The 287,450-nt window shown below is 39.2% G+C and overlaps 12 protein-coding genes and 1 long non-coding RNA gene across 25 annotated transcripts; 8 read left to right on the top strand and 5 right to left on the bottom strand.

Annotated features, from left to right (window-relative positions):
- The first annotated feature begins 5,853 nt into the window (after positions 1-5,853).
- nog2 (noggin 2) lies at positions 5,854-8,104 on the top strand. The gene is made up of 2 exons (XM_055057789.1): positions 5,854-7,430; positions 7,579-8,104. The coding sequence occupies exon 1, from the start codon at positions 6,735-6,737 to the stop codon at positions 7,368-7,370; it is 636 nt and encodes a 211-aa protein (XP_054913764.1). The 5' UTR covers positions 5,854-6,734; the 3' UTR covers positions 7,371-7,430; positions 7,579-8,104.
- Positions 8,105-24,961: 16,857 nt separating this feature from the next.
- ntn2 (netrin 2) lies at positions 24,962-76,247 on the top strand. Its single transcript, XM_055057788.1, has 7 exons — positions 24,962-25,147; positions 38,004-39,212; positions 57,474-57,662; positions 63,970-64,119; positions 67,951-68,004; positions 73,368-73,442; positions 73,967-76,247. Exons 2-7 carry the CDS (start codon positions 38,162-38,164, stop codon positions 74,344-74,346), a joined length of 1,899 nt encoding a protein of 632 aa, XP_054913763.1. The 5' UTR covers positions 24,962-25,147; positions 38,004-38,161; the 3' UTR covers positions 74,347-76,247.
- Positions 66,910-115,556, bottom strand: LOC129377685 (uncharacterized). Its single transcript, XR_008607959.1, has 3 exons — positions 115,337-115,556; positions 67,098-67,251; positions 66,910-66,989 (listed from the first exon to the last, which is right to left on the bottom strand). It is a non-coding gene; the product is annotated as an uncharacterized LOC129377685 (long non-coding RNA).
- An 11,606-nt stretch (positions 115,557-127,162) lies between these two features.
- Positions 127,163-146,134, bottom strand: LOC129377626 (alpha-1,6-mannosylglycoprotein 6-beta-N-acetylglucosaminyltransferase B-like). The gene is made up of 18 exons (XM_055057712.1): positions 146,101-146,134; positions 145,730-145,778; positions 145,055-145,173; positions 142,686-142,812; positions 141,579-141,730; positions 139,228-139,292; positions 138,238-138,411; positions 138,001-138,168; positions 137,072-137,241; positions 136,426-136,557; positions 136,167-136,300; positions 132,664-132,797; positions 131,896-132,051; positions 131,662-131,808; positions 130,608-130,724; positions 130,118-130,192; positions 128,960-129,120; positions 127,163-128,282 (listed from the first exon to the last, which is right to left on the bottom strand). The coding sequence occupies exons 2-18, from the start codon at positions 145,753-145,755 to the stop codon at positions 128,114-128,116; spliced, it is 2,226 nt and encodes a 741-aa protein (XP_054913687.1). The 5' UTR covers positions 145,756-145,778; positions 146,101-146,134; the 3' UTR covers positions 127,163-128,113.
- A 3,425-nt stretch (positions 146,135-149,559) lies between these two features.
- Positions 149,560-158,326, top strand: tbc1d24 (TBC1 domain family, member 24). 3 transcript variants are annotated; one of them, XM_055058074.1, is made up of 7 exons: positions 149,560-149,649; positions 152,187-153,276; positions 154,241-154,399; positions 154,469-154,532; positions 155,308-155,403; positions 156,291-156,528; positions 157,563-158,326. In XM_055058074.1, the coding sequence occupies exons 2-7, from the start codon at positions 152,291-152,293 to the stop codon at positions 157,718-157,720; spliced, it is 1,701 nt and encodes a 566-aa protein (XP_054914049.1). In that variant the 5' UTR covers positions 149,560-149,649; positions 152,187-152,290; the 3' UTR covers positions 157,721-158,326. The 3 variants fall into 3 exon arrangements, with proteins under 3 accessions (XP_054914049.1, XP_054914050.1, XP_054914051.1); XM_055058075.1 differs by lacking the exon at positions 149,560-149,649 and adding an exon at positions 151,151-151,253; XM_055058076.1 differs by lacking the exon at positions 149,560-149,649 and adding an exon at positions 151,739-151,776.
- Positions 158,327-162,270: 3,944 nt separating this feature from the next.
- atp6v0cb (ATPase H+ transporting V0 subunit cb) lies at positions 162,271-168,826 on the top strand. Its single transcript, XM_055057970.1, has 3 exons — positions 162,271-162,570; positions 166,843-167,026; positions 167,670-168,826. Exons 1-3 carry the CDS (start codon positions 162,498-162,500, stop codon positions 167,872-167,874), a joined length of 462 nt encoding a protein of 153 aa, XP_054913945.1. The 5' UTR covers positions 162,271-162,497; the 3' UTR covers positions 167,875-168,826.
- A 4-nt stretch (positions 168,827-168,830) lies between these two features.
- Positions 168,831-172,226, bottom strand: nubp2 (nucleotide binding protein 2 (MinD homolog, E. coli)). The gene is made up of 7 exons (XM_055057969.1): positions 172,143-172,226; positions 171,724-171,839; positions 171,216-171,414; positions 170,371-170,525; positions 170,115-170,225; positions 169,916-169,985; positions 168,831-169,143 (listed from the first exon to the last, which is right to left on the bottom strand). The coding sequence occupies exons 1-7, from the start codon at positions 172,156-172,158 to the stop codon at positions 169,004-169,006; spliced, it is 807 nt and encodes a 268-aa protein (XP_054913944.1). The 5' UTR covers positions 172,159-172,226; the 3' UTR covers positions 168,831-169,003.
- A 918-nt stretch (positions 172,227-173,144) lies between these two features.
- spsb3b (splA/ryanodine receptor domain and SOCS box containing 3b) lies at positions 173,145-182,617 on the top strand. Of its 2 annotated transcripts, XM_055058047.1 has the most exons (7): positions 173,145-173,249; positions 177,259-177,385; positions 177,890-178,055; positions 179,214-179,401; positions 180,321-180,423; positions 180,504-180,629; positions 181,111-182,617. In XM_055058047.1, the coding sequence occupies exons 1-7, from the start codon at positions 173,209-173,211 to the stop codon at positions 181,542-181,544; spliced, it is 1,185 nt and encodes a 394-aa protein (XP_054914022.1). In that variant the 5' UTR covers positions 173,145-173,208; the 3' UTR covers positions 181,545-182,617. The 2 variants fall into 2 exon arrangements, with proteins under 2 accessions (XP_054914022.1, XP_054914021.1); XM_055058046.1 differs by lacking the exon at positions 173,145-173,249 and having other exon boundaries at positions 176,840-177,385.
- A 50-nt stretch (positions 182,618-182,667) lies between these two features.
- On the bottom strand, positions 182,668-186,921 carry LOC129377848 (probable crossover junction endonuclease EME2). 2 transcript variants are annotated; one of them, XM_055058044.1, is made up of 8 exons: positions 186,484-186,921; positions 185,647-185,768; positions 185,147-185,245; positions 184,954-185,066; positions 184,724-184,793; positions 184,134-184,249; positions 183,654-183,843; positions 182,668-183,573 (listed from the first exon to the last, which is right to left on the bottom strand). In XM_055058044.1, exons 1-8 carry the CDS (start codon positions 186,908-186,910, stop codon positions 183,418-183,420), a joined length of 1,293 nt encoding a protein of 430 aa, XP_054914019.1. In that variant the 5' UTR covers positions 186,911-186,921; the 3' UTR covers positions 182,668-183,417. The 2 variants fall into 2 exon arrangements, with proteins under 2 accessions (XP_054914019.1, XP_054914020.1); XM_055058045.1 differs by having other exon boundaries at positions 185,147-185,242.
- A 1,952-nt stretch (positions 186,922-188,873) lies between these two features.
- On the top strand, positions 188,874-196,078 carry mfsd1l (major facilitator superfamily domain containing 1-like). 3 transcript variants are annotated; one of them, XM_055058038.1, is made up of 14 exons: positions 188,875-189,077; positions 190,146-190,246; positions 190,355-190,464; positions 190,539-190,594; positions 190,888-191,031; positions 191,112-191,270; positions 191,349-191,464; positions 191,763-191,863; positions 192,495-192,606; positions 192,676-192,813; positions 193,632-193,771; positions 194,091-194,202; positions 194,278-194,401; positions 194,486-196,078. In XM_055058038.1, the coding sequence occupies exons 1-13, from the start codon at positions 189,056-189,058 to the stop codon at positions 194,398-194,400; spliced, it is 1,434 nt and encodes a 477-aa protein (XP_054914013.1). In that variant the 5' UTR covers positions 188,875-189,055; the 3' UTR covers position 194,401; positions 194,486-196,078. The 3 variants fall into 3 exon arrangements, with proteins under 3 accessions (XP_054914014.1, XP_054914013.1, XP_054914012.1); XM_055058039.1 differs by having other exon boundaries at positions 188,874-189,077; positions 190,222-190,246; positions 194,278-196,078; XM_055058037.1 differs by having other exon boundaries at positions 194,278-196,078.
- Positions 196,079-197,889: 1,811 nt separating this feature from the next.
- Positions 197,890-217,802, top strand: LOC129377761 (actin-binding LIM protein 1-like). Of its 2 annotated transcripts, XM_055057903.1 has the most exons (19): positions 197,890-198,207; positions 202,557-202,697; positions 206,201-206,384; positions 206,469-206,572; positions 207,200-207,326; positions 207,449-207,542; positions 207,946-208,033; positions 208,858-208,916; positions 209,052-209,108; positions 210,579-210,656; positions 211,674-211,838; positions 212,782-212,811; positions 212,893-213,016; positions 214,580-214,644; positions 215,263-215,308; positions 215,411-215,418; positions 215,994-216,068; positions 216,294-216,374; positions 216,805-217,802. In XM_055057903.1, exons 1-19 carry the CDS (start codon positions 197,952-197,954, stop codon positions 216,916-216,918), a joined length of 1,896 nt encoding a protein of 631 aa, XP_054913878.1. In that variant the 5' UTR covers positions 197,890-197,951; the 3' UTR covers positions 216,919-217,802. The 2 variants fall into 2 exon arrangements, with proteins under 2 accessions (XP_054913878.1, XP_054913877.1); XM_055057902.1 differs by lacking the exons at positions 209,052-209,108; positions 216,294-216,374; positions 216,805-217,802 and having other exon boundaries at positions 215,411-216,068.
- Positions 217,803-218,700: 898 nt separating this feature from the next.
- Positions 218,701-272,847, top strand: si:ch73-103b11.2 (227 kDa spindle- and centromere-associated protein). Of its 6 annotated transcripts, none has more exons than XM_055057758.1 (26): positions 218,701-219,494; positions 224,392-224,469; positions 227,423-227,488; positions 241,830-241,981; positions 243,330-243,414; positions 247,365-247,626; positions 248,072-248,561; positions 250,746-250,890; positions 250,970-251,086; positions 253,390-253,446; positions 253,529-253,597; positions 254,532-254,621; positions 255,594-255,703; positions 255,830-255,868; positions 258,527-259,139; positions 259,641-259,757; positions 261,057-264,695; positions 266,012-266,159; positions 266,234-266,339; positions 267,262-267,421; positions 267,492-267,599; positions 268,806-268,892; positions 268,973-269,135; positions 269,924-270,009; positions 270,144-270,225; positions 271,078-272,847. In XM_055057758.1, the coding sequence occupies exons 1-25, from the start codon at positions 219,375-219,377 to the stop codon at positions 270,174-270,176; spliced, it is 7,140 nt and encodes a 2,379-aa protein (XP_054913733.1). In that variant the 5' UTR covers positions 218,701-219,374; the 3' UTR covers positions 270,177-270,225; positions 271,078-272,847. The 6 variants fall into 6 exon arrangements, with proteins under 6 accessions (XP_054913733.1, XP_054913731.1, XP_054913735.1 ...); XM_055057756.1 differs by lacking the exon at positions 270,144-270,225 and adding an exon at positions 246,248-246,301 and having other exon boundaries at positions 247,434-247,626; XM_055057760.1 differs by lacking the exon at positions 270,144-270,225 and having other exon boundaries at positions 247,434-247,626.
- Positions 272,848-275,695: 2,848 nt separating this feature from the next.
- prr35 (proline rich 35) lies at positions 275,696-283,364 on the bottom strand. Its single transcript, XM_055057709.1, has 4 exons — positions 282,964-283,364; positions 282,017-282,051; positions 277,663-279,145; positions 275,696-276,638 (listed from the first exon to the last, which is right to left on the bottom strand). Exons 3-4 carry the CDS (start codon positions 279,021-279,023, stop codon positions 275,834-275,836), a joined length of 2,166 nt encoding a protein of 721 aa, XP_054913684.1. The 5' UTR covers positions 279,024-279,145; positions 282,017-282,051; positions 282,964-283,364; the 3' UTR covers positions 275,696-275,833.
- Positions 283,365-287,450: the final 4,086 nt, after the last annotated feature.

Genomic DNA, 287,450 nt, shown 5'->3' with positions numbered 1-287,450 from the left:
ATTAATCACGGCTTTTGATCACGCATCACGCAGAGGGGTTTTTTTTCTATCATGGGAGGAATGTTGTAGAAAGTCAGTCTGGCTCTGACTTTCTGCAAGGATGTAGAGCCATACAGACTTTCTACAGCAGACACTTAGTCCTGCTTTCTTTTCTTCTCTAAGGGAAAAAATGCTGCTTTGATACCGTTTACTGGGTGTATGCAAAAATAACTTTATGATGAATTTCAGAGAAGAGAAAAAAAATGAAGGGGGGCTTCAAAAGTTGTGCTAACAGGAGACAGATTTTTGACATGTTTCCCAAACCATCTGCTTCGGGTTAAGCCTCAGAGACGGAGTCAACAATGCAGAAGAGAGGAAGACTGGAGACGATGGCAGGGCAGCAGAGAATCAAATAAATGCAATATTGGTGAAAAACTGTTCATTTGAAATGTGAGCACTTCTGTTTTAAATCTCATGGCATCTCATGTAAGGCAAGATGCAAATGTGCCAGGAAGCTGGATTGGTTTGGTTTTTTAACATGTCTGAACATTTGACCTGGTTTCCATGCTGCGTTTCACTAAAGTGATAAACAGGGTCTAATCTTAGAAATGGGAATTTGAAGCTTCTGCAGTTTTTGCAGTTTAAGAAAAGGAAACTTTCTGTCTTGTCTCCAGAAAAAGAAAGATTCTTTCCAGACTCGTGCAGAAGCTCGCAAATGCAGAGCAGAAGTGGGAGGACCGATCCAAATACTGATAGCAACAATACCAAGTCGGTATCAGCTTCAGATTTATGATTTAAAATTAATATTTTAAGAGCGAATCTTAAAATGAAAATCTTAACATTCTTTAAAAACCTTTATTTAAAATATTTTTGATTTATTAATATTTAAGATAAGTCGTTTTAAGTTTTTTAAAAATCTTAAGATTCTTCAAATGTTAAAATATAGATTCTAAAAAATCTTAAAATTTTACAATTTTGAAATCAGAAATAAATATTTATTCAGATTTACTGAGAAACTGAAGATGCTATTTTGCATTTTACTGGGATTTCATGTGATAGATCAACACAAATTCATTCCAAATTGTTCTTCAATTTAATATATTCTGATTTATGCCTCATTTCAAAAATAATTAAATTTATTATATCAGTTGGTAAAAACTGGGCCCTCAACTCACATCAAAATGTCTGCAAACTGTTGTGCAATTATGCAACTGTACGTCTGTGAAAAGCAAACGTGGAGCCTCCTGCACAGCCAACAAGAAAGCAGCAAGTGGTTTAAGTCAATAAAACAACACTTGTCTTTTCCAGCAGCCATTGCACAGCAATAAAACCAGCTGACCAAAGGTTCTGGAGCTCTGCTGGCATTGCCAGGTAACGGAGCACAACAAACGGGAGGATTTTGAAACGGCTCATTTTCCAGACAACAAAAAACATCTGGGTGGGTTTCGAATCACTTAAGACTGTTTTTAGAAACAGCTGAGACTCAAATGGAAGTACAAAAACCTATGAAATGTGAATTTTAATGTATTAATATGCATAGTGGATACCAAGGTCTTCCTTATCACTGCTTATGGGGGCTGAGCCAATCAGCAATAGCATGTGGAGTAGCTTTGAGCAAGGTACCTCAGCTCCCCAAGAGGCACTTTGAGGACATTTCTGTGAATAATTTGGGTTCATGTCTGCTTTATTTTGCAACGACAAAGGAGAAAAAAATTCACCTAAAAATTGCTGTTACAGTCCAGCATCCTTCCAGCTAACTTTCCATGGTCTCTGCCCAGGGAATGTGAGGTTTTCAACATAAAAATGTTGATTTGGTTGAAGTGGCTTTGATTGGGAAGGTGTTTTTCTTGTCTTTATTTCCAACAGTGTTGTGTTTGCGTTCCTCTCTCGTCTCCAAGCGGTCTGGCTCCATCCACCCCTCTGTGCCATTCTCGCCGTCCCCAGTGGGCACAGCCAGCCAGTCTGGCCAGCACTGCCCCTCGCTGTGCCCCTGTGCAGGATAAGCTCCCGTCTGGACCTTGGGCTGAGCCCTTTGTGTGCGACTGTTCGCGCTCCTTCTGCGTTTATATGTGTGCACAGCTTTCAGGAACAAATGAGAAGAAGGGGGTCCAATCTGTGCCTGGGGGAAACCTGCTAGCACCCCGGCTCCCCCCAACGCACCCTCACATGCGCCCTATTGAAGCCTAAGGGAGCGTGAACAATCACTGCAGAACCAAAGAGCTAAGTCCCCTTGTTATACAAGCCCAATTTTCAGCAGCAGCCCAACCTCTCGCCTCGGCCGAGGGTCCCACCCCCAGCCCAGCATTCCCCTCATCAGAGCTTTGTTAAAGCGAGCCAGGCCCCTTTAATGTCGTTATTTAATTAGCCATTCCACAGACAAACTACCACCGCTACCTCTGCCTGCAACAGGAGAGAAAAGCAGAAAATGTCCACAAAAAAGTAAGACATTTTTAGATTTATCTCAAAAATTATTGAGAAAATACAAAAAAATCTTTGAAAAAGTAGAAAAAAAACTGAAATTTTGAGACTTTTCTCACATTTTTTAGAAAATACAAGTAAATTTCTGACCTGGAAGAAAAATCAAAATTTTGCAATTAAATTTTGAGATTTCAAGAATTTCTCAAATTCAGAAATTCCTTGTGTTTTCTAGACAAAACAAGGAACTAATTTTAACAAAAAAAGAAAATTTTTGAGTTTAAAAGAAAAAAAATACCAACTTTTGAAATTTGGAAATTTTCTTCTTTTTCCTAGAATTTTAAAAAAAATCTATCAGAAAATTTCTGAAAAAAAACATGGACATTTCTGAGTTTGAAAAGTTCAAAATTTGGTCAAAAAAAATCTTAGACATTTATAAGAAAAATGGACAGAAACCACAGGGTTTCCAGAAGGGTTTAAAAAGTCAAATATCTGAGAGAAAAAAAACTCAGATATTATGAGACATAATGTTTTTAGAAAACACAAGAACATTTCTGAGCTCCAAAAGTCAGAAATTTGCAACAAGAAAAGTCAGACATTCTGAGATCCATCTCAGAATTTTTTCTAGAAAATTTCTCATCTTAATCTCAGACTTTCTGAGTTTTTTGGCAGGAATCACTGCCCTGAAACGCGCCATCATTCCCTCCTCATCATCACGTCCTTCGCCTCTACACACATTTCCATCCTCCACTCTTCCCGTTTTACTCCTCGTCTTTAATTAGCCGGAGATCGGGGGTCGACTTACGATGGACCTGCTGCAGTATTTGCTCTGAAGACACAGAGAGGGGAAGTGTTTGTCCCTGCATGGGGTTTCTCTCTCAGGACGTCACCCTAAGACCTGCAGAAGGAGACAAAGAGAAGCGCCGGTCCTACAGTAGCCAGCTCAGCCTTACTGTCCCCGCCGCCCGCTGGCTCCTGTCTCCATCACAACTCTAATTATTAACCAGATTATCAATGTGTGTCCTCTGGTGTTGTTGGGTCACCACAGGGTTTCCAGAAGGGTTTCAATTAAGTTTTTTTCACCTATTACAAACTCATTTTTGTACCAAAATAAAGCTGACAGTTGGTAGATTTCAGCAGAAAGACGATGGAAGACAAAATTATTTGATTTTGATTTTCTTTTTTTTTTACTTTGCTTTCATTATGCAGCAAATAAAGTTTTTAGAAATATTATGAATAAGGCTACAAACGTTTGGAAACCATAGACTCATCTGTGGACATTAGCTGTGCAAAGATTGATTCAGCTGAGGTAAATTAAAACAAATTTACAGAAGTTTTAGTAAAAAATTTAAAATATCCAGGTGTTTTGGCTTTGTCATCTGTTGGCACCATAAACAAAACTGGAGGTTTTTACTTACTTTACTTATTTTCACGTCTATTATTGCTTGTTTTTTTTTTAAGAAAAAATATCCACTATTTTTTGGTATATTAAGGACCAGAATAGCAATAATTGATATAAGTAGCAAAAAAAAAAAAAAAATCAGGCAAATTGAAATTTTCCAAATCAGTTTCTTTCAATGAAAAACTCATGAAATTTTAACAAAAACTGCAGGAGAATGTTTTAAAATGGTTTTGTGGGTAGAGAATCCTAAAATTTTACTCAAGTAAGAAATACTTCACAATAAAATTACTCAAGTAAAATTAAAAAGTACAGTTCAGTAAGAAATACTTCATTTTTTCAAGTTACTCAAGTAAATGTAACTGGTTACTACTCAACTCTGGTTGCAGCCATTGTTAAAAGATTCTCACACCTGAGCTGTTGACCTCTGCAGATCCTCCAGAGTTACCAAAATAATCTTAGCTGATTCTCTGATTATTGTTCTTGTTGTGCAGTTTTGGCGATTGATCAGGTCTCTGAGTTTAGGTTTTAAATCAGTAGATTTTATTGTTTTAAACCTAAACCTGCTTTAAATTGACCCCTGACCTTTCTACATAACCCCGTTTCTTCAGATGTTCATGGTTTCAAAATTTCACAAAAGGACAAAAATACGTGTATTGTTTAATTGGCATGAAATGTTTTAGCAGTTTTATACCACAGAAAGTGAAAAGGTTCACACTTACATTTACGTCAGTAATTTTATAATCCATATTTTAGTCTTCCTTTATTTTCGTACACATAAATGAAAACTAAAAGTACCAACAAGTCCCTTTTACAAGAGATTGTTTTAAGTGAATAATTTCTTAATATTGAGAGAAAAAATTACCAATTTGGTTGGTAGATTATTTCACTTAAAACATGAGAAAAATGTTTTAATAATTGGCAAGTGGAACTAAAACTGGGTTGCTAGGTGACGGGCTGGGCTTGGCTGGGGTTGCTAGGCGACGGGCTGGGGTTGCTAGGTGACGGGCTGGGGTTGCTAGGTAACAGCGCCTGTGGAACTAGCATATTTACAACTTGAGTTAAATTTCTGGATTTTCTCCTCATTGCATAAAAAACAAACACATTTAAACCAGTAGATTCTGTTAAAGTTCATAAGTTTTTTATTGAAAGAAGCTGATTTGGAAAAAAATTATTTTGCCTGATTGTTTTTTGTTGTTGTTGTTACTTATTAGATCCTTAAAATACAAAATAAATCTACTTAACTTCACATTTAATCCATCTGATGATGTAATTTTTAAATATTAAATGATTTATAATTTGATCAGTTTCAGTACTTGAGTAAACTTCACTGCCTTACTCATGTTAAAGTAGTGCTACTCTTTCTTGACTGATTTTTGGTTCTCTGCCATTTCTGCTCTCAAACAGCAGCAGGTTTGTGAAGGCAGTTCATGCTGGATCGACGCCCCCTAGTGGCCACAACAAGCCAAGCCAACACACAATTCACAGGGTTGGAACATCTAAAACCTCCAAAACTCTGACAAAAATAACCACTTCTTCTGGTCCAATTAGGGGACATTACAGGTAAAAAAAAAAAAAATTTTAATGCAAATATGCCAGCAGGATTTCCTGACGTCACTTTGGTCAAGCAGAAAGCGATGCTTGCTATGGGAAAGTCCTCCCCGCTCATTTATAGCCCCTTAATTACGAGCCTATTTCGTGACCTCTGGGGTTCAGCGGGGCCAATTCCTGTGCAGACCCAAATCCTGATGAACAAAGGTGGAATGCTCCATCAGTTTCATGGGAAAGTTGGTCCTGCAGCTCTCGGTCCTGATCCTGACGCGCATTGAAACCATTAGTCTGCTGCTGCTGCTGATGATGAAAGCAGCTCCGAGTCTTTTTGCTCAAAGTTCTTCAAACGTCGTTTCTGTTCCTGAACAACCGGAGCTTTAGGACCCTGCTGATGCGTGTCTGGCGGCTGATGTCCCCCCCACCATCCCCGAACCCCCCGGGCTGTCAATCAGAGTGAAAGTGGCCGGGGTGGGCAGGCCTCTCTGACACTTTGTACCGGCGGAGGCGGATATTTAACTTGGGACTGCGCTCCTCTCGCTGCAGACACACACTCCTCTCTCACACACAGTGAAAAGCTCCGGCGCAAAGACTCCTGCAGACACCCGGTAGGAGCTTCTGTAAGCGGCAGCAGAGCCGAGGAGCAGGAGGAAGGGGGTGTGCAGGTCCCTCAGGAACCCGAAGCTCCAGACTGTTGGATTGTCTCGTCATGAGTTGGTTTTTCTGAGCGGATTCAGCAATGCTGCATTCAGACGAACTCTGAACTCTCATCTTCAAGATTCTGTTTTTGTTTGTTTCACCTGAAATCAGAAATAATCAGAATAATAATCTGCGAGTTGGAACATCCTCTGGAAATATGAATGGATCTTATTTGCTGAGCTGAGCTGTGCGGGACAGTGAGTGCAGGGAGGACCCCGCAATCAACCACCGCATGTTCGCGGGACTGCGCGCGCTGCTCCGGGACTTTTTGGCAAACATCGGCGCGTCAGGCGACGTGAAGCGCGAGTCGTGCGTAAAAAGATCAGCCATCTCCAGCTGGTGACAGTCAGAAGTTGGATTTTGCGGCTCATTCATCCCATGCTGCTCCTCTCCGCCGCTGTCATCGCGGTTGCCCCCAGTGCCCCCCAGCCTCAAAACGGGTCACCATGACAACCCGGAGAAACCCAAAGTGAATCCAGAAGCGGCGCGAGGCAGCAGCAGCTTCAATACTGACGTTTTTGCGCATTTCTGTGCAAATCCGAGCTTCATGTCAGCCAAACATAGCCGCCTCTAGCTTTGGACTGAACTTATGACGCCTTGCCTTGCAGACAACTGATTCATTATTGCCCCCCTCCCCACCCCCTTCCCTTCCCCTCACCCAAAATCGAGAAGAACCGGCACCAAGGAGGGAATAATGGGCCTCTCACCGACGCTCCTGGTTTACGCGCTGGTGTGCGTTCACCTCGGAGTCTCCCAGCATTTCTTCCGCCTCCGTCCGCTGCCCAGCGAGCACCTCCCCGTCCCCGACCTGAAGGAGGACCCCGACCCGGAGTACGACCCCCGGGAGCAGGACTTGGCCGAGAAGCCGCTGCGGAAGAAGCTGGGCAGCCACTTCGACCCCAACTTCATGGCCATCAGCGCGCCGCTGCCGGTCAACCTCACGTCCCCGGACGCCCAGTGGAAGCCGCCGGGCCACATGCCCAACGAGATTAAAAAGCTGGACCTCACGGAGACCCCCTACGGGAAGCGGTTAAAAGTGGGCAAGAAAGCGCGGAGGAAATTCCTGCAGCTTCTGTGGACCTACACGTACTGCCCCGTGGTGTACACCTGGAAGGACCTGGGGGTGAGGTTCTGGCCGCGCTACATCAAGGAGGGGAACTGCTCCTCCGAGCGATCCTGCTCCTTCCCGGAGGGCATGTCCTGCAAGCCCGTCAAGTCCATCAGCAAGACGTTCCTGCGGTGGTACTGCCAGGGCTTTCTAAGACAGAAATACTGTACGTGGATACAGGTGCAATACCCAATCATCTCAGAGTGCAAGTGTTCGTGCTGAGTTTACTCCAAGGAAGCGGACTGGAAATAGTTTCAATTGCACTGTTAACTCTCTACAGAGGTGGGCACCATAGCAGATCTATTTTTTTATATGGCATTTAAGTGAAATACCAACAATGTACATATTTAAGGGAGAGAAAAAAATGCAGCTATTTTTTCTAACTGAACTTGGACCATATTCAAACATTGTTTTTGTTTTTTTCCTCCAGGAGCCCTTCACGAGGAAGAGCTTTTTTATATAAATATATTTTTATGAGACATTGATGAAGGAATTCATGATATGCTACACTTCTCCAAGAGGTGACCTTTTTTTTTTCGTCAACTGAACAATGATGCTGTTTGTTATTTCACTGCAATGCTGCCTAGAGTTTTTGTAAAATATTAATATCAATATTAATTAAACTGTAAAAAAGTTGAGGTTAAAGATATATAAATATATATATATATAAATATATATATAAAGGCGTGAACTCAGCTTTTTTTTTTTTTTTTTTTGAATACTTAGTATTGTAGAAATAAGCAAATCTGTATGTTTTATTTATTATTTTAACGATTTGTGAGTATAGAGCATAAGGAAAGAGAATAGCAGAATATTACCAGAAAAAAAATATGGAAGATGTCTACTTGAATATTTCTAAAAGTGACAAAAAAAAAAAAATAAAGAAAAAAGTAAGGCATATCAGTGTATATGTTATGGTTACACGTGTTAGCAATAAAGTCTATCTTTTCAACGTGTTTTAGTGTCAAAAAATGTTGCTTAAAAGAGTTTCTGTGCAGAGGGGGTGTGTACACTGTAAAAACAGACATCTGAAGACGACAAGTTTAGTCCGAAAAAAAGAAGTTTGAGCTAGGGTTGAGTCAGAGCCTCTGAAAATCCCATTATCAAAACTTTATTTTCATTAAATCATCAAAACATCCTGTTAAGCATAACAACATTTTTACATTAAATCATATTTTTAAGTGCAAGACCCATAAATCTGCAAAAAAGTAGTAAAAATGTTGCTTTAAAAGTATTTTATATCCAGAGGGGGCATGTACTGTAAAAAATAGGCAGTAAACCTTATTGTGTTAATTTTACACTGGTAAAATAACCTGTTAGAACGTCACAATTTACTTAATCGATGTTTCTGAGTATACATTTTGTAAATTTAACAGCTAAAAGACACTCACCTTTTCAGTTAGTTATTAAAACCTTTGTGGTTTGTCAACCAACGTTAAAATGAAATTAAAAACAAGAACTGTGGTTTGTGATTTTTGTCAGACAGAAACAGTTTTTAAATCTCATTCTTAACGACAACCGCTAACAATTCTGCTTAAAAAGCTAAACTTGCTCGCATGTTTTGGGGACAAAACAGGAACCAGTAGCAACGCACAAACTTTCTCAACCACAAGTTTCATGACAGTTTTTAACTTTCTCTGAGTTTTTATGAGTTCAACAAAACTCATAAAAATCAAATTTGCTGCACAATTGTTTGGGCAGGATTTGTAATCAGGACATATCAGCTAACACTTTTTGGAACTGAGCATCATTCTGCAAACTGATATCTGTACACAAAATCGTATGGCTAATATTTCAGACTTGCTAAAATCCACTTGCATTGTGCAGCCTGGATTTCGTTTTATTTCTCTGTTTTGGTGTTATATTCATGCCATAGCATGAAGACGATCCACTCAAGGCTGGACTTCAGTCTTCAGACGGTTCAAATAAACCCAAATCAAGTTTAGTTTTTTACTACGTTGGATTTTATGCACCAAAAACAAATGAATTAAAACACATGAGGATTTCAGTTTGTCGCAAACAGACCTGGCTCATTTATTGTGGCATTTCTCTTTTTTTAAGCATCTAAATGGAAACAGCATAGATGCCTAAAACTTTGAATTTGCATGTCAGGCACCAATTTAACTCCAGCCCAGGGGCCCAGATCCCCCTAAATGCGGCCCTGGGTGCAGACAGCTAAGCAGTTACTTAACCGCACAAGTTTCAGTGGCTCTGTGTGGACTGCCTGCGCGTCGCTGGGTTTTTAAAAAAGAGCCTGATTTACAACGCAACACATACCTGAAGCGCCTCCACAGAACTGGCATTCATTTGTCAGAGAGAGAGAAACAGAGAGAGAGAGAGAGGGGTGGGAGTCTGTGGAAGTGGGAGTGGGGCGGCAGAGACACGACATTCATCTCCACTGTCTACTGTCTGCGCGCACGCTGGCTTCCAGGGATCCGAGGTGTTAACATAATGCGTAAAATATGATTCAGACATGTCAAACAGTGTCAAATGATGAAATGGCGAAGCGTCTGGGGTCTGGAAGCTCCACACAAGTTCCACTGAGGTATTTGTGTAGAGGTGGAATGGAGCAGACCGGCGCCTGCTGGAGTCTGACCGCCCCTGAGACAGAGGGAAAGAAAAAAAACCAACAAAGCGCATATAAAACAATGGTCAGCTGTTTTTCAAGTTAGCAGACTATTAATTAAGAGAGCTTGCGAGTTAAACAGATATGGCCCAATTACTCGCGCTCATTTTCTATAAACGCCTCTCCTTTTATGGACTTTATATGATTAGTGTTTAAATGCGAGCAGCGACTTAAACGGGGCTGTGGCTGAGCGTGTGGAGCGTTTCCAGTGAGCGCATCTCGTGTGCCTGAAAGTGATTTGTGTGTTTCTGCGGCCAGAGCTGGATTTTTGACACTTGCCGCCCGGTTATTGTGACACAGCCGCTGATGGGATTTGGTCAGCAGAGGAGAGAAGAGGAGAGGAGCGGCACCGCGCCAGGAGGAGGAGGAGGGGGCTGCTTTCCTTACTGTCAGCTTCTTTCTTGATGATGTCTCGGGGTTTTTAGAAACTGCGTCTCTGACTCGGCGGCGCCACTCAGCCGCCCCCTCTCCGCTGCGCAGAATGAGGTACTTTGGGAAACAGTAACCCTTTCAGGCTCTGCCTGGAGAGGATTTTAGAAGCGTGTGAAAGGCAATACTTCGCCCTTGCTGCAGCCCGACAGTTGCGCACCAAGTAGATTCTCATGGTCGGATAATTCCTCAATTCTTTAGAAATAATTATGTTCACCAAGAATACTTTCAGTTTTATTTTACTGGCTATAAAAGGAGTCAGATTTCATAACTACTAAGGTTTTCTTCAGTTTGATTGGGAGAATGGTGCATCGAAAAACCTGTTCCCCTCCTGGCCTGTGGGGGCGCTGGACCAAGAACTACTGGAGGAAACGACATGAAAACCTCTGAAAAAGACCCTGAGTGCAATTTCCTTTTTAAAGAAGTGTAAACAAAAATGGAGGAGTGTCAGACTAAGTGGTTGTAGGATTTCTCTTTTGGTTGTATTTACCCAGAATGCCCTGCGTTGTAGCCCACTTCCTGCCTTTGGAGTCGTCTCCAGTTTGTTTGGTGTTCACATACACCAGAGTTCACTTTAACCAAACTCAGACTGAGGTTTGTAGGAGGACCAGTTTGTGTTTTCGGTGGATTTAGCATTCACTTCTTCCCAAACGAACCGGACTTTCTACAGAACCGGACTGGAGTTCGATTAAAGCGGACTCTGCAGGGCTGGTCTGAATGCAGCTTATGTTAGAAACAGAAATTACACTCTTAAAAGTGGCAAGTTTAGCACTGGATTATTGTTCAATTTGAAGTTGGGATTCAGGTTTATCCAGGACTTTGTAGATTTTCAACCCAGAAATGGGAATCAAGTCAAATATTAAACAATAATTCAGGATTTTCTTAAAGTACGGCTCTGTTAAAAGGTTTTAAGCAGTGAACGTCTTACCTAGTGGATAGCTCTCTTGATATCTTCCGCTAATATAAATCCAGATTGGTCTCAGAAGCTAAAGCTAATGGATAATCAAAGGAACATCGGCATGTTTTATGCATCCACTCTGCTATAAATTATTTGCATTATTACAATTTGTTATTTACATAGAAGAAAATTATTTAACTTTAGGTTGAATAAAGTTTGATGTCTGTGTTGATGTTGTGTTTATTGACGGTTAGCGATGCTTTAAGTAGTTAGACGTTTATGTCCGTGCTCTTACTTTGAAGTGCACAGCAGTTCCATTTCCTGTCCTCGAGTTTCCCACAAATAAAGTTTATTTTGTACCAGAATGCTTCACTGTAGAAGAGCAACATATTGATCAAAACTGAACTATAAAACTAAAACCACTCACACCTGGTGTCAAAATGGTTGAATTTAGCGCTTTAGCATTAGCGTTTGCTAAATACCTTGCTGCTATAGTGATTTAGCGTTAGCAAACCTAATCAAAACTTCCTCAAAATGTGAACTCGATTTAGATTCGCAGTCGCTGTGGCTAAAAGGCACGATGCCGATTGACGCGCTATTGAAAGCGAGAGGATGAAAAGCAGCCAAACAGCGTCATCATCATCATCACCATCATCGTCGTCATCATCATCAACGTCACATTGCATCCATATAAATGTCAACTCTCCGGTGGCCTTTACCCTGTCATGTGCTCAGTGTTATTATAGCCTGTCACAGCCTGTCTGTGCTTTCATCAGCGTATAAATGGACCCGCAATAATAAATACCGTTTGGACGCCTCATACACATCAACACCCTCATGTGAGTGGAAGATAAAGCGCACATTTACTAGCTGAAAGGAGGGTTGAATAAAGGCCTGGAGACAATTAGTTTGGGCCTGATGGGGAGCTGGAGGGGGAGGAGGGAGACACGCTCGGCGGCGAACGTCCTGTCCCCTGATGACTGCCAATTATGATGGATTGGAGTCAGACTGGGAGGGACTGGGGTCTGCAGTGGCTTTCACTCAAACATGAACGACACGCCCACACCAACATGCTGCCAAATAGACGACACACACACATATATACACACACGCACTCGTAGCATGTTGGGTTGTGTGTTAGAAAGACAGAGACCAGAGACTATACGGTCTGTGGCTGTGAGTAAAACCCAAACCTCAAAGTTGTAAAAGCAGTGAGTCAGCACAGCTGAGGTTATTGATGATGACAGGGTATTAGATAGAGCGCACACACACACACACACACACACACACTCTCAGAGTTACCACAGATCATACCCGGCATTCCATCTCCGTACCACCAAATCTAAGCTGTGGTGTCTGGAGCCCGGGTACAGTCAGTGTATGTTGGTGTGTACAGTCAGTGAATGTTGGTGTGTACAGTCAGTGAATGTTGGTGTCTAAAGTCAGTGTGTGTTGGTGTGTACAATCAGTGTGTGTCGGTGTCTACAGTCAGTGTGTGTTGGTGTGTACAATCAGTGTATGTCGGTGTCTACAGTCAGTGTGTGTTGGTGTCTACAGTCAGTGTATGTTCGTGTGTACAGTCAGTGTGTGTTGGTGTGTACAGTCAGTGTATGTCGGTGTCTACATTCATGCCTGTCAAACTGTTGCTTCTGCTGCATCATAAACTGGAGATGTCGCCTTAGTGATTGCGTCTGATGTGATCCTGTTACTAAAAAAGCAATTTTTTCCCCCACTTGCTTGACGTTTTTGCTTGTCATGCAGTTTTAGAAATTGGAAATCCAACCCTGACATGTCAAAAACATTCTTACCAGGAGTGTTACTTAATTTCAGTCTCTGCTGCTTATCTTCTGTTCCTGCCACTGCTAATTGCACAGGTTGAAGTTAAACAGAGGAGTAGCTCATATTTGCTTGGTGACTCCTTCGTTCTTTTGCAAAACAAAAACTGCAGCAACAAAATGTTTCCTTGTTTTTTATGGGATTTGGTGTAAAAACACTGACCTCGTTCAGACGAGTCTTCCCAAATGCAGCAGGAGCTTTGTTTGACACACCACTGGTCAGAGCAAACCTGCAAAAAGAAAAAACACACCAAGATAATGAACTGACATGTAGCTTAAATGTTAAATATGCTAACAGCTCAGAGACACATAAACAACTTACACCAACTGAAAATATCACAAACTATTGCTCGCCATAAAACGAGCTGCTCGCTGTAGATATTTGCTTCTAAGTGTGAAATAAACATTTGTGCGAAATTACAATCCGAGCTCCGCCACAAATCAGCTGAAAACGAAGCAAATCGCTAAACAGGAAGTGCTATCTCCGTGACTTCCGGTTTCCCGGTTTTCGAAATTAAACTGAATAAATAATATAAGAGACACTAAAAAACAGTACCACGTTGAATAAACAACAACAGATAAGAAGAACACTGTAGTATACATCAGCTGTAAATTTGTTATTTATGGTAGAAATACTAGAAACATTCAACTTTAGCCCTTAGAAATTGTTTTACAACTCAGTCGGTCATTTTGTGTCTTGAGGCAGTACTTCAGTTACAACATTACAACAGCCTCTTGATAATTACAGTTTGAATTTATGCATTAAATGGCCCTATTTGCATCCTTGTGGTGAAACACGATGGTGGAAGCATCATGCTGTGGGGACGCTTTTTTTTCCAGTTGGGACAAAAAATCTGAATATAAACCTTCTGCTCTTTTTTTCCACGATTGCATTTCTAACATGTTTAATTATTGGCATGTATCTTGTCAACAAAGCAGTTTTAACTGATATGTACCAATAATTCGTCCATTCTGCCAATTTAAGAACTAATAACATCTAAATATTGTCATTTCAAGGTGATACTCATCCTCTGTAGCATCCTGGCTGCCCCAAATGTTTCTGTGCTTGTACCATTTTATAGAGGCAAATAGTGTGAGAGTCACATTCTGGTAGTCATGCTTGGGGATTAGCCAATCCGGTGCAACTCCTTACAGATGCAGCAGTTACTGTGTCCCAAAGTGTGAGCTAAAAATAGATCTGTGGGCGGCGTTGCACTTTCAGGGCTGGAAATAGAGCATTTTCTCAGCCCTGTTTCCATGGTGAGCTGCACTTCCTGCCACATGCATCACAGCCCTGCACTGCAAAAACACAAAATCTAGTTTCTAGTGCAAAATTCTTACATCTGGAAACTTTTCAGCAAGATTTAGGAGCTTGTTATAAGTCAATAATTTGTAGATATTAAACAGCACTAGATAAACTTGCAGATTTTATTCAGGGAAACTTTTATATAAATTAATATATGAGATTAAAATGAATGTTATATCAAAACAAATTACAGTTGTTCATAAAGTGCAACGACACAGAGATTAGTAAACCTAATTGAAATAGGAAAGTAGAAGAAGATATCACACTGCAAAAACACAAAAAATATGCAAATATTGTCGTAGATTTTAAACAAGACAAAGCAAATTTACAAGAAACGTTTCATAGAGATATAGAGTTAGAAGTTACATAATTTTTAATATTCAAGAATTGTTGACTTAAAACAAATTGCAATATCTTGATGAAAAGCTACTTGTAAGTTAATTTTGTTTTATTTGATTTATACTAAGATATTCAGATTTGAAACAGGACAAAAATTCTTGGTGATATTTTGTGATCTTTGTTACCCAAATGACATTTTATTGTTTATAATATTGTTTTAAAGTCACACACATTCTTTTCTAGGTGAGTCTTCAGCATCATCTTTACAACACACATCATACATGCTAAGTTTTGGGTATTTACATTTACTTGAGTAACATTTTATGCAAAAAAAACAACAACAATTACTTTTAGGAGTGTTTTTACTATGCTGGACTTTTTACTTTTACTTGAGTCTTTTCATTATGAAGTATTTCTTCTCCTACTGGAGTAAAATTTCTGGATTTTCTATCCACTAATTGAAAAACAAAAATTCAGAGACAAACCTGCAGTTTCAATTAAAGTTTCATAAGTTTATTATTGAAATCAGTTTATTTTAATAATAAACTTATAAAACTTTAACAGAACCTGCAGGTTTGTCTCTGAATAACTGATTTGGAAACATTTTATTTTGCCTTATTTTGTTTGTTCTTTTTTTTTGCTACTTCCATGAATTATTGTCATTTGGTTCTTAAAATATCAAAATTTCCACTAAACTTTATATTTGGTATATCTGATTATGTAATTTCTAAATATTAACTGATAATTTCATCAGTTACTCAGGACTTGAGTAATTTCTTGGTTGGGTAATTTTTCTCCTTGCTTGAGTAAAAATATGTTGAAGTCTAATTTTTGGGATCTGAGTGAGAATCAATAATTTCTTCATCGCCTGCTTCGTGCCGCTGCTCCCCCTCACACGCCGCCGTCTCCCAGTCCCCCCAGTGCACCGACATGGCATGCTGAGAATGTTTACTTTCGCCACAGTGCGTATTTACAGAGCCTAATAGTTTTTTAGGCCGCAATGGCGCCTCGCCTCGCAACATGTGCACAAGCCACCTACTGGTTTGAGCTTCCAAACATTTACCCACACAAGCAGCAAATATGCCTGGCGATCCCCCCGCCAAACTGGAAACCAGGCCGCTGGTGTCTGCTGGCACTGGTGTGAGCTCAACACTGGCCAGGTGATACGGAGGGAGAAACATGACAGAAAGGTGGCAGGGCTGAGACAGAGCTGATTGGATGCATGGCTGCGATGAGAGACTGAATGAACACTGCAAAAACACAAAATCGTACCAAATAGTTTTTAGTTTAGTTTCTACTATAAATATCTTAGTGCACTGATGATAAGACAAAAGTTAAATAACAAGCTGAGGTTGATGGAGAACCAAAAAGCAAAAGCAGCGCCACTTCACCATAACTTTACTTAAATAAAAGTACAGCACAATAAAAAAACTCCTAAAAGTAATTTTTTCCCCAATAAAGTTACTCCAGTAAATGTAACTAATTACAACCAAACTCTGCTTACAAGTAACTTTTCAGCAAGACACAGGAGCTGCTTTTACATCATTAATACGTAATATTGATGAAACATTTCTAGTACCGTTATCTAGCTACCCAGCTCTGGTTACACTGGCAGATTATTGGTCAACCAGAACCAGAACCAGAAGTGCTGGTTCTGGTTCTGATCTGTATCCAGAACCAGAACCAAACATGGAGAAACAGCTTTCAGCTTCTACAAGCTTCCAGAAAACTGAAAAACAGCCGAAACAATGAGTTCCTTCAAATCTGGACTAAAAACCCACCTGGTCAGAGCCGCTTTAGAAACATAATCAATAAAATGTTAATCAACATTTTGACGTTTAAATGATGGAACTTGGAAAATGTTAAGGTTTTAATGGTTGAATTTTGTGTTTCTATGATGTAAATCTGTGTTACTGAAAGTTGCTGCACAGATAAAATTGGATTTGCTTTAAATGAGCCTCGACAGAGGAAACCTTGAAAGCGGCGTGTCAGACACTCAGACTTTAGCTTCACTTCGTTCTCCCGTCAGACGGCGATCGGAGCCAAACAGGTGAAAATAATTGGCCGTATTTTCCCCCACTGGGCTTCAGAACCTGATGTCCTGACGCCTGCCTGTCTGCCGTGTTCAGCGCCGGTGGTCAATTCAGAGTAAGGGACCAGGGGACACAGCCCACAGGGTGGGGATCTGTGTGTGTGTGTGTGTGTGTGTGTGTGTGTGTGTGTGTGTGTGTGTGTGTGTGTGTGTGTGTGTTCATTTATGGTGTGTAAGGGGGAGAGAGGAGGCAGTGTAAGCAGCAGAAAATGCCTGGTGATGGGTTACCAAAAACAGAGCGCCATGGGGACAATGGACCCAGGACATTCCTGACATAACCCCAACACACCGGGGAGGAAGTGGATGGGGGGATTTATTGGTGTCAACGGCCCCCTTGCCCCAACAGGAGGAGCGGGTGCCTCTTTTGTCCCCTCTGGCGTTGGAGATGGACGCCTTGCACAGAGAGGATGCCTCTGCACATATACACACATAATCAGCCCTTTGAAAAAAGAGCCACCAATTAGGGAGTGGACACGTACGGCTCAAAGGGGAAGGAGGGCGGCGAGGCGGAGGGGTGCAGGGAGGGAGGCGGGTTTTTGGAAGTCTGAGTGTTTCTGCACTGCAAAAAACTAAATCCTACCAAGTATTTTTGGTCTAGTTTCAAGTTCAAACATCTTAGCAGAGTTTAAAGTAACAAGCTTGTTTTAAATCAATAAATCCTCAATATTGGTGAAAAAGTTCTAGTTCCACTGGTGGATTATTTCACAACATATTTCCTAAGTTATAAGTGAAATAATCTCCCAGTGGAACTAGAACTTATTTTATCAGTAATATTTATGATTTATTCTATTTCTTCTTGAACAGTTAGTTTCAATTTTCATCTGTTTTGCCTGTAATTTATCACCTTGTCCAACTAGAGAACGTTTAATATGCTTTCATTTTTTTTCCTTTAGCAGCAACCATGCACAGAGTCACACTGCAAAAACACAAAGTCTTACATAACACCTTTTGTTTAGTTTATGTTGCATGTATTGTGAAATAAGACAGACTAACTTAGAAGTAAATGTAAATATAGAGGCTTGTTTTAAGTTAATCATTTGTAAATATTGATCAAATAGTTTTACTTTCACTGGCAGATTTTTCCCTCCTTATATAGAAATATGTCTTTCTATCAATATTTATAAGTTATTGACTTAAATCAAGCTCCTACGTCTTGCTGAAAATATATTTGTAAATTAGTTTTGCCTCATTTCACAATCAGATATTTCCACCAGACTTCAGACCAACTTGATTAGATGTTGTGTTTTTGCAGTGTGCATGCTCGCCTCCATGCAGTCTGAATGTAAAGACGGAGCCAAACAGGATGGATTTCAGCTCATGGTGCAAAACGCACCGACCCCCTGGGAACACGCCGCTAAGAACTCGTTTCAATCAGGGAACATTTAGTCACATTACGGGACGGTTCGAATTACACCCAACTGGGGCACAATAACGAAAACAATGAAAATGTCAAGCAATTTGCTGGATCATTTGTCAAGTTCATTTCCTATGGTCCCTTTAACACACAACTTTCAGAAGACATGCTTCACGGTTGCATGAAGAGGAAAATATATGTTTCTGTTTTGCTCCTACAAAGAGCAAATCATCCAACTTCAATGTTTTCCAGAATAGTTTCAATAACTATTGAAACAGAAGCAGATCACTCTCAGCTCTTTCTTTCCCTTTAAGTTTTTTTTAAATTTACGGATACAACACAAAATAAAAAGTTTATATAAAAAACATACTTGGGTTTGTAATTTTAAGCTTCTAAAAACACAATTAGCATTTAAAATAAAGCAGAACTGTATGAAAACACCGTTTGTTGCAGTCAGAGGGAATGTCACTATCAAAGTTTAATCACATTATCAATCATTTCATGTTTAAAAATCAAACATTAAATCCAACCAACCAAAAGTTAAGTGGAAATTTTGGTATGTTAAGAATCAAAATGACAATAATTCAAAACAGGAACCAAAAATAACAAAATCAGGCAAAAGAAAATTTTCCTAATGAGTTTTTTTCAGTAAAATCTGCAGGTTTCTGTCTGTCTGGTGGATTTTTGCTTAAAACTTGTTTGTTTTTCTTTCAGTGGGAAGAAAATTCAGAAATTTTACTCCAGAGCAGAAATACTTCAGAATAAAATTACTCAAGTAAAAGTAACTGAGTAATGTAACTACCTAGTTAGTACTTGTACTCTTCCTTTAGTATAATGTTTGGCAGTTCTCAGAAATATTTAATACTTTAATTACAACATTTAATATTTAACTAATTAACAGACATTGTTCTCATTCACACACTCTGTCTGCTGTCTGGATAAAGTTGATTTATTTCTATTGTTTGTTTAAACTGTATTATTATTTAATGCTGTGTTACTTTATTTATCACTTAATATTACAGTAAAATAAATAGTTTCTGGTAGAAGGTGGAAGGAGAAACCAAGCTGGACTAACACCGCCATCTAGTGGCCAAAATGTTTTCATTGATTGGAAAATGAATATTTTGTAATCAATAAGAATGAGTTTGCAGTTAGATGTTTTAGAAGCTGTAATAACACTCTGCTTGTTTCTCCATCAGTGTGGATTTTACTGAGTGAAGCAGGAAACTGAAGTCGTCCATTTATTCGCTTTGCTTCATGGCAACAGAAATATTTATTTGTTTTTATTTGGATTTTATCCTGCCATCAGATTATACTGGATTTTATTTAGGGATCTCAGAGTAATGGGGTACACACCATCAATATTGACCCCAAATGTTCAGACGACTGTTGGAAATCTGACGATGCAAAAGGATTTTAGTTTTTCGCATTTAGCAGTGACTCTAAACATCAATTAATATCAATAAAAAGCCAAATTTCTTTTGTCAAATGTATTTTTTCTCTAATAAATTTGTTGGTTTGTTTTCAGCAAAATGTAGAGAAAAGTTTAAGATGTCTGAAAATGATTTATTGTAATCTTATTTGACATTATAGAAAAGCCAGTAGCTGTTTCCACTCACCATGTCAGTTTTCTTAAAACAAATTTGCCAATTTAAAAAAAAATAAATAAAAAATTGGTATTTCTTCTTGTGTTAGAATGAAATTATTAGGTTTTTTTGTTTGTTTTGTTTTTGCTGTAAAACTGCAGGCAAGTAGCAACATTATTATTATGTATTTTTATTACACTTTTTACTTTTCCTTCAGTCATTTCATTATGAAGTATCTCTGCTCAGAGTTTTTTTTACCCACCAAATTAAAATCAAAAATTCATCAGACACACAACTTCAGTTTCTGCTTGAAAAAAATATTAAAAGTTTTTTTATTGGAAGAAACTGATTTGGAAAAATGTTCTTTTGCTTTATTTTGTTATTTTTTATGATCATTTTGGTCCTGAAAATATAAAAATTTCCACTTAGTTTTATATTTTGGTCTGATGATGTCATTTCTAAATATTAAATAACTTGATCAGCTAATTCTTGAGTAACTTCTCGGACGAATACTTTTGACTCCTACTTGAGTGACCCATGCTGACGTCATGGTGCTGCTCAGTCAGTTTTGCTCTGAAGCGTCTGAATCTCCGCCGCTGTGGCTCTGGGTGGCACCGCTGCAGAATTTATTAGCTCATCAGCAGCGCGGCCCCAGATTCTGCTGAATGTCGGGGGTTTGGAACCAGAACTTGGGCTTTCATTAGCGCGTTCTGACTCTCCTGATCTCGCTGCATCTTCAGAACACACAACGAGTTCAAATGGGAACTCCCAAGCGCTTCCAGCTGGCAACACTTTGGGATAATGATGCTGGATTCCTCACAAATGAAGGGCCTAAATACCAGCAGAGAGGCACCTGAACCCCCTTCTTAATGCACCGACATGCATGCATGTATGTAAAGGCGTTTGCTTTCAAATGATGCTAATCACACATGCATTATCCACACTGGGAGGGAAAGCCAGTTTCCCACCGTCGTTCATAGCTGCTGGTGTCAAATGCCACATCAAATCAGCATCGCACCCCCGAAACACACACACACACACACACACACACACACACACACACACACACACACACACACACACACACACACACACACACACACACACACACACACACACACATCCTCTGATTTATCAGGCCTGCAGATTGGATTACTGCAGATTCCAGCCTGGAGGTATCCTCACTTTAAATGTCTGAGCCGTCAGAGACCACCGTCAGTGACGAGACGTCAGCATGATGGATGGGACAATAACAGCCAGCAGAGCTACTGATAGCTCACCCCGAGTGATTCTGATGAGAAGAAACGGAAACTGGTGGATATTTGGAGCACAGAGCTGGGATTAACGCCGCACTGCAAAAAATACTGCAAAATACTGCAAAACATACTGCAAAACATACTGCATTCACTGCGAACATCCCAGTTATAAGAAAAAATAACTGCAAAGTAACTTTTCAGCAAGATATAGCAGCTTGTTCCATGTAAATAATTCCTTAATATTAATGTAAAAGGTTGTACTGCCGCCGTTACCTAGCAACCCGGGTGTAGTTCCAGATCATAATCAAATTAAAAGCCTTGTTTCTTTGAAATAAGCTCCTACATCTTGCTGAAAAGTTACTTCTATGTTAGTTTATTTTATCTGAAGTGAACGAAGATATTTTCACTTGGAAGTAGAAAAAATAGTTGGTGAGATTTTGTGTTTTTGCAGTGAATCTCTGTCTTTTGTATCCTGAAAAAACACAAAATCTTACCAAGTATTTTTGTCTTGTTTTGAGAGCAGATATTTTAGTTCACTTGAAACAAGACAAAACTAATTTCTGACTTACTTTCAACAAGACATAAAAGCTTTTTGAAGTAAATATTTACTTAATATTGATTAAGAAACATACTAATTCAATATTAAAGACTTAAAACAAACCTCTATGTCTTACTGAAGTTAGTTGTATGATAGTTTTGTCTTTTTCTAGATATTTGCACGAGAAAGTAGATAAAAATACTTGGTAAGGTTTTGTTTTTGCAGTGAAGTTCTGAGGCAAAATGAGGAAAATGTTTCAAGCTGTTTTTTGCAGGAAGCTCCGTGTTTCTGCTGACGTCATGCGGCTGTTTGCGTTGGAGTCACTTTTCCACCAATCGCAGTGAAGTTATTGTCATTTTGCTCAGAATGTTTTCAAAGAGGCTCCGATAAAAGGAAACATGCCAGATGTGACGTAGTTTGAACTTTAAGCGCCTTCTTGTTGAAATGAGCAACACAAATGAACCCGACTTGACCTTTTATGGCAGCATTTCAAATTTCTGCTGCTTTTCCTTTTATTGATTTGTATATTTTCTCTATTGTATGTAATTGTTTTGTTTTCAATGAAATTGAATGATTACATCACACTTGTCAGCTTTTGTGCACTGTAAAAACAACATCTCTATTTTAAAATAAATGCAGCGGTGGCTGCCAGAATTTTACAGTATTTTTACGGATCTTAACGTTTTTAACAGTAAAATTCTGGAAACCAAAGCTGCTGGTACTTTACCATAAATGAAAGATGTTTTTTTACAGTGTGCACTGTCTCTCTGTTGTTTTTGAAATATGTCTATTTTTATTTTATTTTGCTGTTGTTTTTAACACAGTCAAATAACACAGACTTGAGAATATTTTAAAGATTTTGTTCTGATGGCAATGATTACAAGAACATTTAAAAAAAGTTAAACAACATTATGAGAATAAAATCATAATATTACTAGAATAAATTCACATGGGAATAAAGTCAAAATTACATGAGAATAAATGAATATTAATTTGAGAATAAAGTTGAAATATAACAAGATAATTCTGGTCATGTATTATGACCCCATTATCTTATTAATCCAACTTTATTCTTGTGGGATTTTAGTCTATGCTCTTCATTTTATTTTTATTTGTGAATTAGTGTGGTCCGTAAATTGTAAATATAATTAAAATCCAACAAATTAATAAAATAAAACATCAGATTGAAAAAGAGTGATACATTCATCTCACCACCAGAGGGCGCCTTGTCCCCGCTGGAGGACATCCGGGCCCAGGTGAGCATCTCCTGTTGCCTCCAGTCCCAGAGGGAGGAGATCCAGAGGTTCGGGTTTGTTTCTGGACCTGAAGGCGTCGCAGGCCGCTGGGCTGGTTCTGCAGAAACAACCAGAACTTTGGTCCAAATGCTGTGAAGGACTGACGGATCAGAACCTCAGCTGACAGCAAAGAGTCTGATTCTGGTTCCCTTCAGTCCAACATCAGAGAAAACGAGCAAGTTTTTGGTTTGTGACAAAGTGAGGATCATTTAACCCGTTAACAATAAAACAAACAAACAATAAAACAAACAACTTTACATCAGCCTGCAGTAACAGCCTCCAAACACGCAACCTGAAACAAAAATATTTCTAAATCATGATCACGTCTTCAGGACATTTTGAGTTATTTACAGGTTGTGTCAGTAAATAATGTCAAACATACGGAAATAGAACATAAATCACTTTTTTAGTACCAAATGTTGTGTTGATTTCTAACAATTTAAGGGATATTTGCGGTTTAGAGGCACAAAAAAGAAAAAATTGAGCATAAAAAGTCAATTAGATATGATCATAAATCAGTATATTCCTTTGTTTCATTATTTTATATCATTTGAACATTATAAATGTTTTTTATTTGTTCATTAATATGGGCTGTCCCTGTTTTATATGAATACAGTTTAATCCAAAATGTTTAGAAGTTATTAATATGTAAAATAATCTATAATCTGGATTACTTATATCTGCTTATAGTGTATAACTTTTGCTAATGGTTTAGCACACTACAAAAAGACTAATCAAATTAAACTAATCAATGTAGATATTGTGTTTATTAAGTTGTCTTGTTAAACAAACGTAAATAAATGAAGTTTGACAAATTTAATTAGATTTTTTTTTTAGTTGAAGCTCCGTTCTGTTTTAATCTTAACTAAAGAATCAAAAGAGTGAAATGTTGAAATAACATCATTTCACAATCTCAGCATTTATTATTTCCTCTTAGAGATTCAGCGCGAAGTCCTCTTTTCCAATTGGACGGTTTTACCCTGTGTAGCAGACAGGGGGCGCCAAATCCCGGTGTCTGGACATCCAAACATGGAGCCTGCATGTTTTCTCTCTTTATTGGAGCTCAATGCCGCTGCATGATGGAAGGGCGGCCAGCCATTAAAAAAAGAAGGAAAAAAAGTGCAATAAAAGTGAAATTCATTTTGACATGTTTGTACTTCCGTATAAGTCTCAACTGTTTCTAAGAAACCAGGAGGCTCCACTTCTGCTTTTCAAAGATGTGCAGTTGCATAATTGCGCATCAGTTTGCAGCTTTTTTTGGGAGGCGTGGCCAGCAGCAGATTATTTGGATTTAAAGTGACAGGACTGAAATCCAATCATCTAATTTAGAAGTGAAATGCTAATTTTAATCATGTTTATTGTTGCAGCAACAGTTTCAGTGGAGCCTGACTGGCCCACATGGCCGTCATGTTTTAGCTGTATTTAAATGTTCTTTGGTAAGTTTGGGGCGTAAAGCGGCTCTGACTTCAGGAATGTTCGCCGGAGCCAAAGGAGCTGAAATATCGGAGCCCAGGTTGGGAGTCTCCACCTGGAATAACACGCAGGAAGCGAAGCTTCATTTTACTTCCACATTTCAAGGCGGTGAGAAAGGAGCAAACAAACAGTTCCTGTGTCTTCATCTTTTGAACAGCAGAGCCAGAATCAATGCAGCCAGTTGGTATTGAAACAGCTGTGAGTCTCCGGGGCGCCGTGACGCGCCGCGCCGCGCGCTCCCCGCCCACCGGCGCACAAACTGACAAACCGCAAGCTCTGAGCGGCAGGGGGCGAATGTGCGCAGAAAAACCCCTTTAAATGGAGCTAATGGGTTGATGTGATGCCGACATGGCTCCGGTTCTCTCTGCCAAAGCACGAGAAGACCGTCCCGAGGTTCACGTAACTCAGACCGTTTCGTTCTGCTGCTGTTTTCACGTAACGGAGCAGATCGAGATGAATCCGCGACTCTGACTCGTTTCCAACTGAAAGACTTCAGTGGTGCTCCAAACAAACAAATATTCATATTTAAATTCTATATTTGTAAAAGGAAACCTGAACAAAACCATCCATCCATCCATCCATCCATCCATCCATCCATCCATCCATCCATCCATCCATCTCTCCCTCTCTCCCCCCTCCTCCTCTTCTCACGCCCCCCCCTCTCTCTCTCTCTCTCTCTCTCTCTCTCTCTCTCTCTCTCTCTCTCCCAGTCTGGGTTTGATTCTAACTGGGAGTATCCAAACCGGCTCCTTCCTTACATATGGACGCGCCTGCATCTCTCAGTTGCTCCAGGGCTCCGGACGCGGATGGATCCAGGATCCAGGATTCGGCTCGTTTAGCTCCATCTGAAAGCGGACAGAGTTTTGGACGGAACCGTTTCTACCGGGACAAAAACCCCAAACCGTGATTAGTGAGGACGCGTCTTTTGTTTCTTTAAATCAGAGGGAAAGCGAGCGGCCGGTTCGCGCTGAGGTGAGTCCATTTGCGTTTTATTGTTTCATTTTACGCACCACTTGATGGGTTCAGCAGGAAAGTTTGTCTCTTTGACCTTTAGGTCATTAGAACCAGAGTCTGAATCTCCGGTCCGGCTGCACACAGGTGCATCTCACTGCACTGCAAAACCATCAAAAAGTTCATTTATCAGAGTAAATTCAGCTGAAACTCCTCACTTCATTTATTTCAGGCGTTTATTTCTATTCATTTAATGCTATCGACTCGCAGCTGATGAAAACTCAGCATTTAGTAAAGCAGAAAGTGCAGGTGTCGGTCTGGGCTCCTTCTGCTTGAATTACTGCCTCAGTGAGGCAGCTGAGGTTTTACCTCTGGGACTTTCACCTTCAACTAAAACAAAAAGTTTAAATTATTCCATAAACGACAAACAAAAACATCGTCTCTGATCTAGTAAAGGCAACCCATCTCTGCTGTTGCTCGTATGCATAGTTTTTCCTTCCACTAAACTTTCCACGAATAGTGACAGCTGGTCACAAACATAACATTTCCGTTTAAAACTACACTGCAAAAATCTTACTTAAAATCTATTTATCTTAAGTAAATCATTTCTTCATACTAATTTAAAAAGTCCTAATTGCAGATTATTTTACTTATAACGACATTTTCCCAATGTTTTAAAGTGAACCAATCAACTTTTTTTCATCAATATCAAAGTTTTAGTCACTTAAAACATGAAAGAGTTACTTATATGTTACTTGCAGTAGAAATTAGACTAAAAATACTTGGTCAGATTTTGTGTTTTTGCAGTGCAGATGTAAAGTTTTCATTTGTTGTAACAGAAAATCACTTGAAATCCTTATTTTTGCTTTTTGAGGAGTTACAATCTGTACACCTGATTATGGACAGAAGGCAAAGCTTTTATTTTGTCGACTGTTTAGCCGATAAATATGGAGGCAAGAAAAATCCTTTTGGTAAATTATTGGTTTGTAATAGAGTTTTATTTTGCGAATTAACCAAAATGAAGCTCATCTGAATTTGAGAATAAGAAAATCCTTCATTAGTTTTACAGGAGAAACGCGTTAATTTGGTTTATTGAACGGTTTCTGATGGGCCGACCCGGTTCTGGTGACCAACATAACTATTAATTTCACAGTCAGAATAAGAAACCTGACGCTGTTCAGCAGCCCAGGGTTCAGAATCCAAAAGGGCTGCTGCTCTGAAAAAATAAAAAAATATTTATTTTCTCTTGTGATGGTTTGTTCTCACAGCTTTCTAATGTTTTTTAGTGTATAAATTGCATGAAGTGGTTCGACTCAGTTCATTTATTTCCTGACTTCTGTGAGACATTGAACGCATCACCAGGTTCTGGTGCCATCAAAGCTGGTTTTTAACAAAACGACCTGTTCTTTTTAAAAACATAATCTAAAATAGTAACTGCTTATCAAAATTTCTCTGTTCATTTATAAAAAATGTTCGGCCACCTATTTGTTACGATGAATGGTTTCTTCGTTCGTTCTTCATAGTTCCACTTCTTAGACATCCTACACTGAAAAACGCAAAGACTGATTTATAAGTAACTTTTCAACAAGATATAAGAGACTGTTTAAGCCACACATTTATAAATATTGACAGGAAAAAACTGATTTCACTTCGAGATTATTTCACTTGTAACATGGGAGAAAGGCTCTTAATAGTGAAAAAATCTGCCAGTGGAACTAGAAGGAAAGTTCATTGTAAGTTAGTTCCTACACCAACTTTTCCTTCAGTATCAAAGAACGATTCAATTCACAAGCTGAAATGTTACTTTGTAAGTTATTTTTGAAATATTCCAAATGTACAAAGATATTTGCACTAGAAACCAGACCATAAATACTGGATAATGTTTTGTGTTTTTTGCAGTGCGGTCGCCCTGATATGAAACCAGAATCAAATATTCATCTAGAAAATGTGCAGAGTTCCAGTATTTTTCATATAAAGGCGTTTAAAAACACTTAAATGCAAGTTGTGATTTAAGCAGACCAAAAACTGGATCACGATTGTTGCTTTATGAAACTTAATTTCAGGAGTCGTCATCGCAACACTCCTAAATGAAACCCTTAAACTTGTTTCTGACGTGGACAACGTATAAAATAGTCCGTCTAAAACCTGAAAATGAAAGGTGGAGGCGGCGGTCCCTGAGCTGCTGGGAGACAATTATCCTGCCAATAATGACGATCCTGCTGCTGCTGCTCTCAATCCGGGAAGCCAAAGTGAGAATCCCTCCCTGATTGCTTATCTTAAGTGCCTCAATAGAGCGAAAGTATTCCCCCTTTGCTCACTGAATCAGTGTCAGTCATTTGACCTACTTCTCGCTCTCACCCCAAATGAAAGGAAGCAGTCCACCAAGAAACGGCTTCCAGGCTCAAAGCAGGAGTTTGGAGGCCATACGGCCGTCCTTTATCTTTATCTTTAGTGGGAAATCATTATTATTGAACTGCATCACTCCTGGCCTTTACAAGCGTTTGCACTGCAAAAACAGAAAATCTTACCAACTATTTCTGTCGAGTTTCTACTGTAAATATCTTATTTCACTTGGAATAAGATAAAACTAACATAACTAACTTTTCAACAACGCCATTTTGGTTTTGCTGATATGCTTGTAGTACAAACTAGTTTTTACAGTGCAACAGCAGCGATGCAGGGAAACAAAGTATTTTTGGTCCAATATCTTGGTGCACTTAAAGAGACCAAACTAACTTTTCAGCAAGACACAGGAGCTTAATTCACGTAAATAAAAATAAATCCTTAATTTTTCCTAACGTTTCCTAGCAACGCCAGCCGAGTTCAGCCCGTCGCCTAGCAACCCAGAGCCGGTTCCACTGCAGATAATTTCACCAACAACAAAACGTTGTTTCACGCAACAGGAACGACTGCATCTTCATTTGTTTCTGGCTGAAACGTTACCTGTTGGTTAGTTTTGTCTTAATTCAAACGTATTTGGATATTTGCATGAGAAACTAGACAAAATACTCGCTGAGATCTCTGGTGTTGTTGCAGTTTTCTCTTGTGGGAGGTCAACTCCTCGGCGGCGCTCAGCCACCCTGTTTGTCCCGTTTCTCTGTCTTCTTTGGGTTCAGTTTACATAAATGACTCAGGACCATAAAACAGAGAGCCTGACCTGGGATCCGAATGTTTTCTCTATTCTCACCCCAGCTGTCAACTGTTACCAGATCAGACTCTAATTACAGAGCAAATACACGAGTCTGGAGAACTAATGAGAGAAAACAAGTTTTGTTATTTCTTCCTCGGATTGTTTCCATTCCTAACCTTTTTTTTATATCTATGCATATTCAGAGTGGCGTTTCAAATAGACGCAACACAAAAACCCTCCTCTCTCTGAAATAGCAGCTCGGTTTTGGTTTTGAGTGACGAACTGGGAGTCGGGTGAAGCTGTCGGATGATCCGGTCGACGCCTCTCGGTGTGGGAAGCCAACCCAGCGGTGGAGATTTACACGCTCTCTTCTGCCACTTCCTGCCCCCTGCCGGGCCTGTATTTGTTAGCCACACATTTCGTCCAGATGCAGAGATCTGCACGTGTGTGGGGTCCACATGTGTGCCGATGCCCGACCCAGGGCAGGTCCAGAGCCGCTCTCATCCGCGCCGACGGAAAAGTGAAATGAAAACGTGCATTTCAGAGCCGGCGAAGGAGAACGTCTGCCATGAAGGATGAAAATGTTTCTGCAGAAATGTTCGCCTGTTAAGCAGAGACGGATAAAGTTCTGAAAAAACTGGACTCAGGTGAAAGCAGCAAAGTTATCAATCATTGAAGATTCAAAAGTTACACAATCAGATTGTCCAACACATAAAGTCAAGTGGAAAGTTTGGTATTTGAAGAACCAAAATGATAATTATTCAGATAAGTAACAAAAATAAATAAAATCTGGCAAAAGAAACTTTTCCAAATCATTTTTTTTTTATTTTAAAAATTCTGAAATTTTAACAGAAACTGCAAATTTCTGTCTGTCTGGTGGATTTTTGATTATAACATGTTTGTTTTTTATTCAGTGGGAAGAAAAAACAGAAATTTTACTGAAGTAAGAGGAGAGATACTTTATAATAGAATTACTGAAATAAAAGTAAAAAGTACAATGGAGTGAAAATACTCTTTAAAGTACTTTCTTTCAAAAAAATGTTACTTGAAACGTAAGTTAATTGAGTAAATGTATGTAGTTACCACCCAACTCTTGTTATCTAGATGAAAACATTCATTTCTGCACATTTATGTGGCATAAAGCATAAAACCATTTAGTTCAAAGTTGAACTTTTTCACATTTTCCGTCAGTAAAACCAAACTTTGATGTATTTGTTGCGTTAGACATAAAAGTAGAACTTATTTGTTTTGTTTATTTCAACATGTAGAGCATAAACTGAACAGCAAACATGTGGACAAGTTTAGAATCACAGCAAAAGGTCGTTCCATATAAGGAAGTGAAGTGGAGCTGAATGCAAAAGCATGCCACACTTTTCAGTTTTATTTGTGAAAAATGTTTGAAAATAAACACATAGTAACATTTGACTTCTGTTTCGTTGTTCTGCTTTACTTCTCCTTAGTTTTTCTTTAATATGTCCCAAACGTCTATCTTTCTATCTGTCCAGTTATCCATCTTGATAGCTATCATGCTATCATGCTATCTAGCTACGTTGCCATCTTGGCAGCCAGCTGTAGCGAGTGTTTATCCGCCCACTGTGTGTCTTTAAGTGATGTACATAATCTTGCAGCCACTTAATAAACTGATTTGTGGTTTTCTCTCCCTGCGTGTTCAAAGCAGCTCGGTGCTTTCGGCAGCAGGGTCCATGTTTCTTATGAGCTGAAAAAAAAAAACAACCGTTTTCCTGTTAAAGGGGCTTTTAGGGAAACCACGGCTGCGCCGACCACAAACGACCTTCTGAAGCTGTTAAAAAGAACGGCTCACCTCTGTTTCCTAATCTTTCCATCCCTGTAAACGACCCACTTCCTTTCTCATCCAAGTAGACTTCATTTTTGTCTCTCCTTATCTGTAACCGTCCTTATCGTGGGTCTGCCTCGGCCTTGGGAGCGTTTTCTGAAGGAGTCTGTGGTTCTGCCTGCCATCGCCGGGCGGTGGGCGTCATGCCTTTCTCAGGCGCATCTTGACGGCACATGTAGGGAAAATATTTCTTGTATTTGAAAACAGATCACAGCCCGACACGGGGAGCAATAAATTTTCCGTCTCTGGTCAAATTCCCTCCCAAATCCGTCTTCCTGTCAGTTAAAAATCCCTGACAAAGTGCGACTCCAGCTTCCCTCTCGCAGAGGTCGGCAGAAACATTTCTCCTCATAAAATAAGTCACCAACTCTGGAGCTTTGTGGGAACTCTGTGGTTGCTTTTAATTCTGAATACACTAAGCAGATCTGATTTATAACAAACTTTCTTTTTATTCAGGGAATCTCTATGGGCTTTTATTGCCGATCCTAGAATCGATTCAAGAGTTTCCTGTGATTATGAATTGTGTTTTACTGAATACTTTAATTAAATTGACTATAATTACCAGGTAGCAGCAGGTAAAAGCGTTTTTACAGTTCTTGGTTCTTAAAAAGCAGAAATCAGAAGAAAAACTTAATTTTATAGTAAGATTAAACCTCAGCTGTTTGTTTAATCTCAACCACTAACAGGTTTTATCCTGTATCTAAAGTATCCCCACAGCATGATGCAGCCACCGCCAGGTGTGATTAATGTCCATGCACATCTGCATAAATACAAGTTTGTCTTTCTTTACTGTAAAACTGCAGTATTTTGGGTTGAAAAAACTACAAAGTAATAAATAAATATTTACCTTATTGATACAGAACTGCTACGTGCTGTTAGCATTTTTATTATTTGGTTTTTAATTATTATTTTTGAGGATGAGTGGCAAGGAAGCATTAGCGTCCTCTGATACCGGTTTAGGATAGCACCTTAGCATTAGCTTCCTCTGATACCGGGTTGGGATAGCGCCTTAGCATTAGCGTCCTCTGATACCGGGTTGGGATAGCGCCTTAGCATTAGCGTCCTCTGATACCGGGTTGGGATAGCGCCTTAGCATTAGCGTCCTCTGATACCGGGTTGGGATAGCGCCTTAGCATTAGCGTCCTCTGATCCCGGGTTGGAATAGCGCCTTAGCATTAGCGTCCTCTGATACCGGGTTGGGATAGCGCCTTAGCATTAGCGTCCTCTGATACCAGGTTGGGATAGCGCCTTAGCATTAGCGTCCTCTGATACCGGGTTGGGATAGCGCCTTAGCATTAGCGTCCTCTGATACCGGGTTGGGATAGCGCCTTAGCATTAGCGTCCTCTGATACCGGGTTGGGATAGCGCCTTAGCATTAGTGTCCTCTGATCCCGGGTTGGAATAGCGCCTTAGCATTAGCTTCCTCTAATACCGGGTTGGTTTGGAGTTTCGTTGCGTTTTACATTTATGTCTCGCCTGAAGATACTTTGTGAGCCTTTGTGTGATTTTCTGAATTGGAAGGTGGGGATTTAATTTTAAATCAGTTTTTCATTTGGTAAAATATGTACTTTTTATGCCACTGACTTTAAAACTCACTAAATTAAAGTCTGTGGTTTGAAATGTGGGGAGGTTTGGTGATGAAAGGTCCTGTAAGGTGAAAACAGTTTCTCTTACGTTACCCCAGTTTAACCTCAGAATAATGAGTCAGCGGTGCCAGAAACTGCCGGCTCACATCCTTCATCCTCAGGTTTTCTCACCCAAAGCACCTTTATGAAAAATAAACCCAACCACAAACGCTCCTATCAGCACTTTCCTCTTTCCTTTTGTGCTAAAGTGCAAACGTGCGTCAAACTGATAGTACCGTTTCATATCAACCTGTTAGAGTCTTGAGAACCGGTTTGTCCTTGTATTCCACCTTGCTCACAGTTTCTACTCCTGCTCTCTTCTGGATCAGGTTCTGTTGATCCAATAAGCTGCTGTCAGATTCTGGGCCAACCGTTTGGGCTCGGCCGCAGAGGTCTGCGCATTCCTCCGCTGGGCGTTCAGCTTCTCTCCTCGCAGCGTCTCTGTTAGGTGGAAAGGTTGGGAATATTTCACTTGGATGGACCCGGATTCCCTCTGGATCCGCTCGCTTTGACTCTTTCCAAAGCTGTGATGTTTTATTGGAAGTGGAGTTCAGGTGTATTGTGGTGAGATTGAAATGTTTGGAGGGAGGCTGGGATCGGGTTTAGCCGAGGTCCGGGTGAGGGCCAGGGAACCTCTCACATTAAACACCGACACACACACCGAACCTCTGAGGAGGCTTTAAAAATTTGTCAGCGATCCCCCCAGCTAATGACGCCCTCAGCTGTGAGAGCTGACCCCCTCCTGCCCTCCAGGCTCCCCGCTCCTCCCCCAGCCGTTCCCCACTCCTAATGAATGCCAACTGAGGCGCTACGAGAATCCCAAACCTCAGAGTCCAGCATGCTTCCTCTCAGAGCCAAAAACAGGGAGATCCTCATCACATCTTAAAGAGGAATTATGATCCGAATACGTCTAGTTAGGGCCGTTAGTCATGATAACTCATGATAATTTATGAGTTATCATGATAACAGTACCTGCTGATTTGTGACATTACATTCTGGAGTTTTTTTAAATGTCAAATGAGAATAAAGTGGAAATAATGACATTCTAATATTATGATATTTTTCTTCAACTTCATTTTTGCACTATTTTGACTTTATTCTCATAATGCAAATTTTATTCTTGTAATATTCTGATTTTATTCTGGTAAAAAAAAAAAGAGAGAAGCAATTATTAGAACGATCCTGTTAAATATCTAGAGGAAATATTTAATTAAAAATGTTTCAAACTCTCCTAAAAGTAACATTTCATGTCAAACTGTACAGATAAACTTGTCTTTAACACGTTTCCTCTGTAGGTTCTTCTTCTGCTACCTGTTGTTGAAAGGTTTCATATGCAGTGACCCCTGCTGTTTAAAATGAGAACTGCAGTGAAAGTCATGTTCCCCATTCATCAGGTGAAGATGCACCGAACCCTGAGAGGTTGAGTCTTTGTCTCAGCTGTTTCTCTCCCTCCTCAGCCAAAGCCAAATAAAACCTCTCAGCGACTTCTGTTTTCCTAATCTGTGAACTCTGACAGAGACGCCCTCGCGGAACGAAAGACGTCTCACCATGGGATGACGTCCTGGTGTCAGGGCGAAGCTGAAATAACGTTCCCTGGAATGTCTGCGATGGACCACCCTGCTATCTCTGTTAGCGACAGACACGCCTCACCCACCTTCACTAATTGGGCCAAAAACAAAAACTCAAATGGGTTCCACGTTTTCCTCATGGCAAGTTTGTGCATCTGTAAAAATTTGCAGATTTTTTATTAGGGATGCAGTGATTGCAGTTTTCTACCTTATTATTTCCGATTTTGGCTGATTCCATTTTTTTGTTTGAAATGTTGCTCAATACACAAAAAAGGTTGAATTGGCAACAATAGGTTGCTAACTGTAAATGACCTGCGCGGCTGGTTTGTCAGTCACACAAAAGCAGAGTAGTTGATTTTTAGACCTTTGCTGAGGTTGATGACACCAGTGGACAATATAGGTTTCAAGTGTAAAAATCACTCATTTCCCAACATTAAGGAAATCGACAAGGATAAATCGGCTGGCCGATAAATCGGCTGGCCGATAAATCGGTGCACCTCTGTTTCTGAAAATAACACATGAGCTTGAAAAAACACTTTTTGGCAAAAAGTTAATGTTTTTTGGTGTATGGAAAACGAGCCATTTCAAAAACATCCTGAGTGTGACATCACGAAAAAGTAGGTAGTGTTTGTCACCTAGCAACGCCAGCGAATCAAAGCCTGTTACCTAGCAACCCATTGCACATCCTCGCCATGGATGTGCTGAGATCCAGCACATCCTGGTGTTACTGCTGTATGCTCTGTACAATGGCTGCTGGAAAAGACAAAGTGTTATGTTGTTGACAATCCATCAAGAAACTACTTGCTGCATTCTGGCTGGTTGTACAGGAGGCTCCACTTCTGCTTTTCAAAGATGTGCAGTTGCATAATTGTGAGGGTAATCTTTGAGTTGGGGGGGCGTGGCCAGCAGCAACTTATTTGAATTTAAAGTGACAGGACGCCTTAAAACAGCAGAGAACAATCTCCTTATCTAAGAATGATTTTATGCAAAAATGAGAGGTCCACCTTTAGATGCCATCCTATTTGTCTCTGCGGTAATGTGCTCACTTTCTCATGTTAGCACAACATTTTGACCATTAATCAACAGAGGAATGTTGTAGAAACAGAGAGGCAGATTAGTTTGCGTGTCACTGAACTCCCAGCTGGCGCAGCATCCAGGAACGGCCGAATCGCTGCAGCAGCTCCTCGGTTTCAAAGTCTGGAGTCACATCCCACTGCAAAGGTGCAGCACCTGAAATGAGAAGCAGCCATTTCTCCACTGAATAAAGTCTATTTTACCAGTTTGTCCTGTTCAGAGCTGACATATTTTTTTACAATGAGAAAAAGATAAATTGTTTTAGTGGAAGTGTTGGTGGAATGCAGCAATAAATCGAGATCATATTCAGTTCTTTTGTTTTTGTTTTTAAAGACAAAGGTTGTGTGGTTCACAATGTAAAAATAGTTTCAAAACAACGTCGTTTTTTTCACACTGATGCATGGTTGTGAGTTTATTGCAAATTCTCTGCAAAAATTATGAGAAACTTTTGGATTAAAGTGATGCCAACTCCCACCTGCAGGTGGCAGTATTTCTTGATTCTATTACACTACTGCCTCAAAATTACTTTCTATGCGAGTAACAAAAAAATCCCATTTATTGTCAAATATTTGCAGATATTTCTGAATTATCTTCATAAATGAGTGATTTTTGTTTGCTAATGTGTTTCTGGCAGAACCGGCCCTTTAAGAACATTCATGATTTTGATGCGGCCCAAAACGAAAGCGAACTCCTGCAGATCTGAGCTGTAATACAGACCAGGGAACAGCTAACACGTTCTGCTCGTGTCTGTGTTAGTGGGCAGGCTGAGGGTTCAAACAGACTCTCTGTTTAACCTTCTCGCTGATCTGCCAGATGCGCCGCGCAGCACCAGACCCTGGAAGAGTCTGAGCTGAGCAGCACATGGACTGCACCATATTTAGTCATCAGGCCCCAACGCCGTCTGTCTAAATCTGTCCCTCTGCTGTTTCTCCATGTGCTGATCTGCTTCTCATTACTTCATTACATCTACTTGTCACTTTTGCTGCCTGCCATTTATCTTTCATGCTGCTAACTGTTTTCCTTCACTTCATTTCATTTCTCTCTCCTCTTTTCCATTTTTCTCTGTCATTATAATTGGCCTTTCCTCCACATGTTCAGACGTTGGTAATTAGAAGCCAACAAATTGCAAAAATCAATCAGTTTTGTGTCCATAATCTTCCTCGACACCTTCAGCTTCACCACAACTGTTTTCTTTATGGAGTGCTTTTCCTGACAAAACCTCAGTTAAACAACTTTAAATACTCCTCAAGGTTTCATCCTTTTCGCTGACATCTCTAAAGTTACACAGTAATTTCTCTACTGCTTCTATAAACAAGTTAAATAAAAAATGCCATGTCAATGTTTTTCGTTTCAAAATCACCTGGTGACCTCACGTCGTTACCTAGCAACACAACCAAACCTTCCCCGTTACCTAGCAACCCCAGGACAGGTCCAGCGCTGTACAATGGCTGCTGGAAGAGATGAAGGTTTTGTTGTTGACTTACAATCCACAAACATTTGATGCATTCTTATTGGTTGTGCAGGAGGCTCTGGGTTTCTGTTTGCAGCCATTTTCACTTCCAAATGTAAATGTTGAGTTTTGGGGGGCGTGGCCAGCAGCAGGTTTTTGGATTTAAAGTGACAGGACGCCTGGGTAACAGATTAAAATCTTGTCTAAGAATGATTTTGTGCAAAATGTAATCAATGTATGTTGTGTAGCCTGTAGAGCCGTGGTGCCCAAAGCGGGTCCTGCATGGTTTAGTTCTCTCCTACGAAGAACATCGTCATGCTGAAAAGGTTGTTCCTCCCACCAGGACTAAAACATGCAGGATGCCGGACCTTCAGGACCCACTTTGGGCATCCCTGCTGCAGACCGACCCTAAACCGTTCAAGGAAGCATCATCGCTCACCTTAAGCTTGTCTTTGACTTTATACTGAAAGATTTGAAGTGGAAAGTGTTGCAAAAAAGTATTTCATTTAAATAACTTCATGAGCAGCATGGAAGCAGCTGTACTGCATCGTCCGCCTGAGAACGGCCCAACGGCTGCGCTTATGAGCGCGGAAGAGTGGTCCCGTTTGGCAGACCTCTTGCTTCTTTATTGGTGGTTGCTGGCTTTGGACCCTTTGCACAAGAAAAGAACTTCTGTTTCTTTCTATTTTGGACTTAAACCCCTGAAAGCCTCGACTGAACTGGATACAGAGGCGGCCTTTTGTTGCACCGCCATGAAGAGGGATGCTGTAGTAAAAGAGAATGTGGGGGTATGAAGAGGCGGCTGGGCTTCATTGTAATTTAATAAACACCTTCAAAAGAGCATTGCAGAAACTTCTCCACTCCTCAGCTGTTTTTAGTGAAATCTTCCAGATTTGATTAAAAAAAAGGGGGGAGGATTAGGGAAGGAAAAGCTTCAGGCGATTCATACGTCTCTTTCTTTTAGCCAGAGCTTTTTCTCCCAGCACCACCCAAATCTTTCTCCCACTGGGGCGGCGTGGCCTCTCGCCTGGCTGTGAGCATTTCAATGCAGGTATCTGTCTGCACCCGGAGCCTGAGAGGCTTCAACGGAGCGCCGAGGCCTTAAATCCCCTAAGTTGCAGAATAGTCTTCAATAACTATCAGTTCTGGGGAATTTTATGGGTCGATGAAAGAAGATAAAGCAGATTTTAGAAGCTGATTTCTGGTAAATTTAAAAATGACAGCCAAACACATTAAGAATCTTAACTCATCTTAATAGTTCAAACATCCTTACGCATTAATATTCTTATCTCCATTTTTGTGGGTTCAGCCAATCAGCTCCAGGGAAAATCAATGGCGCTCCTGGATTGGCTGCTTCGCAAACCCCAGGCAACAAGATGTCAAGTCGCTTTGCAACAAGCTGCACATTTATTGGAAAACAAAAGTGGAAAACGTTTTACATGTTGCAGCTCCTACAGATGAATGGCGAACCAACATGTCTGGATGATCCTGGCTGGTGACACAAGCCAGCTTAGAAAACTCACTTCCATTTTACCAAACTGAAGTGTGGCTTCTGTGTCACGTCGATGTTTTACCCCTCAGAAAGTTCCTTCGGACATTTTATTTCCTCACATGGGATTTTGTTCAATTTAAAAATTGGCTTCAATGAAGATTTTTCGTTGTGAACTGATGCTACGACCCAAAGCTGTGGAAGGGACTCTTGTTCTCTTTTGTCAAGACTTTCTCTTTCAGCCGAGGTTCGACCAGAGTCGCACGCGGTTCACAGCTTTGCACTCCCACATGGGGATTATGCGGGTGACTTCTGCCGTGCTTTTCAAGCCTGACCAGAAGGTGGGGGCAGATTTGACCTGAATAGCAGAAATGAATGAGCGAGAGGCATTGAAATTCAAGATGCAGTCACTTGCAGCCTCTAATGTCTCTCTTTAAATGGTCACTTCCTTTCACTTGGGGCCCTCATTTGACTGTCTGATCCTTGACATGCTTTTAGTCAACCAAAACATTCACTCTGGCAATAGAGATTCATTTGAAGCTCCTTTATATGGACAAGCTTAATGTGGGTTTAAAGATGTGGCTTTGTTTTATGTGGTAGATCAGTGTCACTTTCCATCTTCTGTCCTGTTATGGTAAAAATATGCCTGTGACATTGACCTTTCTGCCTGTTTCTCTCTCTTACAGGAAGGCCTGGAGTGAAGGGCCACTGAACTCAGACACTCTCCTTTCACTGAGTGACAGAAACTCACACAGGGGAGAAACATTCGGACGCATCCTTCCAGGCCTTCAGCTTTGTGCACAGCCCAAAGTTTGCAGAAGTCGACTCTGGCCCTTTCAGCAGGATGAGGGAACCCCTGAGGTGCCCGCTGGGCTTGTTCTTCCTGCTAACTTCAGTCTCCACTCACAGTGCCACTAATCCTTTTGCAGGACAGCAGACATCCTTGGACCCTTGCTATGATGAGGCCGGAGCTGCGAGACGATGCATCCCTGAGTTTATAAATGCCGCCTTCGGTAAGGAAGTGAGCGTGTCCAGCGTCTGCGGTCGGCCTCCTTCCCGCTCCTGCAGCGTTGTTGAGCGCAGCGACGATCGCCCCTCTGTACGTGCGTGTCAGATTTGCGATGCATCCGACCCTCGGCGTGCCCACCCCGCCTCCTACCTTACAGACCTCAACTCAGCCCACAATCTCACCTGCTGGCAGTCGGAGAATCTGAACACATCTCCCCACAACGTGACTCTCACCCTTTCTTTGGGGAAGAAGTTTGAGATCACGTACGTCAGTCTGCAGTTCTGCTCGCCCCGACCCGAATCCCTAGCGATATACAAAAGCATGGACTACGGCAAGACATGGATGCCGTATCAGTTTTACTCGTCACAATGCAGACGCATGTACAACAGGCCCAACAAAGCAACTATTACCAAACAGAATGAGCAGGAGGCGTTGTGCACAGACGGCCACACTGAAATGTACCCTCTCTCTGGAGGACTTATCGCTTTCAGCACTCTGGACGGACGTCCCTCTGGTAAAGACTTTGACAACAGCCCCGTCCTGCAGGACTGGGTCACAGTCACTGATATTCGTGTCGTCTTCAGTCGGCCCCAGCTCCCCAGAGAGCTGGCGCTGGGCTCCGGAAGCAACGTTGGAGGAAGGGACGACGACCCGATGGCGGTGACGTCAACTTTACCGACGTACTTCTATGCAGTGGGAGACTTCCAGGTGGGAGGAAGGTGCAAATGCAACGGGCATGCCTCGCGATGCCTAAAGGACAAGGAAGGGAAGCTGGTGTGTGACTGCAAACACAACACAGAGGGGCCTGAATGCGACCGGTGCAAACCTTTTCACTACGACCGACCGTGGCAGAGAGCCAACGCTCGAGAGGCCAACGAGTGTCTGCGTAAGTCCTTCTGCTTCTCTTCCATTTCAACGTGAGCAGATAAAGCTTTCTGTGCTGCAGTTGTTAAATCCTTTAAATATTTATGAAAGTTGTGGATCGAGGTGCAGAAAAAACATTTATTCTATAAAGCAGAAGCCTCAAACTCATTTTTATTTTGGGCCAAATCAAAAATTAGAATGTTCTTAAAGGGTCGGTTGTGCCAGAATGTATTGATAAAAACCAATTAAACTGTCAAAATATGAATAAATAGCTGTTTGTTGCAGAATTCAATATGTTTCTTAAAATTAAATCATCGGTGATAAGTCCCTCCAAGGTTTTCTGATCGATTTTGAATTGTTTGCAAAAAAAATTGCAGATTTTGTGGTTCTAATTTAGAAATATTTTAAGGAATTTTGCGCGACTGTATGATGCTAAATGTGACTGTTTGCAACTCGTCCTATTGATGAGAAGCAGTATTAATTACGTGACTGTTGCGACGTAATCCTGAGGCAGCAGTCACTTAAACTGAATGTTTTTGATCAATTCTGAGAAAAAGTTGCAGCAAAAATCAAACAGAAAATGCAGGAATCTGTTGATTTAGCGTGAATTTTTCATTTGTGAACAACTGGAGACTTATTGATTTAATTTGGACTTTAGTGGGGCATATAAAAAAACTATGGCGGGCCAGATTTGGCCCCCAGGCCTTCAGTTTGACACCTGAACTATAAAAAAATCACAATTCGTAGTTCTGTGATTCGTGAGTTTTTTGTGTCTGAGCGTCCAGTCGGCCATCGTAAATATTTTGAATAATTTTTTCACATATATGTATTAATCTAACCTAGTAATAGTAATTTAAGTTGCAGAATTTAATACACAAACCTAAATCTGATATATTTAACACACAATGGAAACTTATAGTTACATACTCTATTAATTTATTTTCTCTTTTCCTCTTTCCAGTCACATAATTTAAACTGAATTTTTACACATCTTGAATAGAAAAATCGGTTTCTGAATCAAACTGTGACTCTAAAAATCGAATTTCTTATGAATGTGAAGCTGAATGGCTGAACTACATTTGTAAAATATTCATATCCAACATATAAAATCAGTTGACTGATTTAAAACTCATTTCTTGAGAAGGAAACGATTTAAGTTTACCAATATAAATTGTGTTTCAGCAAATTTATTGTAGTAGATTTTACAACAGACTATTACAGCCATTTTAGATTTAAAATACATGGAAGAGTAAATTTCCCTCAAATAAATGTTGATGTTTTCTGATATCGAAAATTTCTCAATTTCAGTTTTAAAAAATGTGAATTTTTCATGATTGAAGACATAAGTTTATGATAATAAACCCTGTGACATCGCAAAGTCAAAAACTGGAAATTGTTTTTTAAGAACTCAGATATTTGTGACAAAAATAATTCCAGAAGTCCTTATGAGATGGACTTCTTTTCCATAATTAAATGTTTAAATTTACAAAATTAAAACTGAGATATTAAACTTGAAGTTCACCTCTTACATTTTATATTTGTCTCTGATTAATTCAAAAGCTTTTTTCTTACTGACTTTTGACTATTTGATGTTGTAATCACATTTTCTCTTGTTTGACAGAGATTTTTCATTTTTTGTGTGCAAATATGTGAAATTAATGTAGAAATGTAAAAGCTTTTGGAGGAAACGTTCTCTTTCTTTTCACTCCAATAATATTCTGTTTTATAGATCAGCCGGTTTTTGATCCAGGTAAACATTTAAAACTCCATCAATCCTTGCTACGCTTTATGTTCAACACTTGATATGTGCAGAAATTCAAAGTAAGGTTTTGAGAAGCTGAACAAAATTTACTGGAAACTTAATTTAATAACAGAATCTACTTCCATCGTTTGACATTTTCCTCTTTGCATTTAATTCAAAGGGTTTGTACTTTACTAGTTTGTTTTGTGAAGGGAGAAAAACTCTTTACTGCTAGCAAGTCTAAACACTGGATGACAGGATCTGGAGTCGCTGGCGCTCTGCAGAGCGACGCCGTCCAAGAATGTTATTTGGCTGCTTTCTGTGCAAGTCATCCTGTCGCTTCATGAAACCCAACCAGGAAAAACTCCCAGCATGTCAAGCAGGAAAGTTTCTACGCTGATTATATTGCATTTGATTAAAGATGAAGTTATATCAGTGCACTGGCTTCAGCCTTGTGTTTGTTCTGTTAGCATAAATAGAGCCAGTTTTGCTTGTCACAGGAATTTGTTAGCATAGGAAAATAAAACCGTATTAGAAACCGCTGTCCCCACTTTAACCTTTGCTCACTGAAATGAAATTACAGCCAGAGGGAGGAAAAGAAACAGTGTGTATTTTTCTAACATGTTGTAATTACCCAGTGAGCATGCCTGAGGTCATATTTAGCACTGAACAGTGCCAGATTTGTTTAAAGGGGACCAGGAGTGACAGAGCCAGAGAGGTAAGGCCGTTCCAGCCAACAAATCCATCCTTTCCTCACCAGCTACTCTGAGTCTCAGCTTGGCTTCGGATGGGACTTTAAAGCCTCCGTTTACTCAATGCAGACGGATGCAAACGCTCTCACAAGCCTTTCTTCAACAATATCCTGTCAATCCCTCAGTGGGCTCTCGCTCACACTTTTCCACACGGCCTCTTTCAAACGGGCTGTTTGCGAAGTGTTGTACCTGCTTCCCGTAAATCTCTTTGCTGTGGGATTGATGTGTCCAGAGCCGCTGGACAAAACAACCAGATTTCTGCTGGCCAACTTCGATGACCTCATCCTTGTGCTGAGGCAGGGCGGTTCTGGCCCGTTGCTGTTGCACGCTATACCTGCTCATGCATTTAAACATGCCAGAAAGCTGCTCCCACTTCTCTGGGACTTTCAGCTCCAAAGTGTCTGCAGAGGTTTAGAGTAACTGTGCTGAGAACGTCTGTCTTTGTTTTTCTGTTTTATGCCTTCCTGAAGTGCTGGACCTGAGTGCTTACTCCACATGTGTCAAACTCAAGGCCCGTGGGCCAAATCTGGCGCAACGTAGCGTTTTATGTGGCCCTCTGGACTCCAGACACAAAATTACATCAATCAGTTCCTCCAATTTTTGTCAGAAATTTACGCAAAATCAAGAAATACCAGAATTTTTCTCACATTAGTGGAAAATTGTGAGTTTATTGCAAAAAGTGTCAAAAATCTTGGGCTGAAGTGATGCCAACTCCCCCCTCCAGGTGGCAGTATTTCTTACTTCTGCTACACTGCTGCCTTAGATTCACGTTATGTCAAGTTACATCACGTTACAAAACATTAAATCTCAGCAAGTATTTTTGGTTTGGTTTCTTCACTTGAAGCTTGTTTCAAGTCAATGATTCCTCAATATTGATGAAAAAGTTACAGTTTCACTGGCAAAATTATTTAAATTGTAACATGGAAAAATGTGTTGTTATAGGAGACATAATCTAGAAGTGGAGCTAGAAATTTTTTCAATATTAAGGGACTTCACTGCAAAAACAAAACCTTACCAAGTATTTTTGGTCTGGTTTCTAGTGTAAATATCTTCGCACAGTGGAAATAAGACAAAACTAACTTACAAGGAACTTTATATGAGCTTGTTTTAAATCGATAATTTTGTAAGCAGTTATAAAAATGTACGAGATCCTCTGGTTGTTTATCTCACTAATAATTAGACATTTTCCCATGATATAAGTGAAATAAGCTGCTAATTAGTATTTTTTTTAACCGATATTAAGAAATTATTAACTTAAGATAAACTCCTGTATCCTGTTGAAAAGTTATTTGTAAGTTAGTTTTGTCTTAATTCAAGTGAACAAAGACATCAGATAAAAACACTGTGGCCCTCTGGAGTCTTGAGGGCCACATAAACAGCTTTGGCGGGCCAGATGTGGCCCACGGGCCTCCAGTTTGACACAGGTGCCCTGATTAGTCGTCTCTTAAATTTTCACCTCAAACAAGAAAAACTTCAACTGACTGGTTTGTGTGATTGTTCAGTTTTCCTCAAAGTTTGACAAGCCTTGCACCAAGATAGCGTCTGCTGCCTTGGCGAGCTCACACACTCTGTCCAGACACAATCCATGCACACACACACACACACACACCTATGTGCCGTCTACATTCCTATGAATCGTCCCTGAAGACACAGGTTTACAAACCCCTGCTGAAGCGGTGGAAGACGGCAGCCTCATAAACGGCGGTGTGTGTTTGCGTTGAGGGAGACGTGGTGGAAAAAGCCGTAATTTATCTGCGCTGAGCCTGAACCGCAGGACAGAATGAGGAAACAAATGGATGAGAGCAATTTGGCTTCTGGCTGTGATGGAGCGCTAGCTTTTCTGTTGGCATAACTGAAGTTATAACATAAATACTTTCTGTTGATTTAAAAATCTGGGACACTATCAGGGCGTAACAGAGTCTGCCAGCGCGTGCCTCTGCCGCTCCGCCATGACGGACATCAAAACGCTTTTATTTAGTTGATTTCACTAGTTGATTGCTGATAGGATGCTGCGCGGTCGGCTGCATAAACGGACCGGAACAGAAACCAAACGTGTCATTTTACTGTATAACTTCCAATGCAGAAAGATCCTGCAGCGACGGACAGAAACCGCCAATCAGAATGACTGGCAGCGTCCGTAGATTTACAGCAAAAACTTTTTACAACGTGAGAAAATTAACGTTCATAAACCGTATAAGTAAGTATGAAAAAGATATGAAATATTGCATGATGGAGAAGTCGTAGTCTAACCGATGCAGCATCGTCATGCAGCCTAGCATTTCCGGAAAACTGGTTAGCATCTCGTCTTTTGTTAAGTTTTCAAGACTTGAAGGGAAACTCTGTTTCTGACGCAGTGACATAAATTATGTGGCGTGAATTCAGGCGAAGTTGGTAACTTGATCAACAAGAAAATTATGTTAGTAATTACAAATAAAAAAATCTCTTTCTGCATCAAGGACCTGAGCTGGACGGGTAAAAATTTGCATCATTCTTGAATTGCAGCTGCACAAATTTCCATAAATCTGCTTCTCCTGATTTATGGAGAAGCAGTAGCGCCGTCTCTGGCACCGAGCTGCTCTGTTCTGCAGAACTTCCTCCACCTCATTCCTGACTCAAACCACAGGAAGTCCAGAAAACTGGATGCCAGGCCCGATCCGGCCCTGATGGGCCGGCTGAGCCCAGCGTGGCAGCAGACACAGCGGCATGCATTCATGGCTTGGAGGAGGAACGTAAAGGCTGAAGGCCAGAGATAAAGAATCTTGTTTGTAGTCAATAATTATTTAATATTAATAAAGAAGTCATATTTCCAGTGTCAGATTATTTAACTTATAACAAGACATTTTCCCAGGTTATAAGCAAAACAATCTACCAATGAAACTAGGACTCTTTCACCAATATTAGGGAATTATTGACCTAAAATAACCTCCATTAATGCTTAAACGTTACTCGCAAGTTAGTTTAGTGTGATAATATATATAATATATTCACATTGTTTGATTAAGTGCAGCTTGTTGATGTAGAGCAGGTACAACACAAATAAAAAAACAATAATCCAATTTTTGCCTTTGAAATTGAATAATTTTCAGTTTGGTGATTTTGGCCAAAACTTGCAAACACCAAACTCAACTCAAGTCGTATGTAATTCCTATTTTCCCTCCATACGTCGCATCGACAGTCGGGTTCAGGACTGCAGACGGTGATGCGGAGGCATGTTGAGGGGGTCTGCGGCTTTGCAGGGCGCTGCCCCTGCTTTTGGAGAGCAATATTTTGAAGTAGCGATAGTTCGAAAGTGAAAACATCGTGATCCAGCAGCTGGACTCGTGTATCACCAGCAAAACGGCGGCCAGGAACAGTTGCTCAGAACATGGCACAGATGAAGCCAACTGAGCTGGAAACGCTGAAAAAACCACTAAAGTACAAACTCCCCCAGTATTATTTTCACTTTGGTAAATCTCTCTCCTCAATAACCTCTCTGACAGGCGGCAGATGGTTATTCCATGCTGATTAGACTTCCAGAATAGCCTCTCCCCCCACGCCGTCTCAAGGGCAGGCAGAGGTCACGCCCTGTCATCCAGCAGCTTGGCCAACAGGCTTTTTACACCTGCAGATCCTGAAACCTCCCACATTCAACTGGTACTGTTTGGCTAGCGTGAACATTAATATGTGTATCTACTTTACATTTAATCATTACATGCAGAACGATGGGTTTTACATACTTTTTTCTGTTGTTTTGAGTAAAACGCAGTTAGAAAACTGATCAGATATAATGGCTGGAGGTAAAGAGAGCAACGATCTCTATTTCTGTCACTTTCTGGATTTATTTAGTGGTGATATCATTCAAAGATATTAAATTCACATTTTGCTTTTCTATGCTTCAGTTTTGGTCTTTATGCTTCTAAGAAACAACTTAAATGCTTCAAAAAAAACTCTTGATATTTTAGAAATAACTTCACGTTTTTTGGCGACTGGAAAATAAATCATTTCAAAAACTGAGAATGTAAAGTCAAATCAGTAGGCGCTGTTACCTAGCAACCCCAGGAGAGCCCCAGAACATTTGGTCAGCTGGTTTTTAAAAAACCTTTAAAACTTAAAAAATAGTCGAGTAAATAAAATGTGTTCCTGAAATGAATAATATCAAACTCAGGATGATCTGAGTGAAATTAGCATTTGGTTGCTAATGGCTACCAAACAATATTTATGCGCACCAGCAGTATTACAGGCTGATGCACATTTTTATTGGATGAAATCGTGTTTCTATTGGCTCTGGTAGGTTTCAGATTTACGTCCAGCATCCAAGTTAGGCTCAGATCAACTGGACTTCAGGAAGGAATTACACTGAAAAAACTAAAATAAACCGTGCTCCTAAAAAAAAATAAACTTGTGTTAATTGGTAACAAGTAACTGGAGTTTGTCAAACTTACATTATGGACCTTTATTTAACTTTACAAACACAATAAATTAACTTGGATAAACTAAATTTGATCCTTTGTGACCAATAAATTATCAACTCTGGTTTAAGTGACTTTAAGATTTAATAAACAAGCTTATATTTCAAGGATTATATTTAGAAAGGACAAGTTTTATTACAGCAGAGGTGAATTAGACTGGATGTTGTTTCTGCTTCTGAGACAAACTAATCTGGATTTATGAAAACCAAAAAAGCTCAAAAGAAAAATTATCTTGTTTTTTTGTTTTTTACAGAACCTCACTTCAAAAATCCTGAACTATCCATTTAAAGCATCTTAGTCCGTTCTTAAAATTTCTTTTAAAAAACGCTACAAAAGCTGCTTTAATATTGTTTTTGTAGTAAACAAAGTTTGCAACATGATGAGGTCATCAGACCGGAGGTGCATGAGCTTCGGCTGTCTGGGAAGAAGCTCAGGAGTTTGTTCAGATTAGTTTTCGCTGCAGCTTTGCTGTTTGACTTCATTCTCTGTCAGGGTTTCGCTCTGGGCCGCGGCCAACCCGAAGGGGATTGATGCGATCCTGTTTTTGAGAAACCACCCAGAAAGGCTTTTCTTGCAGAAAGAAATGGAACATGGAGAAACGATTGTTAAAGACAGCGAAGTGTCGAGTAACAGACTTAATGCCACGGAGGTTTTAAAGCGCCGATACATGTGTGAACGCCACATGTGGCCCAGTTGTGCCTTGCAGTGTTTCATCCCAGTGCCAAAGCAAACTGGGGAAGCTGCAGAACCAGTGCCCACCCTGCTTTCCCTGGCCCACACTGCTTCTTCCTCACAGATGGTAGTAATCACCTCCCGAGGTGCCCGTCACCGCTCGGCCTCTCTCCGCTGACTTTTGTCAAGGAGCAACTGTTTGCCAGGAGATGTTTCTCCTCTCCTGCTACTTATTTTACCTACTTTTTCCTGAGTTCTTTGTGTTTTTGTAACAGAATTTATATGCTGTTGCAAACTCCCTCTGCTTTATTGCATGAGAAAATGTGTGTTTTGGCTGCCTGTCGGTCCTTCTGGTTGCAGCCAGAACTGGAGACTATTAGGATAAAATACGTCTTTCAAAAGTATTCATACGCCTCGAACCTTTTTATGTTATGTCAAATTACAGCCGCGTACTGTAACACATTTCACTGGAGTTTATGTGACAGAGCAACACAAAGTCGTGCGCAGGGGTGAGCTGGAAGATTTTCTTTTTTTTTTACTTGCAAGACTTGAAAAGTGCTGAGTGCAGCAAAAAATGCACTGCAAAAAACACAAATCCTACCAAGTTTTCCTGGTCTAGTTTTCAGTCCAAATATCGTAGAATGAATGAAATTAATTTACAACTAACTGTGAAGTCACATGCACAAGATGGCGCCCCGTCTCTGCTGGCGGGCTAAACGCTGCTCGCTAACAGTGACTAGCATTGGTTTTAGCTGTTGTCAAAATAACATGATAATCTTTAATGTACGCCTGATATATAAAAGAAAAAGGGACGCAGTGCTTTGCTCCCAACTGTCAATGCTACAACAATTATACAACAGGGCCAGGAAAAAGTTTTAATCAAGAATAAGAGCATGAATATAAACGCGTAACTATCTGAGGAATGATTAACAGTCGAACTTTTTTACTGAATGTTTATAAAACTACAAATTTTACCTGGAAAAACATAATTTTAGGGAAGATAAGTGAAGTAATTGTTTTCAAAGTTGGCAAAAAAAAAAAAAAGGGACTAATCAACAAATTAGGTTTGATGTTATTAGTGGAAACGTCCCACCAACAGTTTCTAACAGTTTTTAGTTTATTAACTAGCTACAAATCTTGAAATGTAAAAATGTAACGCTTCCTTCTATGAAAGTGAAACTCATTGTTTCACTTGAGGGAAATTCAGGCCCCTTATTGTTTACCTCTTTCTGCGTTTTTGTGTTTTTCTCCTTTTAAACGTGAACTTTCAAGTTAATTCTCAACTATTTCTGTTATCTTTGGCAGAGTTAATGAATTTAAACAGTATATTCCATCTGTCACTTTGTTTTCCCAAACCAGCCAAGTCCTTGTAGTTGTATATGCCGTCAGCAGAGTCAGACATAGAGCAGCTCCGGTTTCCCTGGGCTCACACTGATACACTGATCTGACTGCAGACGCAGTTTCCTCCGCAGGATTCAGCCTGCAGGGTGGAAAAACTGGTAGCAGAGTGGAGATAACAATGTTTAGATGTGAGGAAGCAAACTGGACCAGTGAAAGAGAACAGAGCCGAAGACACAACTCTGCACCAACCTGGCAATTCTCTAGACTAATCTAGTTCAAGTTTCTTCCTGTTTGATGCCTTGCAGAAAGAGAAAACAAGCTTTCTAGAAAGTTGTAAAAAAATAGTTTATAAATCTGTAGTGTTTTTAGGCAGACGTATGAGGTCTGTTGCAGTAATCAATAAACGAATGGAGGAGTTTCTCTAGATCTTGCTGAGACTTTAGTCCTTTAATCCTGGAAATGCTATTTATGTGATAGAAGACTGACTTTGTAATGGCCTTTATGTGACTGTTCCAGCAGAGGAGCACAAAGTGGATCAGTGGGCGGATCCGACCGCGCAGCATCCTATCAGCAATCAACTAGTGAAATCAACTAAATAAAATAACTGAATGGAACAACATGAAAACCTCGAAAGACACTCAGCGCAACTTTCTTATTCACAAAATGTAAACAAAACTGGAGATTTTAGTGGCTGTAGGATAAAGACCATGAGCCATTTCTGCGTTTGTTTTGGTTGTATTGACCCAGTTCCTTGTTTTGGAGCGGTCTACATGGTATGGCACAAACCCACCACCAGATGGGACGTTTGCGATATCAGAGCAAACCAAAAATAACCTCAAGCAAGAGTAAAAACTTTTCTGCAAAACTCAGATTTTACCCTTTCCATCAACAGTTTTTAATGTGACACTTCAAAATATCCACAAGTTGACGGAAACACGGTTCCTCTTAGGGTCTGTTCACACCTGATAGTCCATATCTAATGCATATTCAGTTGCATTTACCCACAATGCCCTGTGTTGTAGCCCACTTCCTGCTTTTGGATCGGTCTTTAGTACAGTTGGCGTTCACATACGCATCGGAGTTCACTTCAACCAAACTGAGTCAAGGTGTGGAGACGGATCAGAGGTCGGTTATTTTGGTCCATATAAGAGTTAGCATTCACACTTCCACAAGCGAACCGGACTTTTCAGGCAAACGGACCGGAGTCGGATTAAAGTGTGTAAAACTGAACTGGTGCAAACAGACCATTAAATAAACCATCGATACTGAATAGAACTAACAGTAACAGTGTTTTCTACCTGACAGTAATCAGCATGGTGATCAGTGTTTTGAAAAATATCATAATTTTGAGTTTGACTCGTCTGAAAATCATCCAGTTCTGGATCTTTTCCCTGCAGCATTTGATACGTGTGGAAGGTGGAGTGAAAGAGGAGAAATTATGAGAATTAGGGGGGCTTTAGGTTGAAGAGAGCTGTAAAGAGACTGCTCTTAAGATCACAGTTTGAGGCTAACCGCAACGCGGAGAGTGGGGGACTGAAATGTGGTCAAAGACGCGTCTAAACGAGGAGAAAGCGGACCTGCAGTTGCCTCGTTACAGAGAGGCAGAAGCCAACGGATTTATAGTTTCTCGTTAGCGTCTTTTATCTGTTGGGCTCAGCTTGTTGTCTACAGCTCATTAGTGCACAAAGAGTTTACATCTGTTCGAGATTCACTTCATCCTTTCTGTGCCTTTAGTCGCTTGGTTCGGTCGTGGATACAACACCTCAAAATGTGTGTGTGTGAGTGTTTTTAGTGTGCTCTCTGGTCTGGTTTGGCTATAATGAGGAGCTAATTAACCGGGTGTTTCCCTCGGTGCCCTGAGCAGGTGGCTGGAGCAGCCAGGTGGAACCCAGCCCACACACACACACACACACACACACACACACACACACACACACACACACACACACACACACACACACTGTAGCGTAGCATGTTTTGCCAGGCAGAGAGAGCGCCCGAGGGGGGCAGCAGCACGTCTGGACGCCTGCCCGGGCCCAGAGGGGGAAGGTGGCGGTATGAGCCCTCCAGTTTTCAACGACCAATTTTAGCCGTGGGATTTGGGTTTTGCACAGGCATCCAAAATCAATTGGCCGCGCTCATCGGCTTGGCTTTGGCGTTTCACGCTGGACGAGAAACGAGGTTAGATTTATCCCTGACATACGGAGAGGTGGCGCGCTCCGCTAATACGCTAGCATTTATGCGTTGAGAGTGGGCTTCGAGGGCCAATTTGTCACCAGTCAGAGGAGAGAGGGCTTTCATTCAGAGCGGGCACCTGTTAAAATAGATTAAAAAAACTATTTCCTGATATTCAGAAGAAAAGTCAAACTAAGCTCTTTTTTTGTCCAGAAGCAAATGAAAAAGGATTAAATGCTAAAACAAAACAAAACAAAACCTTTAAAGATTCGGACTTTAATCTCAAAATTCTGACTTTTTCTCAAGATCAAAAAGAAAAAGTCAAAATTTGTTATTCTTTTTTTAGTGGCCCTTAACCTCTTACAGCGTTCAAAGTGAGGAATAATTTACCAAACATTTTGCTCAAGTAAGAGAAGAACTACTTCAGCACATTTTCACTCATGTAAAAGTAAAAGTAGCCGCCCAAGAAATGAATCAAGTGTAAAACAAAGTAAATGTTAAAAATCTGAGACCCGTCAACTGTTTGACCACAACACCTGATCTAACATTTAGAAATGATGACATCAGACCGAGAAAAATAAGAAGTGTGGAGAAAATACTGGCATTATGAAAACTAAGATTTGAAAAATATTACAAACAAGTAAGAGATTAGGGAAGTTTCCCCTAAAACAATTCCCATTTGGCAACGTTGGTTCACTGACAAGGTGGTGAACCTCCGCTCTTCTCTAATATTTTCCTCCTCTCTGCTCGTCCGCTCCCTTTTTGTCTCAGCATCTTTTCCTTTTGCCAAGTCTCAAGCTTGTGTTTGTTGCTGGATTTCCAAGACAACGTGAGAAACGAGGTTTACGCGTCTTTGAGCTGAACTCTGAGCCTGGAGCCAGAAGATCAGAGAATATCTGCAGCGTTTCCAGAAGCATCAGATTCCCTCCACGTCTCCAAGAGCGTGTCTTCTTTCTGTTATGGTTCTGCTACGGCAAAACCTGATATTGCTTTGAAACTGTGCAAAGTTTATAGTCGACTGGGTTTGTAATGGGGCAAAAACTTACAAGTTTATACTTTTACTGACTTTATTTCAAACATGAGAGAAGGATAAGACGTGACTTTACTTCAGAAACATAAAATCTTTCCTAAATTACATCATCACACGGTTCAAAATATAAAGCTAAATGGAAATTTTAGGATTTTAAGGAGCAAAATGGCAATAATTCATGTCAAAATCAGGCAAAATACATTTTTCCAAATCAATTTCTTTTCATAAAAAACTTGATTTGATACACCTAAAACTGCAGGTGTGTGTCTGAGTTTGGTTCGTTTTTGGTTAAAACACAAAAATACAAAATCCTACCAACTGTTTGTGGTTTAGTTTTCAGTGCAAAGAGGTTCATTTGAAACTTACCTTTTACTTTTTGATACAGGAGCTTTTTTAAAGTAAATAAAAATAAAAATGAGTGAAACAGTTCTACAGGCGCCGTTACCTAGCAACGCCAGCCCAGCCGTCACCTAGCAACCACGTTCTCGTTGTACTGCCAGTTTATTTTCTCAGGAAATGTTGAACTTGCAGCAGTAGCTGACTTTCCATTCTGCCATTTGACATGCGTTTGCTTAAAGGAAATACGCCAATTTCGAAAAAAGTCACATTTTTCCATAAAATGCTTTGGTGCTGAGATGTGGGGTTTTTTTGTTGGTTTTTTTTTGGTCGCATTGAAATTTTTCTCCTGCAAACCTGGAGCAGAAACATTTTTTTTCACATCACACGAGTCACATGATCAACAACCAGAAGTTACTACTGGCAGAAACGACAAAGACGACGACAACAAGAAGTAGTTGGAGGATGAAGTTTTGTGTGTTTTTTAATGAGTGAACAAACTTATTCAAGTGTGATTTCGATTGCAATTTGCATTTAATGGAAACACCATAGTTGTGAAGTTGCATTTTATCAGCATTTGTTGACAAAGTTTTGTTCACATTTGTAGTAGAAACGGAGCCATTGTTTGATTATTTCTGTTGAATCTGATTTGGTTGAGCAGGTTGGACAAACACTTAAAAACAAACCCATAAACATTGCAGGAAAAACCACAGAAACCATAAATGCGCGTGCGCATACGAGTCCTCACCTTTCCAGCCTGCTAACATACAGTAACATGTCCTCTGACCTTCTCGTTTCCTGTCCCGTTTCCAACCACTGAGCTTTTCTCTCATCACAAACTCAAATTCTTTCATTCTCCATGTCACGGTGGACTTAAAGCCACCACCTCTACACATGTCAAATCATTTAAAGGTTAATTTCAGAGATTTCTTCACATTCTCCACACCTGAGCGTATCCCCTCTGACTCCGGGCTTTGTGGGCAGATTGTGTTGCACAGCAGTAAGGCGAGAAGAAGCCGTGAGAAGGCCGACGCTCCCTCGGCTGGGGGAGAAACGGCAATCCGATGCTTTCATGTTCCCCCGACAAGGTGTTAATGGACGCCACTGCTCACAGCTGTGCGCGCTTCAGACGCTTGATCGTAACCACGGTTCCAGACCTGCATGACTTTGGCGATCCATCTGAGCCGTGTGTTCTTTGTCAACGTTCCTGCAGGGGAAGCCTGAGGATCGCTTCGCTTGCATGAACACACAGAGGAACCCAACGGTGATTTTACGCCTTTTTCAGGATGTTTAAGGACACTGCAAAAACACAAAATCTTCCTGAGTGAACTTTAAATTAGTTTAGTTTCTAGAGCAAATATCTTAGTACATTTGAAATAAGACAAAACTGATTCACAAGGAACTTTTCAGGAAGATATAGGAGCTTGTTCAGAGACTTGACTATAGATATGAAATACTAATTCCTCTGGTCGATTATTTAAATTGGATTATGCAAAATTTCCATTTTCCATGTTTTTGTACTTTCATTTCAGCCTTTACTGCTTCTAAAAACAGACAAAGCAGCCGGTTTTTGGCAGTATGTTCTTGGTTTTTGGTGTGTGGAAAGTGAGCCATTCCAAAAACCAGGTCCTGTGCCGTTACCTAGCAACCCCAGCGGAGTTCCATCCGTTACCTAGCAACCCCAGCGGAGTTCCATCCGTTACCTAGCAACCCACCAGAGCTCCAATGCATCAACCTAGTTGTTGATTTAACATCCTTTGCTGCATGCTTGTTGGTTGTGCAGAAGGCCCCACTTCTGCTGTTCAAAGACGTAGGGTTGTAGAACTGCAGCAGCTTGACAGGAAGTCCTAACGCTGCTCAAAATAGGCAGAACTGACCAGACTAAAATATCATCATCGAAGAAAGATTTTGTGCAAAAAATGTAATGAACATGTTTTGTATAGGCCATCGAATCATCCTAACCTGTTCAAGGAAGCATAATCGGTCGCCTTTAACTCATAATCAATTGTAAGGAATTACTGCCTTAAAACAAGCTCCTGTATGTTGCTGCAAAGTTATTTTGCAGCAGCTTAGTCTCATTTCAAGTGTTTTAAAATATTTGCACTAAAGCGGGACAAAAACATTTAGAAAGATTTAGTGTTTTTGCAGTGAAGAGATCAACCACATCATTTCAAATGTGCATATATGAAAGCTTAAAGGCTTTGAACTCAGTTTTCAAACCTTTTTCTCATTTCCAGACAGAGAACTAGAGTCTCAGATCCGCCCACTGATCCACTTTGTGCTCCTCTGCTGGATCAGGAGGTCAGTTCTGGTCTGACGCTCATCAGTTCATCAAAGCAGAGCAAAGAAACCAGAAGCAGTGTCTCCACACAAACACTGCCGCTTTAATATCGATTTATACATAAAGCAGCACTTCATTAGTAGCAGAGTTCCATAGAAATGGGAGCATGTAATAACCAGATGGGGTAGGGAAACAGTCTGGGAATGTGGCCCTTACCCTGCGCTCTTCCCCCCGTTCCAGAGTCTGGGACAGGGAGAAGTGGGCCTCTTTCCAAACGCACCAGGTGCCAGGCCTTTCTTTGACTGTGAATGCGGCTGCATGTTCACTGCTTTCATTATTCCTTAAAGCCAGACTTTGTTACTTTTTTATGTTTTTCTCCTTCAAAAGCAGCCATTCAAACTCGGCTCTAGCTCATATTTACTGCTTTATAATAAAACTCAAAGGTGAGATGTTAAAATTTATGTAATATCAAAGCAAATTACGGTGGTTCATAAAGTGAAGCTACACAGAAATTATTTAAAAATTAGTTTAAAAGAAAATAAGACATCACACTGCAATAACAAAATCTTAATGGTCTTTTTTCTTTGCCTAATTTCTTCTAAAACAAGAAAACTGAAAAAACAACTAATCCCTTAATATCGATTAATAATGACTAATTCCACTGGCAGATTTTTCGACTAATAACAAAAAATTTGTTATCGTTTTGCAAATTAAATAATCTGCAGTGGAACTAATAGACTATATGAAGGAATTATTGACTTTAAACCAGTTTATATTTCTTGATGAAAAAATATTCGTAGGTTAGTTTTGTCTTATTTCAAGTGTACTAAGATATTTGCATTAGAAACTCAACCAAAAATACGAGGTTAGATTTTATGTTTTTGCAGTGCAACAATTCACAAATAAGTGAAAAGAAAAAAGATTTTTCAATAAAAGTTACAGCTGCCGCTTTAACATGATGACCAGAGATAAACCAGTGTAAAAATACTCACTAAAAGGTACAAAAACATATTTCTAAATAGTTATATGGAAGACAAAACAACATGGGATATGATTTGGTTACAAATAGTATAAAATTATGTTTTCTATGTAGGATATTAATATGTGTACTGGCACATTTATTTTGATATAAGTGAAGAATATTGAAGAATAGCATAAGCTGGTGAGAGTTTTAAAAAGAATAAACTTCCCACTCCTTTCTGGACAAGCACTAAAAACACTCTGCCACTTTTTAGCAACTTGCTGCATTCTTGATGATTGTGCAGGAGGCTCCACTTCTGATTTTCAAAGATGTTCCATTGCATAAGTGTAAATGTTGAGTTGACAGAACTGACCAGACTCAAATGTCATCATCTAAGATTTATGAAAAAATTGTAATGAACACGTTTTGAATAGGCCACAGTCAGAAGAGGTCACCTTTAAATTATACGTGGGAAAATTGCCATGTTATATTTTTAATAATTTGTACATTTTGGTAAATTATTACATATTTTGTGCTACAATTGCAAGTTAAGGCCACAGTTTGCATGCAAACTGTCTTATCTTCCTCCATTTATGCTGTTAAAAGACTTTTTATGTGAAATAAATGAATAAGTGAGAGGATGTTTCAGTGGATGTGAAGAAGCCTGCAGTGGTTCCTCCTGCCTGTCTTTACTTACTCCACATTATTTTGTCTTATTCAATTTTAAACATTCCCTGTTATTGAAATCCGCTCCGTCCAGCAGACTCCCTCCTGACTTAAGCTAACTAATACCAGCTTTATTTGTGATCACCTTGTAATCCTCCATGCCTCAACTGTTGACATTTTTGTTGAAATGCCCCACCGTTGTTTACCCGTTTCTAATTTATCTGTGGGTAACTCTGGACCGGAGCGCAGCTCCACTTTGAAGCTGCGGCCAGATTTCAGGTCCTGGGTCTGACTCTGATTTAAAGAGTGGAGGGTCTAAATCAAACTCTTTCACACAAATGGGAGCGGCGGGTTTCACAATCGACTGCTCAGATGCAAACCTCACATGTAGAGAGTGACAAGAGTTTATCAATAGTGTCACAGCTTGTGAGTGCAGAGGAGTTTGAGGAAAGACTTTTAAGCCAAGGTGACACGGAGAAGCCATTTTGTGGGGGAGAACTTGACGTCCCGTCTCCCGTTATTCTGCTCGGCTCATTTAGGAGACAGCTAGCAGGAGCCCACCTCCACTGAGCCGCCCTCGGTTCTGATAGATCTCTGGAGTCCTTTCTCATCACCGATTCATGAAATTAATGCCTCTGTCGCCAGAGATTAATATCTGATAAGCTGGGAAAAGCTGGATTTATTAATTATGAAATGGAGAAAATGAGCTCTGCAAATAGGACTTTTGATGGATGATGTGTGGAAGAGCAGCCAGACTCCGGTTATAAACCGCCCACCATCGTTACGCCGCTTCGCTGGAAAATGTCTGCCTGCTCTCCTGCGATAGCGCTACATGTGTTTTTACAGAACCGCACATTTGGAAAGAGTTACATGGAGTGGAAAGGTTTTGGTCCGCAGACGCAGGGTCAAATAGTAACAAGTTACATTTACTCACTTCGATTTACTGCAGTAACCTTTTAGAAAAGAAAATCACTTTGGGAGTTTTTTTCACTTTGCTGTACTTACAAAATCTCACCAAGTACTTTTGATCTACTTTCTAGTCCAAATACCTTAGTACGCTCGAAATCAGACAAACTGACTTGAGAGTAACTTTTCCGTCAAGATTTAGAGACTTTTTTAAAGTAAAATATTCATTATTATTGATGAGGGTTGCTAGGTAACGGCTGGGCTTCGCCGGGGTTGCTAGGTAACGGCCGGGCTTCGCCGGGGTTGCTAGGTAACAGTACTAGTGGAATTATAACTTTTTCTCCAATATTAAGGAATGATTTACTTAAAATAAGCCTTTATCTCTTGCTAAAAAGCTACATGTATGTTAGTTTTGACTTATTTAAAGAGTATTAAGGTATTTGAACTAGAAACTGGACCAAAAATATTTGGCAAAATGTTTTTGTGGTGAAGTGTCACTACTCTTACGTTTATTATGAAGTACCTTGAATCATATTTCAGTAAAATATCTGGATTTTCTACCCACTGAATGAAAAACAAACATGCTCTAACCAAAAATTCACCCGACACAGCAGTTTCTGTTTCATTAGTTTTCTATAGAAAAAAAAGATTTACATTTTTTTTTTTTGTCCGTTTTTGTTATTTTTTTAATGAATTTTTTGTCATTTTGGCCCTTAAAATACCAACCTTTCCACTTTATTTTATATTTTGGTCCATCTGATGTATTTTTAAAATCTTAAATGGTTGATAATTTGATCAGTTACTCAGCACTTTTTACCAAATACTTTTCTACTCTTACTTGAGTAATTTCTTGGACATGTACTTTCAACTCCTCTTATTGTAAGAAGCATTGCTCCTCTTAGCTGGGTGCCAGTTTTGGGTCCTCACCTCTGTGAACTTGTGTATGGATAAAACCTTTCCTCCTGCCTTCGCAGCGTGCAACTGCAACCTCCACGCCCGCCGCTGTCGTTTCAACATGGAGCTGTACAAGCTGTCGGGAAGGAAGAGCGGCGGCGTCTGCATGAACTGCCGTCACAACACGGCCGGGCGCCACTGCCACTACTGCAAGGAGGGGTTCTACCGGGACATGGCGCGACCCATCAGCCACAGGCGCGCCTGCAAAGGTAACGACAAACTATTCAGACACTGTCTGAAATAACCTAACAAGTATTTTTGGTGTAGTCTTAGTACACTTGAAAAAAGGAAAAACTAACTTACAAGTAACTGTTCTACAAAATATAGAAGCTTGTTTCAGTCAGTAATTTCTTAATATTGATTAAAAAACAATTAGATACATTGGCAGAAAGTGTATTCCAGTAATTTCCTAAACTATTTACTTTAATTCTGTATTAAGTCAAATTTTTAAAATTAAATCAGTAATTTAAAACATTGACTTAAAACAAGCTCTTACATTTTGCCTGTAAGTTAGTTTTGTCTCATTTCAAACTAAAAGACAGTGAGGAACCTTTGCAGGAGAGACGTTAAATGCTAAAGCCTCATTAGCATTTCCTGCTAACGAGGCTTCATGAGATGAAGTGACATTACGGGAACGTTTTCCGTCTTTATTGTGGTCAGAATCCAGTGTCAGTCAGTCGTTATTAAAGTCGCCACGTCGTCGTTCATGTTCTCTTTAAGCTAACTTTGATGTTTCACTGTAAGTGAAGTTGTAAAACAAAAACAGCCAAATGAGACGTCCTAACTCTGTTAATACTTGTGATAATCATGTCAGCTCTGGAGGACTTTAAGAGGAGCAAGATGCTAAAGAGTAATGGAAAACATATGCAGCCATGGTAACTTTCAATAAAAAAATAACAGCATGTCTGATTTGGCATACTGTTGCACTTAGAATTAAATTGATACTATGCCTAAAGCCTCCCTGGCTTCCCCACCAAACGGTCCCCCTGTAACCTCACACACCACATAATAGTATCTATTCACCACGGCATCTCTCATGGAAAAATGCATTTCACTAGTTCGCATTTGCACCGAATGTTTTTCAGCCAGATATCAGGCAAACATAACACCGGCTTCCTGAACTTGAAGCTCCGCCAAACGTTGGAATAAAAAGCAAAGAAGAAGAAGAAGAGATTTTCATCCTGCTGGTCCTTATCAAGGTGAAAAAAGTCCTGCATAAGAAGACATCACTGGAAAGAGTAACAACTCTTACAGGGTCTCCACTGCAAAAAAAAACACAAAGTCCAGCTTTGAATGTAAATATCTTAGTACATCTGAAACAAGGAGGAATTAAAGGTAACTTTAGAGAGATATTGCATCTTGTTTAAGTCAAAAATAAGTTCTATTTCCACTGCAAAAACACAAAATCGTACCAAGTGTCGTTGATCTGGTGTCCAGTGCAAATATTTCAGTTCACTTGAAATAAAACAAAACTAACTTATACGTAACTTTTCAGCAAGACATAGGAGCTTGTTTTAAGAAAATAATTCTTGAATATTGATGAAAAGGTTTTAGTAAACGGTTAATCTGGAGCCATTTTTGTGAATGGCTCCAGATCTGACAGAAATGTAAGTTGGGTTATGTCTAAAGCTCCTGACGGTCCGTCTGACTCAGGCCGATCAGAACCATGGCCTTCAAGGAGCGCTCATTTGCGTCAGTCCTCCATTTCATCTCCAGCTCAACAGATGTTTCATAACACCGGCGGCTCCAACACTTCTGGCTTTTTCATGCCCTGACTCACCGCAAACCTTTAACACCTTTGTCTTTTCCCACTGAATCCCTCGTTTTATTCTCTGACTCTCACTAGTGTCTGTGCTTTATGTTGTGATTAAAGTCGGAGGTATGGCTGAAGTGTCAGAACTGGAAGAGGACAATAAAACGCAGGTGTCTTCTGTGGGAAAGAAAAGAGACGGACTGATCTGTTTCTGATTAAAGTTAGCATAGAGAGCTGAGAAGGGAGTTCGCTCTCTAGGTGTTCAGACTTCTCACACACGCAGAAAAGACGCATGCTAAGATCTCAAAGGGCACCAATCATGCAAAATTCACATTTTGCATGTTCTTGTACTTCTATTTTTGCCTCAACTGCTTCTTGAAACAACCCATAAAAAGCGTCAATATGCTAACAAACTGACATTAGCAAAGGAGAAATGACTCCATGACTCAAAGTTGTTACCAGAAAAGGTGAATGGACAAATGGTGAGAAAAAAATGGCCGAAACTTCTGTCACATCTTTGGAAATTAAAGCAGTTAAAGATTATCAATGAGACGCATCAAGTCCCTCTAAGGAAGGCAGATTTATTTTCCTAAAACTGGTTATTTTCATTAAAAAAAGAAAAAACAGAATTCAAATTTAGAGCAAAGGACAAAATACAGTAAGATCAACGGTACCGTGTTTGGTCACAATCAGCATCACTTTGGTCTGAATCATTTCCAAGTGGAATAAGATAAAAAAAAATATGCTTTTGTGTTTTTGCAGTGCAGCCATCAGCAGTTGGTTTTCCCACTTTGCCTCTTAACATCTTAAAAATGTAAAACAACATGGAGAGAAAACTGTTGATGCCACCAGACTGGCAGTATCACAGATATTTAAAACAAAAAATAATCAATTATTTACATTGGCTGACATCGTAAACGGCAGTAACCTGCTGAAACAAAACAAACGGCGGTCGAGTCGGGGCCTCCTGTCACGTCTGCTTGAAAAGCCATCTGAGTTTGTTTTACAGCTCAGAGCCGGACTCATAAAAACCCAGGAAAGGGTCGGGGAGGCAGCAGCCGTCCCACCCTGTGTTCCTGCGCTTATCGGCGTGAAAACCACGGCCTGTCGGTGCGTCGCTGCGAGTCTCTGCAGGCAGGAGGGGAACGTCTTCCGCATCGAGTAACCCGGGTTTGGAAACATCGTTTTACAGACGAGTAAACATGCAGTGGAATTGTTTGTGATTAGAACGACTTGACTGCGTTTTAATGACCCCGCAGCAGCTGCCACTGACAAATCATCGACTTTAAACGCCTGAAACCTCCACCGCAGGTTTACAGGCGGAAATGTCGGGATTGATATGCATTTCCAACTGGATGCTGCTGTTGTGGCTGCAAAATCACAACATATCACTGAGCATTTCTGGTCGAGTTTAGAGCAAATATCTCACTACACTTGAAATAAGACTAAACTAACTGACAACCAAAGTTTTAGCAAGACGCCCAGGCTTGTTTTAAGTCAACAAAAATTCCTTAAAAGTAATTTTAAAGTTTTATTGCCAGATTATTTCACTAATTATAAGTCTGCTGGTGGAACTTTTGTTTGTTCATTTTAAGAAATTATGGACTTAAAACAAAACTACAGCTTGCAGAAAGTTCCTTGCAAGTTAACTTTGTCTTATTTAAAGTACATTAAGATATTTGCACTAGAAACTAGCCAAGATTTTTTAGTTTTACATTGAACTTACTGGCAACTGATTGATATTTCAGTAAATATTTCAGTGCAGTTAAAACAAGACAAAATTAACTAAATTTTTTTTTTCCAAGCAAAAAATAGCAACTTGTTTTAAGTCAATAATGACTTAATATTGAGAAAGTTCTAGTTCCACTGGCAGATTACTTCACTTACAACAGGAGAAATATCTTATAACTAGAATCAGCGAAGTGGAACTACAACCTTTTCGTCAATTGTAAGGAATTATTCACTCGAATAATTATTCACCTGTAAGTTAGTTTACTCTTATTTAAAGTGTCCTGAGATATTTGCACTAAAATGAGACCCAAACCACTTGGTAAGATTCGCGTTTTTGCAGTGCAGCAACCCGGTTGTCAAAGGTTATGGTTTCCTGGTGCGGCCTGCAGGACTGAAGCGCAGCGTTGGGGGGTTGAATACATCCTGATTTATAGCTTCAAATAGAAAACAATCACTCTGACACCTGTGGACCGATTAGCCCTGCAGGAAAAGGCAGAAGTGTTTCTGAAGATCTGGGCTGCAGTTAATCTTTCCCTACCCTGTCGCCAGATGCACACAATCATTGCCGGGTCAGAGTGGGCCATTTAAACCCCCGCCGGCCCCCGTCAACAGATGGTATAGTCCTCTGCTTTTGTTGTAGCGGCTAACAGAGAAGCGGGAGGCATGCGAAGCCGCTGGTTGTGTTATGTGGAGAGAAGAAGCTGTGGCATGTCAGCAGACGCCTTTTTCTGCAGTCCCATATCACTCACTGTTTGATTACAGGGATTCCCCCCAAAACGTAACGTTAGAGTTACGCTTTTTTCTTTTTAATATAAATTTTGACACTTACAAATTTCACATGAGTGTATGTTTCAGAAAAGTCCCCGAGAGGAAAGATGGTTCAGACTAAAAAGGACAATGAGTAAACGATGCCAAAGATGCACTGCTTTGATGTGCTGTTTAGAACAGAACAAAAGTACAGAAATATAATATTTACACTGTAATTTTTCATAGTTTCCAACGCAAATATCCAAAAATCCTTGGTAAGATTTTGTGTTTGTGTGAAGCAGTTAGACATAAAGCAGCTGCCAGTGATTTCACTACAAACACAAAATCTAAAAAGCATTTTTGGTCTAGTTTCTATTCCAAATATCTACACTGGAAATAAGACAAAGTGAACCTATGTGACTTCAATAAGACATAATTGGTTGTTTTAAGTGAATGTTTTTTTAATATTGATGGGGTTTCACGTTTTGTTAGGAACATTTTCATCAATGTTGAAATTGTTTAAATTAATTTTGTCTTATTTCAAGATATTTGCACAAGAAACTAGACAAAAATACCTGGGAAGATTTGTGTTTTTGCAGTGTAGATGTGAAAAGGTGGTGGAGATTAACCCAAAGTCTAATTAATATCAATTAGTAATTCCAAAGGAAGCAGATTAAAAATGCACACCACACTTTTCAGGTTTTGTTTGTTAAAAAACGAACGCCCTATTTGGATTTTGTTTATTCTGCGGAGCCACGAGAGGCTGAATGTTTCCCTCACTGTGATGAGTGGCTCTCTCCCTCTTCCTGTCATCCTCTGCGCTCTCTTGTAAATATCTGTCAAAGTGCTTCTGACCAACACCCTGGATCATGTATCTAACAACTCCCTGGTGCCAAAAACGCCTTGTTTTGGATAAAGTAGCTTAAATAAATCACCCAGGACTCGGGAAGTGTTGCCAAGGCGAGGTGAGTGGAGCGCGCCGTGTTGCTGTTGGCATTCGCCGGGCATGGACCGAGTTTTCGGGAAGTGATGAAATAACGCAGCGTCACCAAACGGAGTTCAGGAGAAAGGAAATAAGCAGAAACGGGAGATGAAGATGCATCATCGCGTTAATACTCTTCTGAACGTAACCCTCACCCTGCAGCGCCACACAAAACACCAGCATGGGGAATTTCTTACAGTTTTCAGGAAGTGAAAAGCAAAAGTTCATAAGTTTCCTGAAGCATAAAAAATACAAAATATATTAAAACCGATCCAGTTTTAGTTCTGTGAAGCATTAAAGCATTAAAGGTGATCTATTATGTTTCCATGAACAGAAAAGGACTGTGGGCAAAACAAAACAGGTTTGTGACACTTTTCCCACAAAATAAAGAGCTTAGTCTGGCTCTTTCAAAATGCTGCAAAAAACAACAATTTTACCAAGTATTTTTCTCTTGTTTGTGCAGAAAACATCTCAAGACAAAACCTAACATACAAGTAGCTTTTCAGCAAAACACAGGAGTTTGTTTCATGCAAATAAATTCTTAATATTAAGGTTAAACTACTTTCTTCTGTAGGTTATTTCACTTTTAACAAGTGAACGTGTTTTGTTACACGTCTGGTTTTCCGCGCTGAGTGGATCGATCACCTTTTAACCAAGAAATTATGGACTTGAAACAGGATCAGATATGTTGCTGATTTTGTCTTGCTTTGTTTTGGTTTTGTCTTATTTCTAGTGCAAAGACATTTACACCAGAAACACAGAAAAACGTTGAATGAAGTTTGTGTTTTTTGCAGTGAATGAACTGTTTCAGGGCGTTTGTCACCAAATCCATGTTTACATTCACACGTGAAAATAGCTGCAAACATATGAACAATTATACATCCGCACATGTTTAAAAAGCATTAATGGAGCCTCCTGCACAACCAGCGAGTGGTTTCTGGGGGCAGGTCAACAACAGGTCTTTTCCAGCAGCCATTGTACATACAACGGGAAAACCAGCTGACAAAAATACATGTTGGAGCTCCGTTGGGTTGCTAGGTAAGGGGGAAAGGCCTGCTGATTTATGACGTTACATTACGGACATTTTTAAAATGACTTCTTTTCCAGACACCAAAAAATGTCAGAGTGCTGATGGTTTGTTTAGGAGCAGTAGAAACCCAAATGGATGTTCAAAAACCTGCAAAATGTCAATCATAACTCCCCTCTATATATGATTTTGGCAGCAAATCCAACCAGCTAGTTTGAATATTTTGTTTCTGTCTCTATAATAACGCTCTCCCTCCCCCTTCACACCTGCCCCCAGCGTGTGACTGCCACCCTGTGGGCGCCGCAGGCAAAACATGCAACCAAACCACCGGCCAGTGTCCCTGCAAGGACGGCGTCACCGGCACCACCTGCAACCGCTGCGCCAAGGGCTACCAGCAGAGCCGCTCGCCTGTGGCCCCCTGCATCAGTGAGTGATGAACACACACTGCAACACACACCAGTCACACACCTCTATAACCATTTAGTTTTTATAGATTTCTAGTGACTGAATAAAACTTGTAGTAATTAACACAAACTGTTGTTGCAGAAGACCTGCAGGTTTGAGCAGAAACATGTAGAGAAATAAAGGGAGGAGATGCTGATTTCTGGACTGCACTTTAAAAACACAACATGTTACCACGTATTGTTGTTCTAGTTTCCAGTGGAATCAGTTTAGTACACTTGAAATAAAAATTAACTAACTTCTCAGCAACATATAAGAGGCTCTTTTAAGTAAATAATTCCTTAATATCGATGGAAAAGTTCTAGTTTCACTGGCCGATAATTTCACTGATAGCAAAACATTTTTCCCACTTAAAATAAGGTCTTGCTTCTTGAAGAAAAGTCACTTTCGGTAAGTTTCGTCTTATTTAAAGTGCACTAAGATATTTCCACAAGAAACTAGACAAGAAAATACTTGGTACCATATTGTGTTTTTGTCGTCCCGATCCATAACAGCTGCCACTGTTATTCTAGTCTCTCGTAGTGTGTGTGTTTTCACTCTATATGCAGTAGATTTGGTGTTTAATTTCCTGTGACAAATGTGTGTGTGTGTGTGTGTGTGTGTGTGTCCTTGTGGGCTGCGAGTTTCACCAGTGGCCTGGCACACACAGCCATATGTAAGTGAGGGCAGGTCCCCGCCACACTGAGCGCCACATTGCTGGCTCTCAGACTGCAGCGGGGCCCCGCCCGGCCTCGCAGCGGCACGGTGCCGCAGGCTGCCACGATGCTGCAGGCTGCCGTGCTGCTGCAGGCTGCCATCATGCTCCTGCAGCAGATGGCAGATGGGCATGAAGGGGAAGACGACTGCGGACACGGATGGTCAACGACACACGACTCTGAATGACTCTGACCTGTCCGGGAAGGGAAGGAAACCAGTGGATGTGTGTTTGTCGTCTGGTTTTTTGAAACAAAATACATGGCTGGATTTACTGCAGAGCCAGACAATGGAGTGTTTCTCATTTTTTTATGGTACAACCACTTCAATGTGTTTTATTGGGATTTCACTGCAAAAACACAAAATCCTACCAACAATTTTTGGTCTAGTGTCTCCTGCAAATATCTTAGTACACTTGAAGTAAGAGAAAACTGGCTTACAAAGTAACTTTTTCATCAACATATAAGAGGTTGTTTTAAGTCGATAATTCTTGAATATTGATTATTAGTTTCATTGGCAGATTATTTAATTTATAACATGAAAATAATGTTTTGTTATATGTAAAATAATTTGTTAGTTTATCAATATTAAATTATTGACTCTAAACAAGCTCCCATATCTTGCTGAAAAGTTACTTTTAAGAGTAACATTGATGTTACTGAATGCTTGTTGTCATGAACAGGCCTGTCACAATCAACAATAAATCAATTAATCGCATGATAAATGAAAAGAAAGATTTCTCGTTTCCCTCTTTTTAACAAAAACTGGCTGATAAAAGTCTATATTTACTAAAAATAATAAAGTTGTTGTGTTTTTGCAGGGAACTGTTCTCATTATCAGCATTGAATCCTGTCATGTATTTTGCTTTTAATTTCTCTTTAAATGGTGTCCTGATTGTCATTTTTGCCTCCTGAGACAGAAGACAGGCCCATTGAGCAGCCAATTAGTATGAAGGCGGCCGCCCATATCCAAACCATCCTTTCATCATCTGTCCGTCTGCACAAGACGAGGCGGTGACGGCTCGGGGACTCCGAGCGGCGCAGCAGCTGCGCCTGGCGGTCGCCACAAGGCCTCTGCACACCCTTGTTTGTTTTGGTTGGCAGGGTGTCCATAATTTTAAAGAGACAACTGCTGCGTTGCCTCAAAACAGCTTTCCAAGAACCAAACCCGGCCCAACACACACACACACACACACACACACACACACACACACACACACACACACACACACACACACACACGCACACACAGGGTTTTCAGTCCTGAAAACCCTCAACCTAATCAAAAGCAGATCCGCCAAGTCGGCGTTCTGGTAATTCTGTGTTACGGTAACAGCGGTGTTAGCATTAGCATTTGTATTGGGAGGTCGCATACGATTAGAGGTCCAGGAGGAATTCCAGCGAGGGGGCGGATTCTGCCTCAAGACGCCCCGCGCCATCTGTCCATCGGTCCGGACGGGGAGATTACGCCGCAGAGTTAACCCGGCATCTGCTGGGGGCATCGGGATGACTTCTCCCCAGGGGGACGAGGCAGGGGCAAAAACTGAAGAAGGGTGGCAAACTTAAGGCTGCAGAACGTAACTTTTATTAAAATGTCTCCATATCATGACAGATGATCGTGGAAAAACTGATCTCACCTGCCTCCTGTCTGAGCTAACGACCCTAAAACGATCAGAGTCAGGTGGAGAGGCTTAGCGCTGTAAATCATCCTCATGTACTCACTGCTAAATGTGCTAATGGAAAAAAACAACCATTTTTCGCCGTCACCAGTGGCTATGCTAATTAGCGTAAGCATTCACAAATGGGATAGCAGAGATCAACCAGTCATGTTTATTTCTGTAGCACATTTCAGCAACAAGGAAGTTCACAAAAAATTTAACATAACAGTTTTCCAAAGTCATTACAAATTAAATATTGATTAATGTTTCATTGATAATGTTTCAAAAGCAGCAGGATTTCTGCTTCTCCATGTTTGGTTCTGGTTCTGGATGCAGAGCAGAACCAGAACCAGAAGATCTGAGAAGTCTGTAAGGTTGATACAACAGCAGATCTGAATGGACAGGGATGAGTAGCGCCACACAGACCTTGATTGACAGCGCTAGGACGCGCCTCCTGTCTCTGATTGGTTGTTTCTAATTGGCACTGGAAGAAGGCAGAGAAACTAGATTTCTTTCACAGATTATCTGTCTTTTTCTGTCACTTCAAGAAATATGTAACAAAAATATGTGACATAAAAATTACATACTGCACCTTTAAATTGCAGTTTCTTCTAAGAGTCTTAGAGTTTTTCCGCCAGGTAGTCTGGTAGTTTCAGTTTGATTGGGGACCAAAACTGCAACATTTGTAAAATGCTGTGGTTCTGCTGTTCCCCTCTTCGCCTGTGGGGGCGCTCAACCCACAGCCACTGAAGGAAATGACAAAAAAACCTCTGATGACACTGAGCACAACTTCCTTCTTCAGCAAATGTAAACACAAATGTAGTAACATCAGATTTAACGGAGGATTTCTCTTTTGTCTTTGGCCAAAAACCAGGAGCTAATTCTCCCGCTACACTGCAAAACACTAAATCTTACCAGGTATTTTGTTTTTGTCTAGTTTCTAGTACGAATGTCTTAGTAAACATGAAATAATACAATACTAACTTACAAGTAACTTTTAAGCAAGACATAGGAGCTTGCTTAAATAAATAATTCCTTAACATTGATAAAAAACGTTCAAGTTCAACTGGAAGGTAGATTATTTCACTTATAACATGGGAAAACATTAAATAACTCATCAACATTAAGACATTATAAAAACATCTCCTATATCTTGCTTAAAAGTTACTTCTAAGTTAGCTTTGTCTTTTTGCAAGAGTATTAAGATATTTGAAATGGATACCAGACCAAAAATAGTTGATTTTTTGCAGTGTAAGTTGACAAGATTCAACCCAAGAGTGTCATTCTGTCAGAATAAACCTGAGAAACAAACAAAACATATCAGAATCCAAACTGTGATGATCTCCGCCTGGACCGGTCTGCTTGTTTTTTGCTTGTTTTCTGTATCTGTTTGGATGTTTTCGCTCTCTGGATCTGCATTAATCTGCGTCTCCTGTGTGTTTCAGAAATCCCGGTGGTGAACCCCACAGCTGCGGTGAGCAGCACGGAGGAGCCAGCAGGTTAGCATCGCCGCTCTGCACCTCACCCATGAGCGCCGCTGCTTTACGAGAGGAACAAAAACATATTTCTCAACCTTTCTAGACATGACTTTTAAGGTGTGGAATAAATATTAAGGCAGGGCGGGTCTGGATGTTTGAAGTTATGAGAGCAGCGGGGACGGCAGGATTTTTCCATTGTCTTAAAACTCCACTGCTCGGCCCTGGAGCGCGAAGGCCCGCCGTGCCGCCAGCCGATTGGCTGCAGACGTGATTAGTTATGGTATCGAGGGGAAGTTGGGAGTTCTGAGGTGTGAAAAGAGACTTGGCAAATGACTGGGGGAAATATGTTCAGTCACTCCCTCTGACTCTCCAGCTTAGGCTCCGGTCAATTACCCAGTCCTTATTTTTCATGCAGTGGCTGTTTGCTTTGAACGGCGCTGGCGATTTGGAAATGTTGATTCGTTAGTTGATTTATAGCGTATAATCATCACTCAAACTGCGGATTATGCCCCCCTCCCCACTCCGTCACCAGAGCGTTTTCGAAGCATAACAATTATTGTTTTTACATCCCTCTGCTTCTAAAACATTATACTTATTTTTTAAATCGGTAACTGTCAAGTTTTACTTCTCAGCTCGGTTCAGACTTTTGATTTGTGCTTTCTTGCGTTTCAAGAGCAACACTTAAAGAGTTCAAGGCATATTTAATGACTAGATACCTTGGATGAAGTTAAAAGCTGAACTTGGAAACATAAACAAGGCACATTATTATATAACTACAGAAGAGTAACATAAAGTGTTTCGCATTTCCCAATCCTTATGCAGTACGGCCTAATGTTATCACGCAGCTGTTCATCTTTAATATTGGTAATAATGCTTATGAAATAAATCCCTTTAAGGCAGCAGCTCAGATCCTGGAGAGATCATAACTTTTCTCTTGACAGTCTAAAATTAAACTTCAAGATTAATTTATGCTCATTCAATTCAGTTCAGTTCAACTTTACAAACAAGGAAAAAACATTAAAATAATTTAAATTTAATCACACATTCATCAAAGCTGGTCTATACAAAACATGTTAATTAAATTTTTTCACAAAACCATTCTTTGATATTTGCATCTGTTTTAGGCCCGCCTGTCCCTTTAAATCTAAATACGCTGCTGCTGGCCACGTCCCCAAACTCCACGTTTACAGTAGCACCTGAAAATGGCTGCAAACACAGGCGTAATTATACAACAGTGATTCTTTGAAAAGCAGAAGTGGAGCCTCCTGTAAAACCAACAGGAATGCAGCAAACGGTTTCTGGATGCTTGTTCAATAACAAAAACGGTTCGTCTTTTCCAAGAGATCAACTTGGGTTGCTAGGTAACGGGCGGAATTCTACTGGGGTTGCTAGGTAACGGGCGGAATTCTACTGGGGTTGCTAGGTAACGGGCGGAATTCTACTGGGGTTGCTAGGTAACGGGCGGAATTCTACTGGGGTTGTAGGTAACGGGCGGAATTCTACTGGGGTTGCTAGGTAACGGGCGGAATTCTACTGGGGTTGCTAGGTAACGGTTCATTGCCTGCTGGCTTGCGATACTTCAGAATAAAATTACTAAAATAAAATTTATCTTGAGTAATTTATGAAATTACTCGAGTATAAATTATTTGAGAAGCCTACTCCAGTCCTTATCAATCATTTAATATTTAAAAATGACATCATCAGATGGACCAAAAAAAGAAGTGGAAATTTCAATATTTTAAGAAATAAAATAATAATTCAGACAGCTAACAAAACAAAACAAAAAACACACAATCAGGCAAAAGAATATTTTCCAAATCAGTTTCTTTCAATAAAAAAAACTTATGAAACTTAAACAAAAACTGCAGGTATGTCTGTGTCTGGTGAATTTATGGTTAATACTTGTTTTTCATTCAGTGGGTTGAATCCAGAAATTTTATTCAAGAGTAAAAATACTTCATTAAATATCCTCAGCAAAAGTAAAATGTACAGCGTAATAAAAATATTAAAAGTATTTTTTAAAAGTTACTCAAGTAAATGCAACTAGTCATTCTCCAACTCTGCCTTTACCCAACCTTAAATTTAATTAACAGTGTTCCTTACAGTCAGATATTTAAATAAAAGTGAATGATCTTCACTGTTTAATCGCCAAGTAAAACTCCAGATTTTCCCGTTTCCAAAGCTGCTCAGGAACCCCATATTTGGTCGTTCCTGATTTAGCGACCAAAAAATGGGGGCAGCTCTGTCCTGTTTACTTCTTCCTTGGGAAAATGTTAAAGTCTAAGAACACAAGTCACTGATTGTCAATTCATTCCAGCTCCTTCGAAACACACCAGAAAATTCCCCCATCCTTCTTCTTCCTAAACTACCGGACGAGAAGCCTCACCATCAGCAACCTATAGCTAACCCCAACGTTTTGTGTGAGGGGCGGTGGGCGCCATTTGTCCTTGTCACGGCGCACTGAAAGGGGGATCTCTGGTTGCCAGTTAGGGTTTCCTTCTGGGTCATTGGCTGATTCTCCATGAGCTCTAACAGGTGAAGAACCAGCAATAAACTTCCAGTCATGGGAAAACACTGCTCAGACTAACTAAGGGAGGGTTTCCAAAGTGCGGCGCGGGGGCCATTTGTGGGCCTTGGACTGATTTTGCGCAATTCGAAAATTATACAAATTTTACTTTTAGATTAACTTTTGTGATTAATCTCAGAAATTTTCTAGAAAACGTGGAAATTTTCTACAAAAAGTTTAGAAATTAAATTTATGATTAATTAATTTTTTTTTCCAAGGAAATTTCTGATTATTTACAGAATTTCAGACTTTTTTGGCAGAAGTTTACTGGGTGTTTTTATATAATGGCTCTAACACGGCGCAGTAGGTCTTGCATGTTTGAAAAAAAGTTTCTGGTTTTTAGTTTCTTTTGGGGTCAATTGAATAATTTTATTTTCAGTAATAAGAAGAGGATTTAGGTCACTTTGTTTAAAAATATTTGCTATATTTAGCCAAGTTTAAGAAAGTATAACAGCTGATTTTGGTGCAGCAAAGTTGGATTTTCAATAAAAGTGTCTGGATTAATTCAGTTTTACCTTTTGTTAAAACTTAGTTCTAAAACCACAAATACTTTATTTTGTGTAAAGAAATAATGTTGGTAACAAATTTACCCTGATTACAAATGAAAAGTCTCCATCTGCATCTACAGGACAGATCTGTATCCTTTTTGAACTGCAGGTGGGGGCCGCACAAAATCAGTCCAAGGGCCACAAATGGTCCCCGGGCCACACTTTGGACCCCATGCACCCCAAACATTTATGTCTTTCCTTCTGACTTCCTTACTTAACGCCTGCAGCATTCATGGCCAAGTCTGCTTGGTCATTTTATGGCCTCTTTGGCCCTCAGTTTCTTCCTCCTATTTAGTCATTTCCTCCAAACACGGTCAGAACAACTCCCTTACATTTGAGCATCGTAAAAATCCTTAATTTCTACTACTTGAAAATATGATTTGATTTTTTTTTCTTCTGTTTGGAATATAATGGTTCTAGTATTTTCATTTTTGTTTGCTACCTGATGGTGCAAAGTCATTTTTCTTTTCCCAGCTTTAGTCTGAATTCCTTCCTCAGAAATGTTGCCTGGTAAAAATAAAAAAAACAACAAACTTACACAAGATCCTGCAGAAGTCTGACGTTAATTCATTAAATCCCTGGTATTCACAGTAAATCCCTGGTATTCAGAGAAATGCTAGCTGCTAGCCGCTAGCTGCTAGAGGCATTTCCATTAAAGATGTGTGGAAAGCTTTGTCAATATTCTTCAGATGTGGTTTTAAAAGTCTCCTTGTTTACTCCTTATGCCTACATGACTGAAATTAGTGCTTTAGCATTAGCTTCTATAACACACCATGTTGGGATAGCATGCTAGCATTTGTTTAGCTAATGTTTATGATTAGCGATTTAGGGCTATAAGTTACTCAACAAGTAAATGTGTTTAAGTAGCAATAAAAAGCTTCACTAATCTGACCAAAACAGACTCGTAAAATGAAAAAATGTGTAGTTAGCATCTAATATTTTGAAATCTTCCAAACATTGAGTTATTTATGAGGTGTTTCAGTTGAATTAAGTGAAATAAAATTTAAATTATCTACAAAATCCAGTGACAAACTGAAATGTGGAACTTTCCTAATAATCATACACATCTCTTACAGAGAACCAGCGCTTTGAATATTGTTTTTGCAACATGATCGCATTCATCCGTTTTTTTTCTTTTTAGATGCGCTCAGTTATGTTTCTTATCAGTTTCGTCTCTGGCATTTCCTCTTCTCTTCCTGTGTTGATAGAAAATGTCTTTTGCAATCACATAGAGAATCGGCTCTCATATTGTTGAGTGGACAAAATAAATATTTCAGGATTTCTAGAAAACAAACCTTGGGAAATAATTACATGCATGTGCTCTGGAGCCTTTGAAGGGCTTTTTTTTCCTCATCTGAATGAACTCATCAGGAAATTTATTCATCCATGAGGAATGGTGTACACAGTCATCAGTGTCAGCTGCAAACTATATTTAATAACTTTGTCATTTAACTTCTTCAAGTTCCCTAAAATTAATAAAATCTGGATCAAAGTGGTTCCAACAGAACAAGATTTATGTTGGGGAAAACAGTTAAATCAACCAATAAACTGACTTTGAATGTCACAATGATAACTATAAATATACAGGCAAGCCAAGCGAAAATGGTAAACAGACGATTCACCGTCGCGTAGTCTGAGTCGTCAGCCGAAGCATTTCCTCACTGCAAAAACACAAAATCTTACCAAGTAATATTGGTCAAGTTTTTAGTGCAGCTACAATATTATACTTGAATAAACAAAACTTGTTTTATTTTTCCGCAAGATATAGGAGCTTGTTTGACATAAATAATTTCTTAATATTAAAGACAAAGAACTAGTTCCACTGGCAGATGAATGAATTATAACATGCGAAAAATGTCTTGATAAAAGTGAACTGGGTTGCTAGGTAACGTCTGAGCTTGGCTGGGGTTGCTAGGTAACGTCTCCAGTGGAACTAGAACTGGGTTGCTAGGTAACGTCTGAGCTTGGCTGGGGTTGCTAGGTAACGTCTCCAGTGGAACTAGAACTATTTCTCCAATATTAAGGAATTCGTGGCTTAAAACAAGCTGCTATTTGTTGCTTAACTCGCCGGTTAGTTTTTGTCTCATTTCAAGTGTTCTGAGATATTTGCGTTAGAAACTAGACAGAAAATACTTGGTTTGATTTTGTGTTTTTGCAGTGCTGTCTGCAGTGATGCATTAGAGCTTAAATGTGTTGCAGGAAGTCGGTGAGTGTTGAGAGAACCTTAACAGTTGAAGTTTTATCAAAGTAAAAGTCGTTTGTTTTTGCAGACTGTGAGTCGTACTGTAAACCAGTGAAGGGAAACCTAAAGATCAACATGAAGAAGTACTGCAAGAAGGATTACGGTAAGAAAACAACTATCAGCCAGAAGTTCACATACACTCATCATTGACACAATGCAACACTTTATCACTTCAAAATCATAAAATCTTTTTTTTATTTTTAGTGCAAATATCTTAGTACACTGGAAATAAGACAACAGAAACTTCCAAGTATCTGTTTAGCAACATAAAGGAGCTTGTTTGAGAGACTAGACTTTAAAATACTGTTGTTAGTTTATGAATCACTGAACGGCGTAAAGATCTGGTGTTGTGGTATCAAACTTCCGGACCTTTCAGGTTTTCTGGTTCTGAACCAAACATGAAGAAGCAGCATTCAGCTTCTACGCTCCACAGATCAGAACCAAACTAAAATCCCGGCTGTTTAGAGTTGCTTTTGTACCACAATAAATTAAACATCAATCAACATTTTGGTGTGCAATGACAGAATGAACAGAAAATATAATTTTTGTGCACTTTGAACAGCCTTGTTGCTGAAATATGATATATAAATGAAACCTGATTGATTGATAGTGTGACTGTTTCCTCAGCGGTCCAGGTCAACGTTTTGGACATGGAGACGGTCGGGGACTGGGCCAAGTTCTCGGTCAGCGTTGTGTCTGTGTACAAAAGCCGCGGCGAGCCCCTGAAGCGCGGCGACAACATCCTGTGGGTACACATGAAGGACCTGGCCTGCAAATGCCCCAAGATCCAGATGAGTAAAAGATTCCTGGTGATGGGCGGCGCAGAGGGCGGCACGGCCCCGGCGGCGGGCCCGGGAGTCGGGCCTGGAGGGGGCGTCTCCGGACCGGACCGGGTTGGCTTGGTGGCTGATAAGAACAGCCTGGTGATCCAGTGGAGGGACGTTTGGACAAGACGTCTGAGGAAGTTTCAGCGCAAAGAGAAGAAGGGAAAATGCAGCAAAGCGTGATCTGACCTTGGCGACCTCTCCATGACTGTTCCTCGCTCCCTCAACCCCCATCGCCTTTTTTTAATCAAGGGAACACTGCGCATACAAAAACAACTGCATGTACCTTCCATGTTTTACGGACCAATGTTTTGTGTACATTGTATGATTATTCTACCTGTCTCTGTGTTCGATTGGTTTGACTTAAAAAGGGACCAAGAAAAAGGGTATGAAACGTTCAACCCGTCGAACTCCAACCTCAAACTGGTGCGAGTGACCGTCTTCCGCCTCGTTGCTTTCGTACTTTACGCACAGCAGGCCGTAAAATTGAGTCCTCCGCACTTTTCCAAGGACGTAACTTCGCAGTGCTCACCTCCTCCTGAGTTGGACTGATTTCAGCAATAGCTTGGCCAACTTACCGGACCGTCCGTCGGCCAACTCGCTCCGAGTCTTCACGTTCTGATTGGCCGACTGCACCTAAGAAACTTTTTGTCCCAAAAGGAACCAAGGGCTCCCTCAGCAGGGACGTTTCTCCCAGTCGTACCACCACCGCTGCTGCTCCTCCTGTAGGATCTTTTTATCTACAACTTTGTGACGCTGTTGCTGATGACAGTTTTAATTTGTCACTTGAATTCTCGGCCCAGCCCTGTCTTGATTTGCGGTCCGTCTATTTGGCAGAATGACCCTGTTTGTGCATGTGAGGCTGCGCCTCTTCGCCACGAGTCCCTCCAACACATCCTGACTCACGTCTTTGTTGTTTTTGGGGACAAAAGATGAAGTGACACAGACAAATGGCTGGAATTTCAAAACAATGCAACATTTCCAGAGATGTTTTTGCTTTATGGATAATGTCTTCCGCTGGTTGCCATCTTCCAGATGTTGCTGTTGACCAACGTAATTTTCATGCTCTTTCAAGGTTTAATGTGTCTGAAGACTGGCAGGCTCCGCTTTGCCAAAAAAAGAGACTGAAAAGAGAGTTTCTTTTCATGCAGTACAAAAATAGGAATTAGGCAGATAAATATCACAGCCATGTTTTTCTCCGTAGTGTATGATGACAACAACAATGAGGCTGGAAACTTTTTAGCTCTCGCTGATTGTATTATGACATGAGAGGATCATGTTCCATCCTTTTGTGCTTTTTTATATACATATTTGCATGTTTGTGGCTTCTTGCTAACGGCTAGCAGAGCGGGAGCTGAACCAATGTGAGTCTGAAGACCCAAAGGAAAACTTCCACCACGTGTTCACCCCGAGGCGCAGCGTTGCCATTTCACTGCCAAATCATTACTTTCAGTTTTATATTCAATTAGAAACGTACAGCTGCTCTCAAAATGTTTCCTATTTCACTTCCTGAAGGAGATTGCTTTGGGCAGTACATAAAAAATAGAGCGGATGCGAATATTAAAAGTATAGGTCTCAACTGTTGAGGTAAAGTTCTGGGATCAGTTGGTTTTAAATCCAAATTGATCATCTGAAAAGAACTTTATCTAAATATATATCAACGTTTTTGCAAACAGTATTTTATGAATCATCAAACTTGTTTTTTCCGTTGGGCAGTCATTGAGAAAAAAACTGATTGTTGACACAGAAACCTGAGGTTGGAGGCGGTGCGACGCCAATGGCCTTCCTGAGTGAAATATTTACTGAGATTAGAACATTTCTTATCAGACTGTCTGAAATAAAACTAAAGTTAATGATTAATGAATCACCAAACTTTCGCTATGTTTAATTTGGGCGAGAACGAACCCCAAAGGTATGGAGGGCCACCTGTAAAGTCAAAAAATAAACAGCAATAATTTGATAAAACCAAACCAAATATTTAGTTTAAAACCTAAATATTTAGCTTCAACATAAATATTTTGTTAGCAAGCTAAATATTTAGTTTCAGACTGGATATTTTAATCTCAAATGTAACTAAATATTTATATGCAATATTCACATATTTACAAAATGTAAATATTTACTTACATTTAGTGTGAATGTAACAAAATATTTACATTCAAACTTAATATTTAGCCCAGATAAATATTTAGTTTGAAATATTTTGACTGAAGCTACATGTTTAGTTTCTACTAAATATTTTTTACTTTAACCTAAATAGTTAATTCAAAGCTTAACATTTATTGTAAACAAAACATTTTGTTTGAAACTAAATCCATTATATTTAGTTTGAAATTAGCTCAAAGCTATATATTTAATGGAAGCAAAATATTTTTCTTGGATATTTCTTTGAAATGGCATAATTTTCTCGTGAGCAAAATATTTGAAGAAAATATTTTAACTTGGAAGCAAAATACTTAGCTTGATGACAAAATATTAACCTGCTAATTAAATATTTAGTTTGAAACTGAGACATTCATAACTGAATGAATAACTTTGTGACAGTATAAATGAAAAATGAACCCCCATTTGAAACAAACCAAATTATTGCTGTTAATTTTTAACTGTGTAAATCTAGAACAGCATCTTATAATAACGGTGACAGAAAATGCCCACAATCCTCCAAACGTGGTGATTTGTTTGGTTTGCAGGATCTGTAAGAGTTTTACTGTGGTCTGATTGTTTTCCCCTCCAGACATCCTAAACAATCTGGTACAGATCATATCTGGTCGCCGTATATCTGATCTGACTGGCATCACATTTTAGGATCTTCCTGCTGACGTTCAAAAACACCCAAAACCAGTTTCCACTCACCCACTGTGGGGGAAAAAACCCCAACAAAATAAGTATTGAGGTTTATGCTAGCGCTGTTCCCATGATCCGCTCACACTGAAGGAATTTCACAAAAATGCGGAACCAAACTGTCAATTTTTCATCCGTTGTTTTTCCTCTGCGCCTGTCAGGCAGGTGGAGTTACAGTAGCAGCTCGCAGCCGTCTCACTGCGCCACTTCAGGTCCACTCGACACATTTTGATAGCCTGTCAAACACTTTAAGGCCCGTCTGGAGAGGCACTGCAGACTTCTCAAAACTTTAGTTTTTTTTCCAGGACATCTGAACTAAATTTCTTCGTTTTTAAGTGCTTGGAAAGTTAGAGTTCGTTGTGAATGCGGCTCAGCGAGCCTCACAGGGAGATTCCTCCTGTTGTTTTACATTAACAAGCCTGGCAGCTTGGCAGTGGTACTGAGGCAACATACTTTGTTTATGCCCTTTCGCAGGATTTATAGCATACACATGCGTATGCGTGTGACTTTGTGTTGAATTAACCCCTGCTGAGGAAACAAGTGTGCAGAGCTCTGTGAACTATTCATACCTGTTCACCTTTTCACATTTTGTCACGTTACAACCAGACTTTTACGGATTATATCAGGATTTTATGTGACAGACCAACAAAACCTGGCAGCTAATTGTGAAAAAAGGGGGAAAAATACACAGTTCCCATCTGCAAGGTGTGGCAGGGTTTAATATTCGGCCCCCATGAGGTGAAACTTTATTGGACCACCTTCAGCTGCTATTACAGATCCAGATTAGGTGGCGAGGATTTGAGAACCGAAGGTTTTCTAGCCAACTCGCACCTTCTTCAACCAGTTTATGCTTTTATGTAAGCATGGTAGCTCTAGTGGCTGCCTTACTTCACATCTACACCTTAACGTGTCGATAATATTCTCCCACCTGAGCGGTGGATCTTTACAGCTCCTCAAGAGTTACCATGGGCTTTTTAGCTGCCATTTTGGGGGCAAAACTGCAAAAACACAAAGTCTTACCAGGCATTTTTATCTACTTTCTAGCGCAAATATATTAGTACACTTGAAATAAGACAAACTAACTTTTTGCCAACATATAGGAACTTTTTCTTTTTAAATCTTTAAAAACTCCTTAACAATGATGATAAAATATTAGTTTCACTTCAGATTATTTCACTTAAAACTTGAGGAAAATATCTTGTTATAAGTGAAATAATAAGACACTTAGAAATATTTGTGCTCCGCAATACTTTTTACTTTTACTTGAGTAATATAATATCAAGTATGGCTTCTCATATTTCAGTACAATTTCTGGATTTTCTCCCCACTGAAGGAAAAAGAAGCCAAAAATTTGCCTCCAATTCTTGTTAAAGTTTCATAAATTTTTTATTGAAAGAAACTTATTTGAAAAACAATTATTGTGCCTAATTTTGTTTTTTAATTACTTATATAAATTATTGTAATCTTAAAATACCAAAATTTCCACCCAATGTTATAGTTTAGTCCATTTCATTTTGTAATTTTTAAATATTAAATGATTGATCATTTGATCAGTTGCTTAGACTGAGTAATTTTTTGGACGGATACTTTCAATTTTTACTTAAATGAAAATATGTTGAAGTTTTGATACTCTTACTTGAGGATAATTTTTTACCTCCTCTGGTTTGTCTCATTTCAAAATATTTGCACTAAAAACTTGATCAAACAGTGTTTGCCTATAATTTGTATTTTTGCAGTAAATCTCCAGCAATTTCATAAAAGTTTGATTTTTAAAAGCTGTTTTACAGATTAATGAACCGAACATGTAGAGGTGAGGAAAAAAGTCAGAATTTTGAGGATAACTTCACTAAAAAGTAAAATATGTCTGGTTAGCGTGAAGGAGTCTGAATATTTGTGTGTTTCTGCTTGGCGCTTTCGGCTCGTTGAACGGCTTCTCGCTCACGTTGTAAATATGAACTGGGCCGCTCCCGTGTTGCCGTGGGACGGCTGATGTGTATGGATGTACAAACCAGATGATTATGGATGTTATATGGATGTAAAAACCAGGAACATATGCTTTTTTTGATTATGACCCAAGACGTGGTTCGCTTGTTACGCAGAATGTTCGCCTTTTCTTTTTCCAGACGACAAAACGCCCAAATGTAAATTGCTTTCAGGTGATCCATGTGAGTGATTCCACACACAGATGAGAAGAGCCGCCATGTTCTGTAACATTAACGTCCTCAAGATGACGAGGTTTGAGTTTTCACTTGAATGTCTTCCCTGTGCATTCTTGAACCACTGACTTTTTCATCTAAATGGTAAAAAATAAATAAATTATTAGTTAATGAATTGTGTTTGTGTTGGTTTGCCATTGGAAAAGATGAAAGCACTGGGAAGCGTAGAGCGGTTTTCCTCCATGTTGAGCCCCGCAAGAGGAAAACGTCTAAATAAAGTCAAAGGAAACCAAACTCCTGAACTAGCCCAAAGCAGGAAACCTAACCCTATTTTCCACTTTTTCCTTTTCCCACCTGCAGTGTCATTTTTCCTCATCTCCCTGAGCTCCAGCATTCAGCTCCATCCAGCCCACTCAGGGAAAATTACAGGAAAGCAACAATTTATTATCATTGTCCCCCAGGTATGGCTGTCGTAAACACTGGAACTTTGCCTCTGCGTCAATTTTAGACATCCTGAACTTCCATCAGTTTTTCCTATTTAGTTTTGTTCCAGGCCTGCAATCAAAATGGATTTCCATCCAGATTTAAAGGGAATCTAGCATTTTGCTGGTTTTTGTACTTTCCTTTGGGTTTCCAAGTCTAAGTGCTTTAAATAGAAAAAAAGTTAAAAACAGCCAGCCATTTCTTGGCAATAAGTTTGAATTTTTGGTGTTTTGGGAAAATGTGAAAAACCTCTGGAATGTAATATTCCAGATCAGCAGGCACTGCGTTGTTACCTGGAAACCCAACCTGAACTCCAGCATGTTTGCTCAGCTCGTTTTATCACTGTACAATGGCTGCTGGAAAAGACAGGTGCTTTGTTGTTGATTTCAACAACAAGTGTAAACATCGAGTTGGGGGCGTGGCCAGCAGCAGCTTATTTAGATTTAAAGTGACAGCGCGCCCTAAAACAGCTCAAAATAGGCAGAACTGATCAGACTGAAATCTGATTATATGAGTAATTTTGTGCAAAAAATGTAATGAACATGTATTTAGGTCACCTTTCAGTGACTGCTGACTCCCACATGCAGGTGGCAGTATTTCTTACTTCTACTGCCCTGAAGCCTGTGATCGATTTGCTGAACAAAAAGTCACATTTACTGTCAAACATAATCGCAAATATTGGAAAATTACTTGCAAATATTTCTAAAGCATCTACAGAAAACAAGTGATTTAGATTTTTTTTTTTTTAATTTTTTAAATTACAAAAATAATCATGAAATCCTACAGAGAGTTTTGTGTTTCAGTATTCGCCTCACTGTTTAGAACCAGTTTGGATGTACAGAACTGCAGATCAAGCCAAATACTTTCCATTTTTTCCAGGTTTCTATCCAGCACACACACACACACACACACACACACACACACACACACACACACACACACACACACACACACACACACACACACACACCAGCCAGTGGGTGACTGGGTTTACGGATCATGCTTTCATTTGTTGCCAAAGTACCTTGACCGGCTCTAAGTGAAGCCTCATTACCACCGCATTTTCCAGCATGAGATCTCTTTCCTTCTTACGTCTTCAATACATTTCTCTCTTTTTTGCCAAATTCACAATGAATTTGATTCATTTCCCTCAAAAATGTCTCAGAAGCAGAAGGAGCGCCGTGTTTGTCTGTGAACGTGTGCAGGAGTCACCAAACGAGAAACCATTGAAAAGTTCAAAACACGTGGAAAGAAATCTGTGCTGAAGCAAACCATAAATATTCGTCTCTTCTTCTCTTTTCTCTTGTGAGTGAAAGCAGCTGGTCTCCTCCTGAAACTGATAACATGCATGACAATGGCCACATTTTTAAACATCATTCAATCCATTATTTATTTGTCGTTATTTTGACAAGCAGTTCAATGATTAGCTGGTTTATTTTCCTGTATTACCTCTATCCCAGTGAGATACAAGTAATTAGGCCCGAGCAGCTAAGCGCTGCGAAGGCCTATTGTTTTCCTATTGTTAGGCCCGAGCAGCTAAGCGCTGCGAAGGCCTATTGTTTTCCTACTGTTTCTTATTATTATTCTGCCCCCCTAAAGAGGGGCCTTTTTGGGGGCTTTATCATTTTCAAAAACTCACCAAACTTGGCGGACACGTAAAGGGAGTTTCAAAATTTTGTATTTTAAGGTCATTGCAAAAATCCCATAAGAAATGGCTAAATAGCGCCACCTAGAAATTTTCAAAGGACCCTTTGCTATTCACTTACTTTATCCTAGAGACATGAAATTTGGTACACTTGTAGAGCTCCCCAAGATGCTCAAAATTTACAATTAATGTCATAGTGCAAGTATCACAGGAAGTCAGCCATTTTGGATTGAAGGTCCAATTTTGACCCCATTTTTGCCGTTTACAGCCTTCGTATTTGATCTATCTCCTCCTAGGGATTTCGATTGATCGGCTTCAAACTCGGTCAGTCCGTTAATAAGGCATGTCCCATCTAAAGTTATCTAAACGGTGAGTTTTTGAGTATGCTGAAGGGGGTTAGCAGGGGTCAAAGTTCACCTACTTGCCATAAAAAAATAAACTGCTATATCTCCTACACAGAAACTCACAGAGGCACCAAAGTTTCTGTGATTGATCATCATCGGGTGTTCTACAATACCCTATGGTCGAATGATGACATCACTTAGGCCACGCCCCCTGAGAACAGGAAGTGTAATGTTTTACTGTGGATGGTCGCTATCTGACCCCTTTGACCTCATCAACATGAAACTGTGCCCAGACACAGAAGACATGTTGGTGTTTGAGGATTCTAATCCCGACCAGCTACGATGGAGTAGGTGGGCGTGGCGGCGTGGCGAAGTGACCTCTAACGCCATCGCCATACGTTTGGCTCTCAATTCCACATTTTCGGGCCCAACTGCTCCAAACTCACAAGGATGGATCCTCATCCACTCCCCGACAGGAATCCATCACAATATTTGGTGGGCGTGGCCTAATTTCTCTATAGCGCCCCTAGAAAACTTTAAATGATCAGCCCCAAGCCATGCTTTAACCTACAATTACGAAACTTTGTACACATGTGTACCATGTCAGGACTTACAAAAAAGTCTCTTGGAGCCATGGTCTAAACCCCACAGGAAGTCGGCCATTTTAGATTGAAGTTCAAATTTTGACCCCATTTTTGCCATTTACAGCCTTGGTATTTGATCGAACTCCTCCTAGGGATTTCGATTGATCGGCTTGAAACTCGGTCAGTCTGTTCATAAGGCATGTCCCATCTAAAGTTATCAAAACGGTGAGTTTTTCAGTATGCTGAAGGGGGGTTAGCAGGGGTCAAAGTTCACCTACACGCCATAAAAACATAAACTGCTATATCTCCTACACAGAAACTCACAGAGGCACCAAAGTTGCTGTGATTGATCATCATCGGCTGCCCGACAATACCCTATGGTCGAATGATGACATCACTTAGGCCACGCCCCCAGAGAACAGGAAGTGTAATGTTTTACTGTCAATGGTCGCTATCTGACCCCTCTGACCTCATCAACATGAAACTGTGCCCAGACACAGAAGACATGTTGGTGTGTTTAGGATTCTAATCCCGACCAGCTACGATGGAGCAGGTGGGTGTGGCGGCGTGGCAAAGTGACCTGTAACGCCATCGCCATACGTTTGGCTCTGAATTCCACATTTTCGGGCTGCTCCAAACTCACAAGGATGGATCCTAATACACTCCCTTACAGGAATCCATCACAATATTTGTAGGGCGTGGCCTAATTTCTCTATAGCGCCCCTAGAAAACAGCAGCCCATAGGTTATGTTGTTATTAATTATTTAAATATACATTATTATAACTTTTTATATATATATTTATTTTGTGGGTTAAAGTACAAACATTCATTCATTTATGCTAGAAATAATACAAAAAAAGTCATTCAGCAAAACTTATGAAACAGCGAAGTAAAAACACACTGGGGTCAGTGTTGATGGAGTACTACTGGCCCCTTGTGACAAAATACTGGTACTGCTGGTGCAATACCAGTATTGCACCAGTAGGAGGCAGTGGTACTCCATCAATGAGAAAACAGATTGACGCTACGTGATAACAGTCGGCCGGCGACAGCTGGAGCTGCAAAGTTTTCCTGAACATTTTGCCTGCTTTTTGGAGCCACAGAACTGGACTACGCTCAACATTTTGCTTGGATTTTGGAGTTGCAAATCCGAACCACGCTTTTGAGCAAGAACGCTCTGTTGGACCGGAGTTGGAGCAGTTTAATGGGCTCTTTGCACCTCAGCTTCCGCGTTACGGCTCAAATGTTTTTCCAAGGTAACAATTAATAATGTATGTCGATCCGAAGCCCAAACAAGTAAGCCGGAGAAAAGTTTTAAGATGTTCGCCTCGTTATACATTCACAGATATGAAGGTGAGTTTTATTTTCTTTAAACTGCTAGCACAAGACTGCTAGCTTGTGCTAGCAGGGATTATTTTCGGACATTTTTCTTGTAAAAATCTGCTATTTAATTATCTAAAGATTTCTCAGCCATTCTAACGGACACTGTTTGTGCCTTATTTTCAAGCATATTACGTGTGTTTATTGTTAACGACAATAAAGCAGCGGGGAGGGGGGGGGCAGATTACAGTTCAGAGTTTTTGCTTGAAGTATGACGAAGAAAAACGAGCACAGAGCTTACTCTGGTATCGGAGTTCTAGTTCAGCTGACTGTTCGGATTCAGAGTTATTACTTTTAGAAAAATATGGCCGTGTTGCTTAAGATTTCTGTGTCATTTCGTTTTATTACTTTTGCATGCTTGTTGTGAATGGCTCATTAAGACGGTGTTTAGAGCGGTGTGTACGGCGTTAGCTTCAAGTGGTAGCTTTAACTTGTAGCAACGAATATTTACAAGCTGTCTTAATTGAGGATGGCTTGGAAATCCATGAAAACTTAAACAAAGTACATAGTATTGTTTTATTTGTGTCTTAAGTACGACTTTGTCTTTTATAGCAGTCATAGTTTCTGAAAGTGGAATAAAGAGCCGCATTCGGGTATACAGTTGTGACGTCAGCGCGGCAGGTGCAAAGAGCCCATTGCTGTTCGTTTACTTTAAACAGTCGTAACTCGCGGTGCGGTGAGTAATTTATTCCTTCCTGCTGGTTCTGGAAGCCGTCATGTTTGGAACAGTTATTCTGAGGACGATGCTAACCCAATGCCTGAGGCCTGCAACGTTTTTAATGCTAACGAAGCGCTTTAATAATTCAATAAACTGAATAGTGTGTTTGATACATCCAGTTTCATACATTCAGAGTTGTTTGTTATTATGTATACAAGATGTTTAAAATGTCGTTTGAAAGAGCTCTGAAAAAATGCTAAGTATCTTTTTACCGATCCATTGGGGTTGTAATATTTAGTTGCAGCACTTCCTGTGATTAATACCTAATTAATGGATGGGATTCAGCCTGTGCTATTGTTCTAATGTGCTGAAAGTTAACTGTGCTCTCTTAATGTGCATTGCCCTTGGTTTATTACTGAACAGTGCGGTTTATTAAACTGATACATCTTAACCTTCACCATTTTCCTGACTCATTTCACGATAACGTCAAAGTTGCACTGCATTTAGATCTCAGTTGTAGTTAACATCAAGCATGTGGGTGTGGCTTAGTGTAAAACTTTCACTATTTACCATGAAAGATCAACATTAAATGACTTCCAAATGCAAGATCACAGCTGCATCATCACACTTCCTCTGTCTTTCTAGAGAACAGCCCTGAACACATTTCCATGGTCACTTGATGACCTCACTGTAGCCCCGCCCACTTTTAAGAGGCAGTCACATGTTTTTTCTGCTGTATGTTTTACTGTTATTCTATAATTTATATGGGTTTCATCATGTGAATACTGACCAAAAACGATAACATGATGAACTCTATGAATGCTGGCTGCTGACCGAACCGCATTGGGGTGTAGAAATGACGAAATGCATTACTTCGCCATGTGCATATGATCGGCTCTAAATGACACGTGGATCATCGGACTGGCGCCAAATTGGATACGTATGACCTTTGTTGACCTCTAAAGAGTAAAACAGCATTGAAATGTATTTTGGCTCCACTGCGCCCCTACATTAATCCGCCAGCTATATTTCCTCGCTAAACCAATGAATCTATACCACATTTTTTTGCATCGTGAAGGATAGCCGCTGAACGCATAGATGCGTACCGCCTGATGGACGGGCACAGAAACTGCGCAACAACTTCTGTCTAAGCACGTGCGCAGCGTTGATGGAAACTGAGCAACAGCTTCCGGGGTTCGGGCGGAGGCGCTGAAAACTGCGTGAGAGCTTCTGTGGTGGCTGGCGTGAGGCGGCGGTTGCTCGTACCCCGCGGTGGCAATAGGCCGGAGCGGCGCTTGGCTGCGAGGGCCGTTCGAGGCTGCTTGCAGCTTTAATTAGGCCCGAGCAGCTAAGCGCTGCGAAGGCCTATTGTTTTCCTACTGTTTCTTATTATTATTCTCCCTCCAAATGAATTGGCTTTTTGGGGGCTTTATCATATTCAAAAACTCACCAAACTTGGCGGAGGCCTTAAGCCTGTTTCAAATTTACGTATTTTAAAGTCGTCGCAAAAATTCCACAAGAAATGGCTCAATAGCGCCACCTAGAAATTTTCAAAGGACCCTTTGCTATTCACTTACTTCATCGTAGAGACATGAAATTTGGTACACTTGTACAGCTCCCCAAGATGCTCAAAATTTACAATTAATGTCATAGTGCAAGTATCACAGGAAGTCGGCCATTTTGGATTGAAGGTCCAATTTTGAGCCCATTTTTGCCCTTTACAGCCTTCGTATTTGATCTATCTCCTCCTAGGGATTTCCATTGACCGGCTTCAAACTCGGTCAGTCTGTTCATAAGGCATGTCCCATCTAAAGTTATCAAAACGGTGAGTTTTTGAGTATGCTGAAGGGGGGTTAGCAGGGGTCAAAGTTCACCTACTCGCCGTAAAAAAATAATCTGCTATATCTCCTACACAGAAACTCACAGAGGCACCAAAGTTACTGTGATTGATCATCATCGGCTGCCCTACAATACCATATGGTCGAATGATGACATCACTTAGGCCACGCCCCCTGAGAACAGGAAGTGTCATGTTTTACTGTGAACTGTCGCTATCTGACCCCTTTGACCTCATCAACATGAAACTGTGCCCAGACACAGAAAACATGTTGGTGTATTGAGGATTCCAAACCCGACCAGCTTCGATGGAGTAGGTGGGCGTGGCGGCGTGGCGAAGTGACCTGTAACGCCATCGCCATACGTTTGCCTCTCAATTGCACATTTTTGGGCCCTGCTGCTCCAATTTCACAAAGATGGATCCTCCTCCACTCCCCGACAGGAATCCATCACAATATTTGGTGGGCGTGGCCTAATTTCTCTATAGCGCCCCCTAGAAAACTTTAAATGATCAGCCCCAAGCCATGCTTTAACCTACAATTACGAAACGTTGTACACATGTGTACCATGTCAGGACTTACAAAAAAGTCTCTTGGAGCCATGGTCTAAACCCCACAGGAAGTCGGCCATTTTAGATTGAAGTTCAAATTTTGACCCCATTTTTGCCATTTACAGCCTTCGTATTTGATCGAACTCCTCCTAGGGATTTCGATTGATCGGCTTGAAACTCGGTCAGTCTGTTCATAAGGCATGTCCCATCTAAAGTTATCAAAACGGTGAGTTTTTGAGAATGCTGAAGGGGGGTTAGCAGGGGTCAAAGTTCACCTACACGCCATAAAACATAAACTGCTATATTTCCTACACAGAAACTCACAGAGGCACCAAAGTTACTGTGATTGATCATCATCGGGTGTCCTACAATACCCTATGGTCGAATGATGACATCACTTAGGCCACGCCCCCTGAGAAAAGGAAGTGTCATGTTTTACTCTGAAAGGTCGCTATCTGACCCCTTTGACCTCATCAACATGAAACTGTGCCCAGACACAGAAGACATGTTGGTGTGTTGAGGAATCCAACCCCGACCAGCTTCGATGGAGCAGCTGGGCGTGGCGGCGTGGCGAAGTGACCTGTAACGCCATCGCCATACGTTTGGCTCTCAATTCCACATTTTTGGGCGCAGCTGCTCCAAACTCACAAGGATGGATCTTCATCCACTCACCGACAGGAATCCATCACAATATTTGGGTGTGGCCTAATTTCTCTATAGCGCCCCCTAGAAAATTTTAAATGATCAGCCCCAAGCCATGCTTTAGCCTACAATTACGAAACTTGTACACGTGTGTACCATGTCAGGACTTACAAAAAAGTCTCTTGGAGCCATGGTCTAAACCCCAGAGGAAGTCGGCCATTTTAGATTGAAGTTCAGATTTTGATCCTATTTTTGGTGTTTATAAACCATTTCAGTAATTCGCCACTTGGGGTCAGTATTGCTCCACAAAAAAACAGCAGATAAACAGGATGAAGAACAATATCAGTATTTCGCCAGTAGGTGTCAGTGTTCCTCCACCAATGACAGATCCACGGGCGGATGTGCGCGAAAACTTTGTGAGAGCGTTGCCATAAAATTTCTAAAAGGATAGAAATGTCTCAGATAATTTTTGTTGAATTAAATCATGCAGTAAATGTAGCGTTTTCTTACTTCTTACAAACCATTTCAGTAATTCGCCACTCTGAGTAAGAATTACTCCAACAATGAAATAGAGTGCTTTAGAAACACAGCTGAAAATGATGAAAAATGACGAACTGCAGTACTTCGCCATGTGCATATGATCGGCTGTAAATTACACGTGGATCTTCCGACTGACGCCAAATTGGATACGTATGACCTTTGTTGACCTCTAAAGAGAACAACAGCATTGAAATATATTTTGGCTCCACTGCGCGTCCTACATTAATCCGCCAGCTATATTTCCTCGCTAAACCAATGAATCTGCACCACATTTTTTGCATCGTCAAGGAGCGCCTCCAAACGCATCAGTGCGTACCGCCTGGTGGACGGGCGCGGAAACTGCGCAACAACTTCTGTGTTAGCACGTGGCCAGCGTTGATGGAAACTGAGCAACAGCTTCCGCGGTGCGGGCGGAGGAGCTGAAAACTGCGTGAGAGCTTCTGTGGTGGCTGACGTGAGGCGACGGTTGCTAGTACCCCGCGGTGGCAATAGGCCGGAGCGGCGCTTGGCTGCGAGGGCCGTTCGAGGCTGCTTGCAGCTTTAATTTATTATTATTATTCTTCCACCCAAATGAATTGGCTTTTTGGGGGCTTTATCATATTCAAAAACTCACCAAACTTGGCGGAGGCCTTAAGCCTGTTTAAAATTTACGTATTTTAAAGTCGTAGCAAAAATTGCAACAGAAATGTCTCTACGGCGCCACCTAGAAATTGGAAAAACACCCTTTTTTACCCTCTGCTATTCACTTACTTTATCGTAGACACATGAAATTTTGTACACTTGTAGAACTCCCCAAGACACTCAAAATTTACAATTAATGTCATAGTGCAAGTATCACAGGAAGTCAGCCATTTTTGATTGAAGTTCCCATTTTGACCCCATTTTTGCCGATTTTTGCCGTTTACAGCCTTTGTATTTGATCTATCTCCTCCTAGGGATTTTGATTGATCGACTTCAAACTCGGTCAGTCTGTTCATAAGGCATGTCCCATCTAAAGTTATCTAAACGGTGAGTTTTTGAGTATGCTGAAGGGGGGTTAGCAGGGGTCAAAGTTCACCTACTCGTCATAAAAAAATAAACTGCTATATCTCTTACACGAAACTCACAGAAGCATCAAAGTTTCTGTGATTGATCATCATCGGGTCTTCTACAATACCCTATGGTCGAATGATGACATCACTTAGGCCACGCCCCCTGAGAACAGGAAGTGTAATGTTTTACTGTGAACTGTCGCTATCTGACCCCTTTGACCTCATCAACATGAAACTGTGCCCAGACACAGAAGACATGTTGGTGTATTGAGGATTCCAACCCCGACCAGCTTCGATGGAGCAGGTGGGCGTGTGGCGTGGCGAAGTCACCTGTAACGCCATCGCCATACGTTTGGCTCTCAATTCCACATTTTCGGGCCCAGCTGCTGCAAACTCATAAGGATGGACCCTCATCCACTCCCCAACAGGAATCCATCACAATATTTGGTGGGCGTAGCCTAATTTCTCTATAGCGCCCCCTAGAAAACTTTAAATGATCAGCCCCAAGCCATGCTTTAACCTACAAATACGAAACTTTGTACACATGTGTACCTTGTCAGGACGTACAAAAAAGTCTCTTGGAGCCATGGTCTAAACCCCACAGGAAGTCAGCCATTTTGGATTCAAGTTCGGTTTTTGACCCCATTTTTGCCGTTTACAGCCTTCATATTTGATCTATCTCCTCCTAGGGATTTCGATTGATCGGCTTCAAACTCGGTCAGTCTGTTCATAAGGCATGTCTCATCTAAAGTTATCTAAACAGTGAGTTTTTGAGTATGCTGAAGGGGGGTTAGCAGGGGTCAAGTTCACCTACTCGCCATAAAAACATAAACTGCTATATCTCCTACACAAACTCACAGAGGCACCAAAGTTTCTGTGATTGATCATCATCGGGTCTCCTACATTACCCTATGGTCGAATGATGACATCACTTAGGCCACGCCCCCTGAGAACAGGAAGTGTAATGTTTTACTGTGAACGTTCGCTATCTGACCCCTTTGACCTCATCAACATGAAACTGTGCCCAGACACCGAAGACATGTTGGTGTATTGAGGATTCCAACCCCGACCAGCTACGATAGAGCAGGTGGGCATGGCGGCGTGGCGAAGTTACCTGTAACGCCATCGCCATACGTTTGGCTCTCAATTCCACATTTTCGGGCTCAGCTGCTGCAAACTCACAAGGATGAATATTTATCCACTCCCCGACTGGAATCCATCACAATATTTGTAGGGCGTGGCCTAATTTCTCTATAGCGCCCCCTAGAAAACAGCAGCCCATAGGTTATGTTGTTATTAAATATTTAAATATACATTATTATAACTTTTTATATATATATATAAGTTTATTTTGTGGGTTAAAGTACAAACATTCATTCATTTTTGCTAGAAATAATACAAACAAAGTCATTCAGCAAAACTTATGACACAGCGAAGTAAGAACACACTGGGGTCAGTGTTGATGGAGTACCACTGGCACCTTGTGGAGAAATACTGGTACTGCTAGTGCAATACCAGTATTGCGACAGCAGGAGGCAGTGGTACTCCATCAATGAGAAAACAGATCGACGCTACGTAATAACAGTCAGCCGGCGACAGCTGGAGCTGCAAAGTTTTCCTGAACATTTTGTTTGCTTTTTGGAGCCACAGAACTGGACTACGCTCAACATTTTGCTTGGATTTTGGAGTTGCAAATACGAACCACGCTTTGGAGCAAGAAGGCTCTGTTGGACCGGAGTTGGAGAAGTTTAATGGGCTCTTTGCACCTCAGCTTACACGTTCGGGAAACACGGCTGAAATGTTTTTCCAAGGTAACAATTAATAATGTACATCGATCCGAAACCCCAACAAGTAAGGCAAAGAAAGGTTTTAAGATGTTCGCCTCGTTATACATTCACAGATATGAAGGTGAGTTTTATTTTCTTTAAACTGCTAGCACAAGCCTGCTAGCTTTCTAGTAAAAATCTGCTATTTAATTATCTAAAGATTTCTCAGCCATTCTAACGGACACTGTTTGTGCCTTATTTTCAAGCATATTACGTGTGTTTATTGTTAACGACAATAAAGCAGCGGGGAGGGGGGGGGAGCAGATTACAGTTCAGACTTTTTGCTTGAAGTATGACGAAGAAAAACGAGCACAGAGCTTACTCTGGTATCGGAGTTCTAGTTCAGCTGACTGTTCAGATTCAGAGTTATTACTTTTAGAAAAATATGGCCGTGTTGCTTAAGGTTTCTGTGTTATTTCGTTTTATTACTTTTGCATGCTTGTTGTGAATGGCTCATTAAGACAGTGTTTAGAGCGGTGTGTATGGCGTTAGCTTCAAGTGGTAGCTTTAACTTGTAGCAACGAATATGTACAAGCTGTCTTAATTGAGGATGGCTTGGAAATCCATGAAAACTTAAACAAAGTACATAGTATTGTTTTATTTGTGTCTTAAGTACGACTTTGTCTTTTATAGCAGTCATAGTTTCTGAAAGTGGAAAAAAGAGCCGCATTCGGGTATACAGTTGTGACGTCAGCGCGGCAGGTGCAATGAGCCCATTGCTGTTCGTTTACTTTAAACAGTCGTAACTCGCGGTGCGGTGAGTAATTTATTCCTTCCTGCTGGTTCTGGAAGCCGTCATGTTTGGAACAGTTATTCTGAGGAGGATGCTAACCCAATGCCTGAGGCCTGCAACGTTTTTAATGCTAACAAAGCGCTTTACTAATTCAATAAACTGAATAGTGTGTGTGATACATCCAGTTTCATACATTGAGAGTTGTTTGTTATTATGTATAGAAGATGTTTAAAATGTCGTTTGAAAGAGCTCTGAAAAAATGCTAAGTATCTTTTTACCGATCCATTGGGGTTGTAATATTTAGTTGCAGCACTTCCTGTGATTAATACCTAATTAATGGATGGGATTCAGCCTGTGCTATTGTTCTAAGTGCTGAAAGTTAACTGTGCTCTGTTATTGTGCATTGCCCTTGGTTTATTACTGAACAGTGCGGTTTATTAAACTGATACATCTTAACCTTCACCATTTTCCTGACTCATTTCACGATAACGTTAAAGTTGCACTGCATTTAGATCTCAGTTGTAGTTAACATCAAGCATGTGGGTGTGGCTTAGTGTAAAACTTTCACTATTTACCATGAAACATCAACATTAAATGACTTCCAAATGCAAGATCACAGCTGCATCATCACACTTCCTCTGTCTTTCTAGAGAACAGCCCTGAACACATTTCCATGGTCACTTGATGACCTCACCGTAGTCCCGCCCACTTTTAAGAGGCAGTCACATGTTTTTTCTGCTGTATGTTTTACTGTTATTCTATAATTTATATGGGTTTCATCATGTGAATACTGACTAAAAATGATAACATGATGAACTCTATGAATGCTGGCTGCTGACTGAACCGCATTGGGGTGTAGAAATGACGAAATGCATTACTTCGCCACGTGCATATGATCGGCTCTAAATGACACATGGATCATCCGACTGGCGCCAAATTGGATACGTATGACCTTTGTTGACCTCTAAAGAGCAAAAGAGCATTGAAATGTATTTTGACTCCACTGCGCCCCTACATTAATCCGCCAGCTGTATTTCCTCGCTAAACCAATGAATCTATACCACATTTTTTTGCATCTTGAAGGATAGCCGCCGAACGCATAGATGCGTACCGCCTGGAGGACGGGCGCGGAAACTGCGCTACAACTTCTGTCTTAGCACGTGCGCAGCGTTAATGGAAACTGAGCAACTGCTTCCGCGGTGCGGGCGGAGGCGCTGAAAACTGCGTGAGAGCTTCTGTGGTGGCTGGCGTGAGGCGGCGGTTGCTCGTACCCCGCGGTGGCAATAGGCCGGAGCGGCGCTTGGCTGCGAGGGCCGTTCGAGGCTGCTTGCAGCTTTAATTTAGATTTAGGTCTAGTTTCTAGAGCAAATATTGTAGTACACTAGAAATCAGACAAAACTGACCTATAAGCAATTCCCCATTAACTTATTGGAGCTTGTTTTAAGTTATTAATTCCTTAATATTGATTTTTTTTTTAAATACTGGTTCCACTGTCAGATCTTTTCAGTTATGGGAAAATTATTTTGTTATAAGTGAAAAGATCTCCCAGTGAAACCAGTGTTTTTCATATAATAAATATTAAGGAATTATTGACTTACAAAAGAGGATTAGAGCCACTGACAAGAAATAAAAAATAAAAAAAATGCTTTTTTCCCAGAATTATCACATTTTCACCTCAAAAATTTTACTTTGTTGGTTTTTTTATTCTTTTTTTTTTTGCGAATTCAGACTTTTTCTCAACACTTCAATTCTTTCTAACTCTTATCTCAGAATTCTGACTTTAATCTTCTTAATCTCTTAGTTTTTTCCGAGATTAAGCTCATTAAAGTCCTTCTGTAGACATAAACATAAGTCTTACTTGAAGTGCAGATAACTTCAAACTAGACGAAAACTACTTGGTAGTATTTTGTGTTTTTACAGTGCATTTCCTTCCTACCTTCCACCCATTTCATTGTTTTACACATCATCTCAGTGAAAAGATGGTTTTCCAGACGCAGACCGTGTCAAAGATCCCACAGCGCTGCTGTTTGCACAAACCCCGGCTGCCTTGTTCCCCTTTTTATTGGAGAAACAAAGTTTATTGGTCCACTGAGTGACGGAGAGCGACGGAGGAGCAGAGAAACTTAAAACCGGTGTGGTCCCTGATAGCAGCTTTGTGCAGCTCCTAATCCGCCCTGCAGCTTTCCGTTTGATTGGCTGCTGTTGAAAGTGGGGATGAATCTGCCTCTTCAAAGCCCGTAACATAAGAGGAATGTGTGTGTGTGTGTGTGTGTGTGTGTGTGTGTGTGTGTGTGTGTGTGTGTGTGTGTGTGTGGTGTGGGTGGGTGGGTGGGTGGGTGGGTGGGTGGGTGGGTGGGTGTGTGTGTGTGTGTGTGTGTGTGTATTAAGGTGATAACAAAAAGTGGATTGTGCGCAGATGGACAGAATGAAATCGCAACAGTGAATTTTCCATAACTCCTTTCTAAATTGACAGACTTATTAAAGAACAGTTGAAATAACCAGTTAACCACAATTATAATTTTGGCTTTAGAGACAAATTATTGAATTAGGACACAGATATTCGTCTTTATGGCTTTATGGGGTAGAGAGAACGCCCTGGCTTAACGGAGGTTCAATTAAAGGGGGGAACCGTACATTTCTGTGCTTTCAAAAAACAATAAATTCATAAAGATATATGAAGAATTAAATCAAATTTTAAAATGAAATGCAAGCAGTCCAAGTACCTCTAGTGGTACCCAGTCAAAATTGAGAAAACCAATAACAAAGATGACATTTTGATGAGATCCATCATCAAAATGATCAGTACGGCAAATATGTTGGTCAACGTTCCTGTTATTATGGGTCAAAAGCAACAAAACTGGCATTATTCAGAAAAATAAGTGACTTTCCACCATTTATCTTCTACTGACCTTTGGTTTTATTGTTGTTTATTGACGGGATCCATTATTTCAGAACATTATTTTATTTATCTTGCTCTATCAGATAGGAAGGTTAGAAAAAACATTTGGTTCATTGGAGACACTAAATATTCCTCACATGTGAGTTTTCATGTTTCTGGGTTGCTCTGTTATAAACCGGCAAAATGTATTTCTCATTAACCTACAGTTTATCTGCAGAAGTTAATTAATCTGTTTAATTAGTTTCTACTTAGAGGAATGCAAGAGAACGGATTTAAACACAACAGTTAAAGTGGCGTTAATAGTGATAAAGCTAACAGAGATCATTGCAAATGATCAAACACACAAAGAAACTTGTAGTTTAGCTGTAATAAATTTTCAAAGGTGGTTTTTCTAATGGTTTTTTAAGAGTCGTGGGGAGATAGTTGCCTTTGCTTGGAGCAGAACTTTCTAAAAGTTTCCCTGCACCATTTCTCACTCATAAAAGGTCAGATTTAGCGAGAAGGCCCCCCTGTGTCGCCCCGGGGCTCCACTGTAACGTACTGTATGGGGTTGGTCCCATCGACTTTGGGCCCCATCTGTTGGCACTTAGCACCAGCTTCCCTGCCTCTGCACTGATCTCCGGTCTGTATTAACTGCCCTAATTTGTCTGCCAAAGCCGAGTCTGATTGCTACCATGTGAAGCTCTGTGAGAGACGAAGGATCTCTGCTTATCTGCTGGACAGACAAAGAGACACGGAGCAGGAGGAAACTCTACCATGGGAAACATGGTGGGAACAGTTTAGAGATTAGAGCCACTGGGAAAAAATCAGACATTTTTTCCTCAGAATTCTGACTTTCATCTCCCAAAATCAAAATGCAGAATTTTGAGAAAAAAAGTTAGTTATGAAATTGAATTCAGAATTTTGAAAAAAGTCAAAATTCTGAAAAAAGCCAGAATTCTAAAATTAAAGTCAAAATTGTGATAATAAAATCAGAATTTGTGGGAAAAAGCAGGGATTCTGAGAAAACTCAGAATTTTGAAACAAAGGTAACAATTCTGGGAAAGAATTTTGGAAAAAAAGGCAATATTCACAGAAAAAGTCAGAATTCTGAGAAACTCAGAATTATACGATTAAAGTCAAATTATGATAAAACATATTGGGACCAGTTATTAAGCCAAAACTGTACACTGTTTTAGTTTATTGTTTTAGCTTCACCCGGTTCAAATTAAAGGAGTGCTCTGCTGTTGCATTCAAGTCATAAAATCTTTATTTTTTACACAAAAAAGGAATTGAATTACTTGTTTATTCAACACTTTTAAAGTAAAAAAACAGCTGTGGTTGAAGGAGAAAAGTGAACAAAATGAGTAAACTTCTTCAAAATGACAACACTTTTCTGTAACATGGAAAATTGAAAAGATGAAGACATTAAAGAAAGACAGATGTTTGGCCTTTTGGTCATTTTCACAGTTTCAGCTGGTTTCACTCACAAAAAAAGACACGCTTCAGAGAAAGGTAGAGCGCCAATCAGCACTGCTGAATAATCAGCTAAAGCACAGGCTGCCAGGTTTGAGCCAGCCATGTTGTTATGACAGTAAATAATAAAGTTAGCAGCACCGCATTTTTAGTTAGAGGGAAACCAGGATTCAGACTTTCCCTTTAATGTTATTTTAATATATTTACATACTCCCTACTTAGGCTTCTCTCAAAGCAGCTTTAATTCTCACTAATATCACAATGACACAATCAACCTTGAGATTTCTCACCCTCTAGAAAAAAAGCAACTTATTTTTACCCCTTGTTTGCCAAAAACAGTTTTTTCATTAAGTTAACCGGAACCGTTTCCTCTTAAAACCTGCAGCTGCACTGGATTTTATTTCAAGACCATAACTGTGGAAATATCACTAAATTACCGGAATATTGTCCAATTCATTTGTTAACATTCCTGCTTTCATTGGACATGAAAGGTGCAGAATCAACTCTTGGCTAATTATGCATTTTTGCTCAGACTCTTAAGAAAGTGGGGGGGAAAGCTAAATATTACATAAGTCAAAAAGAATATAGTTGTAAAATAACATCCAGAAGAAAACACACACCATCTTGCAAATTCTACTGTGAACAGCACAAAGAATGGCAAACTATAATGTTAGCTAGCTAATGTTATCAACCTGCCTTTGTACCAAAATTCTTTACCAGACCATAACCCAATGATATTTAGTCGATGTTAGCAACAAATATGAAGTTAGCTACCTGTGTCCAGAACATACTGAATGCTTGAGGTTGTTTTGCATGTGGCCCGTTGCATAAACTAACATCAGCTAATATTAGCGTCTTAGTCTTGGTTTTGATAGCTCTTCTACTTGCAGTGCCTTGAAATTGTTCTCATGCACATCTTAACCAGCTCATATACCAGGTCAAGATCCAGCTGGAACAACAATGGAATTGTGCAGGATGAAGGTGAACCGATGACTTATCCACATGACTCCATACTTATCCTTTTCTCTTACTGATGTGTAATTTAGCTTCCACTGAAGCGATTGCAATTCATTTAGTACAAAACGTCAAAGTCTAGTTGACATCCGGTTTCATCTCACTTTCTGCTTCAATTTCAGAACATGACATTGTGGCCATGTCAAAGGAGAAAAGCTGAAAACATGTTGCAGAGAAAGCTTCAGCATCCACTGGGAGAAGCTAGAAGTGTTGGAGAAGAAGAGAGGAGGTCAGGCGGTTCAGCTCGGATCGCTGCCCTGGCGACTTTGACCCCGGATGAGAGGTACAGGACTGATGGATAGCCGTGTGTCTGCAGACTCAGACACACGGCTACAGACCAATTTATCTGTGTAATAAGCAGTGACCAACAGTGCGCAACTCGGGTTGAAGGTGAATGTTCCAAAAAATGTGAACTTTCGCTCATTCGAAGACTTTTCAAAGCATCAGAGTGTCTACACAACAATGAAGGAGCATACCAGAGGCTATAGTCCACCAATTAGGCCAATTTGTCTTTATCCTTGTTTATGTTAAGTTTGACTAAAAATGTCAGTTATTATAAGAAAAGCAGCAGAATAGTAAATCATATTTGTCCCAGTTTTCACCAGAATATTATAATAAAAATACCAAATAAATCTCATTTGATTGTGTACCAGTGGATTGCAGCAAAACTAATATAAAAGCTAAAACGAGCAATACTGCACAGTGAAGCAGTGAAGGAAGTGAACTTCAAATGTAGTAAGATATTTGCACCAGAAACTACACAAAAATACTTGGTAAGATTTGTATTTTTACAGTGTATGAGCTGTTTCAGGGTTTCTTGTCACCTTAAATCCATATAAGGTACTACTGGACAAAACAAATTGACAAAATAAACCTCAGATAGCATGTGACAGACTCTCCCAACCATCCAGCGTCACAGGGTCATTCTCTCATCTCTGTTGTGACTTTGCTCCGCTGCTCAAAAGGACTCGGTTCTGCCCGAAAAACTCTCCCTCCAAGCAGATCCGGAAAAACTAATGACAACTTCTGGCTCATTATTCACCCACCCGGTGGAAACCCACCACGGATGTTTGACCTCAAACATATTTTCTGTTGCTCTTCGACAGGCTTGACATTAATTCCCTCACTGACCCAATAAACCAATGTCACATGCGAGTTGAGAAGGTATCTGCAGCTTCAAGGAGCCCACTTCAAACCGTCCTCTTCATTAACGTTCATCCGGTTTGTCTAAAGGGTTACCGGCCGCTTCCTGACACACACAAGAAGCAAAACTCCCTTTGCTGGTTCGCCAGAGGAAGTTCTGGACAGCCGGGCCGTTGGGTTTGCCAGAGAAAGCAGGAGTCAGGATTTTGGTTCAACAACACAAGCACCTGAGAAAATACAGGCAGCCCACCACCTATCAAACCAAATAAACCCACAGCGGCGTGGAGTGAGGGCTTCGCCTGATGAAAGATGCCACTCTGCGACCGCACCCACAGGGCAATAAAACGCCTCTGTAGCGCGATGGTGAGTCGATGGTTAGGCCTTTCTTTCAGGGCAAAGGAAGGCTTAATTTGTGTGTTCACATTGTGGTTACAGTGATTGAGAGTTAAAAAAAAAAAAAGTAAAAAATATGGTTTCAGTTCTGTTTCACAATGACTAGTGAACAGTTAGGACTAATGTCAGAACAACTTCTCCTTTACAATCTCTTAGTAAAATCTAATTAAAACACTTCAGTACCTCTAAATGGAAGAGTATCCTAAAACTATCTTAATTGGTCATTAAGGCTTAATGTAACCTGCCATTAAGGAATTATATTTGTGACGCTGCACCAAGAACCACTAAAGGAATGACACAAAAGCCTGTGAAGAAGACACTGAGCACAACTTCCTTCTTCATGAGATGTAAACAAAAATGGAGTGGCAGTTGTTGGATTTCTCTTTTGTCTTTGGCAAAAGACAATAAGTCATTTCTCCAACTAACACTAAGCTAGCGCGTTTGTTTTGGTTGAATTTACCCAGAATGCCGTGTGCTTTTAGTCCACTTCCTGTTCATATACGCATTCGAACGGCACTAGAGTTCTCTTCAACCAAACCGGGACTAAGGTTTGTAGAAAGACCAGAGATCAATTAGCATTCACACCTCACCAAACAAACTGGACTTTCTAGATTAACAAACCAGAGTCGGACTAAAGTGGACCAAACGGGACCAAAGTGGACCAAACGGGACTGGTGTGAATGCAAGACGGTTACTTCATGTCTTAGACAATAAACTTTTACAATTTTGTGGCACTATTGGCCTTTTTTTGCAGTATATTACACAAGAAATGGGCAAAGAGAGAATGATGGAAGACACGAAGAAAGCGTTTTGGTACAATGGTCACTCTTGGTGGTATGATTTACCATTAATTCATGTTTTCTCCATTTGTAGAGGCTTTGCTCCTCATCTACTCTTAAATCTCTTCTGACTGGGATATAATGTGTTGCTGTTTGATATCCATTTGCCGGCGTTTTCTTATGGAGCAGATTCTGCCGAGTTTGCAAGACAGGACTAAAAGTCTTCCTTTCAAATTTTGTTTTAACATCATTTCAAACCTCAAACCTGCACACAGGTAATTTCAGGAAGAGATGAAACAGCTTTACACATAATTAAAAACACTCAAAAGTTTAAAATAGCTTCAAAAAAGAAGTTCCTACACTCCTCTTCCGCAGTAAAAACATGTATACATGTTTGAATATTAAAAAACCTACAAATGACAGTTATCAAATTTTTAGGGGCCAAATTCAAGGGCTCCCTAGTCAGGAGGGCGCCACACCAAAGGCATCCATAATGACATCCAGCTGACAGAGCTTCATAAGCTCACTGGAATGTGAACGTCTCTTCAATTTTCATGTTTTTCTGAAGACAAATAAAAGAAAATAAAACAAACAAAGTGAAGCTAAAAGGAACAAAAGGGGATTCTGTGTCGCCTCTCTGTTTATTACAACCCTTAAATAAAAAAAATTAAATACAGATGAGTCAGGCTTGCTTTCACAACACAAAATGTGTTTAATGAGAAAACAACCAAACCTCTCTGGAAAGTCACGAATCTCTCACTTTTCAGGCTGATCCATCCTCTACCTAACCTTTAAATTTCACAGAAATTGATTAAAATAAACCAATAAATAAAGCTCTGATTTACCACTGAAAATACCAATTAAATACAAAAATTAAAGAGCTTAAATTATGCTAAGGAAGGGATCCTGCTAACAAGTAACATTTTAAAGGCTCTAAATATACTAAGCATCTTGGTCATAAATGCTGTTTTCACCTGAACAATGTAGCATGTTAACTGTGAGTATCTGGCTAACAGCTCAAGGCTAACAGCTCAATGCTAACAGCTCAAGGCTAACAGCTCAAGGCTAACAGCTCAAGGCTAACTGCTCAAGGCTAACAGCTCAAGGCTAACTGCTCAAGGCTAACAGCTCAAGGCTAACAGCTCAATCCTAACAGCTCAAGGCTAACAGCTCAAGGCTAACAGCTCAATCCTAACAGCTCAAGGCTAACAGCTCAATCCTAACAGCTCAAGGCTAACTGCTCAAGGCTAACTGCTAGGTTGAATGGTGCTATTTCAAGATCAAGCTAACAAATACAAAGAAACTTTAAATAAACTTAGCTCCTTGGTCGTAAATGCTGAGGAGTAAATTTCTACTAAAGAATAAATTTATCAGCTTTATTAGTCAAAAATGTGCTAAAAGAACTCAGAAATTTTGAGACTAATCTCAAAGTTTCTAGAACATAAACGTGGGCATTTTCTGAGTTTTAAGTCAAAATTTTTCATATTTAGAAATGTTGAGTTTCAAAACAGAAGTCAAATATCTGAGAAAAATCTAAGAAAAAATAAATCTGAGAAAAAGTCAAACATCTCAAAAAATTCAAAACTAAGATTAAAGTAAAAAACTTGAGGTTAAAGTCAGAACTCTGAGATTAAAGTCATATTTTTTCTTTTGAATGGCACTAATCCTCTTCCGTAGATACCTGCTACCTTTGCAAGGACAAGCATGTACGCATGACGAATTGTTCAAATAAATTTTTGTGAATTTGTGTTTTATTTTTTAATTTTTAGCTCCTATGAACTCCCAAAAGTTGTTATAATAAAATCTCCACACTAAATCTGCCTATTTGTTGAATCACATGTAATTTTACATGTTATTTTCAGTAAGGTTTCCAGCATATTTAATTAACATTTTACTCCTTTTTTTCCTTTCATTCTTGTTTTTTAAACTGCCAACATCTGGATTCAATTAGGGGCCAAGTGGGCACCCCCACCCCACCCTGTTACCCCCCAAAACATGGAGGGTTACACATGTGTGCTCTCACTTTTATACCTGAGATGAAAGCTGCAGGCTGACAAACACCTTGACGGATAGAGTCATGGGGCAGAGCGGCTTTATGTGCGGTCTTCGCCATGAAGGCTGCTGGTCTGCAGAAGAATATCTGACTTAAAATGGAAATAAAGGTCAATTTTCAACTAAATTCAATTTTATTTATATTGCACCAACTTTTGTCGTTTCAAGGCACTCTAGAAAAAAAAATCTAGTTCACATGATGTTATGGAACATTACAGTAAACTCAATTATCCAAAATATCCCAACAGATTGGACCATTTATGTGTTAACTTGAATCATATTCTGCTGAAAAACCCAACAATGATCCATTTTCAGCTTTTGGGCCAAAGCACACAGATTTATTGTTCAAGAATTATCTTGTATTTTGAATTTTTTTGCCGTTGTTTATGGCCAGATTTGCAGCTTTATAATACATTTCTCACTTTCATGACATAAAAGTGAGATAAAATGCAATATGACTGCATGTGGAAGTTGTACAAAACAGATATTTGGGGGTTATAACACCCTATTGTAAATAGGAGGAAAAAATAAGAGTATTACTGCCAAAAAACTAAAAAAATTTAGAATTAAATTCAGAAATCTTCTAGAAAAAAAACTTTGAAATTTCTGAGTTTGAACGTTAAAAAAACTGCATGAAAAAAAATCTCAAATTTGGAGATTAATTAGAGAAATTTTCTAGAATAAACACGGAAATCTTTTACCTTAAAAAGGTAAACAACTGCAAAAAAGCAACTCAGAAATGTTAAGATTGATATAAAAAATTTTAAACAAAAAACGTGAACATTTATGAGTTTGAAAAGTAAATGAAGTAGCAAGAATTTTTTTTCTAATTTTGGGATTTCAGAAATTGTCTAGAAAAAACTTGGAAATTTCTGGGTTTGAAACGTCAAAAAATTTGCTAGGAAAAAAAAACCTTGCAATTGATGATGAAATTAGCTTTGTCATGCATTGCAGTTGTTTATAGATGTTGCTTGTGTGTCAAATTTACAAGCCTACCAGAAACGTGCGAACACAAAGGTTCCAGGTGGAATTAACCAAAATTAAAACGCTAAAGTTCGGCTCTATGTGAAAAATTACATTTTTAGGGCTTAATATGAAGCGAGCAATTTGGCTTCTCTGCTCTACCAAGTTTATATTTCTACAAACTTTAGGTGAAAAACAAATATGAGCTGAGAAGCTCCCAGCAGCAGGTTCCTGACCTGTTTGGGTCCAATCGTCCATGGATACCAAACTCCAGGGACTCGCATACTTCCTGTGGGTATGTATCCGTCTAGGAATCACGGTGGAAGGTGAGCTTTTCCCGTTGGGAGCTGAGCCAGTTTTCTTTTCATTACTCTTGCTGGAGGCCGAGTCTCCACAATCACAATAAGCTTTATTTTTATCGACATGTGCAGACGAAGGCAGCATTCCAGGGAATTAGGCTCAATTTCATGACCTCCAGTGATTTCAGGGAATACCATGCCGCCTTAAACTACACGCCTCCTACTTTGGTTCATTGGCGTATTAGAATGTTTTTTTAACACATGTACGGATTTCGCATGTTTTGTTTTAAAACCATTTACTTCAGTGCAGTCAGTCAAACACTCAACCTGACATCTATCAGTTTGCAGAGCGTTTTTATCAGATTACAGCTTTGAAATTTGCATCAGTTGGTTAACGAGATGCAAACGGGAGAACAGCGAGTGCTCCATTAAAAACAATTCTGGTGTTATAGAAGTTCTATAGAAGCAGATATGTGTGGCCTCTGGATTTTCTTTTTGACAAAGAAAAACCAGATTCACCATTAATCATGCCGTCTCTGTGGCTCTGAAGACGAAGAGTTAAGATCAGCCCTTAAACAACAGCGTTAGCATCTGATAATCTGGTAGACTCGCTTTGTTTTGGGGCCCAAATTGCAATATTGTTACATTTTCTATTCTCTTTCCCACCAAACTTTTTGAGTGAGCAGTTCCCCTCCTCACCTGTGGGGGCGCTGCAACAAAAGCCTCCCTCCTCTTTGGAGGAAAAGTTTGGGACGCCCTGGCCTAATTGCTAGCGGATTTTGTGGTAATTTGTGTTAGAGGTGTGTGATACTGCATACTCTGGTGCCGATAGGATACCAAGTGAATGCGAGGTCAATATCACAAAGTTGATAAGCACCGAAAGAAAAACTGTAAAAACATATCAAGACAATAAACAGAAACAGTAGATAATCAGAACAAATTTGTTTGCATTTTTGTAAATGAATAAACCAAACCAACCAAACCTTTTCAGGAACCTGTTCCCATCCTGGCCTGTGGGGACGCTGCACTAAGAACCACTGAAGGAAACGACACAAAAACTCTGAAGTAGACACTGAGCGCAACTTCCTTCTTGATTAAATGTAAACAAAAATGGAGTAGCTCCAGACTTTTACAGTGGGATTTTTCTTTTGTCTTTAGGTTAGAGACCACAAGCCATTCCTACTGCTAGCGCTAGGCTAACACTAGCATTGTTTTGGTTGTTTTTACCCAGAATACCCTGCGCTGTAGTTCGCTTACTGCTTTTGGAGCGGTGTCTGGTTCATGAAAACCAGTAACATAAAAACCAATGAACAGGACAAAATATGCTCTTAATGTGGTTCTGCCATACATCTTCGAAAAGCAGAAGTGGAACCTCCTGCACAGCCTACAAGAATGCAGCAAGTGGTTTCTGGATGAATAGTCAACAACAATAAGTTCATCTTTTCCAGCAGCCATTGTACAGTACATACAATGGTAAAACCAGCTGGAGTTCACTTCGGTTTCTAGGTAACAGGGTTGGGCTGCTAGGCTACGGCGCCATGCCCATTGGGAGGTTTTTGAAAAGGCTCACTTTCCACACACTAAAAAATCATGAACTTACCAAAGGAAGGCTGTTTTTTTTAAGCACTGGATTGTTTTTAGAAGCTGCAGAGACTCAAGTAGAAGTGCACAAATTTAGTTTTGCAAAACAGATCTTCTCTAAATTGGCATGAATATTTTGCAATAAGCTGCATAGAATTACTGAACTCTGTCAGAAATTATATCTACTAAACCAAATCAGCGTCTGCTCTATGCTTATTAATTGTTAATAATTCCACAGTGAAAGGTTTCAGTTTTAAAACATTTCTCTAGTCAATGGAATTACAATTTTCCAAACTAAATCTGCTTGGAACGCCATTTTGTTTTTGGTGTTTAATATTCAGATCCAGTCAGTTGCCTTTTCAATATGAAAACTCACACTTTATCTCTTTTTCCCGTTCAAGTTTTAATTGCAGTTATATAAAACATAAAAATGGCCGAAAGGTGCCTTTGTTGCGGAGCGACATTCCTGGCATCCCTCAGATGTCTGCGCTGCTCGGCGGTAACCCAACTCTGGTTGAAAGCATTTTCCTGCAATCGACAGCGCCTGGGCCACCTGCTGCTCTGATGCGGTAGTGACTACAGATCGGTCCTGGACGATACTCAACACCATGAACACACATGCACACACACATCCAACAAAACACCTCCACCAACATAGGATTCGTTCAGTAATGGTTTATATGAACAGTCTGAACAAGACTGACACAAAACCATGAAAACCATGAAGGTGTTTTCATAAATGTTTATGACTGCTGTCAGCAAATGGCATTTTGTAAATAACGACACTTTCAATGCAAATTTACATTAAAGGTCCATTGAAAGTGTCATTATTTACCAATCCAAAGTTTATACTTTTAATGGACTTTTAATGCAATTCTTAATGCAACTTTGCTTTAAAAGTGTAAACGTCAACAAAATAATGTCATGTTGACACTTAATGAACTTTCAGTGCAACTCTTAATCCAAATATGCAGGAAAAGTCCATTAAATGTATTAACTTTGCATTATTCTGTGAATAAAGACACTTTTATTGCAAATTTGACACTTTTACAGACTTTTGATGCAACTTTGAATGCAACTTTGCATGAAGTGTCATTATTCACCAAATGACACTTCATGACAACAGTCATAGACATTAAACATCCTGTTTATCATGTCATGTCAGTCTCCTGCAGATCCCTCTCCATACATTTCTTCCTCCTCTCTGGAAGCCTCTTAGGGTCGCTCAGCTGCCTCAGAGTTATGTGGTGAAAATGAGGACAGCTGCTTCTATAAACCTTGTCATCAATTTGTCCCAGTCATTAAAATGGGCTGTAATTTGCCTAATTGTGGTCAATCACAGCTGCCAATGGTGCAGAAAAGTGCCGGGTATCCCTTTACAAGCAGACGGGATGATGAAGCTGGAGCGCGCTGCTCTGCTCCAGAACGATGATTACCGAGTATGATCTTCATCTAATCCCGACCGCAAATAACCTGTTTGATCAAAGACAGGACCAATGATTCACTAAAGCCTCGCAGACATAGACGCTCTGTGGATTTATTTGTTAATTAATGTCGGTTTTACAGGACGACCTCTGAACATTTTTGCTCCAGACGTATAGCATTTTGATTAAATCAAACACCAGGACTACAAAAGAAGCCGTGGGTTTGTGATATTCATAGATTATTTGGCCTTCTTTTAAAGTTTCAGCTCTTTGCTTTTATTTTTCTGCAACTGGTTGAATCTAAAGGCAAATATCTGTCTTCAGGAGCCCGAGTTGTTTACATTTTTTCAGTGTTTGAATTTTTACTGTTTATTTATACTCAGTCTTCATTTCTGTCTCTTTTTGATCAATCTTTCCTTTGTTGTTTATTTACTCAGGTTAGTTCTGCAGTAGTTAGTCATTCTTCATATTCAGTTTGTGTTAGATTCATCTTCTGCCTGTTCCAGTCTGTTTACTCCTCCCCTGTTCTTCTCTCCCTCAACCCGCCTGTCTGGTCTCCCCTCACAGCTGCGCCCAGTTTCCATTCAGCCACCTGTTCTCCACCACTAATAAAGCTTCTCTGTACCTATTTTAGAGCCACTGTAGATAGAAAAGGAAATGGAGCAAATTTCCTTTTACTCCTAAACTTTTTTGGGGAAAATTTCATAAGTTTCTCCAAAAATTTTCTGAAAAAAAAAAAGATTTCATTTTTAATGTCAAAAATTTGCTAGAATTTTTTTTATTATTTTCAAAAGTAGAAAAAGTAAGACTTTTAAAACTTTTTTTGTTTTTTCCACAAAATTTCTGATATTAATCTCACAATTTCTCAGTTTATTTTCTAGTAAACTTTCAGCTTTAGAAAAGCTGAAGTTTTTCACGAGAAACCTTTTGATTTAATCTCTTCTTTTTTTCTAGTCAAGTTTTGACATTTTTTTCTGTATATTTTTTTGACATTACACTCAGTTTTTTCTAGAAAATTTCTACAAAGTTTTGTAAAGCAAATTTTTGACCAACCTCATAAATGTCTAATTTTCTAGTTTCTGAGACTTACTTTAGAAAATCTTTGACTTTTGAAACTCAGAAATTTTCTTGTATTTTCTGTAAAATTCTGACAATCTCAAAATTTCTGAGGTTTTCCAAGTAAATAAATGACTTTTCAATCTCACAAAAATTTCTGAGGGTATATTTTCTCCTCTTTTTCTTCCTTATCTTCTTTCAACAACTGTTTTAATACGTTGTTATAAAGACCAGCTGGGTTCCCAGTCGCATTTAAAAGTACCTGTAATAATGACCCTGCATGCCTTCAGCGCTCCATCTGCAGATTTAAAATAAATAAATCAAATCTTTTGATAAAAACAATTGTGAGGATAACATTTCAAAGCGAGCCGGGTGCCTAATCCCTCGACTTTCCCTGGTTTGGTTGTTTCTCCGTGGAGCTTCTCAACGCAGAAACATTTTTCTTTCTTGAGAACAAAACATGTTCCTCATTTGTTTTGAGAAACACATGCTCTGGGGATGACATGTTAAAAGTTTTGCGAGCAGGAGAAAGTTGGCGAGGCTAACGAATTCTCCCGCTGGGTGCGAGTGACGGCATCATTCCTTGCATCTGTGTGCAACATTTCCGTGTCCTCGCTTTGGGCAGACACAGGTGGTTTGAATCCAGATGTTCACGGACAGAAGCGTCATTCTCTACATCTCTTCCTCCTCCAACAATTCAAATATCTCTTTATTCACCTCAGCATGCCTGCCTCTGCTCCTCGTGTTCAACGCTTTTACTTTTTGGATACACAGTTTCATCTCACATCGGTTGAATCCCCTGCCAGCTGCTTTTGCATGCTGTTTCTTCTGATAGCTATTCTTCCAGCCTTCACTGAAATGTTTGAAATATTTTCCTGTGGGCGCTGTCATTCTACAAATGGAAGATGGAAACCTTCTCTTCTGTGGCCAGCTGCTTTGCGGGAGAATTTAGGACTTATTTTGGTCACTTCTTTAGTGATTGCCAAAAAATAGCTTTGGTTTATACAGAAATGGTTTAAGAGAAATAAGAATATAATAGCCACTTTGATCCATCTCCAGTCCATTTGTCTAGAAAGTCTGGCTTGATTGGGGAACAAAGATGGGAACGTGTCATCGAATCAAAAAAGAACTGGTGCAGACCGGAGATCACTTGACGTTGTTCTCAAAAGCAGAAAACAGGCTGCAAGGCATTCTGGGTAAATACAACCAAAACAAACATACTAATGCTAACGCTAGTGGGAGAAACGGTTTATGGTAATTGGGATCTCCTCCAGCTGCTAAAATCTGACACTACTCCATTTTTGTTTCCATCTTGTGAAGAAAGAAGCGGCGCTCAGTGTCTCATTCTGAAGTTCTCATGTCGTTTCCTTCAGTCGTGTCAGTTTGTTAGTGCAGCGCCCCCTACAGGCCAGGAGCCTGATACCTTCTGATTTTAGTCGACCAGGAGCTGTCAGATTTTTGCTGTTGTTGGTTTGTTTTTTTTTCATTGTCAACAACTTTCCCAGTTTGTTGTTGTTATGGCTAGCTTGAGAAGCAAAGGAGCTTGATAAAATGGTAAATAACATTTTAATACATTATGTTAATTTATATTTTATAATAATGATTGAAAAATAGATGAGATTTTATGCAAGAAATTATTAGATTCGAGTTATTTTTAATCTAATAATTAATTTTTTCTGGCGCCCCCTGGTGAGCCCCACTTTGAAAAACACTGGCCCATTTGGATCTGTGAGTTCAGATCAGGATTTTTCAGTTTATTCAAGTAAAGTTGCATAAAACAGATAAAAAGGCTGTTTGCTGGCAGTCCATAAAACAATCTTGGTCCCAATCCTGAATCTCCTGAGCTTTTCCAAAGACAAAAACAAGAGAGAAAACAACTGAAATTCATTTCATTTTTGACAGTTAAAGCCTCTTTTGTGCCCCTGCATGTCTCTTTTTAAAGTTGCCCCCCTCAGTGGAGACAGACTGTTGCCGAATCAACAAAGAGATTGCATTACAGGGACAGGAGCAGCTTTCTGAAAGCACGTCAGGCGCATTCCCCACAGATTCAGTCAATTTCACGACCTCTTAGATGGATGATTGTTATTGAGCGATGTGAAGTAAGAGGGAGCCGGCCAGGGTCAGATCAAGTCCTTAAGACACTCAGGAAAATACAAAAGAGGCGTGCAACTGGGTGGATATGACGAAAGCCATTTGCTTCTAATTGACCTTCAACTTTGCGACCGGGCCCCACAGCCAGGCGTGAACCTGGGTGACCCGCCGTAGCATCTCGATGCCGCAGACGGGAGAATAGGAGCACTTTCACTTCCTGACCCCTCGCTGACTTGCAGAGCCCTTTACCTTTGGCCTGACTTACAAGGGGAGAGGTTGTTTTTGCTGTGTGAACCCAGCCAACCATCAAAGCGCTCACAGCTGGGAATCCAGAGCCAGTTTAGTCACTTTTTATCCAACTCCAGTCCATTTGCAGAGAAAGTCCATTTTGTTTGGGAAGGTGTGAACGTGTAATAGCGAACTCTGGTTCACCTTCCAACCTCGGTCTCTGTTCAGTCGAAGTGAACTCTGGTTCAGTTCAAATGCATGACCAGAGAACACCCTAAAACAAGGGCCGGCATCCTGCATGCTTTAGTTCTCTCCTTGGTGGTACCAACAACCTTTCCAGAATGTCAGTGTTCTTCTTAGGCTTCTGACGAGCCATCATTTAATCCAGGGGCGTTAAATCAGAGAACTAAAACATGCAGGATGTTGGCCCTCCAGGACCCACTTTGGGGACCCCTGCTCTAAAAGCAAGTAGTGGACTACAACGCAAGGCATTCTGGGTAAATATAACCAAAACAAACACGCTAACTAAGCGCTAGTATGGTCTTTAGCCAAAGACAAGAGAAATCCAACAGCCACTCCATTTCTTGTTTACATATCATGAAGAAGGAAGATGTGCTCAGTCTCTTCTTTACAGGTTTTTATGTGATTAAGTGATTATTGATGCAGCGCCCCCACAGGCAAGGTGGTTAACAGGTTGGTTGGCGTGGTTTATTTATTCATGAATACATTTTTGTTTGCATCGAACTGACCCTCAACTTTGCGGCCGGACCCCACAGCCAGGTGCGGCCCGCCGTAGCATCTCTGCGCCGCAGACGAGAGAATAGGAGCGCGTTCACTTCCTGACCCCTCGCTGACTCGCAGGGCCTTTTACCTTTGGCCTGACATGCAGGGGAAAAGGTTGTTTTTGCTGTCTGAACCCAGCCAACCATCAAAACGCTCACAGCTGGGGACCCAGAGCCGCAGCCTTGGAGTCGAGCTTTAGGAAAACTCTTCAAGGTTTGCTTCCCCCAGAGAAACATCACAGATCTCCGAGGTCAGGATTCAGATACGTACTGAAAGACTTCAATTTACGTCGCACTTTTTATGTTTTTGGTCCAAGAAAAAACTTCCCATACTGTGAAAAAAATAATACCGTAAATGGGCATGGATGGTGAAAACAATTTTCCCATTTTCCATAATCAGTTAAGCTCGTTTTAAGCAGCTCGGTGAAAGCAGCCCTTTATGAGACAGGCCACCACTTCAAACAGATTGATTACCACTTTCAACCACGCATGAAATCATGAGAAATATTTCCAGTTACACCTAAATTATTCCCAACGTTGCAGCTCTCAGGGTTAGACCTGGTGAAATGTCGGCACGCAGATTTTCTCTCTGTTTATGTAAGCAAAGCTCCGAAGCGACGAACGGAGGGTGTGTGTGTGTGTGTGTGTGTGTGTGTGTGTGTGTGTGTGTGGTGTGTGTGTGTGTGTGTGTGTGTGTGTGTGTGTGTGTGTGTGTGTGTGTGTGTGTGTGTGTGTGTGTGTGTGATAGGAGGGATGGAGAAGACTTGATGTGACAGTGTTTTGATGGCTGAAAGCTGGAAACTATTTTGCAAAGAGATGAATTTGATACAAAGTCCAGGTTTGCGCGGGTTCCTCACCTTCCTCCTGCACTGTAAACACAAACGCTGTATTGAATTGAAAATAGTAAGAAATCAGTTTCTTACTATCAAGAATCCACCTACTTTCAGAGCAGTAAAGTTTTTACTAGTTTTTATCATTTGCATGAAATATCATGAAAAAGACTTGTATGCTGGTTGCCATGGTTATCGCATTTAACTTGCTGTTTTAGCATTAGCTAGCGTATTGTCGCTAGTTATTTTACTCAATTACATTTACTGGAGTAACTTTTTGAAAGAAAAAATACTGTACGAGTATTTTTACTACACTGTAATTTTATTATGAAGTATTTCTACTTTTACTTTAGTGAAATTTTATTATTTTCTACCCACTGAATTAAAAACAAACCTAAAATTCACCAGACTCAGACACACACCTGCAGTTTCCGTTAAAGTTTCATGTATTTTTTTTATTGAAAGAAACTGATTTGGAAATATTTTCTTTTGCCAGATTTAGTTATATTTTGTTATTTATATAAATTATTGTCATTTTTGTCCCTAAAACACCAAAATTCCCACCTAACTTTATATTTTGGTCCATCTGATGAACTCATTTTTAAATATTATACAGTTCATAATTTAATCAGTTGCTCAGTACTTGAGTAACTTTTTATCAAATCCTTTACCCACATTTGGTCAAAATTAAACCTTTCAAAACTCCAAAATGTTTTCTTTTTTATTTATTAAGCAATAATCCTCACATATGCCCTATTACTTACGTATGACTCCTTAGTTTAAAAGTCACTTTGTGAGTTTTAATAGCAATATTTCAGGTGTTTTTCTAGTGAAATACATTGGGAATGGCTTTCCTGCTGAGACTGTGGAAGAGCCGAGAGGAGAAAGGAAAGCCGGGAGAGAAAGGGGCGAGACAGCCGAGCTATGGGAAAACGTTTTAGGGAAACCAAATTAAGGGGAAGAAAGGCTGGACACAAAGGCCTTTGAAAGCAGCAGACAGTTCCCTTGACATGTGCCTTAAAAGAGATGCTGCAGCCGATGCCAAAAAGGAGGGAGAGAACGGGGAGGAACGGGGAGAAACGGGGCGAAGGAAAGAAGTAAAGTTTAGGGGGAAAGGTGGCTTGAGAGGAAAAGCACAGAGGAAAGTGTGTGTAATGCACAATCAAAGAGGAAGAGAAGGTTAAAAAAAAGCTTGAAAGTGTTCTTTCTGCAAGGCAAAATCATTGTAAATGTTCATAAAACTTTGTTAATATGCCTGTAAACTGATGCAGGTGCGAAGGAGGATCTGACTCAGCAATTACCAAGATGGCTGTTTGGGTGGGAGAAGTTTGATATTTCCAATTCTTCACTCAAGATCTCAGAATGTTACATTGATCAGAAATAGTGAGTCAGAAGCCTTGAATGCAAAGTGAAATGATTTGTGCTTTTCAAAAGTGGGATGTGCATCTGCATTAGCTGATGGGATGATGGATGGAGCTGACGCTGCGTTCCAGTTTCCTGGTTTGATGCCAGAAGTTGGAATTCCAACATGGAGACACCCATAAAAATGGGTTTCAGTTGCTCTTACATGCATCATTTTAAGTTTTTCCATTTTTTCATCTTAGGGTTGAAGATGATACATGTAACATTGATTTAAGAGATTTTTGCATGTGTGTTTCGTAAAGTAAACATGTTTCTACTGCTGGTTACGTGAGGAGCGGCCATATTGATGTACACCTTCCAAGTCATGGTGTTTCCCAAAGGAAAATTTGACGTCAGAGGCATTCCAGTGGATTTTCATGCCTGGGAAGTGGGAATTTCCCAGTTCCGAGCGCACCTGTCTACCACTGTGTCAATGTCTTTATGGATGCTGAGAAGGCAGTGATGTCCTAAAGTTCATGTGTGCAAGTGATAATGTGCAACAAAATGGACAGAAACATTTAAAATCTGATACATTCCAGATTAAAATGAATCAGAAACTGAGGAGCTACTGCCAAACAGTCCGACCTCAGGGCTTCCTCTGACGCCACAATGAAATCAGTTTATTTGTCCCACCGCTGGCGAGGTACGCCTCCACACCTCAGCATGAAATGAGTGCTCCACCAGCACCACCTCCACCTTCCCATCCCACAATCCTTCACTGCTCTCTTTCTCACAACAGTATTCACACCTCCTGAATGTTCTTCCACCTTCTGTTACAACCACAATCTCCAACATATTTCTGAGATCTTATCTGATGGACCAACGAAAAATAGTGAAATTGTGAAAATGAAGGCGAATTTGACATTTGATGTGGGAAGAATTAGCTGCGTTTCCACCAGAATGCAATTTGATATTTTGAAAAGAAATTGAGACATAACAATTTTGAAAAAAATATGTATATATATATTTTTTTTTTGCACTAGGTTGAGGTGGGTTACTTTTGGGATGACTCCACTAGAAACTTTTTTCACATTACACGAGTCACATCATCAGCAACAACCACTGGCAGGAACTATGAAGAAGATGACAACAGGAAGAAGCAGAGCTGCATGGTTTTTTATGATACTCTTACTCAATATTAACAATGCAATTGTGAAATTGTGTTTTTTCAACATTAGTGGAACATTAAAGTTTTCTGTACACTTGTAATGGAAGCAGCTTTTGATGCAACTTTAGCAACTTCTTGGGCTATGTCTCTACTAGCTTTGCACACCTAGATACTGAAAGATTTACCCATTTTCTTTGCAATGTCTGTCTGAACTTTGACTACGATATTCTCACATGAAAAGGCTTTAATCTAAACCTCTACGTATGTTTAGAGTGACTGTCCTGAAGATGAACCTCAACCCTTCTGAAGTCTCATACAGTCAACTCTTGCCAAGAAGAACAGCAAGTCCCACAGCATGAGGCAGCCACCATCATGCTTCACTGTGATGACGGTGTATCCAAGCTGAGTGCAGCGTTAGTTTTCTGCAACGTACGGCAGAAAGTTCAGCTTTGGTTCATCTGAACCAAAGACCGGAACATGTTCTTCCACATGATTGCCGTTTCCTCTACAGGGCTGGTAAATACGAGTCTTTCAACTATGACTTTCTTTCTTCTTTTTGATTTTATGACTATAACGAATATTTTGGAAGTAAAGAGGAGAACACATACTGTCTTTACTATTTTAATCATAGCTTTATGTGTGAACTTCCTATAAAAACAAACTTCTCAGGTACCGTTTGCCATAAAGAGCTTGACTTTCATCTTCAACATAACATTAACAAGGTTAATTGGAGCCACATAAAACAAAACATTAAAAGTCTGAGCTCTATTTGGCAAAGCAAGAGAAGCTTTTCAATCTCAAAATTGGTTTAGAGGGAAAAGTAGTGAGTGAGCTGAAAGAGGAACGGGTCGACAGAGGTGCGGCGGCACGCCTTTAATCACTGTTGGTGCTTGTGCCGACACACACCGCACTGTCGTAATCCACACTGACAGAGTTGTCATCGTCGCTGGAGGAGCGGGCGATGGAAAGCGGCGTAGAATCGGCCGAGGTGAGGGACTTTCCTCCATTCTCTCTCCCCAGCGGCGGCGCACGTTGAACGGCCGCGGCCGGTTCCACCAAGGCCCCCTTTGTGTCGGTAATCACCAAGTGGTGAGTGACGGCGATGCGGCCTCCCGCTCTCAAGAGAGGGTGCATGGGGGGAAGCGGGCAGGGAGGGGAAGGTCCAGGACCGGAGAATCCTGGAATGTTCCCAGAGGAAAGGGTGCGAAAGAATAGAAAGGAAGGGAACAGATAGCAGGTGCGCCACAGGAGGAATGCGCCATCATGACTCAACTGGCTTTGACTCACCAAAGAAGGAGCAAGGGAAAAAACTTCTAAGAGATGGTGAATTGTCTGGATTTCACTTTTTATCTTTCCAGTCATCACAACCATTTTTAGAGTTCAATTGAAGAAGCTGATGTCATCTGAGCTCCAACCAGCATATTTTCATGCCTTGACTCAGTTGGGCTCGCCAAGACAGATTCTTAAGTGACGAAAGAACGTCGAGATGCCCAAACGCGTCCAAGTTGCTTTATCTGGGGAACTTCAGAGGTCAAAGGTCACTACTACGACTCTTTTCTTTGCTCTCCAGTCGCTTACCGTTCTCCCACGATCCCTCCACCACAATCACACCTGTGTTCCCTCTGTCCCTGATATGTACAACACACACACTCAAAGTCCTCCCAGCTGCATGTGCACCTGGGCTGCCAGCTGTCAACACTGTGGTAACTGGCATACAGCAGGCTGTGTCACTATCACCTGGATCATCAGCTCCAGAAAGAGAGAAAGAAGTGAGCACACAAAGAATCGAAAGGCAGAAAGAAAACAACCGGAAAGGCAGCGAGGCGATGGAGTGTGAACGATTCGTATGACGATAGAGGATAAAGACAACTGATAGGAGCAAACGACAACAAAACAGATGAGCAACAAGCCAAAGAGAAAACATTAATACAGACGGTTGGACCTCAAAGCAGCATTCCCCACTGACTGCCTTTCCATTGAACAATTCAGCAATTTGACATTTCGACAATAAATGTGATCATTGGAAACATTCCAAAAAACGAACGTTTCCATAGAAATTGGTTATTGTCACAAAATTGCAACAGAAACACTTTTTCGCAGCACACGAGTCACGTGATCAACAACCGGATGTTCCCCGTGGTGGCCATGTTTTAATGGCGTGGTATGAACAGACTTACTTTGGGAGATTATTGGGAAATATTATTAGCAAAAAATATAAAAAGTTTTTCGCACATTTTCAATGAAAACAGTTTCTTTTTTTAAGCAACTTGAAAACTTGTTAATAATCGCGCTAATGTACATCATTTCTCACCGCATCGCATAAACAGTTCAGTATTCATGTCGATAGTAGAAGCGAAGTATAAACATTGCAACAAACTTCTGACCAATCACACAGCACGTCGCATAGCGTGAGGGTGTGACGTACCTTAGCTTAGCTGTTGCTTGGCTCCTCATGTTTGCCTCCCCGAAATCCTCAAGTTCCACTTTGCGAACCTTTCATACGGTTCAATCTCGGTATTTCTCAGAAGTTAGTAAAAAAAAGTAAAGAATAGTCAGAATGTTTGACTTCCAACGAAGACGACGCCGGTTGAACCTCTCGCGCTTTCCTTTTTGCTGTGGTTCTTTCTGCGCATGCGTACGTTCCAGTCTCGGCTGCCCGGTGACGTCAGGACGTCCCGGATAGTTACAAAATGGATGCCAACAGTTAGCGTTTTTTGTTTTTGTTTGTTTTTAAATAATGAACAATTCTGGGACGTTTTATAATCACTTCTGAATTGTAGTCAACGAGATTTGTGATTCTTACGTGAATAGATTTTCAGGTACATCCTTATTTTTACATATTGTTCGAAAAGAAGAGCGAAATCTTACCATAAACATCCTGTTTTAATTTTCTTTGTGTGTACTGTGAATCACTCACTGCAGAAAAAACACACATTTTGCCAAATATTATTGATATAATTTTTAGTGCAAATAAATTAGTGAATAAATAAGACAAAGCTAACTTACAAGTAGCTTTTCAGCAAAATGTTGGGGCTTGTTTTAAGTCAGTAATTCAGTTATTTTTTTCACTTAAAACGGGAAAAATGTATGACTGGAAGTTATATGATCTGTCAGCGGAACCAGGACATTTTTATCAATATAAAGAAATTATTGACTTAAAATAAGTTTGCATATTTGCTGAAAAAATGCTTGTAAGTTAGTTTTGTCTTATTTCAAGTGAAACTAAACTAAAATACTTAGTAGTATTACACGTTGTGTTTGCTGTGTAAAACTGTAAACTCTTCTATTTGCATGAATAGAAGAGTTTACATGACACAATACACCTTTCTGGTGTATTGGCTCATTAAGCAAACAATACCAGATTGAGCAACTTATAAGATATATCTCTGTCCATAATCAGAATATACTTAGCAGCTTTTGACCAAACCAAAATATTATGCAAGCTTCTGAGGAACAGAATACCACCCAGGCTTTTGCAGGTTGGGTTGCTGCACGGCGTTCTGATGGTAATCCCTCATTTTAAAAGGTCAGGAGAAGGAGTGCAGCAAACACGGCTTCTGGAGACCCCCTGCACCGAGCGCTTTAATTACAGCTGAGGAAGTGGCACATCTTAACGTAGCCCTCCACTCCCATTCAGCCGTTACTTCTCATGATTGAACGAAAGCAGAAATGCGCTTTCATATATTTAATGTGCCTCCTTGTGAGGGAATCAAAAGCCGAACAATGTGTGGCGAAGGTACGGTGCAGCATGTGTTGCTGTTCAGCAGCAAAGACATCAAAAGGTGGATTTTATACTCCCTCTTTTCCCCTCCTGCACACCCTATTGCCACCCCAGACTATAAATCCCACCCCAACAGGAGTCATTTATGGGACAATAAGAGCCAATTTATGGGCCTCCAGAAAATGAAGGCAATTCGGAGGTGTGGGATGAAAGATGACAAGGGCTTTCTTGGGGTTACATGCGTGAGGTAGTAGCTCTGCGTTTCTTCACAGCTTTCTGGTGATAGTGTAATGGAAGTGAAGGTCTGGATTGTTCAAGGAACACCACTTTCATTTTTTCACTGCAAAAACAAAAAAATCTCACCAAGCATACTTTCCTGCGCAAATATCTTTGTATACTTTAAATAAGACAAAACTAACTACAAGATATATCAACTTGTTTTAAGTCAATAATTTATTATGAAACTTTTTTAAAGCATAGTTCCACTGGCAGATTAAGTGATAACATGGGGGACATGTCTCATTATAAGGGAAAAACAGTAAATTTTAATCAATATTCAATACTCCTATATCTTGCAGGAAAGTTACTTGTAAGTTAGTTTTGTCTTATTTGAAGTGAACTAAAATATTTGCTACAGAATCTAGACAGAAAACGTTTGGTAATGTTTTGTGTTTTTGCCGTGTGGAATTTGTTTTGTTAGAAAACTGTAAATTCTTCTAATTGAATAAGCAGATGCCAGACTTTCTCCAGGACTTTCTGTGATTTCAGAGGATGAGTATCACTTTCTTTTTTTTTCACTGCAAAAACAGTGAAAGTATACTTTCCTGTGCAAATATCTTTGCATGCTTGAAATAAGATAAAATTATTTACAAGGAACATTTCAGCAAGAAATAGCAGTTTGTTACTAGTTCCATTGGCAGATTATTTCACTTATAGGATGAGAAAATGTCTTTCTATGAGTGAAAAAATCTGCTAATGGATCTATAACCTTTCCATCAATATTCAAGAATTATATAGTTAAAACAAGCTCCTGTATCTTACTGAAAAGTTGCTTCTAAGATAGTTCAGTCTAATTTGAAGTGTACTAAGATATTTGCAGTAGAAGCTGGACCACAGTGGTAATGTGTCGTGTTTTTGCCGTTTCAAAATCTTCTTTTTGCTGAAGGTTTTGCCACATCGCATGTTGCACCAGCTGCAGTTCTCTATCTGCTCGAGTGACCTCTCGTGGCCCCAGGAGGTCACAAAGCGCTGTCAGTTGCATACATGCATTCGGACAAAGGGATTAGCGGGCTTCCTGCACACGGAGCCGCAGAATCGCCGGAGAGACAGACCGGATCGGCGCTGTCTCAGACTCACTCAGGTGTGACCAGGGTGCTGGATTTTAGATGTTTAACGGAAAAATCACAGAAAGTCCTGAAGAAAGTCTGGCAGGGTTTCATGCAAATAGAAGAGTTCACAGTTTTCACACTGCAAAACCTAAAATCTTCCCAAGTCATTTTGGTCTAATTTTAATGCAAATCTCTAAGTACACTTGAAAAATGATAAAACAAACTTAAAGTTACTTCTCAGCTAGATGTAGGAGTTTATTTTAAGTCAGTAATTTTGTTTTTTAAAAAGTACTATCATGAGTGGAGGATTATTTCCTTTAGAAAATGAGGAAAATGTCTTTTTATACGTGACATAAAGGACAAGAACTACTTTCTCATCAGTATTAAAGGAATTATTTACTAAAAACAGGCTCTTATATTTTGATGGAAAGTTCATTGTAATAACGTTTGTCTTTTTTCCAGTGTACTAAGACATTTGAACTAGAAACTTAACAAAACTACTTGATAAGATTTTGTGTTTTTGCAGTGTAGTACACTGTAAATAATCCAGACCTAACTGACGAGTAACTTTTTGTGAAGCTATAGCAGCTGGTTTTAAGTTAATAATTTCTTAATATTGATGAAAAAGTTCTGGTTCTACTGGAGCCGTCTCCTAGCAACCCAGATTATTCACTTAAAAAAATACTTTATTCTCATGTTATAAGTGAATTAATATACCAGCGGGAGTAGGGCTTTTTTACAATCAGTATTAAGGAGTTACTGACTTAAACCAAGTTCCTTTTTTTTTTTTTTTTGCTCAAATTTGGTTGTGTTTTATTTTCAGTGTACTGATATATTTGAAACTAGACCCGTTGTACTTGGTAAGAGTTTGTGTTTTTGCAGTGCAGCAGACATACGACGTCTCAGGCTACCTAAAAATGAGTCAGCTCACAGATATTCTCTCAGCCTCTCCTTTTCTGCCCTTCTTTCTTAGCTTTTCCTCTTTTATTGGTTTCATTATTTACTTTAATAGTCTTAGATAGGTACCAAGTATCATTAGTGCCCAACCTCTGTGGCTCCTAATAGCTCTGTAGACGAGCCAAGTGTTTGTTGTCGGAGTTTTATTGGCTTCCAGGGAGAGGCCTTGTTGTTGTTTAGTGTAATCTTGGCACGCCACTAACAGGTTTCAATAAAGCGGAGCTGCTTTCTGATGCTCTCCTCTCCTTTTTGCATGTGGATTAAATGAAAACTGTTGTGCTTGGGGCTGGGGAGTCTGTTTATTTATGCATTTCTGTTCCTTTATTCTGCGCTGCTCTGTTGTTTAAAAAGTGAAAGTCTCCATTCAGTCGGTGTATTCACTTTGTCTTTATTCCTGCTTCAGGCAGGTGGTTGGCGTTAAGCTGCACCATAAAGTCTCCTGCTTGACCACACTGCCTCCTTTAGCTCACATTGAGGTACTGCAACTCATAAAACCCAGACTGAAACACCGTTTACACTGCAAAAACACAAAATCTCACCAAGTGATTTTGGTCTAGTTTCTAGTTTAAATATTTTAGAACACTTAAAATAAGACTAAACTAAATTATAAGTAACTTTTTTTGTTTTAAGTAAATAATTTTATAATATTAATGATAAAAGTAGCAGATTATTTCACTTATGACAGTAAAAATGTCTTGCTTTTAGTGAAATAATCGACCAATGGAACTAATGCTTTTTAAATCCAATATTAAATAATTTTCTTCAAACAACAATATGTTTTTGAAAGGTAAACTGTAATTTAGTTTTGTCTTATTTTAAGTTTGCTAAGATATTTGAACTAGAAAGTTGATACAAATTCTTGGTAATATTTAATGTTTTTGCAGTGCAGACTAGTTTCAGGGGTAAACAACCCTTTAGTTACGGGGGAGACTTGATTAAATTTCATAGAGTTAAATGAGGAGTCATTAATTAGTTAATTGTTCTTAATCCAAAAAAATATATGGACAAAATAAGGAACATTTTCAATTCAAATACCCTTTTTGCTGCTAAATATTTAAATAAATATACATACAGACATAAAAAATATTGTTTTTAATCTGTTATTCAATGTGTTCAACCATCATATTGGTGAAAACGGAACTTCTTCAGAAATGTGGATGCTAACGTTAGCATGTCTGTGCCTCTGCTACATGTTAGCATTCAGATGCTACTTGAGGCTAACTCCTTCCAGCGCAACTTAAACTCCGTTTTTCTGACTATTTGGACACTTTAAACAATGAAACGCAAAGAAGGAATGATTTATAACCTACTAATTCAGGAATAATGCAGCAAAATCTACGTTTTTTTTACATTTCACTCCAATCTTCTGAAGCAGACACCTGCAGGATTTATGTCTGTAATATCTCCTGTTATACATTTGGCCCCTGAGATTCGACATTCGCTTTAGACTGAACTTGATCTTTCCCAACTAAATTTAGCTGTGTGTAAAACACAAAGTCATTCCAGTGAAGGTAATTATCTAAATTCATAGCATTTCTATGAATAATATTTCTTTAAGAGAAAAATCCAGATGTGACAAAGGTTGGAAGTTTAATATTTTGCTCAAATGATTTCTTATTTTTCTTGGCAGAAACGTCTGAACAGCCGCCGCATTCCAGGGTTAGAAGGTATACTCTTGAAGAAAAAGAAAGTGACCAAAATAGTTTCTGTCTCCCATGTAAAATTAAAAAGCGCTCAGACAAACATTGTTGAACCTCTGTTGGAGCGTGAGCTCACCATGAAGCCTGGCTGACCCCGACGACGGTTCGTGTTTCCTCTCCTGCTTTCTCTGGGGGTTCTCACTTTTTCACTTCCATCAATCATCCCATATTTTCTAACAATTTAATCCCTGTTTCCATGTGCAGAGGTGCAGCAGCAGCTGCATGCAGGAGCACCATCCAGTCGATGGTCAGCCGCTGCCATGAGCGCACATGTGAACCACATCAGGCTGGGTTAGCTTAGCTTACGCTGAAATCTCATTATTGTAGATTTAAAGAAAGGGAAAAATGAAATCCTGTGCAGACAGTGATACTTTAACTTATGAAAGTATTAGCAAACTTCTACTCAGTGCACAAATTGCAGAGCTAATTTTTAAGTTAGCATTTTCTTTGTTAACTTTTATGACACTTGGCTTCTACTAATTTACTGGCTTCTTTTATAAACTTTTCAGCTGAATAAAGTCTGATGTTTGTGTTGAATTTTTTATTATCAAGTGAGAATTTGTTAACTAGTTAGACGTTTCATCCACTCTTTTCTATACTCTACCAGCTAATTGTATTCTCTAAATATTATTTCCTAGCGGTTACCAAAGCACTTTTTTATGCTAATTCTTGCTCTTCTGTCTTAAAGGAGCAAATGATAAAATAGAAACACTTTATGCGGTTCTTCTTTTACCCATCGGTGGGAACCAATCCCATGACGTGCTAATAGCAGAGTTAATTGGTCAGTTAACATTCTGCTAACTTTGAAAACCTTTAGCGCAATTAGCTTCCCCATAAATGATTTTTGTTTAATAAATTCTAAGGCGCTAATTTACTTGGATGTTTTGTAAACTTTCAGTTTTACATCTGTGTTAAAGCTTTGATTATCGACTGCTAATAATCCATCAATCAGTTAGCCGTTCCATCCACTCTTTTCTATACTTTACAAGCTAACTGTAATCTCTCTAAGATATGATTTCCAAGCAGTTTTTGTGTAATTCTTGCCCTTATGTCTGACAGAACTGAATATGTGATTACTTCATCTGTAGCGCTGATTTGCTTGGTTGTTTCATAAACTAAACAATCGGTGGCTCATTCACAGCAGGCTATGCTAGCAGCAGCGTAGCACATAGCAAAGAGGAAGTTAGTTTATGTTTCATGACAATCAGTCAGAACCTTTTTAACCCTCTCCAGGCAGGTGTTGCAGATTTGCAACAACTTAGCCAGTCTTTTCAAGTAATTTGAGCCTGAGAGGCTCAATAAAGGTTACGTACTGGAGTTTTAAACTCGCCATATGCTTAGTAAAGTTTGTAAAAATCATAATTTCATTCAGTCTCAAACCTTTGGCTGAATAAATAGATCAGGATTAACAGTGGGGCACCTTCCTAAGATCATTTTATGCGTCTTTGGTAAAGATTTTGCTTTAAATAGTCAGAACTTTGCATGCACCTGCCAAATAAAGGCTGTATTTAAAGTTGGCACAGATAAACTGTTTTGGTCTCACGTTGTTTGGGCATCAGTGACAGATTTCCTGTCCGATGCGCCGTGTTTAGAGTCCTCCATGTTTACAGCACGTTGCTGTGAAGTGGTGGGGTTTATTGTTGTCTTTGGGTCAGGCGGTTCGGCCGTGTTTAGGAATGTGGTCAACAGAGGTATGTAGACACGTTTTACAGCAACAGTCAGAGGAAACGCATCTTACACCAGGGATGCCCAAGACCTGCAACTTCCCCCAAACTTACCTGAATGAAACGGTTCGATTCCCTCATTCAGTCACTCAGAGGCCAAAAACGAGTCATTCATTTGGTTCAGGTGGAGACAGGAAGCACTCAGACTTCAGAGGATGACGTTTCTGTAAAGTAGGTATGTATGACGGCGTCGTAGGGAGAAAAATAAAAAAAAATTTTAAGAGTTGCAAAAAGGACCAGAAACCTCAGAAATTTTCCAGAAAACAGCTTTTCAACTTTGAAAAGAGGAGTACATTTCTGGCAAAAAAATCTTTTATTTTAAAAAAAAAAAAAAAAAAAAAAAAAAAAGAAGTCAAAAAAAAAAAAAAAAAAAATACAGATTTTTTTAAAAAAAAGAGAAATTTTCAAAGTTGAAGAGTTTCTAAAAAAAAAAAAATTTCTGCCAAAATTTCTATTTCTGAAATTTTCTTTAAAAACCTTCAAAATTTCTGAATTTCAAGTAAAAAATCTGCTAGAAAAAAAAAAGATTTTGAAATTAATCTCAGAAGTTTTTGAGGAAAGAAACAAGAACATTTCTGAGTTTTAGAAAAAAATATATTTTTGAGATTAATCTAAAACAATTTCTAGAAAAACCTTGGAAATTTTGAAGTTTAAAATGTGAAATTCTGCTCAAAAAAGCTCAGAAGATTCCAAAACATTTTTCCTAAAAAAAAAATCTGAGATTACCCCAGAATATTTTCCCCCGTTGTGGTTGGTTTGAACTATCTCCTGTCAATCCCTGGGAAAAGAACCACAGCATTAATGTGGTGCAAAGCTTGTAACCAGTATAAATTAATGTGACTCATCTGAAAGTGACACATTATTTAAAAAATATAAAAACCTAATTCTGAGTCTCCTGGAGCCAGATTTCCCTTTCTTCTTCCCAGAGCTTAAGCTAAACTCTGTCGTCTCCAGAGCTTCAGAAGTTCAGCAACGTTTGCTTCTGATGCGGCCAAATAAAATCCCCTTATTTTAGGTCATCTGAAATAATGTTTTCACCGTTTCACCCAGTTTGTCTTGCTGACGCGACACTGAGAGGCCTAATTCCTGAGCGACAACATATTTTGGTTACATGGAGTGAAATGAGACAGAAAATGTGTCTTTTTCTGCCAGTCAGCATTAATCAGGGTCGTTTCCAAGTGAAAACAAAACTCCCACACTTAAAAAAATGCAGTTTTGGAGATTTTTTTGGACCAATCTTTGCTAACAGCTGTGCCATGTAGTGCAGCACCCATCACTGACACGGCCTTTGTTCTTTTTGATGTTATTGAGGATGAGAAAATCCCTGGAAATGCTCACTTTAAAAAAACTAAATTAAATTCCAGTACAACTGGAATAAAGGTTTCCTGTTCCCACTTATTGGAGAAGACCCTGAAAGCTGCAGGTCATAATCAGGGATAATACGTGAGCAAAATAAGTCATTTGTTATGATCTGAATTATTTCCAGTTCGATAACTCAGGGAAGCATAATTTGCTCCGTCACCTCTTGACTTTTAAATAGGTACTGGAAACACACACAATCAGCCATTCTGCCTCCTCGCAGGGACTTGGACTCAAACCGACCTCTGGGGTTTAGAAAGTTAAACACGGTTGGGAACCGTTGGCTTTCATGACAATATAATCATTGTCACATGGCTGCAGCCTCTCGAAGATATCCAAAGGTTATCCGGATAATAAGCCTCATCGTTTAGCCTGTCAGCCGCTCTCCTTTGAGGCCGGCAGGAAACCGAACCACGAAGAACCGACTGACACGATCAGAACCAACAACCAACCGTTCAGCTGAGAAAACTTTTCAAATTTCACCAACTTCAAAGGCAGAACTGCCAAATCTTAAGTGTTAAATTGGAAAGTAAAAATTGTTTAAGGTCACATTTGATATATACACTTCAAAAAACTCAATTTTATCAAGTATTTTTGGTCTATTTTAAAATGAAAATATCATAATACATTTGAAATTAGACAAAACTAACTTACAATGGGTTAAAGCCCGGCCCCCAGCCCTGGCTCCAGAGTGGGGCCAACCGTTTCCAATGGTTGTTTTCATCATAAGGGATCTTTGGGCTGCAGTTGATCTGGCTCTTCACCTTGGACCCGTCTGCATCGGGTGACCCAACCAGAGGCGTAACTCCTAGGATCACTGGGACACTCAAACCCCCACCACGATAAGGTGGCAGCCATGGAGGGGATGTGAAAATGTGTGCATGTATGTGTGAATGTGTATGTGTATTAAGTATATGAGATACTATCTCGTCACAATGAGAAACTATCTTGTTGCAATGACATATTATCTCATCGCAATGAGATTCTATCTCGTCGCAATGAGAAACCATCTTGTCGCAATGAGATACCATCTCGTCGCAATGAGATACTATCTCGTCACAATAAGAAACGATCTCATCGCAATGAGATACCATCTCGTCACAATAAGAAACGATCTCATCGCAATGAGATATGATCTCGTTGCAATGAGATACCATCTCGTCGCAATGAGAAACTATCTAGTCGCAATGAGATACCATCTCGTCGCAATGAGATACCATCACGTCGCAATGAGATACTATCTCGTCGCAATGAGAAACTATCTCCTCGCAATGAGATACCATATCGTCGCAATGAGATACCATCACGTTGCAATGAGATACTATCTCATCGCAATGATATACTATCTCGTCGCAATGAGATACCATATCGTCGCAATGAGATACCATCTCGTCGCAATGAGAAACTATCTCGTCGCAATGAGATACCATCTAGTCGCAATAAAAAACGATCTCATCGCAATGAGATACCATCTCGTCACAATAAGAAAGGATCTCATCGCAATGAGATATGATCTCGTTGCAATGAAATACCATCTCGTCGCAATGAGAAACTATCTAGTCGCAATGAGATACCATCTCGTCGCAATGAGATACCATCATGTCGCAATGAGATACTATCTCGTCGCAATGAGAAACTATCTCCTCACAATGAGATACCATATCGTCGCAATGAGATACCATCACGTTGCAATGAGATACTATCTCGTCGCAATGAGATACCATCTCGTCTCAATGAGAAATTATCTTATTGCAATGAGATACCATCTCGTCGCAATGAGATACCATCTCGTCGTAATCAGATACCATCTCGTCGCAATGAGAAACTATCTCGTCGCAGTGATATACTATCTCGTCGCAATGAGAAACTATCTCATTGCAATGAGATACCATCTTGTCGTAATAATAAACTATCTCGGCGCAATGAGATACCATCTCGTCGCAGTGAGATACTATCTCGTTGCAATGAGAAACTATCTCGTCGCAATGAGATACCATCTCGTCGCAATGAGATACCATCTCGTCGCAATGAGATACCATCTTATCGCAATGAGATACCATCTCGTCGCAATAAGAAACAATATCTCGTCCCAATGGGAAACCATCTCGTCACAATGAGATACTATCTCGTCGCAATGAGATATCATCTCGTCACAATGACATACTATCTCGTCACAATGAGAAACCATCTCGTCACAATGAGAAACCATCTCGTCGCAATGAGATACCATCTCGTCGCAATGAGATATCATCTCGTCGCAATGAGATATCATCTCGTCGCAATGAGATATCTCGTCGCAATGAGATACCATCTCGTCGCAATGAGAAACTATCTCGTCGCAATGAGAAACCATCTCGTCGCAATGGGAAACCATCTCGTCACAATGAGAAACCATCTTGTCACAATGAGAAACCATCTCGTCACAATGAGATACTATCTCGTCGCAATGAGATATCACCTCGTCGCAATGAGATACTATCTCGTCGCAATGAGATCCTATCTCATCGCAATGAGATACTATCTCGTCGCAATGAGATCCTGTCTCGTTTCAATGAGAAACAATCTTGTCGCAATGAGATACTATCTCGTTACAATGAGATACTAGCTCTGCTCCTCGTAGGAAGTCTTCAGTTAATCCAGTTCGTGTTGGAGGGCCTTGCTTTTCTCCTGCTCAGCATGCATTTCGGCCATTATCCTTCCAGGCTATAGAAGTGGGCCACCTTCAAGTCTTCAAACTGTTGTTCCAACTCCTCCCTCTCCATGTCCTTCACATCAAGATGAGCCTGAGAAGCAACGGCCACGGCTTTCAGGACTTCTGGATCACTGCACCTCTTCAGTCCATCAAGTTCTGTCTTTGCCTGGTCAGACTGGCTCCTCCTCCAGGTGGGCCAGTCTTTGGTTGGATCTTCATGCTTGTTGAGACATTTTCCTTGAACTGGAGTCACTAAAGAGGTCGATTGGTAAACTAACTCATGGTCGATCGGAAAGAGCTTTGAGGGCGTCTGAACTGGTCAGTGGTATTGCAAGCAATGACAAATATGCAGAATTGTGTTACATACAATTCTGCAGTTGATGACATCACAAACTGCATTGCCAGTGACATCACAGAATCTTCCTTTGCTGGTGCTGTGACATCATTCCACCTCCAAATATCTTGTTTACATTCAAAATAGTCCATGATTCTCGTTTTGTCCCGTATATCAGGACATCAAACTCACTTCATTTGGCTCCAGATCAAAAATCTGAAAGTTCTTAAAGGGCCTGTTGGGTCAGAATATATTGATTAAAACCAATCAAGTTATTGATTAGAATTTTGCTAAGCTTAGCATTGATGCTGATTTTTAGCATCAGAACATTGGGTCCAAAGCGATGGGCATAATTTGGCATACTGGCTACAATTCTTCAGGAATTTTCTTTTAGAATTTATTATGACAATAAATCACAATCTTTATCGTGGAAAATTTATCACAATAAATGATAAACAATACAATAAATCCACACCCTTAGTGCTGTACAATGGCTTCTGTTTTGATTTAGGTTGCATTCACACCAGACCTGTTCAATCCGCTTTAATCCAACTCTAGTCCGTTTGCATAGAAAGTCTGGTTCGTTCGGGGAGAACCAGACTTTGTGAGTGCAAAATCAGAGGAAAAAAAATCTTACTCTTTCAGTTTGATTGAAGTGAATCCTGGTGCAGTTCAAATACATTCGTGAAGAGAAATTATTCAACTGCTAAAATCTGAAGCCACTCCATTTTTGTTTCCATTTTGTAAAGAGGGAAGTTGCGCTCAGTGTCTTTCTCAGAGGTTTTTGTGTCATTTGCTTCAGTGGCTCTTGGTGCAGCGCCTCCACTGGCCAAGAGAGGAACAGGTTTATCAATGGATTTAGTTGGTTTGACACAGTGAAGTAAATCAGAACTGAAAATGTAACAGATGTTGTAATTTGAGTCCCAAATCAAACTATCAGGTCTGAAAACACGCTTAAAAACCATTTGCTGCATTCTTGTTGGTTCCGCAGGAGGCTCTACTTCTGCTTTTCAAAGATGTATGTTTGTATAGCTGCACGTCTGTTTGTATCCGTTGCTGAGTTGGGGTGTGGCCGGCAGCAGCTTAATTGGATCTAAAGTGACAGAGCAACTAAATCATCTCAAATAGGTAGAACTGACCAGATTAAAATCTCCTAAGAATAATTTGGGGCAAAAGATGTAATGAACATGTTCTGAAAACTTATAGAAAACTTACATACGTTGATTTAAAATCTGCTACCTGAGTATTAACAGCATCTGAACGACCCTGTACCTGATTTGGTCAAATCTAGCCTCCAGTTAGATACTGACAAATTCTCTAAATCTTTGTCAAAATTCCCTTCGCTGATGGTTCTTTGTTCTTCCAAAGTCCTAATCAAAGCCCAGGCTCATTCATGTTGGCTTCTACAGGGACATAGTCTGCGATGTGACGAGTCCGATCCGGCGCAGCTGAACAGCAGAGGCTCCTGCTGGAGGCCGCACAGCCGACCCCAAGGGCTGTAAGACGGAAACAAATGATTGACCTCCTGCACCATGCTGGAGCAGCCTAGTCCAAGCCTGAGAAACAAACAAAAGTTCCTGAGCATTTCTGCTGCATCCAGATGTCTTTCATCGTCAACTGCTTTTCAACAATGACTAGCATTGATTTTAGCTGTTAAGTTGTCAACATAGCATGCTAAATCTTAAATATACGCATGATGTATAAAAGAAAAATGGATACAGTGCTTTGCTACAGACTGTCAACACAACGACAACTAGAAAAGGTCCGGAGAAGATTGAGATTAAGTGATGGAGAGGAAAGTAGGTCAGTTAGGCTAGCTTGACTATGACAATCTTAACATTGAGATGTGCTGCAGAATTCGGTGTGTTTCAGTTTGGTTAAAAAAACAAACAGATCATCACAGAGCGGGGGTTTAAATGAGCTGATCTATTGCTATGGCAACGGGCTTGTGTGTAGCGTAGCCGACAGAGACTGATAAAAGTGGTTTTGAGTTGTTCTCCATTGGTTTTTCTGCTTTATTTCTTCCTTTGCTGTGTCACATTGCCTTAAATTAATGTTAGTGTTTTCCGTTCAAATTTTTTTTTTACTCTTATTACAAATAAAAAGTCTCCATCTCCTCTTGTGTAAGTTCATATTGTCCACTTGCAGTTTGGGGGCCGCGCAAATTCAGTCGAAGGGCCACAAATGGCCCCCAACCCGCACTTTGGACACGCCATGCAGTGAAACTCCTCACCTGGTGAACATGTCGGGGCTGTTGAGGCGGTGAAAGAGAGCCGGGTCACAGGTGAGGGCGGAGCGCTGACACACATCCACGCAGGACTGACCCAGTGGACCCAGAAGAACCTTGGGAACCGGTTCTGGATCCCACGCAGCCGTGGAGTTACCACAGAAGTTCTGATGATGAGAGAACAGGAGCAGTTTGTCATTTTTATGGTTTTAGCTGAACAAGCTCTCGTGGATATTCAGTTCTTTTTGCAGTTAACAATGAAAAAGCTGGAAACATTTGTTAATTCAAGAACTTTCAAGACTTTCCAGAACCAAATTTACAGATAAAAACAATACAAATAAACTTAAAATTAACCGTTTTAGTTAATTCACTACTGCTGTTAGTTATGCCTTGTGATAGGATTTGGAGGTGAACTAAAATAAAAACAAATATATTTTGAAACGTCTAGTCTGAGAAAAAAAAATAATTTAACAAAAAAAAACAAACACAAAATATCCAAATTTAACATATTAAATATTAAATATAAAGAACTGTATTTCAGTTACAAAGAACAAAAAGTCATTGAGAAATTAAGAATACTAAATATTCATCACAATAAAATCCAAACAAATGCTGTAAAGCTAAATAACTTTCTAATTCAAATTAAATGCTTAAACAAAATATACAAAGGAAAAATAATTTCTGTTTTCTGGCATTTAACAAACAGAAATTATTTTAATACTTCTATCAGATTATTTAAAATAAGACTATAAAATAAAATACAATTACAAGAACAAAGTCATTATATTCAGATTTTACAATATGATGTATTATTATGACTTTATTTACATAATTGTATCTTAATGTTATGTTTTATTAGCATGGCCCTAATAATTTATCTTTGGACAGTAAGAAAAAAAATATCAGTCTTTTTAATTCACTGTATAAAAATATCTTGTTTCTACTGTAATTAATGTTTCAAAATTTGCAAAATGCTTTTAATCAAACATTAAAATCCACTTTATTACAAAATTGTGCAGAACAAAAATCAAACACTTCACAGGATTTTATGCAGAAATAAATCCAGTTTTCAAGAGTTTCAAGTATGAAATCTAAAACTGACCTAAAGTTGTTGATTTCTAACAGCAAAGACTTGAATTTCCAGGTGAATGTTTGTTTCCGTACCTGATGAGTGATGTAACGACGCATTCGCTGCAACATTCCCAAGCAGGTGAACTCTGGAGGCGCGAACGGCTTCACCTGCAAAAACACAAAAACACACCTGCATGCGGGACGACCGGACCAAGACAGAACCAAGCCAGGAAACTTTCATCACAAAGGTTATTGTTGCTAACTCAAAGCAACAGCAGCAGCAACACTCACAAATATCAAAGCAGTGGTAAAAACAAAAACACAGATTTATTTTTGCCTAACTATATTTTCAGAGCCATTTTGCTTTCTGACAGCTTAAGGAAAAATAAAGAAAAATGAGAAAAACTTTATGGAGATAATAACAGCAAGGAGAAAAGGAGGAAATGAAACAGATTTAAACAATATGGAAGCACAATGGAGTCATAATTTAGGTAAAAATTTAAAAAATGTAATGTCATTCATAATGAACTGTTTAGCTGCTGAACTATGAACTATAATGTTTGTTCAGTGAACTCTTTGTTACCTTCGTTTTTAGGATCGACTCGACTGCGTCCCTGATGTCCGTCCGGTTGTTCATGTCCACAGTCCAAACAAACGGTTTGCCGACGAAACGCTCAAAATACGGGTGCTGAGAAGTAATCTGGCATTCAAAGTCATTCACGTTTTTACCAAAACAACCAAACTAATTCATATTTACAGTTCAAAATTCTGTTGTCTTTCTGAAGTGTTTAAAATAACATAACCAAATATAATTTAATTTTTCTCTTATTTTAAAAATTTTGGCACCAAAATAAAGAAATTGAGGATGGAACATAAGATAATTAGATTTCTTTTTTTTCTCACCAGAATTTCTTTTTGACTATCCATCATATAAACTTTTTAGGAATGTTATAAATAAGGCTTTAAGCTTTCAGAAACCATAGATTCACCTGTGGACATTACCTGTGTGAAGACTGAGGCAGCAGAGGAGAACAAGGTAAATTTACAAATGTTTTAGTGAAAAAATAAACCCAGGTTGGTCCATCTAAAAAACTGGGGATTTCCTTTGTTTTAGCTTCAAAAACTTAAATATAAAATAAGAATATGGGCCACAGAAAAAAAGACAATTTTTTTTCTCAAACTTTGACCTTTTAAAATCAGAATTTTGAAGAAAAGTCGAAATTTTTGTTTCATTTGGTTGTTTCATCTCCCAAAATGTTTTTTTTTATCAAGCTATGATGAGACAATAACAAATTGTTTATTATCCCTTTAACAACATTTTTCTCCGATATCGAGCTCAGATGTTTCAGCAGATGTTTGCTAATTGCTGCTGGCTAGTCTGAAGGAGCTGAGGGGAGGAGCTCAGGCTCAGAAGTGCTAAGCTTTTGAGACTAATAGGTAAACTTGAGCTAAGCCTACCTATGCATTTTTAAAAGCTTATTGCTTGCCATGGAGATTAAAGGATTTCTCAAACAATCATAAAAGAGTGAAAGTAAAAATCCAGGCTTGTTTTATAAGATGAAGTAAAGTTAAGAAAAATGGATTTTACACGAATCTGCCCCTTTAAGAGCTGTTTCTCCTCTGGGTTTTTGACCTACCTGCCTCGTTGTGGGCTTGCCTTTGTAGAAGCCGTCGTTGTGGGACGAGTGTGGCGGGTCGAACCGCGGCTGGAGAAACATGCAGCCCAGAGCGACGGCCTCAACCGGAGCCGGACCCTCGTAGGGAAACCCGAGACCCACAAACACCTGCAGGGGGCAGCAGAACTCCTGCACCGCTGGGGTTTTTTCATTTTACAAATACTATGTGTATGGAATATGTTTTTTTTATCTGACCTTTGCTCTGCGGAGAAGCTGCAGGAAGTTTTCCTGAGACAAAAGTCCGTGGTTTTTGACGAAACTGGGAAGACTGGAGGCGCGTCCTGAAGGCTGGAAGACTGTGGCGTGGATCTCCAGTTCCTGGCTGATCACCTCCAGATAATCAGATTTACCCTGCAGAAGTTCACATTTACCCTCCAGATAATCAGATTTACCCTGCAGAAGTTCACATTTACCCTCCAGATAACCAGATTTACCAATCAAACAAGCACTTTGTCTCTAACAGCATCCACTGTAAAACCAGTTGGTCGAAAGGGATGGAGCTTGAGTTGCAGGGCAACAGCGCAGCGCCTGGGAAATGACTCAACGGTCGGGACGTTTTTGAAAAGGCTCATTTTCCAGACACCAAATACATTAACTTACTACCAGAAAATGACTTATAAACCCAAATGAAAGGACAAAAATTTGTAAAATATAAATTTTGCAAAATAGATCCCCTTTAATTATTATTTTATCAGTCAAATCAAATCAGGTTTTGTGTGCATAGTGCCAAGTTACTTAAGTGTTGAATGTTTAATAGTAGCAGCACTCACTGAACGCAGAGAAAGTTCAAATATTGCATTTACTAGTTGCTTGACAACCGATTGAGAGTCTCAGAAAACCTTTTCAGCTGTTTTCCGTTGATTAGTTGACAAAGTTTTGACGCAAATTTTCAGAAAAAAATTGATTTTTTTCCCCATAATTTCTCTGAATATTAGTGTAAATAACAACCATAAATGCTTTTACCTGCCACATGTGTTCCTGTTTGCCGTAGACGACGGCAATGTTGTCTTTCCTGTAGATTTCTGATTTGAAGTCGTCTTTCGTCTTCATCGCGTCTTCACCAACGAAGCCCAGGAAGGAATTATCTGGAGTATGAGCTGAAAACGACAGGAAACAGCTGAAAACGACAAGAAACAGCTGAAAACGACAAGAAACAGCTGAAAACGACAGGAAACAGGAAACAGCTGAAAACGACAGGAAACAGGAAACAGCTGAAAACGACAGGAAACAGGTAACAGCTGAAAACGACAGGAAACAGGAAACAGCTGAAAACAACAGGAAACAGCTGAAAACGACAGGAAACAGGAAACAGCTGAAAACGACAGGAAACAGGAAACAGCTGAAAACGACAGGAAACAGGAAACAGCTGAAAACGACAGGAAACAGCTGAAAACGACAGGAAACAGAAAACAGCTGAAAACGACAAGAAACAGCTGAAAACGACAGGAAACAGGAAACAGCTGAAAACGACAAGAAACAGCTGAAAACGACAGGAAACAGCTGAAAACGACAGGAAACAGAAAACAGCTGAAAACAACAAGAAACAGGAAACAGCTGAAAACAACAGAAAACAGGAAACAGCTGAAAACGACAGGAAACAGGAAACAGCTGAAAACGACAGGAAACAGGAAACAGCTGAAAACGACAGGAAACAGAAAACAGCTGAAAACGACAAGAAACAGCTGAAAACGACAGGAAACAGAAAACAGCTGAAAACGACAAGAAACAGGAAACAGCTGAAAACAACAGGAAACAGGAAATAGCTGAAAACAACAGGAAACAGGAAACAGCTGAAAACAACAGGAAACAGCTGAAAACGACAGGAAACAGGAAACAGCTGAAAACGACAGGAAACAGGAAACAGCTGAAAACGACAGGAAACAGGAAACAGCTGAAAACAACAGGAAACAGGAAACAGCTGAAAACGACAGGAAACAGGAAACAGCTGAAAACGACAGGAAACAGAAAACAGCTGAAAACGACAGGAAACAGCTGAAAACGACAGGAAACAGGAAACAGCTGAAAACGACAGGAAACAGGAAACAGCTGAAAACAACAGGAAACAGGAAACAGCTGAAAACAACAGGAAACAGCTGAAAACGACAGGAAACAGAAAACAGCTGAAAACGACAGGAAACAGAAAACAGCTGAAAACGACAAGAAACAGCTGAAAACGACAGGAAACAGGAAACAGCTGAAAACGACAAGAAACAGGAAACAGCTGAAAACGACAAGAAACAGCTGAAAACAACAGAAAACAGCTGAAAACGACAAGAAACAGGAAACAGCTGAAAACAACAGAAAACAGCTGAAAACAACAGAAAACAGCTGAAAACAACAGAAAACAGCTGAAAACGACAAGAAACAGCTGAAAACAACAGGAAACAGCTGAAAACGACAGGAAACAGGAAACAGCTGAAAACGACAAGAAACAGCTGAAAACAACAGGAAACAGCTGAAAACGACAGGAAACAGCTGAAAACGACAGGAAACAGAAAACAGCTGAAAACGACAGGAAACAGCTGAAAACGACAGGAAACAGCTGAAAACGACAGGAAACAGGAAACAGCTGAAAACGACAGGAAACAGGAGCTGCGTTTGCATCACAAAACTTTGTCAATATCCTGCTAGCATCAAAACAAACACAATTTTCTGAATGCAGAGCATCTGCTAAATAAAAAACACAGTTAATAACCTTGAGACATGAAAAAACTACTTCCTGTTGTTTTCTTCTCCGTAGTTTGCGGCAGTGTCAACATCCGGGTTTGGAACATGTGACTCATGTTTCTATTGTACTATTATTACTATTATTATTATTATAGACTAATTTTGATACGGACAAAAAAAACCTCCTCATCCTGGCGCCAAAACTTTTTTCACAACTCGTTGACAGACAAAATGTTTTTTATATAACTAAATAAATTCAGGCAGTAAAGTGTTAATCTTCACCAGGCTAATTTCACAGAAAAGCGACATTTTTTACTGGAATCTATTTACTAACAAGTCGACTTCTGAAAAGTGATTATTTGGATATTTCTTGTATTTACTCGCTTTGAACTCAGTGCTTAAAAACCAAAACAACAAGAATAAAAATGTTAAATACAAAGCATAAAAAAAATAACCTGCCTGCATAAAATGCCTTTTGGCCGCCATTGGTGACAGTGTTTACTGAGACATCAAGCGAAGGAGAGTTTAAATTGATAATCTGTTGGACGTGAACGTTGCAGCATTAATCATCTGTCAGCAGGGAAAGAGGAGCTTTGAATCCAACGCAGGCTGTTTGGACAGGCAGCAAAGGCGTTGGAGATGAGTATTTACTTTACAGAGTTCGCCAGGAATGGTAGGAGGAAATTCTGCCAAAACTGTCTGCATTCATCCAAAACAAAATTTACTGCTGGACCTTATTTAACTCCACTTTTCTCCAACACCTGTCAGGGTCAAAGGTTGTTATGGAACAAAAAAGAAAGGGGAAACTTTGGTCTTCTGATTCTGTTTATCTTCTTCTGGTTTCCTGTAGAGCAAAATTTCATTTTGTTGTTATTGTTTTTTATTATCACTGTGTCTTTTCTTTCTTTTTCTTTCACATCCTTAACAAGCAGCTTTCTCTCTTTCCGTTCCGCTGGATAAATAAGAAAACGTTCCAGCTCTCGACTCGCTGCTTCCAGCTCGTCTCCATCCTCCAGCAGGCCGGGAACGATGATGGGCAGAAGAGTCGGAATAAACGTTTTCAGTGAAATGCATCAATGGAGGATAAATAGAAGAACAACCCTTATAAAAGTATTTATGTCCCCTTCAATGTTTTCGCATTTTGTAGCTTCAGTGTGTTTAATTTGTTCTTTAAGACCATCAAAAAGTCGTACAGTTGCAATGTAGAAGGAAGACAATGTTTCTTGTTAATAATAACAAGAGAGAATGGGGGGAAAAATAATTAAGGGAAAGCTAAGAATGCTAAATGTTTCCAAACAAAAGAGCAAAACTAAAAGTTAGCTCCATTATAAGCACTTTAGTAAAAGTGTACTGAGAATTTTCTATCAACAATTGATTATTTTCTTGCTATTGGGGGAAAAAAAGAGCCAGAATGTGAGAAAAAAATGAATTTAAGGGGCTAATTGTGCTAACCGTGTTCAGAGTTAGCAAAGAAGCTAAATGAAAACATAGTTCCAATATTAGCTCTTTAGCAGAAGTGAACTGAGCTTTCATTGAGCAACTGATTATGTTCTTATTGAAGAACAAATAGAGAGAGAACCTGAGGAAAACTATTTGGGGGAAGCTAAGTGCGCTAAACGTTTTCTAAGTTAGCAAAAGAGCTAAACTAAAAATCAGCTCCACTGTTAGCGCATTAGCATAGCCACCACTGAGAACTTCCTACAGCTTTCCTTTAGTAATGGATTTCTTCTTGTCTCTCCTTAATAAAAGCCCAGTCTGTGAGTGTTTGGCCTTCATTTGTCTCAGAGATGCTAACTTACGGAACATGGTCATATACTGCAGAGGTTGGAGCCCCCAGCTGCCCCACTGGGTTTTAAATCCATGTAGATGTGCGTAACTGGCCAAGTTAAAGGCCGGCTCTGTGCCGAATGAATCCAGAATCCTGAAACGACACCTAGCATGGAACATGAGCAGTTATTTATATTTCAAAACCATCTATTTCAAACATATCACTCACCAAAAGACCAACATGTTGCTAATAAGGTGTCTAATTGTGTGGTGAGAAGACTGGGATCATACTGGTAGTGCTGGAAAGCCAGTCCCATCACTCTGTGGAGGTGAGCAAGCCCATGGTAATCTGTATAGATGAGGTCAAAGGTGAGAGGTCTCTGGATTGGACAGCTGCCCTGACCTGGAGCTGCACCTATCAGTCTGGACGAGTCGCAGCAAAGGAACGGCACCATTAATGTCTTCAGGATGTGGAAAACCAAACACATTTATTAAGAAAGTCTGAAAAGTGAGACAGATGATGTTCTTGTTGCTAACAGAAAATACACAAATATTCTAGACAAAGACAATCAAGTCAAAAAAAATAACTGCCCAGCATAATGTTGGTTTTTAAACCTGCGAGGCTCTTATGTTTCAGATCTACAGAGGATTACATTTAAATAAATATAAATACTACATACAGTCGAAAAAATTAAGCCTTGGCAAAAAGCACTGATGGGAACCGAGAGCTAAAAAGTGAGTTGCTCTAACGCTTTAGCATTAAGCATAACCTTTAGTTTTGCTAAAGTACGACACCAACATGCTTTTCAGCTGAAGCTAATGCTGAAGGGCTAACTTCAACGAAAACTTGGCTTCAATTTTAGCTCATTTTCTCAAGTGCTGAGCGCTAACCACAGGAATCTTCCTGCAGATCATGTGGTGTTTGCAGAGGTGTGACCTGCGTAGTTGATGCTGTGAGGTGCTGAAGGTCAGGTTGTGTCCCAGGATGGTCAGACAGGCGCTCAGGTCGGCCCACTGGACCAGTTCTCCAAGAGGACCGCCTCGGTCCACCATTGCTTCAAAACGCTGAGCAACATCTCCAGCCAGAGCGCCCAGATACAGCAGCACCTACCGAAAGGAACATTCATGGTTTCAAAGATCCTTCTGTACAGTTACGGTTCCTCCTATTGTGCTTTACAGATGTTCTATGTGTTGAAGGACACCATTGGTTTTAGCTGCTAAATCTTAGATGTAAACCTGATATACAGAAGAAAAAAGGAACACAGCTCTTTAAAACTAACTGTCAATAACTAGTAGTAATAATAAGGTCAAAGACTGTGACATTTCAAGTTTTGATTGCAAAAATAACAAGGGAGAGGAAAGTAGATCAATTATGCTAGCTTGACTTTGACAACTTGACATGTAGATGTGCTGCAGAATTTGCATAATTTGTCAATTAAAAAATGAGAAATAAAAGAAAGGGGATCCACACGCCTGCTCTGCGACGGATCACCAGTACAGCAGGTGTTTAAATTAGCTCATCCCCCACCTCTGTGTTAGCTTAGCTGATAGTAGCGTAGCTAATGTACCACAATGATCAGTTATTAATAATCACAAAATAAGCATCAAGCCTGAAAACATAAAACTGTAACGGACCAAATGTTCAGTATGTGGGAAACGTTTGTGTGTTTTTTTTGTGTTGAATTGTGATATGCTAGTGGAGCTGCTGTCAGTCAGTTCCAATGGCAACGAGTGTGTGCATCACGTGGCTGAACAGACAGCGAGAAAAAGAAAGGACAAAGAATCGCCTCCTCTTTTTGCCCTCCAGCGTTTCGCGCTTGTGCTGAAAATATCCGACTTTCTCCGAGGTTTTGAGGAAAATTGCACCTTCATCTGAGGTGAGACCTTCTCGCTCCGGTACGGCTTCATTTCTCTCCCGGCCCAAATCCAACTTTCAGACATCCTCTCCACTCTGGACCGGATGAACTTCACAGCTGGACTGCTGCTGCTGCCAATCACCTCATAGAGCGGAGTGAGAGAGGCCTGCAAGAAAGCCTGCAAAAAGACGTGCAAAAAACTCTGAATCTGAATCTATAAACTGAATCACGGCTTTTATTGAAATACCTGCTTTGTGTCAGAGGGAGTTTTGTGACGCCATGATGCTGCTGTGTGGTTTTGCCCAGGTTGGGGTGGGCAAAAATCTTCCACCTGACTCAGATACACCAAAATGGAGCAGGTGGAGCCATTCACCCCGTAAAAAGCGTAACAGGGGTCTGACTGCCACCGCGCTCTCAGGAACTGAAACAGACACGTTAAAAAGGCCAAATCAACATGTTTGCATTTTATCTTTACAAGCACAAATAAAAGAAACGACTGCAACTAGCCATTAGTTTAATCACTTGATGATTAATCTGATAAAGAATTACATCAGCTGTTATCTGGATTGTTTCAAATATTTCTGCAACGAGGGGAAATTCTAACTATGAGGATTAAGGAAACAACGAATGCTGCCGAAAGCAAAACACGGTGGTGGCAGCAGCATGATGTGGGGATATTCCTGCTCAGCAAGGACTGGCAAGTTGGTCAACTGTTGGATTGTTGAACATTACAACTAAATATTTAGTTCCAAGCAAAATAGTTAGTTAGCTAAATAATTAGCTTCTAATTAAATATATACTTAGCCAGATAAATATTTAGTTTGAAGCTAAATATTTAACTTGCTAACAACAGCTTAAATATTTAGCCCAAAGCTAAACTATAAATTTAGTTATGAACTAAATATTTAGCTCACTGCATATTTAGGGAGCTGAATGTTTAGTTTATGTAGTTCACTAATTAACTTGTTAATTCAATGTTTAGTTTGAATCTTTGACATTGAAAGATGAATGTAGTGAGAAAAATGTTTTATAAATTCAGTCCAGCAAATTTTTCCAGATGTTAAAAAAAGAATAAAAACCATTTGTTCACACTTCACTTTGTGTTGATCTGCCACTTAATAAAACCATGGCAGTAATGTGACAAAAACTGTTATTATGGTTGTCCAAACTTCAAAATGATAAAGTAAACATTTTTAACTACAACATTCTGCACAGTGAATGTGGTGCAGCCTCTCACCTCCACCTTCTCTGCACACGCTGGGTAAGCCGGATCTGTCGGCACCTCACACTTCCCATGAAGTCCTGCAGGGACGACGGGAACAAAAGCAACATTGTGCGACTGCTTAAACTTTGATAAACAACGTCCTGGATGAGACGTGCATTAGAGCTGTGACTGGCATCGGAGCCGCTTTCCCGTAAACCAGCATCTCCAGCCAACGTCAATCAACACACACACACGCGCACGCACGCACGCACGCACACACACACACACACACACACCTGAGCCACCTGCTTCTTACCAAACATCCCCATTTGCACCGGGAGCCGCAGCCAAAACACACAACCTTGACTTGTGTAAAGAAACGTCTTAAAACGATAAGAAAACCAGCAGAGGTGGGACATTCCTTATTGGAGAAACAAAAGTAACAAAAGTACGAGTGGACGAGCTGGTGAAAGGAATCCTGGGTAATCCGGTGTTTTTTTAAACTTTTTTATGGGTGTGAGGTAATGTGTGCTGGATGCAAGTTTCTGCTCTGCATGCTGACATATTAATCAGAATAAAACTAGTTAAAGTAGCAAAACTTCAACATGTTTTTACTCAAGTAAAAAGTATTTGGTGAAAACTCACCTGAAGAACAGAATAACTGATCAAAGCATCATTTAATATTTAAAACTAATGAAATACATATATAAAGTTATGAGGAAATGTTGGTATTTTAAGGATGAAAGTAGAAATATTTTATATAAGTAGCATAATTATTAAAAAAAGTACTACGATAAACTATATTTTTTATTTTCCAAATAAATTTTTTCAATACTAAACATATAAAATTTTAACAAAAATTAGTGAATTTTTGGCTGAACTTGTTTGCTTTTCATTCAGTGGGTAGAAAATCCAGAAATCTTACTAAAAGTTGTAAAAGTTGCAATACTTCATGATAAAGTTACTCAAGTAAAAGAATAAAGGAGTAAAAATACTCCTATGGTACAAATAGATGATTAATTACAACCAAACTCTGGGTAAAAGTTTGAGTCTCCGCAGGCGTTTGTTCAAACTGTTTTTAAACGTCTATTTCAGGATTTCATCTTAAAAAGCCACCTGAGTCCACTGACCTTTGACCCCTCGTTCGTACGCTGTGGCGAACTTTATAACCTCGGGCTGTAAAGTGAGTTTTGTTTTGGGTTTAAAGCTGCTGCTGAAATGTTTACAGTTATTGAAAAACAGGCTCATTTTCTCAGCTGAAATCTTTGAAATAACAATTTGAGCATAAAAACGTTTCTGTCTCAGATCAGCTTTAATCTGGATCAATCAGGTGGTTTTAAATAGCAGCTGCTTCAATAATCGATTAATCTGAACTTTTATTTAATCACATAAGTCTTTTCTAAGCAAGATTAGAAATACATTAAAAGATACAAATAAATTAAGGATTATTTTCCTTTTTTCAATAAGAAAATTAACATTTTAATGTCCAAAATGCAGTTATGTTGTTTTTCTGCAGAGGATTTGAATAAAACTTTGCCACTAGAGAAGTTTTAAATGGAAAATATGGGTTTTTGTGCAGCTTTGGCTTCATTACTGCTATGAATATGTTGCTTTTTCAGTAAATTGAGTCTTTTTTGAATCCAGTTAACGATTAATCGATTACTAGAACGTCCCAAAATGAATTATCGTTTTGATTAATCTGAAGGAAAGAAAACTATTTTCTTGTAATTGGTTTGGGAACTTTGTGTTTTTCATTATTTTCCACCAACATCCTAAAAATGTATCCATTCTCTTTCTGCAAAAGTTTTGCTTTTCAAACGTAACAATATAAATAAAATGGTGAACCTTTAGAAATAACACATTTTCTTGTTGTAGGTATTTGTTGTCAGCTGGGCTGGATTTTATTTATCTGAGTAATAAAAATGGACTGAATATAAACAGACACTTTATCAATTATTGCTCATGAAAATGTAAAATAAAAATTCCTCTGTATGACAATATACTCCGTTTTGCTTTAGTTTATTACGTAAAAATTCAGAATAAATCAGAGCGTTTTTTTTAAGAAGTCATAAGAAAGTTTAAGTGGTATGAATACTTCTCCTACATTTTAGGATGAATTTCAATGTGAATTTTAACATTAAGTAAGACAGAAATGACATAGATTTTTAAATTTCTTTCTTAAAAAGTTTCAAAAACTAAAAGTTCTGGTTATAAATGCAACCTAAACTTAATTTATGCTTTCTGCATTTTTAGATTTTACATCTGAAAAATATTTCTAAGTAAACAAAAACACTTTATTTACTCAGATTCTGACCAGTAGAAGTAAACACTGGTCCTAAATAAGCATTAATCATCAGAACAAATCAAACCTAGCGGACAGGGACCTGTGCTGCTGCGCTCTGGTCTGATGTCGCTGTGCGGCGTGGAAGCCTGATGGTGATGATGATGATGAAGGGTGAGCTGGTCGAGCCTCTGAGACACTTTCTGCAGCTCCGTCTCCACCAGCCGGGCCAATCCCTGCTGGTCTTGTCTGAAGCTGGAAGTCAGACAGGAGCGGTCGATGGTTACGTAAGAGGCACAGATGGTGAGTTTTTGTTTGTTTGTTTGGGTCTCAAATGCCTCTAAAAACGATCAAAACGCTTAAAAAAACAAAACGTTCGTGTTTTCTGGCATCTGGAAAATGAGCCGTTTCCAAAACCTCCCAATCGTTCAACCAAATTTGACTGGCCCTTAGCAACCGTTACCTAGCAACCCCTGCTAGGTAACCTAGCAACTCAAGTGGAGCTGCACAATGGCAGCTGGAAAAAACAACAACAATGTTTTGTTTTTGACTTACCATCCAGAAACCACTTGCTGCATCGTTGTTGTTGCTTGTGCAGGAGGCTCCACTTCTGCTTTTCGAAGATGTACGGTTGTATAATTGCCCATTTGCAAATTTAAAGTATAACTAAATCCCAAAATAACTTTCTTTGTTTGCAGACAAATTGTCTAAATTAATCCTTATCTACATGTTTCCATGCAGATTGTGGTATTTTCATGAAAATGAGCTTAATTCCACCTCAGTGCTGCCATCTGTAGGTCAAACAGTGGCTACTGCAGGTGGATTTTCCAATCGGTTACAATGGAAGTGATTGGATGACGACACTGTTTTCTCCCTCATGATTCTTTGATTCTTTCGCATGTTGTCACCATTAAAATATCCAAAAACAGAAAAAGTCACTATAATTGTTTTTTTATGGAAAAATAACTGAATAAAGCAACATGGTGGCCACAGGGGCAACTTGGATTTAAAAAATTAAGCTAGCAGGTCGTTCTGTGACACGTAAGACAGTAAATATGTTTTGTTTTGTAATAAAGCCAAAAAAATAAAAACCAAGCTAACACACAGCTTTCTCTCAATAATCATAAAACTTTCACTACAAAATTTGAAAACAAACACAGGAAAAACGTGTGCAGATTAAGTACAAAATAAGTGCTTTTCTATTTTGTACCTGTGCAGCAGTAAACTGAGATCATTCCTGTCCGTCTGCGTTTTATCCGTCTTACTGCTCAGTTTCTGCACCTGAGCGTTCAAGGCCTCCAGTCGAACCGCCAGCATGTGGAAGCGAAAATCATCGCCTGCAATATGAAGGACAAACAGACAGTTTTCCCATTTAATGCCACACACTCCCTAAAAAACACTTTCAGTTAAAATCAGTTAAACTTACAAGGAATATTTTAGCAAATACGAGATTGTTTTAAATCAATAATCTTTAATATCGATGAGAAGGTTCTACTTCCACTGGCAGATTACGTAACTTACAATAACATATTTTTACCAGTTAAAAGTGAAATCATCTGCCAATGAACAAGAAGTTTCTTTTTACTAATATTAAGAAATTGTTTACTAAAAACAAGCTCCTATAATTTGCTGAAAAATTATTTTTGTATCATTTCAAGATATTTGCTCTAGAATTAGACCAAAAATACTTGTTTAAATTTTGTGTTTTTGCAGTGTAACTGCTGTTCCTTTTAATAGATTCCACAGATTCACTGAAAAACACAACATTTTAGAGTATTTTTGGTCTAATTCAACTTCTTAATGCAGTTGAAATAAAACAAAGATAAGTTACAAGTAACTTTTCATCAAAATATATGTTTAGTTTTGTCTTATTTCAAGTGTTTAGAAATATCTGCACTGGAAACTGGACCGAAAATACTTGGTAAGACTTTGCATTGGAGTCACGTTGACAAATTTTCAGTGGAATAAATAATTTCAAAATCCAAAGTTAAGTTGAAAATCTGTTTGCAATTTCTCACAGAGACAGAATGAAAAGTGGACATTTGGTGATAAATTGGAGCTCATTCATCAATGTCTTTTCTGTAGCAGTTTTTCCTTCGTGAGTCGCCTGACATTTCCAACAAACCTGTTTCTGACAGCCTCTTTGTACTCAAAGCACAAAGTTGTTGTGGCCGAAGAGCAGCGGTGGGTTCCACTGTCTCTCAGAAACAAATTTCATCGAATAGCGCCGGAAAAAGACGGGAATGTTTGGATCAAATATCATTTTCCAGGGATTGTGAGTCACTAGTGGCCACCATGTTTCGGTTTCTCACACAAGCCATTTTGTTTGCTCAAATGTTAAGTCCATCGTGTTTCAAATGATCCGAAAATAGCTGATGCACGCTAAAAGCACAAAATGTTTTTGTTTAGTTTCTGGTGCAAATGTCTTTGGTTTCATTTCACTTGAAATGAGACAAAAATAATGTAGAAGAAACTTTTCAGCAAGAAATAAGAGCTCATTGTAAAATCCTTAATATTGGTGAAAAAGTTCTAGTTTCACTTCCATATTATTCCACTTATAAAAATGTCTTGTTATTAGTGACAAATATGCCAAAGGAACGAGAGCCGGTTGCTAGGCGACGGGCTGGGCTTGGTCAACAACAAAACATTTTGTCTTTTCCAGCAGCCATTGTACAGCACATACAGCCGTAAAACCAGCTGACCAAATGTGCTGGGGTTGCTAGGTAACGGGTGGAATTCTGCTGGGGTTGCTAGGTAACGGGTGGAATTCTGCTGGGGTTGCTAGGTAACGGGTGGAATTCTGCTGGGGTTGCTAGGTAACGGGTGGAATTCTGCTGGGGTTGCTAGGTAACGGCACAGCGCCTGCTGATTGGCGACGTTATGTTAAAAGGTTTTTGAAACATTTTCCAGACACCAAAAAACATAAACTTATTACCATAAGATGCCATTTTTTTAAGTGTTTGGTCTGTTTTTAGAAACAAATGGAAGTACAAAAAGGTAGAAAATATGAATTTTGTATGAAAGTTCCCCTTGAATAAAACCAATTCATTTCCACAGGTTAAATTGATGAACGTTAAATTGATGAACCGGATTTGGACGTGACAAGCACCCCAGTGTGATCAAAAACGTCCTCATTACACCAGAAACTGATTTCTCTGTTTCGAAAACAAAGCTCTTCATCATTTAAGCTTTTCCTCGTTGGAGAAACAGCTCAGCAACACAAAAGTATTTTGGTTTAGAGTCGACCACAAACCCGCAGCCGTCAGGCGAAGGAGGATAAATGAGCGTCAGGACCCACCGCGAACTGTGTACAAATCTTCACCTAACACTTCGGAGAACCGGTTTTAATCCCTGAACCTCCACATGTCTCTTCCTTTCTCACGTGTTTGGATAATTTGATTCCTTCCCGTTTAAAAATACATCAAACATTTCATATTGTATGTTTGGAAAGTCTCAGCTACAAATCCAAATTTTCAGCTCAACTGAGTGTTTGTGTGTGTGTGTGTGTGTGTGTGTGTGTGTGTGTGTGTGTGTGTGTGTGTGTGTGTGTGTGTGTGTGTGTGTGTGTGTGTGTCTTACTCTTCTCGTCAGGTGACTTCCCAGCAGCAGTTTCACTCCTGGTCCTCTCAGGTGGCACCCAGAGGCCCTGCAGCAGCAGGGTGACCACAGACACGCACAGGCAGAGCACCAAGCAGCCACTAGAGGGCGCAGCGCAAAATGAGAATTGAAGATTTTTTTTTTTTTTTTTTTTCACATTTGTTCCGAATTCAAAATAAAATTCTGTGCTCTTTAGTGCGGTTTTCTTACTCATGTGGATTTTGACTTAGACTGTCAGAATTAGAATTCTAAGTTTAAAGTCAAAAGTTTGAGAAAACAAAATTCTCATCTCAAATTCAGAATTCAGAGATCAAATAAAAAATTATCAGAAAAAAGTGTGAATTCTGAGATTAATGTCAAAATTTTGACATTACCACTGGAAATCAAATCTACCTTCAGGAATAAATAAAGTAATCTGAGTTAATAACAGAAATCTAAGAAAAAAGTCAGAATTTGAGAAAAAATTAAGTAATATTTTATTTATGTTTTCTTTATTCAACCCAAGTCCTCTTCCATAAAAACAGACGAGATTCAAAGACCTTCACACATCTAAAAAAAAAAATATTGCTGAAAACAACTTTGGAAAGACTGGAGATCTTAACGGGACCCATTTGGATCTTTTCCATTGTTCTGGTCGTGTTCAGAGAAACGACTCACCTTCGAGGCCGCAGAGCAACACGCATCGCGTCACGTTTCCACAATCTCTCTGCAAAAACAACAACAAAAACATCTCTGAACTCATCCTGCCGAGTAGCTGCTACCCTGAGGCTGAGGGTCACAGTCCTGTTTTTGGATTCACACAGTTTTACCCTCCATTAAACTTTCCTTCCCAGATCAGTGTTTCATGAATTTCAGTTCAAACAATCAGCTTTCAGTTTGTGGAAGACAAACAATTTTCTCTGTCATCAGTGTGTTCTGCTAAGACGCACGCACACACACACACACACACACATATATACACACACAGACACACACATATATACACACACATATACACACATATAACACACACACACACACACACTCACCTCCTTGAGTCTTTGTCCAAAAGACTCTGCGGTACAAAACCACAGAAACAAAAAGAACAGAAACAAATCAGAGAATCTTCTCCTTTTTTCTATCTTTGTTGCCCCGTCTTTTGCCCCGCCTTTTGCCCCGCCTTTTCTCTAACCCACAGCCTATGAGAGGGCATCCTATGGTTTCTGTGGCAACCACGCTCCCCTTCAGTGGAAACAATGCCCACAGTGGCACTTCGGTCTTTCAGGGAGACAATGGAGCCCACGCCAGCGACAGGCGGCGGCGTCTTTCAGTGCTGAGGCGGAAAGCTCGGCCGCTCTTTAAAATGGAGACTTTTTCTCTTCACGAAGCAATAAAACAGAACCAAAGACGACGACAAAACAAGAAATACTCAAAAAGTGCAAAGTTGAAATTCTGGTTAAAGTTGTGATCCACAGAGACAAACTATTCATTTATTTCTTATGTTTTGATCTGATTGTGATAACTAGACAAGAAAATGTTATTTAACCCTTTTTTTTACATAAGTAGCATCATTTTATTTTAAACATATCAAATTATGACATGAATAATACAAACAACCCATAAATAGTTGACCCATCAATATCAATTTAATTTCAATTAGAGTAGATTAACAGCAATTTATTTAATTTATGTTGCAAGGTCTCTATATTTATTTATTATTTTTATAAAACAAAAAAATAATTATGCATCAGTGCTGAATACAAATGGATGTTATAGTTTTTAGATGTTTTATTGTTGAAATTCAGAAAATTTGCATCATTGATTAGTTCAAACAGTCATCACTTTTCAGATCAAATATTAAAAAAAACAAATAACGGATAATAAAAAACACTTTGATTTTGTTTTGGCTCTGGGTTTTTGACCTGCCGTCCCCAAAGTTATCTAACTGGGTTTCAAAACGTTGTAATTCCTCCTAAATATCTTATCTTTACTCAGTTTCCTCTGCATGACAAACTCTAATGTGTGTCACATGCAAATTGCAGCTCAGAAGGGGAAACATTTCTCCAAAGGACGAGGCAAACGGATAATTCGGCTGTGATTCAAAGCACATGGATTTTACAAGGAATTTGGGATCTATTTACATTTTGACTCTGTTGCCATGACATTTAAAATGAAACAGGTAATAAGAACAACAACACAGTTTTTGCACAACTCTGTTAATTGGTAACATTACATTTTACTGGAAAAGATCAGGCACTTACGTCACGTGGAAAGTATTTTCTTTCTTGGTTTATTTGTTGCTTTAGGTGAATTAAACGGATGTTTTTGTCTTTTGTGTTTTTTATGATCATCTATTGTTCCAAACTAAAAATGCGCAAATCTTGTTCATTTTGGGGCATCGGGGGCATTTTTTGACCCTGGGAGTGATTTTGATCACAAGTCAAAAATGGTTAAAATTTGACCAACAAAATACAAAAATTGTTTTTATGTTTTAGATATTTAATAAATTACAGATTTCATAACAATTTTTTTGTTTATTAGTGAAGGACAGAGAAGGGCAATGCAAAGAATATTTAAAAAATAATATTACAAGAATAAAGTTGTGACTTAAATTTTAAAAGAAAATTTAAGTAATAAAATAAAATGAATAAAATAATGAAATTATGACTATTGTCATATTGATTTTAATCTTGTATGTTATTATTCTAATATTATGTCGTTATTGTATAATTTTAACTTTGACACATTATTCCAAATTTGTTTTCATATGACTTTGTTCTTGTCATGTTGATTTTCTTTTTTTTTTTATTTATTTGTCTTATTATGGTCATAATACTCCATCATATTATTGAGGAATTAAAACAAAATAAAAAAATATTTAAAAAAAAATAATTGTAAGCAAATTTTTGCTTTTTAAATTTAACAAATTTAAATTGTCCAGTTTGGACAGTGGGATGTTTGCTGGGGGGCCTCTAAAAGCAGTTCTCGCCCAGGGCCCCTTTTATGCAAGAACAGCCCCTGCTGTTCAACTGAAACCTATAAATAAAACCACGGACGGACAGACAGAGCATCGCCGTAGCTCATGTGTAGGATTGGGAAGATTGGATGAAGATAAACCTCTTTGAGCTTCAACCAAAAGGTTTACTGGCTTCACATCGTCTGCTGCTCTCTGCAGATTTAAACCACACAATTCAGTCGACTAAACCGAACTCTGACCTTGCTCTCCATTGACATATTTTCCTTCATCTGGCCAGAAAGTCCTACTTTCTAAGCCATCATAAAAGCATAAATTTGAAATTGCATTGAATTTCCACAACAAAATGACACCAAAAGTGTCAGTTATATTAGTTAAATCTATTTTTTTTACACACTTACAAAATATTTAATTTACTTAAGTTATATCATATTTTCTTATGTGTGATTTTTTTAAAAGTCTGAAAATATGACTTTGAAAGGAAAACCCTCACTTTTTTCTTTCATGACAGTCTAAACAAATTAGTGCTGTTAATTTTTGACAACATCAGCACCCCGTACGATCTGCGTTGGTTTTACCATTTAAAAAAAATCATCCCATAAAAGAAAAAAAAAACTTTTATTTTATTTTGTTTTTATTTTTTGTTTTGCAAAATTTTTGTGTCTTTATTTTGAAACCTGAAAAAGAAATAAAACTGTGGTTTTTCAAAATAAACTTAGTTGAGATTTCTCAAACAATTTAAAGTTGCCTTTTTTTTCCTAAAGTTCTTATAATATTTTTGGGTCTTTGCAGCAAAACAGGAGCCAATAAAGTTTTGATGCAGGTGACTAAGTAAAAGTGCATGCCACACTTTTCAGATATTTATTGGTATGTTTTTCCTTTTATCTTCACATTTAGACACTACATTGTGTTTGATGTTTTATGAAATCTCAATAAAATATAATGAATTTTGTGGCTGTAATGTTTAATTTTGCAAAGTGTTCATTATTTTTTCATTGTAAGAATAACTAACAAAGCAAACAGGCTATGAAAATAAAAATGGATGAATTTGTTGTAATTTAACATTAAAATGTTCTGCTCTGCACTATAAGTCCGCTTAGAAATGGGGAGATATAAATCTTTGATTTGGATTATTTCACAGTATAAACATATTTACTTTTCTCACCCTTTCATTCCACAGAGAGCAAAAACTTCCATCAGCTGAGTTTCAGATGAAACTAGGCAACATTTTACCGCAGGGGAGTTTTGATTGCACAATTTAATTATGGGTAACAGCTGTCATGTGTTGGAGCGGCTGTGATTTGAGTTTCTAACAAAGAGCTGGTTTGTTGTCCTTCTTGCACTTCCTGTCCTTCCCAAATGGCCCCACATTAAACCAGAAGGATCTTCTGCATATAAAAAGGAAACATATCAAATGGATGCTGACATGTAACTTCTGCTAGTAATTCGTGAGAAACTAAACCTCTATTGCATTATTCATGAAGCATCAGCATCGCTTTTAAGGCTGGAGTTCGCAGGAACCTGATTGACAGTAAAGATTTAAACGGCCCACCTGGACGCAGTGCGCATGCTCGGAACGACAACGTGAACCCTGCGTCGCGTCTTCCAGGCATGCAGCTGTAAGGTAGGAATACGGGGCTTTTTAATCGGATAACGTATTATTTTCTTGTCAGTATTTCTGGTCTGTTGGAATAAAGGTTGTTATTCTCTCTGTGATTAAATTTAGTTAAATAAATGGGGTCTTTTAAAGCTTAAAACGCAAAGTCCGAGACAGACGGACAGTCAATGAACAGGATTAATTGGTAGCGAACATGCTAGCAGGTGCTGGAATGATTTTATGAACCTAACCGCCTCGTCATCTAACCAGAGTCTTTTTTTATAATGGTCTCTCTGCTTTTATGCGTGTCTTTCTGGGGCAGTTTGTATTGTTTGGCTTTCTTTTGCATATAAAACACACGGTGCAGGATGGAGCTGAAGTTAGCTTCCGATTCGGACAATGGCTAAAGGGCGATTCCACCAATCTGACAACCTGACGATTAATACAACCTCTATTTTTGAAACTACGACACTTTTAGCGCTACAATTGTTTTCCACTTGTACCAGAATATTTTTGATGTGTGAAACGATTATTGGATTTGAAAGTGATGCCAAAAAGCCCATATTGTGGCTCTTTTTCTGATCTGGATCACATTAAAACTGTGACAGCTCTTCAAACGGGGGTGGCTTGAGCTGCACTGATAGCAGAATCATCCCCAGGTCGGGATCTGTGAAATCTTACTTTTACTCTAAAACTATAGACCACAGGTGTCAAACTCCAGGGCAACAGCTAAAAGTTGCTCTGCAACTTTTAGCTGTTTTTAGCAGAGCAACAGCTAAAAGTTGCTCTGCAACTTTTAGCTGTGCCTCTGCTGCACCGCCTCAATAAAATGATTAGGTCATTAAGGCTCTGGAGAAGGAGGCAATTAAGCCATTTATTCCAGTGTTTTGTACCTGTGGCACATCTTAAAAACTGCAGGACATTGACCCTTGAGGACTGGAGTTTTACCCCCTTGCTGTACACTGAGCATTAGCGGTCTGAGATGGGGGCCTACAGGGGCCCACTGCCCCTGTACTGAAGAGAGAATGTAAAATACATGTCTTATGATAATATGCACTGGCACAGAAATGATCACAAATTGGTCCCCTTCACCATTTTAATTACAAATTAAGTTTCAGCATTTCATATTTAATTGTCCTGAAATAGGATCACAGTTTTCATTGCAACTTGCTGCAGAAAATGCCTCTTTGGCTCATATAAATATACTAAACAATGAAATGTCCTCTCCTAAATATTTGTTGGGTCAGAAATTGACAAATTCTCATATTACAAATGAAAAAAAAAATGAAAAAAACTGCTGAAATCTCCCAATATTCAACTTCCACAAATCCGAAACATTGAATAATTTATTGGTGTAGAATAATCTAGTGTAGATTTGAGAAGTCTAAATTTTAAAAGAAGAGCAAATAATAGATGCTCAGTTTAAAGAAAAAAAGTGGAATTGCCCTTTTTAGCCATTCTGTTACGAATCGGAAGCCAACTTCAGCGTGTCCTGAGCAGGCTGCGTTAAGCTAATGCTAGCTGTGCTAACTTGGGGATAACTGTGCGCCAGATTTAGATAAATGACCCGCGTTGCTCCAAACACGCAAACTAACGGGTCCGTCCAGCTTCTGCAGCCGAATAGAAACCGTGTAAGTGGCTCTGCATGCATCTTCTGTTATTCATTGTTCGTTCATTCATTGTGTTGGAGGCTCCAGTCTTTCTCTTTCTGCTGAAAACGTCACGATTTAACGCCTCGTCCTGCTTTTGCAGCATGAATTAAAACATTAAAATCTGCCCTGAATTAGGAGTTTATGAATTAATGGGGATAAAAACTTACCATCCATCTCTGGGAAATAATGCTGAGATTATGGACAGATTAATTGTCATTGCAATATATTCATATAATTACAGTCATAGAATATTGTTTGGCTATTAGTGTATGCTGATTTATTTAGATTAGACCAAATATTTCACTGCAGAAACTTTACGTTTTTATTATTGGTGCAGTTTTCATTGCACTGTAAAATAAATAAATCAGGTTTAAAGTTGTCCTATTTATTTTTTTATAAATTCCCCTTTAAGTTTTCCATGTGTTGTGAAAGTTTTATTACTACACAGGACCACAGAAGTTGCTGAATCAGTGATTTTCTGCTGTGAATCCTCATGTTGCCCGTAAGTGTCATGTGTGAAATATTTTTATTTTTCTGCCCCTGAGAACTTGATGTGGTTCAATTTAAGAAACGTCTCTGGTCGAAACCCATTTCGTAAGGTCGTGTCACTGATTTGTTTCCTCGGTTATATAAAACACTGCTGTGCTTGGAGATCTAAAAAAAAAAGCTTACAGGAGCAAGAATCCATGTAATAAAATTAGTAAATGTTTTTCTACAGTGGTGCATTTTTTACTGAGAACATTCTGGACTCGACATTCGTCCTGGTGAAGCAAATAAACGCATCGTGACACCCGGTTGGCGTGGCAACACGTCTATTAAAGTTTTTGACCAGTTTAATTTGGGTTTGGACTTTAACACACCAGTCAAACCAGAATGAAATGATTCAAACCTCCGTTCTTCTTTGTTTTCCAGTAACCGACATGGATGGGTAGTCTCCCCCAGGTCGAAACCAGTTGTGTGAGGTCAGAAGGTCACAAACACACTTTGCTCTTTGGGTCCAGAAAGTTTCCAGCGTCATGGCTGAGGACGACTACGGCACGTTTGTGGACTGGAGCCAGATGGGGGATCTGGCGACCAGCAGCGGGCCCACCAAGGTGGACTGCAAGGAGCTGAAGGAGTTCAAACAGATGGCTCGCCAGGGCTACTGGGCCAAGAACCACAAACTGCGGGCTCAGGTCTATCAGCAGCTCATCAAGTCCATTCCGTGCCGCACCGTTACGCCGGACGCAGAGGTGTACCGTGACATCATCGGCGACGCGGCCGCGAAGAAGCCGTCGTCTCACATCCCGCTGCCGGAGTTCGTGGACGGGAATCCGGTGCCGCGGTACTGCCTGAAGGCGGACGCGGTGGCCTCGGCGCACCGGATCATCAACTGCGTGGCGGGGCAGTTCCCAGACATCTCGCACTGCCCGTCCCTCCCGGCGCTCACCGCGCTGCTCCTCCACTTCAGCAAAGACGAGGCGCAGTGTTTCGAACACGTCAGCCGCATCCTGGCCTGCAACGAGCCGGGCAAACGGCTGCTGGACCAAACCTTCCTGGCCTACGAGTCCAGCTGCATGACCTTCGGCGACCTGGCCAACAAGTACTGCACGGCGGCACACAAACTGATCGTCGCCACCGCCGCCGACGTGCTGGAGGTCTACGCCGACTGGCAGCGCTGGGTGCTGGGCGACCTGCCGTTCGGCCACATGGCCCGAGTCCTGGATGTGTATCTGGTGGAGGGCTACAAGGTCCTCTACCGCGTCGCCATCGCCTTGCTCAAGTTTTACCGCAAACACAAAACGGGAGGCCAAGCGGGACAGAACCTGCAGCAGCTGGACTCGGCGAAAATCCGGTCGGATATTCAGGCGTTCGTCAAAGGCATCGGTTCCACCGTCACGCCGGAGAAGCTGCTGGAGAAATCCTTCTCCATCCGCCTGATCAACCGCAAGGAGATTACGCTGCTGCAGCTCACCAACGAGAAGTCGCTGCAGCAGAAAGGAATCACCGTCAAACAGAAGAGGTAACGTCCGAACCGGGATTATTATTATTTCAGGCCTGGTCCGAACCACCAGGCCTGAAACCATTAATCATGATTAATCCAATTGGGATTAATGGAGGATTAATCTGAATGTCATTAAACGACTATTATAATAATCAACTAATTTGGTCATCGATTGTTAACTGAAACATACAAAGAAAAAACGCAAATTATTAGAATAATAATTCACTTTACAAAAATACACAAATTAAAGAACATTTTGTCACTAAATGTGTTTTATGCCACAGTTTTAGATGCACCTGGTTCAGATTCATGAAACAATGCAGTTGTAATGAAATGTTTTCAATAGTTTTAAAGATTAATCTAAAACTGCAACTGTCACATTTTTACCAACATTAAGAGATTATTGACTTTAAACAAACTCCTGTATTTTGCTCTAAAGTTTCTTGTAAATGTTTTTGTCTTAATTCAGTTATGCTGAGATATTTACACAGTAAGATTTTCTTTTTGCAGTGATGTCAGTAAATTTGAATATATTTCTGTCAATTTTTGTTAATCCTGTAAATTTCTTATTTTTAACATTGAAAATTCTGGGCTTTTTTTTTAACATCAGTATTTCCTAGTTTGTTTGTTTGTTTGTTTTCTTGTAAAGGTTAATATCTGACCAAAGTTGTCTTGGCATAAATTTACTCCTTCATTGCAAACGATAAATGTTTTGCTGTTTATCTGCAATGCCCTGAATGCTGTCATACAAAAGTCTCTTTTTCTCAAAGTATTTCAGTTGATTTTCCATCTTCTGTGTCTTTTGTTTGGTTTTCTTTCTGCTCCATTCGTCTTGTCTCATCTGATTTCACAGTGTTAGGTGGGTTCACGTCTTCATTCACCCATTTTTGTTCTGGTTTACTTTGATTAGACCTCCTGTCTCGTAGTTGCAGGCATTATGAATGACGGCCTCTGCAGCGCCTCCTGTTGGTTTGTTTTCCAGGCGGAACGTGCAGCTGGCTCTGAATCCCGACACGTTTTCCTCAGAGATCGTCAGCGCCAAGGAGATGCACGACATCTGGTCGTGGATCCCGGAGCGCTTCGCCCTCTGCCAGCCGGAGCTCCTGTTCACCACCTCCACCCACGGCTGCAGCCTCAACAGGTGACCTTTCCGCTCGTCGGTTTAGGGATTCATAAAGAACCAAACTGACGTTTTGCGCTTTGCTTTAAGGTTCTACTCTCACTGCGAAGGCCATGAACCCACCCTGCTCCTGATCCGAACCACCGATGGAGATGTAAGCAAAGCAGCTTTTGCTCCATTTCTGTGATGTGAAATTTAATTTAGATGTTTTTAAACAAACTATTGTTTTATTAAAGGGGACCCGTTTTGCTGAATTCCCATTTTGCACATTTTTCTAATTCCATCTGGGTCTCGGCTGCTTCTGGAAAAACTCAAACGACCCAAACAAGTAGTTTCAAAAATCTTCTGGTTGAGCCGCATTAGATGGACGCAGCCGGTTTTACTACAGTATGTGTTGTACAATGGCTGCTGCAAAGGACATGTTTTCTTGTTGACTTGCCAATACGTGCTGTATTCTTGTTGGTTGTGCAGGAGGCTCCACTTCTGCTTCTCAAAGATGTATGGCTGTGTAATTTATGCATCGTTTGGAGCGTAAATATTGAGCAACTTATTTGGACTTTAAGTGATTTGGTGATCTGAAAGTTGCCCAGGAGTCGGACAGGTTAGCATTCTGCTACTGGAAACCATGTGGCTAAGATTCACGTTGCTAACGGATATTTAACCAGGCATTAGTGGGGCTACATGATTTCATCTATAGGTTTGTGGATTAGATGAATTTACATCAAGTTGAATGCTCACAAAAATCATTGAATTAATTTTTTACTAGTCTAATTCCATTCAAATGTGTTTTCTACAGTTTGTCTTCTGTGACTGCATTGCAGCCTGGCTCTTTTTAACAGACTCTGGGTTTTAAAGTGCATCTTTGTGATTAAAGCTACTGCATGCTAAGATGGTGAAGTTATTGTTCTCACATGTAACTTTGATCTCAGGTGTGTGGAGCCTACCTGTCGTCAGACTGGGAGGAGAGGAAACGTGGAGGCAACAAGTTGAGCTACTTTGGAACCGGGGAGTGTTTTGTATTCAGGGTAAATTAGTTTTTCAAAGATAATTTCCTTTATTTATTGGTTTTAGTTTGAGTAATACTACGTAGCAGCCAGTAGAGGGCAGCATTAGCTGTGGTTTCTGCAGCCGTCTGTCTACCATTGATTGTGGGTCACATTGCTGCAGGAAGCTCCTCCTCATGCAGAGTTTAGTTTATATTTAATAAAAACCTCTGACATGTGACAACTGATCTGTCTTCACAATGAATTATTCATCCACGTTTCTGAGTTGACGCTCGGCTGTGAAGAACGGCTCAAACACCAAAACTTAAGAACGACCCGGTTGGAAACTCCGTTACCTGATCCGATAGTTTCTGGTTAAGCCTTTACCCGACACCAGAGACCAGCTGGTCAGGAAAGGGTTAATGGGGGGAAAAATATCCATTTTATTTCATTTTCTGCAAAAACAAAGCATTTCTTTTCTAATTTTTATGTTCAAATTAAAACTACTGATTTAACAGTAACTGTTTGACAGAAGCCATTTTTAAGTCAATAATTCCTATTTTGATGAAAATTAAATCTATTGGCAGATTATTTAACATGGAAAAACGACCTAATTTATTAAATTAACGTATTTATTATAGAGAACATCAATAAATTTGGATACATAATTAAATGTAGTCACTTAGCAGCTTAGTGACTGGTGTCATAAAGATGTAACAATGGGGCTGAAAGAATTAATTGTGATGAGTTATTTAAATGTTTGTCAATATAATCAATTAATTCACTGGGTTTACAGACTGAAATGTTTTCGCCAGATGGCCGTCGTGTCTTTACCTGGTTCACATTCACTAAAGGAATTTTAGCCAATAAAATGTTTTATTATTTAAGAAGCAACTGATCGATTCCCTGGTTTCTGATCGACTCTGCAGCTGAAGCCTGAGATGGAGCGCTACGAGTGGGTGGTGATCCGCCACCCTGAGTTGGCGTCGGCCATCCGGCCCGCCGGTCCGGACGATCCGGCCGCCGACAGTCCGAGCGCCAACCAGAGCCTCCAGGCGGAGAAACTTGCTGGAGAGCTGTCGCCGTTTCTGGCTGCGCGCCACTTCAACCTCAACTCCAAAAACACGTCGATGTTCATGGCTGGAAACTTCGACTCCATCATCGTTGGTGAGCAGATAGTTCATGATCCTGCCTGCTTCAGCCGGCACTGCTGGCGCTTTCAAGAGGTTGAATCTTTCCCAGAGGTCATCAAAGGTCAACCAGCCAGGTCACATTTCCAAAGCGGAGCAAATTTTGGTGTCAATCAGCTGAGCTGCACAAACAGTTCATTTATAATCAACTCAGGTTTTGTTCAAAGTTGATCTCTTAAAAATACTCATCGCACAAACCAACATTTTCCTGCACTAACACACCAAAGTTGATTTTTGTCACTATGGACAAGCTGGTTGACCCTTGACCTTTGCTCCCCTTTATTAAAGGTGAGCTGTTGTGCTTTCCTGAACAAGTTGGGATCAGTTCATGGCCTGTACAAAACATGTTCTTTACATTTTTTGCACAGTCATTCTAAGGCGATGAGATTTTACTCAATGAGTCTTTAGTGTCTTGTCGCGTTACAGCCAAAGAAGCTGCTATTGGCCACGCCCCGAAACTCAACGTTTACGCCGACACTTGAAAATGTGCAGCAAACAGATGCACAATAATACGATCCTACGTCTTAGAAAAGCAGAAATGGAGCCTCCTGCATAACCAGCAGGAATGCAGCAGGTGGTTTCTACATGTTAAGTCAACAACAAAATACTTTGTCCTTTCAGCAGCCATTGTAACCCAATCAAACCAGCTGACCAAATGTGCTGGAGCTCAGCGTGGGTTGCTAGGTAACGGGCTGGGGTCATTAGGTGATTTGTAATGTTAGGATCTGGAGGTTTTGGAAATGGATCATTTCACAAACGCCACGAAACACAAACTTATGAAAATGGGCGGATAGTTTATTTTGGGCTGTTGGACGCAGTAGAAACTCAAACTGAAGAACAAAACATTTTGATTTTGCATAAAACTTTTTAAAACAAAAAATGGCAGCAATGAACATTTTCACCACACAAACGTTTGACACGTTTTTGTTTAACTTCACTTGGGTTGATTTGATTTTGGGTTTGCATGGATTAAATCAGTTTGCCTGAAACTGCTTCTTCTCGCACAATCAGGAGGCGGCGGCGACAGCAACGCGCTGTTCATCGACGCGGACCTGAACCACGGCCACACCGGCCGCTGCACCACCTTCGACAACCCGCCGCTCTGCAAGGAGAGCTTCCAGATTTCCCTGCTGGAGGCGTGGGGCTTCCAGGACGCCATGGCCCACTGACGAAGATGATGATGATGACATCAGCTCGTAATGTTCATGTTTAAGTGTTTAAAATGAAACCCGAACAACTTCCATCCAGCAAACTTCCTCCTGATTTACCATATTTATTTAATCATGCCGTTCACAGATCGGCATGGAGATTCTATATTTTTGTATGTACATATTGTTGCTATTATTTTGAAAGGAGCGCTTCCTGCTGTGGTTTGTCAGTGAACAAAACAGTCGATAAAATGGACGCTTCCAGCAGCGTTTGTGAGGTGAAGTCTTTAATATGTGATAAACTCTAAATATGATGAAGGTGTCATGTTGTTCTGTAACAAATGTAAAAAACAAAAACAAATGTTGACTTGTTGCTGCTTTGCACATTACTTTTTCTTTTTTTCCCATCCACACTTTTTATGTTTAAGAATATTTTCTGTTCTGGGGTTAAAAAAAAGAACAACTTTTGGTGAAATATCTGCAGTTAGTCTTTTTTTTTTTATCTTTTTCTGCCTCTGAAAAACGGATGTAAAATGTTGACATGAGGAAAAGCTGATGGATTAAAATGTCTCACTTGTGGTTGTATGGATGTTATACATGTGAAAATACAGTATTGAAAACAGTTGACTTTATTTTCTCATTTAACCCTTTCAGTTTTGCTCAAGAGGAAAAAGATGAACTTTGAGTCTCTGGTCTGATTTAAAACAAGTTTTTATATATATATATATGCACCGTCTCAAATCCAAAAGGTAGCTTTTATTTTAGTTTCATTTTCTGTTTCTAGAAGTTGAAATGTAAAATATCTAAGTTGGAAAAGATTAACAGCAAATTATCAAAATTTGAGGGAAAATCAAAATCCAAAATGGCTGCCTGCCATGCAAAACAGCGATGGTTGCTTTTTTTTTTTCTTTTGTTCAACTTTAAGTTCACAACTTTTGCAATTTAAACCCCAAAGTCACACAGTGCCACAGTTAATGCTTGTAAAAACAAAATGTTCAGAAATAATTCATAAAAATGGCTTCCTGCTCAGCCCCCTATTTTAACATTGCATCTCCATTCCTTTGTATATGCATTGATGACAGTTTTATGTTCTAATCTCATTAAAACTGCAGCATTTCTGGCTCCATAGATGCTAAATCTTGAGCCCAAAGCTACTTCTGTTTTACTCAGACGTGGTTTTTCAGGTACGTTCTCTATTTTTGTTTGGTGGAAGCTGACGGTGATCTGCATGACTGGAAAATGACTCAGATATTCTAAAATGTGTTTAAACCTTCCTGTTTTTGATGCACTGAAGTTTGTTTGTCCCTCTGGAAACAAATGAATATTTTCTCTAGGCATTTATGGGGGCAGCCTAAAAACAATCGATGTCGGTTCTTTGAAAACAAAATATAACCTGTTTATTTGCAATGAAAGCATTTCAGCTTGTAACGTGACAAAGCGGGGTTGTAATGTAATTTCCCGCTTACAGTGAGATGCTGTTCACTAGGCCAGAGCTGTTCATTCAAGGATTCACGCCGCTTATCGCGCATGCGCGGCTATTTTTAGCAGCTGCTCTGGGTGTTGGTCTAGCACATCCACTGAAAACCTGCTTTCCTGCCTGCAGCACTAAGATGCTTAAGTGTTTAAGTCTACGCACCAAGAGGGTTTTCCTCTGACACCCCTCACTGGACTTGTGCAGCTTTTCTTTACAGAAATGTTAAATACAACAAGTTAATCATTTGATCTGATTGATTTCTTTGTAAAATGTCAGTTTTTTTTTGTAAAGTTGTAAGTTATTTACTTACATGTTCACTTTCTCAGTCATTAATTTATCAAAGCCTGCTTCAAATTAAATATTTAGTTAGATATCTACATTTTATTTGTTTGAATATTTACCTAATGCATTTTTAGCATATAGCTAAAAATGTAGTTACTATTATAAATGTTTAGCTTCATGTATATAGTTTAACAATAGATATTTTGTTTTAAATATGTACATTTAAATAGTTAGCTTGATTAAAACTACATTGTTAGCTAACAAGCTAAATATTTAGCTTGCTATTGAAGTATTTATTTTAAAGCTGCATATTTAGTTTCAGAGTAAATATTTAGCTAATTGAATATTTATAGCTAAATATTTAGTTAGCTAGTTAAATTTTTAGCAAGCTTAACAATATACATTTAGTTAAGATATTTACTTTCTTAGTTAAATATTTAGTTGAAACTGCAACATTTCTAAAATATGACTTATGTACCAAATTATCACTGTTAATTTTTGACTCTGCAAGTGTTTAGCTTGATCAGATGGAAGAAAATACGAGTCATTTCCTGTTTTGACATTTCAAAGATTTTAGGAAGACATTGACATAACATCGTTTGGTGCCAGTGTTTATCTTTGGTCATTCATCAGCAACATACGGATTCCCCCAAAGCAAACAGGAAACGATTCTCTACCAGGGTTATCATGTTACTCCATGCTGTTACATGAGCTGCTTACACAGAGCTGCAGTGTTTTCTCATTCTTACTGCTGATTTTGAATCCATGGAACTCAGAGAAAGAGAAAATACGAGTATGATCCTCCTGGCTGTGACCTTGCTATTGGCGCATCTCCTGTTTCATAATTCAGTCTCAGCTCAGTTGTGGAAATGTTTGTGTCAAAGGGGAAGGAGGCTGGAGGTGATGCATGTAGACACTGCATCACGAGTCGTGGGGCTTTACCCTGATCTATGGGTGGAGGGAAGGGTTGAGCGGCGTTGACTTGACCCGGCAATGCAGAAAAACCATGGAGGAAGAAGAACTGCACACGTCAACTCTGTCTTCATCTGGGGGAGTCCTGCCTGCCTGATCCCCTGTTCCTCTCTCTCTGTGTGAATCCAGAGCTGGAAGCTGCAGCCAACCCTCCTTCAGGGTCACACGCCACATCGCTGCATGTCACAGCTGACAGTGAAACTCCCTCTGCAGCAGGGCAATACATACGGAGGACCAGAGGCGCCAAAATCAAGAACTCCATAATTATTTGAATGTTTTATTGAGATTAAATAATTAAATGGTAATTTTTTTGGGGGGCATTTTAATAATTGGTGGGACTTGATTAAAGCTGCAGTATGTAACTTTTATCTACATTTTTTTATGCGTTTGTTAAAACTGTTAGCATATTGAGACAGATAATTTGTGAAAAATTTGAGCTCCTCTGCCTTTTCCCAGTGACAACCAGAGACAACCAATCAGAGCCAGGAGGCGGGTCTTTGCGCTGTCAATCATCCCATTGCTCTCTGATCAACCATAGCTAGCATAGACTGTTGTCAGTGCTCAGGCTAGTTAGCGTAGCCACAGACAATTGCAGATAAACGGTTTTCATGTGTCTCCACTATTAGCACAGTTAACACCGAGTACACAGGAGTGATTGACAGCGCTGAGACCCTCCAGCTGGCTCTGACTGGTTTTGCCATTTCTTCAGAGAGAAACAGTGGATCAGGGAGGAGGTAAAGATTGATCTGTTCACAGATTATGAGGAAAGAGGAGATTAGATTGATGGACTCACCAGAAACACAATTCAAAGTTTCCAGCTCAGGACTTTTGAAAGTAAAACAGAAAAATGTGATTAATTAAATAGCATTTTTATTCATAATTTTATTGTTCTTGTGCAGCAGAGCCATTTTAGCCCCCACCCACTGACTATTAAAATATTAATTATGCTGTCACATGTCACCAACTGACTAAATTAGCAAATTATTAAATGATAATGATTCTGTGGAATCTGCAAATAAAATACATATTTTTTACTCCTGACATAATATTTCTGTCATGTTTTAATTAAGTGGTGACAAAAGCCTCTTTGTTGCATTATTTGTTGCTATCTGATCCTCTGGGAGCAAGCTAATATTAAATAACAGGGAGCCATGTGATTTCTGTTAGCTCTGATGAGAAGTTACCTATTGACACAAACAAAAAAAATCCTTGTTCAATACCTATTCAATACCTACCATTGTCAACAGTATCCTGTACCAGCACTGGATCCCATAGTAGTTTGCCTCATTGACTTTATTTCAAATTTAGTGAAAAATTTAACATTTTCTAAATAAATGTATTATTCAATAAATAAATTCAAATAAATAATTGTTTTTAAATTTATTGAAAATTTTTCAAATTTATTGGAAATTTTAAAAATTTTCAATAAATTTATTATTCAATACATAAATTCAAATAAATACATTTGAAAATAATTTTTTCTAATTTGTTGAAAAATTTCAGTAAATTTTAGGTGGACGCTGAAGAAAATATGTGTGAATTTCTAGATTTACACGGTTTCTGCGCATTTTCAATAAATATGACGTAAATGTCAACCGCAACGCCACGGAGCAAACCAAATGGAGGCCTGATGGGGGGATGAACCTCTGACAACTACAATGAAAATAAGCAACAAATTTAAACGCAACATCGAATATATATATATAGTTCTAACATTGGCCTGTTAGTTAAGATTTGAATATATTTTCTCCGTAGCAGGGCTTAATATAGAAGTTTCTCGTAACCCCCCGTCTCCGAGTGAATTGAAAGTTTCCATCCGTTCCGTCAGTCAGGTGATCCTTTCCGCTTCGCCATTTTGTGTTGCTGCGCCGGCTATTTATCTCAGGAGTCGTGACTCTCCCGTTTACACTGATAGTTAGGTTATTAGACGGTTTACCCGGCGTTGCTTCCCAAGCCCGTGGCCTTTTACATTGCCTCCTGTAAAGTGCGCCTTTCCTCTTCTGGTTCATCGCTAATTGTTGTTATTTTTGTACATTTGCTTTATTTTTATACGTTATTTAGTGAGACAGAATGTCGAGCCAAAGCCCAGAGTACTCACCCTTCTTCGCAGTGATGGGAGCCTCCGCGGCTATGGTGTTCAGCGGTAAGTAACACACACTTTCTTTAAATGATTTTTAATGTTTGTCTGTTTTACAGCTAAATGAGCTTAAATCCCATAAAGTGTCATTTGCTAGCCGCGGTGCTCTTCTTAAAGCTCGTTTAGCTATCCGGAATGCTAGCGATTCATTGCTAATCGTTAGCTGTCATTTGTCCCGAGCTGTAATTCAGAAAGGGATTTAAACTTATTTATATATATTTTTTATATATATTTGCATTTATTGGATTTGTTTGCTTTCACTTCTTCACCATAGCTAGCTAAAACGAGCTAAGGCTCGTTAACTAGCTGGTGGTAGCTGTGTGAGTTAGCATCGACGCTTGCCTCACTTCAAATTACTCTGGCAAAGCGAAAGGACAAAACGAGAGCTGTATAATAATGTTACACGTATAGAAACATATTTCAACATATATTTTACGACAAAACTTTAATTTGTTTCTCAAATCTAATCGTGTGGTTAGTGCATTAATAGCTGATTAAGCTAATTCCTACTTTCTCCACAAAGCTGCCATTTACACTTTACAAATTTATTAATAATAATTAAAAAGTGTTGCAAAGTTGATACTTAAGCAATGTTAAAAGTTGAGATTATAAAACAAATATTAGAGATCGAGTCCACGCAATCCCACGTAAGCTGTATTAGTCAATCGCTGCGTAAACCATTTAGTAAACATGAAGGTGCAGCTTTAATTTAATTATGAGGTATATATTTAAGTAATGCTTTTAAAAAAGCTTTTCTGTGGTTTAAATATTAATTAGAAACCGTGATCAGCTGGCTGACTTCCTTTTCCTCAAAGGAATGACGAGTCACATGATTATCACATGATGAGACTTCTGACTTGGCCATCAAGCCAGTGATTCCCTGAAATACACCTTTAAACTTTTTAAATGTATAAATCGACAGTGGATGTGTTTTATGAAAATAAAAAAAATCTGATTTTTAAAAAATATATCAAACTTATGAAGAAGTGCTACTTTGAATGGACTTTAAAACTTTGTGTTTTTATGAATTTATTTCCTAGTTTTCTACTTGTCCTTATTTAAAAGTGAGTTAGAAGCTAATTTTCATGCTACCGTTTGTCACAATCAGATATCAGCATATTATTATGATTATATCCTGTATTATGGGTGAAATTCAGATTTCAGACAATTTGTAGAAAACTTGACAAACTGTAGTTTATGATATAACTTAAGATATTAATTGATATAAACTCAAACTTTGCTAAGTTTTCTTGAATGGCTATTTATTTCTTGCCTGTAACAGACATGCATCACCTGCATTTATGTAGATGTTCATTTATTATATTAAACTCAAAGTGCATGAAAATGAATTTGGTTGATGCATCAGAAAAAATATCAAACTTATAAGGAAGTGGCACTGTTATTACTTTGAATAGTTTCTGAATGATGTAACTTGCTATTTCATTAATTTAATGAAAAATGATCAGTATTTGACTCACCAGTGGAAGTGGATGGATTGACCCAAAATACCAGTATCAGATCAATAAGTGGTAAGATTGATACTTTAGTTTCAGTTTCCCTCTGCTCAAGTTTTCCCACTTTAAGAAATGTTGGTTTAATTTTCAATATAAGTAGATTTTTTTCTTTTACTTTAATTAAAGTAAAATTACACTGTTTATTGTGCAAGTGTTACTAAAATATTTAGTAGGAGTCTTTAAACTTTGTCCAAATTCTGTCCTTAAATTTAACAGAATAATTAAAAGGAAAAGCCACAAACACCTAAAATTGATAAGTTTTATATATTAAACCCAATAATGATTGGTTGGATTGTTACTAAAATATGCAGGCCACTACTCACCATTTATAAAAGATCAACCAGGTGATTTTGAATGGTATGTTCTGCTCTTTTCCAGTGAAAATCATTTTAGAGGATTGCTTTTGCAGAAAGAAGAGCTGATTCTTGATGTGGTATTTAGATGGAAAGATCCTGCAGAGTGGAGACATTCACATAAAAAAAGATGCGTTGGCAGGTGGTGAAGTGTTTTATTTCCTGCTAAAAGAAAAGTTCACAGATTGATGTTTCACTTGTCCTGATTTAAAATGTGTGAAGCTTGGCTTCATATAACAAACTTGAACATTTTCAGTCGCACCTTCTTTACTTTCTGTAATGATTGTAAATTCAATTTAAAAAAATAACTTCATTAATCCTAAAAAGCTCTTTTTAGAGTTCAGATATGTTTTTCTTTTAGAAAGTTTTAATTTAGTTTTTTTAGTTAATTTCTGACTCAAAAGAAACTTCAATGTTTTTCTAGAGTAATTTTTATTTATTTTTTTTCTAGCAAACTTCCAACTTTTGAAGCTCAAATTTCCACTTTTTGTTCTCGACCATTTTCCACCTTTTGTCTTGGTGGAAATGTTTTTTTTATGTACAATAGTCCTAATTCACCGTTGTTGCAGTAATTTATGTTTTCACACTGCACATTTTTAAAGACGACTTCAAAAAGCTCTGCTGTAATTTGGTAAAACCACATGCGGTTTTTCTCTCTGTAACTCAGACGCCCCCGGCTGCAGTTTGTAATTTTATTTTCACCCTTTTGTTGGAGGCGCTTTCTGCTCTGATGTCATCAGACGTCATGGGGCGTCCTGTTTCCCAAACGCTGTGGCAGGATTAGGATTACAATCCAGAGGTTTTGCCTCCACAGAATCTTCCTGCTGAGACAAGATGTCAGTAATCTGGTGGGGTTTTTTCTCCTTAGTCATCCACATCCAGCCAAACATTTAAGGCAAAATTTAATCTGATTATTAACAACTCTGGATCTTTTGATAAGCTGTCGTTTTTATTTCAGGCTTTAAGAATCAAAGTTGCTTTAAGCGTCTAAAGTCGGCCTGCTTCTCTGTTTTGGTTTGCTAAACGTTGCGCTCTGACTTCAGACAGTCGGGGCTGATTCAACCTTCTGATGGCGTCAATGTGGCGACGCATCAGGAGAGATGGAGGCAACATGGCGGCTGAACAGCCTGCTGTAGTTGGCAGGAGAAACTCCCAGTGCAGGAACGCTTCAGGCTGGGAAATCTGGAGTCGTTTCAGATTTAATCAGCATCATTTTGTCTGTGGAGGAGGTCATGTTCTCAAAATCCTGCTCAGAAGGTCAGCAAAGATTAAAAAGCTGCACAATTGATGAAGAAACCAACATCCCCCAGTCTCTGCTAAATTTCACTCATTTCTTTATTTTTTGCACAATTAAAATAAAAAATTTTGTAGCACCACATTATAAATATTGGCAAAAATGTAGAGTTTTGATATTTTTGCAGTAATTGTCTCTGCTTTCATGTCCTGACAATAAATGCAACTTTTTGTTGCTCCATCAGACTTTGACTGGACCTCAACTAAAGAGACAGCAGTATAGTAGAAGTAAGAAACACTGCCACCTGCAGGAAGGGAATTAATTAAATTTTTGGAAAACAAGATTTTTTATTTAGTTTAAAAAAAATAATTAACTAATGCGCTCTTTTGGTTTCCATAGTTCAGCACCCTGAGCCGCCATCTTCTTAGATTTTTAATTCAACTCAATTATTTTTTAATTATGAAAATGAAGTTATATTACCAGAATAAAGTCATAATATTAGGAGAATTAAATAGTAATTTCATGTTAAGTCCTGCACAAAATACATCAGGAAAATAGTTTACAAACTGGTAAATACAACCAATTTGTTGAGGTTTTTTTTCTCAGCCAATTGCCGAATAAACATACAGAATAATAACTAAGAAAATATACAAAGTAGTATACGTTTTATATTAATAATAATAAACATTTTCTCTGTAAATATTTTTAGGCCAAATGCAGCAAATGGCAGTTTGGCTTCAAACTCACTAAATGCTCTTTTTGCTTTTTAGGCAATGCAATATTTATTATAAATTGTTCATGCAAGTGGTTAAATGAAAAATCAGCAGAAAGTGTCAATTTTTAAAATCGGATTAATCAGAATAATCGCAGACTTCACCGTTTGTTTGCTTCACACAGAAGCATCTCGTTGCTTCTGTGTGTTTTTCATTTTCTGTCAGCTTATGAAGCTTCTTCCTCTTTTGATGCCCTTCCCATCATCCTCTTCCCTCTTAAAGCCTCAATAAGAAGCTGATTGTAGTTTCCCTTTGACTAAAGGTGAAATACCCCAGTGAAGAGGAACAGAATCTGTAACAATAGTTCCACTTCTGCTTTATTTTCCAGCTGTGCTTCACTGTTTCTGTCGTCTGCTAGCCTCTGATGCTAACCGGTTAGCCTGCGTTTGTTTTTATCATTCCAGCCCTGGGCGCGGCCTACGGCACGGCTAAGAGCGGCACAGGCATCGCCGCCATGTCCGTGATGCGGCCGGAGCTCATCATGAAGTCCATCATCCCCGTGGTCATGGCTGGTATCATCGCCATCTACGGCCTGGTAGTCGCAGTGCTGATCGCCAACAACATCTCAGACAAAATCACTCTTTACAAGTAAGTTTAGATACGCTTCACAACAATCTCACTATATAATGATGCATTTCGCAGTGGATGATGCGCCTGGTCGCATCCAGCATGTAGAATATTCCGGGTTGGTGGAATCGACCAACTGGCTCCATCTTTGGTTGCCTAGCAACAGTCTGCTGTGTAACTGGGCAGTTTCAGGTTTTTCCCACTTTTCCTCATAACTGCTAAAAAAAATAAAAACAATGTGGAGCAAAAACTGGATATATTCTAAAAAACATGTGATTGACAATATCAGCTGATATAAAATGCTTTTATGGCGATATGTTTTTAATTTCATATTCAAAGGATGAGACTAACTCGGCCTTTTCCTGTTAACATATTGATAACATTTAATGTAGAGCAGGGCGATTAGACTTAAAATGATCATAATCCTAAAATAATGTTGACAAGTAACTTGGTTACTTTTAAAAAAGATAAATTTATCATATTTATTACTTTATTCTTGTATGAATTCTCCTAAAGCTACGACTTTATTCCTTTATTTTTCTGGCCCAATTCTCTGCCAGGTATTTACTATTCATTCAACTTTTGGTTTTTTCGTGGTTTAATCTGTATAAAATCTGCTGCCGCCGTGTTTTCGTCACCGTTTGTGTTGGTGGTCTGTGTGCAGGAGTTTCCTCCACCTGGGCGCCGGGCTGAGCGTGGGCCTGAGCGGCTTGGCGGCGGGCTTCGCCATCGGCATCGTGGGCGACGCCGGCGTGCGGGGAACGGCCCAGCAGCCCCGGCTTTTTGTGGGCATGATCCTCATTCTGATTTTCGCCGAGGTCCTGGGTCTGTACGGACTCATCGTCGCCCTCATCCTCTCCACGAAGTAACACGAAGCTGCGCCATCGGTCCTGTAAACGTTGCTGCTGGAGGGAAAAAAGTGTAAAAAAAAAATAGAGAAAATATGGGGGAAATGAAATACTGGTTCCATAAATATGGTCTATTCTCAGTGTGTACAGTCGTCCCGATTTGATAGTCAACTTGTAAATGCGCAATGTAGTGATTTGTCTGTCTTGTGTGTGCGTGTGTTCAAAGAAAAAAATAGAAATCGTTGGATAAAGACTCGTTTTCTCCCTCCACTTTCTTCAGAGGCGGCTCTGCTTTTCCCCACATCAACCTGGGAGATGTGATATTAATATTAAAAACAATAATCATGAGGATCTGTTTGTAAAAACATGTATGGACTTGAGATTTTTGTTCTGCTGATTTTTATTTATAATGACGTGTTCACTGAACTGTTGAGATGCAGCAAAAGTCTAATTGTCCAAGATATAAATACATAAATATCACTAGGTTTAATGCACTGTGGGTTAATCGTGATAAGTGGTTGGATTTCCTCATGTTTTTGATTGCCTTTAGTCTGTCGCTGGTGGCGTGTAGCTTTCTGAACGTGTTTTTTAAGCCTCAGTGTTTTTCCTCGTAGTGCTGTTAGCATTAAAGATGTCGGGTCTCGCCGCTGTAATTTCCACATTCCAGCTCATTTCTCACGACTTTCTCATCTCGTCTGTGGCTGTTCCTCCATTCCAGGCGTTGAAACAAAAACCCGCATGGGATCCAGTGTTTTCTTGCTCAGACTGCTTTCAGAAGATTTCATCCAGATCAAGATGTATTTAAATAAAAAAATCAGACGTGATTAGCTTTAAAGTTATGCAATTTTCTTTTAATCTGGAGCATATTTTCTGGAACTAGAACTGCTGTCCATCAATAATCCTGTACAAGATCTGGATGCATCAGTTTCTCAATTAAAGATTCCAACTTTTGACTGACTTCCGAACACACAAATGTCTTCGGTTTCTGCGTTTATTTTTCAGTTTCATTCTGAATCTTTGCTGATTCAGCACCAAAAACAGGAAGCAGAACTGATTTAAAGGAAAAACACCCAGATTATGTGACCAATATTCATGTAAAATTTACAAGAGAAATGTGTACAACGATACAAATCTTTGAATTCAGAAACAATCAGTCCGTTTGGAGGCTGTTGAGTAACGTTTGACAAATTGTGCTGATGGCGCTGAATGTGGAGCTGTCAGGAAATGACTGTGCGAAGTCTTTGCCTTCCTCTATGCTGGCGCTGAGGAGCGGATCCAACGGTACCGAACCTGAAACCACAACCAGAATCAAACCCCCTGAAACTCTAGTTACATTTCAGCACTTCAGGCATCATTACTGACCTGCAGAAACCTGATCCATGTCATTTTGTTTACAGTTCAGATCCAAATTTAATCTCTTAATGAACAAAAACAGAATCTCTATGGAATTTGATCTGTTTATTTTACTGATGTAACAAAAATTTAAAGAATTACCAAATTATTGCTAAAACCAGACCACTGTTCTACACTCTGCTTCGTACAAAATGTCTGGACAAACGAGAAACGATTGCTTGCTGGATGTTTTTCTTTTTCAACAACCAGCAACAAATCTGGCAACTTTTTCTTTCCAAAAATACTAACTGGGAATAAATACTTTTTCTTTTAAAACTACCAACTTTTCAGACCTGCTAGCAACTTTATTTTGAAAAGCAACAAGTTTCACAGAAACATTACGATGGCTCTTTTATCAACCGATAGTTTATCTGCCAAAAAAACCTCATTTGGATTTTTGTAGCTCTTTACGGTCAACATTCCTGTCTAATTAATGAATCACCACAATAAAATCTGATCAAACTTTGTTCTTCTGGAAACAATGTAACTATAAATGTAATTTATTATCATTTGCATGGCAAAATTATGAGTTTTGTGTGCTTAATAATTCAGACCTCAACTACAAGCTTCTTTCTGCACCTGAAGGTAATCAACCATTTTAACAGTATGGACTTTATGCTGAAGGGTTTTTGTCGCCACCTTGTGGCTGTTGGTTGAAACTACAACCCACCTAGAAACACGGATCCGGTCAGTTTGGCCAGTTCTTCACCTCCACCCTTTGAGAAAATGTTGCTGCATTCCTGTAGCAAATAAGCAACATTTTATGAACACATCCCAGCTTTTCCAAATCATAATTAATATTTATGTGACTTCATATGTAAACTAATGATCAGTCATCTAATTATGGTTTATTAACCAGGATTTCTTACGGAGCAGTGAGGGCAAACAAAGCCGCTCATGTTTTCTACAATTCCCAGGATCCGAACTCCGGTTTTCTTACAGAAAGTGATTTCTCTCCTCACATCCCCGGTAGCCACGGCCTGCAACCAAAACAGGAAGGGGAATAACATGTTTTCATCACTGGAATCCAAACTGAAAAGAAACAGCAGCAAAGACCAGCGGAAACGATACGAAATAATAAAATTCTTGCACTTTTTTTCCCCCTTTCATGCGTTTAATTTCTACCTGAGGCGTGGTGACCAAAACGGCTCCGTCCACTTTATGTTTTTTCAGGTTTTCCAGGACGGCCAAATGCTCGTCTGACGTCCCCGGCGGCGTGTCGACCAGCAGCACGTCCAGCTCCCCCCACGCTACGTCCGACACAAACTGGCCAATCAGAGCTGCAGGAAAGAGAAACACTCAGTCCAGCAAATCAGGATGCAGCAATGTCCTCGAATTTTATCCTATGATCCAAAACCCCCAGAAATTATGTATTTTATTCTTAACCCATTCAGAAGAAATGATTTCATTTTATGATCAAATTATCTAGAGGACAAAAACACATTTTAAATAAGGTCACACACAGACTGATATATGAGAAACACTGTGTGCGTAACTTGCATTTTGCTAACAGGTAAAATCCGTTAGCAACTAAAAAATTCAAAATGGTCATCAAGAAAAATTTATTTTCGCTCTAAATTTGCCAAAATTTCTTGGATTAATTTTTTTGGTGTCAAATTAAACATTATTAGACCCACAGAAATCAGATTTACTGACAATGTTTTGCTTTTTAAAGACGGTTGTAATGCAAGATTTTATAGAGAAAACGTGGACATTTCTGATTTTGAAAAATTCTAGAAAAACATTCACATTTTTCTAGTAAATATTTAACTTTTCACACTCAAATTTCCAGTTTTTTTTACAAAACGTCGGCAATTAATCATAAACTTTTTCAAGAAAACCTTTAGAGATGAATATCAAAATTTCTGACATTTTGTGCAGAAGTTTACTCCTTTCAGTTTCTTTCTATTACTAATAAATGGTTAAAATGTGTCTAATGATTAGAAACCCAGTGTCTGATCCGATGGTACCGGTTTTCTTCGGGCCTCTCCACACCACGGCTTCATCTGGGTCGTCCATCAGGAAACCGATGGACATCAGAGCCAGACTCTTCTGGGCGTCTGCGTAGACCGGGACCCATCCGGAGTCGCACTGATGCACCTCTGGTCGGCCGACGCTCAGCATGCGGGGGATACTGGGCCCACAAAGGTCAACGTCAAGAATCCCAACCTGAACAATGTGGTGTGTTAGTTTATTTTATGATAAAAAAAACCCAGAAATCACCAATGAGCTCTGAAAATTTAAAGCAAAAGCACAGAAAAGTGAATGATTTTCTAAAAAAAAAGAAATCTGAAATTTTCAAGATTTTCTTGACATTTTCTCCAATTAATCTCACATTTTCTGAGCATTGTACAGATTTCAACTTTTCAAACTGAGCAATTTCAAAGTTTTTTCTAATGTTTTTGTCTGGTAGATTTTGGTTCCTCCACTCAGAAGGTTTTTGTGCAGAATGTCAGATGGTGTGTCTGCAGCCCTCACCTTCCTGCCTGAGTGCCTCAGAGCCAGAGCCAGCTCTGTGGTGATGGTGCTCTTCCCAACGCCTCCTTTTCCAGACAGAACCAGAACAACATGGCGGACCTGAGCCAAACTCCCCTCTAACATGAAATAACGACAGAATCAACGGCAACCGCCATTAATAATTGGTTATATGGCACATTGAGAAAGAGTTTACATTAATCATTGGTTAACGAACATGAACGTAGCTCATAAATTCACGTTTTACAGCGAAAACTATCAACTTTATCATAAGAAGAACAGAAACTTTTGCAGTTAGCTTTAGCTAGCAGCTCAGTGGAGTTCAGCTACATTTCAATACAAAAATATATCAGTTATTGTGCCAATAAACAAGCTGGAAGCAGAGATAAATCCTCGGTCATTGTTTATTAACATTCACCTACCATTCTTCTGCTCCATCCTTCAGACGATGGAGCTGAAACAGGAAAACTGTCGCCGGGAAACAGCAACAACTTCCGTTGTCGTCACGCACCAATCACATGCCGCAGAAGAGCACAAGTCCCGCCTCTTTCTGCGACGTAACCGGATGTCTTTATTACTGGAGCAAGAAAATTATTATTATATCGCTGTTTTTGTCCGTGATGAATTTTTGATGCTATTTTATTTTGACTTATTTTTGAGAAACGTTACTTTGATCCTTAATGACATAATAACAAAATAAAACTATGAGATCAAAAATACTTTATTGAGCCCAAAGGGAAAATAAATAATAAACACAATAAAAAGTCATAATTCTGACATAAAACTTCACAAATATGAGATAAAAAGTTGTCTTTTTTCCCTTTGAAAGTCATAATTATGGTTACGGCAACAGATTAAGTTTCAAAAGTGTTAAAAATAGATATTTCAAAGGAGCTTAATATTGATTAAAATATTGGAAAAAATATAATAATCTGCCAGTGAAACTTTTCCATCAATATTAAGAAAATATTTACTTAAAACAAGCTTCTGTATCTTTCTGGAAAGTTACTTGAAAGTTTGTCTCATTTAAATGAACTAATATATTTGCACTAACTGGAGCAAAACTACTTGGTAAGATTGTTTTTGTTGTTGTTTGTTTTCTTCTCCTAAAGTGCTCAGGTGAACATTCATCACTCTATTACAAGAATAAAGCCGTACTATTATAATTTACCCTTATAATTTAGTTACTTTTAGTGTGATCCTAGCACTCAGCTGTCATGTTAAGTGAAATTAACCACCTGCCAGTTAAACTCCTATATCTTGCTGGTTTTGTTCAGCCTGCAGTGCTCAGGTCAGCAGGCGTCACATGACGAGCCTTGAATCAGCTGCAGTTCAGCTGCAGAGGAAGAAGGAGTCCAGTATCTCCTCCTCTGCCTGGTTCTGATCCAATAGGAGCGAGCTGTGGGCGTGGACGGGTTCTGTTTACTTCTGTCCTGCAGAAAGTGGGACAGACTGAAGGCTGCAGCTGTCACACTGACAGGGATCCACATGAGCCTCTGCAGCACAACATTCATGGAGACCTCAGTAAGGTAGGAAAACTCTCTGGATTTCTGAATGTAAGCTGCTTATTTCACCACAGAAGGTAAAAATCTGGAGTTTATAGCTCAGAAGCAGCAGATCAGAGTTTGTTGGAGAGAACTGGCAGCTGATGGCTTCAATTTGAAATAGAGGAACTAAAAGAAGAAAAACAAATCAACATTTCACAGCAGGGGTGGACAAATTTGGCTGACAGAGAATCAAAAATGATATTCAAGTCAGAGCAGCATTACTGCAACATGTTTATATTCAAGTAAAACTCAAACATAGCCACCAAAAAATGACTGAAGAAAGAATAAAACAGTATTTGGTAAAAGGGCAGAACAACTGATGAAATTATCAAACCCTTAATATTCAGAAACTGCAGAATCAAATGGACCAAAATATGAAGTTTAATGAAAATGTTGGCATTTTAAGAACCAAAATGACAATAACTCATATAAGTAACAAAAAATAACAAAATCAGGCAAAAGAAAATGTTTGAATAAAAACTTGAGAAACTTGAACAGAAAGTGCAGGTTTGTGTCTGAATCTGGTGAATTTCTGGTTAAAACTAGTTTGTTTCTCATTCAGTGGGTGGAAAATACAGACGTTTTACTCAAGTAAGGGAAATAATACTTCATAATAAAACAACTCATGAGGTAAATGAGTAAATGTAACCAGTTACTACCCAACTCTGAACATCACAGGTGCAAAGAAATCAAAGTTATTATCCTGATTAAACATCATATTTTATGTTGTTTTCTAGTTGAGGAAAAAATGTAAAGTTTTACTGAAAAGCCGATTTAATGTATTGATTTTGATGTTTTTAAAGAAAGAGCCATCAATACGTTTGTTCAATCAAATCCTAAAGGAATTTAAGAAATAAATGAAATTTTTTTTAATACAGATTGTTAAAAAAACAACAAAGAAATCCAGACAACTTTAATTTCTTGATTTTATTTGAATCTTTCTATTAGTATTTCTTTACATTCTTGGCAGTGCAGCTTAGATATGGTTATTCTGTGGTTCTTCTGCCTGAGTCCTGACTCAGACCTCCAGATGCCGCCTCGGTATTTAGGGTAAGGCCCAATTAAACGGAGACCTGCTCCAGACTGACTAATCTAAATGAACTGCAATCGTCTCCTGCACCTGCTTGGACAGGAAGCGACCAGCTGCTGCTCAGGTCTGGCATTAACACGTCATCAGGTCCAGACCGCAGCGCCGCGCTGCAGAAACACAACATCCTGTTCATCTGGTTCCTACTGCAAATATCTTAGTGCACTTGAAATAAGACAAAACTAACGAACAATCAGGTTTTTAGCAAAAAATAGGAGCTTGTTATGAGTTAAGAATTGATGAAAAATAAACTTTTTCATGAACATATTATACATTTTCACCTATATGTGAAAAATATGACAGAGGATTAGAGCCATACTAAAAAAATTAAAAAAATAAAATTACAAGAATAAACCTGCATGAGAACAAAGTCATAGTAATGTGACAATACAGCCAAAACATTACAAGCATAAAGTCATAATACTAAAGTTCTACTATTATGACTTTCCTGTTGTGATATTATTTTTAAAATTTTCTTCACGTGGCTCTAATAGTCTGTCAGAAAAATATGAGCTTCTGTATTTTGCTACTTCTAAGTGAGTTTTATCTTATTTCAAATGATTAAATGTTTTTGCACTAAACTGAATTACTTGGTCAGGTTTTGTGTTTTGCAGTTATGAAAGCAGCATAGGGAGCCGATCAGGGAAGCGAGTAACTTCAGGAATTATTGATATACATTATTGAGTGTTTGATTTTAGAGTTAGGAAACACAGAAGTGTCTGTTTGTGGAGATTGAATCAGCAGCTGCTTTAAAAATAATGAAAACAATGAAGGATTCAAAATGATCCTCGTTATTTTGACGCATCAGTCGAATGATTTATGTTGCAATTTGATTTTTGTCTTTGTCAGACTAAAAAGTCTTTTTCAGTGTATTTCACCTTGTTGTAAACTGGGCTGCAGGTTCTTGAACTGCGTTTGGCTTTGATGCAAAAATGATGGAGTTTCATTACAGATGAGCAAAAACTGTTGATATTCTGCTAATGTTGAAAAAACCCTTTTGTAATCGCCGTTTCCATTACATGAGATGCGCAATTAAAATCATGCGTGAATTTGTTTGTTTACGTGATAAGTCTTTAGAAAACATGACGCCATCTTCCTCCAACTACTTCCTGTCTGGTTCTTCTTCCTGGTTTGCACCAAATCCAACATCCGGTTCCTTATTGTGTGATTCAAAGTGTTTCTAGAAAACCAAACATTTAATCCAAAAACTGTTTTTGGAAGTTGTTTTTGTATTCATCCTCACAATGTCAAATTGTGCAATTATATGGAAATGGAAACGCAGGTAGTGTTGAAATTCCTCCTTTCATCCTTAAAGAGACAGTGTGAAATAAATGCATCCCAGATGGGTTAATGTTAGGGGTCAGGGTTAAGGGTCAGGGTCAGGGGTCAGGGGTCAGTTGTCAGGTTCAGGGTTCGTCACTGGGTCCAGTTTCTGTTTACATAAACATAATTATAACGATCACAAGTTCTGGTTCCCAGATATAAACATGTGTGAATCATATCTTCCTGTTATCTTGTTCAGAGATGCATTTATTCATATTTTTGTTGAGTTATTTTCAAACTGTAGGACTTTTAGCACTTTATTCAGCATCTAAAGCAAACAAAGTTCAACAAACTTCATCTCAAAGACTTTCTAGAAAAATAAAACACTTTTCCATCACTTCTTGTAAAATTATAGTTATTCAGAAACAAAATATTCACTTTTCATTCCTCACAAATCATGAAATAACAGCAAATCTTTTAGGTCTAGTTTCTGGAGCAAATATATTAGTGCATCTGAAATGAAATCAAAACTTTATCCAGAAACAGGAGCTTGAGTGACGTCAGTAAATCTTTAATATTGATTTTAAAAACATTTTAAATTTTTAATTATTTCACTTAATAAGACATTTATAGGGAAATAATCTGCTGATGGAGCATGTGTTTATTATTTATAAATATTAAGGAATTACTGCCTCAAAACAAGTTTATTGAAAAGTTAATTGAAAGTTATTTTTGTCTTTTTTCAAGATTAGCAAGATATTTGCTCCAGAAACCAAAAATATTTGGTCAGGTTTTGTGTTTTTTCATAATTTATGAGGATTAAAACAGAGAATAAAATCAAACCAGGTGAATATTTTCAGGAAAAAACAGGCTTCTTCAAATCCCATCCAAACGACGGCGTATTATGAAGACAGAAGGATAAATTCCTGCCAGAAAAGTCAGAAATTTTGAGATGAAGCTGAGAAATTTTTGAGAAAAATTAGGAAATTTCTGAGTTTTAAAAGTCAGAAATTTGCTAGAAAAACCTCAGGAGTTTTTAAAATTAATCTCAGAATTTTTCTAGAAAACAACCATTTCTTCGTTTCACGTAAAAAAAAATTCCAACTTTAAAAAAAATTTTTTTTTGTAAATTTGTGACTTTACAAAATTTTAAATCTTAGATTTTTTTTTCTGTGCCAACTTTTCAAACTCAGCAATTTCCATGTTGTTTTCTAAAACAATTATTAGCTTAACCCCAAAACTTCTGTTATTTTTTCTTCCAAACCCAGAAAATTTCATGTTTTTCAAGAAACAAAATTTCTGAAATTTTCTCATTTTTCTTGAAAACTTCTGAGATTAATCTCAAACATTAAATGTTTTTCTAGCAATGTTTGAGTTTTCAAACTCAGAAATGTAATTTTTTAAATTAAATGTATTAAATTCATTTCTTTTTGTCCTCTGCCTGCAGTGGCCATAACAGGCCGTTATATCTAAATTAAATCTTATTTTAGCAAAAGAAAAACCAAAACATTGCATCTGTCCGGGTTCGGTGGAGCTTTGCTGCAGAGAGGCCCAGTCTGTGGCGTGCCAGCAGGTCAGAGGTCACATGGCGTCCAGCTCTGGCGCCAGCTGGTCCTCAGGCTTTACGTTGTCGCCCTGCAGAGCCGCCATGCTGAGAAGAAGCCGGAGCGGCAAAACCCGACATGTGGCCTGGAGCGAAACCCGGCAGGACGCAGATGTCATGACAGCTGGACACAGGGAGGAGTGGGACAGCCAATCAGTGACTCAGGTGAGGCAGCAGAGGAAAACATGCTAAATGTGCAACATTTCTTTAAGCTTTTCCATTATTTGGATTTGAAAAATATGATTTTTTTGCACAAATTTAAATTGTGCAGAACAATAAAGAAGAGTGGTGGGCAGAGCTGGGTACTAATTAGTTACATTTACTTTGTTACATGAGTAACTTATTATAACCTATATTTTTACTTTGCTGTACTTTTTTATTTTACTTCAGTAATTTTATTATGAAGTATTTTTACTCTTACTTGAGTCAAATTTCTGGATTTTCCTCCCACTGAATGAAAAACAAACAAACTTCACCTGCAGTTTCTGTTATTGAAAAGTTTAGCCAGTCGTTTGGGTTTGGACCCGGAGCCTCAGGCACAACAAACCTGTTTTTTTACTCTTTTGGATTCCTGCCTGTTGGAGAAATGACAAAAATGCTAAATGCAAGCCTGAGTCTGCTCTGCTGGGACGACGCATCCAGACTCACATCGTGTTGTTTGTTTCTCAGATCGGTGACCTGGACTCTGAGATGGATCAGCTGGTCGGAGCCGGTTCTGAGGTTGTGGTTCTGCCCTTTGCTGCGCCAGGGAAGCGGGAATCGTTCTCCATCTGTGAGCTGCAGGAGGAGCTGAACCCGAGTTTATGGGCCGCTGACGACAGGGAGGAGGACCAGGGTGAGCCGCACTGCAGAAACCGAGCCTGGAAACAAAGCCAGAAATGAACATAAATCATGATTTATCCAGTTAAATGTGGTTTTACTCACCATGTCTCTCTCCATCTGTCCGAATCTCAGTTCATTTATGCTCATGTAAATGGATTTGGAGCATATTTAGGTCAGGATGATCACAATAACAACTTTTACTTTTATTTTATTGCAGAGTCGGGTAATAAGTAGTTATATTTAATTAACTACCTTTATATGGTTAACTTGTTTTGTTCTTTTTTACTTTTAGGAGCATTTATAAATAAAAAAGTTGTACTTTTTAATTTTAACTTGAGTCTTTTCATCATGAGTTATCTTTGCTCCTATTTGAGTAAAATTCCTGGATTTTCTACCAACGGAGTGAAAAACAAACGTTTCAACCCAAAGTTCAGTGGATTCAGGCCTGCAGTTTCTGCTGAAGTTTTATACGTTTTTTATTGAGAGAAACTGATTTGGAAAAGTTTCTTGTTCTGAATTATTGTCATTTTGATCCTTAAAATCTCAAAATTTCCACTTAACTTTATATTTTGGTTCATCTGATGATGTAATTTTTAAATATTAAGATAATCTGATCAATTACTCAGTACTTTAGTTTTTACCAAATACCTTTTACTTTTATTTGAGTATGTTGAAGTTGTGCTTTATATTTTCCTGTTAAATTAATTAATTAATTAATTCATTCATTCATTCATTCATTCATTTGTTGTTCACTTGCAACTTATTCAATAAAGTTTCTTAAGATGATAGAAGAGGAAATGGAACTGCTGTGTGAACAGGTTTCAAAATAAAAGCATAAATATAAACAGCTGACTAACTGGAAGAATTATTACATTTAGCACAAATTATTCTGCTGAAAAGTTTCAAAACAGTCAAGTAAATTAGTTCTTATTAGAGAAATTTCAGAGCGCTAAATGTTTCCAAAGTTAGCAAGAAATGCTACATCGCTAAACACAAAATTAGCTCCACTATTATTTCAGCATAGATAAATTAGAATATTTGAAATTATTTAACTTTATGATTTTTAAAGGTGCAGCTTCATCTAAAATCAACTCTTTAATAGTTTGTAGCCCTCCGTTGTCACTGAGCTCTGCTTTTGAGAATAAACACGTTCTTCTTCTTCTCTTGTCAGTTTTTGACTGGGTTTGGGACGAGCGCTGCAAGTCGTCTGGCGTCTTCCTCAGCTGCGACGACAGGAAGGTGAACTTCCACTCGGACTACAGCTGCGGCACGGCGGCCATCCGCGGAAACCGGGAGCTTTCAGAGGGCCAGCACTACTGGGAGGTGAAGATGACCTCACCTGTCTACGGAACCGACATGGTCAGTTGCTTTAAATCGTTAAAACCTGAACCCAGGTAATGTCCGGACCCAATCTGGGTCCCAGGTCACGTCTGGACCCGATCTGGACCCCAGGTCATGTCTGGAGCCAATCTGGGCCCCAGATCGCGTTTGGACCCGATCTGGGCCCCAGGTCACGTCTGGAGCCGATCTGGGCCCCAGGTCGCGTCTGGAGCCGATCTGGGCCCCAGGTCGCGTTTGGACCCGATCTGGGCCCCAGGTCACGTCTGGAGCCGATCTGGGCCCCAGGTCATGTCTGGAGCCGATCTGGGCCCCAGGTCGTGTTTGGACCTGATCTGGGCCCCAGGTCGCGTCTGGAGCCGATCAGGGCCCCAGGTCGCGTCTGGAGCCGATCTGGGCCCCAGGTCACGTCTGGAGCCGATCTGAGCCCAGGTCGCGTCTGGAGCCGATCTGGGCCCCAGGTCATGTCTGGACCCGATCTGGGCCCCAGTTCATGTCTAGAGGGCAAAAATCTGCAAGCAGACGATGATTAGCATCTAGCTTTTAGTTGCCAAATTGTCAAAATAATGTCCTAAATCATAAACGTATGTCTGATATTTAAAATATAAATGGATGCAGGTGTTTGCTACTGATTATCTCCACTGTTACGAGATAATAAGAAGGTCAGGAAAAAGTTTTAACTAAGAAAAAAAGGGAGGGAAATAGGCCAGTTATGCTAGCTTGACTTTGGCAGCCATAACCTGATGTGGAATTAAAACCCTTTAAAAAGGGTTTTTAATTAGCTAATCAACCACCGCTGTGTTGATTAGCTAAAAGCAGCTTAACTAATATACCACAGCGATCTCTTATTAATAATATTAGGTATTAGATCCCAGTGATGGGGCTCGACATGAAAACCTTTGTAAGACTCTGAATGCTGATGTATTTTCTGTCTCTGCAGATGGTTGGAGTCGGAACCTCTGAGGTGAACCTGGATAAGTTCAAGTTCAGCTTTGGCAGCCTGCTGGGCCACGATGAGGACAGCTGGGGCCTCTCATACACAGGTTAGACCGCTTCCTGTTCACATACATGGGTTTTTATCCATGTGAGCAGATTTTAAACCCAGAATAATGTTTATTTGAAGGTTTGCTCCAACACAAAGGAGACAAAGTGAAGTTCTCCCCTCGGTTCGGTCAAGGCTCGGTCATAGGAGTTCACCTGGACACCTGGCACGGCACTTTGACCTTCTACAAGAATCGGCACTGCATAGGTAACAGTTGAAGCTCTGATTTAAGGTTTAAGTGGCGTAAATAATGTGGGACGATTTGCTGCTGTAGCAAAATGGTTCCCGTCTTTATGAAACTGAAATATGAACCAAGATCAAACGTGGGGTTCCTCAAGGCCGTGTAGTCGGACCACTTTTATTCAGTGTATGAGAGATAACCATCCCAGACTCAGTAAGAACTGCAGCATCTCTTCGTGACATGCAGAGCTGACCCAAAGCAGCAGCAAACTCACCACCGTGATCAAATGCTTGAATTTGAACAAAGAACTTTAATATTTGTTTATTGAGAAATTTATCAAATTTAATTCAGTTGCTTCAGCAGTGGTGAGGACCACCTATGCTAATGTTGTTATAATGCTACATACAGTATTGTTACCTAAAAATACTATATATAGTTACAAAGTTTTTCCAAATTTGTTTCTCTGAATTATTTCTGAAGCTAACCAGATAAATGCCTTGCTAACAGGTGTGGCTGCTACCAGGCTGCAGAGCAAGAAGTTCTACCCCATGGTTTGCTCCACGGCCGCTAAGAGCAGCATGAAGGTGGTGTCGGCCTGCTACGCGCCGACCTCCCTGCAGTACCTCTGCTGCGCCCGGCTCCGCCAGATGTTGCCCAGTTGCCCCGACGTGGTTGACGCTTTGCAGCTGCCGCCGGGCCTGCGCACCGTCCTGCAGAGCCAACTGGACTGGGTGTTCTGCCTGAGCAGCGGCCCGGACCCGTCCGAGGACGATGACTGCATGGAGACAAGCGTGCCTTGCAGCCCAAGTGCTTGCGTCGAGCCGGCGCCTCGGGATCGGCCCACAGCATGCCACTGTCCGCCGACTCCGCCGAGCAGCGACTACGACAGCTGCTGCTCCGACCCGGAGGATTATCAGTGCAAACGATGCCGCTGGACGTGACCCGCTTGCGTTTGTGCTGCACAGCGTTTTCTACTACTGCCATGTTTGCTCTGATCGACGCTCACTGCACTGCAAAAACACTAAACCTTACAAGTACTTTTGGTTTAGTTTCTACTGCAAATATCTTAGTACATTTGAAAGAAGACAAAACTACCAACATTTAACTTTTCAACAATATAGCAGCTTATTTTTGTCAACAATTCCTTAATATTGATCAAAACGTTTTAGTTCCTTTGTCAGATTATTCAATGTGTCACAAAACATTTTCCCTATAATAAAGGTAAAATAATCTACTGATTAAACTTTCATCAATATTAAGAAATTATTGACTTATTAAAACAAACTTGTACAACTTGCTGAAAAGTTACTTGTATGTCAGTTTTGTTTTATTTCAAGTGTGCTGAGATATTTGCAGTAGAAACTATTGTTATTTTTTGCAGTGATCTCGTCGACGTTTAACATCAACAACAAAAAGTTCTGTGATGCTAAATTCTCCCAAAAGTTCTTGTGATAAACAATAATTTGTGTCTGAAGATCATTGTCAAGTAATATAAAGGCAATAATAATGCAAGAACACTTTAAATTCTGATAAACATTTAACACTGGAACTGGAAGACATTTTGAATCTTCAAAACTGAGTTGAACAGACTGAAGACTTTTACCAGCCAGAAAGAGAGAAAAGAGAAAAATAATGCAAATAGGGTTTGTTTTGATTTATTGTGCGATTGATTTATGGTTTATTGCTGCAGGCCTAACAATCAGCTCTTGTTTCTCTTTATTTGAACTTCCTATTTTAATCTGTTTGTGTCTTTATTTAGATGTTTTTTTATTTTTTAAATGCCACTGCTCAAGCCTTTGGAAAAGGCTGGATTTGAAAAAGCAAACCAGGAAACTTATTCTCAGGGATAGTCTGTTTATAATAATGTAAAAGTATTTTTATAAGTGTTTTTTTTTTATCTATCTTTGAACTGAATATCAGATGAGATTTTGCCAATTCTGTTTTTCTATTTATTGGTAAACATCTGATTGTGAATTTTCTTACAGTCCTGTAAAAATAAACAACAAATAATGAAGTTTTGTTTCTAGTTTCAGTTTTTATTCAAGTTTTTGTACCTCTTGGACTTTTTCAATAACAAACCTCTCTGTGTGTTTCTGGGATTTATGTTTCGGTCCCACATCGAACCGAATCGACTGTCAGCTGGTAAAACACAAAAGGACGAATTTAGGCCTTTGACTTGTGAGTTAGTTTCTTCCTTGTGTTGGTTTGTCACAGAAACAGGTGGAAAAGTTAAAGGAAATAAAAAATATCACAAAGATCTTAATCCAAGCAAAAGACTTTTAGTCCCTTTTATTTCATGATTTACATAAAATGGAGACGCATGTGTTTGGAAAACCAGCTCATTTTCATTCTTCATTAAAACAGAACTTATTTATTTACATACATAATTAATGTTACATTTATACAACTGTCTTAAGGCCATTTTAGATGGAAAAGTCAAAAATTTTAGGAAACAAATTCTGAAATTTTGACATTAGAATTGTTATAAAAGCTTTTTGACTTTTAAAACTCAAACATTTTCCAGTTTGTTTGGTTTTTTAGAAAATTTTGAGATTAAGATCAAATTTTTTCATATAAAGATCTTGGAAATTTCTGAGTTTCAAACACTGATTTTTTCTTTTTCTTTTTTGAGATCCATCTCAAAATTTCATTTTCAACTTTTCAAACTCAGAAATTTCCTGGATTTTTTTTCAAGCATGTGTTCCTCCTTTGTTCCGTACAATGGCCCTGATACTCTGTCATTCATTTTAACATTAAACCAGAAGAAGACGTTCTTTTCCATAAAGAGGCTGCATGGTTTCCAGATCGGGCCGATCAGTCCAGAACCAGCTGAGGGTTTTCCGCGGTGAGGCTGCGGTACATTCTGCCTGAAATATCCGGTCCAACTCTTCTTCCTTTCCCTTCTGTTTTCACCCAGAGCCCAGCCAGGACGCGCTTCTTCTCCGCCTCAGAACCGGAGTTCTGGTAAGCCTTTCAGGCGACACATGCAAAAGAAAATCGTTACGATCCTCCGGACCTGCGGGGTTTTGCTTCCAGCGGCAGCTGATTACCTGCAACAGGATCCGCGGAGACGGGAAGGCCTGGGCCACAGCGGCGGCCACCGCCGGGCTCACCCTGTTCAGCTGCTGGATCTGCCGGACCCAGACGTCCCTCAGACCAGAACCGTCCCTCCCAACCCGGGCCCCGCCGGCCCACGAACCGTCCACGCAGAACGGCAGCTCGGTCCGCTCGGTCAGGAGGCTGTGGGGTCAAAGGTCAGTTAGCAACTGAAGCTCAATGATATTCACTACCCAATGGATGTAATACAATACTTTGAACTTTCTGAACCTAAAAATTAACTAAAGTATAAAAACATTAAAATTACCACTAATGAAAACTGAGCAACATTTAACTAATAATTTATAAACTAGCAAAAACACCAAAACCAATGAATTTAACAGAATTAGACAAACAAAAAGTCAGATCGGAATAAAATGAAGATCTTATTATCTGCAATAAGATAATTTGTTACGGTAAAAACAAAGACGCACTTAAAGGGGCGTTTTGACAGAGCCTTGGTGACGGCGCACACATGGGCGGTGATGTCCTGCCAGCTCTCCAGGAAAACCACAGAGATGTTCTGATAGAGCTGCAGGTAAACAAGAACCTAGGAGGTACGGAAGAGGATTAGTGCCAAAACAAACATTTTTAATATTCTGACATTTTTTCTCAGATTTGTAATTCTGTGTCAATTTATGTCAAAATCTAAATACATTACCCCAAATTCTTAGGTGTATGTCAGTTTTGTGGTTAGTATGTGAAAATAATCATATAACTGTTTCTTCCTTGTTTGAGGATTTCTAAACTTGTACTTCATCCTCACAGAAAGCTTTTCCCAAATTTATTTGGTTAATTTGAGTTTTAAAAACAAATTTTTTTTGATGGCATACAAACAATTTAAACAATTCTGATTCTGAGATTTACGTGGGAATTCTGAAAAAAACAAAAAATCTGAATTCTAAGAAAAAGTCAAAATTCTGAGTTTACAGTCAGAAAATCGGAATTCTGAGAAAAAAGGTCTAATTTTTTTTCTTTTCCCAGTGGTCCTAGTCCAATCCCAGTCCCCAAACAGCAAACAAACCTCCTCCACATCCTGATCCTTCATCCCCAGTTTTGTCCGCAGCATCTGTTCTGGAAAATATTCCTTCATCCTGTTGGGAAAACCAGAAAAACTGATATAACAAGGAAATAAGTTTAAAATTACAACGGCGAATTAGGGCCACTGCAGATTGAAGAAACTTTTGAAAATTTTCCCCAAAACCCTTAGAAATTTTTAGTTTAATCTCATAAATTTTCTGTGAATAAACTGACCAGTGATGCGACTCAAAGTCCGTCACCAACATGGTGACCACCTTATTCCGGTTGAGACACTCCAACAGGGGGCTGAGGACCGTCCCCGTCTCCTGCCCATCGCCGTCCACCATCTACAGTCCACAGTGGGGACAGCATGACATCAAATGCGTCTTCATTTGGAAGTTTTTGCGACTTTTAGGAGCTTGCTTACTTCTTTCACAGAGATCACAACGTCCACAAATTCATCAAGAGTGAAGACCAGAACCACCTGGTCCTCCTGCTCCACACGGGCCCGACCGTCTTCGACCTGCTGGGAAGCGCACAACTTTGTCAATGATGTGATATTAAATAAGAAATTAAAATCACGTGAATACGTTTGTTCACGCAACAAGTCATTAAAAAACGTCACCCTCCAGCTACTTCCTGTTGAGTTCTTCATAGTTTCCACCAGTAGCAACATTTGATTGTTGATCATTTGACTCGTGTGATGCAAAAAAAAAGTGTATCCTTTACAGTTTTTTAAAATAAACCAATTTTGATACGACCAAATAAAAACCACCTCTTCTTAGTGCAAAAACCTCTTATTGAAATTTTTTTTCCAAATTTGCACGTTTTCATTAATCAAATTTCTTTTTGGGATTCCAACTGTCAGGTCAATGGAAACCCAGGTGTTGACCTGAATGGAGTCTCTGTGAGGCGGGAGCGTCCTACCTGAGGCAGATCTCTGGTCCAGGTGATGCTGCGAGACAAACGCTGGCTCTCAAAGGTGAACCTCCACTCCAACATGGCCAGGCGGTCCAGCAAAATGTCTGAGCCGGCATGTTGGAGAAGGGCTGCGGAGGTCAGAATGAGTTTTTACACAGTATTTACAGCCGAGTTTATTGCAGAAACCACAAGTTAAACTTTAATATTCACAGAACAGAGAGAGGAGGAGGAGCTGCGTCTAGGAGGCGGGGCTAGGCCCACCCAGGCGTTTTGGACATCTGAATGGTTTCCATGGAGATTAAATGATGGAAGAATGAACGCAATTCTCCGGTATGTTCTTAATTAGTGAATAATATTAAAAGATGATGTAAACCTCATCATAAATACTGTCCTTTAGAGTCTTAAACTTAAATGATAAATAATTTTAAATCTTCTAGTTTACCTGCTGAAACCCAGTGGTGATCACACTACTGCTAATAGTGGAGCTAATTTTTTTGTTTAGTGCTTTAGCATTTTTCTTTTTGCCAACTTTTTTGCTAATTTTGTAAACTTCCACTAGAATAAAGTGCTTCATCTTTGTTAAAGTTTTGGTTCTTTATCACTAAGGATCCTTTTACTAGTTAGCTGTTTATATTTATGCTCTCACTTTGAAGTCTGTTTATACAACAGACTTTTATCATTTCTTGATCCAAAATGATAAACGTGGATCCTCAACATGTTTATATAAATCACAGAAATAAATAAACTTGTCAGTGATTTTTACTGATGAATTAAACGCACTTTAATAGAGCCTGATGGATGGAAGCAGAATGTCCGACAGCACCTGAACGCGTCACTCTGTACCTGGCTCTATGCAGACGGTCAGGCTCTTGATGCGGTTCTCTGGCCGGAGGCTCTCCGCCGCCTCTCTCCTCCGCTGCTGCTCCCGCTTCCTCTCCTCCTTCTCCCGGGCTCTGGCGGCTCTCTGCCGCTCCCTCTCCTCCTTCCGCTTCTTGGCGCTCAGCCTGGCCGCCTCCATTTCCTCCCGGCTGCGGCGTTTGCGTGCCGGGCTCGGGGAGCCGCCGGCTGCCTCCGGAGCAGGCAGACCGGCTCTCCAGTCACTTGTAGCCGCTGAAGACGGAAGATTTGTGGGTTTTTCCTCCGGTTCTCCTCTGCTGTGTGTCGTTTCTTTTTGACAGCTTCCATCGCGGTTTAATTCTGATTTCAGGTCGAGGTCGCTGTCCTCTGATTCAGAAATCTCCCAGGTTGCGGCTCTGCGCAGGGCAGCCATTTTTAAAGCTCAGCCTGCCTTTGTTTTTGTAGCCGCTACGGAGTCAACCGAGGGACAAACCATCTAAAATGCGATACACCATTTTCTCATTTTTTATTGCGATTTACCGTTTAGTGGAGGGCGGATCGGAATACTATTTATTTATTACACAGATTTGAAAACTAAATATATGTTATTTTATTTTATTCATTTTCGTTTATTCGTCAATTAATGCGTACAGAACGAACATTACAAACTAATAAACAAACATATAGATCTACAAAATAACAAATAACTGATTAGATAAAAGAATGAACAAAAAATATTGACATATTTGGGTTAGGATCCCTTTTTTCTTTCCATCCTTACTGTTACTTTTATATTTGCGTTATTACTTTTTTTTTTTCTCTAATATGTCTTGGTTTTGTTTACCCTGCGGTTACACAGATTTTTGGGGAAGAGAACAAGAAAAAATAAGACAAAATAAAAACAAATAAATGTATACCAGAACAAATAAGTAAATACATTAAGAAAATCAAAACATGTTCTGTGATCTTATTAGCAAGCTTTCCATTTCACCTCAATTCCAGTAGTGTTTATTTCTGCAGTGGCAGTGCCAGTGGCATTCGTGTAGGCTATTTATTAGAAAGAAAGACTTTAGAAACTCGTCCATTACTAAACTTTTAAACTTTCTAAAGAAACCCAGCTGACGTGTGGATTAGAAATCTTTTCTTAGAAAAGGCAGAAGGAGGACTGAGCAGCTGCTGTCACCAGGTGGACCACAAAACAGATTACACACCTGTTGTTCCATGGATTAGAACTGAGAACAGCGATCTAATCTGACTGGATGGCTGTTCAAGAAACACTGAGTGCAAGAGTTACACATATTTATAGGCAGGACGATTAAAATCAGCCAAGTTTGTGACGACAAACTGGGATTTAGCATATAAACATGTAGATATATATTTTAAAAAGCCATAGTTATAATAATAATGAAATGCAATTTTGCAAAAGAGGAAGACAAGGTTGAATTAGTGCAGGTGTATTAATCTGATTTAAGTTTTCATAGCTTTTTAAAGCTTGTATTTCTGCTAATTATGATGATTTTCCACTTACAGCTAATAAAAACATCACATTTTGGGTTAGAATTTCATGGTTTGATCAAATTAAGACTAAGTTGTTTTTGTTTGTTTTTTTTTTTTTAACATAAAAACCAAAATAAATAAAAAATATGTTGAAAATATGCTTAACACTAAAATGATCTGTGATGCTATGGGCCCGTTTCTCCTGGCTGGAGTCCAGGATATTTCACCTTTATTGAATAAAATAGCTAAAGTAAAAAAAAGGAAATGAAAATTAAGTAAAAAGTCAGTGTGAGATTTTGGTACAGCAATAAAAACATTTTTTATCACATTTATTTCACACCTTTACCAAACATAATAGAAATAGGATGTAGATACATAAATATTAATATGCATCATGTTGTTACCAATTACAAGTAGTTTTTTTAAATTTTGGATGATTAAATTAATGTAAATTTTTATTCCAGTTCATTATAAATATGCAATTTCTTTTGGTTTTGTTACAGCTTTCATTTATAGACCACATCTCGTAGAGAAATTGTAGAATTTGAATGACAGCTGTAATAAAAAACTTAATCGTTTTGACTAGAGCACCGTTCTGGTCAATTAAGATGTATGCAGTTCAGGGATTGAAACGGCTAATTAAAACAAAAAATTAGAAAATATGATGTGGAGACATTAATAGTGAATAAGAGATTAGTTAAACAAATAAATAAAACAATTGTTAATACTGAAAGGGAAAACTGTTAAAAGAATTTAGGTTAGTTTAAAAAAAAAGAAGAAGAAAAAAAACAATAGATGGCGGTAAAGATCTTAACGCTCAATGTCTCCCGCCATTAAAAACCACGTAGAAGAAAACGCTGTTCGTTTGCGTCATTGCAGAATTCCAAATAACTGGATGCGTCGTCAGGAATGCTATCAATGCTAGTGATTCCATCCACATGATATGTAAATCTGCGGTTTGCCTCCGTCTCACGCTAACCGTGAGTTTTCCGACGTTGAACTTCTGCCGCAGCTGCAGACCGTAAACAACAAAGGATGTGAAGCATTTTTCTGTTTTATAGCAAACTTATTTCCTCTCAGAATGGCTCAACCGGCGGAGAAAGGTCAGTTGTGCTGATTGTTTCTCTAAAATTGTTCCTCATATAGCATTTTAAGCTAAAGCCCAGTTACTCGCAGGATCCAATACTTCCCTAGAAACGGGTCAGGAAACGAGCCACTCAGCTTTTTAGACTTTAAAAACTCATGTGACTCAAATCGGAAGTTGTCCAACAGGGCTTTAGTAAAAATCTACTTTTCTATCATGTGTCAGTTTCTCTCTTTTTTTGCAGCTGCAATTCTCTGCATGGAGCCAATTTCACCCTCAGTCCAATTAAATAAAACTCATTTAGTGCTAAAAATGTCTCATGAACAGTTTAAATAAAGATACATTTATAATTTTGAACAATTAATGCGCTTTCTTATTTGCTAAACATTTATTTATTTCTGTATTTATTTTTAATTTTGTCAGTTTTGGTCCTCCATAGATTCCTGAAGTTCACCTGAAGCTGCTGTTAAAGTTCACATTGGGTCACCCAGATCTGATTATACCTGCTGTATTTAAACTTCAGCAATTCCTCTACAAATTACGGCTGAGCTAGATCCTGTTTTTACTGAGAAACAATTAAATATTATTTCATATTTCTTCAATCGAGCCCAAAATAAGACGTAAACTGGATGCCTTTTATTTAATAAGGAAATGTGCAAAAAACAATTTGAGGTTTTGGATACGATCCCGTTCTTAACAAAATCTGCGATTACTTTATTTGTTTTATTAAATTACTTCATAGTCAGTTTATTGTTAAGTATGCTGGAACCAAAACAGCAAAATCTTTGGTAATTTTAGTTCTTAAAAATGATATTTTTTTGTCCCACATGTACTTTCGAGTTTATGATTTTTGGCTCAGCTGACAAAAAGTTTGGACTTTCCCTCAATAATAGATCTTTATTTAAGAAAAACCTTTCAACAGATCGTTCTGTTTTTGCATCTTTAAGATCATTTTATTCCTTTTTGGGGTTCAAAGGTCGCTGACGCTTGTGAAAGACCATCAAAAACCTGTTTTCATCATAAAATCCAAACAGAATACTGTGAAGTTTTGTAGTAAGTTAATTTAATGGTATTTTGGTGTTTCCAGCTTACTATCGTTTCCTGGTTCTCTTCTTTAACTGCCTCCTGACTTTTGGTTCCTACTTCTGCTTCGACATCCCCAGCGTCCTGCAGGACCAGTTCCAGGGGGTAAAATCAGTCGATTGATTCCTCATGATCAACCTGCTGGATTCATGTCTGACATTTAGGTCCCAGGTCCGAGTTATAACTTTATCCCTGGTTCGTCTCGTGCTGCAGAACCTCACATGTCCCAATGCAACCACGATCAACGGGACTGTGGACTGTGTGGAGGGCCTGGGGATGAGTCCGGAGCAGTACAACCTCCTCTATGCCATATATGCTTGGACGTAAGCAGATTTGCACGTCGACTCATTTTGCCATAAGATGTTGTCTTGTGAGCGGGTCTCTGTCTGACCACCAGGAACGCCGTGGTGGTGATTCTGGCCGGATTCCTGATCGACAAATTAGGAAATCGATGTGAGTCTGCGTGAGTTTAAAATCTGTGCTGCTAATCGATTATTCTGATGACTAATCAATTACTTTGATGAAAAATTGGCACATTGTGCTTAATTCTTAACCACTGAAACTTTTTTCTACAATTATAGAAATGCATTAAACCATGTGAATAAACAATCTAATTCCTCTTTAAAGTAACAAAACAAACATTTTATTTCCTAAAATGCAGTGACAGCATTTCTTTAGTCATTTGTAACAAGTGATGCTAAAACTGAATGAATGCAGTGAAAGCTTGCTGTGCCGCTGTGTTGCAGTCGGGGTGTTTCTCTTCTCCTTTCTGTGCGTTTTGGGCTCGTCGCTGTTCGCGCTCGGCTCCCACTTCAGAGGAACTCCCTACCTTCTTCCACTCATGCTCACGGGACGTTTATTATTCGGTTCCGGCAATGGATCTTTGACCAGTAAGAAGCAATCTGGTCCAGTTTCTTATCCCATGCATGAGAGAGAGAGGGATTGCTGCAGCCTCGTTTGCTTGTCCCAGTTGTGCAGAACCGCATCACGGCCTTCTGGTTCAAAGGGAAGGAGCTGGCTCTGGCCTTCGGTGTGACGCTCGCCTTCTCCCGTCTCGGTTCGGTCCTCAACTTCTTCTTCACGCAGAAGTTTGAAGACAAATACGGGATGCAGTGGACGCTGTGGGGAGGTACAGCCAGGAAGTGAAGCACCGCCTGTGCAGAAGAGTTTCTGCCTCCACATGACGATATTATTCGTCTTTCTCCAGGCGCTCTGCTGTGCGTGCTCGGCTTCGTTTCTGCGGTCGTCGTGAGCGCTCTGGACAAGATCGGCACGAGGCAGCTGGGCCTGGACGGGGCCATCGCAGAGGATTCCCGCAAAGTGGTCAGAAGTTTACATACATCAACACTACCATCATATCCATAAGTTCCCCTAAGCCCAGATTATACAGGTTCAAATGTATACATGCAGCCTCCTTTGGTTCCTTTGTCCTAAATATTCTAGAGAGAAAATTCAAATAAATCCCAGCATTCAGCCATTTTTATATCAATATCTCTCCATCCCAATAAAGAAAACGTAGTTTTGGATGGATGTAAACTTCTCTCCTGAGCCGTTTTCAGACAGAACTCTGCGCCTCGTCTGGACCCAGTTTACCCAGTTTACCCAGTTTGTCTGGTTTTAGAGGGTTCAGGACGTGAAGCTGCTGACTCTCCGATACTGGCTGCTGGTCCTCACCATCATGTTCTTCTACAACGGCATTTTCCCCTTCATCGCTGATGCCAGGTAAACGCACCAATGCAACTAACAATCATTTTACAAAATATTCTGGCAATTAATCAATTATTTTGACAATCAATTATTTTGACTATGAATTGATTATTCCCATGATTAATCGGATTTTTAAAAAAAAGGCAAATTCTGCTGATTTTTTTAAGACAAGTACATTAAAAGATAAACATTTTTATTGTCTTAATTGCAACAAAAGCTTTTCTTTAGTGAATGATCATTTATAGTGAAGGATGAATCTGCAGCTAAAACAAATACTAACAGTAATTCTCATCTCAGTTCTTTCTGCTTGACTGATCAATACAGCGAAAGGCTCACATGTAATTATTAAATGCAAAATGTTTCTGCTTTTGGTACTTTTTTAGTTTAATTGCAGCTCTGAGAATGTTTTTCAGAAAAAATTGCACTTTTTTCTAAAAGAAAGTGCTATTATTTTCAGACAGTTAATGTGATTAATCACATTAGTGGTGATTAATCGATTATTGAAATAATCTTCAACTAATTTAGTGTGTTGTTCTTTCGGTAATTATTTAATTTTAGTCGCATATGTGACAGTTTTATGTTAGAATCATGAATAAAACTGCAGTTGTTTGGTTTTCTCAGCATGTCATGCATCTTTCCTGTGCAGTAAGTTCATCCAGGATAAATACAGCGACTACAGCCAGAAAGAGGCTGCGTACGTCGCGGGCGCCGTGTACGACAGTTCGCTGGTGCTCTCAGCCGGCGTGGGCATCCTCATCGTAAGCCACCGCCGCTCTGGACTCAGTCTGGCCAGAAATCACTTTGACTGGTTCTACTTTGTGATTTAGGATTATGTGGGTCTTCGGGGAGTTTTTGCTGTGGCCTGCGCCGTTTTCACGCTGCCCGTCTTCGGACTGCTGGCTTTCACCTTCGTCCCTCCTCTGGTCTCCACCATCTGGCTGGGAGTCACTTACTCCTTCGCTGCCGTGAGTTTCAGACGGTTTTAATCAACTGTGAATTATTTAACTCATCTGTTACCAGGAAAATGTTTTAGTTTTAATTTTTATGTAATTTCAGACGATGGCTTTAAATCATCATTGCTGACTTGTGTAAATTTGAGTGCTAGCGTCCAGCGCCTTGCTAAAGTTTCTACATTTTTTCACATTCAGTTGAAAACGTTTGTATTTTATGTAATAAACCAGCAGAAAGTTCTGCATAATTACTAACTGCAGTTCCAGGAACACTTCTGCTAATCTGCTAGGTTTCGGTTGAGCTGGCTAGCATTTAGCAGTTAGCAAGACTAATGTTTATGATTAGTGTTTCAGGGTCAGCACAGCTGACCTTTTGTTGGAGGTTAGCTATTTTTTAAAAGGAACAAAACATATAAAGTCTCAAAACATATTTTATGACTAAAAATCTGAAAAGTGTGGCATGCATTTGCTGTTATTACACCTGTGAGTCTTTTGTGGTGTCTTCTGCTAGCTTGATCTGGATGGAGCCACATCTGGCGACATGAGCGCTCAGAACGAAAACTGTCGGATGCGTTTCTGATTTAGTTCCACGTGTGAAACATGGGATTGGTTTGGATGCTTTTTGAAGGCAGAATTAGTAAAGAATGCAAATGCATGCCACACTTTTCAGAATTTTACTAGCAAAATCCTCATAACACCGTTTATCATCCTCACAAAATAAATCAAGGTTTATTAGATGTCCTTTTGCCCATTGATGCCTGACGTCCTGAAACAGTTTTACCTTTTCTCTGCCCGTACGTTTGGCGGGTTTTCCTCTCCGGGTTTCGCTCCAGGCCAGCATGTGGCCGTCCATTCCCCTCGTGGTGCCGCAGCCCACGCTGGGGACAGCCATGGGCCTGGCCACCTCCGTGCAGATGGTCGGCATCGGCGTGTCCAACCTGATCGTCGGGCAGATTTTGGGCACCAAATCCAGGTAATGAAACGATTCTATGGAAGAAGGACACTGCAAAAAATAAGAAGAAGAATCTGACTTTGAAGAATTTTAAAAAAATGTCTAAATTCTGAATAAAAGCAGGATTTTCAGAATTCTGGAAAAAAGTGAGAATTTAAAAAAAAAATTGAATTAAGATTAAAAGCTTTTGGGGGGAAAAAAGTCTAAATTGTGAAAAGAAATCAGAATTCTGGAAATAATTCTATTCTTTAGTTTTTTTCTTTTTTTGCTAATCCTCTTCCTCTCCAGCTGTGATTCTCCTTGCATCAGTCGTGTTTTTCTGATTTCCTGTCTCCTGTAGCGAAGCTAAAATCCCGCTGTGGCGCTGGCAGAGGATGATGATCTTCATGCTGGCCAACACCGTCTGCTGCATCGTCGCCTCCGTTCTGCTCAACATCGTCGACCGCAGTCAGGTTAGACATCGCCGCCGTCCCGCTGACCCATTCTGCTTCACATGCTAACGGCGTTTTGTCCCGACGTCTCTGCAGGGCGGGACGCTGAACAAGACGACCAAAAGGTCGCGGCCGGCGGAGGGAGACGCCGAGCGAGAGCCGCTCACCCGGGCGCAGGAAGAGGAGGAGCAAAACCAGACCAATTCCATCAACTCATGAGGTTTTCTAATGTTTTATGTCTCAAAATGACAAACAAGCTGCTCTGCCGCATCTCAGTTAAATACAACTAGCATCTTTTCTCCAGTCCGACGTTTTGACGGCGTATTTGGAGCTGCTCTACAAAGAAAACATGGAGTCGATTTCTGCCAAAAAAAAGTTTGAAAAGTCTTGAAAAAATTCAGGAATTTTATTGAAAAAATCTTGGAAAGTTTGAAATTTTTAATGCTGAAAATTTCTAGAAAACAAACTCAAAAATTTTTCAGATTAATCTGAGAAATTTTGTAGAAAGGAACTTTGAAATTTCTGAGTCTGAAAAGTTTTACATTTCATATTAATCTTATAAAATTTATTGAAAAACTGGGAAATTTCTGAATTGAAAAAGTCATAAATTTGCCAGAAAATGTTTTTAACTTGTTTTTATTTTGACAATAAACCTGATTTATATTTTTCTTTTTACCAAAACAATATTGAGATTTTCTGACTTGATGTTTTTGTTGTCCTGTCTGAATTTAAAGGGATACTAGAGAAAATCTTTCAAACTAAGTAAACTAAGTACACTGTGCCGTTCAAAAAGTTATTTGATTCCATTTTTTTCTCACTTTAATAAATCTGAAACGTTTGTCACATTTATCACCAAGTTTAAATGTTTAAACTCTTCCTCCAGGCCGGATCTAGGCACTTATTTCTGTTTTTTTAAATTGATTTCTGAAAATTGATTTCTATTTCCAGTTTTGTTTTTAAGGTTCAGTTCTCAACGACACCACCGGATGGCGCTGTTTCATTAAATGTAATCTCGTAACGTTTGTATTTTGATTACAAATCCAAGCTCTTTTTATCAATGTGAGACCAAAATGATGAAACTTGTTAACAATATAATTTTAAAAATGACATGTTTTCAGATCAAATAAAAAAATATTCCATTAATCCCAGAGGGAAATTAAATGTTTTAACTCCTATTTTAAAAGGCACTTCTGCAGTAGATGCTGTAGAGGTCTGTACTGCAGTGATTTTGATGAAGCCTCTGACTGAAGACATCATAGATCGGTCCATCGTATCCGGTTCCGCCCGGTGTTCCCTCTGGCGCGCGTCTCGGCTCTTTTTGTTTATGAACGTTTCATTATGAGTTTGACTGACGGTTTTACCACAGAATGTTGTTTTTCTTAAACATATCCTACAGGTGAGTCTGATTTCTGTTTGTTTCTGTTCTTTCTTTTTTATCACTAGAGACAAAATAATTAGTATCTAACAATATTTTACAATCAATTGTATTTTTTTCTCCCTGTGGTTCTTAGTTTAAAGGGAATCAGTAAATTTCCAGCTGAATTAAGTAAATAATCTACTTTTTAAGTGTTTTTCGTGTGACTTCTAACACTATTCATACTGTAGATGTTTTAATACCTGGGCTGAAGATTGTATATTTCATTAAATAATTGTTCTTCATAGTTTTTTCATAATATTTTGTTTTTTCAACTTTTTAAAATTTTCTTCTGAGATGTTGTGACTGTTTTTAATGAGTCGAATTTGTAGTTTTTGTGTTTATTTCTCTTTAAACAAACAGTGAAACATTTGTAATTTAGTTTTTTTTAAACCACTCGGATGAAAATGAAAATAAAAAAAGCTTTCAGATTCAGTAAAAATCACACTTGTATTCAAAATGATAAACGCAGATTCACAAACATTTTTGTAAATATGTTTCTTCTGCTTGAATTTGCTGTTTTTTTATGGTTTATTTGGTTTAAATACTAGAATTTGTGCATAACATTTACATTTTGTCAGTCTGATTCGTAATTTAGTACAAATTAAATCAGATGTTTTGTTGAAAACATTTTTAACTCTTAACTAATTTTGTTTTTACATCTTTACTTTTGTTTAAGTAAATATATTAAAATATTACTAAAACTACTTAGTTTTTAATTATTATTTTGAACATTTACAATTCAAATGCCCTGATATGTATTTAGTTAACTGTTTGAAACACAGGCAGACAGAAGAATAAATTTGTTACTTTTTCATTTGTCTTACTTCACACATTATTCTTTATTTTAAAAAAACAATTAAATAAATTAATATAAAGAGAAGAACTTTTTTCCCACCTCCCCCTTATAAAACATTTCTATTCAGAAATAAATCCTCTGGTTTACACTCACTAGTTGTCATGTTGTGTTCATCCAGACCACCAGGGGGAGCGCTTTGCTCATTTTCATTTCTCTCAGCCTCTTCATTACATCAAGCTGTCACCTCCTCCAAGCATTCAGACTCTTTAAAATACCAAACTGTCCAGATAAATATAGGGACTACGGAGCGCCTCTGTTAGCTGTTTCTCCATCTGCTTCCACTTAAATGCAGATTAATTAACCGCTAATTAATCTGCAGCTCAAAAACATCTTAACACACAGAAGCTCATTTTAGTGTAAGATGGCAGAAATTATCGTGTTTTTGTGGTAAAACCCCTGCAGAAACACAAAACTACCAAATACTTTCGGTCTCATTTGAGTTCCGTACACATGCCTTAAATATTGATGTAAAAAGTTCTAGTTATTTCAGCTGTAAACATGGAAACAATGTTCAAAGTGAAATACTCTGCAGGTGGAACTAGGACGGGGTTGCTAGGTAACGGACGGGGTTGCAAGGTAATGGACGGGGTTGCTAGGTAACGGACGGGGTTGCTAGGTAACTGTGTCAATAAAACTATAACTTTTTCATCAATATTAAGAAATTATTGACTTTGAACAAGATGCTATTTCCTGATGGAAAGTTATTAGTTAGTCGGTTTTGTCTTATTTCAAACATACTGAGATATTTACAATTAAAACTAGATGAAAATACTTTGTGTTTTTTTTAAGTGTACATGCTGCTCCTTTGGTAGAAAAAACTAAATGTCAGCAAATGTTTTTGGGTCTAGTTTCTAGTAGAAACATCTAAATACATTTGATATAAAAATGTTACTAATCGACTTGGTAGCATTTATTCAGCAAGATGTAAAAGCTTGGCAATAATTAATCAATATTGATTATAAAGTTGGTCCCACTAACAGATTATTTACTCTAACAGGAGAAAATGTCTCGTAATGTAAGTGAAATAATGTTCAACTAGAACTTTTTCATATAGGAGTTATTGACAAAAATAAGCGCTTATATTTGCTGAAAAGTTACTTATAAGTTAGTTTTGTCTTATTTTACGTGTAATAAGATGTTTGCACTACAAAGTAGACGAAACATTCTTGGTAATATGTTGTGTTTTTGCAGTGTAGTTAAATAATCACAGCATGAGGTGAAACGTCTCAAACTGAGGAGAGAAGGTTACCTGAATTTAAAACCTCTGAAGAGAAACCCTAAATATACCTCACCTAATCTGCTTAGGGGGCTTGTAGTAGGAGTTAGCCTTTGTCCTGATGGAAAACACACACACACACACACACACACACACACACACACACCACACACACACACACACACACACACACACACACACTGACAATGATAAGGAGTCAGAGAGCAGCCGAGCCTGAAGAGTGCTGCCTGGTTTCAGACGCGGTCCGTCCGGCTGGAAGCATGAACCGCTCCGGCCTCCTGAACCTCAACAGCCTGGGGAAGCTGTGCGGCTCCGGCAACAGCAGCGACATGGTGATCCTGGACCGGGTCAAGAGGAAGAACTCTGTCAGGCGCATGTCCATCATCGAGGACGGGCAGCTGGCCGAGGTCCTCTACCTCATCCCCAAGCAGTGCATGATGGAGCAGCTGCCCTTCATCAACCCAGACGACTACATCGTCTGTGAGAAGCTGGCTGGGATTCCTGCAGAGGTCTCAGGTCAGGTCCTGCTACACTGTAAAACACAGCCAGTCAACTTGGTTTAACTTCTAGAGCAACAATATTTGTGCTCTTGAAAGAACACAAAAGTAACTTACAAATAACTTTTTCATCAATATTAAGGAAATCTTGACTCAAAGAAAGCTCCTATAATTTGCTGAAAAGTTTCTTGTCTTCTATCCAGTGGACTAAGATACTTGCACTAACACAAGACCAAAAATATTTGGTAAGATTTTGTGTTTTTGCAGTGATTTTATTACAAATAGGACAGAACTAACTCACAAGAAATAGGAGATTGTTTAAAGTCAATAATTCCTCAACACTCATGGAAAAAGTTCTTGTTCCACTGGCAGATTATTTCACTTAATGAAATGTAAAAAATGGGCAAAATATCTTGCTGTTAGTGAAATAGTTTTCCAAAGGAGCTGGAATAAAAACACTCCGCCAGTTTTTGACCAAAACTTATTTTGGTTTCTGCAAATCGAGCCGTTTCAACAAACTCCAGAATATAACGTCACAGATCAGCAGACACTGCCGCGTTACCTAGCAACCCCAGCAGACACTGTGCCGTTACCTAGCAACCCCACCAGAATTCCACCCGTTACCTAGCAACCCCAGCAGAATTCCGCCCGCTACCTAGCAACCCAATCTGAGCTCCAGCACATTTTGTAAGCTGCTTTTACTGCTGAACTAAAGAAACTTTGAATTAATTTTCTCATTTATTGAAGCTGAAGCATCATAATCAGTCAGACCTTTATGAAATGAAGGAGGGTCATTTCTCCCAGCGGATGGGCCGCCTGACTTCCTCCCTTGTCATCACAGATGAGGTCATGGATCAGACAGACAACAGAATTTAACTCACACACACACACACACACACACACACACACACACACACACACACACACACCACACACACACACACACACACACACACACACACACACACACACACACTCACACACACACACACACACACACACACACACACACACACCCTGTGTGTTTTCAGACCGCCCCCTTTCCTCTCGCAGCAGCAGTTCGTTGGTTTAGTCTCTTCGCTCTGGGAACAATCAGCAGTCATGAAACAGAAAGGTAAAATCTCCCAACTTCTCTCTGCAAATGCAAACTTTATTATTTGTTTTTTAATTTATTAGGATTATTTACACTTTATATCTACAGTTTTTTAAACTGCAGCAGGGTTGACGTTTGGAGACGAATCAGCAAAATAAACAATAAGATTAGAGGCACAAAAGCTTCTTTAGTGAAACAAGATGGTTTGTTTTCAAAATACCAGGAAATGTATTTAGATTTTGAAATCAAAGAACAGAAATTTTATATTTGTTTTTAAATTCTTATTAAGAAAATTGCAGTCAAAAATGCATAAAAAGAAAAGTTTTAATTTGTATTCACTTTACATCAAGATGTTTCTTATTTCTTTAGTATTTTGGGTCAAAGTTGAGAAATTGAACAAATATTCAAAATTTTCCATTCTCTGTTCATTTTTTTTCTTTTATTTTGCTTCATACTTAAAAAAAGGAGTTTGTCTTGGTCTTTAGACGCCTTTTAAACTGAAATTTTTCAGTAAGTTGAATAAAAATGTTTAGTTTTGTGGATTCTTGGAACAAAACGATACGATTCAAATACAGTTTTAAAACTTCCTTGAGATTCTTCAACCTCTGCTGTGGAAATGCTAGAAAACCAACTTCCAGTGATAAAACGCTGCCAAGTGGGTAAAAGTGCAAGGACAGCAGAAGTTATTGTGATGTTAGAGCCGTCTCTCACTGCAGCGTTGTACTTTTTAGGATTATAGAACATGAAGACACATGTTCCATTATCACTGTGCAATCTGAGAGAAATTATTGTTGAAGGGTCAGTTTAACACCTCAGTTAACCCCATGAAAGCCAATATTTATACTTTAATATAAACTTTACTTTTTGTCAATAAATATCCATAAAATATAAACTGAGTGCTTCCTCCTGATAGTCCGGTACTCGGTTCGATTTGGGACCAAAGTTGCAACATTTGTTACGTTTCCTGCTGCGGTTCTCTTTCACACGGCACTGTCAAATGATCCAAACTAATTGGAAAAAGTTGTTCCCCTCCTCGCCTATGGGGGCGCTGCAGCAAGAGCCACTGAAGGAAACGACATTAAAACCTCTGAAGAAGACACTGAGCGCATCTTCCTCCTTCACAAAATGTAAACAAAAATGGAGCTGTCAGGTTTCTCCTGCTAGTGCTGGGCTATCATGTTTCCTTGGTTGTATTTACCCAGAATGCCTTGCGCTGTAGTCCACTTCCTGCTTTTGTAGCGGGCTTCAGTTCGCTGGGCATTCACATACACCTTTAAACCGCACCAGAGTTCACTTCAGCCATAGGGAGACTGAGATTTGTAGGCGGACCAGAGTTTGTTTTCTCCCCAACTGAACGGGATAAATGCACTGAAGGTTCACTCAGCTCGGCATGCTGGATGCTTAAAACTGACAGTGAAATTGGCAGCTTGAACTAATGCTTGCCCGACCTCTGGCAATCTGTAGGGATCTGAAATTTAATTCACAGAGACTCAGTTGATTGTTATGAGGGGAAAAAGCCAAAAACAAAAACCGATGCAAAAATTTTTACTTTCGGAAGTTTTCTGAGTTTAAAAGGTCAAAATTTCAAAGTGTTTTCTAGAAAATTTCTGAAAATTTAACACAGGTTTTGTTTTTCATGTTGTCTTTTAATACACACCCATATTATGTATATTGCTAAAAATATCCTATTCAGTTGCACATTCCTTAGATCAAGGTATTTCTAATAATGAACATTGTTTTATCCTTAATAATAATTTTATCCTTATTCCGCAATATATTATTTTTACTTTTGTTTATTTTTTAGATACTTTAAATTTGTGTGAATTTACACCTTGATGTTGCCCTTGACATGGCATTATGGAGTGTCTTTCATAAAATTGCATTAAAACCCACTGGAGTGTGAAACTTAAACTCGAATATTAATAGAACAAAGTGAAAAGAAGCAATCCTCCCTCACTCCCGCTTTATCTTCGGCTTTTTATAGCTGCAGATAATGGTGAGCGACGAGCCGCCCCCTCTCCGGTTTCTCTCCATTTGCCGTCTTTCTAAATTGAACATTTGTTAATACCTGACACCAGATCAGCTTCTTCACAGACCTTAGCGGCGGAGAAAGAAACGTTTGAATGATATAAAGTCTATAACGCGTCCTAAAGTCAAAATTATCACAATAAGTTCAGTTTTATAGTGAACAGTGAGAAACTGCCGTTTAATCACAGGATCTGCCGTTTAATTGCCAGGAAAAACCCCCAGAAAATTTTGATTAATCAGAAATTTTCTAGAAAAAAAGAAGAAAATTTATGAGCTTAGCAAGTGAAAATTTGCTAGAAAATTCTCAGACTTTGAGGTTAATATCAGAAAAATATTGTAAATGGTTTCAAAAGACAAAAAGTTAAAAATTTTAAACTCAGATATGAATATAAATGAATAAATGTAATTCATCGTGGATTGCCAATGAAAAGTTCAAATGCAATTGAAAGAAGTAAAACAAATGGACATAGTAAACCTTTATGCGACAGACTGGTGACCTGTCCAGGTGACCCCGCCTCTCGCCCGAACGCAGCTGGAGAGGCACCTGCACCTCCCGACCCCGTTAGGGAGAAGGGTGATCAGAAAATGGATGGATGGATAAACCTTTAGTTTTTATTTATTTTTTTATTATTTCTTCCTATTTTTTACACGTTGACCAGAGACTCCACTCTATGTGGATTTAGCTGCACTAAATTTAAAACTCTGAATTGGATGAGTTGTAAAATTCGTCTTTAAACTAACCGACAGGAGGAAGTTTGGTTCATAAATAAGTACATTTCCATTTGGATTTTCTCCCAATCAGAGTTTGGATTCTAGTGAAAAATCATCTGCTTACTTGTCCAGACTCTTTGCTCTTGTAACATGGCTGAATGTGACGCCGCAACGCAGCCTGAATTTACTAAACAGTTAAGAAGGGCGATGCGCGTCCTTCAGTTGATGGGATTTATCAGAGTAACAACAAAGCCTCGAGTTCATTAAAGTTCCTCTGATCCCAGAGTTGAAGATCTGATGAAGCTCAGAGGAAAAACACAGCAACCTTTATTATTATTCTCAAACTGAAGAGGATTAGACCAGTTTAAATACCAAAACCCATTTAGGATGAACTCTTAGATTTAAAGGCAGATGTTTGGTAGTTTTCTGTCTAAATAAATGTTTTTTTTTAACTACTAGATAAACAATGGATGGAATGTGACAGTTTTTACATGAATCCGCCTCGTCACCAGTGCTTCTGTTTCTTCCCCCCGTAGTGCTGCACGCGCCGGACTGCCAGCCGGGTCCTCCAGCAGGAAAACAGCAAATCCAGTGCTTCAGATGTGGAGCAGTGTGCAAAGGAGAGGCCCTGCGAGTGCAGAGCAGCTACTTCCACCTAAAGTGTTTCACATGCAAGGGTGAGTCAGAAAACAATTTCCTCACCTTTGCACCAAATGACTGCGTCTATTTCAGCCCTGGATGCTGCTGTTGTGTTAGGTAACGCTCACATGCTCCAGTTCAGCTAAACAAGGAGTTATCCCCACATGGAGTTTAAAAATATTGTCAGCAAATCAGTCAGAGTTAAGGATAAACACTTAATAAATTCACATTTTGAATGTTTTTAGTGCTTAAAATAAACATTTAGCCGTTTTTTGGCAATAAGATAATGTTTATTGGTGTCTGGAAAACAAGCCGTTTCAAAAACCTTCCGAATGTAACGACACAAATCAGCAGATACTGGAAAAGACAAGTGTTAAGTTGATTTACCATCCAGAATCCACTTGCTGTGTTTTTATTGGTTGTGGAGGAGGCCCCACTTCTGCTTTTCAAGGATGTACAGTTGTGTTATTGTGCATCTGTTTGCAGCCATTTTCAAATGTTTTTGTAAACGGTGAGTTGAGGGGTGTGGCCAGTAGCAGCTCCGCTACTAAAGCACAAAATGATATTGATGAAAAAGTTGCAGTTTCACTGGCAGATTATTACATTTTGGGAAAATTAGAAGTTAACTTATAACCAGTTTCACTTTTTATTAGTGAAATAATCAGCCAGTGAAAATAGAACATCTATTTTAAGGAATTATTGACTCAAAATAAACTGCTATATTTGCTGAAAAGTTCCTTATAAATTAGTTTTATGAAGAAGTGTACAGAGCTATAAAACAGACCAAAACTCTTAGTAGATTTTGTGTTTTTGTTGAGTTATTTGGATTTAAAGTGACAACACGCCTGAAAACTAATTATTCTCAGAATATACAGAGCTGATTGGATTAAAATCTCATTATCTAAGAGTGAAAAAATGTGAACATGTTCTGTGTAGACCATAGTCCTATCCTGACCTGTGTATGGAAGCACTTTTACCATATATTTCACAAGCGAAGAGCTAAATGTAACCCAGGCTTTATTGTATTTTTGTTAACAAACTGCAATGGATCGATCCCCTTTAAGCCTCGTGAATCTGAATTTATTCCAATCATCTGGAACGGGTTGTTGTGAGATCCTCCTGGGTTTGCAGTCAGCAGAGTTTCTCCGCTTCATAGCGGACATATTTCCTGCAGCGAGCCTTTGTCCCGACTAATCAGTCCTGACAAGCTGCTCATGTTGTTGCTCTGCTGTTTACGGCCTGGGAAAAAAACAAAGACACTTTCAACAGGAGAAAAACTCTGAATCTGTAGAAATGTGGATTTAAATGTTTCGAATCAGATGAGTGTCACATATCAGGCTAATCGGGAGTTGCAGTTCTTGTATGTTTTTGTAAATTAATATGGTGGAAATATTTATGAAGTATTTTTGGTGCAGTTTCTAATGTAAATATCTTAATTCAGTTGAAATAAGATAAAATTAACTTACAAGTAACTTTTTACCAAGATATATGAGCCTGTTTTAAGTGAATTAAGCATTTATGTTGATGACAAAATATTAGTTTCACTTCCATACTTTTCACTTATAAGATGGGAAAAATGTCTTAATAATCTAAAACAAACTCTTTTATCTTGCTGCCGGTAGCGTTGACTCATTTCAGGTGTTCTAGAATATTTGCAATAAAAACTAGGCCGAAATACTCTGCAAGGTTTTGTGATTTTGAAGTGGAATAAATAAACAGTCATAGGAAGAAAGCGATTTAAATCCTAGTTTTTCTCTGAGTGAGTCTCAGCGGACCAGAATAGAGCGGCGTAAATCTGTTTCTGGCATCCCGGCGCATTCTGAAGGACAGAGTATCAAATGTCTGCAAACAAGTGGAGAGGAAAGCAGGTCAGTGGCAGCTGCCACTTAGCTGACAGAGACAGAGATTTACATCCATGACCCGATCAGCGACGTTTCAGAAGGTCTGGCCAAACAGACGAATCTTTTTCATTAGATTGACAATGTGTGATTACATTCAGCTGTTTGCAGGGAGTCCTAAATGTGACAACAGTCTGATAAAAGACGATACTTCAAACTGTGAAACCTAAGCTTACTTCTGAAGATTTCTATGAGAAATTAGACAGTGTTCCTTCATCCATCACTTTCAGGTACAACAACCTGACATTAAACTAATTTTATATATAGACTTTAACTATGACGTTTTTACAGTTACGCAACCATGAATAAACAGCAATATTTTGGTTTGTTTAGGATGTCATAGAAGGAAAACAAAAATATTGTTCATTTTTCAGTGATATTTTCACCATGTCATTCATTTTGTGGTTACATATTAAATATTTACTTTCCAAGCTAAATAGTTAGCTTCAATCTAAATATTTAGCTTGCTTTCTAAATACTTAGATTGTAAGATAAATATTTAGCTTGCTAGCTACTAGCTAAGTACTTAGCCTGCTAAGTACATAGTTAGCAAGCTAACTAAATATGTTATCTAAATATTTATCCAGCAAGCTAAGTACATAGCTTACTAACTAGCTAAGTATTTGAACAAGATTAATCCAAAGACATTAATCAGTATAAACTTGTTAACTAGCTAAACATTTAGCTTGCTTGCTGAATGTTTACATTGTGGGTTAAATATTTAGTTAGCAATAATTAGTTGAGGCTAGTTGAGACCAATGGACCAGACTAAAAACCAGGTTTTGGTAAAAGGTGACAGAAAATAAATTGTGCAAATGGAAATGATTATTTTTCATTATTATTATTGTTTTAATGTGTCATGCGATTAATTCAGTGCTTCTCAATTATTTTCCGTTACGCCCCCCCTAGCAAGAAGAAAACTATTCGCGCCCCCCACTCCCCACCGTGACTATCCATCTCTGCATAACATTTTTCCTTATTAACATATTTTCGCTGAAAAAACTCTAGCGGCTTATCGGCGTGATTGGGATGTAACGTATTTAAGTGACGCGCTAATTTATTTGGCTTCATGCTGTCCGCTGCGAGCATTTTTAGACACAGCAAACACACCGGTCTTTCCTCTTCTCCAACTGTAGTCACAGTGAAGCCAAGCGCTAAATACGCTTCGTCGTATTTCCTCTTCTTAGCTTTCGGTTGACTTTCTGTTGTCTCATTATCTTTGTCTCTCTCCGCTTTTCTTTTCATCCCTGTTAAAAACTTTTTCATGTTGGGGGTTGTTGAATAACGGAAGCCATAGACAGAACGCAGTCGGAGCTTTTTGTTGACTTAACACTGCTAACCAAGGCAAACCTGTTGTCTTGTAAGTCGTAAAATGTTGCACTGTCGCAAACGTGACAGAAGTAACAATGAGAGCGCCACTGCCGCCTACTGTGCGCAATTACACTTTATACTAGTTCGGCCAAAAAAAAGCCTGTTCCCCAGGATCACGCGCCCCCCCAGGTATCGCACCGCGCCCCCCAAAGGGGCCCGCCCCACTATTTGAGAAGCACTGGATTAATTAATTGTTTTGCTAACAATAAATACTAAACGATACGATGTCCAGCAGCTGAAGCAGATTTTTTTAATGCCTGCCTTCCCCCCAGTGTGCGGCTGTGATCTGGCTCTGAGCGGCTTCTTCATGAGGAGCGGCGACTGCCTCTGCCCGGTGGACTTCCAGCGCCTCCACGGCACGCCGTGCACCAGCTGCGGCGAATTCGTGGAGGGGGAGGTGGTCACCGTCCTGGGAAAGTCCTACCACCCGGCCTGCTTCGTGTGCACCATGTGCAAGTAATGAAACACAACAATCTGTCAGCTTTAGGTTGAGGGAGGGACGGTTTGGTCTCATCTATGTTTGTTTTCTCTGCATCTCAGGCAGCCCTTCCCTGCAGGCGACTTTGTCACCTTCAGGGGAAAAAAATGTCTCTGTCAGCGCTGCAATGAACCTGCGTCTCCTAATCCCATCCGACATCCCAACAGTGAGTAGTTATATTCTCACTTTCATGTGAAATATAATAAATCCTGAACTTTGTTCCTCTAAACCTTCAGAGGAACAAAGATTGCAGCCCTTAGGCTGCAAATAAGATCACATCACTGTTTGGTAACAGTCAAACTTAACTGAATGAAATTTGAAAGCTTCTGTAATTTGTGTTTTCTTCAGTTAATATTTAAGTGAATCAATAAGTTAATTTATACAGAAGCAAAACAATTAGAGCCACTTGAACAAAATTGTGTCATTACATAACTTGGTCAGAACACTTTCATATAGAAATACAACACTGTGGAACTTATGTATGGAGGACCAAAACTGACGTAAATAAAAATGAAAGCAGATATATATATATATTCTTTTATGTTTGATTTATGGAGGGGTTTTTTGTCTAGAAATGTAGATGTATATTGTTTTCCTTTTCCTAATACTCACATAATTACTGTTTGCAGTTTAAGAGGAAGTGAAGTTCACAGTATTGTCACCATCTTTTGCTTCTTATAAGTAAAATTTCTGCTCTTTAGGTCTCAGAATGAACCATGTAGTTAATTCCTCAACCTCATCTGAATTAATGAAGTATTTTTGAATGTGAGTATTTTGTGTTTTTGTCCGTCAGATTGTTCTGGTTGCGGCAGAGACATTAAGAACGGCCAGGCTCTGTTGGCGCTGGGAGCTCAGTGGCACCTCGGCTGCTTCAAATGTACATCCTGCAGGAAGACCCTGAGTGGGGAGTACATCAATAAGTAAGTACACCCCCTTCCCTTCACGCTTTCCTGTAGGTTTGTCTTATTTAGCTAACTTTGATAAACCAAAGATATTTTCTACAATCTGAACCTACCAGAAAGTGTGTGCTCTCTTGTGTCAGGGATGGCTTCCCGTACTGCGAGAGAGACTACCAGGCTCAGTTTGGGGTCAAATGTGAAGCGTGTCAGAGGTTCATAACAGGAAAAGTCCTTGAGGTGAGAAAGGTCATATTGTTTTAGCAACATTTATTTTAGTCCGTTTTTATCTGGGTCTCAGCTGCTTCTGTAAACACATGAGAATCTGTAGAAATGTGGATTTAAATGATGCTTTAAAACCTCCCAGTTGTTTGTTTTCTGAGAATAAATTGATGTATTTCAGTGTTTGGAACTGGAGCCTTTTCTAAAACCTCCCAAATGTGAAGTCACATTAGACTGGCTATGCGCTGTTATCTAGCAACCACCGGCCAAAAATGTCATTATTTAAGAATGATTTTAAGCAAAAAATCTAATGAATATGTTTGGTATGGACCACAGATCCTGTGTTTTTACACTGATGACAATAATGGAACATTAAACGATATGATCGAATCAGCCTGATCCGCCTGTTTCCTGTTTGAAGGCTGGAGAACGACACTATCACCCCGGCTGCGCAAAATGCAGCCGATGTGGCAAAACGTTCACAGAAGGAGAGGAAATGTACGTACAGGGTGAGTAGAGCCGGCGACACGGCTTGAACATAACATTACACATCTGATTTTAATCCATTTCCACCCTTAATTTTTCTTCTAAAGAATGAATGATAAATGACAAAGTATTTTTAAAAAGTGGCTTTGTACAGTATTAAGCTACAATTTTTCAAAATTGTGTATATGGTCATACATTCCCGAGTTTAAAACAATAAAATTTAGCTTGAAAACTCAGAATTTTTTAATTAAGAAACAAGAAATTCATTTGTCTAAAAACTAAAAAAAGAATTGCTTAAAAACCTGAAATTTATTGATTTTTCAAAACATTTTTCTGACTTTTAAAACTTGTTTCAGGAGACATTATGTCAGAAATAACATTTTTGTTATATCTGAAATGGCTCTAACACTTCATAATTTCACCAAGTATAAATTCACAAAATGCTCAACAAGTAAAAATAAGTTTTAATTTTTCATAAAATTACTACTTTATTCTCCTAACATTACGACGTATTCCGGTAATATCAAAACTGAATTCTCTTATTAATCCACTGTATTCAGGTACAGCTGTATTCTTGTAATATTCAGATTTTATTCAAATAAAAATAATAAAAAATGAAATCATAGCCTGACCCTAAAATGTTGTGGTGAAGTTTAAATAAATAGACTGTCAAACAAGATGGCCGCCGTGAACTGTGGAAAACCAAGAAGTAAAAAAATCTAAATTTTCCAAAAATAAAATCTTCATAACTTTCACTGAATCAATGGAACTGATTTATTTCCCAACCGTTCCTCTTGGTTTTGGAACGTTTCTGGTTTTTTGAAGCTAAATGTCGACGTTTTCACAGGTTCAACCATCTGGCATCCAAACTGCAAAGACGGCAGCAGAGCGGAGGAGAGCTGCAGGGTGAGCTCACTTAGAAACAGAAAGATTCAAAACCAGAGTCGCGCTTTAGTTTCACCAGCTGTGTGTTTCTCTGGAGCTTCACGCTCTTTACAGTAGCGTCAGCGTCAACATGACGGGTTCACGTTTCCCTTCCAGGTCAGCAGAGCAAAGACTCCATGTCTTGATTTCTTTTTCCCCCCACGTGAACTGAAGGTCATTATTGTTTGGAGTTTGTTTTTCTTCAGCACCAACCGAGTCATTAATAAACAGAAAAAACATTTTGTCATGCAACAACCACTAATCTTTATGAATTTCATTGGGAATTAATGAGAAAGGCTCTGAAAAATGTTTATGCCCTCCTGAGATTAATCTAAATATTTCTGTTTTTGTAGCAAATGCAGAAATATACTCTTCCTGTTTTCTAATACGCCGTCGTACCAAACTGTTGGTTTAACAGATTAAAATCAATAAACATTCAAAAAGATTTTTGAATTGAAAATATTTTCAAATAAAATGTCATTAATTAATTCCAGACTGTAATTAACTGGTCACATAAAATCAAGATAAAGTTTATAATTGCAGTATGACAAAATGTTGGCTGAAACTTAACTGAAGTAAGATTTTTTTTATTGAAAACTGAATAAAAATACTAATTTTTGGCATATTAGTGGTGAGAATTTTTCACTCCTTTACTGATTTTGATGCATGATTTGCTGTTTTTTTCTGATTTTTGTGTTTTGTGCAAATTTTCCTATAGTCACAGCAGCTCCCCAGTTTGCTCTAACTTCCACAGCAAAATTAAGTTTGTAATAAAATTACAGCTCAAACAATTAGAATATAATGAAATGTTTTAATATTTTCTGCCTCATTTCATAAAGTGCAACTCTTGTTATACAGATTAACGGAGCAACAGTCCAGTTTTCACACAGCAGGTCTTGATGCTCAATTCCAGTTTTTTTTTGCTAATAAAAAACATTAAATTTTTTGGTTGTTTCTTCTGATTAAACGTGGCTGAACTCAAACGTCTGTGTGAAAACTTTACGACTCCAAAGTGACCAAAACGCAGAGGAAGCTCAGAGACGTCAGACATCAATGCTCTGTTTACGGAAACAGAAATGTCCGCCGCCGCTTATGGTTCGATTTAAAAATTCACATTTTGTAAGTTTTTGTTTTTCCATTTGGTCTTTAAAACAAAACAAAATAAAAAAACAACAGCCGGCTGATTTTTGGCATTAAATTAAAGTGTTTTGTTGTCTGAGTCGTTTCAACAAACTCCAGAATAGAACGTCACAAATCAGCAGATACTGCCGCGTTACCTAGCAACCCCAGCAGAGACTGCCGCGTTACCTAGCAACCCCAGCAGATACTGCCGCGTTACCTAGCAACCCCAGCAGATACTGCCCGTTACCTAGCAACCCCAGCAGCGCTCCGTGACTTCGGTCCGCTGGTTTTTCCGCTGTTTGCTCTGTACAATGACTGCTGGAAAAGATAGATTGTTTAGTTGTTGACTTACCATCCAGAAACCACTTACTGCAGTCTTGTTAGTTGTGCAGCAGGATCCACTTCTGCTTTTCGAGGCTGTAAGGTTGAACTGACATTCCTCCCTCAATGCACCGACACACTGAATCGTTGCTGCTTGCCACCCTAACCTGAGGAACATTCAGACTGTTCGATGTTCTCCAGCCCAACAGATCGTCATCTGAAAGCTCCTGCTCCCGACCCGGATCCTGCACTCCCAGCAGCCCCGGCAGAACCATCTGTGTAAGTTCTGATGCTGACCCAATTCCAGAATCTTCTCTCACACTGCAAAAACACAAAATCCTACCGAGTACTACGATACCATGGTAATTGGTAGTACTTGGTAGTATAAATAAGACTTAACCAAATGATAAGTAACATTTTAGTACGATATAGGAGTTTGTTTTCAGTAAATAATTCCTCAGTATTTTTAAGAATAAAGCACTAGTATTAATAATACAATGTCTCATATTGTAACTGAAATAATCTGCCAGTGGAAGCCTAGCAACAGCGCGTTGCCGTTGCTAGGCGACGGGCTGGGCTTGGCTGGTGTTGCTAGGTAACAGTGGAACGAGATTTTTTCACCAATATTAAGAGATTTAAAAAAAGCTCCTATGTCTTCTTGAAAAGTTACTTATACAGCAATTTTATCTTATTTTAAGTGAAATAACATATTAGAAACTAGACCTAAATCTATGACAACATCTATGTTTTTTGCAGTGTTCTCCATGTTTTTCAGTGAAACACTTTCATTCAAACAGGGCGGTCACCTGGACGAGGCGATTGTGAAAGATGTTTCATTTTAGAACATTTTATAGGAACTGCATCAGAATCAGTTTCTTCATACTTAGATTTTCTAAATATCTCTGAACCTTGACTGATCGGAAGTAGCTTTTGTTGTTTTGAGAAAATGTGATTTTAGTTTACATTTTCTCCATTAGAGTGAATCGGCCTCATAAGAGGCTCAGCTGCTGGATGAAACAGTGCTTTGGTGTGTTTTCCTGCATTATGCCTTTCTTAAAAGAAGAACTCTTTAATTCCCATCAAAGCACCATGCGAGTCAAAGCCTTGATCTGAACAGAAACAAGTGGAAGAACTGTTAGATTCAGGCTATGAAGTGCCAACGGCGGGGGAGTCATGGTGCTGCGGGATTAAAGCTTGATTCCTCCCTGCTGAGATGTAACCCTGTCAGTTTCCCCTCAGCCTGACCTCCGCTGTCTCTCTGTGTGTGTCTGTGAACGTCTCCGCTCCTTCTTCCAGGCAAGAGTAGATAATGAGATTATTGATTACCGAGACTTAGCAGCAATTCCCAGAGTCAAGGCTATATATGATATAGAGCATCCAGACATGATTTCCTATAAGTCTGTGAACTCCTGCGCTGTGGACGACGGAGGAGACGCTGCGACCGGACGGAGCCTGACGGAGGTAAGGCCTTCAGACACAGACCTGCTTTCACACTTCACAGCATGAAACTGGGATTTTATGTGATCAAAGAACAACTCTAAAGGGAAAAGACATATTCAAGTTTGTTAACAATAATCAATTGAACTGCAAGTATTTTTTCTAGTTTTTATTGTACGTATCTTAGTACAGTTGAAATAAGACAAAACTAACTTACAAGTAACTTTTCAGAAACATATAAGAGCTTAGAGTCAAGAATTCATTGATATTGATGAAAAAGTTCTAGGTCTACTGACACCGTTACCTAGCAACCCCAGCCAAGCCCAGCGCGTTACCTAGCAACCCCAGCCAAGCCCAGCGCGTTACCTAGCAACCCCAGACAAGCCAGCGCATTACCTAGCAACCTGGTTCTAGTTCCATAATATTGATAAATTATTGACTTAATTGGTTGAAAAGTTAGAAAAAATTTGTGACTTTTGAAACTAAAAGTTTTTTGAGATTGATCTCAAATGTTTTTTTTTTTTTTTTTTTTTTTTTGGTGGGCAATTTGATCTTTTCACAATCAGACATTTTCAAGTATTTTCTAAAAAAAGTCTCGAGATTAATCTCATAACTTCTGAGTTTTTTGGTGGAAATTTACTTTTGTTCATATCTGCAGTGGATTTAGACTAACGTATTGTTGATGAAACAAAAAAAAGCAAAAATTCACAGATCCGAATCTTAAGCAGAACACATAGCTAAAGTGCTGCATGTTTGCATTGGACTTTAGTGTTAGCAGAACTAAGGCTTATTATTTGTTAAGTCCTACTGCACCTTTAACATTTCCAATAAAGATGTGTAATAAAATGTTAGCTTTAGATTTAATGCTAAGCTATCTGAGAACAATTTGAGTTTCTTCTGGTTCCTTCTCGTACAGGAAGTTAAGTTTCTGTAACTGCATTGATTTTTCCTCTTTTTTCTGCTTCAGTCACCAGGAAACGTGTCTGAAACCACAGAGGTAAAAACCACCGTCTCACCTCCTGCTCCAGGTTAAAACCCAACCAGTCACTCATCCTCATGTTTTCCATCCATGTTTTAGGAGAGCTTTGAAACGAGACCTTGTGTGCCAAAATCTTTGAGTGACGGTCCGTTTGGAGGTCAAACCATGTGGCGCCAACACAGCTACAGTCCGTCCAGATCGCCGCAGCATTTCCACCGACCAGGTGAAAAACAAACACAGAAATGATTACAGAAAAATACAGTGTTCATTCTTTATTCTCCTTTTCCATCACTTCCTGTATCCATTTAACCTCCTCAACATTACAGGAGGTTCTGACGACCCGGGAACAAAAATGGAGAGTTCTTCCAAAAAACAAAATAAACTTAAATTAGCTTTAATTAAATTTTTAAAATCAACTAAATAATTACCAAGCATTTTGAAAGAAAGTGACCCAAATCCTACTCTTTTAACGAAAATAAATTTGAACAACCAAGCATAACACAATTTAAAAGTAAATAAGTTACATAAATGCTGGTTTGTCAAATAAAATCCCAATAATGTTCATCAAAGTTCCCTTATCTGACTGAATAATATCTTTATTCAGTCATTTTTATTAAATGAGAATATAAGTTTTAACTTTAACAACATTATAGACAAGAAACTTTGAAAATACTTTTTATTAAACTTATTTTAATGGTGTGTTGTGATATTCTAATCTTAAATATTGTTTTCATTGTTTGTAAGCAGAAAATCATCATATCCAACAGAAATAAAGGCTTGAAGACATTAATATGTGGGTAATTTATTTACATAATGAATTAATCAATAATATTCAAATTTATTAAAAATGACTGCAACAAAGAAGATAAAGATTATTTTTCAGGTGAAACAGAAAAATAATCAGAGTGGTCAGAGTCTGGACATGACAGAAAACAATTTTATCTGTTTCTGAGCATTTATTGAATATTTTCTGTTACAGTAAATATTCCAAAGTTTATCTAACCATTGCTAAAGTTGTGTTTGTTTACACCAGCCCTGTTTTTATCCTGTTTGGTATCAATGAGAACAATCAATCAGCAGGAGTCACTGACTGAAGTATTTTCTATTTTTGATATTTTTCAAACACTAAGCAGCAGAAACCCAAACAAAGAAGCAGGAAAATTGAAGGTGCGATTCTGATTGAAACATCCAGAGAAACAAATGTCCTGCTAACTGTTCGTCCTCCTGCCAGCAGATCAAAGCTTGATAAACAGCCAGGTAGAGCTGTAAAGTTACCATTTCTAACCATCATTCAAGTGGCTATTCCAACACTTTCATAAATCTGTGCTATATAAAATATGTTTCGGCTTATGTTGGATCTCAGCTCAGCCGGAGGAAGGAGAAATAACATTAAACAAACCGAGATGTTAAAGGTTTAACAGTTTGGGGTTTATTGTTTGGGTTTAACAAAATAAAAAGGGAAAAAAACAACTACAATCAAAAATACTAAATAAAACAATATTCAGAAAACGACTAGAGTTGTAAACCAAAGAATGTTTCTCTTAAAACTTTCTGCATTACCCAGATTATTGCTGATATTTTTTATGACTCAGGCTGACAGATTTTTTGTTCAGTTGTCGATGACAGTTGAATAGAAACTAGACTAAAATAGTTGGTTTCAATCAAGAGGACAGTCCAGTTTAGTTCTGAAAGTCTGCTTTCCTCTGTAATCTGATCTGTTTCGGGGAATTGAGCCGTAAGTCGTCTCATGAGGAGCTTATCTGTCTGCTGTCTCACTTTCACACAGATCCTGATTCCTCCTCGACCCAAACTGAGTCTCTGCCCGGATTCAGCCACAACTTCCTGAGTTTGGTGAGCAAAACTCGTCTCTGTTCCACCAAAAGAAAGAAAAAATGGCTTTAACTCATCAATCTACTTCGATTTCAGTGACATTTAGAGTTAAATTAACCAGACTGAAATTGATTTATATATGTTTTCAGTTTATATGTATGAAAGGACAATAATAAAATTATATTTTCATGTCATGTAAAGCATGAGATAGAAAATTTTCATTTTCATATCAAGATTGTGATTAAAGGGGCAGTTAACAAATATTTAATCAAATATTAACAAATAGCTGTCTCTACATCTGATGAGCATTTATTAAAATGTAATAATATTTAACGTCTCTTCCCATCAGTATGATGGAGTATTAGCATTACCAAGGAAAAAAATGTAATAGATTAATACAATTAAAAAATTGTAATTCTTAATTATGAGAATAGTCATAAAATTGTGAGAATAAACTTGCATGAAAATAAAGTGATAACATTACAAGAATAAAATTGCAATATAACAAAGTCTCAATATTTTGACTTTATTCTTGTAATACTGTGATGTTATTGCCATAGTTTTTAAATTTTATTCTTGTCATTTTAAAATGAGAAAAATCATAAATGTAAAATTTCTCATGTTTTTCTGCCTTTTAAGCCTCGTTTTCTGCCCGGTTTCCACCTCAGCAGCGCTGACAGATTCAGTAAGTGTTCAGGTTTTATCTCTTCCACATCATTCTTCATGATTTTACCAACTTTTTTAGACATTAATTTCAAACTGGTGTCTTCTTCTTCTCTCCTTTCAGACTTCAAGGTGCGTGAGAGCGACTCCTTCTGGCCGTCCTTTTATCGCCTCGACTCTTCACTGAGTGCAACGGCACTGTGACGAAAAATGATCTACCCTGCAAAAACACAACATCGTACCAAGAATTGTTGGACTGATGCAAATATTTTACTACATGTCCAATAAGACAAAACTAACTTAGAAAAAGCTTTTCAGCAAGAAACAAGAGCTTGTTTTAAGTAAGTAATTATTTAATATTGAAAAAACTTACTAGTTCCACTGGTAGATTATTTCATTTGTAACTAAACATTTTTTCCATATTATTAATGAAATAATCTGCCAGTGGAACAAGAAATAATTTGCCATCAGTATTAAAGGATTATTGATCCTTTATGTTGCTGAAAAGTTACTCATAAGTTAGTTTTTAGACAGAAATACTTGGTAAGATTTATGCTTTTGCAGTGTAAACTTGGATTCATATCAAGCATAATGCTCATTTTATCAATAAAACATCAATGAACTGATGTCTTCTGATAATATTGCTTACCTCACTGCTTACCTGCTGATTCATCGCACCATGACTTCCTGCATGTTTCATAATGTAGCTCACCGCTGATGATCAGCTGCCACTAACCCGAGTGGACAGAGGAGTGTCTATGCCTAATTTATCGGAACCTAAAGCAAGTATTGTTTTATATCTTCTCTATTATCTGTTCAGATTCCTGAGTTCCTCGTTGTATTTCTTACAACATTCTTATCGTCATTCTGCTTGCTATTAACTTCAGTCTTGTTGCTGCTACTTCAGGAGTCATTGCTTAGATTATCTGCTTTGTCACACAAATAGATGTTTAGATGTGAATAAATCTGTCCTTAAAAAGCATCTTCTGCCTGTGTTTGTCTTCAAGGTTTATCCATACGAGCTGCTTAAAGTCTCAAACGGAGGCCGAGTGAAACTCCCCAGGGACGTGGACAGAACGAGACTCGAGGTAAAACAACCAGATTATGATCCGATCCAAATGCAGAATGTGAATCTTCCTTTGGCAGATTCTGCAGATTCACTGCAAAAACACAAAATCGTACCAAGTATTTTTTGGCTAGATATTATTGTAAATATCTTAGTACACTTAGAATAAGATGAAACTAGCTTCCAAGTAGCTTTTCAGCAGGAAATAGGAGCAAGTTTTAAGTCAAAACCTGAGTAAAATGTCACATTTTACTCAGGACTGAGTCACACATCCAACATCAGTGTCTGACCTCACCATTGCTCTCCTTGATTATCATCATTAGATCATTAAACAAAAGCCTTGTGTCTTTCTGTAATACTAAAGCATAAGACACATAATCCTCAGTGTGATGGGTATAATTATATTTACAGTTTTTCTTTCATTTCATTCCCTCCTGCTTTGTTTGTCACAGCGCCACCTATCTCCAGATTCATTCTTTGAAATCTTTGGGATGAAAATCCAGGAATTTGACAAACTTCCGCTTTGGAAGCGTAACGACATGAAGAAGGCGGCGAATCTCTTCTAAATGTTTGTTATTTTTAGACTTTATTTCCTTTTCTTGGTGTTTGATGTTGATATTTGGCTTCACCTTAATTTTAGATTAAACAATTACATATAAATAGTTAATAATTCTAAATTAAAGCCTCAGTTTGCAGCTGTACAGCAGCTGCAAGATCATTTTCATACTTTGATCTCAGAAACTGTTGATGTTGTGTTTATTATGACAGGTTTATTAACAGTTGACAGACATTTACAATTTAATAAATAACTGATTTAGTAAGATTTAATTCCTCCCAATAGAAAACAGTGTTTCTTTTTCTGGAATTTCTAGTTATGACTGTTTAACTTACATATATTTTATAATTTTCCAAATAAACATTTCTGTCCATTCATGAGTGCTAGCTGTTAGCATGTTAGCTTAGCATGTTTAGATTAATACTGGATCGTTCGTAGAGATCAACGTTTTAGTTTAGGATTTAAATAAATGGGTAACAATTGATCCTTTTGGCCTTTGTATTATGTTTGTACTGCTGACAGTTTTTTCTGTTTGTTATGGCCTTTGGAAAATGTACATAAAATCTATTATTTTTAATTATTTCAAGTTTCTTCAGTTACGTAATTTCAGAATCTATTGAATTTATTTCCTATGTTAAGCAGAGAAATTATGCATGGATGACTAACAGAAATACTTTCAAACATGAAACATGAAAACTTAACTCTTTTTACTTGGACATAGAGGCATGTAAACATAGAGTTGATATTTTAGGGAGGAATTGTGTGAGTAAATCATCACTGAAATGTTTAAATTATAAGTAATTTTGTTTGGAGATATTTTTCTTTTCATGTTTTACCACATATGCATCTTAATATTGCTGCTTCGTCACCACTTCAAGCACCAGAAATAAAATCTTCCTTCTTACAAACTGTGTATTTATTTATTTTCAAATGTAAAGCAGACATTATTCCAACTTTGGACTTCAGTTTTAATTTGAAATCCACATATTTAAGCTACTTTTAGCAGACACTTTAATTTAATTTTTATGCATACTTTGAATATTTGCACTATTTTTAATTTCTTTATTCATTCACTACCTATATTTTCATTAAAATGACACAAAAACACACACTAGCTAAAAAATAATAGTTTAGACGCAGTCATTTGAAATGTTCGACCACCAGATGGCGCCTGCATGCAGCTGCTGTATTTCCTTATGACGAGGTTTGCTTTTTCAATAAGTCCTCTTTATATATGTAAAATAATAATTAAAAAACAAATAAATGCAATTTAAATGGTATTGAATACAGGTCAACTCTTTGAATATTTATAACGTTTTCTGTTCCTTACATTTTATCAACAAATGAAACAAACTGGTTTAATAAAAATCCTAAAAGGGCCAATTACATAGAAAAATGATACAAGCAATAAAAATGATAATGTTTAATTTAAAATCAATTATAACAATCATGACTCATGATTATTATTTAATTAATATAAAAGGTAAGTTCAGGTAATTTTGTTTAGCATATTTTCAAAAAGTAAATTCAAAGGGCTTTACATGCGTTAGAGGAAATACAAGCAAAAATATCCAAAGTTAAATAATTAGAAAATTGCGTTAAAATACTTTTGATCACATCAGTTTTGCATCGTTGGCTCTTTAAAGCCCACCTATGACGAAGACAAGATGACCCTGCAGTCGGATGCTTTTCATTGGACAGTTGAAGCGTGACCGACATGTGATTGGTCAGGTTAAGTGCCACTCTGCGCTCCGCTCCTCGTAGCCCCGCCCCCTTCCCCGTTTGGCCAGAACGAGGACTTTCACGAAAACATCAACCGCAGATTGCGCAGCAGAGCAAAGCAGCCACACCACGGGAATGGATCCAGCGGCGTGACAGCTGCGTGGACGGCGTGTTTGAAGTTTTTTTTAGCGGTGTTTGGCTATGAAGACAAACGTTAGAGGCATTGAGAAGATTGTTTCACGACGATGTCACTCATTTAACGTCCGAAAAGGGCCGAAGAAGTGGACTCCCTCCGCGTCCCGCTCCTTCGCTTCGGCGCAGCCGTTACGGCCGATGGAGGCTGACGGGACGTTTGCAGCGAGCTGGAGGCCCGGAGCGTCACCTGTGAGGCGTCGTCACTCCGCTGCGAGACGCGTTTGAGAGGCTAAAACCCCGCACTGACTGCGTGTTTCTCCCAACGGCTGACTGTACAACTTTTCCAGGAGGGGGAGAAAAAGTTAGCAGCTCCGCGTTAGCTGCACGAGCCCGACCCCCGCGCGCACCATGACTGATTTGACTTAACGCCGCGGTGAGCAACCGCATCACGTCACGCAGGACAGGTGAACCCACGCGCTCTCACCCCTGTTGATGGACATTCTTCTTCGGTGGAGTCAGTTTTTACCCGTCTCTCCCCTCCACCTGGGAGCCTCAAACTGGTTGTTTTTTATTTTTTCCTCTTAAAAACTTTCTTCTCTGCCGGCCATCATGTCACTGAAAGAAAACGTCTGTCGGAAATTTCAAGCCAACATTTTTAACAAAAGTAAATGTCAAAACTGCTTCAAACCCAGAGAGTCACATCTGCTGAGCGATGAGGACTTAAATCAGGTATTATCTACATGTCCATTAATCTAATATTAATGTCGTTTTATGATTGTTTATCATTGACTACTAAGTGCAAAGGTGATGCTAATTGGAGATAATTAGTTTATAGCCAAAGGGAATGTGTTCATATGCGGTTGAATCAGGATACAACACAAAGCCGGCCTGAGGCATTGGCAAACAAGGCAAACCTTTCTGTACATCTTCTGAACAGCAAATGAAAGAATTTCTGGTTAAGTATTGAAAGAATTGACCTTTGTATTATTTGTAGAAAAAGTGACTTATGTCATTTTATCTTAAAGTGAATTTATAGAAATGATAGTTGAGAGGCTAGTTAGCAATTTATTTATATTGATTTGGTGAAATAAAGTGAACCACTGGTACTTGTGGATAATTGAGACCCATAAAAAAGAAAATGCTCATAATTGATTATTTTTAGTAATTCAAACATCAAGTTTACCTCAATATGCACTGATAAAGTGCACTAGTGTTGGTTATGGAGTACCACAAGGCTCCTTGCTTAGACTACTTTTTTCCCTATACATTTTCTCTTGAGTGAAGTTTTACTCAGCAGGTGATTGGTGATAAATCCCTCCCACCTGCCCCAATTAATCAAATTGATAGCTGGAACACTAGTTAGCAATTAACACATAAATGTAAATGATTAAGCTGGCACAATTTATTATTATTTATGTTGCTGTGGCAAATGCAGTGGACCCCGGTATTCACAAATACCTCAATAAAAAAGTTTTAACTGCCTATTTTAGTAATTCAAGCACCAAATATACCTTAATATGCATTGAAACAGACAGAGGAAACAAAGAAGCTAGCATCTACATTTTTCCATATGACCGCTTTTGGTGTTGCAGCTCAATAGGACTAAGGAAAATAAATGGCTGCCATCCAAACTGGAATTACGCAGCATTTTCTTGGGAATATTTTAGATATAATCTATGAAAAATCAGTGAATTTTTACAGAACAAACTGTAGATACTGAGTAGGAGGAGTTTCACTAAAACATAATTGTTCACAGTGGAAAAAAAATCTTTGAATGCAGGTCATGATAGATGATTGTATTATATTGGTGCATATTTATCTCACAGATTCCAGTTTGACACAGACAATTGCTGATAGTAATCGTCTGTGTATACCATTATTGATTATGGAGTACCACAAGGTTTCCTGCTTAGACCACTTCTTTTTTCTACAAACTTTCACTTGATTAAAGTATTACTTGGTAGATGATTGTTGATAAATTGATCCCCAAATTGATCACATTCTTTCCAAATACCTATTGATGATATACAGTAATTCTTTCCCCTCATTGTTTATTATCTACACCCAAATAAACTCTGAGGATGGGATTCCACAGAGATAAACTCAGGTTAATTTTATTGCGTAACTGGAGCAGAAAATTGACTAAAACAAAACCTCAGGATGCATCAGAGCATGTTGAACATCTGATATGTTTAGTCATCAGTTTAGACAAGATGTTTATAAAGTTGATACACTGGTGACTAACTAAGACTCGTCATCAGTTTCCAGGTGTTTGGCTCGGCGAGCCTGGATGGAAAAAAGAAAAAATCTCTGTAAAATAGAAAGTTTTTTGTTCAACTTCATAACCAGAATATATATAGTTTCTTTTTATGAATGAAATATTTAGTTGTTATTCAGAGTTTTGGCTTTCATGCCAACTGGCCAATATTTTGCATTATAAAGTATTTTTTCATTGTCATTCCTACCAGGATAAGCAATAAGTCAATTAATTGCATGATAGATTAAAACAAGATCAATCATTTTTATTTGCATAATTTATTATTTTTCTCTTTCCACCAAAAACTGGATGATGAAAGTTTTCAGTTTGGTGCTTTGGTCTTCACTGGACATTTTTTAACGACAGTTTTGTTTACAGAGACTTCATGATTCATTTTATTTGTTTCTATTCTTTGTTTATTCTGGATATTTAAAGCAATATTTTCTTGCATTATTATGCCATTATTTCTCTTATACACTTGAAAATAGCCTCAAAACAACAATATTATTGTTTATTGAAATTTCTGGGACAATTTAAGATTTAGCCAAATTTATCTTTACAGACCTTCTAATTGTTTCTTTTTTTATTAAATGTGAATGAAAAGATTAATTTTTGTTTCACATACATCCAACAAACACCATCAATTCCTGTTAATTTAATTAATTATGTTTATTTTCTTATTGATACTGTTTCATAGTTAGCAACTAGTTTTGAAAAATAAATTTTCTGCCCATATTTTTAGAATAGTCTTCTACTTTAGTTTCATTTCTGATCTCGACCAGAACAGATTCAAGTTGCTCCGTTTAACTGCTGAAGGGGAACAAATGATCTACATTGATCTCAGTTTTGTCTCTGTTCTGTCAAGTCATGTGAGGAGAATTTTTTTCCTGCGCTCATTTTGTTTTGTTGTCATATTATTGAAACATGAGGGTTTTTCTATCATTGTGGGTCAAATTCCTGGCTGTGAAAAGTTAAGATTATGAATCATTTTGTTTGCAATCGTTCAGAAGAGGAATGTGTTTTTAATCAAAGTGAAAGAGGATTTTGTTGCAGATTATACTCGGCTTTTTACAATCTAAGCTGTAATCACAACCTCAGATTGGAAGATGGCATGTAATAAACCTCAATTGCATTACGAAAGAGAGGATATTTAAGCTCTGGAGGTATCTGGATGATTTTACCATAAACTTTAATTGATCTTCTGTGCACAAAGCAATGAGGAAGTTAGTTCAAGATTCTTTTTTTATTTTTGGCTCCACGAAAAGCGCTGACAATGACTGCTGTGATCCCAGTTTCACTACAAAAACACAAAATCCTACCAGGTATTTTATCTCTAGTTTCTACTGCAAATGATCTTAGTACTCCTGAAATATGATAAACTTTCATCAGGATATAAGAGCTTGTTTTAAGCAATTAATTCCTTAATATTGATGAAAAAGTTCTCGTTCCACTGTCAGATTATTAGCTTAACACATTTTACCCATCTGCTAAGGAGAAAAATCTGCCAATGGAGCCAGTATTTTTTATCAATATGAAGATTATTTACTTAAAATTAGATCCTATTTCTTGCTGAAAAATTGCTTATGTGTTACTTTAGTCTCATTTCAAGAGCACCATCATAATTGCATTAGAAACCAGTTCTGGTTTTGTTCTTGCAGTGGTTGCTTGTGTCGGTTCTCCCATAGATTTCTGCTGCTTTTCTCTCCAGTTTGTGATCTACAGGTTTTTTTTGGGTTTTTTTTTTGCCTCTCGTTTCCTCCAGCCGCCCACTCGCCTGCCGGGCCGCCCACCGACATGATCGCAGGGAAAAATCACGCGTTTGGCTCTTTTTATTTATTTTTTTCTTTGTGAGGCAGCATGGTGCTCTGGAGGGAAGCCAGCTCAACTCCAGGCACTTAGTGACTAATGCTAGAAAATGAAACGCGTGGTAAAATGTTCTGGAACAGGGTCAGAGTGCCTCCAAAGCTTTCCCATGCTTTCAATCTGCACCATTTCTAACATGTAGGCCTTTCGCAATTACAATCAAGCAATAATATTGTTGTTTTCAGACGATTTCCAACTAATATGTCGCAATAATGATGCAAAAATGTAAATTTTGTAAAGAACACAACATTTGATATATTTTAAATATCTACAATAAAAGCCCAATAACCAAAAACAAGTAAAAAAAACTCACACAACCAAAACCATTAATAAAATACATTATGAAGTCTCTGTAAACAAAAATGATCAAGCTCACCTGAATTTGTCACACACGTTTACTCACATTGCAAATACATTTAAAATGTCTTTAATTAGGATTTTATGCAAGAGACTTGCATAAAATCTCTTGCATATATTTCTGAAAGGTAGTAATTGACCAGAATTAAGTTGAAATTAAGAAGTAATATTGAGGAAAAGAAAGAAAATATTAAAATGAGGAATGTCAAGAATCTTAAGTTAAAATTTTACAGATAAGAAATTATTTAATCTTTTAAGTCATTAACATCAAATTATTACTATTAGCACGACTTTGACAGGACAGTGCAAATAACTGATTCTGTTTTGAAGAAAATTTGACAAACTGTCAGATCTTTGCAAAAATGTCTAACAACATTTTTCTTTTCAATCTTAATAATGTTTTTCCTGGTAAAATCACATTTTTATTCTGCTGATACTATGAATTTATTCTAGTAAGTAACTGAATTCTTGGAACTTGACCTTGATACTGTGTCATACAACATTCCTCGTTTGAAGGGACGACTGAAATAAAAACCACATTTTGAAAATATCTGTTTGTAATTTTGTTTTTAGAAAAGAAAGCAAAAAAAAAAAAATCAGACATAAACAAGTCAGACATAAAAAACTTGTATTTTTAAACTACATCAGCCCTAATAGTAACTTAATCACACAATAAATTTAAAATGAGCTTGTTAAAGAGCTGCTCCATTAATATCGTTTAATAGTCGGCATTTTGACAAACATTTGACACTTAAGTAGTTTGTTTGAACTACATGCCCTTTTCGCCTGTTTTCGCCAACATCAGAAATATTTTTTCAAATGCAACTTTGTTTCTAGATACTTCATAATCCATTTTAATTATTGTTCTGTTTTTTCTATTGGATATTTAACATATTTTCTATTAAAGTGGTAAATATTCTATTTAAAAAATGACGTTTTTTGACCTTTGAGTGCGTATACTTGCATCAATATGCCATTGTCATTATATTGGTTTTAAGTTGTTTCAAAATAACAACATTATCAATAATTTCTGGGGTAAATACTGTCCAGTAAAATTTGTTAATGTTATAGGCCTGAAAGCTGCCAGTTTATCAGTCAGAATCTCTTTAGTTTTTAATTTTCTGTGGTTTTGCTTCCATATCCCACCAGGCCAAACCCATATATGGAGGATGGTTGCTACTGGCACCAGAAGGAACAAACTTCGACAACCCCTTACACCGATCTCGAGTAAGTTTTTCTGCTTCACTTCACACGCCTAATATCACAGCGAAATGAGGAAAATGAAAAACTGTTCTGTTCTTTGTTGCACCAACAGTTCAGTGTGACAGGTTCCCATTAACAAACTGCAAAAACAGAAAATCTTATCGAGGATTTCTGGTCCAGTTTTTATTGTAAATATCTCAGTTTACTTGAAATAAGACAAAACTAGCTTACGAGTAACTTTCAGCAAGAAGTGGGAGTTGGTTTCCTTTCAGTAATTACTTAATATTGATGAAATTTTTTTAGTTTCAGTGGCAGATTATTTCTGTTAAAACATGGAAAAAAATGTCTATTAGTGAAATAAAAAATAAGTGGAACTAGTACTTTTTATCAATATTGTTATTTACTTAAAACATGCTCGTATGTTGTGGTGAATGGTTAATTCTTAGTTTTGTCTTATTTTATGTGTACTAAAGTATTTGCATTAGAAACTAGACCAAAAATACTTGGTAAGATTTTGTGTTTTTGCAGTGAATCTACCAAAGGAACAGCAGCTACACTGCAAAAGCACAAAATCCTACCAAATATTTTTGGTCTGGTTTCTGATGTTAATATCTTAGTTCACTTGAAACAATACAAAATAACTTACAAATAACTTTTATTTTAAGTCAATGATTCTTTAATATTGATGATCTTAAAACGTGAAAAATGATAAGTCAAAGAATCTTCCAGTGGATCTTGTCCTTGTTTATGAATATTAAGGGATTATTGACTCAATATCTTGCTGAAAAGTTACTTGTAAGTTAGTTTCATCTTTTTACAAGTGTACTAAGATATTTGCATTAGAAACTCGACCAAAAATACTCTAATATTTTGTGTTTTTACAGTGCTCCTGTGGGAGTTTGGCACTCCATCACAGACATCCTTGTTGTGAGGCAATAATGAGTCGAATATTTACATAATTTTGGGATTCCCACCTCCCTACATCATGTTAATGGGAGCTTAACTTTATCAGCTCTCAGATTATGCTGCGGGTTCATCCCAAAACGCGCCGAGGGAGGGGAGGGCAGCATGTGGGGGAGGACCGGGTTCCCACAGCCGCGCTGATGGTTTCCATGTGTGTTTTGGGAAAAGCACCCCTTGATCTCCTGTCATCAGTCTGCTGCTGCCACTTTGACATCATCCCTGATAGGTTCTGCCTCTCCTTGCTGGGCTGTAATTGGCTGCTTCTACGTAGCACTGATGTAAGCAGTCGGCTAATAACAGAGTAAAATGGCTGACGCGTTCAGTGACTAATATCTAGGAGCGTTTCAGCATAGCAGCTTATTAGTCTGTGGTCTTATCATGTTCCTGAGCTTGAATATTTTAGATGACTCTGATCTTGAAATGATAACATTTGGTGTTTAGCATTGTAGCTAGTAGCACTGCTGCCTTGCAGAAAGAAGATCACGAGTTTGAATCCTAACCTCTTCCTGCTTCCAAAGACATGACTGTTATGTTATTTGATCAATCTAAATTGCTGTTATGTATTTGTGTGTTTCTGTGTTGGGTATGGAGGACCAAAACTGGCAAAATTGAAAATGAAAGTGGAAATATATAAATCGCTCAACAATTGGCCAGCTGCCATAAGCAATAAATTAAAAAAAATACTAAAACGAGCTCAATAATTTCACATTTTTCTCTTTTTTAGTCAAAGTTTATTAATATAGCATATTTATAATAACCTCAGCTGACCAAAGTGCTTCACAACAATCTCAACATCTAAGGTAGATAAATAATAAAACTAAAATCAAAATTAATTTTTGTAAAAATGACATGATAAATAAAATTAGCAGAAAATACAAAATTAAAAACATGTCTAAAAAACAAAACATACTTAATTTGAGCTGCAGCGATTCCACAGAAACTCAAATCAGTGAAGGACTAATATCCCCACCAATCCTCAGTCTGGTGTTTTGGTCTCAACCAACTCTTATTTTGAAGGACCGTTTTGTTTCCAGAGACTTCATAATTAATTTTATTTGTTGTTTCTGTTGGTTGTTTTTGTTATTGGTGTTAAAAGTTAGTTAGAATTGAAAGTTTATTGATCTTTGAGAATGTGTTCTTGAAAATATTGTTCCATTATTATCATTTTATTGATTTAAAATGGTCTCCAAATAACAATTTTATTGTGTATCGCAATAACTTCTGTGACAATTTATTATCCAGCAACATTTATCGTGACAGGTTTTGTCAATAAATAATTACAGACACAAAAAATTCACCGATTAATGCATAAACATAGGACTTTAATTTATGTTTTATTTTATTTTATATATAAGTGGATATTTATGCAAATTTTTGTGCAAGTTTTGCACAAAGTAAAAAACTTCATCCTTCAGTGACTAAAGGCCTACACCGAAGAGTGTTGTCCTAGTTCTTAGTGTTTTTCACCAGCAGATTTCTCACTTCTTTTCTGATTTGTTAAACTCAAAGAGCATCAAAGACTTTCCTTATTGGATCGTCTAGAAAAGGAAAAGTGGAATTTTCAGTTTTTCCAGGTTTCATTTACAAGAAAAACATCTGACTTGTCATCACTTTTTCGCCCAATTGGAGCCAGCCGGTCGAATAAAACTGATTGGTGCGTCACTAAACCCGGTCGACCCAGAGACATTACTGCAGACGTTCTTTGTTTGAGTGGAAGGAAATAAATGTTAAACTGGATGATCTGGAGCAGATGATGTTTGTGGATGAAATGTTGTTCAGCTTGATTGGAAGCTCCATGTTTAGAAAGCGTGGCAACAAACTCTTCAGTGACTAAGATCATTAATTAATCGTTATTTATTAACTGAGGCTCAAAAGATCAAATGGAAAACAGTCCCAGACTTAAAAACAACTTAAACTTGTTCAATTCAATTTTAAAAATACTTTATTAACCGCAGAGGGAAGTTAAATCATGTTACACAACTTTATTCAAACAGTTGTATTTGTTCCCTGACAGAAATGGCAGAGAAGATTCTTCATCCTTTACGAGCATGGGTTACTTCGCTACGCTTTGGACGAAATGGTGAGTCAAAACTTTTGTTCAGTCTGGTTTTACTGGCTGGAGCTAATATTTAAAACATGACTGGCCTCGGCTGTCAGCGGGGGGAATGCTTTGGCGTCCCAACAACAAGCAAAGCAAACAAAGAACAACATCTTCCTGGCTTTAACAGGAAGCTAACTAGCAGAGCGTCGGGAGGAATGAAGTGACACCACATGGTGTTCATACTAGAAGCAGTCATGTGCTGGCCAGATTGTTTGTTCTGTGGTTAACACACTCTGCACACACATTGTGCAAGAACCCTGCAGTGACTACCTATTTGGAGAGAAAACCTTCCTCTTTGTGTATAAAAAAGCTCCTTATCTTTGAACGTTTTGTGCTATTTTGAAGCCTGTAAAATAAACGTTGGTTGTGGGTTTCATGTGTAACGTTTCCATTATAATGGGAACTGTTAGTTCTGTGCTTTGCAGAGTATTGATTGACCTAAACTGGTGCTCAGCTTGTTTTTCCTCAGCGTGGAATGGACTTTAAAATCAGGTTAAAGCAGCTGCATAAAAACGGTTTCCCAGTTTCTATTTTTATTACTTGCTTGTTTTTTGTATTTTCCTTAAATTAATAAAGTAGCCTGTAAAATATTATATTAATACTGCAGTGGTCTTAGTGTTTTTATCATCTTGGGGGCATAAAGTTGTTTTTGTGCGACGAAGGTTGATGATGAGTGGGGAAAGGGAGATGTCAGTCTTCATCCTTTCATCTGCTTTCTGAATAGAGCAAGAAACGGAGAGGAGGAAATATCAAGTGGCACTAAAAATAGAGCTTTGGTTCTTACATCAGGTCCTTTAGAATAACTGGTTTATGCTAAAGAAACAGCTGCCTAAACTTGCATGGAACTATTAATCAATTATTGTTAAGAGTTCAACTAACAATTATGAGTAATCAATTATTCTGAAGATTAGTCAGTTAATCGGATACATGTTTTTTTATGCAACCATTTAAGCCTTTTTATACGATATTTAAAATACATTAAAAGATGTAAATAAAATGTTATTGCCTAAATGCAACAGGGAAGCGTTCCTTTAGTGAGTAACTGATCATTTATTTGATACTTTGACACTCCTAACATGTGAAAAGCTTATTTCTTTCTGCTGAAGCAAACTGTGGTATTTTACAGAGTTTGAGCCAAAATAAACAATTGATTAAATATTAATTTAGTTTAGGGCTGAACAATCAATTGGATTAATCATGGCTAGTCAATTATTCAAATCAACTAATTTAGTGTGTCCTTTCAGCCATTAGTATTTTATTTTAGTCTCCAGTTGATGATCATTTGATTACTAAATGAATTGATCACAATTAATCAGATTAATGATGATTAATCTGATTAATTGTTTCACTTCTAAGCTAATTTAGGAGTCATGAATTGGAATATAAAGACTCTAGAAAAGGTAATTTGCTGACAGAGCAACATATTTAAATCCGTAATTGATCCAAATCTGTAGAAGTAGTTTATATATTTTACATTTAAGGTGAAAAAGAAAAATCGTAAGCATCCTACATATCTAAATATCCTCCAAAGTCTGTCGGGCTCCTGAGTTCAGCTCTTCGGTTGCAGTCGTCTCTATAGCAATCATCTCACATTTATATTGTTCCCCTCCACAACTGATTGGTCTTTGCTTTATGGCTAGCAGGCGCCATTTCGTCTCAACTTTAAATTCATTTTTTTAATTCAATTAATCGTTAGAATAATTGATTAATAAAATTATCGTTATTCAAACCTTTTGGCTGTTGCTTTTCCTGCCAATATTCCCAGATTGAGCTGTAATACGTAACAGGATGTCGGAGGGGAATTTACAGGAATAATCTGGAGGTCAGAGATTTGGGGTTTCCCACCTGCAGTGAGCCTTGCTTCATGCTAAACCAGCTAGCTCCTTTGTAGGAAAACCAAAAATGGAGAATTGATATATAAATGCTATGCAGTCACTTTGCATCCGTCGCCAGTTTAAGCCTGAGTTTCTCTCGAAAGCAGCCTGACACAACCATGTCGGGTCCATGTTGCCAAGGCAGCAGCTTTGTCTCTTTGTTCAGCAGCAGTTGACCATGGTATGTGTAACGCGGGGAGGATTGTGAAGAGCTGCAGCAGTCTCTGTCCTGACTGTAGCAATGCAAGACAAAACACAGCGAGAAAAACACAAATGTGTGGGCTATGGTTTCCTGTGGACTCCATTTATTTGGTGAGAAGTTCTCTCCACCGTCATTGTTGAGACAAACATCAGACATGGCATCAAAACAAACGTGCAACCCAGGATGATGCAGTCATAGTTTAGTCTAAATTGTATGTGTTTCAGAGACGTCCTGTCAGAGGAGGCCAGGCCAGCAACAGGTGTCAGAAATGATTAAATGTGTTTGTTATACAGGGAAATATCTTATTAACCGTGAAGCAGGGAACAGGTTGAGAAGAAGAACTGTTCAAATTCTAGACCAGGGGTCACCAACCTTTCTGAGACTGGGAGCTACTTCACGGGTACAGCGCAACACGAAGGGCTACTTGTTTGATACAGTTGTTTGATGTGTCAGTATCTGCAATTTGACCAGTTACAATAAGCAATGAGTCAATTAATCCAGGCAATGCATCAGCACCAACATCGATATCAAGTGATATTATTCAATCTTTAACATATCGATATCGGCCAGATAAATTAAACTTAGCCAATATTAACAGTCTATATTTATTTCTATCTTGTTGCCGTCCAATATTTTCACATTGGGATGTCCCAAGATAAATCACATGTTCTTGTGAGCCACATTTGCAGTCGGGTGGCCACAACACAATCAGCCCATGGGCCACAAATACATTTTGGACACCCCTGCTCGAACTCCGCATTTCCTTTTATTTGCAGAAAAAAATGTTTGGGACTTTTTCTGCAAACAGACTCCATTTTGTTTACGTAATCTGCTCAGAACAAAGACGAAGAAGTAGCATACCTTCCAAATAAAACCAGGCTACCTATTGAGTTGCGCTACACAAAAGGCTTATTGAGACTCTTCTCTGTCGCATTTGCCTTCAGAGTGCATTGACTGCACTTGACGGCCTGCATCAGAGCCGCAGACCTTTCTGATTCACAGAGGACATGATGTTCTCATGACATTTCAGCTGCGACCGTCTCATTCTCATTTAATCTAAGGTCAATTAATTTCCTGTGTTTACTGGAATTTAAATATCAGACCTCTTCCCCCACAGCGCTGTCCAAGAACAGACAAACTTCCTTCGGGTTCCCACATTCTTTTCACTTGAGACACGCAATCCTGCTGGCTTCCCGCTGAATCTCCCTGACAGGAGCATATACAGCCTCAGCCTGTGTTTGCCCTGCGACTTCTTAGACCCTTTGACATGCTGGAACATGTGTAAATACTCTCTCTACTGTAAAGTTGTACTCAAGTAAGAGTAAACCTACTTCAACATGTTTTCACTCACATAAAACTAAAAAGTACTCGTCCAAGAAATTACTTAAGAGTGAAAAAGTATTTGGTAAAAAGTCTACTCAAGAACTGAGCAGTATTGCAATTTTTAGCTTTCTTTGTGTGTTTTTATTATTATTTTCAACAACATAAATATGATTTTGCATATTAGCTATATTAAAAGAAATTCTTCTAGTTTTCCAATTGTTTTGGACTCGATTGAACATATTTATTCCCAGTTATAAGAATGGGATTTGGGTCACTTTCTTTCAAAATGTTTGCTGTATTTATCCAAGTTTAATACAGTAAATAAAAGCTGATTTGAGAGCAGCAGTAAAAAGCCTGTGGATAGACCTGGGTTTGATTATTATCAATACTTTGTCTTCCTTAACATTCTCCATTGAAACAAATTTGTTTCATTTCTTTAACTGCATTTGGTGGCCACAAAACAACAGTCCAAGGGCCACACATGGCCCCCGGGCCACAAGTTGGACACCCATGAGTAAGAACGACTCCTCCAAGCTTTCCACCTGCTGACCCAGTGTGTTCACATTCCAATTCAGACACCAGTCTGCCATTACAGGAGGATCTGCGTAGTAAAAGCTCCCTTGGAAAAATGTCAGCCCGGTTCTGTTTTTGGAGCTCTGACCCGTTTCGACCCACTTCTGATGTCATCTTATCTGTGCTTTTCAGTTTTTGCTTCTGTTTCAGTGGCCGCGCTATCCCGGATGTGGCAGAGATAAAGTTCCTTATCTCCTGCTCACTGTTTGGATGTGTTTGTTATGCTAGTCAGATACTGCAGCTCTGTGGCTCAGATTGGACCGGGTTCTGACCGGAGTCAGGGGTGGACATAGTTTAATTTTGCTTTTATGCTCATATGAATGTCAAACCCAGAATTTACTTCTACAATCTGCTTACATTCTGAGATAAAATGTGGACAGATACATACATAAACTTCTCTTCATTCCTGTTTCCTGTTGGTTGGAAGAAATTTATTCTTGGGTATAAGAACAAGATTTGTCATTTTCTTTTGGTCACATTCAACAGGCTGCATTCCCAGTCTGGATAAATCCTCGATTTAGATCGGAGCGGCCGCAACGATCTACCGTAACACACAAGTGACAATCTCAGAACGAAGAACGTTCTAAGATTGTCGTTTGGGGTAAAAAATCCTGTAGTTTGAACTATTGCATCAGGCAGTCGAATTCTTCTCTATTTAAATCTAATGATTACTGAAGGGCAATATAATATACAGACTTCATAATCTGCACTCTTTTGGTTGAATGCAGTATTTATTTCCACTTTGGCTTCATGTTTAGTTTTTATTCAAGTACATTTACTGTTAATGGAGACTAAGAGTCTATTTTATTTTTGGGTGTTTTATTTATTTTGTATATCAGTCCCAGTGATTAACGCTTTTTAGTCTGGAAACTCTTCCTATCGTCTCATGCAGTGAAACTCAGAGGTGCTGCGTCTCTAAATGAAGGAAAATAATCCTGAATTTTTCTGACGCTCTTCTGTTTCCGATCCTTTTATCTCTGCTTTCCATTCCGGATCTGTCCGGCCGATAAATCATTTGTGTTTTATCGGCTGTTGTGTAATTTATTTTCCCTAAATCCTCCCTGGTCCATAAAGCCAAACCGGGCCTGACGGACCGGACCGCTCGTTCTAAACGCTGACACAAGGTTTCATTTAAAGCATCAGGCTGCAGGCAAACGGCAATAAAACAGCAGGGAACCCAGAAAAGGCTGCGACCTTTACAGTGAAGATTCTTTATTTATTAAAGTTTTAAACATTTTCGAAGCATCAAACCACTGCAGGGATCTGAAACCTTCAGAAGTGAAAGAAACATTTTGTTCCCAGTCCAAATAAATGAAACGTCTATAGAGCTGCAAATGTTACATAACCTTTTGAAAATAGACTGCTTGTAATTTTGAACCATCATTTTAAATCTTTTTTTAGGTTTTAAAATAAACCTTTACATTTTTGCAGGATGGAGAGTTACATTTCTTTCCATAGGATGTTATTTGTTGAAAAATAGTTCATTTCATTCCCTGTTAAGTTTATTTACATACGTAATGTCTGCACAGTCTGACCTCTTGAAATTGACGTTTAGATTTTTGTTGAGGCTGAAATTTTGCCTTATTCTGCTGATTCCTGATTTCTAACCCAAAGACAAAAAGTGACCATTTAAAGTCTTTTAAAAATATTCTATAGAATAAATTGCATTTATTATATTTAAAAGCTGCTGTAGCCTGAAGCTGTTGGAAGACAAACTGACCACTTCTCCTCACTTTCTTCTTCTACTTCTCTCCAATTTGCATCATTTGCTGTAATTTCAGCTGTTTATTCTCTCTGTGTCTCAGTAAAGAGGAAAGTTGTTGGTGTTTGTAAACAAGCTCATCATATCCGTCATAAATCTCGCTAACGGCCTCAAAGTCCAGCTCAGTTCAGAGGATGCATCCCGTCTCGCTGCACCGGTTTTTATTCTCGGCGGGGTGATAATCCAGACTGATATGTCCAGGATTATCCAGATGAAATTCACTATTTGTGGACCTGGGATTAAATAGAAAGGAAGACGGACAGAAAGCTCCAACACGAGCTGGAAGTCTGGATAACTTAGGATTACGGCTGAAACAATTAATCACCTTAATCGCAGTTAATAAATTGAAATAATCAATTAATTTAATAATCGATTAATAGTTAAAATATATCAATTTGCAGAAAAATCAACACACTTTGAGCAACAATTAAACCGAAACTGTTAAAGAAATGGAAACATTTTACATTACATTTTTTAGCATCACCTGGTTCAAATTATGCAAGAAAAAACTGCGATTAAGCAACTTTTACTGCCCAGTTATGAGTCAACAGATTAAAAAGTTGGCTGCAGATGGATCCTTTGAGCGTTCAGTAAAGGAATCCCGTTTTTACTTTTCAGACATTTCTTTGATCTTAAGCAAAAGTGAAGATTTTTTTTGCTTATTATGTTTTAATGCATTTCTAATGTTGTATAAATAAATCTTTAGTAGCTAAATGAAAAATCTGCAGAATGTAAAATTAATCTTCAGAACAAGATCAATTGATTCTCTTATCCATTACTTGATTGATCATTAGTTGCAGTCCTGTGAAGAATAGGTTGCATTTTTACAGTTTTATCTCCTCTTACTTTGGTCAAAGGGTTACAGGAAATGTTTTAAAATCATGATGTAAATCTTCAACATTTTAGACAAAAATAAAAGTATTGACCTTTGAAGAGAAAGGTCTGTTTGTTTAATGTTTGAATTTCAAAATCAACAACCTTTCTTCGGCTTGAGGCACTCCTTTTCCATACAGTGAGACCACCCATTGCTAATATTTGCTCTGCAAATTAAAACCAGTTTTCTGCACATGCAGAGTCGGAAGAGGAGGAGACGTTCTTCGTCTAAACCTTCTAAATAATCCAGGTGTGCTTGGCGTTTGTAGCCAAAACCTCCTGGACGTCAGAGTCGAGGTTCTGGAGCCAAAATCCCAGCAGATAACGAAACTTGATCAAGAAGGCTTTCAGTCAAACATGCTTTAATCTTCTTACCGGGTCTCTGACCAAACGGCTCCCAGAGTTCACAAAAAGGACGCTGTTGTGTTTTTAATAGTACATCTAAATCCTGGTATGTTATTTACGTTGCAGCAGGTCAAACTTTTTGCAATGGGAGCCAGAAACGTTGAAATTCTAGTATTTCCATTTTCTATTTCATAACTTACTTATTTACATTTTGCAGTCACTTTTCTCTTGGCAGTTGAACAATAAATTATTGTAAAAACATAAATGTTTTGCAGGTGTGCCAGATACAAAAAAAACCAAACAAACCGAATCCTTATTTTCTGAGGTTGATTGTGTTTTTCTCAATTCTTTTTTCTTTTTGGCAACAAGAACAGCATGTGGCTCACTCTTGCATTATATTGGCTTGCTCAAGTCTGCATTTTAGTAAAATGATTGTTTTTACAAATAAATTAAATCTAATAAAAAGCACCTTATATTTTCCCTTTTTAAGATCTTAAATTGTCTTTGACAGGCTGCATCCGAACACTGTTTTTAAATCTGAATCCACTGCCTGAACTTTTCTAATTCTTGCATAAATGAAAAGCAGAGTTGTTCCAAAAGTTAAATTCTTGCTGGTTCTCATAATTTCTTCACTCATTTATTTTGTTTAGGAGTGTCACTTTTGTAAGAAAACATTTGAACCCTAGCCCACTCTGAATAAGAGTAGGAATTACCTTCAGTTAAATAATGTTGCCATTAAGCAAACAACAAATTATTGACTAGTGCAGCTAGCAGCTCTTTCTTCCTTTGAGGATTAACTTCAACAAACTCTGACAATTTCCCTTTGTGCAAATATTCTCTGATGGCTTTAAGCTTGTGAACAAATCCTCTGTGCTGCTTTGCTGTAATCTGTTTGAACTTTAGTTATTCCAGTAGAAAGAAAGAAGGTTTTAACCTTTATGAATTTGAAATTTGCATACTAAACTACCACTGCATATTTCTGTGAACGCACCATCTCCGCTGTGAAGCAGAGAGGAGGCGGCGTCATACTGTGGGGGATGCTTTTGTTCAGCTGTAAAGAGCCTTTCCTGCCATTTCCCATGTTGCCATTTATGTTGAAGTCTTGAAAAACACATTGAATGGCTCCAAAGAGAACATGAAGTTGATTTTATTGCTAATGTTTTAGCTAGCAGTTCCCTCCAATGTTATGTCACTTTCATGCCCTTTATATCTTAAAGATTTTTAAAAAAATTTAAAATTACCCCTTTGGAACAAGAAAAAAATAAACTCAAAACTGTAAAAAGCTAGGAAGAAAACTATCTCGGCCTGTTTAAAGGGACAGTATTATCCAAAATCTAGTTGTTTTTGTAGCTTCCCATAAAGTTCTAATGATTTTCCCAGGAGTGCTGCTTTGACTCTTTCATTTATGTTTGAGAAATCCTTTAATCTCCTTTGATCAGCTACAAAAAGCCTCAGTGGACCTAGCCCCGCCTTCCAGCCACAGCCCCTCCCTCACCCAGCTCCTTCAGACTAGCCAGCAGCAAATAGCAACCAGCTGGTGAAACTGCTGGGTTCATTATAGGAGCTGCTGGTAAAAACATTAAAGGGTTAATAGAGGAGCCATGTTGGGATGACTTCCTGGTGGCAGAGCTTCAGAAAGAGCTGGAGATTTAAAGAGACAGACACCCAATTTCAAGGAGTTAAATTATAAAGTCAAATTTAATTTAAGTCATATTTAATATTTACAGCATTTTATGACAACTGAAGTTAACTGGCCCTTTAAGTTCTCACCAAGATGAATAAAAATAAAACTCGCTATGCTACACTGATCATCCACTGAAAGGTTTTGCATTACAGGGAGTGAATGAACATAACAGAGGATTCATTCATCCAGGAGGAGCGGAAGTAAAAAAAAAAGCAAAATGCAGAAGGATTTCACACAATCTGGACTCATTAGCTGAACAGAATTTGATCAGGATGTTTGCATTCGACAGAAAGGAAGTGAGCAAATGAACGAATGAGGGAGTCGAGGGTGAAACAGTAACTCCTGTGGGAAGGTAGCCGTCTAAACAGCAGAGACGGCAGCACCTGTTCCCACCCTCTTACCACTTCAGACGGAGACCGACAGATTTCTCACACCCCGTCTGCCTCGCCAAGATAATGACTAATATTACATCATCACTGTTGCAGAATTAGAACGCCATTCCTCTGATGATTTGTCTCTGACGGTCGGTTTAAACTGGATGCCTTCACCATCCAGCTCTCCCTCCTCCTCTGCGTTCGCTGGCTGCAGCGTTAAACCACCCACATTCCCTCGCTGCTCTCCAGGAGAAAACCACCCACAGTTCCCTCTGAAGTAGCTGCTACATCCATGTAGCGTGTGGCATTTTGATGCTGGCTTATTTACTTAAATACCCGTTTAGCCGTTTAGTTGGCGATGTTGAGTCCTGAATGGAAGCCAATCTGAAAACGCCTGGAGGAAATTCAGTGATGTCAGCTCACATACCTCTCAGCCGGTTTCATGCAGAGCAGCCAGAAGTCTCACTCAAGCAAGAGCAGCACTACTAAACCTGTTTTTATTCAAGTAAAAATAAAACGAAATCACACAAGAGTGAAACATCTGAGTAACTGATCAAATTATCAATCATCATCAGACCAAAATGTAAAGTTAAGTGGAAATTGTGGTATTTTAAGTACCAAAATGGCAATAATTCATATCAGTAACAAGAGTTTGTTTTCCATTCAGTGGGTAGAAGATACAGAAATTTTACTTAAGAGTAAAAATACTTCATAATAAAATTACTCTAGTAAAAATAGAAAGCATAGCAAAGTAAAAATACTCCCAAAAGTAATTTATTTTTATAAAGTGATGAATAAATGTGAAGCGCGTCATTTTGACACCAGTTTATGTAATGGAGACGTCGAGTCCTGAATGGAGTTAATTTTACGTTATTAGTATGGATGCACCGTTTGCAGTTTTCTGGTCGATCGCTGATCTTTACCAGAAAAGCTTTGATTTCTGTTCTTTAACTATAGTCACCTCACTGTTGCCAACTCGGCGACTTTCTTGCCACGTTCGTTGAAATCTCGGGTCCAGCAGGTTGACTTCACACCAGAAACATTCAGGTTGTCAATTATGAACAATTATAAAATCAAACATAACAATAACATACAGAACATCACAAAATTACTCTGTAAACATTGCATAAGATTAAATTTGTCTAAAATATATGTGTAAATATATTGTAAACAAAACGCAGAGCTGATCCACAGTTACCAACGGCAACAGAAAAAATGGCGGCGCTGTCGGTGACTGGTTGCTATAGAAACCACCGACTGTCAACAGCAGCGAAATATAAGTTAATACACCAATAAATAAATTATTGACTGAGCCAAAATAAACTTCACATTAATAATTTTAAGATAAAATCCCTGCTACACATGCAGTACCTTGCCGGCCACTAGGAGGCGCCCTGTTTGTGAGACACTTCCGCAAAGCCTTCGTCACATTGAAGACGATGTTTCCTCCTCATCTGGTGAGTTCGCTGTGAACCTGGGAGGAAAAACTCTCCATCTGGCACCTGAACTCGCCGTTTGTTGGCAAAAAACAAAGTGTTTGCCTCTGTTATCCGCAGTTTCCATGGAAAGATTTATTGCATAATTACTGTTATTGGTAGTGAGCAGAAGATGGACCCCGAAGAGGCTGGATCCGAGACAGTGTTCATGAGTCAGAATAAAACCCTGCCAGTTAATCAGATTTCCTTTAGGCTGAGGCGGTTTTTAACGATCAGCCGAACGGCTCCGGGTTTCTGTTCCTACAGGTTTAGAGGTGTAAAGTAATGGCTCTGAAATTTGTCACCATGCAGGTTTTCAGACAAAGTGGCTCCTGCTGCTTTAAAGCAAACAACAAAGCAGGTGTTCTGTATTGTTTTATGTTATGAAACTTTCTCAAACCTATAAATGTTTGCGGGAAGTGAAGAGAACTTGCACCAACACTGAGAGTCGACTATCAGCTGTCTGCCAGAGTAAGCAAATACCTCGGCTCTGTGTCATGAGGGAAATGTTTTTCTAAGCCGTGGAAGAATGAAAGAAGCCAAGGGCACAAAGAGCTCAATAATTACTGTCTTCTAAACAGGCAGCTGTTTACTAATGAAAACTGTTGTGGTTTATAACGTCTGGCCTGCAGTTTGATTGATTTATTAATGGAGAAATGTTTGATAAAACTAAGACGTTAGCAGCTAACAGGGGCTCAGACATGATTTAATCTGTTGGACCAGAGTATGTAAAACAGGAAAAATCAACATTTTTCACTTTCAATGATTTTGTTATGGAAGCCCATTTCTGCCAAAAAATCAAAGCCCAAACAGAAAAGTTATAATTTCAGGTTTTAGAGTCATAATTTTGAGATTCAAAGTGATTAGAAGATACTGAAGCAGTCTCAAAATTATGACATTACATGTCAAAAGTATGACTTTCCTTCTTGTAATTATGACATTAAAATTTAAAATTGTGTTTTTAAAATTCATAATTAGGACTTCCTGTTGTGATTTTGGCAGTAAAGGGCTTCCATAAGTAGTTGTTTTACTCTCTGAAATGACTATTCTAGAGCCTTTCTAAAGTCTCCCATTTTGTTAGGCTTCAGACACAGAAATAATTCAGAGTATATTGAAATTTTTCATCACAAATGTTGAGTTTAAGAGGCGACTGACTGCCAGCTGACATTAGTTTCATCAGATCTTTCCCTCCATTTTTTGAGATTCATTTGTCGAGGAAATTTTAATGAAATCAACAGATCCCAGACTTTTCAGTGAGCTAACGCATGACTGAGAGTATATTGCAAATTTTCAGCAAAAATCATCAAAAACCATGAACGCACGCACGCGCACACACACACACGCAGACACACACACACACAGATACACAAGAACACACACACACACACGCAGATACACACGCACACACACGCGCAGATACACACACACACACGCAGACACACAGACACACGCACACACACACACACGCACGCACACACACACACACACACGCAGACTCACACACACACACACGCAGATACACACGCACACACACACACACACGCAGATACACACGCACACACGCAGATACACACACACGCAGATACACACACACACACACGCACACACACACGCAGACACACACGCAGATACACACACACACGCAGACACACACATGCACACGCACTCACACACACACACACTCTTTCCACAGTTTATCCATCGTTGGATTTTTTTGTCATCATGTGAAGCTAGGTGTGTCCTTGACCTTTGACCTTCATGTCAAAAGCAGCTTTTACAGATTTTACCGTCATGGTTAGTTTTTACAGCGTGTCCACACATCCTTAAAAGGCTAAAGGTGTTGAGCCTCCTGATTGGCCAGTAGGTTCGGTTCAATTGGAGACCAAAACTGCAACATGTTACATTTTTCACTTCTCCACTAAACTGTTTCAAATGATCCAAACTAACTGAAAAACTTGTTCCCCTCCTCGCCTGTGGGGGCGCTGCTCCAAGAACCACACAAAGCTCTGCTTCCTTCTTCACTAAATGTACACAAAAATGGAGAAGCGTCAGATTTTAGGATTTCTCTTTTGTCGTTGGCTAAAGACCAAGGACGATTCTTTTGATGGATTACGCGTTCCCACCCCACAAGCGAACCGGACCTTCTCGGCAAATGAACAGCAGTTGATTAAAGTGAACTAATCTGGTGGAAATGAACTCTGATATTCATGTATCTAAAATTTATGCCTTAAAATGTCTTAAATTCATTAGAAAAAAAATTAAGTTATGACAGTCCTTGGTCATAAAATAGTCCAATCACTACAAAATGTATTGAGTTTGTTTTTCTCCTTTACGTCAAGCAAAGTTCGAGTCGCACGCAGACGCAGTTGTGGCTATCGCTAACTCACTTCTAATATGCTCTTGCTATTTAGCCAGTTTTTATTGCCGGTTTGCTGGATGCGTTCAGGGCTGATTTCCATTGCCAACCCAGATGATGCTACATTAATGTTTTCATGTTGTACAGTTTTTAACCGGGTCAATGGACCGCTGGTTTTTATTCAGAGGTTTCTCTCTTTAATGACGTCCCAGCATGTAGGTCATGCGTCTGCTCCAGCTACCTTGATGTGATCAGATTTAATTGGCCTTACGGTTCGCTGAATGCACTTTAAACTATCCCCACTGAGCTTTGGTGAGATTAGAGACTCTTCAACCTCACTTCAGATTTATTTTCTTCTTGTCTGAAAAGTTGCTAAATATTGCGCTAGTCGCTAAATTTAGGGAACAGTGGCTGATTTTAAACCTTTGAGCTGGTGGACAAAATTGGTAAATATTCCCAAATTAAGAGAATTAGAGCAGATTTGTTGGTGCAACCCTATAATTTAGACATTAATATTCATAATTTATGTTTTTAACTTCCATTGGCATGATTTATTGTTTTTTTTCTTGCTACCAAAAACAGGATGATAAAATAATCACTCTGGTGTTTTGGACGTAACAAAACCATTCTGTATTTACAGACACTTCATATTTCATTTTCTTTGTTGCTTTGTTTATTCATTTTGGATATTTAAAATGTCTTCTAGTTCCAGTGTGAAATGTTCATTAGAATGTAAAGTTTATCTTAGATAATGTGTTCTTGCATTATTATTTACATTATATTACTTGAAGATTGTTTCAAAACAAGCACAATAATTTCTGGGACAAAATTAATTTTGTTATCCTGACAGGTCTGGTTGAAATTCAAATGAGGTTTATTCTCTTATGAGGTCTATTTTCCAAAATTTCGCAAATATATATATTTTTTGCAATAAAAATCAAAGTGTTTGTGGTATTAATTTAGAAATACTTGCATATATGTATGATGGTAATCTCATTATTCCTCGCTGTATTATTACGGATTATAACTTGATACCATGTAAGGGTGAAGCAGCTGTTTAGTGAAAGTAACAAGGTGGGAGTGATGGAAGGAGCCATGTCTTTGTTTCAACGTTTTTCATAATTTTTTCAAAAACTCTGCAATACACTCACAATTATGTGTTGGTGCGGAAAAAGTGCAGGGATTTGGTGTTGTTTTTCAATAATCTGTAGGATCTGACACTAAACACAACATAAAAACTGATTTGATTGATAAAATGTTTATACAAACTGTTATCTGGAAGGTTCATTTTGTATCCCTGTAGAGTCTAGGGGCCACATAAAGAGCCCAGACGGCCCGGTTTTGGTCCCCAGACCTTGAGTTTGACACATGTTGGAAGCTGTTACAAGAAGCTAAAGTAGTTTATGTAACATTTTCTCATGTGAAAGCCTCAGAGCCAGGCTAATTTAGCCTAACATTGACCCCCGTGTGACCCTGCAGCCCAGCACTCTGCCCCAGGGAACCATCAACATGAACCAGTGCCTGGACGTGGTGGACGGCGAGGCCCGGACGGGCCAGAAGAGCTCCCTGTGCATCCTCACCCCCGACAAGGAGCACTTCATCCGGGCCGAGTGCAGAGAGATCATCAACGGGTGAGGCTGTTACCGATCCCAAAGGGAAATGAAATGTTGTTGTAACTCATATTAATTCAGACTCTTCACTTATTGCAGACAGTGATGACTGTTGGCAGGAAAGATCTTCTATAGAAGTCTGTGATGCATTTTTTTACAAGAAATTACTCAAGAGTAAAAAAGTATTTGGTAAAAAGTCGCATCGATTACTGAGTGAGTAACTAATCAAACAAAATGAGTCAAGTAAAAATAAAACGTACAAACTTCCTAAAAGCCCATTTCTTTAAAAAGGTATTCAAGTAACTGAGTAAATGTTGCCAGTTCCCACCAAATTGTAGTGAGACAGATTATATGCTAAGTGGCCTTGCCATAAAGATGAGTGTTTGGGTTCAGAGAGAAACATGGCTGCAGCTGAGGCTGTACCGCCCCCTGCTGTCCGCCTCAGGCTCTGCGTTGTAACAACGCCACACATTTCTCTCTGACCTCAGACTTTCTGAACAGAAACCTCGAATCCCAAACTTTAATCTGGATTCTCAAACTTTAATCTCCATAATTCGGCTCCTGTCTTTGTTTCCAAGCCTCTTCCTCTTGCGGCTCGCTCTGTGAGGATATTTTTGGAGAAATGTGACTCACTACACCCACTCTTCACAGCGCTACCTGCTCCATCACCAACACCTCCCACTCTGCCTTCACCTGGCCTCCATGTGTCATTACTGGAGCAACTGATGGTGCAAATCGTGTTTATTTACCAGAATCCTCGTACTTTAACTGTAAACACCTCTATTAAATAACAACTGATCTGGTTATAGTTTAAGTTTTTGAACCATTAAAGAGCAACAAAGTGGAGAAAAAAGAATTAACATTGGTTATTTTGAATAAATTATGTAATTTTGCTCTATTTTAGTGATTCTAGCTCCTCATTTATCACATGATTTAATTATAAATGGCTGTGACACTTTAATGATTCATCCAATTCAAGCTCAATGTTCTGCTGAATCCAATTAAACCCAGTTAATCACCATTAAATGTTTTTTTAATGTCAATCCCAAGATTTAAAAAGTTGCTGGATTCCCTCATACAGTTTGTGTTTGCTAAGAATCATTCACTGCACAGTTTATACAATAAAAATTTCTTTTTCGGAAGTTATTTCAGTAAATGCTAATTTTCTAGCATTTTTTAACAAATTTTTACTGCATCCCATAAAGTAACAGAAGAAAAATTTTCATACTTGAAAGAGAATGTGCATATATTCACCTTCAGTACCGTAATAAGATGAATCTTATTTATGAAAGAAAAAGTAACATAATGAAATTGGTGTGTGTGTGTGGATGCGGTGCCTGTAACGTCAGAGTGTTTCTGGTTCTGTTAGGTGGCAGGAGGCGCTGACCGTCTATCCCAGGACCAACAAGCAGAACCAGAAGAAAAAACGCAAAGTGGATCCTCCCACTCACCAGGTACGGAGTCACGTCTCACTCGCCTGAAAGAACCGAGCCGTCGAATTCAGACAAAAAAATATTTTTTAACCTTTATTTTAGTTTTTTCAGTGTTGCATAATCCTCCGTTTTAGATCCATTTTGGCTCTCGTTCCAGAGCAGCTTGAAAGTCAAATTATAAAATGGTCAGTGTCGGAGATTATTCTACATAACGCAGTTCATTAAGTTATTGAAATAATTATTGGAAATATTGAGATTTGACATTTTTCACAATGTTACTTTTGTTGCCAAATGTGAAATGAGAACAATAAACTCAAAAAAGCTTTGGAAAACCAAATCTCTTAATAAATTATAATGATTTAGAGATTCCTTTTGATGTAAAACATTTTCTTTATCAAATATTTCCTACTTGGTATATATTTGAAGAGATAAAAACCACTGTACAGAAATGGCTAATCTAAGACGGCAGATGAGGGTCGTTGCAGATAAAGGAAAAAAATCCTAGAACAAACTCAGAAATTTTTTGTTTAATCTCAGAAATGGTTTTGAAAAAAAACATGAAAACTTTTAACTCTAAAAAATCAAAATCGGTAGAAAAAATTGGAAATTTTAAAATTAATCTCAGAAACTTTTTTGAAAAAACATGAACTTTACTGTGTCTCTATAGTCCAAACTCAGAAACTTAAATTTATTTTCTCTAAAGTTTGAGTTTTTTGGCAGAAACGTCCCGTCCTTTTCATTCGTGATTCTCTCTACATATTGACCCCAGCAGGCCGCCGTATTAACCGCCTGATCTCAGGTGAACCGCTCTCCGTCCCGTTGGGCTAAAGTTAGCTGTCTGGCCCGATGGGATTAGCGGTTCTGGACGCCGCAGCCCGTTAGCATGCAGGTGTTGACTGGATAAAACTTTGGCTCGCTCTCAACGGCTGCAGCTGGATTTTCCCCTTGTAAGAAACTCACAGGTCTCCACTAGATTCCATTACATAGAGCGCTCTCCTGCTAAACATAGACGTCTGATACAGGAATATAACCGCAGACCACCCACTGCAGGCCAAACGGCTTTTGGCAAAGACGAATCTCTGTAAAGTTTGTTCCTCTAATGACGGTGCCCTGACCTTGTTTTGCTCATTTCTCCCAGTGTGAGAAAACTTTCTCCTCTGCTTGTTTCAGTTTCTAATTTACTCTCACCATGTTTTATCCACTCTGCCTCACTGGAAGAAATCCCAGTTAATTTACTGGTGAACAGATTTAGGCTGCAGCTGAAGATGTAAAAATCTTAAATAATCTTAAATAATTATCTGTAAATGTGTTTTTGTTTTTTTTTCCTGCTTCTGCATCTTACAAATATTTCCAGGATATTTTTAGCTCCAAATCTCATTTTTAACTGTAAATTTAATGATTTATGCAGTTTATCATTTTTATTTTAACCATTTCATTTCTCTTTTTAGGGTCTAAAAGAAAAAGAGAATAAATACATTTTCTTCTATGGTATAATTATGTTTGCTTGAAAATTAAGTAAAAAACAAAAACATTTTCCAAACTAAATAAAGTGTAATTTGGCCTAAAATATGTTGATCACAGGTCTTTAATTTTGCTGTGATTATTTACTCTCATATGCAGTTTGTTTTTTTAGTCATTCAAACATTTTGGATTAATTAGCTGCTAATATACTTCGCTAACGAGCTTTTTTACGTCTATCAGTATTAGTTCATCACTTCTTCTAAACATTTCTACAATATAAAATAAACGGTTTTCTTTTGTGTTGCAAGTCTTAAATTTCATTCATAATGGTCTTAAAATGTCTTTAAAATCCTTAACTTTGAGCTGGAAAAACCTTCAGAAACCCTGTTAAAATTACAAGCTGATTTTAGTCAGTTATTAATTTCTATTGCAGAATGTTTGCTCTCAGACTTTTAATCTACAAACTCGGTTATAAACTTGGCTGATGTTTGATTTATGTTATTTTTTTGCACCATTGTAAAACTATAATTAGGGTCAGCAGCATCTAACTGGGCTCCAGCTCTCGTCTGCCGTCAGTTTCTGTCATCGTTTCCTTCGCTGTGAGATGATCTGACAGACTGTCGCTGGTGGATATTTAGCTTTGAGTCGAGGTTTATATTTTCCACACCTCACTGTGTCAACACCACTTTTCCACTCAGAGCTCCCGTGTTTATATATGTCCGCAGCGACACGAGCCCAGTGCTGTTGAAAATAATCAGCAGCATGTCGACCGTCTGCTCTGACTGGAAAACATTTCAGTTTACACTCCGCTTTCAAACCTTTAAATTAAATAAATAGTTTCTAAATAGTTTTACTGCCTCGGTTGTAACCGCAATGAAAAAAAATCTAGAAAAATATGAGAAATTTTGGGATGACTCCCAGAAATCTTTTAGAGAAAACATGGAAATTTCAGCGTTTGAAGAGTCAAACATTTGGTAGAAAAAATTTATCTTGGAAAAAAATTTAAATGTTTGAGTTTGAACAACTGAAATTTTGCATTTAATAACAAAAAATTTCTTTAAAAAAAACAAAAAAATAAACCATGGAAATTTCAGAGTTTGAAAAGTTGAAAGTTTGCTAGAAAAAAACTGAAATTTTGGAATTTTTCAAAATTTCCTTCAAAATATCAAAAAATTTCTGAGCAGAAAAAAACTCAAAAATGTTCAGACGTGTTTAGTTCTGTTGAAAATAATCACAAACTTTGATTTTTATTTTTTTTACTGCTTCGACTGGAAAAAGAAGAAAACGTTTCGGTTCCAGTTTCCAAGCTTTGTCTCATTAAATCAATATTTTAAGACTTTCTCTCCTGCCTGGGGCAAAACGATCTAACGTGGAGAGCTTGTGTGATTGGCAGGACGGCGTAACGCTCATCCAGTGTTTTTCTGCTGAAGACATGAACGGCGTCTCTGTGAGTTCGGCCCGACCCAACTGCCTGTTCAGCTCTCAGAATCGCTGCTTCCTGCAGATAATCACTACAATCCCTGATTCCGGTCATTTTGAGTGCAGCAGCATGTTGGATTTCTAAGAAAGTCGATGATTCCTAAGCTTTTTCTTCTGCAACAGTTTGGTGGACCTCACTGATCACTGATCGCTGTTTCTACGTAATATTTCTGCAATATGTTTTACTTCTGTGTCTCCAGCAGAATTACAAGTTTGTTTTTCATGAACGAGCTGCTGTTGGTTGTTTCTCTCTCTTTGCTTCGTCTCTGGCAGTCAGGGCTGGGCGATGTGGATTAAATTAAAAATCCCAGATTATTTTCATGCCAGACCTCCAATTTTCTTTTCACAAATGACAGAAAATTATTTCAGTCATTCCTTTTGTAAGTTTTGCATTGAGGTGTCTGGTTCAGTCCAGAAGAAAATCACAATTTTACCAGAAAAAATGTCTGAATGAGAAAAAGGTTTCTATGATGTCAGGATCTGACGTGTTTTTTCTTCTACATCTATCCAGATTTGTTTCAAAGTGATATTTGGTGCTGATCTCTTAGATGTGAAATAGGCACCAAAGTTCACCAAAGACTCTCAACATTCCTCATTGTATTGTATTATTTTCCTTGTAGAAGTTCTAATAAAATCTCTAATTTATTCTCCTAATGTTGAAACTTTTCTGGTAAAATCAAAATGTTGTCCTATTTTTGACTCCGTTATTCTACAGCAGCATTTATATAATGGTAGAGAGAAAGAAACATAGCCTTGTCCTAATATTTTGTCATAAAGTTGATCTGAACTCAAAGTTCAAAGAAGCAGAAGCTGTAAAACAAGATGGCCGCTGAGTGATGACATCACTCTGAAAATCCAGATTTTTCCAAAAACCAAATGATTGATCAATAAGATGGATTGATCGCCCAGCCTTGCTGCCAGCTTCAATCCAACACACCTGGAAACCTTGCAAGCTTTGCAAGAAGAGCGTAATTGAAAGAAAAATCAAACTCTTTCTCGTCTTCCTTTGTTCCTTTGCGCTCCCCTTGTAGTCGATCTGTGACCTTACCTCCCGTTGTGTCCTCTCCTCCCTCCGCCCCCCGCCTCGCCCTGCGCCTCAGGAACCGGGGCCGGCCAAGGTCACGGTGACCAGCGGCAGCATGGCGGACACCGAGCAGATCCCCACCAGCGGCGCCACCCTGTGGCAGGAGCAGAACCGCTGGAGCCGCGCCGCCATCCCCTGCAGCCGCAGCGCGTCCTGCCTCAGCCAGCTGGGCCAGAGCCAGCCGGACGCCGCCGTCACCAAGCGAGACGGTGAGGAAACCGCCAGGGTCCGGTTACCGGGTTAAATCAGGTGGTTCTGTAGATCACCTTCAGGGCTGATGTACAGAACCAATCCAGCCTGGATTATCAGAGATACCAGAAAATTATGACGTGTAACGAAACAGAGCCTGGAAAAGGGGCTCATACCTGCTGGAATATTCCAGAGTTTCTCATGTTACAACTACAAACTTACCAGATGTTTGATTGTAATGAAGTTTAAAATTATGCTTTGTTTTTCAGGCCTCTTTAATTCTTTATTAAAGGATATTCTGTATGATCATTACTTTGTGTTGAAATCACAACACAAAGATCATTGTATGTATGATCATTACTTTGTGTTGAAATCCCAGTAAAACTCGTGAATGTTGCTGAAATAAAACGTATTTCCCGCCATTTGCAGACAGGATGTTTGACTTGACGTGTTCCTGCGTTTCAGACGGCGGCGCCATCAGCTCAGGCCGGAAAGTCCGAGTGGAGAGCGGATACTTTTCCCTGGAGAAGACCAAGTTGGAACCGAACCCGGCGCCTCCTCAGCATCTGCCCCTCGCCTCCTCGGCGTCTTCCTCTTCTTTAGGAGCTTCCAGGTACGAACCGGACCTCCCCGCCTCCCAGCGCTCCCCGGACCCCCTGCCCTCCCCTAAAGCTCTGGTTTCCCCGAGCTACTCCACCATCAGCTCCTCCCAGAGCTCCCTGGACTCCGAGCCCAGCAGCCGGGCGTCGCCCCTCTGGGCCGGAGGAACCGCGCGCGGCGCCGGGCGGGTCGGCCGGTCCGGCAGGGAGTACACGGCGCTGTCCGACGTTCCCCGCGCCCGCATCCTGAGCTACAAGGAAACCTTCCGCTCCGAGAAGAGGCGGCAGGAGCTGCGGGAGCGGACCCGCAGCCCCGGCAGGGAGGAGGTGGTGCGGCTGTTTGGGGAGGAGCGCAGGTGAGAATAAACCTCCTCCTGTTACTTTAATCGGATTGAAGTATGTTTCTTATTCTATGTTTGCTTTTAAGTTCCTTGTGCAAACACTTTGAATTATCTCTGCCTCATAAATAAAGTAGATTTTATCACAAGCTGCAGTTTTATTACAAACTTTGTCGATTCTCTGCTAATGTCAAAAAATCACAATTTCACACTCCAGGTGTTTCCATGTAACATGATTAAAATCAAACCTGAATAAGTTTGTTCGCTTCATGGTTTGGACGACATCCAGCAATAATCAATAAGTCAATTAATCACACTGTAAATATAAACAAACTCAATAATTTCCATTTATTGTTTTTCTACCAACAGCTGGATAAAAGTCTTGAGTCTGGTCTTTTGGTCTCATCTAGCTTTTTTTTTTTTTTTTTTTTTTTTTTTGAAGGACAATTTTGTTCACAGAGAATTAAAATTAATTTTATTTGTTGTTTTTCTTTATTTTGGATATTTAAATGTCTTTGGTGTTAAAATGTTTGTTAGAATTTAAAGTTTATCTTTGAAAATGTGCTGTTGAATTACACCAATTATATTACTAGAAAATGGTCTCATAATAACAATATTATCGTTTTCTACAATAACTTCTGGGACAATTTATCGCGACAGGCCTCACTCCTCTAATCATTTTCAAAAGTATGCTAAAGTGCTAACTAAAACATTAGCTCTGCTATTTTGAAGTCCGTTTACTTCCACTGCGTAGCCAATAACCAATAATTCATCAATCTGTTCATTAGAAGGCATCTACACAAATCACAACCACTCAAAAATAAATTACTAAATTTTGCACTTTATAACCACAAACTTAAGTTAGCAAAAACGCTAAAAATGCTAACTGAAACATTAGCTCTGCTATTAGCGCATTAGCAGAAATGTGCCCACTGATATACATGTAGTTCTTGCCATGCTTTAAACATTCAGCTTTTAGTAGTTTAGCACCACTCTGGCTTCTTCTACTCTGTTTGCTCCTGCTTGCTACCGTAGCTCACCACCGGGTCACTCTGGTAGTTCTGGGGAGATAAATGCTCATTTTCTGGTGCTTTCTACCTTTCAGCTCCTGCCGCCTTGCTAGTTTCTTTTGTTGTCTCGATCTTTTCCAGGGCTTGTGAACCGAGCTTCTCAGAGCTAAAGCCCAGCCAACCCCTCCACCCCCTGCTGCCCCCTGCTGGTCACCGCTGATTCCTGCTTTCTCTCATTTCATCTCTGCACCAGCTGGGAGTGCACACTCGCACCGTTTCACCTCATTTCCTTTGTACATTCAGTTTAACCTCTCCAGATTGAGTTACTCATTTCTTAGACATTTGCTCTTACAAGTTGCAGTGCCTTCAGGTAACGTTGACTGTTTTCATTGCTGCTGTCTTGGCAATATGTATAATGAGCCCATTCTTGAAATAATTATTTCCTCTTTCATCATTTAACACCACTGTTCAGCTGTAGGTCCATCTTTGTGGAGTTATTACCATTATTCAACAAGAAAAGGACATTAACATTGAAAAACGTTGAAAGTTTTCCTTAAGTCTGGTTTTAACTCATCAAAACTGTCTTATTGATATTTTTGGCATCCTGTATTTTTATTTCTATTGACTTGCATGTGTTTTTTATGGAGCCCCCTAGAGGACAGGGGGAGAATTTCCATCATATTTTTATGCAATGACAGATTTATGTGCCACCCCATCTTAATCTTACAGACATGAACACAAAGTTAGATTCATTTTCAACAAAGAGTTAAGAATGTAGAAGAAATTTAAAAGGCTTTAAATGTTCAGTTTTAAATTAACATTTCTTATTAACGCTATACAGTTCATTGGTGTTGTTCAATTTTATTTATTTAATATTTAATAATTTTTAAATACTTGTAATCTCACATTTGTATATATATTTGTAGAAAATTTGAATTGCTTGTTATATTTGTATTTACTAATAATTAGCACCTTGGGTGGGAGTAGCTTGTCAACAAACAAGCAATTTCCCATTGAGGATCAATAAAGTCTATTCTATGATAGACCAGGGTGTATTTACTAATTTAGAGGGAACGTAAAGAACATTATTTCCCATGTCCACAAGGGGGCTCCATAGTTTTTGAAGAAATGACTGAGCAGCGCATTCTTTTTTCTTTTTTTTTTTTGGTTTTTTTTTTGTTTGTTTTTGTAGGAGATCTCAGATCATCGGCCGGTTTGAGGAGAACCAATCAGTGGAGCACATGGACACAAGCGGCGGCGGCCATGACACCTCGACTAACACGACGGTGAACCAGAGACAAGGCCGGAGCGAGAGACGGTGTCTGGAAGGGAAACACGTACGCCGCTGTCCTGATGGTTAATTGGTGCTGAAGTGAAGCCGGACCTCTTGGGATTCTGATGGTTTTGTGATTTTAGGAGATGTCACTGGACACGGGGAAGGACCGCTTGGCCCCGGACGTTTCCAGCTCCAACTTCCTCAACTTAAGGCGAGCAAAATCTCTGGACCGCAGAGCTTCAGAGTCTTCAATGACGGTAAGTGTGGAGACAAAAACCACCAACTGAACTCGCTCCCTCCCTCCATCCATCCCTCGCTCCCTCCATCCTTCACTCCATCCATCCTTCACTCCCTCCATCCATCCGTCCCTCGCTCCCTCCATCGCTCCATCCATCCGTCCCTCCATCGCTCCATCCATCCGTCCCTCGCTCCCTCCATCCCTCCATCCTTCACTCCCTCCATCCATCGCTCCATCCATCCGTCCCTCCATCGCTCCATCCATCGCTCCCTCCATCCCTCCATCCTACACTCCCTCCCTCCATCGCTCCATCCATCCGTTCCTCGCTCCCTCCATCCTTCACTCCATCCTTCCGTCCCACAAGGTTCATAAAAACCAGTGTAAGAGGAGTAAAAAACTGGCTGTAAATCCTGAAAACAAAATTAAAAACATCATTTCTGCAGATATCAACACAGCGAAAACACAACATTTTACCAAGTATTTTTTTACAGTTTCTAGTCCAAATATCTTTGTACAAAACTAACTTACAATATACAGAAGCTTGTTCAAGTCAATAATTTATTAATATTGACAGCCGATGCACAGGTTGCTCTGGTCTATTATTGCACTTATGGGAAAATATCTGATCAGTGAAACAATCTGCCAATGGAGCGAGAACTTCGCTGCTAGGTAACGGTCTGGGGTTGGCTGGCGTTGCTAGGTAACGGTCTGGGGTTGGCTGGCATTGCTAGGTAACGTTCTGGGGTTGGCTGGCGTTGCTAGGTAACGGCGCCAGTAGAACAGGAAGTTTCTCACAATATTAAGGAATTAATGGAAACAAGCTCCTATATGTTGCTGAAAGTTAGTGGTAAGTTAGTTTTGTCGTGATTTATTATTACTGAGATATTTGCACCAGAAACCAGAACAAAACTACTTGTTAATATTTTGTGTTTTTGCAGTGGATCTGATTAAATCTGCATCGGTGGCTCCCAGTCTGACTCTGCGCTCTGACTCTGCGCTCTGACTCTGCGGTCTGTTTCGGGGTAATCTAGTCAGCGTGTGGTTGATTTCTGTGTCCTGGCTGCAGCTGCCAAACCCTCCCGCTCCCCCCATGCACGTCTATATACACCACTGCTGCCGATTATAAATAACCAGCTCAGAAACAGGCAGAGTTGCGCGGCAGAGACAGAAACAGATTGTCAACATACGAGTTAAAGCCGATCAGAATGACTCTGTGCCAGGCGGTGACTCCTCACCGGATGAAACTCAACCAAAACAAGGTACCGCCGTCGATCACACGGCACATTTCTGGGCAAACGTTCTGAGTTTGGCGTCTATAAACGGCCTGCAGGTTGATCTAATGCAGCAGTTTGTGTTTCACAGGGACGTCCGGGTCCCGCCAGTCAGTCTGCAGTCAAGGCTCCGCTTCCTAACTTAACGAGCTTCACAACTTTATCTTCTCTAAACACTCTCAGGTTGTCTGTCTCATATTCCTCTGCAGAAACTGGAGGATCGTGTAGCAAACAGTTTCAAATATTTATGTATTTTAACGCCCTTTATGTTCAATATGAATCAAATTCAGAACACTCAAAAAAATTAAAGAAAAGAAGAAAATTTAGACCTTTATCTATTTTTAAATCAATATGTGGTTTAAAAATGTCCTACTTATAATAACCTGATGACTGTTATCCTTCTGCGCATCTTGTGATAAATGTTGGTTAAACATTAATGTCAATAGGATTGTTTACGGATGAACCGATTCACTTTTTCACTTCCGATACCGATATCTGTGGTTTTGTATTGACGGATACGATCCAGTACAGAAGAAACTTGCTGAGTTGACTTTAATGTTCGTTTCTTTTAAAACACAGGCATGAATGAGCTGAATTACAAATTTATTTGATAACATAAATACATGAACTCATTCATAAGTTTGGTAAAATGTAAAGTATAATTTCTGGTCTCATTTTTAGATTTCTTTATTGATTGTAAATGTACATGTTTCTATATGCATTTATTTTATGTGTTTATTTATATTTATATTACACCTTAATATAAATAGTTTTCATAAATTTTATTTTGCTCACGGTTATATTTGTATCTATTGATACTGGATAGAGTAGTTTGCTAACAAATAATCAATTTCCTCTGGGGATCAGTAAAGTATTTAAACTTTTTTCCTAAATAAAAAATTTAATTATCAAGGCTTATTCAAAATGTAATTTGGCAAAAAGAAAAAATATTTTTGAGGCATTTTGAATACTTGGAATTGCAAATCTCTATATAATTTTTTTCAGCATCTGTAAATAAAAAATAAATATTGTTATTATGTATTTTCTGCAGCCAGATTTGCTGAACTTTAAGAAAGGATGGATGACGAAGCTTTATGAAGACGGAGTGGTAAATTTGACCCATTCGCAGGATTAAATCTTCCCTGCTGCTTGACTGATTTAATGTAACCGGCTTTTATCTTCCAACTCAGTGGAAGAAACACTGGTTTGTGCTGACGGACCAGAGCCTGAGGTTCTACAAAGATTCGATCGCCGAGGAGGTGAGGAGTTTTGCTGTTCTTTACAGCTGAGTTTAAGAGGCAGAGTCATGTTCTTTAGCTTTAAATTAAGTTTTAATGTTTTTCCCTCATCAAAAACAAACATGAAGTGTTGATTTGATTCTTTCATGCATGTTTGAGAAATTTTTAATCTCCATGGCATCCAAAAACCTGAGTGGACCTAGCCCCGCCTTCAAGGCGCAGCGCCTCCTCCACTCGGCTCCTTCAGACTAGCCAGCAGCAATTAGCAAACAGCTGCTGAGCTCATTATAGGAGCTGCTGCTCAGAGCAACACTGGTACAAACGTTAAAGAGTTAACAAGGAGCCATATTGGGGTGGAGCCACCTGGAGGCGGAGCTTCAGAAAGAGCAGGAATTCTTAAAGAGACAGAGGCCCAATTTCAAGATGTTAAATCAGGAAGTCTAATTTCTTTTGGGTCACACTTGATAAATCAACTGAATGGTCTATGGTCTGTGTTTCCATAGACCATATAGCTGCACAATTTGACTTTTTGAAAATAAGTTTGCTTAATGGAAAAATGTCAATTTTGAAAAGTTTAAAGTTTTGGCACTAGGATGAGGTGTTTCTTTTGGCCAGGTAGATTTGGTTTATTTTATAAAACTGTTATGAAACACTTTCTTCGCATCACACGAGTCACATGATCAACAACCAGATCTTACTACTAGTGGAAACCAAGAAGACGACAGGAAGTAGAGCAACATGTTTTTAATGATCAAACTTATTCATTGATTTTAATTTCAAGTTTTGTTTAATAGAAACACTGAAATGGTAACACTAGCAGAATATCAATAAAATTTGAACTAATTTTTAATGGAAAAGGAGATGCTATTGATTGTTCTATAAAATAAACACGACACTGCCCCTTTAAGCCCTAAAATGTTAATCCTCTCCTGATTTTGACCTGTTTTTCTTTCAGGCCTCGGAGCTGGATGGTGAAATCGACCTCTCCACATGTTACGATGTCAAAGAGTTTCCCGTCCAGAGGAACTACGGCTTCCAGATCCTTGTGAGTCTTGATGTTTTCCCATCGTTTAATCTGAACATGAATCTGCCGTCTATAAACAACCCAGACTCCTCGTGGTTCGGCTCTGGGTATCAGGCTTCCTCGCTGCTTATTGTCCGACATGGAGGATGGCACTTTGGTTTGTCATCTCTGTGACATCAGTGTGTTTTAAATTAGATGCAGCCGTCGCCACCTCTTTCTCTTAATCCATGCAGCCAGACCCGTCTTTGTTTACAGTCCTGCTGCCTCACAGGAGGAACCGCAGGAAAAACATTCAGGGAATCCGATTAATCATAATTCAGTGGAGCAAAAATACCAGCAAGGTCACCCATTTGGTAGCCTTAGTCTGGTCAGAGCTGGGCAGTAAATCGGTTTTATTGGTTCTTCAAATTTTTGGTTTTTCAACATTAAATTTTTAGAAAATCAGATTTTAATCAACTTCAATTTAACTTTTTTTTTTTTTCACCAAATTTTGAATTTTTCTAATGATTCAGACTCTTCTGAGATCAAAACTAAAAAAATGTTGTAATTCTGAGAAAAATTCAGAATTCTGAGACAAAAAATGTCACAATTTCACAAAAAATCACGAAATTCTAAAAAAATTACAGATTTTGTTTTTCATTTTCCCTAATCCTCTTCGGTAGAAACAAGATGTTTTCATAAAAGACAGACATATTTTTTCCTTCTGTTGGTAAACTTTGCCTGTTTTGGATCGGTTACATAAAATTTGGTCATATCCTAGTTTACCTTGTCCCTGCTGTAAGAGGCTGAATACAAAACAAGACATTATTAATAACATTATTACATAATATAATAGGAACTGAAACTGCCTTCTTTAGTTCATCTGTTTATATTTTATTTACAAATTCACCTAAAATGCTTTAAAACGGTTTCATTTTACTGTTTCATGCGGTGACATGTTTTTTGTGTAAATATCTGAAATGTTTTCTGATGAAACGCTGTGCCTGCTCCCAGTGTAAGGACGGCGCCTGCACGCTGTCCGCCATGACCTCTGGGATCCGTCGCAACTGGATCCAGGCCATCATGAAGAACGTCCGACCCATCGTCGCCCCCGACGTCACCCGGTAATCCCCGGCCGGGTCAACGCCGCCAGACTCTTGATTTATCTAAACGCCCGTCTCCTGCCCCTCCTCACCCTCTCTCCCCTTCTTTCTCTTCCTGCTCTTCCGGTGTTTTCTGCCCGCTTCCAGGAAAAACATCTCTCTGAAACTGTCCGTTCTGAAGCCCAGGTTGGAGCTTGTGTGTTGAGTTTCAAGCCGTGATGTAATCGCTCAGCAGTGTCCGTCCCGGCGTGCTTGTGGTCATGTGACTCGGTCATGTTGTGCTTCAGAATAAAACTGATGCTGCAGAAATATCTGCAGAGCAAACAGCCGGTTATCTCTGCAGTTCTCTGGAAACGCAGACGGATCTGACACTGACTGCAGAATTATATTTACAGAAAAACACTCTTCCTCTTTATGATGCAGTACCAGGGAAAAATGAATAATTATGAGAATAAAGTCATAATATTACCAGAATAGGTGAATGAGGTCAGAATGACATTAAAGTCATGATAATACTAGAATAATACTCTTAATGAAGATAAAGTAAAAATTGTACTAGAATAAAGATGGAATAACACAAGAAAAATGTTTTATTGAGGAAAAAATCATCTGTCGTAAAATGAAAAAAATATTAGCAGAATAAAGTCGTAATAATGAAACATTTTATTATAATATTCCAAGATTAAGGTTGTAAAACAGTAAAGTCAGAAAATTAGAAGAATAACTACTTATACCAAATAAAGCCGTAATGATGAGAATAAAGTGTAGAATTTTAACAAAGTTGTAGAAATACAAGAAAAAAGGTTTTAGCAGTACAAGAACAGCCATAATATGAGAATAAATGTGATAAAAATTATACTAATAATCAAGTAAGATTGCTAGAATAAATATTTTAATCTGTAAAAATATCAGAATAAAGTAAAATATCAACAGAATAGTAATTAAAAAACAACAAAACTTATAATAATACAAGAAAAGTCGTAATATTACGAGAAAATCAAATGAGATTAAACAGAAAGTTGACAATAGTGGTAATAATACATATTACCATAATTATATTGCATTTTGGTAACTTTTCATATTCTCATAATATTATGATTTTATTCTTGCAATAATAATAATAATGATAATAAGTCTCTTAGTTTGTATGTTTGTCTCCAGGTCGTCTCTTTAATTCCTCCATGCATATAAAACTCACACCTTTACCCCGGCTGTTAACCCCGGCCCACCTGACCTTTGACCTCACATGTAATGACCCATTTAAGCCACACTGATCTGGATTCTGTCTCGTTTCACTTCAACACATCTGTTATTCTTCTTCTAGATACGATGTTTACGTTGACGCTTTTCGCTTCGTCTGTCTTATAAATGTTTCTAATACTTTGACTAGACTCTGTGATTCAGGGTTTCTGCGGGTCACAATCAGAACGAAACATTTTGTTTCTACCAGAATCTGTGCAGCAATCCCTCCTGAACAAGCAATTTATCCACAGCAGCCATTATGTTGCTGACAATGTAAACAAAGCAGAAATTCTTAACATGTGAATATTTTTATTTTAATTTAGCCAATTTTCTTCTGCACTTGCACATAAAGTAGTAAAAATCTATTTCATTAAATTTTTGAATGTTAAAAATTAGATTATCATGGAAAAATTTATTAATTTTAGTGATTTAATTCAAATGATTTAAACTTAAATATCCTTTAGATATAGACTTGTTTTCATTATGTTTGTTAATTTTTATGTTTGTGGCTGACAAAAGGTTCAAAACAAAAAATTCAGTTTCTCAGATAATTTCAACATAATGCAATTTTTTTATATACTTTCTGTAGACTGGCCACTTTCAATATGTTTGGTTTAAACAATGTCAATAAAGGAAACAATAAAATCAGTTCAAAGTTTAAATAAAGAATTATATAAGCTGCTTATTCTTTTTCCAGGTGACTGGAATCATAACTGATTCTGTGAAAGTTGTAAAAATCTTAAATGTCAGTAGGACCTGCAGAAACTCTGCCAAGCTGGAAGAGGCTGTGATTTACGACTGCGTATTAGAGCCGCTGTGGATGAACGAAGGACTAAATTTCTAACAACAAACTCAGATATTTTTAGATTAATCTCAGACGTTTTCTATTTGAAAAAAAAACAACCAAAAAGGATATGAGGAATTAAGAAATCTTTGGAAAAACTCAGAAATTTTGTAGAAAAAAAAAGAGAAATTTTCTGTTTGAAAAGTCTGAAAATTTTCTAAATAGAAATCTGAAATTTTTACAACTTTAGACACTTGATGGGGGAAAAAAGACGAGATTTTTGAGATTCAGAAATTAAAAAAATTTGACCAAGACTCTTTTGAAATCCAAATTTTGATAATTCTTTTTTTTTCTGAGATTGATCTCAAAATTTCAGATTTTTTTTCTGGAAGGTTTCTACTCTTGGAGCTCTGATATTTCCAGGTTTTTTTCCTCAAATTTCTGAGATTAATTAAATAATTACAGAGGTTTTCTTAAGTAAATTTTAGACTTTGAAATGCAGAATTTACCTTTTCACATGCAAATTTCTGAGATTAATCTCAAAATTTTAGGGTTCTTATATCAAATTTTTTAACTTATTGAATTCTGAAATATCCTGTTTTTTCCTCAAATTTCCGTGATTAATCACAAAATTTCTGAGATTTTTATGACAATTTAAAAATTTTCAAACTTAGAAATGTTCTTGTTTTTCCTCGGAAGGCCATAGTTTTTTCCTGTCTCTCTGATGACTCTAATTCGCCGTCGTGTTTATTCTGACTGTATTTGAATCGACGCAGGTCTAAAACCATTAAATCTGTGCTCACTGGTTGTTGATTCAGATCCATCCCCGATGAAAACATAAAGAGCCATGTAATATTGGAGCCGTGTCAGGTGACCTCTGACCCCAATTCGGATGACTCCAAGCAGTTGCCAGGCAGCAGCGCGGCCACTCCTCCATCTGAGCCGCGTAGGAAAGGAGTCCGCGAGCGCCATCGAGAGGGGCGCTCCAAAACCTTTGACTGGACCGAATTCAAAATGGAGAAGAAGGAGAAGCCGGTAAAAGAACGAGCGGACACGGTTGACCTCAGTTCGGCGTTCTCCACCACTTCCTCCTGCTCGCCCTCCTCCTCCGTCTCCTCGCTGGCCTCTTCGCCCGCATCTTCCTCCTCCCTGCAAACCTCGTCCGTATCAGCTCCGCCCCCTGCCGACGCGAAAGACGAACCGTCCCCAGAGGAGCGGGCCAAAATGGACGTCGACCACAGGGCGATCAGGCGGAGGGGCGCCGACGAGACAGACGGCGTCGCTCCAGACGTCAGACAGGAAATCGAACATCGGTGGCATCAGGTGGAGACGACGCCGCTGAGAGAGGAGAAGCAGGTGCCGATTTCCACGACTGCAGGAACCGCCGAGCGACTGCCGGCTAACGAGCTAGCCGCGCTGCTGGACAAGGAGGTGAGACTTTAACCATGGAAATATGGCGACAACAAAGACACTGAGAATAAAGACATAATATTGTGACTTCATTCTTGTTCAATTTTATTCTCACACAGTGATGGAACTTATGCAATATTATGACTTTATCATACAACTTTATTTTTATTACTTTACTCTCGTGATTTTATGAGAGTAAAATCACAAGACTTTATTCTTGTGATTTAAAATCTTATATTACGACTTCATTCTTGCAATAACATTATTCTTGTGACATCACTTTATTCTCATGTTATTATGACTTTATTCTAAAATACTTTTTTCTTAGCCTGGCTCTGATAGTTTCCACTATTTTCTGACACGTTGTGAACATGAGCTGCAGAACAGCTACTCATTATTTAACATATTAACTTCAAAATGTGGGCATTTTGCTTGAAATTGTTAATTAGGAACCATTAGAAACTACGATGGAAAGTCTTGGTTCTGCTGGGTAAGCAGGAATACATGCTGTGTGTCTTCCAGCTGGAACAGAAGCAGAAGGAGCTGGACCGACTGCAGGAGCAGAACAGCCTGCTAAAGGAGCAGCTGGAAGACGCTCTGGGCCGGGAGCAAAGTGCCAGGGAGGGATACGTCCTGCAGGTACTTCACACGCAGCCCGGATTGCTGCTTCAGCGTTTCACCAACACCAATTATCAGTCTGAAACATTTACAGAGTTTAAAACATCAGTTTTCCGATGACATGTCAAGTGTTCGTTCATTTCTGGGAGTAAATGGAGTCATTTTCCTCAGAATGTATTTATTTGGAAAAAGGTCTTATTAAAAGTGGTTGTTATGCATTTTCCAGGCACATGGTCCCATTTTATAACACAATCTAGTCACCTTTACTTGTTATGAAAATGCCTTATACATCAGAAATTACTCCAAAACGTATGCTCCTTTAGAATAAGCACAGGAGTCCCTCAGGTATGTGTACTCGGTCCTTGTTTGTTTTTCTCAGTTGAAACACAAAAGTAATCTATTTAAAGTCGCAGTATTCTGTATGTCCACATACTGACATTTTACAGCAAAATCAAGTAACTGCTATATTCAATTGTTACAAAAAGCCTTTGCATGTCAAAAATGACTTAAAAGTGTTTTGACTTTAAACATATCCGTATCAGATGCCTTGAAATTGGCTCAAAAATGTTGCTTTTACAGAATAGCCACTCTTCCCGTTCACTCAGTTCCTGGTGGGAGTTATTTTCTGAAAGTTATACGTATCCTAACGAACCCAGTGAACCAGCAATATGTCATTTCAACAAACCTTTCTGCTGTTAAAGAGAGAGAGCCCTGGTGAGGCTTTTTATACCTCATAAAGTAAAATAAAAACTGTTTTTGTTAAAAAATCTGCAGAGTTTTGTGTGAAAGACGTGTATATTTTTTAAAACCAATCTACTAACGGCAGTTGTTGCGTAATTTCTTGAACTGAAACGCATGATTGTGGTGTTTTTTGAAGCATGAGTTTTCACTAACGTGTTCTAATCGAGTTTCACATCTCCTGGGAAAATAACTGACTTGATCTGTTGAGTTTAAGGTAAGAATCTTGATCAGTAAGCTTCGCGCTGTGCTTTTTCCTTCTGTCCGTGTGTGTGCTTCCCTGCTCGGTCTCAGCATGCTTTTGAATGTGTCTTTTATTCCAGCAATTTTTTTTTTCAGAAACTCTGTATTAGCACCCCATTAAGTCTGAAAGGATGTAGTTCTTTTAGGTTTTTCCCTTTTTTCAAGTGAACCCTGAAAAAGCACAGTGGAAGCTTGCTAAAAAAAACTTCAAATAAACAGGAATATTCGCAAGAAAGGAGAAAACTTATTTCTCTGCTAATCCCTGAGATGTGGTGCTCTATAAATGGTGGGTGAGACAGGGCGATGTCATTAATAAAAATGTCTCATGATCTTTTCAAGAGTGCAGCGCCACCTTCCTCATCACCACGCAAAGTGCCATGGCAACAGTTACACAAGCTCAACCAAGACTTGCAGGGCGAGCTGGAGTCCCAAAAGCGCAAGCAGGATCTCGCTGAGCAGCAGATCCGGACATTAAGGCGAAGCTACACCGAAGCTCAGGATGCCGTAGACCGCCATGAGACCGACATTCAGGCTCTGCAAACCAAACTTGCATCTGCAATGGCAGAAATCGTAGCGAGCGAACAAGCTGTGGCTCGAATGCGCAATGAGCTCAAACTGGAACAGGAGCGCTCAAAGGAACAAGAGGAGGAATACGGCCGCAACGAGACCACCTTGCGAGCCCAGCTGAAGGACAGCGAAGACAGACTGCGGGAGGTTGAGGCAAGCCTTTTGGAGAGGAACCAGGCCCTCAGGCACCTGGAGCGCCAGCAGGCCCTGCAACGAGATCACCTGAAAGAGATACAGAGGTTGCAAGAGAGGCTGCAGGAGGTAGTGGCTCGGCTAGCCGCTACCGAAGAGGGCCAGGTGCTAAAAGAGGAGCGGTTGAGGAATGAGCAGCAGATCATGCAAGAGAAACATGAGAGAGAGAGGCAGAACCTGTGCAGAAGATTGGCGGAGGCCGAATCTGCACAGAAGGAAGTAGAAGACAGGTTGTTGGAAGCTGAGCAACAGGTTGAGGCCTTGCTTAGAGGGAGGCGGGCATCAGGTGGGAAGGAGCAGAAGGAGGAAGTGTTGAAGCTGCAGCAGCAGCTAGCTCTGAAGACAGACAGGATGGAGACGTTGAGGGAAAGTGTGCGAAGGTTGGAGGAGGAGAAAGGCCAGCTGACCTGTCGCTGCCAGGAGCTTCTCAACCAGATCACAGAGGCAGACCGTGAAGTGAACAAGCTACGCAACCGTCTGGAAACCGAGGAAGCAGATTACTACACCCTGGAGCAATCATATGAGCGGGCTACACAGGAGTTTCAGAAGATGAGCCAGTTTCTCAGAGAAAAAGAAGAGGAGATCAAGCAGACCAAAGAGATGTATGAAAGGCTGATGGAGCGTAAAGAGGCGGACCTCAAAGAGGCTCTGGTCAAAATGACTGCGCTTGGCAGCAGCTTGGAGGAAACTGAACAGAAGCTGCAAGCCAAAGAGGTTCTTCTTTGTCAAATGAGTCAAAGTGTCATCAGTAAGACTGAGCCTTGCAATGCTGAAGAAGATCTGCAAGCCAAACTTGTTGTTGCAGAGGACCGCATTGCAGAGTTGGAGCAGCACCTGACTGCCCTGCAGCTGGGCTATGCAGACCTCTGCTTGGTAAGGAAGCAACTCTCAGACCAGGACAAAACTGGAACAGTTAAAACATCATCTCCCTTGTCGTCAAGCACAGACCTGTCCATAGATGACTCTTCCAATATGGAGAGATCCTCTGACAATAAAGAATCTGAAGCAAAGAGACCAAGGATCCGATTTTCAAGTATTCAGTGCCAAAAATACGTTGATCCTGAAGTTGTAGACACCGGCCAAACAAGTTCAGCTGACGAAAACATCTCTGACATTGCGCTCTCGCACACTAGTGACCCAGAGAAGTTCATTGCCATCATACGCGCACTAGAAACAAAACTGCTCACCACCGAGGATAAGCTGAGAAATCTCACACAGAATCTAGACGTTCAACAGGCCGTAGAACCCAGAGATGTCTCCAATACCGATCCAAAGGTGTCGGAAAGCGTGCCTTGCTCCCCAGAGGAGATTAGGAGTGTTGAAAGTGAGACAAGGAGTAGTTCTGCTCTCGAGCATTATAGCAATGCCTTAGTGTACGTTGAAAATGGGCGCGAGAAAGTTAGGGGATTGCTAAGTGGCTCCCAGGGTGGCACTGATTTACAGCTGCAGTCGCTTTCAGAAATAGAAAGTGATTTATTTAGTGCTTCTCTGCACATCCGACAAGGTCAGAAGACGTTGGACGAGCAGTTACCAGTTGCTCAAACCCCAGAGACCGTAGACAAGGAGTCCCTGCTCCTCTTTGCCAAAACGTTGTCCTTTGAATCTGCCGTTTTGAACAAAATGGCTTTGCTGATACAAACCTCGAAGTCCAACCTGTTGCAAGCTCTTGTTGAGATATGGCAAGACTTGGAGCAAGTCAAAACAAGTGAACAGGATTGCTTGGCGATAGTTTACGCGGATGTCTTGACCAAGAAGCTGATGTTGGAAAGTACATTCTGGAAGGACCTTGAGAAATCTGAGGCTGACGCTGCTGGAATCAAAGAGATTGACGCTGAAACTGTCACAATCAACACCTTCCTCAAAGCAGAAATCACTTACTCAATGGAAAACCTTAAACTTTGCTACGAAGAGAAATTCAAACTACTGAAAAGGGAATTGGCTGACGCCCAGTTTAGGCTCAATCAAAGAGAAATGGCTCTTAAAGCAATTATTGATGCTTCAAAATCACCTGATTTAAAATCTGTAATCAAGGATGTGAAGAAGGACCTCGGGATTAGCAAACACAAGCTGGCTGACATTCGCCCCCCTGAACTCGCTCCCTACATGGAGCAGATTGAAGTAGAGGAAGCTCGAGATTTGGCTGAGGAAGTCGTTGATAGACACTTGGCAAGTGTGATGCCGTATGGCGGTCAGTCTATTGAATCCTTTCAAAACACTCTTGACTGTCTGGCTAACGAGCTCAAAAGACAAGCAGGTATCCTGCAAAGGTACGCAGAGGAGATAGAAAGCAGTGGAAGCCATCCTGCACTGTCTAAAATGGTCCAGGCGGGTTTAGGACAAACATCCTATAATGTTACAAGTACCTCTCTTTGCATGCGAGAAGCCCTCATTCAGGCTCAGGTGGCGTACGTGGCTTGCAGGCTGCGGGCCGCGCATGAGCAGGAGTTAGGCATGTGTAGGCAAACCAGTCAGGATATGGAAGCTCTGGTGCAGCAGCATTCGTTCAAAGTCACAGAAATCCAAGAAAAATATGAGGCTTCTTTGCGACAGGAGCAAGAGAACTTCTCCCAAACTATGATTGCTCTCCAGAGAGAGAACGAAACCCTGAAAAGTGAGCTCAGCGACCGCGTGAACCAGCTCACCCTTCAACAGGAGCAAATGTCGCTCCTGGAGGATCATTTCCAGAAAGAGACCGAAGAGCTGAAGGACAAGTGCCAAAGCGAACTCAGTCAAGCGGAGCGTTGCCGCGCCTCAACAGAGCTGGCGCTCATGGAGACGGCCGCCGACAGCCAGAGAAAGATCGAGGTTCTCCTGGCGGACATCGACAGCATGGAGGAGCGTCACAACCGTCACGTTAGGAAGCTGGAGGAGCAGTTCAAAGACCGGATCATGGAGCTCCAGCATTTTCACAAAGAGGAGCTGGATAAGTTACATTCCCAGTATGTCGAAGGCTTGCAGAGTGCCAACAAACACCCCGAGGGCCCGACCTCGCTTCCCTGCGAAGAGGTCGAGTCTCGAATGGAAGAGGAAGACGAGGAGGGGAAGAGGGCGGATGTGCCGAACGTGTCAGAGTTGGACTCCATGATGGTTCTGAAGGAGCGAATCCAGGAGCTGGAGACGCAGATGAATAGCATGAAGGACGAGCTGGAGAACAAGCACCTGGAAGGGGATGTGGCGAGCCTGAGAGAGAAATACCAGAGAGACTTTGAGAGTCTGAAGGTTTTTCTTCTTTCATTACATAAATTAAATATTTATAGCAGAGAGAAATAGACGGTTAGCGAGCTGTAGTGACACTTATTTCACTGTTACTGGGAAATGGTGTGATTTTTTTGTATTTTTTATTTTTTTAGTTTGAAAAGGTCAAATTCAGTGCAGCTGTGAATATTGGCGTGAAGTTAGACTTTCTTGCTCTGTCCATCCTGATTGCTCCATTCAGACGATCTATTGTGAAAAATTATTTCTCCCAGAAGTTCTGATGCAAATAGCAAATAAAAAAATGCTTAAAATAAACTTAAAAAACCATGCAGTTGTGATACGTAATAATTTCTATCATTTTCAAGCTGGATTTTGATGTTTTTGTTCATTTGACATCATGTTTTTGTCTTAAAGTTAAAAACTAATTATTGCTCAAATTGCCAAAATATATCTTTAATGCAAGTCTGAAAGAATAGTTTTTGCAGCAAATTAATCCATATTTATTTGACAGATTAAAATTTGTTGATGTTGCTGATAATCACTTTCCTTTTGCACCAGTGTTGGTCCTGGAGTGCCACAAGGTTGTGTGCTTAGACCACTTCTCTTTCCTGTAAACACACCTTCATTTAGCAAAGGTTTTGATCAGCTGATGATTCTCAGCTGTAAATATCCATTTAACCTTTCAAATCCAGTTAGTTGATCATAATTGGAGAAAATCTTAGACAAAATCGTGTTAATTGTTTCCTATCGGCGTTTAACTGTCAACTTATTTGACTGTTTTATGTTATAAAGTGACATGGATTTTTGATTGTATTGGGTTGATTTGAATGGAAATTGGATATGAATTGGACCTGACTGTATGTGAATTGTTGCTAAATAAATAAAATGAATTGGACTAAAAGGTGGATTGGCTCCCAACATACAGAGAAGTTAAAATTTTGTTGATATTAGACTTTAAACTTGTGGAAGCAGCAAAACAAAGAGGATTTCAACAGGAAACCAGAAGAAATCTATGATTGACTGGATGGATCAAACAAAAACTTTTATTTTTACCAAACTTTTGTCATTTCTACTTGGCATTAAAAGTCATACCATTTCCCAATCCAGGTATGGCGAAAAGTAGTTTTTGTGTAAAAATTCAACTCTTCTGGGCAACAGCTTCACTGCTTTAACTTGCTTTACTAACATAGCTGAGCTTTAGATCATCTTTCCTTCTGCCACCAATTTCTGCATGCAACGTAGCACTTAATGCGTAGCCACAAGTAAATCCCATCTCAGGTGATGAAACGCAGACAAATGGCAGATTGAAACGTAAAACGCTGGGTCTTCTCTTCCCCTAGGCGACATGCGAGCGAGGCTTTGCTGCAATGGAAGAAACCCACCAGAAGGTGGTGGAAGACCTGCAGCGGCAGCACCAGAGGGAGATTTCCAAACTCCTGGAGGAGCGAGAGAGACTGCTGGCTGAAGAAACCGCTGCTACTATTGCTGGTAAGAAGTCGGCTTATCAACACACTTGGTTTGCGTTAAGCTGGGCAGAGATTAAACGCGTTTCTTCGATGCAGCTATTGAAGCGATGAAAAACGCACATAAGGAGGAACTGGAGAAGAACCAGCGCTCCCAGCTGAGCGGTCTGAACTCTGACATCGACGAGCTCCGGCTGCAGTTCCAGTACGTTCCAGAAGCTGAAACGATTCAGCACCGCGCTAGAGATTTGCAAAAGCACATAATATGAGCGAGTACCTGAGGTCTGGTTTCAAGTGCAAATAACTTAGTTAACTTGAAATGAGACGAAACTAAGTTACAAGTAACTTTACAGCAAGAGATAGAAGCAGGTTTTAAGTTGATAATTCCTTAATGTTGATGAGAAAATGCTAGTTACACTGACGCCGTTACCTAGCAACCCCAGCTCAGACTGTCCCGTTACCTAGCAACCCCAGCTCAGTCTGTCCCGTTACCTAGCAACCCCAGCCCAGTCCGTCCCGTTACCTAGCAACCCCAGCCCAGTCCGTCCCGTTACCTAGCAACCCCAGCCCAGTCCGTCCCGTTACCTAGCAACCCCAGCCCAGTCCGTCCCGTTACCTAGCAACCCCAGCCCAGTCCGTCCCGTTACCTAGCAACCAAGTTCTAGTTGTACTGGCAGATTGTTTCATTTGTAACAAGATAAAAAATGTCTTGTTAAAAGTGAAATAATCTGCAAGTGGAACCAGAACTTTTTCATTGATGTAAAGGAATTAATATTAAAACAACCTGAAAAGTTACTTGTGTTAGTTTTGTCTTATTTCAAGTTAGTAAAATATTGGCAGTAAAAACTAAAACAAAAATACTTGGTAGATTTTTGTGTTTTTGCAGTGTAAAGAGTTACAAAAATTACTAAATTAAAATTAATTGTACTCAGATTGATATACCTCAAGCATTTATTTCAGTTAATTTTGCCAATTATTGTTTCCAAATTTTCTAAGAAAATTTGGATATTAAGTTAAAATCTGTAAGAAATGTCCTTTACACACAGAAATGTTTTTTATGCCTGTTCATGTGAAAAACATTTATGTGGAGGGAGTTGAGGTTAAAACTGTTCTGTCCGGTTGTTTAGGGAAGAGCTCCAGTCCATTCAGAGAGAGCTGGAGGTTTTATCCGAGCAATACTCCCAGAAATGTCTGGAGAACGCTCACCTGGCTCAGGCGCTGGAGGCGGAGAGGCAGGCCCTCCGGCAGTGCCAGAGAGAGAACCAGGAGCTAAACGCTCACAACCAGGTCAGCATCCCGCTCAAATCCAGAAACACGTCCCCGTCTGTGGTCCAAAACGCCGTTTTCTGTCCTGCAGGAGCTGAACAACAGGCTGACTGTAGAAATCACTCGCATGCGCTCATGTTTCAGCGGGGAAACGGCTCTTTCTCCACTGACTCACGGCAAAGACGTTTACGAACTGGAGGTGGGTAAACCTGTCTGTTTACCTCTGGAAACTTAGCATGTGCACAAAAAGCTGGAGGAGAAAAACACGATTCTTTTCCTCGCCATCCATAAAACTAAATGAAACCTGGAGATGAAGGCATTCATAATTTAGTGCAGTGATCCACAGCAAAGGGAAAAATGATGCAGAAAAACTCAAAAGCAGTCATTAATCTTCTACTTTCTCTTTGTCGGCTACGCTACACCAGACTCGTTGCCATAGCAACAGACAATAATGCCTCTAAAAGCATCAGGATTCAACATCAAACATTTCCCATACAAAGAGCAGGACACTCAGTCCGTTACAGTGTTGCAATTAAGTGATCGCTGTGGTAGATTAGCATGTTTTGTTCACCTTTCCTCTTTATTTTTTAACTGAACCCAAACACACAATTCCACAGCACATGTTAGTCACCATAGTCAGGCTAGCACAACCGCTTCCCTCCGTATGTTTTCGTAATTAAAGGTTTTTCCTGACCTTATTATCTAATTGTCGTAAAATTGACGAGAAGCAAAGCAGTGACTTCCTTTTTCTTTTAAGATTTAGCTCGTTATGTTAACAACTTGACGGCTAACACCAATGCTAGTTATTGTTGGCTAGCATCTTTTTGCCCTCCAGCGAAGAGATGGGGTGGATCTGGAGGGAGTTTATATTATTCTTATGAAAAAAAAAACACAATTTCCCAATGGAGGCGTTTCCATTAAATTAGAAACATATAAATAAGCTTGTTTATGCAATAAGTCATTAAAATTTATAGCAGCGACGGATGTAAACAGAGACTATATTCATGGTTAGCCAGAGCTAATCAAACAAATACGGTGTTTTTGGAAAACGATAGTTAGGGTTAGAGAGGAGGTTTAGAGAAGAGCGATGGATTCAACACATTCAATCAATACACGATTTTTAATAAAAACAAACTATAAACCATGAGTTCCATAACCATAAGTAACTATAGCTAACATGTCTACTTTGTCGTTTCTGCCAGTAGTAACGTCCAGTTGATGTGAAGAAAGCGTTTAGTGAAATATATTTATTTTGACACGGCTGAAAAACCACCAGCAACAACTTTTTATCAAATTTTAGTTTTTTCTGAATTGGTGCGTTTCTGTTTAGCAAATTTATTTTTTCAGTTTGCGTAATCCTATTTGCTACGAAATTGCACAAAGTGAGAACTTCTCTTCTTTAAAGGTGCTGCTACGGATAAAAGAGTCCGAGATCCAGTATCTCAAGCAGGAAATCCACTCTTTGAAGGACGAGCTGCAGTCTGCGTTGAGGGTGAGTGAAACCAAAACCTTTACCAGCGACTCACTTCTTCATAAACGCCTTGTTTGAACCGCAACCGATTTGTCTGCCAGGACAAGAAATACGCCACGGATAAGTACAAGGACATTTACACAGAGCTGAGCATTGTGAAGGCGAAGGCCGACTGTGATATCAGCAAGCTGAAGGAGAAGCTGCTCATGGCCACTGAAGCTTTGGGGGAGAGGAATGTTGACGACGCCGTTACATCCGGATACGGTTCGTTCAAACGCTTTTCCTGACCTCCCAGCAAGACAAACTGAAGTTGTTTTAGTTGGTCTGGAGCAGAGATGGAGACTCGAGTTTTAAAGAAACTAAAAACATATTGTGTTTAACTTGGACTCCTGGTCGAGTCTTTGATCGTTTCCCACCTGATAGTCCGGTGCTCTTGGTTCAACTGGAGACTAAAGTTGCAACATTTGTTGCATTTTCAGTTGGTTTTCTTTCACGTTGCACCAAGTCAAACAAGTCAAAACATTTGAGCTACCTGTTTCCCTCCTCACCTGTGGGGGCGCTGCACCAAAAACCACTGAAGGAAATGATACAAAAAACCTCTGAAGACACTGAGAGCAACTCACAGCGTGGCGTCAGATTTAACGGTTGTAGGATTTCTCTTTCGTTTATTTCATTTTTCAGAATAACACAAAGTAACTTCATCATTACAAGGCAGAAAATGGCTAAAACATTCAGTAATTCAAACATTTAGCACTTATTTACTTCTTCCACTTTTTCTCCTGCATTATGTTGTAATCTATTCCTTTAATCTGAGCATGATTAGTATATTAATATTAAATAGATAATATAAAACACTAGCGGGTCTTAATCTGTCCATGTTTCTTAAACTATTAATGTTTCTTTATATTTCTAATGAGATAAATATTACAATTGTTCAACAAATGCTGAATGATTAAAAAGAATCTTATAGAATAATTAAAACTGACTAAATATCTAATTTATTGTTATGAACTGGGAAATTTGTGTCTAATTACAGTTTTAATGTGTTTTAGACATCATGAAATCAAAAAGTAACCCAGATTTCATGAAAAAGGAAAAGTCAACACCCCCCAAGCAGCTGCGAGGCCTAAGGTCAAAGGTCAGTGATGTTGTTTAGAATCTGATGTCGTCTGTTTAGACGTTTCTGTGTTTTTCAGTGTTTTTCCTCCCAGGCCTTTAATGTCTGGATGTTTTTAGCGCCGCTGCTGTAAGTTTGTCTGTTTTGTCCATCAGTCTGTCACTGAGCAGGTATCATGGGACAGCTGACCCCCCGCTGGGGTCATCTCCCCCTGCAGCCGCTGCCTAAAGATGTGCTGTAGGTATTAGCATGACCCGAACTGACCTCGCCCTCATTTCCTTCCCTCATCCTCTTTCCTTCCCTCATCCTTGTTTCCTTTCTTCATCTTCATTTCCTTCCCTTGCCTCATAACCCTTCATAACATTTAACCCTCAGAAATTGTTTTTCATTTTTCTGATTCATATTTTGTTTTAATTCTGCAGGATTTTGTTCATTTTGTCGTTTTATTAACTCATTAAATCAGAGAAACTTTAGTTTTTATTATTTTTACTAAGTGGCAGATGAACACAAAGTATTTTTCTGAAATGTGAAGGAAATGATGGATGATTTTTTTTTTGTGGAAATGGTTTTCAGAAATAAAAAGCTGAAAAGTGTGGCATGCGTTTGTATTTCCTTTGGCTCAATACTGTGACAGGAAAATAATAAAATTAGAAGAATAAAGTTAACTATTACAATTTTAATCTTTATTCTTGTACAAATTGAATATGATTCCTGTATCATCGCCGTGAAATATTTATCAAAACTGAAAACATCTAATTATTATTATTATTTTCATCAGCTGTTAAGTTTGCATTTTAATTATTTAATCACATATTTAATAAATAGTCATTTAAATAAGCAATTTAAGGTTTATTTATTTCATGGTGCATTTATTGATTTATTTTTTCATACGGAGAAAATAAATTCACACTTTGTTCTTGTCTGTCACATAAAATTCCTGCAAAAAATGAACCAAAGTTTCTAACAGTATGTTTGGGATGTTTACTGTTTGTTTGTTCATCAGTTAATTTTATTTTTGAAATATTTAAACACTATCCATGCATTCTGTCCACTAAATTAAATGACATTTGTTTGTTTGTTTTCTCGCAGAGCCTGAGAGAGGGACTGACTGTGCAGGAACGCCTGAAGCTTTTCGAGGCTAAAAACACCAGAAAGATTTAAATATGTGTAAAATCTCAAGTTTCCTCCTTTTCTGGTTGGACGTGCCAACGAAAAACATTCAAACCTGGAAATTTTAGCTTCCATTCCTCCCACTTCTCGTGTTTTTACTGGACTAACTGGAGCCAGATTATTTTTTAAAGAAAATCAAACATCACACCCATAATTAAAGTTGTAGAGAAAACACAACAAAACAGTAAGAATAATATCTACCAGTATGAATTATCTGCTGTATTTAGTGTTTCTGTCTACTGGCTTTATTGTGTTGCACCAGTTGGGCTGTATGTAACTACTGGGGTTGGTGTGTGTGTGTGTGTGTGTGTGTGTGTGTGTGTGTGTGTGTGTGTGTGTGTGTGTGTGTGTGTGTGTGTGTGTGTGTGTGTGTGTGTGTGTGTGTGTGTGTGTGTGTGAGAGAGAGAGAGAGAGAGTCGGGGGAGCGCTCAGATTGCACTTACCACTGGACTACTTGAGGAAGCTTTGTGTTTTTAGTTTTTTCATCTAAAATTGGTGTTGTGACAAGCAATTGGTTTTTGCAGTGCATTCAGTTTGTTATGATGCACTGTAAAAACACATGTTATCAAATGTTTTGGGTTTAGTTTCTATTGCAAATATCTGAGTATTTTGAAAATTACAAGTAACTTTTCAGCAGGAAATAAAAAAAATCTTCCAGTTTCACTGGCAGATTATTTGACTTGTAAAATGTTTTGTTATAAGTGAAATAATCTGTCAGTAGAACTTTTTATATTCAAGATTAATAAATTATGCGCTTAAACGAGCGTTTTTCTTTTTGAAAAGCAACTGGAGTGATTTTTTTTTTTTAAGTTTACTGAGATATTTGCTCCAGAAGTCAGAACTAAAATACTTGATAAAATGTTTTTGAGAGGTTTGTGCACTGCAAAAACATTTTTACTGATTGTGTCTATTTTTCAGCACAAACATCTTAAGTCACTTGTAATAATACAAACTAACTTGTATTTAACTGTTTAGCAACATATAGGAGTTTCTTTAAAATCAATAATTCCTCAATATTGATTTTTCAATGTACTGGTTGAACTGACAGACTATTTAATTCACAACTTGAGAAAATTGTCTTGTCAAGAAAATAATCTGAATTATTGACTTAAAACCTGCTTCTATATCTTGCTGAAAAAAAGATACTTTTAATTTATTCTGATCTTATTTCAGGCGTAATAAGATATTTGCAGTAGAAAGTAAACCAAAGTTACTTGGTAAGATTTTCTGTTTTTGCAGTGTAGATTTTTTTAAACGCTTAAAGCTTCGTATTTGAGTCGGTGTGACGACACGCTCTTTAAAAACTAAACCATTTCGGACTTTGCATGAGTATCCAGCTTAATTTAAGCAGCAGAATGATTTTATTTTCAGATTTTACGCTTCAGTGTGAAACTTTTAAACGAAGGCTTTGCTTCCCGCTGATCCTGCTGTGTTGATGTTTTACTGTAAAGCGTCTGAAACGCTCGGCGTCCCGCCGCGCTCATCAAACACCCAGAAACCTGTGCAGCTATGGAAACACACTGTATAGTATTCACAACACACGTTGTACATAAGAGGATGCCATACAGAAGACCTATGTTTGTTTTAGACTTTTATCTTGCCCCATAGCTCTACCTGGAATATATATGAATATTTTTTATTTCTCTTTGAATGTATGATGTCTAATAAATGAAGTGTTTAAAAAAGGTTTGACTGTGACCATCAGTTCTGTGTCAAACTGTTTAAAAATGCACCAGTCTGACAAAGACAGATTTCATTATTCTGTTTTTAACTATCATTATTTATTGATGCAAAACTTGGATCATCTTTACACTGAGATTTTAAAAAGTGCTTTAATGAATCAGCCTGAAATTAAATCTCAGAAATTTCACTGAAATAAACTTGGAAATTTCTGAGATTAATTTCTGAATTTCTGTTTTTTTCTCACTAATGTTCCTCTTCTGGAGCTCAGAAATATCTTTGGTTCTTCTAGAAAGTTTCTGAAATTAAAATGTTTATTTTTTAATCTACAATGGCCCTTAAAAGCTGCTGCACTCGTGGATCCAGTGCAGGCGGGTTTACTAGTTTTTTAGGTTTGTTTAATATTTAAATATCTGAAGTGAAACCGACCAATCGGAGGAAAGGAAACCCATCAGCCGGGGGTTCTTAAAGAGACAGGACTGGAGCGGATTCAGACCCGTTCAGTTTTTAAGACTTGAAACAACGACAAGGTACAATAAAAATTATTTATTTCTAATTTTATGTCCTTTTTAAGTAACTATAGCTAACAAAGCCCGACAAATATTTCTATTTGTGATTTGTATCATAGGCATTTAATATTTCAAATTAGATATTTGCTGATTTATTTAAGAACAGTTCACTAACATTTTTATGACTATTTAATAATGACATCAGTTCTGGTGACCATGTTTTATATTTTTTAAATGATTTTTTTTATGTGAAAGAAAGGAAATTGAAATACAGTGGTGTGAAAAGGTGTTTGCACCGTTCATGTGTTTATTATTTTATTGTTCATCACACTTCAGTGTTTCAAAATATCAAACCAACTTAAATATTACTGGTCTGATGTTCTGAAACATTGAAGTGTGGAAAACATGCCTAACAATAAATAATCAAAAAGATTGCAGACTACGAGATTTAAAGAATGTTTGTGAACTCAGCAGTTCCTGGTTTTGTCCACCAGGGGGCGCCATCGGCTTTGGCGCTGAGCCGAAGGATAGATCCACACAGAAGAAGACAGAGCTGGGTAATAACCAATTTCAGTTACCTCAGTAAATTTTTGAAAAATGTTCACTTAATGTATATATTTAAAATATATAATTTTAATAGATATAAAAATACTGATTACATTAATGATAAATGTGTTATAAGTTAAATAACTGGCTCTGTTTTTATCAATATTTAGGAATTATTGACTTACAGTGAGTTTCTATTGCGAGTTAGTTTTGTTTTACTTAAAATGTTAAATATTTACACTAAAAGAATATTCAAACTAAGTTTATTCATATAACATATTTAGGACCAAAATGCTTCATAACAATCAGCAGGTAGATAAATGAAAAAGCAAGAAATAAAATTAAAGTAAAAACAATAATAAAATTCGGCAGTAAAGTATGAATAATAATAATACTATGACATACCTGATACTTGATAGGATTTTATTACTATTATTGTTATTAGATTTACTCCTGGCTTCTAAAACTTCTTACAAATAAAAATAAGAACTTGTATCTAAATGAATCTTGCACATCTTTCTGAGACCAAGTGTGAGTTGAAGCAATGACCGCTGCTAGCCATTAGCTGCTAGCCATTAGCTGCTAGCCATTTGCTGCTAGCATAAATATTTTCACCTCATTTCTCATTTTCTGGTGGAAAATTAAATCTCATGATGACAAAGAGGAAATAAATAAAGTCCAGTGAGGAAGTTGGGTTTTAAAGTGTCGGGCTGAACGTCCACTGGTCCTGGCAGTTGACCTTTGACTCCCTGATGCGGTGAAGGGGCCTGCGGATGCCGCCCTGCGGCCTCAGAGACGTCTGAAAGCTTTAGGTTTGTGGTCTTGACCTTTCCGGTGGGGGTGAGACGTTTCGGACCTTCAGCAGGAGAAACGCAGGTAACCGGGTTGAAGGCGGTTTGGCTTTAGGAGCTGCTTCACCTTTATGTCTGGACGTCTGTCTGTGTGAATTACATTTATTTAATGCTTTATTTCTTTCTCTGGAGAATTTGATCTGGTTTTATTAGTGGTGGCACTCGGTTAAAGTTTAAAGTCGAATCAATTTGTCACATTTTAATCGATTATATAGATAAAATAACATTTTCAATTAAAAACCCATTTTTGTTTCAAATTTATTGTACAGACATTTGAGCTCAATAAGAAATATTTAGTTTCTAATCTGTTGATATTCAGACTGAAGCTTTCCAGCTTCATTAGCATTAGCAGCTATGTGTTTAGCATTAACCCTTAATGAGCCAAGAGAGCCTTCATCATTAGCAGATGTAGCTTGTGCGTCAGATTTACGGGTTTCCTGGAAACATGATTAGAAAGGTTCCACCTCGGGGCTTTTATATTAAAAAAAAATAAAATAAAAATGTGATTGTGTTATGTTGTTAAAATATGTGTAATTGATTAATAGAAATGGTTGTGTTATATTTCTGGGCCTATTTTATACGTAAGAAGGGGAATCGCTGCCTGTGCCTCAGATTTATGGGTCAGAAACACAAAGTTCCAGCTCAGAACTTTTGAATGTTTTTTTTTTTAAGTTTAATTGTTTTTAAATTATTTAATTTGTTAAAATCTATTTACTTAATTTAAGTTACTGCATTACAGTTCAGATTCTACATGTAGGAAGAAAACGTACGGATGTGTAGAAACCGAATACGAAGCTTGGGACGTATTTATGAGAAAAGATCTATCTTTTTAATGTTTAAATTTTTTTGTCTCGAGTTTGAAAACAATGACTCTCATGGTTTATACAGTGCATAAAACATTATATTCATCAAATGTAATGAAGCAGCCAAACACAACATCATGGAACAGCATTTCCCCTTTAAAGCATTTTCCACTAATTACATTTATTTCATTTACATTATTTTACACACTTGGTCACAACATTGTCTGTCTGCATGATCCTCAATTAGAGAAACCAAACGTCTTCATTCTGTTGGTCTGTGAGGAGCTCAGCCATCGGGGGGCGCTAAAGGGCTCGGCGGACACTGGGCCTCCAGCCGCTGGAGGGACGACGGTCTCTTCGGCGGTTTGACGGACGCCGGGATGTCGGTAAACACGACGGATCGGCCGTCGGGGCAGAGCAAGACGCTGGAATCTGCTTCACACTTGGTGGTTCTGCTGGGCCACAGCGCCTCAGCCGACCTCAGACCGAGACCGCCCGGCGGCAGAACCTCAGTGTTGACGGCCGACACCTGGTTCATCTTGATCAGCATGTCCAGCGACTGCTTACGCTTCTCCAGAGACGCCCTAATCAGCTTCCTCTCGCTCTCGTCCTCCTCTTCTCCCTCGTCCTTCTTCTCCTCCTCATCCTCCTCCTCCGTCTCCATGGCGCTGGCCTTAAGGCCGCCATCTTGTCCAACAGTTTGCTCGCCTGGTGCGTCTGTTGACTCCTTCTTCACGGACAGGTCCAGAGGTCCGTCGCTCTGGCCGGCCGTGCGCTCCAGCGCCTGGTGGATGTGGGAGAGCTCGCTGCGGATTTTGTTCAGGTGCTCCCACAGTTGTCGCTGGGCGGGAAGGTCCTCCTTCTCCAGGTGGGAGATCTTCCGCTCGGCCTCCTGGTACTGCTGCAGAGCCTTGGAGAGATCGGTGAGGAGAACGGCCACCGACTCTGAAGCTCCGTCCGCCATGCTCCGTCCTTGGCTGTTGGCCCCAGCGGACAGAGAAACCGTCTCCCTGCTGGGGCTGATGAGGGTTTTGTTGTACCAGTGGTCACTGGGCCGGTTCTGGAGCTGGGAATCCTGGGAATCCTGTAAACTGAAATAAGAGATCAAGATTAGAAAACTCAAGAGGTTGAGGGTGTTTTCACACCTGGTAGTCTAGTAAACTGTTGAGCATAGTTGCAAGATTTGTTGCGTTTTCAGCTGCTGCTGTTTTCTTTCTCACTGCACTTTGTGAACCAATCAAAACACTTTGAAGAAACTGTTACCCTCCTCACCTGTGGGGGCGCTGCACCAAGAATGGCTGAAGGAAACAACAGGAAACCCACTAAAGAAGACAGCGCAACTTCCTTCTTCATGAAATGTAAACAGAAATGGAGAGGCAGCAGATTGTTGGATTCCTCGCTTGTTTTTAAAGGTCGGTTGGTTAAAGGTCACAAGCCATTTTCCCTGCTAGCGCGGCTAGGCTAACACTCCTGTTTTGGTTGTATTTACCCAGAATGCCCTGCGCTACAGTCCAATTCCTGCTTTTGGAGCGGTCTCTTTGAATATTCACATATATTCGAACCGAGGCGGGTCAGAGTTCACCTTTAGGTCAGATTCACAAATGAACCAAGTTTTTAGTCAAACAGACTGGATTAGGATTTAAGCAGATTGGACTAGGATTAAAGCAGATTGGACTAGGATTAAAACAAATTGGATTAGGATTAAACCAGACTGGATTAGGATTAAATCAAACTGGATTAGGATTAAAACAGACTGGATTAGGATTAAAGCTAATTGGATTAGGATTAAAACAGACTGGATTAGGATTAAAGCTAATTGGATTAGGATTAAACCAGACTGGATTAGGATTAAAGCAGATTGGATTAAGATTAAAGCAAATTGGATTAGGATTAAAACAGACTGGATTAGGATTAAAGCTAATTGGATTAGGATTAAAACAGACTGGATTAGGATTAAAGCAAACTGGATTAGGATTAAAACAGACTGGATTAAGATTAAAGCAAATTGGATTAGGATTAAACCAGACTGGATTAGGATTAAAGCAGTGAAAGCACCCTGAGACTCTAAGCTTCAGCATTTATGTAAAACTAGGAAACATTTCTGAGAATATTTACCTTATTTGTAGGAGATGTTTGTCAGCGGATCCAGTCTGGATGTTCCTCAGAAGGTCCAAAGTGAAGCCCATGCTTTGCTTCCTGTCCCCCGGGGACTCAGGACCTCTGATCGGACCTCCAGGCCTCTTCAGTCCACAGGTCGTTTTGCCTTCCTTGGCTGTGGCTTGGATCTTCTCCCCGCCTCTGTGGTCTTGGTCAGGCGAGTGTCTCTGAGGCGACACCCAGCCAGCAGGGGACGCCGTGTTCCCCGGCCTCAAAGCAGGAACTTTCCACAAACCCACTTTAGGCTGGAAGCCAGTCAGAGCGCTTGAATCTCCGCTGCTTGATGGCGTCTTCAGGGATTTGCCAGTGTCGCTCTGAGCGGCCGCTGGTCCGAAGGTGTGCTCACACAGGAAGGGGTAGTAGAGGCGAGGGGGGATGAGCGCTCGGTCTGTTTGCGTGCCGGACGCCGGGTGCACCAGCTGAGCAGCCGATGCCAGGAAGGGAAGCTGTGTGAACTGGGCCTGAGCGGCGACGCTGGACGCCCCCGTCGGAACGGCTGAGTTCATGTAGGAGAGCCAGCCGGGGCTGATGGGATAGCCGACGCCCAGCACCGACAGGTTGAGTCCGCCGGGGTCCTGGTAGTCCACCGGGTTGCTCGGAGGAGGGTAGCAGGGAATTGAACCGCTGACTCGCTGCTGCGCGCCTTCTGCTTTAGCTTTGGAGTGGCTGGACGCAAACAGCCGCCACTGCTCCGACAGAAGCCCCGGACCTGCCAGGCATGTCTTGGGGAGCTTGTAGTGCCTGAGCTGGGCCTCCACCTCTGCAGAACGAGCTCGCAGCAGCTGATCTTCCAGAGAAAGCATGTCAGCCATCAGCAGCTCTGACTCCGGCTGTTTGCTCCTCTGGGTTGGATTCTCCTCTCTGGAAGCAGCTTTGGCCGATCCGCTGATGTCTGGGCGCTCCTCTCGCCCTCCCTCCTCCTCGTCCTCCGCTCCCTGAGTCTCTCTGCCCTCGCCGTCCTCCTCCTCAGACCTCCGCTGGCCCTGCTTCTCCTGGCTGCAGATTACCTGCTCCAGTTCATCCTTCCCCGCAGCGTGCAGGCCGTGCGCCTGCTGGAAGGGCCGCAGCTGGTCCGGGTGCAGGATGTTGCCCTTCTTGTAGGGCCAGTCTGACTCTATGAGCAGAGACAGTGAGTTCTTGCAGAGGCTGTACTTCATGTGGTTGTACAGGTGGGATTTCTCCATGCAGGTGAAGGGACACTGAAAGCATTTATAGTTGTAGGGTTTGCCCCAAGGTCGCGGGATGTAGTGCGGCTTCTTCGGTTTTCGCTCCTTGTGTTTGCCGGCAGACGAAACTTTGCAAGCTTCATCCTTTGACATGATTAACGGTGATTTCAATCGCAGGTGCAATAAAAGTTATTCTAGGAACTTTGTTTCATTTGATGCAGATTTTTCTTCAGTCTTGTGAAATGAAGAACATCTTGTTAAACTTTCTGTCACTCCTGTGAAGCAAACAAAGAGAAACTTAGCGAGACAAGATTTGAAGTGAAATTAAGGTAATGGTGGGAGCTACCAGCTAATCTGCTAATTGTTAGCTTAGCTGAAATTGGGATATGTTTAGCGCATTTAGCTTCCCCTAAATGGAAGCTAAACCTTTTCCAGATCAATTCTAACGTCATAATTTAATACTTGTGTTGCAGTTTTGGTTATTAACTGTTAACAATTCTTTAAGTACTGCATGAATTCAGTGGTGATGCCATTGTTTGTACAGTGGACACCACACAGATCCAGTTCTGGTTCCCCAGATCCAGTTCTGGTCCCCCAGATCCAGTTCCGGTTCCCCAGATCCAGTTCTGGTCCCAGATCCAGTTCTGGTCCCCAGATCCAGTTCCGGTTCCCCAGATCCAGTTCTGGTCCCCCAGATCCAGTTCTGGTTCCCCAGATCCAGTTCCGGTTCCCCAGATCCAGTTCCGGTTCCCCAGATCCAGTTCTGGTCCCCCAGATCCAGTTCCGGTTCCCCAGATCCAGTTCCGGTTCCCCATCCAGTTCCGGTTCCCCAGACCCAGTTCCGGTTTTCCAGTATCAGGATTTTTCTGCAGAACTCCAAATTATGTGTATAATTTTTGGACAGCAGATTTAAGCGGGTAACAGGAAGCTGAAATACTTAGTAGCATTGATGCTAAGTAGCATTGATGTCCAATACTATTGGTGTCCAATACTGACCCTAAACCGCAGAGATTAAGAAGCTACTAGACGTTAGCTTCTGCTGTAGCAATAAGACAGTTTCCACTCCATTAATGGATATTAAGCGTTTGTTTAAGACTAAGTTGATAAAATGCTTTAGCATTAGTTTCTTAATGCTACATTGATATAGCAGTTTAGCATGCTATGTTGACGTATCGCTTTAGCTTTCGTTTTAGCTTCTGCTTAATTCTACTTACATGTAGAGCTTTAGCAATTGAGCATTAGCTTCTGCTTAATATTACATTGATGTAATTTAGCGTCGATGCGCTTTAGCATTAGCTAGCACAGCTAACTGTTTAACTAGCGATGCACCACTGAATAAAGTTATAGTTATGCTGCTTCCTGGTTTATGATAACCTAACATGTCTGTTATCTGCCACTAGGGGTCCCCGCTGCCCCTCACTCTCTGTACCTGCCACTGTTCATTAGCTGCAGTGCAGCACCAGGCGGCAGCAGGGCCCCGGGCTGCGGGGGGGCTAACAGCGCTAACCCTGCACCTGTGCAGCGAGGCTGGGCTTCGGGCCCTCGGAGGGCCGCTACAGGCGGCTCCATGCTGAGGATGGAGCAGCGCTGATGGGGACGGGAGGGAAGTTGGGGGTTTGAGGCCGGATTGCTAATGAGAGCCTGGCATCATGCCTGAAGGGCGTCATTAGTGCCAGGACTGAGATCTGGGTCAGGATGTGGAGAAGAAGTTCAACGCCTCCATTTAGCTTCTGCATTCAGAGCCGCAAAACCTGATGACCAGAAGATTTTTAATATTCAAGTTCAGCAAGAAATATTCAATATGTCCATCAATATTCAGCTTGTGACAAATATTATGTTCAGAACTCCAGTAGATCTGTCCGGGTTTTATATTGTTGTAATTTTGAAAATTGAAATGAATATTACTTTTATACAGTCCTAAACTATTCATACAACTAACGAATTTAAATATAAGTTTATATTTAATCAACTTTCAGAGAGAAAATTAGATCAGCATCTGACAAAATGTGATAAAACAAAACGAGGATTTACTTATATAAACAATAACTTATCAGATTGTTTTCATTTTATTAAGCAACTGCATTTATTAGCATTGTGTTGATTAAATCCTCCATGTTTCTGAGTTTCAGGTATTTTAGGATCTAATCTTTTCCTCTCCATCAGATTAAAGTTCAGACTTTGACTGAGCCGCTAATCAGATGAAACATGTTGGTCAAATTAAAAGATTAAACCTGAATATCCTGGAGGGATGAATATGCAAATATGCCTTGTGTTTAAGTTAATTACTAATTTATGCCTCTTTTTCTGAAATCTCTGCAGCTTAATTAGAGATTATCAGATTATCAGCCTGCAGGAGATCGGAACCGGACGATTTTTCCACAATCGGTTCTGATAATTAGAAAAATATGAACTAAATGCATCAAAACTCAAATCATCAGGTTGACTAATCAAAAAATCACGTAAACATTCGATATATTCCTAGAATCTCTTCATCAAACCACTAAAATAAAGAATCAGCAGCTCAGATCTCACAGCAAACTGAGACTTGATTTCTGCGTCTTTAAGTTTTCAAAATGTGTTTAATGTTTGCGTTACTGTGAGATTTTTCTGGGAGTGAAGCCGTCGGCTGCCGCCTGCAGTGGAGTCGAGTTTTACTTTACAGGCTTTTTCTTCAGGCCATTTGGAGATGAAAGTCAGTTTGCTTTAAAGTTTGGCCTCCATTTTCAACTAAATAAAAGAAACTTCATTTGTGTTAAACTTTGGGGATGAATCCCAGGTGGTAGAGGGGGAGTGATGCTGCGGGTCGGCGGGGTGATGGCGGCCCGGTTCCCCCAGCCGGACCGCCAGAATCGGGCCGTCTGATTGGCTGACTTGTGCGCCTCGGGGCTCTGACCTGCTCATAATGGAGGCTAACAGCTGCAGCTACGAGCCGATCAATAAAAATCATTTTTTCATCCCCGGCGCCTCGTATCCAAACCCTGCGGTCTTGTTTTAAGCTTTTAGGATCAAACGAACCCGACCGCTTGTACATCTATCGCTGCAATTCAGAAGGTCGAGTTCACTAAAAGCTTTGACGGAAACATGCGAGCGAAAACCGCAGCGCGTTTCTGCATGAGGTGAAATGAAACCGGGATGAAACGGATTACCTGAGAAAAGCTTCAGCTGATTTCCTCTGCAGAAGCTTTTAAAGGAAGGAAAGAAGATTAAAATGAGCAACAATATTCACCCAAAATATTCTACAGCAGCCAGGAATTTAATGCTTCACATTAAAGCAGATTATGTTTGTGATATATACATACATGTGCTTTTATTTTAACTTTTAATTATTTTATCCTGTGTGCTCACTGCAAAAACACAAAATCTTTCCAAGTATTTTTATGTAGTTTTTAGTGAAAATATCTTGAACTAAAACAAAACAAAATTTCAAGCAGCTTGTTTTAGGTTTTTAAAAAAGTGTTAATTACATTGGCAAATAATTTAACTCATATTTTTTCTTTTTGTATGTAAAATAAATTTAAATTTTTTAAAATCATTATTAAGGAATTATTTAGTTAAAACAAGCTCTTATATCTTGCTGAAAAGTTACTTTTAATTTAGTTTTGTTTTAAGATATTGGCACTAAAAACTAGACAGAAAAAGATTTATTTTTAGTGTAGCTAAATCTACTTAAATAAATGTCTAAAAATGATTTTTTTTTAATATGGAATATTTAGCAGTGGAACTATAATGTTTTAATTATTGAAAATAATTTTCTTTTAAAGAAGCTCCTAATCTGTTACTGTAAATTACTTCAGTTTTATTTAAAGACATTTGCACTCAAAACAAGACAAAAATACTTTTGACAAATAGTTTTGGCAGTGATGGTTTACCAGATTTCCATTTCTATGTCTAAAGTTTTTATCTCACCTATTAATGATGTGAAGTAAATTCCAATTAGTAAATCAGCAAAACTTTATCAAAATCCAACCAAAAAGAAGCTAAAAGTGAAGTTATGATTAAAAACATCCTGCCAGGCCTTCATTCACTTCCCTGTTTTCTGCTAAAAGTGGCTGAAAGCTGCGTGAGGTTGGCATGGAGATGGATCGGTTCGTACCTGGACTCGTCCTGATGAGGTTCTGTCACGTCTCTGCAGCAGCAGCAGCAGCAGCAGCAGCAGGGCGGCGCGTCCCGCTCAAATGGGAGCGCAGCAGCCAGCGCTGGGATATATACTGACTGGGAGCTCTGCCCTCAGGCGCTACAATGCAGCCGCGCGGCGCCCCAAATGCAGCGACGCCCCCAATGCAGCGGCGCCCCCAATGCAGCGACGCCCCCAATGCAGCGACTCCCCCAATGCAGCGACGCCCCCAATGCAGCGGCGCCCCCAATGCAGCGGCGCCCCCAATGCAGCGGCGCCCCCAGTGCAGCGGCCGCTGACGCCTGGCAGCCCGGACCCAGAACCTACAGATTATTGGCTGAGGGTCGTTAAAACGCAGATTGGATCAGTTTTCATCTGGGATTCACATGAGAAAGCAAAAGAGTTTAAAAGTCTTAATGTTGAACTTTGACCTGAAATCGATAAACTACTGCAGATGAACTGAAACGCTTCATTTTTCTTTGTGTAACATTTTTATTTCACACATTCTGTAAAATAAAAATATCTCATTACTCTACAGTATTTATTTTTTACATGTATTTTAATCATTTTTTATATATTTTTTTGTGAACCTAAATATTTTAATGCTGCTGAGTTTCACCCAATGTGGAAAAATTGTCTGTTTTTTTTTATCTAATCAATCAATCAATCAATCAATCAATAAAGGGCATTTCTGTTCTGTTCTATTCAATAATGCATCAAATTAATTCATTAATGAAAAATAATGATAGAATATCTAAACATTTTTTGCATACCATCCAATTTTTAAGATATTTTTTATATTTAGATAAAAAACTTTAAAGATCATCATTAATAATAATTTCCCTTAATAAAAAGGGATTAATACAAATTAAAAAAATGTATCTATTTGGTTTCATTTGTAGAAATAAAAATAAAATGAAAACTTACATTTTTATATGACAAAAGATAGATTAAGATCCCCTTTAGGTTATTTACAAAAAGTAATAAAAATTAACTTTAAATGTATTTATTTATCAATAAACAATACTTTCCATGTGTTAGTTTTTGTTGTTTTCACTTATTTATTCTGCTGTTATCTTGTAAAATACATTTCTATTAAATTGTAAGAAAAATTATTTGTACATTATTTTCATTTGTAGAAATATAAATAAAATAAATATGTAAATGCTGTATTTTCTAAAACATGAGAAAAAATTGATTTAAGTGCTTATTTTATTGAAAAGTTATCAGCTGTATTTTTGTAAATAAACATATAAATTAACGTATAAATCAGTTTTGTTCTCTGCTGCCATAAAATGAGTCATTTGAGGTGAAACTCCTGGATTATCAATTAATGTCCATCTGAAAACATGTAATGTGACAGATTATTTCATCCTGTCTCTTGTTTCAGACAGTCGGTTCGGTTCGGGTCGGGTCGGGTCGGGTCGGGTCGGTGCCACCAGTGGCGGAGCCAAAAGGCCAAAGGGTGAGCAAGGCTTTATCAGAGGGTCCATATACAAATGGACCGTTCCATGGAACGAAAGGATGTTTCAAAAATTTATAACTAGTGAATAAGATATACTACTTTTTTCAGTCATTATAAAACTTAATGGTTTTTCTCATATTCTTACCACACATTTCAAGCAAGAGCTGGAAGTATAGAACATTACAGGCAGCATGTCACTAAAACATATGTTAAAAGAATCTGTCTAAAAACGACCTATCAGCACTAGCATGGCTAATAATAAACGAGGCACTACGCAGCGGTGCACAAATTTGTTCTTTTTAGAATGTAGGACAAGTGCCGCCTCTCATTAGGAAGGTAACAGCGGTTACTGCTGGGCGGTAAAATGTTGGAAATACCTGCAGAACTCCTCGACGGTGTAACTCTAAAGCCGTTGATGTTTTGGATCAAGCAGGAACCACATGTCAGTTAACCAATGAACAGCGTCGGACATCGGGCTGCCTTCAGGGACAGTCGCCGATTATATATTTTAATGACCATTTCCAGTGGGGTGGCACTAGGGGTGGCCAGGGCTCTGTTGGGGGTGGCAAGTGCCACCCCGGCCACCCCTCTGGCTCCGCCACTGGCTGCCACTAACAGGGAGCCAAACCTTCTGCAAGAAATATGACAGCGGGGGAAGATCCACGGCTTCCTGAACGTCACAGTGTCTGAAGTCAGTTTGTCTTTTCCTGAGATTTCTTCTTCTTCTTCTTCTTCTTCTTCTTCTTCTTCTTCTTCTTCTTCTTCTTCTTCTTCTTCTTCTTCTTCTTCTTCTTCTTCTTCTTCTTCTTCTTCTTCTTCTTCTTCTTCTTCTTCTTCTTCTTCTTCTTCTTCTTCTTTTTCTCTTTAAATCAAACCAAAGCGAGGAGAGACTTCTGTTTGAAAAATCTTTTTTTTTCTGCCTCCTGCACAACCAATAAGATCAGCAATACTTTATACGGCGCACAGAGCGATGAAACCAGCTGAACAAATGTGCTGGAGTTCCGCTTGGGTTGCTAGGTAACGGCGCAGCATGTGACACCAGGACTCGTGGCCCGGATGGATCTTCTGCGTTTTGCGTCGTTCACATTCAGAATTTTTTGCGCCACAGCAAAAAGGAAAATAACGCAGAAAAATCGTTTGGAGAAAAACTCAGAACCACCATAGCAACGACGCTACACGCAGACTCGTTGTCATAGCAACTGACAACAACATGTATCATGAACACCAAAAAACAGGCGATCGTTTCCCAAACGAGGATCAGACCTGCGAGCTGCGAGCTGCTTGTGTTCTGCGGTCTGGACGGAAAAGACCTGGACGTGTCCCGCATGCGCAGCAGGGGGCGCCATAGCGTCAGCGTTCAGTGTTTGTCGTAAACATGGAGGCTGACGGTGGAGCAAAGCTTAGTGTCGCCCTGGTTGTTTTACGTCCTGTTTGCGTTTCATGTGGGATTTCTCTGGTATCAGCGACGTTCGGGTCGATATTGGAATCGGATTCATATCGGATATGAAGAGCCTGAACCCGACCTGTGATGTTCAGACTGTCATGAAAAGATCCGGAACCAACAGTCGGATTTGGGTCACTTCAGGCTGCAGTGTGAACGCAGCCTGAGCGTCCAGCTGAGCCTCTTCCTTTGCTATCGTTTCTTAATTCAAACTTTTTCCCGACATCTTTATTGTCAGTTAGTAGCAAAGCATTTTTTCTTTTGTAAATCACTTTTCAGATTTTGTGTCATGTTGATAAATTGTGTTTTTGTGTTTATTAGAAACAGTCGAGACACAAATAGAAGCATAAAAATGTGTGAAATGTGAATTATGCACAAAAAGTTCAATTTTTAAAAGAAAAGACAGAAATCACAACAAACTTTTGATTAATTTATTAAAGTAATTATTAGTGTTGGCACCAGTTCAGAAATCATTTGTTTGGGGTAAAGTTTGTGCGCCGCCATGTTTACCTTCAGAGGCTGAATCAGAGTGATGATGATGATGATGATGATGATGATGATGATGATGATGATGAAGCTGAGGCGAAGCTCTCGCGGCGAGTGCAGCTCCTTATGGAGCCGCATCTGGGGATCTGACAGCAGCACTCTATTACCACTCAGAGACAGGAACCCGAGGCCGCCGCCGCCGCCAGCCGCCGCCGCCACCAGCCACGTCCAGCTGTGCTGATGCCTCCAGACGCACACGCAGACAAAACCATGCAAATGAGGAGGAACGCTCGCAACTCGCTGCTCCACAAATCGGACTTGCACCGTGTTGGAAAAGTCGGTTTGTGGGTGTAAAGATGGAGATGAATGAGTGAAAGTCAGGCTGTTTGCAGCGCCTGAGCCTTAAAGCCTGAGGATGAAGCAGCTCCTCTGTTAGCCTGCGCTGCTGGGCACATTAACTAAACTCATATCGCTCTCAGCCACCATCAATTATTCACCGCCTCCTCCTCAGTTCCCCTCCTTTCAAAGAAGAAAACCTCTAACAGAAAACACACTGCAGTCACAGATAAACCTCCAGCCTTTGGTCACATAATGGGACTTGAATCATTGTTGGAGTAAAATAATGATAATTCAAACTTTCTGAGCTAATGAGCGAACACTGGACTGATATCATCCCAATAAGGAAAACTGCTGAAAATACAGATAAATCATCTTTTCACAGGAAAAATAAAACATTAGTTGCTGCTAAATTTGTGGCCTATTTAAAGTCCAACTCAAGTTGTAATAATCATTTTAAAATTGCCTGTTTCTGCGTTTATTAGTTGTGTTTCCATCACAAATTGTTAATATTCTGCTAATGTTGAAAAAACTTCATTTTGCAGTTTTATTGTTTCCATGAAGTAAGAAGCGAAATTAAAATCACACCTGAATAAGTTTGTTTATGCAATAAGTTAAAAACCATTCACTACTTCCTGTTGTCATCTTCTTTGTGGTTTCTGCCAGTGGTAACTTCCCGTTGCAGATCGTGTGATTTCTGCTGGAAACCATGTTGGTATAGCGATTTAGCATTAGCAG

The sequence above is a fragment of the Poeciliopsis prolifica genome, unplaced genomic scaffold (genome assembly GCF_027474105.1).
Source record: "Poeciliopsis prolifica strain line A6 unplaced genomic scaffold, Auburn_PproV2 SCAFFOLD049, whole genome shotgun sequence".
In the NCBI taxonomy this organism is placed as follows: Eukaryota; Metazoa; Chordata; class Actinopteri; order Cyprinodontiformes; family Poeciliidae; genus Poeciliopsis; species Poeciliopsis prolifica.
Note: the sequence above shows the minus strand (reverse complement) of the source record. Positions and strands in the feature narration are given on the sequence as shown.

Coding starts and splice junctions, on each gene's coding strand:
- prr35 (XM_055057709.1), bottom strand. CDS start 279,023: ATGTCAAAGGATGAAGCTTGCAAAGTTTCGTCTGCCGGCAAACACAAG. Junction 276,639..277,662: donor AAACATCTCCTACAAATAAG/GTAAATATTCTC, acceptor CTCTTATTTCAG/TTTACAGGATTCCCAGGATT.
- LOC129377848 (XM_055058044.1), bottom strand. CDS start 186,910: ATGGCTGCCCTGCGCAGAGCCGCAACCTGGGAGATTTCTGAATCAGAG. Junction 183,844..184,133: donor CTGTCAAAACGCCCCTTTAA/GTGCGTCTTTGT, acceptor TTGACCCCACAG/CCTCCTGACCGAGCGGACCG. Junction 183,574..183,653: donor CTCCGCGGATCCTGTTGCAG/GTAATCAGCTGC, acceptor GTCGCCTGAAAG/GCTTACCAGAACTCCGGTTC.
- tbc1d24 (XM_055058074.1), top strand. CDS start 152,291: ATGGCTGAGGACGACTACGGCACGTTTGTGGACTGGAGCCAGATGGGG. Junction 153,277..154,240: donor ATCACCGTCAAACAGAAGAG/GTAACGTCCGAA, acceptor TTTGTTTTCCAG/GCGGAACGTGCAGCTGGCTC. Junction 155,404..156,290: donor GGGAGTGTTTTGTATTCAGG/GTAAATTAGTTT, acceptor TCGACTCTGCAG/CTGAAGCCTGAGATGGAGCG.
- nog2 (XM_055057789.1), top strand. CDS start 6,735: ATGGGCCTCTCACCGACGCTCCTGGTTTACGCGCTGGTGTGCGTTCAC.
- nubp2 (XM_055057969.1), bottom strand. Junction 170,226..170,370: donor TTTTGGTCACCACGCCTCAG/GTAGAAATTAAA, acceptor TTTTGGTTGCAG/GCCGTGGCTACCGGGGATGT. Junction 169,986..170,114: donor TTGTTTGCCCTCACTGCTCC/GTAAGAAATCCT, acceptor TATTTGCTACAG/GAATGCAGCAACATTTTCTC.
- mfsd1l (XM_055058038.1), top strand. CDS start 189,056: ATGGCTCAACCGGCGGAGAAAG. Junction 189,078..190,145: donor GGCTCAACCGGCGGAGAAAG/GTCAGTTGTGCT, acceptor TGGTGTTTCCAG/CTTACTATCGTTTCCTGGTT. Junction 192,607..192,675: donor CCGGCGTGGGCATCCTCATC/GTAAGCCACCGC, acceptor TTTGTGATTTAG/GATTATGTGGGTCTTCGGGG.
- LOC129377626 (XM_055057712.1), bottom strand. CDS start 145,755: ATGCGTGTTGCTCTGCGGCCTCGAAG. Junction 136,558..137,071: donor TCACAGCATCAACTACGCAG/GTCACACCTCTG, acceptor CGACTCGTCCAG/ACTGATAGGTGCAGCTCCAG. Junction 131,809..131,895: donor AGCTTCTCCGCAGAGCAAAG/GTCAGATAAAAA, acceptor TGCCCCCTGCAG/GTGTTTGTGGGTCTCGGGTT.
- atp6v0cb (XM_055057970.1), top strand. CDS start 162,498: ATGTCGAGCCAAAGCCCAGAGTACTCACCCTTCTTCGCAGTGATGGGA. Junction 162,571..166,842: donor CGCGGCTATGGTGTTCAGCG/GTAAGTAACACA, acceptor TTATCATTCCAG/CCCTGGGCGCGGCCTACGGC. Junction 167,027..167,669: donor GACAAAATCACTCTTTACAA/GTAAGTTTAGAT, acceptor GTCTGTGTGCAG/GAGTTTCCTCCACCTGGGCG.
- ntn2 (XM_055057788.1), top strand. CDS start 38,162: ATGAGGGAACCCCTGAGGTGCCCGCTGGGCTTGTTCTTCCTGCTAACT. Junction 39,213..57,473: donor AGAGGCCAACGAGTGTCTGC/GTAAGTCCTTCT, acceptor CTGCCTTCGCAG/CGTGCAACTGCAACCTCCAC. Junction 73,443..73,966: donor GTACTGCAAGAAGGATTACG/GTAAGAAAACAA, acceptor CTGTTTCCTCAG/CGGTCCAGGTCAACGTTTTG.
- si:ch73-103b11.2 (XM_055057755.1), top strand. CDS start 219,375: ATGTCACTGAAAGAAAACGTCTGTCGGAAATTTCAAGCCAACATTTTT. Junction 254,622..255,593: donor ACTACGGCTTCCAGATCCTT/GTGAGTCTTGAT, acceptor GCCTGCTCCCAG/TGTAAGGACGGCGCCTGCAC. Junction 255,869..258,526: donor CTGTCCGTTCTGAAGCCCAG/GTTGGAGCTTGT, acceptor TTGTTGATTCAG/ATCCATCCCCGATGAAAACA.
- spsb3b (XM_055058046.1), top strand. CDS start 177,203: ATGGCGTCCAGCTCTGGCGCCAGCTGGTCCTCAGGCTTTACGTTGTCG. Junction 180,424..180,503: donor CTGGGGCCTCTCATACACAG/GTTAGACCGCTT, acceptor GTTTATTTGAAG/GTTTGCTCCAACACAAAGGA. Junction 180,630..181,110: donor CAAGAATCGGCACTGCATAG/GTAACAGTTGAA, acceptor CCTTGCTAACAG/GTGTGGCTGCTACCAGGCTG.
- LOC129377761 (XM_055057903.1), top strand. CDS start 197,952: ATGAACCGCTCCGGCCTCCTGAACCTCAACAGCCTGGGGAAGCTGTGC. Junction 198,208..202,556: donor GATTCCTGCAGAGGTCTCAG/GTCAGGTCCTGC, acceptor TTCCCCCCGTAG/TGCTGCACGCGCCGGACTGC. Junction 213,017..214,579: donor GCAGCATTTCCACCGACCAG/GTGAAAAACAAA, acceptor ACTTTCACACAG/ATCCTGATTCCTCCTCGACC.